Source organism: Pituophis catenifer, unplaced genomic scaffold (assembly GCF_029215685.1).
Source record: "Pituophis catenifer annectens isolate HBS135680 unplaced genomic scaffold, rPitCat1.0.hap2 SCAF_1, whole genome shotgun sequence".
NCBI lineage: Eukaryota > Metazoa > Chordata > Lepidosauria > Squamata > Colubridae > Pituophis > Pituophis catenifer.
The window spans coordinates 313664199-313952556 of record NW_027256881.1 but is presented as its reverse complement, the minus strand read 5'-3'; the positions used below and the strand labels follow the sequence as shown (position 1 = coordinate 313952556).

General features: G+C 40.3%; 1 protein-coding gene across 2 annotated transcripts; it reads right to left on the bottom strand.

Annotated features, from left to right (window-relative positions):
* Positions 1–77214: 77214 nt before the first annotated feature.
* On the bottom strand, positions 77215–251519 carry RCOR1 (REST corepressor 1). Of its 2 annotated transcripts, none has more exons than XM_070931568.1 (12): positions 251294–251519; positions 251029–251088; positions 191652–191735; positions 124818–124870; positions 120980–121141; positions 118335–118453; positions 105866–105944; positions 83118–83330; positions 81989–82066; positions 81342–81399; positions 78204–78433; positions 77215–77451 (listed from the first exon to the last, which is right to left on the bottom strand). In XM_070931568.1, exons 1-12 carry the CDS (start codon positions 251517–251519, stop codon positions 77410–77412), a joined length of 1404 nt encoding a protein of 467 aa, XP_070787669.1. In that variant the 3' UTR covers positions 77215–77409. The 2 variants fall into 2 exon arrangements, with proteins under 2 accessions (XP_070787669.1, XP_070787670.1); XM_070931569.1 differs by having other exon boundaries at positions 83118–83315.
* Between the last annotated feature and the right edge of the window lie 36839 nt (positions 251520–288358).

Here is a 288358-nt window from a genome sequence, read left to right as displayed (position 1 = left end):
AGTCCATTCCCCACTTGGAAAACATGTTTTGATATGTTTGCAGCAAAATGCCAAGACGTAAAGGAACAATTTCCCACCTCCAAAGGAAGTGGATGTAGAAAGGCAACATAGTCAAGCTTTTTAAAAGTTCACTACATCCAAGGAATCAATCCCTTCATAACATATCATTTCCTGTCCTGGAAATTCTTGACCACCTGCATGAAGGGATGAGATTGCTGCATCATTTCTTCACCCTGTAAGTCTTTGACTGCCTCCCCAAAATTAATTTAAAAGAAATTAGGAAAGGCATAAGGAGCATTGCATTTGGAATTCTAATAGTAACAGTTCTGTTCCATACATACAACCAGGAAGGAAAAGTGGGGAGACTTGGAATGAAAGACCCACAGATGAATGGAGTACTGAGCTTCTTCATGCAATTTCTTTCTAGCATTTCTTTGGATTGGAAAAATAAATAAAGAGAGCAATCATAGAGCTTGTCCATTGCATCCTGCTTTACTGCTGATAAATCCAGAAATAAACATGAGACATTCTCCACTTTCTTACTTATATCCAGTCCGGAAGATGGCATTGGCAGTCAGCCTCCTCCTTAGAGAGATTCTCTGTTTAGGAAATCAGGTAAGTCTCTCTCTTGGGCAAAACATCAGTCCCATGTTGTGGTTACCATCTTGACTTTTATTTTTTAACCATCCCCGTGGAAGTTCCTGAGATCAGGAAATCCTTCAGACCAGGATTGGCTGCAAAACTGCAAAAAAGTATAAATGGATTACCAAAATGCCCAAAGGGAGGAGAATCTAGCAGTACATTTCATGCCTTTCTGGCTGGAAATTGTTTCATCAGTTTTTTTTTTCTTTTTTTCTTTTGTAGAATTACATTTGCTTACATTCAATAACTGGACCATTAATGCAGTCCAATTTCAGTGACTTAAAAATACTGTGAAGAGGAATAATACAACTTGCAAGTCATTAGTCTACATTTGCAATGATCTGTAATGTTTTCGCTGTCCAATCGCATGCATTTTTTCTGCATGAAAATGAAATTAACACAATCATTTATAGGATGGGTTTTATTTCAAACTCAATTTCTTAAAATGTCAGCCAAGCAGCAGTTCACTGGTTTTTGCCACAAACCAAGATCTACTGTTTTTTGGGGTGGGGAGGGTCTTTTAAAGCCTGAATTGGATAGAAATGCTATTTTCTATCTTGGGGCATCTTCACTCATAACATTTTCTACTTTGTAAAACAGTCATTCTTGAAAACAGGAAGGAGGATTATGCAAAAAGATATGGATAACAAGCCATGGCAGTAGTAAGATCACTAAATCATTGTATTATCAACTCTTTCTGTAGTATTTTTAGACTGGTATCAGGTTGTGGAACTTGCAGATCTAGCAAGTCTGGACAGAATGAATGAAGATATCTCCATGAAAGTACAGCCAAAAAACTGTGGCAAAGACCAAAGGACCAGTGAGTACACTGGCTCTTCCGAACTTTTCCAGACAAGAAGAGGAGGGGAAATGGTTCATATGTGTTCTGAACAGCAGCTCCTCATGAGGAGACCAAAGCACAATGGTTTTTCTGTGGGTTTGAGTGCCAGGAGATGATGCAATCAGCCACATTGCTTGCAACCATGGCAGAGCTTTTTAAAAGACCCTAAGTCTTTCAAAGCTTCACTTTCTGATCACTTTTGGAAATTGCCTATAACCAGTGATGGGTTGCTACTGGTTCACCCCGGATCAGGCAAACTGGTAGTGGTGGTGGCGGGAGGCTCCGCCCACCCTCCTGGAAGTCTCTGTGCATGCGCAGAAGCAGTGCACACACCCACACGTCCATGACCGAACTGGTAGCGAATGAAATTGAAACCCACTACTGCCTATAACCATTTTAAAACTATTAGAGACCTTTGGAACGACAAGTTTGAAAAACCATGGGTGAGTTTAGCTTCAACTCTGAACAAAGGAAAATTAATTAATGAATTAAGTTAAACTGAAGAACTTAAAGAATTTGAAGTAAACAACAAGCTAAGATTTTGAACTAAAGAAATTGCAAATGAATTAAGGGTCCAGTTAAATTTGGAATATTGACTTTTACAATAAGATTTTGGAATTAACTATGAAAAATGAATGCTTCTTATGGTAACAAGAGTTATTTTGGCTTTCCTGGCTCATAACAATTGAATTTATTATTTTAGAAACTGGGAATACTAAAGAGAATACTAAATATTCTAAGTAGAAAGAAAAAAATACAAATCATCTTTTCATATTGGCTAAGTGAGATTTACAAAATGACTCAAGATATTACAACATTGGAAACATAAAAGAAACTAGCTTAAGTTTTAAAAATTAAAGGGGAAGTACCAATGACAAACCAAAAGAATGACCTGGAAATGGTTTCTGATTGGATCTACAAAAAAGTCTTGATGTGACAGAATGTACACCTGGAGAATCAGTGGTTAGGAGTTTTGGCAGCACAGAAGTTTCCCAGCAAAGAGGCAGTAAATCTAATCGAAAGAGGCTCAGATTAAGAGACTGCACAGTCCAAAGCTAAATGAGGGAATGAGGAAGAAGTTTAGGGAAGCCACACCCTAGAATCTCTTAGGATATAATTAGTAGATTAGAACAGGGGGTCTCCAACCCCTGGGCCAGGGACCACCACCAATCCGCAGTGTGCCAGAAACTGGGTCACACAAACAAATGAAGCCCCATCTGTACAACCCCACACTCCCTGGTCCACGGAAAAAAACTCTCTACATTGAACCAGTCCCTGGAGCCAAAAAGGTTGGGGTCTGCTGGGTTATAGCTTTAGGTTGGCAAGAATTTATCCATTAAGAGCAAGGACATAAAGGATTGAACTCAACTGGATTTCATTTTGTTGCTTTGAGCTTGGGGCTTGACACCTGCTAAATCCTTGAAAAAGTCTATGCTGTGAGATAAAGAAGAATTGTAGAGAAATCAACTTCTATGACAATATTAAATGAACTAGAATTTAAGACAGTTAAAAATGAAAGGAAAATAAAGTTGATTTCTTTGATCAAGGTTAAAATAATATATTTATTTGCAAAGTTCTGGCAGCCCTTTATGGTCTTTCTGCTGGTGCTGAGATTAAAAAAATGATGTTTTATAGTTTATATCTAAAGATTGGGATAAGGGAAGAGAGATTGTTTTATAACCTTAATAGGGAAAGAGTTACTAAATGTCTGTATACACGTAATGAAATTTGGAAGTCTTTTCTTTATATATTTCTTTTCTTTTTCTTTACCATATTCTTTTTATTGCATTTTACTATATATTTTTCTTACTATTTTTTAAAGTTTAATTTATATTCATTTTTACTATTGTAATTAAAACTATTAATTAAAAAAGTATGTATAAAGATCACAGCTCAATGATAGAGCACATACTCTGTATGTAGAAAAACCCAGATTCTAATCCTGGCACAGTGGTGGGTTTCAAAAATTTTTACTACTGGTTCTATGGGTGCGGCTTGGTAGGCATGGCATTGCTTGGTGGACGTGGTTTGGTGAGCGTGGCAGGGGAAGGATACTGCAAAATCCCCATTTCCTCCTGATCAGCTGGGACTTGGGAGGCAGAGAATAGATGGGGGCGGAGCCAGTCAGAGGTGGTTTTTACCGGTTCTCCAAACTACTCAAAATTTCTGCTACCGGTTCTCCAGAACTGGTCAGAACCTGCTGAAACCCACCTCTGTCCTGACATCTAAGAATATGAGCCAAGATAAATCAGGCCAATACTATATTGTGTGACATATAATGGCAACTTGTTACATCTAGAAGTACAACATGGAACATCCCCATGTTGAACTGAACAGTAATAGCCCTTCTCTGCGGTTTACCTGCACAAACTGAGGTATTTCAGATGATCAGCTTTTTACTCTTATGTAAACTGCATGGTGAATATAGCCATTAGTAGATCATCCTCCAACTATTTGCCTAATTCCCCTTTACCAACATATGGATTGATGACCATTCCCATAGGTAAAAATACTAAACTCTCGTAGTAGTATTGAAAAGGAATTCTATCTGTGTGACTAGGGCTTCTGCTGTCAGTTACAAAGGAAACACCTTATGCCACCAGGCTTGAAATTTTGGGCTTGGACAACTAAGGTCTGATTTAAGCTTAGTACACAAAATTATCTGCTACAATGTCCTACCTGTCAATGACTACTTCAGCTTTAACCACAATAATACACGAGCACACAATAGATACAAACTCAAGGTAAATCACTACAGACTCAATTGCAGAAAATACGACTTCAGCAACAGAGTGGTCAATGCTTAGAATGCATTACCTGACTCTTGCTGCATCCCCAAACCCCCATAACTTTAACCTTAGACTGTCTACTGTTGACCTCATCCCATTCCTAAGAGGTCTGTAAGGGGCATGCATAAGCACAACAACATGCCTACCGTCCCTGTCCTACTGTCCCCATTTATTTGTATCCAGTTCCTGTGTTTATACTTATACCTGTTATCTCATACATGTTTGACAAACTAAATAAATAAATTAAATTAATTAATTAAATGGGCAAATTATCCGATTAAGGCCTCTTCATTTATGTCTAACTGTCCAGTTCCTCTGACACAATGCACATAACTTCATTGTAATTTTGATATAGGGGAGACTCTGGTTGCTGGGCGTACCTTGGAGCCCCTTGACTTTTGCATTAAAATATAAATATGAAATGGGAAAAAAATCTGTCCTATTCCTGCTACTATGATTCCTAGGGATCAAGCATAAGATGGGAAGGATAAGTTCAGGGAATTTTGAACTGAAATGGGCAGAAGGAGTAGAAACACACTCCAGCAACCCAGAATATCAGAATACCAGAAAAAGGAAATACAAAATGTTTTAGGATATGGTTTGAGCCTAACAAGTTGTCCAGGTAATATATATGTTCTGTGACTTTAATATGAATATGTATTGTGTGACTGTAAAGTTTTACTGCTGATTCATTGTAATGCTGAGTCATGCTGTAATTAGATAATCACTGGTTGTAAACGTATTTAAGAAAGGTACTGTAACGTATTCAGTTGATGATATGCTACCATAGTGTGAGGAGTTGCTATCATTGTGCTATCATTGTTGGATGGATCTGCTACCATCGTGGTTTGTGAACCAGAGTGAGTTTGTTATTCTAACCAACTACTGTTTGTGTGGTAAGAAGATTTTTGTATCATTAGACTGATTTAACTGGCAAAGACTTGGATTGATTTAAAGACAATGAGATAGTTTTTTCACTATAAAGTAAACTTTTGATAAACCAGTTTGCACATCTCTTATTCATTGCTCTCAGCAATGTTTCTCTGTGCTCTACACTCTCTTGGTTGGTAACACAACAACAATATCCTTAACAAAATGTTCCAATGAAATGGATTTCCATGCAATGTTATCAAAAAGTGCCTGACTATTCAACCCACTAGAGCACAACCAACCCAAGCTATGAAAAGGATAAAGCATCAAAAATATCTCAGAAACAACCAACAGACCATTGCAAACACATGGCATTACTGTAGCATGCAAACCAATCAAAGCCCTCCAAAACATCTTAAGTAAATCAAAAAACCCAGAGTCCCAAGAAAAGAAAACAGAAGTTATCTACAATGTACAGTATAAGAACAAGATAGACAAGCAGACGACTAGTGGAGTGCACTCATGACCACCAACCAGCAGTCAGAAGACATGATGAAAAACTCCTCAATTTCACAACACTTGAAACTATAGTTTAGATGCCATTCAAAAGGCACAATAAAAGAGTAAGAAAGAAGCAAAAAGAAGGGGGGAAAGCACATCCAGACTTGCAAGATTCTGTTACTATAGCTTTAAATAAAAGTAGTACAGACCTACATGACATTGGATACCTAGTATGATCTACCTGAAGAGCTGCCATGAACAAAGGACATAGTCACAAATATTTGCCTTAGCACAATCTGGGATCTGCAAGCTGCTATGTTATGTTGTTCTACCCTTTTTGACTCCTTATTTGTGGCTTGATGCAAAATTTGCTTCCTTCTGGTAAGTAGGATTCCTTTGACTGAGTTTCTTTCTAGGGTCTTGGAGATGATCTAGGTGGCTCTAACCCAGGGGTAAAATCCAGCAGGTTCTGACAGGTTCTGGAGAACAGGTAGCAGAAATTTTGAGCAGTTCGGAGAACCGGTAGTGGAAATTTTGAGTAGTTTGGACAACTGGCAAATGCCACTTCTGGCTGGCCCCAGAGTGGGGTGGGAATGGGGATTTTGCAATATCCTTCCCCTGGAGTGGGGTCAGAATGGAGATTTTGCAGTAAACTTCCCCTGCCACGCCCACCAAGCCACACCATACCGATCAAGCCACGCCCACAGAACCGGTAATAAAAAAATTTGGATTTCACCACTGCTCTAACCTAGCCATGATACTTTGGTTCTACTAATATTATAGTATTATTGAGGGAGCATATCCTAGGTCAGGGTGTCCAACTCGATTTTATTGAGGGCCGCATCAGGGTTGTGTTTGACCTTGGGGGGCTGGGGTGGCCATGACCAGGGTGGGCATGGCCAAATTGACATCACTCATGTCGGGGGTGCCTGTGGTGGCCCAAGTGCTCTGCCAGTGAAAGTGGACTCCTGATCTCCATTTTTGGCTGGGATGGCCTGCAAATCTCTGCCAGCGAAAATGGAGCTTGGGCCATGCGCAGCCTTTGCGAGCTTCGTTTTTGGCTGCAACGGGCTCCTGCAATCCTCTGCCAGATAAAACAGAGCTTGGGAGGGCCTCAGTTTACGCTGGAAAAGGCACTGTGAGCCAGTCTTTCACTGTTTCCAGGGTGGCCCCATGGGCCAGATCTAAGCACCCTGCAGGTTGGATCCAGCCTGCAGGTCTTGAGTTTGACACCCTTGTCCTAGGTGATGGATCTGAAAAGAATTTTCTGCATTCTCAGAAATGTGGTTTCATTTTTATTTTAATTAATTATTGAATTTGTTTGCTGCGCATCTCACTGTAAGACAATTTTATTGTCTGCATGTTGTTTTTCAGTTACTGCCATTACTTGATGAACTGATGGACATAATTTAACCAGATTCTCTATTAGGAACTGCTTCTTTGGGTTCTTGTAAACTTATCTTTGTATCACTAAATGTCTATGGAGATTCTCAGTTATCCAGGTCATGGTTGTCCCAAAAGTGCTTTTTCAAGATGACACAGATAAACCTCCAGGAAGCCTCCAAGACTCACTAAAAGAATGCAAATGACCAGCTGTCTGCAAGGTGTATAAATCCTTCCATTCCCCACCATCCAGCAAGAGTTGAAGAAGATTTTGGATGAGAAGCGAATCGACTTCAAAGAAAAACCAGAAAGTCCAGTTGTGTCTTGAAAAAGCACCTTTGGGTCATCATTGATGATACTACGATATCTAGTAACCTTGTCTTCTGTTGGGCTCTTTTCCAAGTGGCTTTCATTTAATAAAACAGCAGGATATTCTCCTATGACTTTCAGCTTCTCAACCCTAACTCCCTCTGGAAGCTATTAAGCTGGTATTCATCATCATTTTTTGTAAAATCCATAAGCATATGATGCACTGAATACTGTAAAGAAATCCTTCATTTCCATCTCTGTTGAATCTTGTGTCAGTTGGTTTTATTGGGTGTCCAAGAAATATATGTGGAGGGAGAGTTTTCCCTCACTTTCTTCACATTTTTATCAAGCTTCTGAAATGAAACAAAGGGACTACAGCCCTTTGGAAAAAAAATCTCAGTAGATTTCAATAAAAGGGTCATTAATCTTCTTTGTTGCATTTTCCCTGTTAAATAAATAACATCCAAAACATTATTATTCATTTGTACCTTGGAAAGTTCCTTCAGTAGTTGGGCCCAGTCCATCTAAGTATAACTAATAAACCACTCTTACTTAATGCTGGCTGAAAAAATGCATAAGTATCACAAAAGTGCTGAGCTGGTATTCTCAAGGACATTGGACATAGTTCTTAAAAAAATAGCTCTATAAATAGATGGTTGCACGAATCCAACTATGTTAATTGCAGTATAAATAAGGGACAGATGAACTGTATTTACACCTGCACTTCACTTTGGATTTATTCCAGGAATTTGAAGAATTTACGGAAGAACCTATAACCTTACTGTAAGCGGGCTTCCTGTTTGTCTCATTTGAATCTTCTGTGGAATCCTCTACAGAAATATCAAAACGTATTTGCCAGGTCTAAGTGCTGTCTGCCAGGGTTGGGCAATTTTAATTTTTTCAGTTAAAGTTTAATTTTTTACTTTTCGTCCCAGCCTCTGAAGGCCACAGGAATCATAATGATAAGGTGGTTCACCGGGCATGGATGGATGGGAAAGATTCTGGAGAAGTTCTTTCAAGCTTAGCACATCTGTTTTCTGTGCGTACAACATGTGTTTGGTTTTTAAAAATGGCATCGCATTTTGTTTTAAAAAGCATTTTTAGCAGGAGCAGCAAAAGTAGAGTACAGCCCACATGAGACCTACAGGTTGTAGGTGTTTCTTTAGCTAGAAAACTTGGATTTTATGTTCTTCATGTTTCAGCAACCGATCTAATTGTTCCTGCTCCTTTTAAAAAGCACTGTAAATATATTTCTAAGCACATTTACCAGAGATTTAAGTCTAGTTGACACAGCAGAACTTATTTCTGAATAAAAATGCATGAGATCGATTATGTAGCAGTCATTCTATAGCTGTGCAAGGCATTCCTATGAGTTCTAACTGTCCCCCACTTAGAAGACAAGCCTTGAGCTAGGCCTTTGAAGGCTAATAATTTCACTAGTTGTGGTTAACGTTTGGGTGTTAGGCAGTAGTGGGTTGCAAATCCCGTTGCTACTGATTCACTCGTGGGCGCACGCACACATGCGCACACGCGATGCTTCTGTGCATACGCAAAAGCGTCCGGACGGGTGGAGCCTCCCGCCACGCCCCAATCTGGGGCGAACTGGTAGCAACCCACCACTGGTGTTAGGTTTGGATTTGGGTGCATGCATTATACTAGGTATTCTCTTGCAACTACCCATCTGAACAAATGGGTTGCCCATGCCCCAGTCAAGGGCATGTTTTAATATTCAACCTGAATTTATTAGTTTCTTGTTACTCATAATCTTCCTTGCTCCAAGCAATGCTCATTACCTAAACAGTCAAAGGACAATATTTTTTCTCTAAGATATCCTGGGATTACAACTCCCATATTTTTAGAGCCAACTCTTTCTAAGGATACCTGCAATTCCACCAGGTGGGAAAGGGTGAGTGTGCTTCAGGTAGTAGGCCTTCTCCATAGCAATAGCACTAGACTTATATACTGTATTTTCTGGCATATAAGACACACTTTTCCCCCCCTCCCCTTAAAGAGGCTGAAAATTTGGGTGCGTCTTATACTCTGAATGTAGCTTTTTCGAAGCTTTTTTTTTTCAGCCCTATCGAGGCACTAGTGAGTGAAGCAATCTTCTTCAGGCTTTGCTTGTTTCCTCCGACTCTCAGCTGTGCTTTAGCTTTTTTTCAGCCCTAACAAGGTGCTAGCGAGTGAAGCGATCTTCTGAGAGCTTTGCCTACTCCCTGTTCTGTCTCGGTCCCACACGCGCACACACCAACAGACGTTCAAGAGTTAAAGACCAAACCAGCCAGCAAAATCCTTTTCCTTATGATAAAGGAACTTGGCAACAACCTAGTGGCTGCCTGCCAAGAGTTTATTACTTACGAAGAGGAGAGATAACTTCTCCCCACTTCTGGTACATCAAAAGAAACAGCTCAATAATTACAGAGTCAATCAAGTCCAGAAATAATCCAGCAAAGTCTATAACAAAAGTCGGGCAATGCAGAATGGCATGGAAGCTTTCAGCTTTGTTCATCACAAGGTTTGACTGGCCACCACGCTCCCTTTTATACCTTGTGGGGTGTGGTCCAGTGATTCAGCCTAATCTTGGGCACGCCTTTTCTTCTGTTGCGCGCGCTTATCTCTGCGACGCTGGCGTGGATCCAGCCAAGACTCATTACCCTCATCACTGTCCATCTGTGGCTGCGTGGACGTGCTTGGCCCCGGCCCTATCTCTTGCCCTTCGGCAGACACCGAAGGCATTGCCAGAGAGGAGGGTCATGGAGAGGGAGGCCTTGCCAACTCCTCTCCTTCACTCTCGGAGTCCTCTCCTGCCGATGACACAGGCTCAGGTAACGGAGCCACAACACTCCCTCCGACTCTCAGCTGTGTTTTAGAAGCTTTTTTTCAGCCCTAACGAGGCAACTGAAGCGATTTCTGTGCTTTGCCTGCTTTTCTCATTGCTGCTCCCTCTCAGTTGTGCTTAAGAAGTTGTTTTTTATCCCCAAGTAGGGGATAAAAAGTGTGTGCGCACACTCAAAACCAGCAAACTAATGTGCTGAAGCTGACCAGACTAAGGACACTAGCCAGATGAAGACCTGAGAGGCAGATTTTTTTTTCCTATTTTCCTCCCCAAAAACTAAGCTGCGTCTTATATTCCGGTGCATCTTATACTCCGGAAAATACAGTACTTTTCCATCAGTGGCGGGATTCAGCCGGTTCTCTCCATATCGCACGAACTGGTAGCAGCGACTGTGGGATGCTCCGCCCACCCACCTGGACGTAATGCGTGACTACTGCACATACGCAGAAGGCCGTGCGCGTGCACTCACATTTGCAAACCAGTCGGGAAGGTAAGTGAATCCCACCTCTGTTTTTCATGTTGCTTTTATAGCACTCTCTGAGCAGTTTACAGAGTCAGCATATTGCCCCCAACAATCTGGGTCCTCATTTTACCAACCTTGGAAGACTGAGTCAACCTTGAGCCCATTGGGATTAAACTCCAGATTGTGGGCAAAGTTAACTGTCCTGTGGAACACTAGCCTCCCAAAATCCATCAACCCACTTCCTAGCCTTCGGGAAGGTGTTGAGAAATTGGGTCTTCCCCGGGTATTGGACTAGGGTGAGGCAGCAGCAAAGTAAAAACAGTAAGAGTATGGGGTGGGTTGTTCTGAGATTGTTAGTTGTTTTCTTATTTGCTTTTATTGTTCTGTTTCATACTTTTACTGCTGTTTTTGTGAGCCTTCCAGAGTTACAGGTAGTTCTTGACTTCTGACAAGAATTGAGCCCCAAATTTCTGTGGTTAAGCAAGATAGCTGGTAAGTGAATTTTGCCCCATTTTATTACCTTCCTTGCCACAGTTGTTAAGTGAATCATTGCAGTTGTTAAATTAGTAACGCAGTTGTTAAGCAAATCTGGCTTCCCCATTGAATCAAAATCATGTGAAGTATTAGTACTTTATAAAGCCTTAGTAAAGCCACACCTAGAATACTGCATCCAGTTTTGGTCATCACATTACAGAGAAGATGTTGAGGCTTTGGGAGGGAAAGTGCAAAAAAGAGCAACTAAAATATTAAAGGTCTGGAGACAGAAACATATGAAGAACTGTTGCAGCATTTGGGTATGGCCAGTCTAGAGAAAAGAAGGACTGGGTGTGGGGGGGGAATGACATGATAGCAGTATTCCAGTATTTGAGAGGCTGCCACAAAGAGGAGGGTGTCAATTTATTTTCCAAAGAACCCGAGGACAGGACAAGAAAAAATGGATGGAAACTAATCAAGGAAAGAAGCAACCTGGAATTAAGGAGAAACTTCCTAACAGTCAGGACAATTAACCAGTGGAACAGCCTGCCTTCAGAAGTTGTGTGTCAGACTTCGATGCTATCTCAAAATAAATGAATTTCCAAACCGCCAATCTTTAAGGAAATCTTTTCTTTAATTGAGCACAGCCACCAGATCATGACTCGATGCGGACAAGTCTGACCTTTTGCCCCCCAATCCCTCCCTTTCCGATCCCCAAATCTCTGCTTCTCATTGGCTATCTTCCAAGTCATTCTTCAGACTTCTTGTCTCGTCATTTCCCAGGAATGTCTCCCCCCTTCATTTCCACGACAACCCGACTTCAAAGGGATTTAGCAGGCAAAAGTTCAGAGCTTATCTCTCTCCTCTGCTCTCTATGCCAGCGTCGAAACGCTGACATCGTGGATGCTTCATCACTGAAGGTTTTTAAGAAGAGACTGGACAGTCACTTGCCTGAAATGGTATAGGATCTCCTACTTAAGCAGGAGGCTGGACTAGAAGACCTCCAAGGTCCCTTCCAGCTCTATTCTGATTGATTGATTAAAGTATATTTTTCATTATTAAGTGTGATTGATAGGGTTGGAATGAGGTTTCTAAAGCAAAGTCTAGATGTAATTCCACAAAGTAATATAGTATGGCATTTATGTGTGTGTGTGTGTTTCTTGGTTATTTCTTACTGACTTGCTTCTTTTCACTTTGTAATAACATTATCAGTAACATATGCAAAAGTACCTGGGCCATTCAGGGATTCCTCCCTGTTTGTATTACAACCAGCACTGATATATTTTTATAGCTGAGGACAAAAGGAGGAAAATGGCTCTTCCAGCTCTATTCTGATTGATTAATTGACTTTGCTTGTCAGAAGGTTGCAAAAGGTAATTACATGACACTTCAACCATCATAAATATGAGTCAGTTGCCAAGTGTCTGAATTTTAATCACATGACCATGTGGATGCTGCAATGGTCATAAGTGTGAAAAATGGTCATAAGTCACTTTTTTCAGTGCTGTTGTAACTTCAAAGAGTCACTAAATGAACTGTTGTTAAGTCAAGGACTCCCTGTATTGCTATAAGGTGGGCATCCATATACACCTTATAAGTAAATATTTCCCCATCAATTATTTATTCCAAATATAGAAAATTCTGGGGATTTTAGGCTCCTCAAACATCTGGAGAATTGTTCTAGAATGGGTATCAGCTACCCGCAGCTCCAGAGCCTCATGCGGCTCTTTCATCATTTTGCTGCGGCTCCCTGTTGCCCTGTCGCGGCAGAGGGATGAAAGAGCTGTGGCCCTGTCATGGTGATGGTGATGGCCGGAGCCTTAGTGTGGGGGCGAAGTGCCCCTGCACTTGCCTTTGCATGCCTTCGTTGAATACATTTGCTCTTGCTGCTTCTTGCAGCACCTTGTGCAGCATAGTGAAATTTAATGCACTTCACAATGGGGGAGGAGGAGATGGAAACATAGAGAAAGATACAGAGAGGGGGGACAGAGGGGAGAGAGACACAGACACAGAGAGACACAAAGACAGAGAGATACAGAGAGGGGGGAGAGAGGGGAAGAAAGAGAGAGAGACATAGAGAGACACACAGAGAGATACAGAGAGGGGGGAGAGAGGGGGACATAGAGAGAAAGGGAGGGAGACAGAGAGACATAGAGAGAGAGAGAGAGAGATGTCAAAGGGTTTTTGTAGTTCCCAGTGTTTTTTAACAACCGTTCTCTGCCCTAATGACCAGCTGGGTAGGCATGACTAGGGGGTCATGTGACTGGGTGGGAGTGAGTGATGTTGAGTTGGCCATGCCCACCCAAATTTTGTGGCTCCCGGTGTTTTCTTTTCTGTGGGAAATGGGTCCAAATGGGTCTTTGAGTGTTTAAGGTTGCAGACCCCTGTTCTAGAAGAACATAGTGAATTCCCAAGAAAATTAAGATAACAGTCATTTTTGGCTACTTCTGTTCTCCTTCCCTGTTAAGCAGTTCTTGTTAATTTATTTTATCAATCTATTTATTATTAAATACAACCATTCACCAAAAAATAATATATAGTGCTAGTGACCAAAGCAAACAACAGAGAAAAGACTCATCCTTTAAAATGCATCAGTAAAAGGAAAGGAAAGCCAACCACCTGATTAAAAACTCAATCAGCAATAAATTAAGACCACTTTTAAAAAAAAAAAAGCATCTGAATAAACAATCTTTACTTGTTGGCAGAGCAACATATGTGAGACACCCTTCTAGTCCCCTTTATTGGGAATCCACTTGCAGTGGTGAGCAGAGTAATTCACATGGCCATATCCTGAACTGGTTGCACTTGCAGAGAAAAATCTGCCTTAATGGGAGCCATTACTCATCAACCACATTCTTCACTGGTGCCTACTGATTGAGGTAGAGAACTGAATCCCTTTGTGTAAGAGTGAAAATAAAACTTAAAATAAATTTTAAAAGGAAAGGGACAAAGCTAAATTCAAGGAGATTAAAGACAACTTGAAGGGATCTGACGTAAAGCATTAATTGTTCACTAGCGATATATCTCCAGCTGTCCATATTGTATATGCGTGTAAGTACATAAAAGTATTGCAAAAAGAACCAAGACCAGCTAAATACAATTCTGGAAGTGCTTGCCATTTATGGAATTGATGCATATTCAACACCTTTTTTAGGGAGTGTTTCTACCATAAATGGCTGACTGGGGAATTCTCAGAATTTATTTATTTATTTATTTATTTAGTTTTCAGATTTCTATACCGCCCTTCTCCTTTCGTACACAAAAGTTAAAATAGATTTAAAATAATTAAATAAAGTTTGGCCCATAATTTAAAACATTTCAATTAAAATCAATATCAAATTTTTAAAACCAACCATAAAATCAGGACACCCCGCGAACTGAAAAAAGTAGGTTTTAAGGGCCCGATGAAAAGTCCGGAGGTCTGGGATCACTCGTATCTCTGGGGGTAGATTGTTCCAGAGGGTAGGTGCCACCACAGAGAAGGCTCTTCCCCTGGGGGTCGCCAGCCGGCATTGTCTGGCCGACGGCACCCTGAGGAGGCCCTCTCTGTGGGAGCGAACTGGCCGGTGGGAGGCAATTGGTGGCAGAAGGCGGTCCCGTAAGTACCCCGGCCCTAAGCCATGGAGTGCTTTAAAGGTGATCACCAATACCTTGAAGCACACCCGGAAGTCCACCAGAAGCCAATGCAGCTCGCGCAGGAGAGGAGTCACATGGGAGCGCCCCGTCGCTCCCATAATCCCCCGCGCAGCCGCATTCTGCACCAGTTGGAGCCTCCGGGTGCACCCCAAGGGGAGCCCCATGTAGAGAGCGTTACAATAGTCCAGACGAGAAGTGACGAGTTCTTGAGTGATCGTGCGTAGAGAGTCCCAATCCAGAAAGGGGCGCAACTGGCGTATCAGGAGGACCTGATAGAAAGCCCCCCTGGCCACGGCCATCATATGCTCCTCTAAAGACAGCCATGCGTCCAGGAGGATGCTCAAGTTGCGAGCCCCTTCCTTGGGGGCCAATGATTCGCCCCCAATAACCAGCGATGGTGCCAGCTGGCTATACCGGGACGCTGGCAGCCACAGCCACTCGGTCTTGGAAGGGTTGAGTCGAAGCCTGTTTCTTCCCATCCAGACCCGCATGGCCTCCAGGCACTGGGACATCACTTCCAAGGCATTGTTGGGATGGCCTGGGTGGAGATGTACAGCTTTGTACATCTCCACCCCAGAATTCTAGATTCTTCAATCTAGAATTGAAGTCCACACATCTTCAAATGGCCAAGGTTGAGAAACATTGCTTTAGGATAATAGGGAACAGGCTTATTCTCCTTCTAGATAACTATTATTTGTTGATTTCTGTCCCCCATTGCTCCAAGGCTCAGACTGGGTTACATAGGGATCTCCAATTTTATCCCAATATCCCTGTGAAGTACATTGGGTTAAGAAAGAGAAACTGGCTCAGTGAGTTTCCATGGCTGAGGGTGAGTTCCATCCCCAACCCAACATGATACCACAACGGCTAAATTATAGTTTACTCAGTAAAGCTTTTTTTTTTTTTTTTGGATTTGCTCAATACACTGAACTTTTAACAAGTTCAGATTAAATATCTGGAACGCAGAGTTGTTATTTGTTGGAGATTATTTTGGCTTAATTCTGAAGCTTTCTTGATGGAGCTGCATTTTCCCTGAAGGAACAAGTTTGCATTTGGAGGTGGGCAGTCCTCTAGGATTCTCAGCCAGTTGGAGCAGTGGTGGATTTCAATTTTTTTTACTACCGGTTCTGTGGGTGTGGCTTGGTGGGCATGGCAGGGGAAGGATACTGTAAAATCTCCATTCCCACCCCACTCCAGGGGAAGGTTACTGCAAAATCCCCATTTCCTCCCAATCAGCTAGGACTTGGGAGGCAGAGAATAGATGGGAGCGGGGCCTGTCAGAATTTTTACTACCGGTTCTCCAAACTACTTAAAATTTCTGCTACTGGTTCTCCAGAACTGGTCAGAACCTGCTGAAACCCACCTCTGAATTGGAGCAACAAATCAAAACCAGGGCCGGGACGGTGTTTGGCTGGTGTCCTAATTACAGCCCTTTGTAGGTCAGCAGTTGTGCCTTTATTATCTTTTGGTTAGACTTAGAAAACACACAGTAGAACAGAATAGCAGAGTTGGAAGGGGTCTTATAGGTCATCTAGTCCAACCCCCTGCTCAAGCTGGAGACCCTATACCACGGGGGTCAAACTTGGTGTGTCACGTTGCTGTCACGTGATGTTTCACGACATTTTCCCCATTTGCGGAACTGGGGTGCATGTCACCAGTTCGACACCCCTGCAGCCTATACCATGTCTGACAAGTGGCTGTCCAGTCTCTTCAGTCCCACATAGCTCGAATCAGGGGTGAAATCTACTTACCTTCCCTACCGGTTCGGAAGTGCATGCACGTGTCACATTTGATTTTGGACCCTCTGCGCATTTGCAAAGCCTTCTGCGCATGCGCAGAGGGTCAAGAACAGGAAGGTTAAAACCAGGAAGTAACGATGTCTGGGTGGTGGGCGGAGCTTCGTGCTGCCGCCGCTACCAGGTCACCCAAACCGGTGCAAACTGGTAGCATTTCACCCCGGCTCGAATCCTATGTCTCCCATCAAAGTTTTAATGTACTTTCTGCTCTGTTCTAGGATGGGGATTCTGAGAGTCCCCATCTCACATGAAATAAAGGGGTCAGAGGATCAACATCATTCTTCTGCAATTGGTCACGAACCTTGAAATGCTTTGCCTCCTGAGGCACTTTGTTTTGCAGGATGCGTGGATGCCAACTGTGACTGGGCAGCCTTAGTAATTTTTACAGTGGGGATATGTCGTGTATCCTTTAGGCTATGCTGATTTGAATTTTAAGGACATTTCATTGTATTCTTCGTGATTTATATTACCTTAAGTCATGAAAAGTATGTGGCATGTAACATTTAGCATAACCGAATAAACTAAACACACATCAACCAAATGACATTGGGGCCGATGCGTTCTGCAAACCCAGCAATATGAAGCTTTCCCCTCGGAGGGGGAGAAGTTGGGATTTAGCCTGAGTGGATGAGTGACCATTTGCCGCGATTTCTCTGCTACAGCTGCAGACAGTTTATGGTAATTTTGAAGGGTATTTATAGCTAGCTTTGATGAGTTCCCTGCAGTATTTCAAAGCACGTTGCAATCATTTGGCATCTCTAATGACTCCTCTTTTTTCTCCACTTATTCCCTTTGAAACTAACCAAGCAGGGCTTTGACAATAATATTAGCCTTTATATGAGCATAGGTGTACACGGCCATTTCTGGAGAAGCAGAACTGTTTTAAGATGTCTCACATCAACTGTACAGTCAAATTGTTGGGTTCTCTAAAACAGGGGTCTCCAACCGTGGCAACTTTAAGACTTCTGGACTTTAACTCTATAAAAAAGATGTTGAGACCCCAGAAAAAGTGCAGAGGAGAGCAACCAGGATGATTAGGGGACTGGAGACTAAAACATATGAAGAATGGTTATAGGAACTTGGCATGGCTAGTCTAGTGAAGAGAAGGACCAGGGGAGACATGATAGCCATGTTCCAATACTTGAGGGGTTACCATAGAGAGGAGGAAGGGGGTCAAGCTGTTTTCCAAAGCATCTGAAGGCCAGACAAGGAATAATGGATGGAAACTGACCAAGGAGAGATTCAACCTAGAAATGAGGAGGAACCTTCTGATAGTGAGACCAATCAGCCAATGGAACAGTTTGCCTTCGGAAGTTATGGGAGCTTTATCACTTGAGACTTTCAGGAAAAGATTGGACTGCCATTTGTCGGAAATGGTGTAGGGTCTCCTGCTTGAGGAGGGGGTTAGACTAGATGAGCTATAAGGTCCCTTCCAACTCTGTTAATCTGTTATATTTGTTAACTCCCAGAATTCCTCAGCCACCTTTGCTGAGTCTTGCTGGTTGAGGAATTCTGGGAATTAAAGTCCACAAGTCTTAAAGTTGCCAAGGTTGAAGACCCCTGCTCTAAATAACACTTCTGGGTAGAACTATCAACATCAAAGGAAATGCCTCCCAAGGAATTTACTCCTGAGTATTCAAGGAGAGAATTAAGGACAGCTGAGGAACAACAAGGTCTTGTAGCTCTCCAGATGTTGGGGCACAGTTTCCATCATCTTTCCATTAACTATGCTGGCTAAGGTTGTTGAGAATTGTAATTCAGCAACATCTGGAAGGTGAAGGTGGAATTTAGAAGAAGTTGGGGAAATGGCATCTCCTAAAATGACTTCTAATAACTAATTATCTGTACAGATGACAGAGATACATGTCACCTGTACAGATATACATGCTATATACATTAAATATAGCATTTAAGATTACATGTAAATGGGAAGGGGAAGGTACCTCAGACATATTCCTTGACAGTAAAAGTTACAACAGGGTGAGAGATTTTAACTAATCCTGCTGCATTGTCTTTCTGCTCACAATATTATTTTTTTAATGTAGGGGAAACTGAAAAAAGGGATGTTTTTCATCCCTAAACTCCGGATGCAGCTGAAAAAAAAAATGTTTCACCATGCCCACCAAGCCATACAAACTTTTTTGGCATTCTAAAACTAGTTGGCAAATACAGTTGGCTAACTCTGAAAATCCCTATTTACAATGTAGAAATAATCGCCATTCTTACTGTTTTGCTATTATTATTGCCATTATTGGGGGGGGGTTGGTACATCTTATTATTATTATATATTACTGTCTGAAACCCACCCACACCCTCACTACACACCCAGCAATGCACTCTGCCTGGTTTCGTTGGGAAAACTGAAATTTCAGCTGAAAAACTGTAAATCCAGAAAGTGAGTTTCCCAAAAAAAAAGGCCACCTTTAAATAATCACAACCATGAATTAGTAGCTTGGGCAGACTCATAATTTATGAATTACAAGCTGGTACGTGAACTGCATGATAATGGGGCCTCCTAAGCTATTAAATATTTTTTTCTGTAATTCTTCCTATGGTGTCAAGACATTAATGGTGTATTAGAGATCCCAATGCAGACAAGAAATCAGTGTCCTTGGGACTCTAATTTGAAGTCTAATTTGTAAAGCATAAAAGATCCATGGATTTATCTTAAATTAAGAAATTATTTGTTCTTCCTCCACTTTCCAGTCTCTCCCAGGCTCTGAAACAATAGGTCCATGTTCTTTCTTCCTTTCTTATATTTACATATCTCATTAATCCATAATATAGTTTATTAGGTTATAGTTTAGTGTGTTGTGAGAATCAGTCAATTACAGAAAATTCAACAAGTTGTAAACATGAAATATTTTGGCTTAGTTCAATGTATAAAATCAGTCACCAGGGTCAGAACATTATGAAATCCTTCGGGATGGATATCAGTCTTATAATACCCAAAACTGTTTGACAATCAGTTAATAAAGAATCTTCAGCATAAAATGACTGCGCTTATATAACATATTTCACTTGGATACTAAATGTATTCATTCCCTGCCTTTACATTTCATGCAAACTGACCTGATTAGGCATGCTGTGCAAACCCAGCCACAGACTGGGTTTACACATTGCACACCCAGGCCTGTGTTAAGTATAATTAGATAAATATACTCCAATCCGAGCAGGGTTGCATATTGTATCAAGTTATTGACCATGATTTGTTAACCACAGTGGCTTGTTTCATATTATATGCTAAGCCAAAACCTGTTGTGGTCCGCCAGCAGCCTGCGGAGCTGGCAGCAGAGTCTGTTACATATGTAAATGCCTAATATATTTGCCTATGTACATAATTATGGTTACCTCCCATTTTGTCTACATCACCCCCAAAACCACTCCTACTTACCTCTGACCATTCCTCCTCTGTATATATATCGAATCCTCCCTGATTCTTGGTTCTTCTTCTACATCTCCTGCAAGAGAGTAGATATGAATAAATGAAATTTATCATCACAACAGACTCTTGAGTAATTATTGGGCGAGATCCTCGAATTCTGACAGAGTCGGATAGCGATGAGGCTGAGGAAGAACATGGGCCAGTCCTGGAGGCTGGGGAAGGCCCGGATGAGGGCTTTGCATCAGAGGCAGAGATGGGTCCAGGACCATTGGGGAGTGAGGTGCAGATTCCAGAGCCTCCAGAGACTGATAGAAGTGAGGCAGAGGAACAGGAGGAGCCTGTTCCTAACACATGCATGAGAAGAGCTGCCAGAAGGCAAGAGCAGCTCAAGCAAAGAGGACAACTCGGGAGTAGGGCCAAGAGATGATTGGCCCCTCCCATAAGGCTTAAAACAGACCAGCAACAGCGTTTGGGCTTTGCCAGAAAACAACGTTGGTAGCTTCGTCTTCTTCTTCGTCTACGTCTTGTATTTATTTTTATCTGTAACTTCTGAATGTTTGCCAAGAAAGGCCTTTGGCACTTTGCCTAATTGGACCAAGGTTTGAGATAGGACTGAGGAATTTGTGTTGGGAGGAATTTGCTTTAATTTAGTTGAACGCCACTGGGAATGAAGTAATTCTCAGCTGTTCGAATAAAGTTTGTTTGTTTTTTCACGGACTGATTTTCCTACTACTTACTTGGGCCTGGGTCACAACAAAACCAAGTATAACACATCCTGGAACCACTGGATACGAGAATGGACCTCCAATGCCCTGTGAATGGAAACAAGAATCATTTGTCTGGTGATTTCCTGGTACTGTACTCTTGGCCTTCCCTGCTCTGGAACCTCACAAATGTATCCGGACTACAACTCAGGAAATTCCCAGCCAGTGTGGCATTTGGAAAGACTGATCTTTGGATATATATTGGGGTATGTTGTGTTTCATTTGAACTTCCTAGTTGTTCCTTTCATCAAGCAACCATGGTTAGCTTTCAAGTATATCAGGCTCTCCAGAATGCAAGTGGATGGCATTTTTAAAAATCCATTTTTCCTTTTGTGTACTAAAAACGAATAGAAGAATAAAAAGATAAAGTGGATTTGGATGACAGAGGAATGAGCTAAGAGGCCTGACTCCTGTAATAGACTCTAGGTTGGAGTCCAAAAGTTAGATTTTCAACAGAATAAATATTTGGCTTCATTTTTTTCCTGGGCCCTGAGTCTGCTTCTATAGACATAAATCATACTGGGAACTGTATTGCATTGCTCACCAATAGACCCTCAGATCCATTACTATGACAAGATACAGTTTTGCAATGTATGAATCACTGACCTTGTTCCAGTCTAAGGCATTCTCATCCCCTACATAATACTGGCTGCTTTGTGTGGTTCAGGATATGAACCAATTAATCATACAAGAGACCAGAGAGGACACAATCATTGCAAATAGTGTTTCCTGAGAAGGCCAGTCAAAATCTGCACCCACTGAAAACCTTTGGCTAATTATAAAAGAGTGAATCTCAAACAGCCCTGACATGAAACCATTCAAAAACAGAAAATTGCATCCTCTTCACTGTCTCTGATCTGCGGGGGAAGATACCTTTCTCTTATCTTCTCTTTTGTGTGACTGGATCTGAACTGGCATATCCACCTTAAATTCATTCCTAGGTCTTGCCTTATTTTTCAAACAAATTATCAGGCCGAATTACTTACTTTACTCAGATAATGACACCATTTCAGATTATCTAATGTACAGCTCCCAACGTGTTTGGTGTTATTTTTTTGCAAGGAAAATTTATCTGAGATCAAAATCTCATCCCCTCTCCAAGCCAGTTCCAATTCTGCTTTTTTTTTTTTTAAAGAGTCTTAAAGTACGAACAGTGCAAATAGAGCAGAAACACTCTGCCTATCCTGAGATTGACTTGCATTTTCCAATTAACACTTGGAAGTGTTGGAAGAGAGGATGCTTGGACAAGCAAGCTCTTCCCATCTACTTTACAACTTGTGCGATAACAAACTTTTTACTCTAACCCCGTGTTTCTCAACCTTAGCAACTTTGTGGACTTCGACTCCCAGAATTTCCTAGCCTTACTGGCTGGGGAATTCTGAGAACTGAAGTCCCTATATCTGAAAGTTCCTAAGGTTATGAAACTCTAGTCTAACTCCAATCAGATAATTATTTCCCTCTTTTATTATAGCAGGCACCCAATGTTGTAGCATGCACTCAGCCTGTTAGACATTTAATCCTCATTAATATAGCAATAGCAATAGCATTTGAGAGGGACACGGTGGCTTAGTGGCTAAGACGCTGAGCTTGTCAATCAAAAGGTCAGCAGTTCAGCAGTTCGAATCCTTAGTGGCATGTAACAGAGTGAATGCCTGTTACTTGTCCCAGCTTCTGCCAACCTAGCAGTTCGAAAGCACATAAAAAATGCAAGTAGAAAAATAGGGACCACCTTTGGTGGGAAGGTAACAGCGTTCTGTGCGCCGTTGGCGTTTAGTCATGCAGGCCACATGACCACGGAGAGGTCTTTGGACAGCGCTGGCTCTTTGGCTTTGAAACAGAGATGAGTCGGGAATGACTAGCACATATGTGCGAGGGGAACCTTTACCTTTACCTTAGCAATAGCATTTAGACTTATGTATAGGGTTGCCAGGTCTGCTTCCAAAAAATAGTGGACAAGCGGGGAGGGGGGGGGGGTTAAGTAGTAAAAAAAATAAAAAAAAAATTACAATTAAATTATATATTTTCTTACAAACATTTTAACACGTATTAAAATAATCACTTCAAAACTTTACTTAAAATTCAAAACATCAAATATATTATAATAATATGTAAAATATTAAATTACATTTTACTTTGCTGTCGTGTGTATTTTTTATTTGACTGCGCAGCTTTGATCAATTCTTTGTGTTTAAGGAATAATTCTTTAATTTCAGTACTACGTTGAGAAATATTAAAAAATATACAATCATAAAGCTTTTGAATAAAAAAAATGTCCACTATTTTGTGAAAAAAAATAGTGAACATAATGTGAAAAAAGCGGACTGTCCGCTCAAATAGTGGACACCTGGCAACCTTACTTATGTACTGCTCCATAGTGCTTCACAGCATTCTCTGAGTGGTTTACAGTGTCTGCATATTGCCCCCAGCAATCTGGGTCCTCATTTTACTGACCCTGGAAGAATCGAAGGCTGAGTCAAACTTGAGCCAGTCAAAATCAAACTCCTGGCTGTGAGCAGAGTTACCCTGCAATACTGCATTCTAACCACTGTGCCACCATGGCTCTTATCTAATTCTCCTGGGTGTGCAGAGGGAAAGTGCAGTTACAGGGTTTTGTCCAACAAAAGTAGCTCCTTTTTGAGTCCTATTCCAGAGACCATCCTCGCTGTTAGGGCTCACCTGGTAGATTAAGGACAGGCTCCCTGGTAATGTGAGTATATTCAGAGTCAATTTCTTAATAAACTTTCAATGTTTGTTGCAGTTTGTTGCTTTCCTGGCATCTCTACTAATGTTCTTGTACTTTGGTAATTGTATTGCAAATCCTAAATTAAGCATTCACACACAAATTAATGGCAACAATGCCTTTATCGAAGTACAATAAGTTGCAAGTTATGGGTGAAAAGAGTATAAGAAAATAATGCACGGTTCACAAAATTATATACCTGCTGTATAGACTCATAATTTTCCTTAGCTTGAGTTAAGGAAATCTTTCGGTTCTATTCTGTAAAATGGGATTAACAGTAATGTAATATAAGAAGCCACACTTTTAAGGAAAAGGGTAAATCAAATATTGAAATACAATAAATATATTCAATTTTAATTAGGCATCCAATATTTCTGTTGATTAAGGAATAAAGAAGTAGAGAGTTGGTCTCTGACAGAAAACCACTTGAAGAAACTAGAAGCATTTGAAATGTGGATTTACAGACGACTGTTACGTATAAGATGGGTTAACAAAATCACAAATGAGGAAGTGATAAGCAGCCTGGGAAAGCAAAGGGAAATAATCAAAGCCATTAAAAAGCGAAAGTTAGAATATTTTGGACATGTGATGCGACACCCAGAAAAATATGGCATCCTTCACTTAATCCTCCAGGGAAAGACTGAAGGCAAATGAGCCCAGGTAGAAGAAGAACATCATGGTTTCAAAACCTAAGGGACTGGTTTGGACAAAACTCAGCAGCACTTTTTCATACGGCTGTTGACAAAAATAGGATTGCCAACATGATCGCCAACATCTGATGACATATATGGCACAAGAAGGAGAAGAAGAAGGAATAAAGTTAAAGGATAAGGATAATTTAAGAGAAAAGGATGATTAAATGTCTAAAACCTCCCAAAACTGGTTAGTTAGAATTTTCATTTCCAAATGGCATAACAAGTCTGATAACTGGAGCATAATTCAGTGTATTGATGCTGTGATATTTAGTCTCCAGGCCATTCTCCTGGAGACCAGGGCACCTGAAGACGTGTCTCAAAAGATGCCATTCTACTTATGGGCTAGATGTCTTTGGAAATGCTCTATTCTGAGCATGTGAGTAAATGATAACTAGAGAAAGTAATCTTCTTGATTGTTATATTTCCACTGATTCCTTCCTGTGCCATTTATTTCTTCTGGCTGAGAAATATTTTTCCAACTACTGCAGCTATCTTGATATAACTATTTTTATCTGTCATTTTTTTTCTAGTTTTGTAGCAGTGTTTTGACTGTGACAAATGCAAGGTATAAATACTTAAAATAAACTGTTTTTCCTATTTTAATTTTGTGGGCTCCTTGGGTCTAAATTGCGCTAAAATATTTCAGATGATATGAAAGCATTTATATTTGTTCATAATATTTATACACCATCCAGATCAAAACTGAATCCTACTGATTTACACAAATTTGACATAGAAAAATATCAAACAAAATTTAGAAAGACTTGTCCAGAAATTAACTGGATGAACACAATCAATCAATCAATTTCTCCCATGTAAAGCTTTGCCAACTTTTCCATGTTCCCAGTCTGGGAGCATTCTTTTTTTTTTTTTATTGAAAAGTTTTATAAGAAATACAAACAATTTTCTCCCCCCCACCCTTTCCCCCTCCCCACATAATAGAAAATGTACATTTTCTTATACATAATAAATCCTACATATACATGTTTTCCTTAAAGAAAGCATTAAAATAAGGCATTTTAATTACATTCGGAATTGCTCTTCTTCTCTTTCTTCCCTCATTCCACAACAAAGCTTCTTCTTCTCCTCCTTTCTTTCCCTTCCCTCCCTCCTCTCCTCACCTACTTTCTCCTTCCTCCTCTCCTACCTCATCCTACTTCCTTTTTCTTTCCCCCACTTCTCTCTTCTTTTCCCCCTTCTCCCCTTCTCTCCTACTCCTGTCCCCTTCCCTTCCTCCTCTCCTTTCTTCCATTCCTCTCCCTCCCTCGCCTCTTCCCACCCTCTCCTCCTCTCTCCTTTCTATCTTCTTTGCTGTGGAATATTCTCCTCCTTTGATATCTGAGCAACTCCTGTATTCTAATCGTGGATACTTTCTTTCAGTTTCTTTTCAGATTTATTCTATCTATCTGCATTATCATCATAATTGTACATTTATTCTTATAATCTTCTAACTATTGGAACTTAACATTATCATTTCATTTATTATTACATTTCCCCCACATTTACTTTTCTATTAGAACATTTATCTATTCAACACTTTTATCCCAACCCAACCTTTGTCCCTCCCTCCCCACCCCCCCCAACCCCGACTTCCCAGGGCAAAAACAGGGTATTATATTTAACAAGCATAAGCTAAAATATACTAACTAACTACAAAGTTCAAAATACCCCCACGCTCTTTAACTCCTCTTTTACAAATTCATCAACCTCCCTTTTATATCTTCCTAAATATAAAGACCTTTTCTTGATGTATAATCCAATAATTTTACAATATTACCAAAATTAAAAATCATAGATAAGTTTCATTTCCCCACCCTCAAACACCATTCCTTTTCAGCATTACTCCCTAATAAAATTCTAAATTTAACATTTATCCTCTTTAATCCTTCATAAAATTGAACATTTTCAAACCTTAGACATTTTCTCTCATATACCTTTTAAGATACTATAATCTTATATTAAACATTTTAAAAATCTCTTAATACATCAATAAAACATTCTTAATTCATTTCATAATTAAATTTCAAAACCTGCAGGAAGATATCCTTCAAATTTTCAATTAACCATTTTAATACTTCCATAACTTTTAAAAAGCAATCGTTTTTATATCCAAAACTAATTATAAGAAAACACTTCCTTTATATCATTGTCTTAGAATAATTAGAATAACCTTTAAAAATACCAATTAATTAAAATTTTGAATTTATTACTAAAATCCTCCCCCCCCAAAAAATTAATCCTCTATTCTTCCCTTCTTTCTATATTTTTTCCAATCCTTCTTCAATAATTCTTTCAGCATTGCTCCTCCCCCTAATCTTCTCTTCGAAAATTTTTGAATTTTGATCTGTGGTTGATGTGTCTTGAAAGCCCGTTCTCATCTTAAAATCATTTTCTCTGGTTTAAGACCCCCATTTCGACTCTTCCTGCTTGTATAATCAATCATTTCATTCCTTTGTCTGTAAAGCCATAAAGTTTGTAAACTTGCAATAAAGAGTCTACTTGTTGCTTTTCTTTTAATTGAGTGGAAGCGTCTGTTTCAACCTCCATTTCCAGACTGACAGCATCTTTGTCCTCCGAAATCAAAATCCTCTGTTTAAATTCCTCCTGTTTCTCAGCCAGCAAATCATTACAATTCTCCAAGCTACATTTTTGAAAAGCTCTTTCAATTGTTTCCAAAAGAGCAGAATTAAAAGAGTCTAATAGTTCTTGAAAAACCTTTACGGTCACAACTTGAGAATTTGCTGATTCACCAAACAGTGACTCTCCAGCCCAGATGTCAGCCATGTTTCAGTCTTCACTTTATATTTATCCAGCTATCAGGCCGACAAATCCAACTATTTTCCACACAGTATGAAGATATAAATTAATTGAGGTCAATACCAAATTCTTTTCCATGCCGCTTCCACTTTAAATCTTTTTCTTAGGGTGTAATCCAGTAGCTGTATCAATGTTACAAGCGTTAACAAGCGTTAACAAGCACTTTCACTAATAGCTTTTACTTACGCCCTTAGGTGCTATTTTCTGCATTTTTAAATGGAGTTAAAGTGTTACTTGCATTTTTTTTCTTCTTTTTTCTCCTGATTTGCTCTGCCAGCACTCCAAGCCCAAATTTAAAATTGTGTTGCTGGAATGGTCGCGGCTTCTAGCTCTGCTTTAGCGGAGTCGTCCCAAGGTCCGGAGCAGATTGACAGGCTTCTAGGGAGCTCTCACCCTTCGTGCCCCAAGATTTCTCCTAGGGTGCTTGGGGGGCTCTACCTCCGCCTGTCTGCTCTTCTCTCTCCCCTTTGCCCGGGGAGAGGGTTTCCAAGCCCCAGACAGCTGTTTTTCGGCTGTTCTGGGGCTTTTACGGTGCCGAGGATCGGGCGCCCACAAAGGAGCGTCAGCGAAGCTCACGGAGCCAACCGGAAGTCAGTCTGGGGGCATTTTTAAGGAACATATAACCTCCTCCTCTCCCATTATATCTGTTGTGACAACATATTGTTGAAATAATTGTTACAAAATTTGCACAAACAGTACTGAAAACATGCAGAAGTAAGGACAACAGTTTGTTTTACAATCTGTGTAGAATACACAAGTGCAGAAAAGTTCTGAATGTAGCACAGTCCATTTGTAGTGGTGCAAAGAAGAAGCATCGGGAAAATGGACATCGAAGAAAACAAAAACTGGGACTGAAACAAGACTTAAGTAAGAACAACTGCAGAAAAAAGATGAGTCCTGTATGAACAAGTATAGGAAAGAAAGGTGATCTCCCAACAGAATGAATGGAAGGGGTTTGCAAGAAAAATAGTATGGAAGCAGCTTGGAATAGAGGGAAAACAATTAATGTATATTATAGGATACAACAGATGTATGTATAAACTTGGCAGGAAAAGGGAAGGGAAGGTTAGGCAAGGCAAGGCAACGGCAATGACAACATCAACATCAATATCAACATCAACAACAACAATGGCAAAGGCAAAACATTCTACTGATGAGAAGTATGAAAAAGGCTGCTTGGTAAAATGATGAAGTGGAAAAAACTGGCTGAAGGGGGGAAATGCATATGTAGAAATGACTGCTGCAGAAAAGTGACTGCTGCATTAAAAAATGTCAGAAAGATTATATAATGAGACTTGAGAGAAAAAGATAGACCCAAAGAATGTGGTCAAAGAAGGCAAGGAATGATTAAAAGAGAGAAAATGCAGTGTGGTTTGGATGAAAATGTAAAACGGCCATTTAAACAATTACTGTGGAAATAGGAAAGAGGGCTAAACAAAGAGCAAACAGCAGTGGGAGTGGAATTAAAATGGAGTTGGGCAGCCAATAAATTTAAATAAATAAATAAAAATCATGAAATGAGTTGAGATTAAAGTGACAGGAGGAAATGTGGAAGTAGTATTCTGGGAAATTCTTGGGAATAAGAGCAATATGCCAGAAGTAGAACTGACACAATGCTATACATTTTAAGTGTTCAAAAACTGATTAAGGGAAATCATAAATGTTATGAAAATGTTAAAACAATAAGGTTGCAGGTTTAGATGGAGATAAAAAGTCTGGTATGCTTAAGACCTATCTGTGTAGCTTGTTTGACACCAGTTTCTATCAACTTTGTTATATGGAAGTGAATGACCGGTATATCTGGAAAACAGCAAAGGTCAGGGCAGTTGGAATGGATGTAATTTCAAAATGTGTCTGGTAAAAGAAGAACAGATGAGATCAAGAATGAACAGATACAAAAGGAATTGAGCAGAAAAGGGAATGTCCAGTACACAAGAAGTAGATAGATGTAATTAAATCATAGAGAGATAGCTGATGAAGATTGAATGGGTTGAGAAGAAGGGCAACACTGAGAAAGATGTGGTTGAGTAGAGAGAGGTGACAGGTTTATGAAACAAATGACTGTGCATGAATTAGTGTAGGGACATGGTGCAAGCTCAGATGAATTGCAAAGAAGCAAAGGTATGGAGAAATATACTAAATTTCCTGTGACAGGCATATATTATTCATATGTGTTGTTCTGCCTTACTTACCGAAAGACTTGTATTGTAACTTCTGTCTCCAGAACTTGTGGGTGCTCCATCACTGGAGTTTTTTAAGAAGAGATTGAACAAACATTTCTTCAGAATAGTATAGGGTTTCCTGCTTAAGTGGGAGGTTGGATTAGAAGACCTCTAAGGTCCCTTCCAACTCTGTTATTCTATTATTTACAAATCTTTCACTTGCTGTTCACCTGTTTTCACCCAGATCTCCTTGACCTTGTGCTCTCAAATTTCACACAGCTAATATAACATTTTTATAATAATATAATATTTTTCTCCTTCAGAGAGGAAAGTGGGGATTATTTGTTCACAACTGCAAAGCTGATTATACTAGGTGGGAGAAAGAAAATTAGAACATGATGCTACCTATAAAAATGCACAGGGTGATAACCAGAAGTTCTGGAATTAGGTTGGAATTAAATTTTGCCCCTCTTTTGAAAGCTTAATTTATCATTCCTGGATACAGCCACAGCTTTGAATCATTATACTCCAAAATCAAACCATGAGATGAAAATAAATTCTTCTGCTTTGACACAGTATTTCATCTCAAGGGGATACATTAAGAGTCTTCCTCCCACCAAATGGGTGTGTGCCACTGTTAGAGCATCCCATTTGATCAAAAAGTTGTTTTTGGAAATCTAAAAAAAAGTTATTTTGGAAACCACTCTGATCATATTCACCTAATAGCAGGGGTGAAATGCTCCCGGTTCAGACCAGATCACCCAATCCGGTAGCAATGGCAGCGGGTGGTTCAGAGAAGCGGTAGCGAAAATCCCTGCGCTGCCCCCCTTTGCTTTCTGTTTCACTTTCCTTATTTTATTCTCTTATTATTATTCAGCCAGGACTTGCTGATGTTGTGGCCCGCCAGCAGCCTGCGTGGATTGTTGCTGATCCCAATGACGAGGAGGCTGGTGTGGTGCTGTGCCAGCAGCCTGTGCAGCCGGCGCTCGAGTCGGACAGCGAGGAGGCTGAAGAAGATGTGGTGCCAGGGGCAGGGATCCAGTCAGGGCCTTCAGAACCTCCAGAGACTCCTTTAAGTACAGAGGATGAAGAGGAGGAGTCTCTTCTCAATGCATGGGCATGCAGAGCTGCCAAAAGGCAGGAGTGGTTCCTCAGGAGGAGGTCTCCTCGGGAGTAAGGCTTGGGGCTAATTGGCCACTCCCTTAGCCTATTTAAGAAAGGACGCAGCTTGCAACAAGCTGCAGAAAACAACTTTAGTTCACTAATCATCGCGTTGGGATCTCTCTGCAACCTTGGTTTCTGGGCTTTTGGCCAACTCCAGTAAGCCTCTAACTATCTTATCTTTGGACTTCTGGCAGGCTGTTAAGAACGCTTATTAACAGCTGGCATTTGCTAAAACTATTTGAGTAAACTAAGTTCTGTTCAGAGTGTGTGTGTGCTGTGTTCCTTGGGATCCGTGGCTGGGGCAGAACAGTTGAAAAGTATATGCCTTTTTGTATAGCAGCTGGTGTTCGGTGGAGTGGTATGACATTTTGAATGTAAAGGACATTTGATCACATTACTCCTTTGACTTAAGACTCACAAGTGACTTGAGGTGTTGAATTGAAACAAATGCCACCCAGAGACTCCTATTGGTGAGAGGGGCTGAGAAGGACCTTTGGAGATTAGATGGACTGGTATTTCTTGCACAGACTCAAAATTTGGTGCACACAAAACTGGGGAAAGAGTAGTCAGTGCTTAGAAAACTACGTAGCCCAGAGGATGGTTTATTCTTTGATCTTCAGTAAAGGCTTACTTCAGAATAGATTTTGAACGATTTCATTTTTAAGTACAAGTAGGACACTTTCTGCATTGATTCAGCATAATTTAGGCTGTCTATTGGACAATCTGGTGATTGCTGCGCTGTCATTGTTAAATGCTCATCCTTACTATCTCTAGTTTCAAAAGGTGCAGAGGGACTATTTCAAAAATGTATTATGATTATGCCCTTGCCCTTAAAAGTGTCCAGCTGCAAATAGGCAATGTTAATGTCTACTACTACCGTAGAAGGTTAGGATATACTACCCCCTCTTCTCATCTAGTTCTGCCAAAATGAAGTAGCCAAAAGTGTTTTGATGCAACCTCATAATACTAAATTGAGGAATCTTTTCTTCAATTAAATTTCAAATCTGTTCAAAATAATATAGGTTATAGGTTTTTTTAAGGCTGTCCAACACAACAATGACACCAAAACCCCAAATAAATAAAGAATCAATAAATTCACAATTAGTTGGAAAATTATATTCCAAAGTGATTTAGTTCGGATTCAGTATCTGATTGTTTTTACTTTAATGGTATAGATAGGGCCTACTATAGTGAGTCAACCATAGTGGTTTTTTTTGAGGGTATGTTTTATTATTTAAGATTGTGTGTGTGTAAGTTTGTGTATAAAGGTTTGTTTTTTAACTGGATGTATGGCTGATGACTTGTTATCTCCCCAGGTGAGTGAGGCCAAATGGTTTGGACCACTTTACTGGATTGGGCAGCAAAGCAGGGGTGAAATGTTCTTGGTTCGGACCGGATCGCCCAATCCGGTAGCAATGGCAGCGGGTGGTTCGGAGAACCGGTAGCAAAAATCCCTGCGCCCCCCACCATGCCCAGCTGAGCCGCACAATCATCAGAGGCTTTTTTTTTTACTTTTAAAAGCACTTTTTCTACAACCTCTTCCGATGAAAAAATGCTTTTAAAAGTAGGGAAAAAAAGCCTCTGATGATCGCGCGGCTCAGCTGGGATTGTCAGCAGCTTTTCAAAGCATTTTTTTCTGCAACCTCTTGGCCAAAGAATTGGTAAAAAAATGCTTTGAAAAGTTTCTGACAATCCCAGTTGAGTTGTCTGATCGTCAGAGAGGCATTTTTTAAAAAGCCTCTCTGCCGATCTGGCAACTCAGCTGGGATCGTCAGAGAGGTTTTTTAAAAAAAGCCTCTCTGACGATCGCAGCTGAGTTACCTGATCGGCAGAGGCTTTTCAAAGCATTAGAAAAAATGCTTTGAAAAGTTAAAAAAAAAAAGTTGACCACGCCCACCCATTCACATTACCTCCCCAAGCCATGCCCACAGAACCAGTAGTAACAAATTTTACATTTCACCCCTGCAGCGAAGGGTGGCTTAAATAACAAAACAAGTATTTTAAACCATGCAGAGCAGAGGTGGTATTCAGCCGGTTCACACCGGTTCGTGCGAACTGTTGATGGAAATTTGGCCAAAGTCGCTGAACCGGTGGTGATGGCCAGCTGGCCACGCCCCTGAATCAGTCCCCCAGTCGCCACTCACTCGCCCCGCCTGCCATTTTCGTCACCACCATGTTATTTGTGCACCCGCATCCCATTGCCTTGCAAATGCACATGCACGAAGAACATGACGGAGATGGCAGCAGCTTTTTTCATGACCTCTGGTACTTTTCAGTGGCCTGCGCCCAGCCACCACAGTTACAAAGCAGCTGGGAGGCTTCTTTGCCAGCTGCTTTCCAGCAGCGGTGGCTGGTTGGGGGCTGCTGAAAACTCCGGTTAGCTTGCCTTTCAGACTCTGGACCAGTCTCCACGGAAGGTAAGCAGCCCAAAAAAAGAGGCAGTGGTGGGGGAGGAAACGGGGCTAGGGCCGGGGCTGCTAAAGGAGGGGAAATGGGGGCGGCTGGCGAAGGAAGGGCGGGGGTAGATAGGTGGAAATTCCAAAAAATTTCCTACCTTTTCCTGTCGGTGTGGCTAAGGGGGGGGGGTCATGTGACTGACTGGGTGTGAGTGATGTCATTGGCCATACCCACTCAGTCACATGGCCCCCACACCTGGCCACAGCCACCGAACCAGTAGCAACACTTTTTGAAACCCACCACTGATGCAGAGGCTTTCAGACTTTGGACTTAAGATCTGTTTTCCATGGCTTCAGTAACAAATTTTGCCTATTTCTGACAAGGTCATCTTCCTTCCTCTCTACATCTGCACATAAAGGCATGGGCAAAGTATGAGTACCAAGGGAGTTGCTGAACAGGCCTGTATTTCCTAAAGCAGCTGCTTCCTCTACATTTATTCTAATTATGCTACTGCTAGGACAGAAATTCTGCAGGGTAATTAAGAGGCATCTTGAACGCACACATGCCACATGCTATTGTAGAATTTTTAGCGCATCTTTATGTTGGGAACCAATTCAGTGCGTCAATTGAATGAATTGAGTGCATAGAATCTTTTTGTATCCGTTTAGAGAGGAGAACAGCTGTACAGGAACAGTCAACATTTTAATGGCTGGAACTCTCCTTTTTTCTATGTGCTGAGTGATCCAAGTTAGAATGACGTCATCAACAGTGGGCACAGCTACAATTTTTTTGAGTGCTGATGGACTTTCAGCATATTGGCTTCTGCTCATTTTTTGATATACTAAACTACGGTAAATACAAGGCTTACATACTGTATGTTGTGAGGAAAAGATCAGTAGTAAATCATGGCACTGATCAAGTTTGCCACTGATATTCAGCATGGTAATATTTGGGGCCTGCAGAGAAACAGGATGTTTATATGGTCAGAACAGTGGTGAAATCTAAAATTTGTTACTACCGGTTCTGTGGGCATGGCTTGTGGGGGGGGAGGATAATGTGGCTGGGTGGGCGTGGCCAATTTTTTTTAAACCATTTTTTCTACAACCTCTTTGGCGAGGAGGTTGGGAAAAAATGCTTTCTAAAGGCTCTGACGATCCCAGCTGAGTTGTCTGATCGGCAGAGGCTTTTTTTCTTTTAAAAGCCTCTGCCGATCAGGCAACTCAGCTTGGATCATCAGAGGCTTTTAAAAGAAAAAAAAACCTCTGCCGATCAGGCAACTCAGCTGGGATCATCAGCTGATGATCCCTTTGACGATCCCAGCTGAGCCGCACGATCATCAGAGGCTTTTTTTTTACTTTTAAAAGCATTTTTTCGGCCGAAGAGGTTGTAGAAAAAATGCTTTTAAAATTAAAAGAAAAAGCCTCTGATGATTGTGCAGCTCAGCTGGGCATGGGGGGGGCAGGGATTTTTGCTACTGGTTCTCCGAACCACCCGCCTCCATCGCTACCGGATCAGGCGATCCCGTCCGAACCGGGAGCATTTCACCCCTGGGCCAGAGATTGCTCATCTCAGTATATACTAAGCTGCATTGGTTGCCAGTTTGCTTTTGGGTCCAGTTCAATATGCTGGTTTTAACTTTTAACCCCTTTCATAGCATGGGGCCAGGTTATCTGAGGGACTGCCTCTCCTTGATTACATCAGCCAGTCCCATTAGCAGACTGACAGAGAAGGCATGTTGTGGATATCGCCTACTACAGACTTACATTTGATATACGTTATCTCTGCCATGGTGCCCACACTAAGGAACATTTCTCTCCTGCCAACCAAAGTGAGATTAGCTCCATCCCTCTTTATGTTCCATAAGTTTCCTGCTTGAGCAGGAGGTTGGAGTAGAAGACCTCCAAGGTCCCTTCCAACTCTGTTTTCTATTCTATTCTATTCTATTCTATTCTATTCTATTCTATTCTATTCTATTCTATTCTATTCTATTCTATTCTATTCCATTCCATTCCATTCCATTCTATTCTAGACCAGGTTATATCACCAGGCCTGGATGTAAAAATTAAGATGGCTCCATTATTGTGATTGACATTCACTCTCTCTCTTGTGCCTTGGGTTTTTTTATATTTTAATAGTGATTGTTTTTATATATTGATTGTTTTAACTACCAACCTGTCTTCCATTGAGGACCTGTATACTTCACAAGTCAAAAAGAGGGCTGTGGAAATATTTACAGATCCCTCACATCCTGGACGTAAAATGTTTCAACTCCTACCCTCAAAACGATGCTATAGAGCACTGCACACCAGAACAACTAGACACAAGAACAGTTTTTTCCCGAATGCCATCACTCTGCTAAACAAATAATTCCCTTAACACTGTCAAACTATTTACTAGGTCTGCACTACTATTAATCTTCTCATTGTTCCCACCACCCATCTCCTTCCACTTATGACTGTATGACTGTAATTTTGTTGCTTGTATCCTTACGATTTATATCGATATTGTTTCCTGATTGCTTAATTGTACCCTATGGCTATCATTAAGTGTTGTACCTTATGATTCTTGATGAGCATATCTTTTTTTTTATGTACACTGAGAGCATATGCACCAAGACAAATTCCTTGTGTCTCCAATCACACTTGGCCAATAAAAAAATTTATTCTATTCGGTTCTGTTCTGTTCTATTCTATTCTATTCTATTCTATTCTATTCTATTCTATTCTATTCTATTCTATTCTATTCCTTGTTGTGTGCTGCCCAGAATCACTTTTTTTGTGAGATGGGTGACTGTATATATTTGATAAATGAATATAAATAAATAAAATATAGGAATATTTTGTAGCATTGCTGGGGCATTGTCATGAGAAATATTTGCATTACACAGGGCTTGCCTGAAATAATAATGGATCTGAATTTGAGACTGGACAAAGTAATGTCAACGAGCCACAATATTTAAGAGGTCACTCAGTGACAGAAAATCATGACTTTTCTGGAATATTCTGAATGGAAGGAGAGCCATGGGGCGGGCGGGGGGGGGGGGAGATGGTATCCTCTTCTACCCCTCTTTAGACATGGGGGGGAGCCAGAAAAGTGTAAAGGAAGAAATAAATTACTTTTAAAGTACAATGAGGATCAAGTGTGAGAAGGTAGCAGAGAAAAGTGTTCTGAAAGGGATTTTTAGGGAGGAGTTAATGTAGGATAGAAATGTAGTTGTAAAGAAACTCAAATATACAGAAACAGTTTAAATTTTCAGTGATCTCATCCTCAAAAAAAATTAAATCAGGGTAAGCACCGCTGTTGAAATTTGAGAATATGGGAGGCTCGTAGACCTTATTCACAAGCTGACTTACTTTGCATTATTGCCAATTTCACAAAATGCATATTTCATAATACAATTTCAATTGGTTAGCTGTTCTGAGAGCTGCAGATCCATTATTGTACTGAATCCTTCCAATCTGAAAGGTACTACATTTGTACAGGCTATCCCCAGGTATTTTAATACAACCATTAATGTGAGATATTTTAAGAGCTCCTGCTTATCTCTAGATTCAGAAGCTTTATACATTATTTCACAGACCTCAAGACTGTTTCATCAATTCAAGTACTAATTAATCCCTTGGGAGAATAGATGATCTGAGTAATGGTCACACCAGAAGAAAAATTATCTTAAAGAAAATTCAATACAGATTTTTCAACCATTTCCAGCTCTCTGTGTGTGTGCCTTTGAGTCAGTTTTTAACTCCTGAGAAGTGCCTGGATTGGTCCTTCAGTTTTCTTGGCAAGGTTTTTCAGCAGTGAGTTGCCATTGCTTCCTTCCTAGAGTTGGGAGAGAGTGACTGGCCCAAGGTCACCCGAACGGCTTTGTGCCTAAAGCAAGACTAGAACTCCCAGTGTCCCAGTGATTAGAATTTCAGACAGTGCTTGTGTGTGTTTTATGTCCATTGGCTAAGGAATTTTACCTTTCTCATCCCTTTCCTCCTTCGGAGGACTCCTGTGTGACAATTGTACCTGGCAACTTCACAATGATCAACAAAATAGAGCTATCTGCTAAGACCGTGATGGCGAACCTATGGCATGTATGCCACAGGTGGCACACAGAGCTGTCTCTGCGGGCGCGCCAGCCGTCACCCCAGCCCAGCTCTACCATGCATGCGTACATGCCTCCCGCTGGCCAGCTGGTCTTCAGGTCTCTGTCACACATGTGTGGGGGGTGGGGCACATGCGGGGATGCACATGCGCATGCATGGAGGCGGGAGCATGTGCGGGGGTGCAGGTTGGTGCAGGAGGCTTTCCAGACCCACCCCTGTGCCCGGTTTTGGGCATACACATGGGGGGCGCTTGCATGGCATTTTGGGTGTTCGGGCATGCACGCGTGCATTCGCGTGTGTGCACACTTTGGGCACTCGGCACAAAAAGGTTAACCATCATTGTGCTAAGGCAATTTAGAAACTTCCTCATCCTAATGTAGAAAAGGAAGGAGAAGGGCTTCTTGAAAAGAAAGGAAAATAGATTGTAGCAGTAGTCCCAAAGTTGCCAATTTTTCAAGAGGCAACTGGACTTTCTGGTTTTTCTTTGAAGACATTTCCAACCTGGACTGAGGGGGTTGATTTTTTTTAATGCGTTTTAATATATGTTTTAAATGTACATTTATACATTTATGTATTTTGTATGTATCTTATATTTCATTGGGTTTGTTTTCATTGTTGTGAGCTGCCCTGAGTCTACAGAGATAGGGCGGCATACAAATCACATAAAATAAAATAAATAAAATAAATTTCGCTTCTCATGCAAGATGCAGCTTTTTGGATAAGAAGTGAAACATCTTCAAAGAAAAACCAGAAAGTCCAGTTGCCTCTTGAAAAAGCGGCACCTTTGGGATAAACCATGACCTGGATGATTGAGAATCTCCATAGACATTGTAGCAGTAGCGGAGAAGATAGCTGCTATCAGATGTTCTTTTTTAAAAAATCTGTTTTAGCTTAGTGAATCTTTCTAGATGAACCCATTTTGTTTCCTAAAGCAACGTACAATCCACAAAAAAGCCCAGTTGTAATATATATTTTAACTATTATTCTGTTCTGCATCTCAGTTCACCTTTTGCTGGCCTTAAATTCATATTTTCAGAAAAGAAGCAACCTTCATTCTTTTTTAAACATTATGTTCCCATAAGATCTCTTGCTCCCGTCTTCCTTTTTCCATTACATCTGGATTTGTTCCCTTCAGTTCATGGATGTCTGTAAAACTAGGACAGCTATGATCCAACTAGTAGGAGGATGTATAGCAGCACTCTATGTGGCTCCCCTGATATAAAATCTTTCCCCTTCTCTGAGCATGCTGAGTGGACCTGCATTGCGTTATATTGCAGGACCTTAGCCATCTCTGTGTTGCACAATATGGTTGTGCACAATAGAGGAAGGGGCGTTTGCAGAGAACTGGTGGCAGAAGCACAGCAATCCTCAAACAGTGGAGGAAAATGCAGTAAACGGACTGCAATTCTTCTGAGAGCTTTCCCAGGTTGTCTCTGCCTGGCTATCTTTGCATAGAGTCTTCGGAGAAAGGCGGCATACAAGTTGAACAAATAAATAGCATCAGGGGTGGGCTGCTGGGGGTTCACAGGGGTTCGGGAGAACCCAGGGGTGAAATGCTCCTGGTTCGGACCAGATCACCTGATTCGGTAGCGATGGAGGTGGGTGGTTTGGAAAACCGGGTAGCAAAAATTCCTCCTTCCCCCCTCCATTGCCCAGCTGAGCCGCGCAATCATCAGAGGCTTTTTTTTATATTTTTAAAAGCATTTTTTTTTACAATCTCTTCGGCCAAAAAGGTTATAGAAAAAATGTTTTAAAAGGAAAAAAAGCCTCTGCCGATCAGGCAAGTCAGCTGGGATCGGCAGAGGCTTTAAAAGCATTTTTTTACAACCTCTTCAGCCGAAGAGGTTGTAGAAAAAATGGTTTTAAAAGTTAAAAAAAAAGAAGTTGGCCATGCCCACTCAATCATATTATCCCCACCACCACCAAGCCACGCCCACAGAACTGGTAGTAACAAATTTTACATTTCACCACTGGGAGAACCTCTAGCTAAGATTCTGTGCAGTTCAGAGAATTTCCCAAATTCCACTCCTGGCTGACCCCGCCCTTCCCGCCCCTCCCAGGAATCTCCAGACGGCCCATTTTGGATGTAGGTAAGAGCAGGGCACGCGCAGAGGCTCAGGGAAGGTGAAAAATTGGCCTACCAGAAGTTTGGGAAGGCCGGAAACGGGCCTCTGGAGCCTGGGGGCCCGTTTTCGCCCTCCCTGAGGCTCGAGGAAAGCCTCCAGAGCCCGGGGAGGGCAAAAAGCCCCCCCCCACCGTGGTGCACGAGGCTGACTAGGCCATGCCCACCATGGCCTCTGCCCACCCAGCAACCGGGCAGAGAACCCCTTGCTAAAATTTTTGAAGCCTACCCTTGCATACCATCCCAGCAGAAATGTCTCTGCAAGAGGAGGCAACCTGGAAAAGACCCTGGCTGCTGTGTATCATCTTCCTATGAAGATTGTTTTGTGCCAAGGCTTGCTCACAAGACTTAGTCTGAATTCAGGTGAGATACCCCACCAGTTCTTCATTCAGTTTAGATGTGGCAACTCTTATGAAGTACGAATCCACTAAACGGTATCTTATCCTACAGATCATTTTGAAGCATAACCAGGTTTTGTGCAGCATGCAATGTACTTGTTATTTAATTCAGTTCTGGAACTTGTTGTAATATGAATGGTCAGTCCTGTGAAGCATACCATTTCGAACATACACAATGTGTCAGGTGGGGAACAAAGCTCAACAAAGCTCTTGGAGTAGTAATTGGGAACTTGCAAACAGCAATAGCGAGTATATTTAGACTTATATGCGCCCCCCCTCCCCCCAAGCGCTTGACAGCACTCTCTGGCCAGTTTATAATGTAGAAGCATTATTTCCATATTGCCCCCAACAATTTGGATCCTCATTTTACCGACCTCAGAAGAATGGAAGGCTGAGTCAGCCTTGAGCCCCATCAGGTTCAAACTCCAGGCTGTGGGCAGAGTTTGCCTGCAATACTGCACTTAACCACTGCGCTCCAATTAAATGTTAAACACAGATCTCTAAATAAAAGGGCATGAAACAGAAAAGAAAAACTAAGGAAAAAAATATTTTTTGAAAAAAAATCAGGTTTTAGTTAAATCTTGAAATGAACATTGCAAACAGAAAAATCTTCCTAGGCACTTAAAATTATCAATTTATTAGCTGCTTTCCCAGGTAGCAGAGCCTAAATGTAAGAACCAAGTACACAGTTTACATAGGATTGAAAGTAAGACATTTAGCTGATCCAAACCTCTACATTCCTTCTGAGAGAAAACGTTCCCCTTCCTACTGCTTCCTACAGATCTTTTCAATTATTTTAATTCTGTTTCATCCATTTTTTCAGGAAGCCTCATTGGGGATTTTCAGAACTGACTAAGATATTCATTCCACAGGGCCACAGATTTTCTCTTAATCTGAGACATGTTTTCTTGATTCCTTATTAATTTCTTATTCAGGAAACGATAAAATTACAATGTTACAATAGCTATTAGCCACTACAATTAAATGGAAATATTATATTCTGATTAATGTAGTGCTATCTGCGTAAGGTTTCCTCTGAAGCCTTCCAGAAAATTCCACTATTTCAAAACACCGCCACCAGAGTCTGAACTAGAGATTAGGTATAAATATAACTCTAATCATGCATCATTTTTATTGATTGCCTATTTGTTTCTTTGCAAATTAACCTTTACAATTCTTTATCAAACAGAACATGAATGCATTAAAGACAGCTTTCTTTCACATCATCTTAGACACCAGTGTGAACTGACGATTCTGGTGTTAAAATTAAAACCGATAAGAACCAAATTCAAGTCCACGCTTGACCATGGAAATAAATTGCTTTAGGCAAATCTTTGTCTTTCAAAATGTTATGTTGACAGAAGAATAGAAAGATGCAAATGAAAAAATAAGTGTTAGAAAAAAATCTGCCTTAAGCTTGTGGCTTGTGATTGTGCTGTCGCATGTGTTTATAAAAGAAGCAAATTCAAGAACTGAAGACGTTTTGGAAATGTAAAGATCTCCTTAAATTGAGCTTGACTCCTGGTCATGACATAAGCATCCATGCAGCTGCAGTGTTTGGGGCAACAGTATGGTGTCAGCATTCCAAGTAATAACCCCATTTAGAAAGCAGAACTCCAAGGCAGGCAGATTCTTATTGCAGATATCATATTGGCACAAGTGGTGAAAACTGTCTCTGAAAGTTCCCACGGTTTTCACCTAATTAAAAAGTGAAAGCTCCCCCTTTCCTCAAACAATCAGTCGCATTGTCCAATCAAGGTGCTAGCCAGTTGCCTGGTTACTTCACTCCTCCTTTCTCCAGCCATCTTTTGGAATGTCCTTGGTTCCCACAGGAAACTATTTTGTTTTGGCTACAAAACCCCCATCTAACTATGTTCTCCCCCATTCCTTCTTCGCACTGTGGCAACCCTGAAACCTCCAAAATGGCGCCAACCCTTCAGAGTTAACAAATGGACGTTGTTTGGCCATTAGCATCTTCCAAAATATTCTTCCCAATTCAACCTACAGCACTACATTCCTTGGTGGTCTGCCAGATAAAAACCAACCAGGCCTGATCCTGTTCAGTTTCTGAGCCCAGATGAAACAATCCCAGGGCTGCACATGTGTTGCTGCCTGATGAGATGATATTTTTGAAGTGCCACTTAATTTGTGAATCATCCTTTCTTGGAGTGTCAATTCAGCCATCTCTCTTGTGGGGAATTTGACTTGGCTAAAACTATTTGAGTACATTGGAGCATTTTCTTGTTACACCAATTCTTGTTTTCAATCCATCATCATGGTTTTGTACTGAAAATGGAAAGGCACAATGTTAATTTTCAAATAATTGAATGAATAACCTTTGAGTTTCCTAAGATGCTTTGGACAAGATTTTCTCCAGGCCTAAAAGAATCAGACTTCTAAAAATGAGAGCCTGCATTGTACCGCATTGTTATCTTTTGCATTCAGATCACAAACAAGTTAACTTTGGCTTTATTTTTCATTCAGGCAGCACAGTACAGTTTTTTTCCTGCCACAGAAATAGTCTTGGATGGTGACAGTCATTTTGCAATGTTTGTGGACTAATCTAAGAAAACAAAGTCAATTTACTAGCAGCAGAGCTGCTTTTCCTCCAAGGAGCAAGGCATCTGGAAAAATTACCAGATAGATAACTCTAGGTGCACAACAGGGAAGTGATTTTTTATAATGATTTTATTGCGTATTACAATTAATAAGATAAAACTAATACTTACTAGAAGAATGGAATAGAAAGGAAAGGGAAGGGAAGGGAAGGGAAGGGAAGGGAAGGGAAGGGAAGGGAAGGGAAGGAAAGGAAAGGAAAGGAAAGGAAAGGAAAGGAAAGGAAAGGAAAGGAAAGGAAAGGAAAGGAAAGGAAAGGAAAGGAAAGGAAAAGAGGAAAGGAAAGGAAAGGAAAGGAAAGGAAAGGAAAGGAAAGGAAAGGAAAGGAAAGGAAAGGAAAGGAAAGGGAAAAAAAGTAAAGAAAAGAAAAGAAAAAATAAATTCTCTCTTCATAGCAACAAGTATGAGCAAGTATAAGCAATTTTAGTAACTAATCACCTTCTCTTAAAAGGCAACAAATTGTTCTCTTTTTCCTATATCTCATGCCTTATCTGTAAACAAATCTTGAACACTTCATCATTCAGTTTGGTCCACAAAAATCCATTAAGAATCATCAGGGATAACAACATATCTATTTAAACTTTGTTCAAATAGATCAAATACAAATACCAATAGATCTTGGTATTTCTTTCTTTTACTTTTGACTTTTATGTATTCTTTCCCTTTATTTTTACTTACTCTTTTTATTAACTCTGCTTCCTTCTCAGTTGTAAATTCTCAAAAAGCATGATACAAATAAATAAATAAATAAATAAATAAATAAACAAACAAACAAACAAACAAACAAAATAAAAATAAAAATAAAAATAAAAATAAAAATAAAAATAAAAATAAAAATAAAAATAAAAATAAAAATAAAAATAAAAATAAAACAAAACAAAACAAAACAAAACATCATGTACGCAGGGTCTTGATCTCAATCTTTTCTAATCTGTTCTTCAGGGGGAACATTAAAATCACTTTTTTTTTCTTTTTGTAGTTTAAAAATGCATTGTCTATTCAACAGCTTCCGAATTCTGCCAGCTAGCTTGGCTAGTATTTGCAGACCATACATAAGGCTCCAATTAAAAACTTTTCCTAGTTACATTCATTTTTTTAGCAAGTCACAAAGTGGTTTTCACTCTAACGTTATATTTTCTGCTTCTCCAACGCCACCAATATTATAGGCAAAATTATGGAGGTCTACCCATGAGTTTTTTTCAATAAATTACCGTTGAAAGACATTGTATAAACATGCTACATATTTACAGTATGTAGAAATATTTTGTGTTTTTGCATATTTGCATACATCGTTGTGTATTATTATATGTTTGCCTGTTCTAGCAAAGTCATTTTCCTCCTTTTGTCCTTAACTATAAAAATATATCAGTGCTGGTTGTAATACAAACAAGGAGAAATCCCTGAAGTGGCCCAGGTACTTTTGCATATGTTACTGATAATGTTATTATAAAATGAAAAGAAGCAAGTCAATAAGAAATTATCAATAAGAGCCTTGATAGTACAGTGGTTTAGTGCACCCTGTTATTAACACAGCTGCCTGCAATTTCTGCTGGTTCGAATCTCTCCAAGGCTCAAGGTTGACTCAGCCTTCCATCCTTTCTAAGGTAGGTGAAATGAGGACCCAGTTTGTGGGGGCAATAAGCTGACTTTGTATAAAATATACAAAAGTATGAAGGCTATTGCTTAATGCATTGTAAGCCGCTCTGAGTCTCCGGAGAAGGGCGGCATATAAATCAAATTAAAAAAAAAAAAAATTAGCAAGAAATACACACACGCATAAATGCCATACTACATTACTTTGTGGAATTACATCTAGACTTTGCATTAGAAACCTCATTCCAACCCTATCAATCTCACTTAATAATGAAAGATATACTTTAATCAATCAATCAATCAATCAGAATAGAGCTGGAAGGGACCTTGGAGGTCTTCTAGTCCAGCTCCCTGCTCAAGCAGGAGATCTATACCATTTCAGACAAGTGACCTTCCAGTCTCTTCTTTAAAACCTCCAGTGATGAAGCACCCACAACTTCTGAAGGCAAGCTGTTCCACTGGTTAATTGTCCTGACTCTTAGGATGTTTCTCCTTAATTCCAGGTTGCTTCTCTCCTTGATTAGTTTCCATCCATTATTTGTTATCCTGCCCTCTGGTGCTTTGGAAAATAAATTGACCCTGTCCTCTTTGTGGCAGCCTCTCAAATACTGGACTACTGCTACCATGTCCCCCCTAGTCCTTCTTTTCTCTAGACTGGCCAAACCTAAATCCTGCAACCGTTGTTCGTATGTTTTTGTCTCCAGACCTTTAATCATCTTACTTGCTTTTCTTTCCACTTTTTCCAAAGTCTCCATATCTTTTTTGTAATGTGGTGACCAAAACTGTATATGGTATTCCAGGTGTGGCCTTACTAAGGCTTTATAAAGTGATACTAATACTTCACGTGATTTTGATTCTATGCCTCTGTTTATACAACCAAGGATTGTATTAGCTTTTTTGGCTGCTGCCACACACTGCTGGCTCATGTTTAAATAATCGTCCACTAGGACTCCAAGGTCTTTCTCACAGTTACTGTTTTTGAGCGAGGTTTCATCTAATCCATACTTGTACCTTTGGTTTTTCCTGCCCGGGTGTAAAACCTTACTTTTTTTCCCATATTAAATTTTATTTTGTTGGAGAGAGACTATTGTTCAAGTCTATCAAGATCTTTTTGGATCCTGAACTTGTCTTCTGGAGGTGTTGGCCATTCCTGTCAGTTTAGTATCATCTGCAAATTTGATGAGTTCCCCTTCTATTCCGTCATCTAAGTCATTTATGAAGATATTGAAGAGTAGTTGGCTTAAGATGGAACCTTGTGGTACCCCACTGCTTACTTCCCTCCATGTAGATGTAGTACCATTAAAGACTACTCATTGAGTAGAATAGAATAGAATAGAATAGAATAGAATAGAATAGAATAGAATAGAATAGAATAGAACAGAATTCTTTATTGGCCAAGTGTGATTGGACACACTAGGAATTTGTCTTTGGTGCATATGCTCTCAGTGTACATAAAAAGACAAAATACATTCGTCAAGAATCATAGGTACAACACTTAATGATAGTCATAGGGTACAAATAAGCAATCAAATCATACTAGGAAACACTCAATATCAATATAAATCGTAAAGATACAAGCAACAAAGTTACAGTCATGCAGTCATAAGTGGGAGGAGATGGGTGATAGGAACGATGAGAAGACTTAATAGTAATAGTAGTGCAGACTTAGTGAATAGTTTGACAGTGTACGGTTTGTCAGCCAGTTACAAATCCATTTTTCTAGCTTACCAAGAAGTAGATTGTGGTCAACTTTGTCAAATGCCTTGTTGAAGTCTAAATATACTATATCTACAGTATTTTGCTGGTATATTAAGTTAATCATTTTGTCAAAGGATGAAATAAGATTGGTTTGGCATCAGTGGTGGGTTTCTACCAGTTCGCCCCAGTTCAGGCAAACCAGTAGTGGTGGCGGCAGAGGCTCCGCCCACCCACCCAGATGTCATCACGGATGTGCAGAAGGTCTGCTTGCAAGTGAAGTGAGCGCACACACACGCATGCTCCCAGTTCCAAACCAGTAGCGAAGGTAAGAGGAACCCACTGCCAAATCATGTTTGGCATGATCTGTTTTTAACAAACCTGTGCTGGCTACTAGTTATAAATTCTGAGATAACATCTGCCAGCTCCTTCAGAACTATGGGATGTAATTCATCAGGTCCCAGTGTTTTATATTCATCAAGGTCAGAAAGGTACTCTCTTACCATTTTCTTGCCTTTTTTAAAAAAAATTCTAGTCTGCCTTTTACAGTTATGTTTTTGGTAGGTTGGTCTATAGTTTCTTTTTGTGTGAAGACTGATGCACACAATGAGTTAAGTAGCTTTGCTTTTTCTCTACTGCCTGTTACTTCCTTGCCGTCTTCTCTCTTTAGTGGACCAACTGTTTCCTTGACTTTTTTCTTGTTACAGTATTTACATGTTGGAAGAAACTTTTTAAAGTATCTTTTCTTGCAAGTCTTTGTTCGTTCTGAACCTTTGCTTTCCTGACTTCATCTCTGCAGATTCGGGCTATCTGCTGATATTCTGCTTTAGTTATATGTCCCCCTTTGATTTTTTGTACTTATCCTTTTTGTTTTTCAGTTTATCAGAGAGATCTTTGTGCAACCATGTTGGTTTCTTCTTGGATTTCTTGGATATTTTTTCCCAGTGGTATTGTGTTGGACCAGGCTTTTATGATAATATTTTTCAGTGTTTCCCATTCTTCTTGAGTTGTTCTCCCCTTTAGGATTTTTGTCCATGAAATTTTGCTTAGGCTACCTCTGAGTTTGTTAAAATCAGCTCTTTTAAAGTTTAAGACACTGGTTGAATTATATTCTATTGCTTGTGTTTGCATTGTATTGAATTCCAGTATGATGCGGTGTTCAGTGGCTAAGACACTGGGCTTGTTGATTGAAAGGTCAGCAGTTCAGCGGTTCGAATCCCTAGTGCCACGTAACAGGGTGAGCTCCCGTTACTTGTCTCAGCTTCTGCCATCCTAGCAGTTCGAAAGCTCATAAAAAATGCAAGTAGAAGAATAGAGACCACCTTTGGTGGGAAGATAACAGCATTCTGTGTGCCTGTGGCATTTAGGCATGCCTACCACATGACCACAGAGACATCTTCAGACAGCGCTGGCTCTTCAGCTTTGAAATGGAGATAAACACGGCCCCCTAGAGTTGGGAACGACTAGGACATATGTGCGAGGGGAACCTTTACCTTTGTCTTGTTCTCTATTAGTAAGAATTAGGTCCAGTATAGTTTTTCCTCCAGTTCCCTCCTCTACCTTTTGGATGACAAAGTTGTCAGCTAAATTGGTTAGGAATCTGTTTGATCTCCCACTGCTGCAGAGTTAGTCTCCCAGTTGATATCAGGGTAGTTAAAGTCTCCCATTACTACTGTGGTATATTTTCTACCTGCCTGTAGTATACGCCTATAGCGATGTCCTTCCTCCCACTTTATATTGACCTATATGGATTCTAGAGGTTTTCATCCTTGGTTTTGTGTATTTCTGTAGACATGTAGCGATCTTTTATATATAATACATATATTAAATATATCTTTTATATGCAATGCATATTTAAAAGTATATAGTTACAGTGTACTTTCCAGAAATATTAAATATTAAAGCACCACTCCTAAAATTCTTAAGACATGCCAAGTGGTCTAATCCAGGTACTAGATTAGGAAAGAAGACTAATAGAGTGACAGGATTGCCATGTTGGCACTCTAAATCCTTTTAAACAGTATCTAGATCACTAGCACACTGAGAAGAGTTGCTCTACTTGGAGGAAATCTATGTTTTATGTACAGTTCCCCTTTCCATCCAGTGAAAAATTCCAATTAGCAGCAATTTATTTATTTAAATAAAAGAATCTAAAATTCCCATTAAAACCCCTTCAGTCCAGGCCAGCCTGGTGAAACAACCATGTTTTAAGGTCACGACGGAAAGAGCGAAGGTCGGAGCTCCATGGGGAGCTGATTCCGGAGGGTAGGTGCGCCTACAGAGAAGGCTCGCTCTCTAGGGGCCGTAGCCAACAGTATTGAGAGTCATTTCTCATCCATCCACCCATTCATTCTATTTGTATGGCAACCCATTTGACCAACGACTCAAGATAGTGAACAGCAAACTAAAGACAACAATAAAAACATCAACAAAAACTAAGTACACACCATATTTGTAGCAGCATACATACAGTGTTGCATTAATAACCCCTAAAAATAGGCTCAACTGCTTCCTGGCCCAGTGCCTGGAGAAAAAGTCAAGAAGAAAGTATAACAATTAAAAGATATGAGGAAGTACAACCAAAAATATAACATTGCTAATATAATCAAAAAAGAATATACAATGTAGTAATTAAATGGGTAACATTTTTTTTTAAATCTGAAGATATATCCATAAAGTATTAATGTAGAACTATCTCAACCTTTAACATATTATTAAATCTAGTCAAATTGACAATCTACTGCTCCATCTTCTCAGTTTAAATACAGTATATTATTTCAGCACAATGATATTCATATAATATATGATTATATATTAGATTCTTAATATTTGGTAAGCCAAGTTTTTAACACCTGATGAAAAGCCATTGGGGTAAGGGCCATCCAAATCTCAGTGGGGGAAGGGGAAATGCTGTTCCACAAGGAAGACGCAGCAACAGAGAAGGCATAGTTTCTAGACTATATCTGATGGCACTGTTTAGTCACTTGTGTTAGTCAACTCCCTATCGGATTACTATAATGTGCTCTGCATGGGGCTGCTCTTGAAGACCATCCAGAAGCTGCAACTGGTCCAGAATGCATGCATTCTGCCCATGCACTTTGCCCATCTTATGTCTTTGCTGATCCTGTTACTTCTGGTTGCCTTTATATTCCAAAGATCAATAAGGTATCCAACAATGTTACCTTCCAGTTGGTTAGGAAACTCTCCAAGCACCAACAAGAAACCTGTTGAATCCATCAGACACCTGGGACAAACCAATGGATCCCACCTCCATGAAGAGGTTGGGGGCTCCAGTTAATTTCATTATCATGCCCTTGATAATGTACTGATGGGAAAGTTCCCAGGATCAGATCATGACACAGGTGCTCTGAATTGAACACCAGATGAATCCCATTGATGATCTGGTAGAAGCATATTATCATTGTTGCTTTCAATCCCAGAAGTAGGAAGTTGAAATTACCCAGTACCAATTATTTGGGCAAATATAGAACTTTACAATAAAACTGAATAGTTCAGCGAAGGAGATTGCTGCGCAGCTAGGAGGGCAATACTAATAGCCTCAGCTTGTCCTTTGGCCCAACAATATGAGCATGACCTCAAGTTCCTGCAACCTGCAAATAGCACTGCTTGCAACTTCTGGTGGGTCTCGTGGTACACAACTGTGACATCACCTATCCTGCAAGAAGTACAGATAGGAACTAAATTTCCTCCGGAAGGATTTGCCCCATTTCCACCTGCCTATCACTGCCATTATCCTTTCCTCCATTTTATACCCTGTATTATCTAGTCCTCCCCACCCCTCCCACCCTGCACTCTTCCACTTGTTATCTCCTGTTATCTCTTACAGAAGCCACGGAGGTCCAGCAGCAGCAGGAGGAAAAGAATATGTGGAAAGAAAGTCTTTTTCGAGCCTTGCAATGAAATCAATAGAACTAATGTCTTAAATGGGTGAAGAAAAGCTTTCCTCTGATCGTCCAGTGACTATACCTCTATTATTTCATTCTGCTATATAGTAAAAAGCTCATTGTGAAAGCATATTCTACACACACACAGACACAGACACAGACACACACACACACACACACACACACACACACACACTTGCATTTTCCCTAAGAGGAAATTCAGCACCATCATTCAAGGAAGCTTTGAACTGTTACAGTGCTACAGTACGGTTTTGATTTATCTCACAACCTGTTCAGAGGAGCTCGGAATAGAAAGCAGCATTGTTAGGAGCAAGGAAAAATAGGAAATGTAAACACTAACTCTCTTAAGCCACCATTATCATACAGAGCACAGTTATATTACACAGGAGGCTTTCTCGCGCACCATTTTCTCTGCAGAACTGCAGAGACAGTCATTGTTGCTCCCATCCAGCAATCTTGCCTCTGATGACTCAAAGGTTGTACTGGGTGCATGTGTGAAACTTCACAAAGTGCTTTCCCCTTGAGGGTCCTGCTGAGACATCCCTACCTTCTGGTCAAGTGAGCCTGGCATCTTCTTAGACCTTGGCCTTTGGAATGATTTCTAGAAAAGGTTTGCCAGTAAACCTCACAGAATTGCAATCCCTATCGATCCAATTAAAACCATCTTATTCCAAAAGATTGGAACATAGCATTAAGTTCCTTGCCATTTCTTGCCCTGTCTTGATACTAAATGGGTTTACAAGGAAACAGTTTCTCATACTAGTTGTTAGTGTTTAATATAATAAGCTGATTTGTGCATCCCTTGGATGGAAAAACAAGCAACTTCTCCGCTTCTTTTGTCTTCGCACATACGAATTTGGGGCAGGGTGATATACAAATGATAAATCCACATTGTTATAAACATAGGAACTAAATCAACTGTGTGACTAGCTTAATCCTGGAGGACAGAAATCAAAATGCCCCCCAATTCCTCGGAGGCCTTGTCAGAAGGACAAACACAAAGGATGCTAGTATCTCGATGTCATTCAAAATATGTAAAATATGTATGTACTGTACTGGAGGGAAAAAAACCTCCCTTTTTACAACCTTGTAATCCCTTCACTTGAGATAAAGGAGAAAATAAATCTAACAAATAAAATGGTAGCTGCTCCCTCCCCCTGCTCCCACTTTTTTGGAAATGGCTGGGATCAAACCCACTTCACCTCTTTTGCCTAATTCTATCAGACCCAAATTGACTCTCTTATCCCAAGACAAAGCCCCACTGAGATCTCATCTAACCTAAAGAACAGGAACCTTACCCATTCCCAGTAGGGTCCAAGGGCAGCCCTAGTAGGGGAGTTTCCTTCTCTGTGTTGTGAGTCTCTCTTTCTTGTAAAGCAAGTGCCCACAATTGTTGCCATAAAGGTAGCTTTTCTCCTCCTCCTCCTCCTCCTCCTCCTCCTCCTCCTCCTCCTCCTCCTCCTCCTCCTCCTCCTTCCTCCTCCTCCTCCTCCTTTGTGCTGTGCAGACTGAATCTACTCCACTTATTATGGCATAGGCCCGAGATACTTGCAGGAGCATCTCCTACCGGCCTCCCACCGCCCAGTACGCTCACATAGGACTGCCCTCCTCCGGGTGCTGTCTGCCAGACAATGTCGGCTGACGGTGCCCAGGATGAGGGCATTCTCTGTGGCCGCACCGACTCTCTGGAACGAGTTACCCACTGGGCTCCGGACGGCCCCTGACCTCCGTTCTTTCCGCAAAGACCTGAAGACATGGCTTTTTAAACAAATTGTCTGATCTGTTTGGGAGTTTTATTGATTGTGGGATTTTAATTGTATTTTTTAACTTTATTTATTGTTATGGTTATGGTTTTTAGTTTACTTGATGGTTGTGAGCCACCCCGAGTCCTTCAGGAGAAGGGCGGCATATAAATTTTAATAATAAATAAATATTTACTAACTTTTTCCTCCAAACATGGCAGGGTATGGACAGGAGGTTAAAAAAAAGAAAGAAATACAGCAGATCTGGGCTACTTTGCCTGTGGAACAGCAGAGACACCTTTGGAGATTAATCAGAAGGTGAAATATGATTTGAGAGAGATTATTTATGTTAGCTTTTATTTTTGATTAATGCATTAGCAGGGATTCTCTCTCTTTAGTTATTTTTCCCTGTCCGTTGCTTTTTGGCCACACTATATCACTACCCAATCTGGCTTTTCCTTCCTTTCCTTTCCTTCTCTTTTCTTACCCCAACTTCAAGTTGTTATTTTTCTTTTTGCTGTTTCTGCTAGGAGGAGGAGCTGGTAATGTTTGCAAGGGTCTTTGAGAGAGGTTGAGGGTGAGAGAGAGAACAGTTGGTATGTGCAGACAGGGATCAATTAATTTCTTAAATGGGCTACCTCATTTTACAGGCAGTTAATTTTAATCCATGCTATTAATGGATATTCTCTCTCTGTATGTGTATTTTCTCTCTCTTTTGGTGGCTTCTGGCAAGTATTTGTATGCAGAAACACATGTGAACACTCATGTACAAGTCAGACAGACATATTTTTTTGGAGTGGGTGGAATTTCTGGGAATTGGTTTCAGCTTGAGCCGACAATCCTCCATTGAACAAGGCGAGGAGCTGGTAATTGCAGAGTGTTTATTTAATTAATTTTTTGTGTCTCTTCTCTCCTTCCTTTAAGGGAATTATCTTGATTATGGGGCCATTTCCCTTTTGGATAAATACAATATTTTATTACCTGGTAAAGGTATCTTTGCATCTAAACTTATAAAGGAGATTTTATAATCTGCTTTTTTTTTAAGGAATAGAAGTGCTGCTGAATGTTTTAGTTCTGCTGCCTTTCAACTCTCATGTCATGAATTGCTTCCTTGTGTTTTAACTTCACGTTACCCATTTCAATCATTATTTTAACGAGGGTGAACTCTTTGCCTTGAGGTGCCATTTCTCATCTCAAAGAATCCTTCGGACGTTGACAAACTGTGGCCACAGATACCTCAGCAAGGGAAGGGGATAAAATTGGGGATTAGTCTAACCTGGCTGGATTGAAAGGACTATGTGTGAGTGGCAATAACACGGTGCTCTTCAAGTATCTAAAAGAAATCTCATTAAAAAGGAAGCAGAAACTGGATCTTTGTTATCCCAGAATGCAGGGAGAGGGATAATGGTCTCAAGTTACAAGATTCTGAGTGAACGTCAGGAAAAGCTCTTTAATGGTGAGAGCGGTGGAAGACCAAAGTAAGAGAGGTGATGAGCTCCCCTTTGCTGCGTGTGCTTTTAAGAGCTACATGCAAAGGACAGGGGCATTGGCTTCTGTTCCTCTTCTAACAGAAAAGCAGCCTCTAATTAAAACATGTAAAAGGTTTCTCATTGTTCTGAAAAAGCACTGGGGCTTTGATGCATATCCAGAAGTTGCAACCACCTGCTGAGAGCAATGACTGAGAAACAATTGGCTGTATTTAAACAATGGGCTTATCCATGTTTAATAACCCTATTTTGGGTTCACACACTACACATGGCTGAAAATGTGGCTTGCAGTTCAGTGTCGCAAGAACACGATCCCTTGTCATTTGGAGAGCTGTTAGATCATATTGATCTGGTGCTGGATTTGCAGAATCACCACTTTCCAGAAAGTCATTTGTAGCCTCACTCCTGCCGCCGCCCTGCTCCATCCCCCAACTCAGCTGAGAAAATGTGGATATTTATCTACAGGGAAGCATTTCTTTTACTGCTTGAAACACTGACTGGCTCAGTAACTTGCGGGTTGAGTCTCTGAAAACTGGCAGAAGCCCAAGCCAGCAGGAGCAGCCAAACACGAGCAAAGCTGAATGGCGCCTTTCCCTGTTCTCCTTTCTATTGCTCTCCAAAAATGAAGTGGATTTGGGAGAGGGTGGGGATGACATAGAAGAGCTCTTGACTGCCGGATGGAAGAAATCGGATGGTTTGGGGGAAAGTGATAGGCTGCTGGCTGTCTCATTTATCAATCCTGGACTATGCCGGAAAACATTAGTGCATCTGAGACGGCTTTGAGCATTATTGATATATAATATCAACTGATGTTGTATTTCTGAATGATGGATGCTACAGGTTTTAGAATGAATTTAAAATATTATGTGCTACTCCAGTCACTGTTAGTGTTACTGAATGGAGGTGTTTTTCCAAGTAATAGATTATGTTTTGGAATGAATTGATTCTGTTTATAGGTAGTTCTCCACTTAAAATCGCTCATTCAGCAACCATAAAGTCGCAGCTGTTGCAGTGTCCCTACAGTCACACACAATCACAATTTGTGACCTTCCCTACCAGTTCCACACGTGCAAAATCAATGGGGAAACTAGCAGGGAAGGTTGCAAGTTGCTCCTGTAATTCCTGCTGCTTTTTCTCCTGGAGTCCCACTATGGAAAATGAGATCCCAAGAATCTCATTTTCCATAACATCTTCCCTCTGCCTGTCCATGCTTCCCAGTGGCCGCTTGCATATTGTTGTTGGCCTGTCCATTCTCCCCAGCTCCCGCCTGCACCTCCCATGCTCTTTAGCGGGGAATCCTGCCTCTTCTCACTTAATGACCCATGCAGCCCTGAGGTTATGACAGCAAAAGGTATTCCCAATCCAGGGGTGGGTTCCGCTTACCTTTGCTACCAGTTCACAATGGGAGCACGTGCACGCTTGTTTCGCTCATGCGTGGCACTTCTGCACCTGCGCAGAGCATCCGTGATGACATCCGGGTGGGTGGGCAAAGCCTCTCACCGCCATTACTACTGGTTCGCAAGATCCAGACCAAACCGGTAGCAACCCACCACTGTCCCAATCCCAATTGCCAGTCGAACCCAACAACGAATTGTATGGTGGCTATGTATTGAAAGATAGTTGGGTTTTACGTTCTGAGCTTCTTAGGGAATTCCTATGTGGAAAAACTCCATGGTAATTATAGAGTTGTGAATAATGATAGCCCCTGCTTGTAAGATTTTAATAATTACTCCTCCCAAGAAGTCAAAATAGTTCCTCCTGTCCTCCTCTTTACACTTTTCCTTAAGAAGGGGCAGGGTACATGTCTACATTAATCTTCCCAGCTTGTTCTTTAGGTGTTTTGAGACTGCTGGCTGAGAATTTTTGGAGTTTCAGTCCCAACATACCTAGAGGGTATATTCTGTAGAACAAGATGGAAGTCAATATTTAATTTGTGTTAGCTACCATGAATGTTTTTAGTGAATAAAGGTGGGAGATAAATGAAAAACAGAACCATAGTTTATATGCAGGATACAGAAAAACAAACCTTGGAGGTTTTCCAGTCCAATCCCCTCCTCATGCAGGAGACCCTATATAATTCTGGACAAATGGCTGTCCAATCTCTTCTTAAAAACCTCCAGGGATGGACCACCCACAAATTCTAGAGGCAAGCTGTTCCACTGACTTGTTCTCACTGACAGGAAATTGCTCCTTAATTCTAGATTGGATCTAGAATTTGTTAAGCTTAAATTTATTTCTTGTCTTACCCTTAAGTGCCTTGGAGAATAGGTTGTCCTCCTCCTCTCTGTGAAAGCCCCTCAAAGATTGGAAGACTGCTATCCCGTCACCCCTCATCCTTCTTTTCATTAGACTAGACATTCCCAGTTCCCATAACCATTCATTGTACAGTTCAGCCTCCAAGCCTCTTGTTGCTTTCCTCTACCCTCTTTCTAGATTTTCTACATTACTAATACTACTCAACAAGTAGTGTTCAGTCTACCATTTTTCAAAGACACAACAAAGGCAGGCATAGCGTAAATTACAGAATGACATTGGAATGTTATTGATAAATCTATCAGGGTGACCTTATTAAAACCTTCCTCTTAGGTCAGATGGTAGCTATACTTTGAGATATGGCCAGTAAACATCAACCATCTAGTTTATTGGGCTAGTGGTCCTCCTCTGATTCTTCCTCCTGTTGCCACTCCAGATCAATTCATCTTGCTGTGAATGTTTTCTTACAAGGGCATTTTAAGCTCTTGAGTTCTAAGTTCTTAAGGTTACATACAGCCCAGGGGTGGGTTCTAAATTTTTTTACTATCGGTTCTGTGGGTGTGGCTTATTTTGTGGGCGTGGCTTGATGGTCATGTGACAATTCTTTAGGATTTAGCTGAGGTACTGGTCTACCAAGCTTTTAACTGCTTGCAGAGCTGTACCGGTCTACCCATTTATTTTTGCAGGAACCGGTCTACTCATTTGTTTTCTTTTAACACTGATCAGCTGTAGGGCGGCCCTTTGAAGCCCCGCGGCAAGAGTTTAAACAGTTTTTTTCCCTCTAGCCAATCAGCTGGGACTCAGGAGGCAGCAATAGATTGGAGGGGCAGGGGGGCGGGGGGCAGAACCTGTTCGGTGACATCATATCGTCACTGCTACCGGCTCAGCGGAACTGGGCAGAACTGGGAGGAACCCACCATTGATACAGCCGTGATGGCAAACCTATGGCACGTGTGCCAGAGGTGGCATACAGAGCCCTTTCTGCTGGCAAGTGCACCATTGCCCCAGGTCAGATCTCTGTGGTGTTTCTTTCATGAACTTCTGTTTCCCTGCAAACAATGAAACAGAAGCTCAAGAAAGAAAAAGATCTTACCTCTTGCCACATTACCAGAGTTGGGATGCCCTGCCTCCCACCAGCCAGCTGGCCTTTGGGTCTCTGCGTGCATGTCCATGCACACACCTTTCAGTTTGGGCATGCGTGCACACAGAGTTTGGGCACTCGGTGTCTAAAAGGTTCGCCATCACTGACATATAGGGAAGGCTTCTCATTGGTTTGTAAGGAGGGTTCACTGTGTGCATGCACAGAGGGGTGTCCTTTAATAAGATCTAAATGATTTAAAAAGGACATAAACTTGAGTATGAGTCAGCAATGGAGTATATCAGTTAAAAAGGCAAAGGCATTTCTAGGCAGCATCAACTGAAGTATAACTTCCAGTTTGTGAGGTCTAATAGGACAGGTCCACTTTGTTTCAGACATAGCTCAACTGTGTCTAATTTTGCATTTGCCAGTTTAAGAGGTGTGTCAAAATCTGAAATATATCCAGACATACAGACAAGGATGTCAGAGATGGTAAGAGGCCTCAACAGCAGCTCCTGTGAAGGAAGAGAGAAAGACCGCTGTATGTTTAGCCTGGAAATTGAGATGACATGATAGCAACTTTCAAGTATTTGAAGAGCTGTCTTGTAGTTGCTGAAACAAGTTTTTCTGTTGCCCTGGATGGGAAATACTTGAACTAATGGACTCAAATTACAAAGATGAAGGTTTTATCTACATAATATGACACAGCTCCTTTTTGGAAGGAAAATTTTGACCTTGAAGGTGCTGGTTAAATTTACAATGTCTTCAAAATTTAGGATTGTATGATTAATCGTTTTGCTATTGGTTTTTTGTTGTATGTTTATTCTTGCTGTGTTTTTATGTTGGTTTTTTTTCACATAGAGTGTTGTAAGTCACCAGGAATCTGTCATGGCAATCAATAAGTCTGCTTCCTTTAACACAGGTCTTGGGATTTTGTTGTTCAGTCGCTAAGTCATGCCCGACTCTCCACAACCCCATGGACCACAGAGGCCAGGCCTCTTGTCCTCCACTATCTCCCAGACTTTCCCCAAACCCATGCCTCAATGGGTTCGCTTCAATGATACTATCTACTCATCTTATCCTATGCCATCCCCTTCTACTTTTGCCTTCAATCTTTCCCAACATCAGGGCTTTTTTCAATAAGTCCTCTCCTCTCATCCAGTGGCCAAAGTATTTGAGCTTCAGGTCTTAGCATCGAAGGGCCATAAAGTTTCTCTACATTGAGCATGGGGCATGTGATACTTCATTGCGTACATTTAATAAACTAAATTTCTACCATCTCTTCCTCCACTTACAATGGATATAGTTTTATCAAACTATAACATCTTCTGATTTCACTTTGAGTTTCCAAATTACATTTGCAATATGAAACAGAAGATTAGAAATAATATTTTGTTCAAAACTGAAAGTCAGAAATACCTGCACATTTAGCTTCCCATAAACTTTTGAAAACTAAGTTATGAAAGAGACTGATTAACTTCATGATTTATAGTTGCATTTATGACCTTTGTAATTTTAGGTGCATTGTCTATATGTTGATTATAATGCCTTGTAATTACCGAGGTGGCGCAGTGGTTAGAATGAAGTACTGCAGCTACTTCAGCTGACTGCTAGTTCAGCAGATCAGCGGATCAAATCTCACCGGCTCAAAGTTGACTCAGCCTTCCATCCTTCCGAGGTGGGTAAAATGAAGACCCAGATTGTTGGGGGCAATATGCTATTTAGTATACTGTCTTTGGTGTAAGCCACCCAGAGTCCTCGGAGAGTGGGCGGCATAGAAATATAACTAATAAAAATAAATAAAATAAATAAATTACTGAGAGTTTTATTGATTGCCACAGATATATGATATTCTTCACAATATTTTATAGGAAAAGTAGGTGTTGGTGTATACTCGTGATGGTGAACCTATGGCACACGTGCCACAGGTGGCATGCAGCGCCCTCTCTGTGGGCACATGAGCTGTCACCCCAGTTCAGCTCCACCAGGCATGCGCGCATGCCTCCCGGCGGCCAGCTAGTCACTGCCGTGCATGTGTGGGGGCGGGGTACATGCGGGAGGACGTGCATGCATGCGCTGGGGGTGGGGTGTGTGAAGGTAGGCACACACCTAAGCGTGGGGCATGGAGCACATACACGGGAGCCATGCACACATTCCATTTTGGGGTTTAGGCGCGCACACAAGCATTTGCGTGCACACGTGCACACTTTGGGCACTTGGTTTGGAAAAGGTTAGCTATCACTGATGTATATTCTTATCTTGAAGTATCTTTGATCAAAAGGAAGATTAGTTCCGAAGAAATTATATACAGAATTGCACCAAGAATCAATGCACAGTAAGGGATATTTCTAGCTTAAATCATTTTCTTTTAAAGAACTGCATTACCTTCACATTAAGCTGATAACTATTACATTGAAAGCTTATGGACATGTTTTGTGATTTAAACATAGGTATGCAGTATATACACAAGTACTTTGCCAATTCACTTCCCTTAGACAGCAGAGAATAAAACATTATCTGGGGTAGATTTTTTTACATTCTTTCTGTCACAAGAGCAAAGTGAAATCTGACACTAATAAGATGGACTGATCTTTGCAACTCTATCTTCCATGTAGTTATTTATTATCAGTCCCAACTTAAAGTTATGACATACTATTAATGTTCAGAGTTTTTCAAATGGATCACAATCTTTATTCCAGCTTTTTAAAACACATGCTTTGTCAAGAGAAGGATGACAAGTCCAGTGGCAAATCACATCTGTTGCATTGTTACAGACTTTGGACTTCTGCTTCTTCTCTTCTTTAGAGGGAAAACTATTATTACTTTAATTTCAAAATAAGGTAAGCCATTTTATTAATGTAGAATTATTCCTCTTCATTTTCCTTCCAGGAAATTGAGTCTTCTTCACTTGTCTAGTAAAGGCCACCTACCTACCACCTTCACTTTTCACCTTTTACAACAAATTTAATGCACATTCTAGTTGTTATGTTTGTCTTCTTTATATTTAATATTAACTCAGATTTTATACTTTCCAGTCTACTTTCCTAATGAGCTTTTCTAGTCTGGGCTTTCAGCTAACAAGTGATGTTGTCCCTTTCCCTCAAAATGTTTTAGTCTTGTATTTTTAGTCCCGCAGTCATCTATTTCAATCCTGCCATTCTTATAATATATTAGCCATATAAACAGAGATGGAGATAATGTGCATTCTCATTTCATTCTCTTTCCTATGCTGAACCAGTGTAAAGGGTAGGGATGGCTAACCTTTTTCTCGTTGTGTGCCGAAAGTGCTCTTGCAATGCGCCCCCCCCGTGCATGCACGCATGACTCCCCCATGCTCCCACGACCCCCCATGCATGTGCACGTGACCCCCACACACTCACCCTGCCCCCCACGCATGCACATGCAAATCCCCCCCCCATTTTTGGCCTAGCAGGCCTCCCTGCAGCCTCCTGGGCCCAAAAATAGGCTGTGGGGGGCACGCCACAGCCCCGCGCTCTGCCACACCCATACACATGCACCCCCGCCCCAGGCATGCATGTACGACCCCCCCTGTGCATGTGCGTGCATCTCCCGCATGTGCCCTGTCCCCCACGCATCCCAAAAAATCAGCTGGCTGGTGGGAGGCATGCAACGCATGGTGGGGCTGAGCTGGGTGACGTATCCCGTGTCCTCAGAGAGGGCTATCGGTGCCAGCTGTGGCATGCGTGCCATAGGTTCGCCATCATGGGCCTAGAGAATAACTGAAGGACAGGAGGAAGAATCACTACCAAGGCACTCATCGGACAAACAGAGCTTGAGTCCTCCCCAACAAATTAGTTTGATAAAATATCTCAGATAAATCTCTCCCTAACTCACACAGTAATAAAGTGATGGAGTGAGGCAGCACAATCAGACTTTCAAGATTGTCTTACTACAGATGTTCCAATAAAAGTATTTAGACCTATGTAGCATTGGTTTCTTGGTCTGGTCTCCTTTATAGAGGTGAGAAACGCTTTGTTTCTCCCAAGGTCAATTCTTGCATTAGCTTCTCTTATATTGTAAAGACCCCTTAGGACAGGGTCTCCAACCTTGGCAACTTTAAGACTTGAGGACTTCAACTCCCAGAATTCCTCAGCCAGCAAAGCTTTGCTGGCTGAGGAATTCTGGGAGTTGAAGTCCTCAAGTCTTAAAGTTGCCAAGGTTGGAGACCCTTGCCTTAGGAGAATAATCAGGTATTCTGGCACACTCATTCACTCTTCTATTTGATATATTCTGGCATGATTTAAATAAAGGATTTGCTGTAGAGAATAAAAGAAAGGTACACCTCCTCTTATATTTTCTTGCTCCTTATATTATCCTTCTTAGCTTTTTGATCTTGTGTCTTATCTGACTTTTCGGAAGCCTGCCTGTTCATTCACCATCCTCTCCTCCATGTATGACTCTATTCCTCTTTTTAAGTGCAGTTATTCAATGGTTTGCACATTCTTTGGTATATTCCTTCTTTGGTATATGCATACCAATTTTGTTCCAATTTCTGAGTGACACAATTCTTTTTTCCTTATTTGTTGTCATACAGCTGTCATCAGTTTAATTGCTTGTAGCTTTAAATAGTTCAGCAGATATCTCAGTGTAATATGAATTAGAGAGAGAGAGAGAGAGAGAGAGAGAGATTTAACATGCTAGGAAGTATTCAGAAAGAGGGGAATGTAAAAAAAAAAGTTTAGAAGATACTATACAAAACCAACATATTTTAAAATCAGCATTAAAGCATGACTCCTGGAGTACAGGTAGTCCTTGACTTATGACTGTTTATCAATCATTCAAAGTTATGATGAGACTTATGGCCAGTCCTTGTACATTTATGACTGTTACAGCATCTCCACGGGGATGATCAAAATTTGGGTGCTTGACAACCAGCATTTATTATCAGGACCCAAGAATGACATGTGGAATTACTTAAGAATAGTTTCCTTGATCGTTCTTCATCTACACAGAATTATGCCAGTCTAAAGCAACTACTTGAATAACTACAGATATACTCAGGAATAACTAGGAAGGAGATGTTGTAACCTTCTTCTTGCCAACCAAACTTTTCAAGCTCTACTGTCTCTTTGTCACCTGGAAAGCAGCCCCTCCTTCCTGGAATCCAGACTCTATTCCATCACATGTATTTTTTGGCAGCTGTAGCAGCCCAGGATCACATGATCACCACTTGCGACCTTTCCAGGGGCTTCCAACAAGCAAAGTCAATGGGGGAAGCAGAATTTGCTTAACAACTAAATTATTCACTTAACAACTGCAGCAGAATAAATTATTGGATTAGGCGTGACTCGCTTAATAATCACATTGCCTAACAATAGAAGTTCCCGTTCCAATTGTGATAAGTCAAAGACTACCTATAGCACTGATTAATCATTCTATTGCCTCAATGAAAAATATCTGATGTTTTCTTATTTGAAGCTGGTCTATTCTCTGTTGAACCTCACTTTTTAAAGGAGTTGATTCCTAGTTTTTCTTACTCTGTCAATGTTTCCCGTTATATAATTATTCTCATAAAATGCTTATAATACTTCTTCCTTTAACCTCACATGCCTGTTTTACTTCTTTCATGATCATGGTATGAGTTCTCTTTAACAACTTAATACTAATTTTCCCTGTAATTTTTTTAAATCTTAAAAACATAATTCATTTTCTTTTACTTCTTGTTTTCCTCTGTTCCTTTACTGTGGGTCCTTTCTTGCTTGCTTAGCCTATTCAGTCATCTTATGTCCTCCTTGTTTTCCCAAGGCATCCATCCTCCTCCTTTTTCTTGCTATGTATTTTTAAGCACCTACTGCTCCAAAGCCATTTTCACAAACACTCTTGTCAAGGCAGGTCAAATAAGTCATTAATAAAAATGTGGGATTAGCATAGGGCCCAGGACTTGATCTTGTGATGCTCTTCAATATCTCACTTCAGTCTGACAAGCAACACTAATGAGATCTTAAGCCACCTATTTATCTACTTAATTGTCATGCCATCCAATCCACACATAACTAGCTTCACTATCTTTTAATATGGTTTTCTCTGATCTTTCACTCAGTGAAAGGAAAAGGATCTTGATCTACCATGTCAGGGAAGGCTGCGTATGATCCAATAACTCCTACGCTTGTACTGTTCACATCCACAGAAAGAAAAAGGTTTGGAAGAATCTACAGCTGCGGCACAGAATCTAAATTGTCCCAATTGAAAGCAAGAATAATGCAAACTGGATAAAAATGCGGGATTTAATAGTGAGATTGAAGCCATAAATTAGAATAATCAAATATAATTTACTCCCTTAGGGAGTGTTTATGCTTAGTGGGAAGAATTCCTTTTCAATATAAAGAATGCACCCTTAAGATTTTTTTAAAAAGTAAATAGTAAGATACCTTCACAGGTGGGTAAGTTGAAGGGAGGCTTCATATGCAAATTATTGTAGCGTTTAATCTTAGCATATGCACACTTTGCACAAATAATATGGAATTTTTCAGTGTTAAATTGTTAAGAATATTCTAGTGGATCTAGATCTGCCCAGACTCTAAAACTGAAAAGTCCTTGAAAATGAATCAAAGACACAGATTGTCAGGGTTCCTAAGGTCAGAGAAATCTATGAATTGTTTTTAGGCTACTGACCTCTCTACCCCATGACCAAAAAGGCTACAGAAACAGAGAAGCTGATGAATGAGGAAAGAAAACCAGAGCTTCCAGTGGAGTTCACAGCTCGTCCCTCACCCTAGGCTACCTTTTACTTGAGACTTCTTGGAAACATGCAAAACTCAAACATGTTTCTGCCCTGATCAAAATTCAGCTGAAAGCCTGAAAACTGTAAAGCAGGGATGTCAAACCTTGGTGACTTTAAGACTTGTGAACTTCAACTTCCAGAATGCTGGCTAGGGAATTCTGGGAATTGAAAGCCACAAGTCTTAAAGTTGCCAAGATTGTACACTCCTGCTGTAGAGTTTTCAACTCCTCTAAGCCAGACCATCAAAATGTAAACCTGCTTTCCTGAAAGCAACCATTTTTTCTGTAACCTGCTTATACTCTTTATTTTTGCTGCCAAATGCACCTGGAGCGAATGCATTTCCAAATCAGAGAATGGGTAGTCATCTGCCAGAGATAGATGCCAAGCCACTCATCCATCTCAACCAACCCCCAATACTTGTCTGTATTGAGACTCTGATCTCAATAGCTTCTTGGGGCTTGAAAGAAAGAAAGATCTTTCCTATCACCTTCTTCTGACTCCTTCAAAGTAGAAATATTTGAGACCTTTTACATAGCAAATATGTGCTCCACCACTGAACTTGGGCCCCACCATCTACCACTTAGTCCTCTAAACATCACAATTGACATTATTGTACAGCATTGCACTCAGCAATGAACTAAAGGGCTACCATCAGTGAGCTGTTGGACAGCATTACTTGGTCTGTTGTGTGGATGTTTGGGTGGTTTAGGGGTGGGGAATTTGTGGTAGGTGGGGGTGTGTTTGGAAATTGTTATGTGTGTTCGACCTGGTCTTCGGGTGTTGAGTGAATTTTGTTGTATGGGTATACTGTGTATACACATACAGTGACAATAAAGTTATTATTTATTATTCAAAATATAAAGCTCGTTAACTTCAATGCAAGCATTGCCAAGAGCAAACAACCTGTTGTTGCTGGGTTGTTTGCTGTCACAATGAGAAGTGGCTGGATCCATTAAGACAGCAATTCTCAGTACAAAAGGCCCCCCAGGTAATATGCTCTCTTATGCAAAAAAAGATAAATTGGCATTTTACAATGAAAAAAAGCTTTAAATTGTCAAAAGAATCATTGTATCTACAGGAAAAAAGACTTTACAAGCCACCAAGCTTTTGTTCCACTCAAATAGTGAGAAATCTACAGTGGGCTTATAACCTACTTGTTAAATGTAACACAATCAATGCAGAAAATAAATAGGTACTCCCATGGAACTTTTCTAACTGCTTCTTAATGTGCCAAATACTGGTCTCTACTCATGCAATTGTGACTTCGGTGTTTTTATTGCAAATCCTCTGGGTTTTTTCCCCAGAAAGCAGCAAAAACTTGAATGATTGTCTCAACAGCAGACTTACAATTCACATCAATGCTCAATTGCTTCCTTTTGGGTGAAGTTGGAATGCTTTGAACAAATGGATCTCTCTCAATAGTATTGAGTATTTTTATATAACTATCTTTCTTATTATCTTATACAACTTTATCTTACAAAAATAAGATCTAAAACCAAATACATCTTAGAAAGATTTTGGCACCCTCTCCTTGCAACTCTTTGCAGCCTTCCAAATCTTGGGTTTCTGGCAACTCTTTAAATACCAGTTTTTTTTCGGAGTATAAGACGCACCAGAGTATAAGACAAACCTTAGTTTTGGGGGAGGAAAATAGGAAAAAAAATCTGCCTACTAGGTATTCATCTGGCTAGCGTCCTTAGTCTGGTCAGCTTCAGCACATTAGTTCACTGGTTTTGAGCGCACGCACGCACCCGGGTTGGGAATAAAAAACAGCTTCTAAACCACAGCTGATCTTTGGAGAGAGATGCAATGAGAATTAAGCAGACAAAGCCTGGAAGTTTGCTTCACTCACTAGCACCTCGTTAGGGATGAAAAAAAGCTTCAAAAAGTTACATTCAGAGTATAAGACGGACCCAAGTTTTCAGCCTCTTTTAGAGGGGGAAAAGTGTATTTTATAATCCGAAAAATACGGTAATTAGGGGCATTGCTACCCTACTGTGGGGTTAATCATAAACAAAGGGCAAATGTCTAGCTTACTGGGACTATATTTCCTCCTCCTCAGCATCCTCTTCTAATTCTTCATTTAGGAAGGCTCCTGTTATTCTTGTAAGTCTTTTCAGAGATTTCAGACAGCTGAATGGGGCAGGTGGAATGGGATGAAAATGAATGTAATGAATTTTTCTATCATCCCAAGCAGGAGTTGCACAGCCGTGTGCCTAGGATGTTCTATCTCTGGCATAGAGCCAAAAGAGCCTTGCGTCTTGAATGTTAATATAATTTCATTGAGTTATAATATTAACTTGTGATAAAAGGTCCATTGGAGTCAGGCTATATATTTTAGAACCAATTGGTTCTGTGCCATTAAATTGATGTCAATTCTTAGTGACCACTTAGATCAGTGATGGCTAACCTTTTTGCCGTTGCGTGCCAAAAGCAGGGGGAGCGGGGGGGTGCGCGTGTGTGCCCACTCCCATAATTCAATGTGCCCCATCCCCCCATGCATGCGCGTGACACCCCCTTCCCGTGCTCCCCCCATTTTTGGCATGCAATGGCACAGTAGGCACGGTAGGCCTGTTTTTCAATCTCCCCAGGCCCCAGAGGCTTTCTTGGAGCCTGGGGAGGGCAAAAACAGCCTTCCCCACCCCCCTGAAGGCCCTCTGGAGGCCGGAAATGGGCCATTTCTCAACTTCCAGTGGGACCAGAAGGCCCATTTTTCGCTCTCACCAAGGTCCAGAGGCTTTCTAGGAGCCTGAGGAGGGTGAAAACGGCCTTCCACCTCCCCCAGAGGCCCTCCAGAGGCCGAAAACAGCCTGTTTCCCGACTTCCAGTGGGTCCGGAAGGCTCGAAAATCAGCTGGCCGGCACACGCATGCACACTGGAGCTGAGCTAGGGCAACGCTTGTGTGCCCACCAATATGGTTCCACGTGCCACCTGTGGCATGTGTGCCATAGGTTCACCATCAGAGACTTAGATCAAGATTTCCCAAAGTGATCAGTACTGACCCCAAGGATTGATGGGACTATCCAAGAGGTCAATGAATAGCGGGGGATCATTAGGGGCTCAGTAAATATCTGGAGGGTGGGGGTCAATAGGTGATCCAAAATACCATGGAAGGATGATTGGGGGCAATTAAGTTTTTGAGATCTCTACAGAGCTCCACATCATTCAGAGCCCTGGTGGCACAGTGGTTAAAATGCAGTGTTGCAGGCAAGCTCTGCCAACAGCCTGGAGTTCGATCCCAACAGGGCTCAAAGTTGACTCACCCTTCCATCCTTCTGGGGTTGATGAAATGAGCACCCAGATTGTTGGGGGCAAAATGCTGACATTGTAAACCACCCAGTGTGTACTGTAAATCGCTATGGGGCTATATATGAATCTAAATGCAAAAGCTATCATTCCCTAGTCCTGGAGGTAGCTAGTGACACAATAGCATTACTCAGAGTTGGATAATCATTGGTCAGCAAGAATGGCCTTGAGCTGTCTCTATCAGCCATGTGTTGTTACTGGTCTCGCTTACCAGCCTGTTTTGCATTATGTGTTTGTGATCCTCTATCCTGCCGCTTGTCTACCTCATTTCCCTTCACCCAGAAAGGATATACATGCATGTAGCATTCCTGTTCCTCACATACTGATCATACTCCCAAATCTCCAGATATCATTGCCCTTGTTGATACTCATCACATAGTTTTCTCACTAAAGGTATCAAGTTTCCATTAAAAAAGTTATATTAAATATAACTTAAAATTAAAGATTTAATATAACTTTTTTTAACTGAAACTGTTGTTATCATTAGTGAGAAGACTGTATGTGATGAGTGTCAACAAGGGCAATGATACCTGGAGATTTGGGAGTACAACTACGATCAGTATGTTGAGGTTTAAATTTTACCTATTTTACATATTACCTATTTTTCTGAAATCGCCTATTATCTGTTGTTATTCAAAGTACTATTAAAGTAATATTATTTTCATATAATCAGCGTTGGGGGGGATCAATGAATAATCTGAAACTTCATGAAAGGGTTGATGAATTGAAGATTTTATGGATCCCTGACAAAGATTTTCTCCATGATGATTTCCCCCCAATTTGGTCCTTCAGGTCTTCCAGCAACGCCACTCTCATCGAGTTCATCCACATACCCATTTGTGGTCCTCTTGTTCTCTTTCAACTTTAGAAATAGGGCAGCTCAATTCTAAAACATACAGCCTCGCTCCAATGCGTGGTACAGCATCTACTTAGCTTATTCTTGCGTGTGTTCTCTCTTTCATTAACTTCCTAAGCTGAAGAAAGAGGAGAGCAAATCTGTTTCTGGGTAATAGCTACAAACATGTACAGCCTCCAATATTCATGGTTCCCCTGAGAAACAGATTGTGTACTTGCTGTACTTCTGTACAAATGTATTTGAGCCAACCAACCTGAGATAGCAGTAACTCCAATGCCATTTTTATAGCCTTAAATGTTTCATTTAACAAACCCAGGGGCTGCTTCAATTTAAAAATTAGAAAAAGATGTTATACAAAAAGGCAATAATTTGATAATTGTCATATATACCTTTACTTGGTTCAGGTAGTCCTTAACTTACAACCTGTTGCTTGGCAACTATTGGTTAAGACAGACCTACCTGGGAGCTACTTACGACCCAGATTTGAAGTTCCAATATTGAGATCTCCTTGCAGTCATGTAACTGAACTTTGGGTGCTCGGCAACCAGCATTTCCTTTCTATTTTCAGCAAAACTGTGCCCATAGCAAACCATTGGTTCATTCAACAACAGCAGTGTTCATTTAATGACTGCTGTATTTACTTAATGACAAAAAGGTTGTCATGTTTTATGACTGTCACAACCAGTGGTGGGATTCAGATTTTTCCACTACTGGTTCTGTGGGCGTGACTTGGGAGGTGTGGCTTGGTGGGGCGGCACCTTGCTGTGAATGACATTGAGTTGGCCACATCCACTCAGTCACAAGACCCTCACCAAGCCACGCCCGGTAGGGAAAAAAATTGAATTTACAGCTATTGCAGCCTTTCTACCAATTTTCTGCCCAGGATCTGAGGTGGCTAAACTCAGAATCTGTCAAAGGCCTCCTCCTGCATGCTGTCTGCTCTCCCTTCATCACGCATCGCCCCATTTCCCCTCCTTCAGAGGCCCCCCGGCCCTTATTCAATCTCACCGCTTCCTCCCCCACGACCGCCTCTTTCTTCGTCCCACGACTTTACCTTCCTCCCACGGCTGGCTGCCAAGGAAGGCAAGCCTGGGCTGAGCCATCGTCGCTGGGCTCCCCGCCAGCCCGCATTTGTTCGCCCCCCCTTGTTGTGAGATGCCTGCAGCTGTTGCCTCTTTTTCTTGGTGTGAGAAGCTTCCCAGCTGCCGCTTTGCCAGCTGGGACTGAACCAGCAGCTGTGGCTGGCTGCAGGCTTCTTGCGCTGAAAACTACCGGCCTCCGCTTCTCCAACGTGCTGAAAAAGAGCTCCAGTCCTGTGACCATCGCTGCAGTCACCACCCTGTTCTTCACGCCGGCTGCACACATGCACCCCATCACCTGCTGCATCGGAGGGATGCGTGTGCACGGCCGGCACAAAGAACACGGCGGTGACGGGACAGACTAAAGCTCTTTTTTGGCGCGTTTGAAAAGCGAAGGCCGGCAGTTTTTGGCACAAGAAGCCTGCAGCCAGCTGCCATTGCCAGCTTGGTTCCGGCTGGCAAAGCAGTGGCTGGGAGGCTTCTCACACCAAAAAGAGAGGCGGCTGCAAGCATCTCATGACAAGGGGGCAAACAAATGTGGGCTGGTGGGAAGCCCAGGGGCGACGTCTCAGCCCTGGCTTGCCTTCGCTGTCAGCCAGCTGTGGGAGGAAGGTAAGGTGGTTACGGGATGAAGAGGTGGGTCGCCGGGGAGGAAGCGGAGATATTGAGTAAGGGCTGGGGCCTCTGAAGCAGAGGAAACAGGGTGATGCGTAGCAAAGGGAGAGCGGGCAGCATGCAAGAAGCCTGGGGAAGGCCGTAGCCAGGGAATGGTGCATTCCCCTACCCGAACGAGGTAGGCGATGGGCAGGCGGAGACTCCAGGGCCTCGGGGAATGGTGCATCCCTGGGCCCCGAACCCAGGCAAAGGGTGAGCGGGCAGTATGCTTACCTTTGGTGAGCTGACCAGAGCGGGCGAGACATGGAGGCAACTGGCGAGGCGATTAGCTGGGCTGCGTGATGAAGGCAACATACATAGAGCGGGGGTGGGCAGGGCGAGTGTCAAGCGGGCAGGTGGGGTGAGCGTCAAGCAGGGCCAGCCAGAGATGATAATTACCAGTTCGGCGAACCAGTTAAAATTGCTGCTACCAGTTCGCCCGAACTGGTCCGAACTGGCTGAATACCACCTCTGGTTATGACTTAGGACTTATAATAGGCAGGCTCCATTATAGTCATAAGTCAAGGACTACTTGTATGCTAAAGTTGTTTTCATGTTCTATTCAAATTTCACTATATCTATATAATTCACCTAAAATTGATTTTTTTAAAACTTTTTAATCCCTTTATTCGTGGTAGAGTGAGGGTGACTGAATGGAGCTGAGTGTTTACTGGCTGGATGCCCTTCCAAATGCCTACATGGAGTTTGCAGCAGATATTTCCTCTTTGCACCCTGGGAAACATCTGCTACTACCTAGGATTGAACTCTTATCTTTCCAAGTGGGAGGGAAGCATCTTCACCATTAGGCCACCACACGCTCATTTATGTAGTGTAAAAATACATGGTTTCTTCAAATAAGAAAATAACTATCTTACAAATAGTGATTAATGTTCATGACAGCTTCATCAAATGAGTTTTCAAGTTTCTCGGCCACATGTTAGGAAAGATCGTTGCTTCTGCTCCTCTTTGTGAACTTTAACAATTGTTTGCACCAAGAATTTATCAAATTAATTGTCAGGATGTGGATTATCACACCAGTCAAGCCTAGGACAGTTCTACAAGAGACAGACTGCTGAAACTGGGTATATTCATGATCCAAAATGCCACAATTACCAAAAAAAGCCTGAAAAACAGAGTGATAGTTAAATGTGTATTTCATTGAGTCAACATTGCAGGAAACCATGCAATACAGAGCCAGCAAGCAAAAATAATCAGGGAAACATACAATTGAAAAAGATTAGCATGAATCAATAAAGGAAATTCTTCGGCATGTTGGAAGTGCGAGGTGGCTCCGGGGAACTTCTATCATATGTGGTGGGAAGGCCCAAAGGCAAAGAAATATTGGAATCTGATAAAGAGCTGGTTGGAAGAAATTTTGTTAATAAACATAGAAGTCAAACCAGAATTTTTCTTTTTGGGAATGACAAGAGGGCAAATACAAGAAAGACATAAATTATCTACTACTGCATATACGTACAGTGGCACGGATAGCCTTTGCGCAGAAGTGGAAAGAGAAAGATACCCCAAATGAAGAGGAAATACTACTAAAAATTTTCAACTGCGCAGAAATGGATAGACTCACCTTGGAACTCAAGGATAAAAGCAAAACATTGTACTATAAAATCTGGGCAAAATTCTATGAATGGTTAGATAAAAGGAGGATAGCAGAGACAAATGTGTAGTGTTAGACTAGACTTATATACGTTATTATAGATAAATATGTATGTGAATTTATAGACAGGTATATGTAGGTATAGATATGTATAATTGTATAGGAATAAGGTATAAATTACTAATATTATATTATGTTTAAATAACGTATAAGATGTAAGGAATATATTATTATATTATCATTAGTATATTATGTATTAACTTAAAGTGTTGGAAGATGCTTGGGACTAGTGATGTCATATCTATGTCCAATGTTTTTAATTTTGAATTACTAATAAAAAACTTTTTAAATTAAAAAAATAAATAAATAAAAGTTTTCCCTTTACTTATTCCATCCAGCACAGATTGAATTCTTTCAGTCGGGAGTTCTAGAGGCAACTAGATATATGAAAATCAAGCTTGTAAACAGCACAGAGCTGTCAGGTTTCTTTAACTCAATATTGTCTCTATCAGCCTTCCTTATCCTGGTAATCCTCAGATATGTTTACATGGATTCCTAGGATTCCCAATGAGTGCTATTTTCACCTCTACTCCCTGAGAACTGTTACAATTCCAATATGGATGGGTGTCCACAATAAAGTCTGCCTCCTGATGGGCAGTTCAAAAATTATATGATAGATAGATAGATAGATAGATAGATAGATAGATAGATAGATAGATATAGACAGACATAGATGGATCTAGAAACTTCTCTTTGCAAATCATGTCTTCTCTCTGAAACATACACTGGTAAGACTTTGAACTTGTAAGAACAAGCAAACTGAGCTTTTCAGCCTTCCTCTGGGGCATAGAACAAATATCTGTTCTGACTCCAGTCCAGATCTAGCTGGGCATACATATTTTGGAATGGATAATTAAAGGCTGACCAAATTACTTAACTTGGGAAATAAGAGAACTACAGTTGGAGATCTGTCAGGATTTGGCAATGGGTCTTTGAAAGCATGCAGAGTCTACTATGGAAGTGGACTTAGATGACCAAGGGTGAAATCTTAGTTTCAAAAGATAAAATAAAAATATTTGCGAATATACAGAGATATTTGGACCAACCTTCCCAATTATGTTTTTGAAAGCTGTGGAAACACATGGCTCTTCGGAAAGGCATTTCATGATAAGTAACCCTAAGCAACCCTGAACGGTGGCACATCAAACTGATTATAATTCTGTTACACATGGATTTTATTAATTTTAATACTTAATAAATCATTCAATATGCTTGGAAAGGAAGTGGCATGTAATCTAAACTGGATAAAGAAGGAAGTAAAGACGAATGGGGATTGGAATCCCCAGGGGAAGATCTCTTAAATTCCAGAAGGTGACATAAACCAGTTATAATCCATTCATTTTAGAAGAAGGAGGCTTTTAAAGACATATAGAATTTTATCAGTGGCTTGATCTTTGTTTCATTAATATCATGTCAGCAAACATTGGAAATAATAGAAATAATAGAAATATTGAATGTAGAGAATTTCGGGGGGGGGGGGGGAGAAATCTTGAACCTGAAAACTGACAATTCATAGGAAAGAATTGCTGAATTCTTACTTTTCAGTGGATAAGTAGCTTTACAATTCTATGAACATTAATTACCACAGGTGCACTAAAGAGGAAAAAAACAAGCCAAAATGCGAAAGAGAAAATATGAAAAATATTACTTACAACAGCACTATTATAATACTTTAAAAAAAAAAAACCACCTCTCTGATGCAAAATATTTTATCAGTTCAAAGGCTATACAGAATTTTATTATATTTGCAAACGTAACATTATACATCATAAAATATTGGAGAGGGAGGGAAAAGACCCATATAAGCCGTCTATGAGAATTTAACATAAGCTGATAAAAACTATATCAATGTTTCTCAATTTGATGCCCTCCAAATGTTATGGGATTACAACTCCCAAAATATATCATCATGCTGGCTGAGAATTTTGGGAATTGAAGCTCCAACAAATCTGGAATACAGTAGGTTCTAGGAGGATGGTCTAAATAATGCAATAATATACACGCCAATATAAATTTAGATGAAAACATGAATGTAAACATTCATTAATATACAACATGCATAGACATATACTGACCTTCTGTTTCAGAACTGTAGCTTTTGCAGTAATTGTGCTTTACCATCCACAGAGGCATCAATCTAACAGGCACTATTGATGTATAGTCCCTCTCTTTTGTAAGAATACATGCAGCCAGGGAATTCCTGTACAGCTATCCCACCCATCCCCTGTAGAAATGAAGGGAAGCTATGCAGTCTCAAAGCCCAGCAAATTGTGCCTAGAACTGCATTGTTTCTAGGGAGTAGAACATCACACAAGATGCTGGGTTTCAACTAGCTACTACCCATAGTGGAGCTAATCAAATTGAAATTATGATCTTCATACATTGGTGTATGTCTTTTCTACATTTTAAAAAATATAGACTGGGGGGAGGGGGGGAGGAGCTATATCTCTCTTAAAACTTCCCCTGCACCCTTTGCTTTTTAAATTAATGTTAAATTCCAAATTTTATAAAGCCCTTTTATGCAGTGAGCTATTAACCTAACAAAACGATTGACTCGTATTTGATGTGCAAGAATACCAACATCTTATTAGAATGATGGAAAGGAGGAGAGAATTTAAATTAAAATGTTTTTGCCAAAAGTGATCTAAAATGGAGGAAATTGCCAAGATCATAATTAACACCTTTTTTAAAAAAAAGTGCAGAGAAAATCTGGGTATTGTTTTACCCCAGAGTAAAAGCCACAGAACAATCAATCTAATTCCTTGAGCTCAAGACACCTTTAGATTTCTCCCCCTACCCCAAGAAGCAGATCTCTCTTGAATTTGATCTGCTGATACTGCAATTGGGTTTTAAAAAAGAGGGAACTTTTTCTTCCTATTAGAGAATTACACATAGCTGAAGAGACTACTAATTCACTTATTTAATTTCACTTTCAGAGTGATATAAGACCAACGTCTTCTCTCTCCACAGTTACCCTCCATGCACAACACTCATTGGGTCTGATCTCTGCCTGGTTAGCAGAAGACATGAAAAGCAGAGATAAGACCAGATTCACCTACATCAAAAAATGCAGATTTCCTGAATATGTTGAAGACTTCACAGCTGTGTAGTCATAAATGGCAAGAGGTTCCTTTCACTGCTTCTGTTGAAAATGAGTAGATATGGGGTAACAGTCACACATGGACCAGGACCTCAAACCAGTGGGTGCAATATCCCACTATCACTGCAACTGTTATTATTAACAAGAAAGAATCAGTAAAAGAGGTTAACTTCACAAAACGTATTTAGAAATCCCTGAAATATGTATACAACAGCCTGTTTGCCAGGATTACCATTATAACTACTACTATGATTGTACATGTATGTTGCAAGAAGTTCTGTATTATACATGGAATCATATATATTGCTTCCCCCGTTCCCTTCATTCTAGATTACAGATGTTTAATTGCTGCATTTCAGTCTAGTTAAGATATAATATTCAAGTAATAACATATTCTAATGGAGCAGGGAGGCAGGGAAAATGAAAAATTTACTGTCATGTTACACAACTACATTTAAAAATTAAATAGAACAAATGTAAAATTCTGGTGCATATACAATACATTGGTTAAGATTTCTAAAACTAGGATTTTGCTGGTTTTTTTTTTTTAAAAAAAGAAGTATCACTTTTTGTGATACTATAATTATGCAGAATAATTTATACCTAATAAGAAATAAAATTTTCCATCTTCCACAAAATATATATAACTATAACATTCACATTGCTAGTTTAAGAAAACAAATGTGAGTTTTACATATTATGTAGCAATCTTTGTGGACTCTTCTAAATCAGTATATGTAGCCTTGATTAAATAATGCTTGAAAAACAAATCTGGTTTGTCCCATACAAAACATCAGATTTTTTTTTTAAGAAAAGCTAAAAGCTAAATAAGTTTTCCCATTTCACAATGGAACAATTACAAGCATAGTTTAGTTAACAGGGGGGAAATCTACAATATGATAGTAATGAAACAATGAGAAAATATACATAAGGTATTGTCCTCATAGAGGGATTCTGTGTCAATTTCCACAGGGGAATGAGCCAAAACTGAATCTTTTTCTAATCATATTGTTTGGTAAATTCACCGAAGAAAGCAATGCAACATATTAGTATTCAGAGCTAAGCCACATGATTATTAGATTCATCATTTAATTGTACCACTTGAGGCTGGAGCAGTGATTAAATGTTAACAATGTCATAATGAAAATATGATTTAATTCATTTATGTTCAAGGAACTAGTTACCTAATGAACTTTTGTCTTGTTCACCTTTGTTCTAGCAAAACCTGGATGGGATACAGGTTATGTTTTTGCTCATGAGAGAGATTTCTGTTCAGTTACTATGACTTCCTAAGCCCGGTTCCTCATCTCTCATTCTATTCAGGAGGTCCCTGGGACCTGTTTGGAGAAGAAGGACAAACCACTTCTATGGATTATTATTAGCACCACATTAAAAGGAACCACTGCTTTGTATTCATCTGTTTTACAGTAGGATTAAACAGCTTTAGGGTCACTAGAAGAGGTTAGTAATGTCATTTAAGAAGATGGAATGTTGTATATATGTTACTGAAATGAACAGGGATGAAAGAAGTGAACTGTAAATTTGTTTTAAGAAACCTACATATCAATGTTTTTTAAAAAGTGCAAACATTGTTATAACTTGTTTAAAAGACAGTAATTTAGAAAGACTCGGCAATTTGGGTCACTGGTTTTTGGCAAATATCAATGCAATATCTCTTTCAGATATAAAAAAATGGGGAATATATCTCATTTTGTTTTGGTTTAGCATCTTGTATGACCCATAGTTATAACCACTGTTATTTGTGAACCATGGGTTATGGCTTAGCATGATGTGCTAGTCCAACCATTATAGTTGGTTCAACCCATTCGTGACCAAGGAAATTAAGTAGAATGTGTGCATGCAACAATGTACAAAGATGTGCATAAGCTCTCCCATATTTTTGTGTATAAAAATATGGGGGAGTTTATGAACGTTTAATTTCTGCTGCAGTCTAAAATGGTACAGCCCAACATTACACACATCACATAAAGCAATTATCATACATTTTAGCTCTTAGCTAACATAGATTTCAGGCAGTCCATTCCAGCTGCTCTATCTTATTCTAATTTTTTTTTTGCTAATAGAATATAAAATATTTACATAGATATTTTTCAGATTTTATAAAATTGCACACTGCCTACCATTGTAGCTAGATTTAAAAAATCATCCACCCACCCACCCAAAAGGACTGGATGTTATACCAAGTTTGCCTTATAACATAGTTAAAATATGCCAATTATAACATAGTTAAAATATGCCAATTCTTTATCAAAACATTTGAAAGTGTTTTAACAAACACTCAGCTTCACATAAAGAGAATAAATCTGTTTCTTCAACCTGGCACCCTCCAGATGATGCCTACATTTCCAAACAGCGTAACTAAAGACTAAAATATCAACACATCCTGAAATGCCAAGTTGGAGAAGCATGAACCAGGTATTTAAAATACACAAAATATCCATTTCCCAGAGCCGATAATTTGAATCAGATTTGATAAACATAAAGCAGCATTACTGGAAGCTAATTTGGGAGGGAGGGGGGAGGCACATGGGTCTTGCCATATGCATCTTAGGGCTTTTCCACTTCTCTGTTCTATATTAGACCAGCTGTTTGTCATTCTTCATAAAGGATTTATTCTCTATTGATTCTTAAGACTTGTCTATGGCTTCTCCTCTTACAAAGAAAGATTTCCTTAATGGTTATACCCAGACCGGGCTCACCCAACTCAAACATTTCTGGTGTTTTTCTGGCACTTGCTGTGGTGTCATTGCAACATTTAATTATTAATTGGTAAATAGGTGAGTCAATCCTAGTTGACAAAGGCAAGGCCTAACATAATAAGCTGTGAGTGAAGGAAACATTTTTTGCAGCTGTTAACTGTTAGATCACTTGCTAGGGTTGTAAATTATTTCACACACTGTCTTCAGGAACTCAAAAAGTAACTGTAGTTACAAGTTCATTTTTATCTGATTTGTGCATTTGAGTTGAGAAGATACCAAATCAATGTGGGGAAAAATATTGCTGCATGCCCAATTAAAATACTAACTTAACTTTCTATTGTTAGAACTCACTGATTAAAAAAAAACCCCATATCTGTGCATCTTTCAGAAGAATGGACATCCCATGCTTTCAAAGCCAAATGCCTGGAGTCATCTGAGGAGAGCCATGGGTTGGGTGGAAATGGAATAAAATGTATGACTGGAAGATTACTTGCCAACAAACATTTTAAGTACTGATGCACTCTATTTTGGGTTTGTGATTACTGCTACTAAGCTTTCATCCAGACCAGCAATTAACCATGGGAAGCTAAGAGGTAGCTTCCACTCACCTCAATAGAATATGAGATCCCCAATGCAGTGGTCTAAAAGCACCTCAAATTAGAACAAGCTGTTGCTATGTCTTAAACCCCTGGATATCCAATCAAGTCACTTATTTTGCTACTCACCTAGAGATTATAATCAAGTCCACTGAATGGAAAGTATATGCATATATAGAATCAAAGCAAGCTTACACACTGCACATTCCCTTTTGCACTAAATAAAAAGGTTCATTATAATAATAATAATAAAAATCACAATTAATATCAGTGAGCTTTCTAAAGAGGAGTTGACTATAAGAACAGAATTAAGACACAGGAAAAATCTGTTTTCTATTCTGAAAATCACATCCCCCCCCAATTATTAATTTCAAATAAACTACTAGCCCAACTAGCACAGCTTTCTCCACAGTGTGCCTCCAAGTATTGGGGCCACTGGAGGACATAACTTTGGAAAGGATTAATCAGCATAGACACAATACTTTTCTTAACAGAAAACTCACTCATTAAAAAAATAAAATAAAAGGTTACCTTATCAGCAATGATTATATCATAAAAAATAAGTTTAAATCATACAAGGGCATATAGAAATGCATACTATTATCTTACTACAGAGTATGTTTTAGAAATGCCCCTGCTGTCAGGAGGTAACTTGTGAGCATGACAAGGAGCCAGGTTGGCTAATCAAAGTTTACAGAGAGGGATGTATATGGTTCAAGAAGTCATTGATGCTTTAAAACTTGATGGTGTTGAAAACGGAGAGCTTGTTCCAGAAGTTGCAGAAATTGAATCGTGGTTGGTTGGGAAGATTGAGGAGAAAGTTAAGGCAAATACAGAACAGGAACAGAAGTGTTTGCCCATATTTGTGATCTGTCTTCTCTCTTTCTTTTTTTCTTTTTGGTAATAGCTGCTTGTCCACAGAGTTATGATGCAGATGGCTGTCCGAAGTTTTGCTAATACCTGATATTTCAGATAACATAGTAGTCAAACATAATATTGTTCTAGGCTACCTAAGTTTTTCATGAAGTGGATGAATATCTGACATCCAAAACCGAAGTAGCCTGCAATAGAAGAAAAGGATGGTAGCAGTAAGCAACATTTTAAAATTATTTTTTTATGCAAGTGCACATACCCCTTTTATTTCATTTCATTTTTGCTTTAAGAAAGAAGAGCAGACATTGAAAGAAAGGAAAAACCACAGATAATTATGTAGAGCAATGAATTAATAAGTCTCTCTCTCCTCAGATTCTATTATTGGAATTCTCAATCAATAGTCTAAAATGAATAGAATTCTGAAATACCAAGTTCTACTGTCAGAAGCATTATTTTCAATGAAGCGAGAAAGAGGAAAAAAATGTTAGCACAAATGTCAAACTTGTCCCTTTGGCCGCAAATTTATACATTTCTGTTTCAATGCCAAAATAAATTAAAAACTACAAATAATATTAGTCTAAAGCCACACTATAATACACTTCTGAGAGACCCAAATGTGCTTTTCCAAAAGGCAACTGGACTTTGTTTTTGTTTTTCTTTGAAAACATTTCGCTTCTCATCCAAGAACTGAAGAAGCTTCTTGGATGAGAAGCAAAACGTTTTCAAAGAAAAAAACAAAAACAAGAAACTCCAGTTACCTTTTGGAAAAGCACATTTGGGACAACCATGACCTTAAGTGATGATATCCATTTCCAAAGAGCATGGTTATATAGTACCAAAAGCTAACCAAAGAGTTGATGCTACCAAAAACACTATAATCCAGTTTGGGACAATAAATACATACTGCTCTCAAGTAATTAAAAAAAAATCCTACTATTACCTCATCTTCTTCTTCAGATACTTTAATAGTATTATCTGGGGATTTGACAGGTTTCTGCGTACTGGTTCCATTTGTCTCGGCCTTCCCATGCTCAGCTTCCCACTCCTGTAGGACTTCGTCTATGTTAAAACGCCGCCGATAATTTACGAAAAAGTTTTTCACTTGCACCACAGATTTGTTTCCAATGACATCAGAGATTGCTTGAAAATCACGACCGTATTTCCTGATTGCTATAAAAGAAAACAGATCTATCAGTACCATTTCTGAAGCCCAGAGGACAATGTATATAACCTTCAAACTCATACTAAGGAATCGTGTTCAGAGTAGCATGCATTTTCCCAAGCATGCAGGGTGCTAGATTAGACTGAGTGGCCTAAAATCATCCAGTAGACATGGCTGTGAGAATTTAACTTAGATCCCCTTGTGACCTTGAATGAGATGTCAGAATAAAACTTGATGAGCGCGTATTTGCATCAACAGTACTGCAAAAAATGCATGCTGTAGAGGCTGTAGAGAATTTATTGACACAGCAAATGAACCTCCTTGAGATGGAATGGATATACTATTTATAGTTTCAAAGTCAACAACTAGATTTAAGGGATACATCAAGGGTCACACTGTTTCTAAACCAATTATAGGTTTATAGAAGAGTGGTAAATCTTGGCTTTCTTAAGATTCTGCCTCAATATGGTTATTTATTTATTATTTTATTTTATTATCAAACATGGCCACCAATCTCATGCAAGACAACTCTACAATAAACTTAACAACTTACACTTATCATAAAACCAATTAAACCAATTATGTTACTAAAACTATGTTTGAAAGCATTTTATATTTCTTATGGCCAAATATAGATTTAACTAAATTTCCTTTTAATTTTTCTTATCCCACACTTTGGGATTCTCTCCCCCCCCCCCCCCCCCCCAATAATTCTTTCTTCTTTTGTGTACTTTGCTTATCACTGCTTCTCCCAAAGTGTAAATAAAATGATAGTTATAAATTAATTTAAGGCCATTCAATTGAAAAGCCTAACTGATGAACAATGTTAAAAACAAATTAAAACCCAGCAACAATCTTTTAAAAGTGAAGCAATCCTAAAAACTTGATACACCATCAAACATCAAGAGTACTATGAAGGACTTCACCATTGGTTAGCCCAGTGAATATAATATGCTATCTAGTATGCTGTTCTCATGATGAAAAACATCATATCGAGGCAAGGTTTAGAATTAATAGAATTCCTTATTCCATCAGGTTTAAAATTTTGGGCTTGGACAATCTGAAATTGTGCCACCTGAGATCCGATTTAAGCATAGTACACAAAATTGTCAGCTACAACATCTTGCCTGTCAATGACTTCTTCAGTTTTAATAGTACACGTGTACACAATAGTACATGGGCAAACAGTCAATACAAACTCAAGATAAACTGCTTCAAACTTGATGGCAGGAAATACGATTTCAGCGACAGCATGGTCAACGCCTGGAATGGTCCACCCGACTCTGTTGTTACAGCCTCAAACTCTCACAGTTTCAACTTCAAACTTTACCATGGACCTCACTCCCTTCTTAAGAGGTCCGTAAAGGGGGCGTGCATAAGTGCACCAGCGTGCCTACCGTCCCTATCTTACTACCCCCATTTATTTGTATTTGCTTCCTTTGTTTATGTTCATATCTATACTTGTTATCTTGTACATCTTTGACAAATAAATAAATAAATAAATAAATGAGGTGAATATGGTGATTTTAATGTTAATTGTTCATTTTTTTAAAAAAAGTCAGCAAGAAAACTAAACTCTGTAATCTGTGTAATTATTTCCCCTTTTTAATCTGTTTGATACATTTTTCTATTCCATCTATGTGAGTATATTCACATTCTTGGTTTAAATATTTCAAAATCATTTTAAAATGAAACAAAATATTAACAGCACAAGCAACTATCCTATTCCTAAAATATTTAATTGATTAATACAGAGCTTCTCAAATCTGGATATGCAACAATCCCCTGAAATTAATGAATTTGTGTAAATGTCATCATTAAATAGTATGCTTATCAATTTCAAGACTTGCTGGCTGGATTTCTACAATTGTTTGTGATCGTTTAAGTGGCTAATACACCTCTTACTCCAGAGGTTTCTCCTTTCCTTTTGGCATCTTGTGAGCAAGATCCAAATGCTACCACTGCATTTCCTCAATGGCAAAATCCTATGGCCTTGATGATGCCTTCCTTTCCTAGTCTGCATTAATGCTAGCGGTATTATCGCTCAATCGAGATGTGTTGCTGTACTTGAATCTACTCAGCCACAATTCCATCTACCTGCAGATTCATTGCCAACCACTATTGCAGGAAGGGGAGCACTGTTTCAACTTATCACTGGGACATTCACATTTCTCATAGTGGATAGGAGAAACAGGGCTCTCAGAAGGGAATCATAGATAGGTATAAAAACAGCATCACTGGCTGCAGAATAGAATGTAGGTTTGAGAAGACTTGCCTCCTCTGCCTGGACAAACCACATATGACTCTTATCAAATATGCTCCGTGCCCCTGGGCATACAAATTTGATCAAGAAATAAATGCTAATGAGTAATCCCACAGGGACTCCAAGCTGTATTTCTATGTTAATAAATACGTTTCCACAACCTGACGAAAGCAGAAACAAAGACCTCTTCTTGTAAGCACACTCTTGTAAGTATTCCTGCAGTGGCTGAAATTAGGCACATTTTGTATACACACAAAAACTATTCTTATGTTTAAAATATGCACACTGAATACACACACACACACACACACACACACACACACACACACACACACAGAGTCAGAAATACAAGAATAAGACTAGCATATCCAGTCAAACTGCACCCACTTCAACCAATAATCATGACTTGGAATATGAGGAACTGGGTCAGTCATCATCTGGCATAAGGGAAACTGTCAATGCAAAAATGAATTAGTTTGACCACCCTACAGTAAATGCAGTTCAGGTCTCCAAGGTTAGCACAAACCCTAAGACATGAGTCAGAAGCAGAAATTTGGTGAATTATTTCAGTGGCCAATGAGGAAATGCTCCATCATAAATCAAGACACAGGGTCATCTTTCCTACAGACAGGAATATATTTGCAACGTCATACCTTGCACTGCAAGAAGCTGTTCATCTGTGGTCCAGCGTGCATTAAATTTCAATGTTACCTAAGCATCATGAAACATAAAGAGAATAATTTACTTAGATAACAGATGTGCTTTTAAACCTCAGCCCTCAAACTGTATACAAATGAAAAAATGAATACATTGCTTGAGCAGTCATTTGTTAAATAAAGTCTGCATTATTCTTTTCAGCATGTTTTTTAAAAAAATATCTTTTCAAGTGGAATTATAGAGGTAGTTCATTATTTAGTTAACAACATTTTAATTTATAACAGCAGAAAGGGATAAAGGAAGTGGTCAATGATTTTAGCACAAGGTTAGCTACAAGAGTCCATGCATGGGTTGGCATTGTCAACCAAGTCAAAATTGGAGGGCTTCTGGACTATGGCTTTTAGTATCTTCCTGATTGTGAACTGTGGATCTCTTCTCATCCTAACTCCAATACTGGAGCTAGAAAAGGAACTGGGGTAATTTCCCAAATTGCACTAGGCCTCAGAAGCTCCTGAAAGACCTTTGCAGCCCAATGTAATTATAGGGATAAATGGCAAATTTGATCAACTTAGTCAGGTGCCCTTCTATAAACTTCAGAAAAGAAGGGAAAAAAACATAATTTCCTATTAGAACACAAGCTTACCTCTGGTAACCTATATTGCTCTATTCCCCCTTCAAGTTTCTCTTTCAGAGAGCTGTTTGTTTGTTTGATATTTTGAATCTGAAAAGAAAGGTTCCTCTTTCAGTATGGATAACATACAAAGTTTGCATAAAATTTGATCTAATTTCAAATATTCCCTAAAACATTGGTGGGGGGAATATTATCTATTCCCCCCCACCAATAATTTAAACAAGAGCCCCCATTCCTCCAAGAACCACAGTTTCCTTCCCCAACTAAGACTGGGGTCTTGCCCTTTTTCCCTCCCACCCAAACATCCAATAACTAAGTAGTTGAGAAGCAATAATGGGGAATAGGCTCTTTCGTTCTTAGCCTCTTTGGGGACTTTCTAATGTTGATACTTGCAAAAAGAAAAAGATACTAAGTTGGATGATTCCCAACAGAACCCTTACATTGTTAAAATGATTGCGTTCCCATTGCTTGCCTATGTCTTTCTTTTGAACACCACAGCATTTAAAAAACAACAAGCCTAACTCAACCTCTGAACTGGAGCCACTCATTATTTTTATTTTGTGAAGATGCCTATGGAGGTTTTTTTCTCACCGTCTGATCATAATAAAAGCTATCTATCTACCTGCCAGTGAAACGTATAACTCTGGTGATGCTGAAGGTTGAAGTTGTGTTTTGCAATCCACAGCTTTCCATTTAAATGTCTTTTTAAATTAAAATAATCTTTTAAAATGTCAAGTAGAACAGACAATGTGGCAAATATAAAAGGAACTGATCATTGTTACATGGATGCCCATGGGACCAAACAAATGACCAGTGCAGATATAAAAGTTTTCAGAAACTAGAAAGCCCAAAGTGTGGAGAAACATGGAAACTGATTTATGGAAATCCGTAATGACGTCCTGAGTAAGATACAGGAAGTTGGCAATTCATCTTGCTGCACTGTAAATAGAAAGCCAAGTTGAAATAATTCTCCTCTAAAATGTACTGCAACTGACAGCTTGTTAATCAGGTCTCATCCTGATGCAAAACATCTCACCCAAGCTATAAATCCTCCCAGGGAGCTGTGAAGTTGAGATTGTTTAAAATATGTATCAGATGATTAAAAAGAAGCCTCGCTCTGTTGCCAGGAGAAAACACATACCTGTCGCTTGATGGAGACGAGCTCCATATCCAGTTGCCTGAGCAAAGTGGTGGCAGCGGTTGCGTTGGCAGACACGGCTTCCACGTCTTCCTGAGAGAGAAACATTCCTTTGGGAGGTTTCCTCTTGGCCCTGTTCTTAGCAGCCTGGGTACTGTGCTTTTCTTTCTTTACCTGAGGAATTGTTTCCACGGGAGGAATCTGCAAAGGAGAGATCTACCATATGTAAGCCTGATGATTCAACCACAAGCTATCCACAACTACTGCCACTTCCAAACATGCCCCAAACCTGAGGTGGACAGTCATTAAGTGTATTCTTTTTCCAAGATCCTGCATTACAAAAGCCAACTACAAAAGGGATAAACTGCCTTGCTTCATCTTTTTACTAAACCAGTGGATAGGGTCAGCATTTTCACAATTTAATGGGTGAAATGGGCATCTAATTTAAATCTTCCCAGAACACAGAATATCCCTAAATATGAGTTCTTGAATCTTTAGAGCATCCATTTTGCCCTTCAAAGTTCTTCAAAAAGGCACAGTAGGCCTGTCCAGTACAAAGGCATCATGGCATCATTCTTCTAGCTTGCCATTGGCCAAACATCTTTTAAAATCATATAAGGCTCTCTGCACATTGAGCTGTGGGACAGTTTGTTGGTGATGCCCAAGTACTTTTCTATTAAAGTAACAACAACACTGAAAGAAGAGACACAAGAGCACAAAATGCACCCATCTTGTTAAAATGAAGTAATAGCAATAGCACTTAGACTTATATTCCGCTTCACAGGCTTTACAGCCCTCTCTAAGCAGTTTACAGAGTCAGCGTATTGCCCCAACAATCTGGGTCCTCATTTTACTAACCTTGAAAGGATGAAAGGCTGAGTCAACTTTGAGCCGCTCAGAATCGAACTCCTGGAGTGAGCAGTAAATTACCCTGCAATACTGCATTCTAACCACTGTACCAACATGGCTCTAAGTAAGATGTAAGGAAGTATCTTCCTTACATTCTGTTACTGAAACAGAAGATAAATACACTAACCCTAAAACACACATAATACAATAACTCCAACATATATGAGAAATACTCTTTTACCAAAGATTACCATCCCATCTTGAGAAAAGGACTCAATACCCCCATAGAGAACTAAAGTGACAACATCCACCATACATCCAACATCCACCATACATTCCAAGCATGCCACTGAAAACCAACCAAAGCACTCTTTCCAAGCTCTGGCCATCAGCACCTCAGTTTAATAGTGTATCAGAAATAAAGGAAGATATCTCAGTTGAGCATGGGGGTGGTTGAATTAAAAAAAAAAATCTAAAAATTATGTTTGATATGCAATTTCATGTGTGTCAGCCAGAGGGGAAGAAGAAGAAACTAATTTAAGACAAAACATGAAGGGTCAGATGATTGCAGGCTAATCCTTAAAGCTCATTCCTTTTTATATGCAGCACTGCAAAACTGAGGGATAAAGATTTTTGCATTGGTATGAAATCTGCCCTAGAAAAAGGTCTTTCAGGGACAAGTATGAAACATAAAGAATGAATCTGAAGCACTGTTTTAGATTCCTGCAAAGGAACACTTAGATCTGCCTGCCACTCCACTAGCAATGTAATTTTTAAAATTTCTACTGAATCTTTTGATAACACTAAGGACATGTCTCCAGAATATTAAAAAGACCCTTAAAAAGTTCCCTGTTAAGGGAAAGCCATAATTGCTTCTGCCTTTCTTCAAATGAAAACAGCAAAGCATAGAGGCATCAAGCAACCACTACAGAGCTTTCCTACTCTGAGGAAAATAACCTCCAAGCTTAACCGGAAATTGTACAGTATACACAGAATTCCCAGAAGATTCTGCCTCTTCCAATAAGGGGGGGGGGGGGGAGGTGCATGAGCCTCACCTTAGTTTGACAAGTCCATTTTACCTGAAAAGTCATGCTGCCTGCTTCCCTCTGTCCATTTCTAACCATTTTTTATTAGAATGTGCACCTTGAAGGAATACTAGTCGATTTTAATCATCCTTTGATCTTAAGCCAGTGACTTAAACCAGCTTTCAATCTTGATGCTGGTCTTTGGTTTGAAAACAAACTTGATCTAGCATTAATTAGGATTTTGCTAGCTTGAGTAAAGTACTGAACACAGAATGCTCAGTAACGGACTGGGCATACATGAGAGAGGGATTCAGAGAAGGGCTGGCAGGAAAGAAGAAAAGAAACACTTCCCAAGACAGTTTCCCTCAACCAAAGTTAATATATATATATACCGTAATTAAGCTCCTTGTCTTCCTTAGACATGATCCTTTGCCCACACTGATTCACTGAAGCATATTCAAAGCCACATGCAGCATTCATCTAGTACTTATGTTGAAAGACTGACTTCACATATTACAGTAAGCTGTATTATATGGGTTTATCTGGTTTAAGTTTAGCATGTTAAGGTGAACTTTGCTAACTGCAGTTTATTTAAGACATTATATGTACATACTGTACATTTGTCCAGGAAGTCTCTGAGAATTGGACACAACTGAATGGAAGGAAAAAATAGTGTAGTATGCAAAACAAACAATGTATGAGGGGATAGAGATATGCCTTTATAAGGACATTTGTGTTTCCCAGCAAAAGTCTAGCCAGAAAATCTTAGCTACTGTTAGCAGAAAATAGCTTGATCTATATAGGTCAATAACATAATAGGGATTAAGGACAGTTTTATATATTACTGTGTTTTGCACTGAAAAATCAAAGCATCCACAACACCTCTCACCAGCTTACAAGTGGTAAGAGTTCATCTCTCTATAGTATTGAATAAATTAAATTCCAGTTTTATCTCTTCCATAGCTTAGGCTATGGAAGAGTCTCCTAGTTCTTAGCTGTCACATTTCAGCACAAAGATAGGCGGTCACCATTCATGTTTTCAACCTTTCTGTAAATTTGAAAACTTAGAAAAACATGGTGAGTTTTTTGATGCCACAAACAATCATTGACTAGCAGATGCAAGCCAACTTGGCAGGCATCTGGCAAATACATTTTCAACAGAAACATGCCACTAGAGATGCTTGGCGAAGATATTTCTCATTGCACACTGTAAATGGAAAATGGCAAAAACACAGCAAATCATGATCATCTGACCACAGGACTAGGCAACCACTTGTAAATAGAAACACTACTTAGACTTCCACTTCAAATAGCTTTACCGCTCTCTCTAAGCGGTTTAGAGTCAGCATATTGTTGTGACCCAGGCCCAAGTAGGTAGTAATCGACGCAAACAGTTCCAAAACAAACAGACTTTGAACAGGTGAGAATTAATTCATTCTCAGTGTAGTCCAAACTAAATTAAAACAAACTCTTCATAACACAAATTCTTCACCAACTTTGGTATAATTAGGCAAACTGCCAAAGGCTTCTCTTGGCAAAAGTTCAAAAACAGAAGACGCCAACAAGAGGTAAGTGCAGCAATACTATCAACGTAGTTTTCCGACAAAGAGCCCAAGAGCCGTTGCTGGTCTTTTAAGCCTTATGGGAGGGACCAATCATCTCTTGGCCCTACTCCCGAGTCATCCTCTTTACTTTAGCTGCTCTTGCCTTCTGGCAGCTCTTCTCATACGTGCACTAGGAACAGGCTCCTCCTGTTCCTCCGTCTCTCTATTGTCAGCCTCTGGAGGCTCCGGAGTCCGCACATCACTCCCCGATGGCGCTGGCCCCATCTCTACCTCCGACACAGAACCCTCATCCGGGCCTTTCCCAGCCTCCAGGACTGGCCCATGTTCTTCCTCAGCCTCATTGCTGTCCGACTCTGCTGCCAGCTCCGCAGGCTGCTGGCGAACCACAACACATATTGCCCCCAAATGTGAGATGGTTGACAAATGCTCAAAAAGCAATCATGAGGCCAAAATGGTGGTGGTGCTATGCAGCAATTGTAACTTCAAGGATGGGTTATAAGTAGCTTTTTAAAAAGACTGTTATAACTTCAAATGGTCATGAATCAATTCAAATCTCACTGGGTCAAGGTTGACTCAGCCTTCCACCCTGCTGAGGTCGGTAAAATGAGGACCCAGATTGTTGGGGGCAATATGCTGACTCTGTAAACCGCTTAGAGAGCGCTCCAAAGTGGTATATAAGTCTAAGTGCTATTGGTAATCAACCTTGCTAAGCAAGGATATTGCTATATTGCTCCCGAGTAACTGAACTTAAAGAACTCTACTTAGATTCACATTTCCTTATTAGGTTTATGTAGGAAAATAGTTTTACTTTTCCTCCTGTGTGCAAATATTGAAATATTATTTTTTATGTTAAGCTATAACACAAATTAAAAAATTATTAGAATGGAAGAAGAGGTCATTAATATAATTTAAGAAAACTGTGATGTGAACACTGAAACAAAATATTTTAAAATATCCCCTATTACCATAATAATGTTTAATACTGTTTAACTGAATGATAAAGCTATGAATTCTGCAGGTGAGGGGGAATATAGGCATGTTACTTCTAGAAAAATATGACAGTAAAGGAAAAATGTACATCCTCTTTCAGATTTAATGTTCTGGGATAATTTTGGATAATCAGCTATATCACCTACAAGATTACAGAGCTGTAGACCAGTTAGCTTTGTCTTAACAATTTTTTCCATGAAAGATTGCTTGTTGCTTTTAATTGTATCACTACAAAATCTGCAAAGTAAAAGTGGATGGTGGACTGGTTAATAAGACAGGGACTGAACCATGCTTAACATATTTTTAAATTTTTAATTTTTAATTGGTTTGTCATTTTAAACTGGGGCCAAATTAATATATATTCTTTTAATTGTTCTTAATGTTTGTATTGTATGTTTTTATCTGGCTGTACACCACCCTGAGTCCCTTGGGAGAAGGTGCGGTATATAAATTTGAAATAAAATAAAATAAATAAATAAAATAAAATAAAAATAAATGCCTAATTATTTCCCCCACATAAACCCACCACTTCTTGAAAGCAGGAAGTGGGAAAATAGGACATCCTTCTACTTCAAATTATGTCATCACTGGACACACAAGCAAGCATGCACACATTACTTGCATAAAAGAGATATTATAAATGTTTTCATAAGTATTTCAGATAAAAACAGGGGTGAAATCCAGCAGGTTCTGACAGGTTTTGGAGAACCAGTAGCGGAGATTTTGAGTAGTTTGGAGAACTGGTAAATACCACCTCTGGCTGCCCCCCCCCCCCCCCCGAGTGGCTTGGGAATGGAAATTTCACCTCTGGATAAAAGAGATATAGGCAAAATGACGAGATTATTTATTGGTTAATCTTTAGTGAGATTCACAGCCTTTGAGGCTGGTTAATAGCTCAGCAGCTCGAGTCCTAACCAAGGACCTAGGAACTGTTAAGGTATCGTCGGAGGATGTAAGCTGTTCCGAGTAAGGTGGTTTTTTGTAGTCAAAATGTTCAAGTCCGGCAAATTTAGAATTTCTAAATAGCGGGGTAGCCCTTTGGGTATTGCTCCGAGGGTTCCAATTACAATCGGGACAACACACGATTTCTTTTTCCACAGTCGCTCAACTTCAATTTGTAAGTCCCGGTACTTTGTGATTTTTTCTTGCTGCTTATCTTCAATTCGTGCATCACCAGGTATTGCAATGTCAATGAACCATACTTTTTTCTTTTCAACTATTGTTATGTCAGGTGTGTTGTGGACCAAGTGCCTGTCAGTCTGAATCCTAAAGTCCCACAAGATCTTGAGTTTCTCATTCTCTAAAACTTTCTCAACCTGATGTTCCCAGTGGTTTTTGCTGTACTCAAATCCAAACTTCTGGCACAATTTCCAGTGAATGATTTTAGCAACACGGTCATGGCGTTGTAGGTAGTCAGTTTGTGAAATTTTGCTGCACCCACTGATCAGGTGGTCGACTGTCTCATCTTTCTCATTGCAGAGGCGGCATTTGCTGTTGGTGGTAACATCATCATCATCATCATTATTATTATTATTATTATTATTATTATTATTATTATTATTATTATTATATTTTTTATTCATTAAACATGAAACTCAGTCAACTGAACATTTAAAAATATATCACAAATATCATTGATTGGCTCTGATAGTTGATACAGGTTGCTGCCAGCATCCTAGGTATCGACCAAGTATCTTCTTAAAATGTATGTTGTTCTGAGTAGCACAGTCTTTTGCAGTTCCACTGGTGTTATTGCAGGAAGCTGCAATTTCTTGATGTACTTTGTAAAATTCTTGGACATGGTGCCAAGTGCCCTGATGACAATGGATATCACTGTCACATGTTTCATCCATAATCACGTAGTTTCAATGGCCAGGTCGTGATATTTCATGATTTTTTTTCAGTTCTTTTTCTTTGACTCTGGCGTCTCCTGGTACAGCGATATCAATAAATTGTACATTTCGGTTTTCAACAACTGTGATATCTGCCGTGTTGTGTTCCAAATGACAATCCGTCTGTATTTGAAAGTCCCACAAGATGTTCCCCTTCTTATTTTCAACAATTTTTTCCACTTTATGTTCCCATGACTTTTCGGATACAAGTAAGTCATATTTTGTACATAATGACCAGTGGATTAATTTAGAAATTCGGTCATGTCTAGCTTTGTAATCAGTTTGTGTGATTTTGCTGCACTCACATATTAAATGTGAAAGAGTTTCAACTTTGTTGTTGCAAAGTCAGCAGTTTGGATTGTCAGTAGATTTTTGTATCTTCACTTTCATGGCATTAGTTTGCAGTGCTTGTTCTTGAGCAGCAAGTATTAAACCTTCCATTTCTTTCTTGGTGGTTCCCATTTTAAGCCATGTCCATGTCAAGTTGTTATCATGTTTTCCTTCAATGGTTTTCAAGTGCTGTCCATGCAGTGCTTTGGTTTTCCATCTATTTAATCTGTCATCTAGCTGTTTTTCCTTATATTCTGTCTTTGTTTCTGTTGTTTTAATAATGTTCTCCGTTTTCACAGCCTGCAGCAATTTTTCTGTACTTTGGTTCACACAGTCATTCAAACTCCGTTTTTCTTCTTCTACAGTTTGATGGATTTGCAACAGCCCTCTGTCCCCTATTCTTCTTGGCAGGTAAAACCTATGAATGTCACTTCGTGGGTTGTTGTTGTTATTGTTGTTATTGTTGTTATATCAAGATCCCTAATCTGGGGTTTTGAACCAAAAATCTTACATCTATAGTGAGAGTGCAGCTTATAGCAATGCTAGCTAAGGAACTATGATTATTGAAGTCAAAAGTCATTGTTCTTCTTTATTCTGCATGTGTTAGACTGTGCCTAAAATATTGCAATCAGTTCTCAATTCCACAAATTAGGATGGGGTCTGAGAAACTAGAGCCTATCCAGAAAGAAACCAAGACAAAGAAGGGGCTGGTGGCGAGGGTCTTATTAGGAATTCATGGAGGCACTGAGTATAATAGGATTTCTGAACAGGTATATTATAGAAGAGATGAAGAACTGTTCATAATTGCTGCAGAACACCAAAAGAGTTATGAGGAAGTAGATCTCAGTTGGACATCAGGAAAAAATTCCTAATAATAAACATAGACTGCTTTGGGAACAGGCAGGATCTTTTATACTGCAAGGATTTAAACAGGTTAGATAGCCATCTGTCAGTGATGCTATAACAGTGGATTCCTGCAGTGAGTGGGGAAAGAGACTAAATAATTTTCAAGGCCCCCTTTCACCTATGATTCTATGTCCCACACATTTGAAAGGTACAAGGTTAGGAAGGTTGTAAGAGTGTATAAAAAACAAAGGAGTATAAATCAACATACGTTATACTATCTGGAAAGGGGACAAACTCAAAATATGACAACCATCTCTTTCCTTTTGGAAAACACAGGAGATACAAATTAACTTTGATTTTCACTCTGCATGGCTACGTCCACTGTTCTGGACAGCATTGCAGGGAATCAATGGCAAATCAAAGCTTATGGGGATAGGCAGAACTAAAGCCTGCATTTATCTTTTTTTTATAATAATGTTATTAAAAATTATAATTAAAAGATAAAAACTACTACCAAGAAAAATAAAATTAAAGTAGAAAGTGCAGAAAATAAAAATAATAAAAAATAAGACAGAAAAAAATAAGAATATGGTAAAAGAAATGACTTCCCTTTTCATCACAAATATGAACAACTTTAGTAAGTTATCTCATCTTAAAATATAATAAATTTCTTCTTCCCATATTTTTTTTTAAATTTATATCATACCTTTATTATTTTTACACCCAACTCAAGGCAGCGAACATATCCAACACACCTTCCCCTTTCTATTTACTCTACAAGAACCCTGTAAGGTGGGTTGGACTGTGTGAGTGAGTGACTGGACCAAAATCACCAAATATGGCTTTCATATCTCATGTCTTACCTATATATACAATACATCCTTAAAGCTTTCTCATTCAGTTCTGATCAGCCAAAGTCCATTAAATATTATCAGAAATAACATGTTTGTTTTAACCGTGATCAATAAATAAATTTTATATTTCTTCCCTTTACTTTTAACAATCTTGATCTTTAATCCCTTCAAATAATGTTCTAGTTCTTGATTTCCTTTCATTTTTCCTTTGCCCTTTTCACAAAATACTTTAGTTTTAATAGGTCTCTCAATATAAGAAAGTTATCCAAGTTCTGATATGTTATTTGTTTATCTCTTTTCATTATTAAGACATCAGCCAGTTTCTTTTTGATGACAGTATCGTTTTCTATATGATTCTTGTACCCTGTCATTTTAAAATCCATGTTCAAATCGGTCTCAGTCTTTCTTTTTTTTTAAAACACACTCAAGAGGCAAACCCAAAATTAACTTCTGGGTTCGTTGTTCAAAAATATCCTTCTATATTTCCAAAGTTAAAATATTTTGCTCCATTTAAGCATTCTTCTCATTTAATTGTAATAATTAGTTCCTTCTGGTTCCCCCTAGTATCCAGCCTCCTCATCCTATCCTTTTAAAAAAAAAAGAATTCAAATGAAACTATTTTCCCATGGGAAGGATTCTTATAATTAATTTCAAAATCTTATTTCAAATCCATCTGGATCATTCTCTTTTTGTAACTTTCCAAAATCAAAACTGAAATTACCCTTTTGCTGTTGATTCCCAAAGAATAAAAAATTAAGTCCTTAAACTTGTATTCAAAACTTTTACACTAAGATTGAAAGAAACACACCCAATGATGTAATACCCATCAATCTAAAACAGTTAACAAAGCCATTTTTGAAAGTGACTAGAAAAGAAATATGCAACCCAGTTTGAAAGTACTAACAGTGGCTTGTGCAAAAAAGAGGGCTATTCCCCTCATCTCCCAGAGCTCAAATCCACTAGAGACTGCTATGTTGCAGTCTCCTTATGAGAAGCAACTGTGTGGAGAATGTGTGGATGATCTCAAGTCCTCTCTTGTACAGAGAGGAATTATAAACAGGCAGTCTACTTGCTGGCTCTTCATTTTCAGTTGCCATGTCTTCCCCGAAAGTTCCCAAAGCCTACATTTGTCAAATGTAAAGTCTATTAAAAAGATTTTTAAAATTTAGCTAATTATACACCTCTCACTGAACAGCCATCCAGCTAATATAGTTGTAACCTTGGTAGTGCCAAAAACTGATACGAAACTTTAAAGAAAAAACATTGTCATCTTTTCTTAAGAACTTGAGATATTGGCCTTGTGAAACATATCTTCTATCTTTACACTTACACCATACTTTGAATCTAGATAAAAATAACTCTGCAAAAACAAACTGATCAAATCCATCACTTAGTTTCCCACTGTGGTCAACCAGATGCCTCTGGGAAGCCCATAGGCAAAATACAATTGCAAAAACTTTCTGCAATTTATTATTCCCCAGAAACTGACATTCAAAAGCACACAACATATGGATTTCAAGAATCTGTGAAGTTTGTTCTAAATCTGTATGTAGTTAGTTTGGTCCTAGATCAGTGTACTGTGAAAACTCAGCCACTGCAATACATAAGCAATTGTTTATGAAAGAGATGGACAACTTTTGGTAGTTGTTAATAATATTAAACTTTTGAGAAAGGAAAAGTCTGAATTGTATATTTTTAGACAGCTAGTTTGTTTTGGTTTTTGGGGGGAGTCATCTTTGAGTTTTTAACATTGTTAAGCTTGTTTGGGAGAAAAAGAAATATATGGTGAAATATGGTTAAACAAACCATTGCTTATTTGGCAAAATATGGTTAAATATTTGGTTATATAAATGTATTGCAACCTGCAATCCTACCACAAGGTGCTCCTTTTATTAACAGCAGTAAGGGAATAATTTTGCTGCTGTGGGAGCCCACAGTTATAGGATGTATATGCAAGCTATAGCTTCAGAGGGATGTTCATCTGTCTAGATAGTTCCTATTTTTTTATTCCCTGGTGAAGGAGTCATCCCATCTTCTAATGGGAAAAATCAGAACCCACCCACCCCCTTTTCTACCTATTTCTGGTTTTATTAACTGAATGTACCAGTATGTACACATGGGATTGTAAAAGGGAAAAATCTTAGCAGGTGCTTTTATGCTACTGTTGTTCCTCAATAGAGGTTCTTGTTTTAGGACTAGATCCCTGTTCATCTACATCAGTTCCAAAGTAATCTCTAAGTTTGCTGATGGAGTCTTGCGCAGCTCCCTTGGGAAATACAGAGGGAGGGAGAATGGAATCTGGGATCTTCCACATCCAAAGCAGATGCTCTCTTACAGATGTACATACTTTGTCCTGCAATCAGGGAATTACTTTTCATATAGTGACCTCCTTCCTATACTCAACAAGTCAGTCTTCCAAGTTTTCACTGAAAATCCAGCTTCCCGGTTGTGTCACTAGAGCTATGGATTCTCTGGCCATCTTACTGCTTGTGTAAGCATGTGCAAAATATTTTTATTCCAATTCTTTTAGATTCAAAACACCCATTTTGAGAAAAAAAGAGCTGTTCAAGATTGTTGTGAGCTGTTCTGGAAGACTATCAAGCTAAAAAGCTCTATTTCTATTTCAAGAATGCTCAAGATGTTTTCCATAGCTGTATTGTGGTATAACCTGCTGTTCCTGCCCTTTAGTTAAAAGATCTAGATTATAAGCGCATATTTCATGAAGGAAGAAATAGCTAATGCAAAATTATATTTGTAGGCACCTGGGGGTTACAGGGTACAGGCAAGGAAATTCTCAGCATTATATAAATACAATACACACTTAAGATTTCTGGACTGAGGATTTGGCATGAAGACAATTTAACTTATTTTGAACTATATTAAATGTGTCTTTAATTACCAACCAATGACACACTAAGCCCCAAACTGGAAGCTTTTATTTAGCATTACATTATTAAGAATATCAGATAAATTCATCCACGTCACTTCAACAATAGCACTGTAAAAATTATGAGAAAAACACGATACAGGAAAAATTTCCAGAGTTCAGTATTAGAGATCTGCTTCTTTATATCCTCTTGTTCAATGCAGTAATCCTAGTTCTCAGCACTCAATGTTCATCGTTTCAACAATCCTGCCAAGTAGGTAAAGGCTGAGAGGCACTAGAAGCAATATCTACTCCAAGGTCACTCAGTGAGCTTCATGGCTGAATGGAGATTTGAACCTGGATTACATCAGCCACTTTACCACAAAATGATAAAGTTTATTTACTGCACTAATCCATGTTCTGCTGGATTATGATTTGAAGCTACAAACAAGCTACAAATGGCTGGTTCATACAACATGAATCTAAGTAAGTCACTTTATGATTATAGTGATATGTGAACTAGACAGGAAGCCTGAAATGAAACTAAACTAGATGAACTACTTCCATTTTATTATCAGGCTATACATTAACAGAATCTTGCAAATCTGAAGGTACAAATTTTCCCCCATCACTTTTACCAGCTTGATTAATTAGGGCAGGTGCTAAATTTCTTTCTTTCTTCTAAGCCACTTAATGGGGCTCCTTTTTCTCTTCTGTTTCCCAGGCAGCATCTCTTCCTCTCACTCTCCAAGGTTATCCACACATTATATTACACTCTTTACTTTGTTGACTTGAACCATGGGGTGTCATTCTACCGTAAAATAGAACTGTGTGATATAGTGAAATCAGGAGTGGCTGATTCAGAAGTAACGGCACTGAAATGTTTAAATAGTCAGCTTTTAAGATGCGTCTAGTACTGTCATAACAAATTTTGTAATCCAAGTCAAGATTGTAAAATAATTTTTATGGTTGGAACTGGTGTAATTTGTATTTTTCATATAAAGAAACAGTGAATCAATTTCCAAGTAGTGGCTATGAAAATATTAAACTTTGTTTCAAAGTCAAATGAATATACATAATTATTTCTTCCCACAGCATAACTGAAGAGTTACCCTAATTGATTCTCTGTGCCCTTATTATTGCCAAGAATTAGTTCCTAAACATTAGAAAGACAAATTTATGGCATCAATTACCCGATGGAGTGAAGAGAGGAAGTTACTTGCATCTTGTGAATGAAATGCCTATAGATGCTGATTATGCATGGACAATTACAGTGAAATATGGTTATCTGTTATTGAAATGTTTATATAAAATATAAAATATATCTTGATATGCATAAGAATCCTATTTATCTTGTCACTATTGCATTTTTTATTTTTGTTTTAATTTTTCCTCTTATTTTTTTCCCCTCTCTGTTCTGTTTTATTAAATAATCCACACACACCCGCACCATAAATTTACAGAGTTGGAAGATGCAATTTAATAGCAACAGCACTTAAGACTTATATGCTACTTCACATTGCTTTACAGCCCTCTCTAACTGGTTTACAGAGTCAGCATCTTGCCCCCAACAATCTGGGTCCTCATTTTATTGACCTCGGAAATATGAAAGGCTGAGTCAACCTTGAGCTGGTGAGGATCGAACTCCTGGCAGTTAGCAGAATTAGCTTGCAAAACTACATTCTAACCACTGCGCCACCACAGCTCTTAATTTAATTTAAGACAGAAAGAGAAACTCTCCATTTAGGACAAAAGTCCACATTCCCTAATACTTGGGTGTCCAGCCTCTGATTAAATAAACACATTGAAAGCAAGCTCTCCAGCTCCCTTAGCCAATGGTTCCAGTGTTAGACTGCTCTCACTGTAGGAAGTGCTTGGTAACATTCAATATAATCTGATTTCTTGTGAATTTAGTCCATCCTGTCCCAAAGGTGCTTTTTCAAGAGGCAATTGAACTTTCTGTTCCAGAAAGTCCAGTTGCCTCTTGAGAAAACACTTGGGACAACCATGACCTGAATAACTGAGAATCTCCATAGACATTCAGTCCATCCTATGCTCCAGGACAGATCTCTTCACTACTCTTCAGGTCCTTAGAAAATGCTATTGTATGATCCCACCCAGTTGACTTATCTCAAAGCTGAACATGCCAAGTTGTCACAATCGCTTTGTAAGACTCAGATTGTCTTTTATCATCCTTGCTTTGCCATTTTCTGCACCTGCACCTTTCTCTGACTCTTTTATAAAATATGGTGTCCAGTATTTCAGATGGGAGATGAAGAATACCGAATAAAATGGAACAATCGCTTCCTGTGATTTACAAACTAGGCTTCAATTGATGCAGCCTCAAATTGCATTTGCCCTTTCATCAACTATGTCACACTGCTGACTCATATTTAGTTTGTAATCAACTATAATTCCAAGCTCTTTTACACAAGTACTTTGATTTCTTTTTCTTACATGAAGAACTTTGCATTTGTCTCTGTTAAATTTCATTCTGGGTTTTTTTTAAACCATTTCTCTAAATTGTCAAGTTCATTTTGAATCTTATTTCTGTTTTCTTGGGCACTGGATATCCAACCCAATTTTGTATCATCTATATATCTGATATACAATCTTTATACTTCTTATCCATTGTTATCCTTACTGAGCAGCTGGTACAATCATTTACTTCTCTTCCTTTTATTTTGAATGTATCTGAAGATCTTTTTGTTGTTCTTTACATCCTTCATTAATCTAGTCTCATTCTTTCTAGACACTATCTTTCCAAGTCTTGAGAGCCCTTTGTGGGTGGCCTTGCTATTTTTTTCTGCTTCCTATGTGATTTTTTCTTTTTCTTTCATATCTTCAATAAGATGTATGATTTCATCTTTTACCTTCTTCCCCTCTCCCTTTGTTGGAAAAAATTGCAAATATGCTTTCACGACCTCCTTTTTAGAAATTCCCATGCATCTCTGGCTCCTTTTTCTACCAGTTTCTTTTTGTATGGATTTGATTTTATTACAATCTGCTTTCTTGACTCTCAAGGCATATGTCTAACTACATTCATCTTCAGTTTTAGTTCCCTTTAAGCATCCTAGTATTAAATCATTGCATTTTTTCAAAATTACCTCTATTTGCTATTGATTGGTTGGATTTGGGGACTGCCTGACTCCAAAATGTATCTGGGCAGCTCATAATATCTAGCATAATACATGCCTGTAATTTAAAACAGGTAAATGATATCCAGAAAAAAAAATTGATAGGCGTTCCATAAACTTTAAGTTTCTAAAATAAAGGAAAAACCCTACTTGCAATGTAGATAGTATGGTATAACTTTATTATTTTCCCCTTTTAAGTTGTTGGCTCTGAAACCATACACCAATAAATCATATTGGGGGGGGGGAGAAACCCTACTTCCTGCTTGGATAATAACAAATTTTTGGCAAACAATATGCCACTTATGCATATAGTAATACAATTATGTATGCCAGATTCCCCAGATACATTTTGGTATCACTTATGTATGAATGTTTGAAGTTACACTGAAATCTGAAAATCCAGTGTTCTACATCTAAATTCGAAACATTGGATTCTCAAATCAATGAATAAACTGCAAATTATGTTGGGGTCAATTCACCCATCACTTTCCAACACTATTGTGCTATTCACTGTCACATAGTCTTAATGAATTTGCCTTACTAAAACTTAATGTACCATGTCCATCAAAGGGGTAGACTTTCAAAATATATTTATTTACCAAACTAGAAGCCAAAAAAAAGATATACAAAATAAGTACTCATACACTACAATAAAATCATGTACAATGCAACAGAAATCTGGGGTTTTGCCTATCAGTATAAGAATATTTTTGCAGATGAAACTTTCTGTATTATAATGCCGTTGTATTTCAACTGATATATGATAGCCTCTTTGTCTTGCATTAACTTAATTGTGTTATATTATTTTATTTATAGTAGAAGTCTTTGGATATTTATATATTAATGAAGCTTTTATTAAAATTCGGCCATTAAAATCCAATTTGATTACTAAGTAGATGACTCAAAAGAGGTGCAAGTACAATAATCTGCAATTTTTTAGGAGAGAGGCACGCTTTTAAAAAAGTGAAAAAATGTTTAGCATCTGAAGATACCAATGGACTTCAGCTGAGTGAGGTTGGAAAATTATAGGGTCCTTTTTTTCCCCCTTTCCATTCTTGAAAAAGGAAAATGATGAATTTTAAATCTGGAATGGATGCATTTTGCTTTTTAAAAATGTATTCAAGTCCTCCCTTATTTTTAATGTATTCATGTCCTCCCTTATTCTTGCTAAAGGTGGGGAGAGGGGATTGTAACTGCTGAAATTTAGCCATTTCACTACCAAACTTCAGCAATGGAATCCAGACGTGCTGTCACGTTCCCATGGGGCTCATAGACCACCCAGCCCTTGAGTTAGAAACAAAGAAAAGGACACACAAATTTTTGATGTGTATATAAGGATTCAAATGAATGAACAGTAAGTTCATTTTAAGTTTGCGCATAAGTAGGCAACTTATTTATTTGCCAGTCACACCACCAAAAACCCATATGAGACTTGATCTAAAAAAAAATAGTAGTCTTAATACAGGTAGTCCTGGACTTATAACTACAATTGAGTCCAACATTTCTGTTGTTAAGTGAAACATTTGTTAAGTGAGTTTTGCCCCATATTATGACCTTTCCTGCCACAGTTGTTAAGTTAGTAACCTGGTTGTTAAGTGAATCTGGCTTCCCCATTGACTTTGCTTGTCAGAAGGCCGGAAAAGGGGGGAACTGCAACTGTCATAAATATGAACCAACTGCCAAGCATCTGAATTTTCATCACATGATTATGGGTATGCTGCAGAGGTTGTAACTGTGAAAAATGATCATGTCACATTTTTCAGTGCCACTGCAACTTTGAACGGTCACTAAATGAACTGTTGTAAAGTCGAGGACTACCTGTGTGTGTTTTACTTTTCTTTTCAAGACAAATTTCTGTACTAAATCCACTAAGGACATTGCCAGTTTTTTTTCAATCACAATACAAAAAAACCAATTCAAATGCAACACACCATGTGAACACAAATGTGAACACACAAATGTGAACACACCATTCATTTTTGTCTCAAGGAATCAAGTTGCCTCTCAAATTTCAGCTAGAAGTAAAATAATATTTTCTATGACAGATATTTTTACCCTTGACTCTACACAAAAATAATGCCAAGAAGTCACTAATAGTTATGACAAGCACATAAAATTTGAACACAAACTGCAAAAATGTAAAATGAAACACTATCAAAATGACACTCAAATTAAAATGCCCACATCTATTTTTCTTGTGGCAGAGGAGTTCTCCACATCTACAATTGCACATGGACATAATATGCAATTAAGCTGTAATCTTGCAGGAGTTTATTTCTATCATCTTTAGTTATGAACTGCTGTTGACAGAACCCGTCAATGTTAATCAGATGCCAAAAGCAGAAAGGACATTCTGGGAGTCTGTAAAATGCTGTCCACTGCAAGATGCAAAACTATTGCTACAATTTTTTTACCTACTCCTGCTCTAATTGAAAACAATCAGCTTCCTAGGATAGTTAAGAACAAGTTAAAAGTTTTATTGCATCCATCTATTATTGTTATAGTTATTTGCATTCTGTAATATGACTGTTGTTACTATTTAGAAAAAAGGAAATGACATAATCTTGCTTTTTTTTTAAAAAAAAATCCCCTTTCTTCAACCTGAGGAATTTCCCTATGTATGACTAATCTTTAGCCAACAATTTAAAGCATTACTTGTTTAGTGTTTTTGAAAATAAAGTTCAATTGCAGAACTGGGATGTTGTTTGGATACCAACTTCTTATCACCCAATAAAGTTTTGTTGTTTTAAGCATTGTTTATTCTACATAATATGGATTTTTTTTTATTATCCAAAAGAGACCAATAATGGTATAAATGAAGACTGGTAGAAAGTATCTAATGAAGTAGGTACAACAGACTGATCAGTGATCTAGAAATGTCTGAAATATTCTTATATATAAGCACCAAATTTCCATTGCTAAGCAAGACACCTGTTAAATGAGTTTTGCTCCATTTTATGATCTTTCTTGCCACAGTTGTTAAGTGAATGACTACAAGTTACTAAGTTAGTTATATAGTTGTTAAGTGAATCTGGCTTCCGCACTGACTTTGCTTGTCAGAAGGTCACAAAAGATGATTACATGACCCTGGGACTGTTGTAGACCGTCAACGGCCTGTGCAGCTAGTAGCTGATTCTGACAGCGAGGAGGCTGGTGTGGTGCTGCGCAAGCAGCCTGTGCAGCTGGCGCTCGAGTCAGACAATGAGGAGGCTGGAGAAGATGTGGTGCCAGAGGCAGGGATTCAGCCAGGGCCTTCAGAACCTCCAGAAGCTCCCATAAGTGAAGAGGAAGAAAAGGAGGAGCCTCTTCTCGATGCATGGGCGCGCAGAGCTGCCAAAAGGCAGGAGTGACTTCTCAGGAGGAGGTCTCTTCCAGAGTAAGGCTTGGGGCTAATTGGCCACTCCCTTAGCCTATTTAAGGAAGGACGACGACTGAGGCAATTTGCAGGGAACAACTTCGTTCACTCTCCTTCGCGTTTTGAACTTAGTTCTCTTATCAGTTTCCTGCAAATTGCTTCTGGGCTTTCTGCCAACCATAGTAAGATTACGATTATTTATTATTTGGATTCTTGTAGGCTGTTAATAAAGTTAATTAACAGCCTTTGTTTGAAAAAGACTGATTTAATTTAGTAAACTGAGGTTTGTACAGACTTTGTGTGTACTGCATTCTTTGGGGTCCGTAGCTGAGGCAGAACAGGGACACTGCAACTGTCATAGATACATGCCAATTGCCAAGCTTCTGAATTTTGATCATGTGACCATGGAAATTGTGTCATAAGTGTGAAAAACTATCGTAAGTCACTTTATTCAGTGCCACTGTAACTTCAGATGATCACTAAATAAATGGTTGTAAATCAAGGACTATCTGTAATACATAACTTTGAATATTTTTTTCTGTAAGAAAGCATAGTTAACAATATGTGTTTTCTTTTTGATTTATGAGACTAAATATGAAATTTAATAAATGGAGCTGCAAATGGAAGCAAAAGTTGTGGAGCTGACAACTGACTAGCAAACCACCGTTTTTCTTGCTAGATTTCAAGACGTAAAGTTGCAACTCACAGGAAGACCATATACATTCAAAGGGTCCTTCAATTTGTCAGTAAAAATCCTATAAGATGGGCTGAAGGCAGACATGTAATGACCCTTAACATGTATAGCAAGGATTGGGTTTCTTTTAAATGTGGAAATTTGTATCACTCTCAGAATTTATCCAATTGATAAAGAAATTGATGTACTTTCATTATCAGGTATTATGAGATAAATAGCACCTTAAGAAGTCTACTTAACATTATTCTCTATGCTGATTGTTTGATAACTTTAATGTAAGCTAATGTGCAAATCTTGATCAGTGATGTAATTATGTGTCATCAAGTTAGTGCTGTTAGTGATCAGATAGTCTCCATAATTAAATGTCCCCAACCTAATCTTTAAGCTCTTCCAACAGTGTATCCATTGCCAGCATCACTGTTCAAGAATATTCTTTCAGTCCTGCTTTTTCAATTTAAATTTTGCTTCCATAGGAAATATTGTGAAAACCACTGCCTGCATGTTTTGATCTTTGTAGGTATGGATGCATTAGGGCCTCTGAATAATAATACTTAACTACACCATGTGCTAGTCTGCATTTCTTGACTTATTATTTTACTCTTGATCATCAGTCCTAAAAAGCAGAAGCTGTCCACCACTTCATATCTTCACTGCCAATTCTAAGGCTGGATGCTTTTCCTGTAGTTATTATTTTGGTCTTCCTTATATTTAATCTCACTCCCATTTTTTTCACTTGACTTTTATTACAAGCCCTTGCAGATCATTTGCATTTTCAACTATTAGAGTAGTGTCATCAGTACAGTGCAGATTATTGATTTCTTCGATTTTAAATCATGTTCATTTTCTTCCAATCCAACACTCGGGGAAATTGGATGTGCTATTTGAAAGTGATTTCACTATATGGTTCCTGGTTTTCACCTTCTATACCTAGCTGTCACATCTTTGCTGGCCCTGAGCTATAACTACTTTGAATGCCAAGTCAACTTGTAACAAGCTTGCACTCACTCATAACCTTATCATAGATAAGGATTCCAACTTGGTATATATCACTGAGACCTGGCTGAGTTAAGAAGTGGGTATACCCAGTAATGAAATTCAAACCTTTTTACTACCAGTTCTGTGGGCGTAGCTTGGTGGGCGTGGTGCAGCTTGGTGGACATAGCAGGGGAAAGATACTGCAAAATCTCCATTCCCACCTCACTCCTGGGGGAAAGATATTGCAAAATCACCATTCCCATCCCATTCTGGGGCCAGCCAGAGGTGGTATTTGCTGGTTCTCCAAAGTACTCAAAATTTGCACTACCAGTTCTCCGAACTGCTAAAAATTTCCGCTACCAGTTCTCCAGAACCTGTCAGAACCTGCTGGATTTCACCCCTGGGTATACCCCTCTTGGAGCTGTGTTCATCTGAGTTTTAAATTCAGAATCAACTGAAATCCCAGGGAAGGTAGGATTATCATCCATGAGTCTCAGAGGATCTCAGATGCTCACTTCCACATAAAACAAGATATGTGCCAGAGGTTTAGCCCTAGATTACTGTTGCATTTGCTGCTGATGTATAGATAGTCCTCAATTTACGACCACAATTGAGCCCAAAATTTATGTTGCTAAGAGAGACATTTGTTAAGTAGGTTTTGTCCTATTTTACCACTTTTCTTGCTGCAGTGGTTAAGTGAATCACTGCAGTCGCTGAGTTAGTGACCCAGTTGTTAAGTGAATCTGGCTTCTCCATGACCCTGGGACACTGCTACCATCGTAAATATGAACCAGTTGCCATGTATCTGAATTTTGATTATATGACCATGTGGATGCTGCAACAGTTATAAGTGTGAAAAACGGTCATGCCACTTTTTTCAGTGCCGTTGTAACTTTGAACCGTCACTAAACAAACTGTTTCAAGTACTGCCCTCTTCTCCCAGCAGTATCATGGCCTGAGCTTCTGGATTTTGTTGTAGAGTTAGTCATAGAATTTTTGCTGTTAGGGCTGGGGGTTTCAACTGGCTTCTAGATGGTCAACCTACATATAGAGAATGCTGGAAGCAGCAGATTATCTAGACCTGTACCAATTAGGTTTCAGGCCAGGATTCAGAACTAAGATAGCTTTAGTCATGCATGTTTAGTGTATTAGGATGGAAATAGTGAATCTATTCTTGTTTTGGAAATAGTGCATCCTCTTTTTTTGCTTCATGGCTAGTTCCAGAACAATCCTACCAAGTCTGAGTGGTTGTGAATACTGGGGCTCCTCAAAGCTGTGGAATTTCTATCTATATTCTTGGCAGGATGGCATTTCCCATTCAAGAATGATGCATGATCCGGGGGGGGGGGGGGGGGGGGGGCTATTTAAGTTCTCTCCTGCTGAAAAGCAGGTAGAGAGTGGCAGCTGTGGCCAAGGGGGCCTTTGTACAGCTTCATCATGTATGACAGTTGGGCTCCTTCCTGGATTGGAGGCCTTTCTGACAATCATTCATGCCCTAATTATCTCACAGCTCAGCTACTGAAATATATTCTACAGGCGGCTGCGCTTGAAAATCACTCAGAAGCTTCAACTAGTCCAGAATGTAATGATGTGGAAAGTGATAGGCATGTTTTGGTATGTTCATGTGGCACCCATGCTTCACAAATTGTACTTAGTTGTCAGTATGCTACTGAGTGCAGATCAAGATCCTGGTCATTACTTATAAAGCCCTACCTGGCATAGGTCAGGTTATGTGATGGATTACCTAATCCCCATGGTTTCTGCTGACAGAGTTGGAGTACTTGGGTTTTCTTGATTAGATGCTGCATCTACTGGAAGCTAGGAAGTGTGTGTTTTCTGTCCTGGCACCTGAATAAGATCCCCTTTATTGAAATCTATCTGGCTTCCACCCTGTTGGCATTAAGTTAGGCCTTGAAGTCCTGGTTGTTGTTCTAGGCCTAGATAGATATAACCTTTCTAAGATGTCTATTCTTTTGAATAGAGCAACCAGATCCCATCTAAATTTGTTTGCATATTTTTGGTTTATTAGTTGTGACCTACCCTAAGTCAGATGGACTCTAAATTGAATTAAATAAATAAAATTAAATAGAGGCTTGCAAGAAAATGTAAGTTGAAATTGTATAATAAACAGGCAACCAAACTTACAACATTTAACCACTAAAGTGACACTAACAACATAAATCCTTTTCTAAATCAGCACTGAGTTAGGCTTTTTTTAAAAGCAATTTTTGACTGTGTGCTAAAAATTTCCAAGAACCCAGAGAGCAAGGAACTGTATAATCAGTAAGGCTTTGATTGCTGAATGAAATATCCAGACAAATTTCCATTCAGGAGGTCATTTTTAAGATATTATGATCTATGACCATTTTTGGTCTTAAAGATTAAAATATCAAATTGTGCTCAAAAGCAAAAAAGCAATCAACATAGCCAAGGCAGGCACTAGTCACAATGATGGAATATATTATTTTGCATGTAGCAAGTCCTTGCTTCATCCTTTCATTGCGAAATAAAGAGATAATGACGTGATGATACTGAGATAACTATTAATAAGAACACACAATACCAAGCTGGAAGGATAATCTATCTGATCTGCTAAAATGCAGTTTTCAGAGTTTTAATAACCCTGAAATGATTGTTCAGAATATTTCTGGTCATATGGATTCTTCCACTCGAGCTGACTGATTTATCCAAGATGAAAAGTAGTTGATAAGTAAAGAAGGCTAATGCCATTGTTATTATCTGAATATCTGGGGGCAAAATCCTGTTTAAAAAACTCACAATGGGCATCTGATTGTTAAAAGGAGCCTAAAACAAGATCAACAACCAGTCGTGAAATAGCACAGTCCTACCATTTTATCAGGATAAACATTTAACTCACTTGTTCTCTATGCATCCTTCACCATGTTATATGGTGATTTTACGCTGATTAAGTAAGCATGGGAAGAAACGACGGCACAACAAAAAGCAACCAAGAGAGTAAGTCCTCCGCATTCAGCCAAAATACCGAGAAGCAAATCAATGTATGCTCTTAAACTGAGATTGTTTTGAAGTATAAATATGTACACCAAATTAGGCTACATAAAGAATTCATGTATGGAATAAAATATGGATTGTTTTCAAATGTCTCTCAGACACACTAAAGTACTTAGAATGACATTCTTGGATCACAGAACTTGCTATTATCAAAAGCAATTTTTGATAATATAATATTTAAATAAATCATTTAGAGCAGTGTTTCTCCATCTCAACGACTAAGTTATATGGACTTCAAATCCCAGAATTCCCCAGTAAGCAAGTTGCTGAAATGGAGAAACATGGTTTAAAGAATAGGTTCACAATATTTCATGCACTAAAGCATTATCAGGGAAAATACCTCTTTTTTGCTCTCCTTGTTTTGTTCAACCTCAATGTCAATAGGGTTATTTCCATTTGCTTCTTCCATTTCATCCTCACTGAAAATAAATAAGACAATACCAAATTATTTCTCTGTCAAGATTGCCAAAAGTCTCCAGGTAGATACAACATTTTTTTTAAAAAAATCTACATTTTATTGTTTATTACATAATTTCCCTTCTTACATATTTCTACATATCAAAATTAAAAAGTGTGATCAGAATAAGTATCCAGAGAAGTTCAAACTGAGAATATGATGTTGACATATAATTTAAGGTGATGTAATAATAAAATGAGAGCAACTTTGTGTATAGTGGTTACAGCATCAGGCTAGAAACGGAAAAGCCATGAGTTCTAGTCCTGACTTGGGCACGAAGCCACCTGGGTGACCTTCAGCCAGTGACTTTTGCTCAACCCTAGGAAGGAAACAATGAAAAACCACTTCTGAAAAACTTTGCCAAGAAAACTGCAAGGGCTTGTCCAGGCAGTTTCTGAGAATTTGACACAACTGAGCATAAGAAAAACAACCTTAAAATGGAAGCACAATTGACAGGCTAAGCGACACTCTGATAATTTTACAATAAATAGCAAGATAAATAGAATTTTTTGAATGATCACCTATTCTAATATATATTGGAAAAAATATAAAAGTGCTGAAAAGCCTATTGCTCAAGTGTTGATTCAGAACAGAAGTTTTCAGCCTACAACAACTAATAGTTGCTTTTATCATCTATTAGTTTACTTTTATAAAAATGTTTCCTTGCACTACTACTTCACAAGCTTCTGAGGTTTTTTTTCCCAAAGGGATGTATCAAATAGACATAAACACCCCAATACTCTATATTTTATCTCCTTGAATAAATGGAATGCAGGAGTTCATCACAACTATTGCTATTGTAACTACTAAGTCTTTCAATTCTGGCAGTCTATAAATCTAATAAAACAAACAACAAGAAAACAAAATGAATAAATGTCTTCCTGTGGAATGGCCTATTTATTAAAATCACATATGTTCTCTTCTTCATTTTTATAAATTTCAGATTATACCTGCTAGGGAGCATATGTTCAACAATATGCCCAGTTATGCGCATGTGTTTCTTTTGGCTGAGAAGAGTATGTTTGGTTAAAAATAAGTAAGAAATAACAGTCCAGTTTCAGGAAACAGAAACAATGCTGAATCTGAGAGGACAAGTAGCCCCTGATTGGAATATTTTATTTATTTAGATTTTTAATCTTCTGTATATGGACCTACATGGAGGATTAATAACCATTTTAAAACTATCACTACCACAAAGTAAATTGCTACTTTAAACATTGCACTTGGATAATTATCATAGTAGGTCATGGTATGACCATAAATGGCTGAAAAATAGAACCTTGGCAAATAACTATTTATAACAAAATGGTTATTTATATTGTCATCGTTGACATCGTATCATCCTGCTTATCCAGCTAGTGCAAAATCCTGCCACAAGTCTACTGTGAGCATACTTTATGTAACGTCAACAATATTATATATACAGATTGCTATAACATATCTGATGAAAGAACTGCCACATGGTCAGGTTTAGAGTTCTGATATTAACCCATAATTGCTGAGCACATTGTAAGCCGCCCTGAGTCTTCGGAGAAGGGCGGCATATAAATCAAATTTAAAAAAAAAAAAAAGGTCCTACAGAACTGGGGATCAGGATGCAAGCATTTTCCTAAAATTATAATTAATTAGAATACAGTATGAATCAATCCATACCAAGGCGATACTTCTAGAACATGGGTGTCAAACTCAATCGCATCACGTGACGTATCGTGATTTTTTTTTTGCCTTTGCAGAGCCGGGATGAGTGTGACCTGCACATGACGCATCCGACCCACAGGCCATCAGTTTGACAGGCCTGTTCAAGAACTTACATTTCCTATTTTTCTATGGAAGGGATTGCTCATAATTTCCAATGAAAAATATAGATTATTGGTAGCTATTACTAAGCCATTTTGCAGTATATTTCTGCCCAATCACTGTATATATAGAGGTATTGATTTGTTATTCAGTAAAGAATTAAGCCTTTTTGTTGTGGTATCTAGTCTATTGAATACTATCACCACCCCATCCGTAGAAATAAAGCTTGAATTAACATTATTACAATTCAGTTACATACTTAAAATATTTATGTTCAATCTGACATTTAATCTCATTTGATTATACTGTTTATTACTTATTATGAACTCTTGCATTGTTTTATGGATTGTAGCTATGAATTTCTACAATGCATGTATATATTTTAATGGAGACTCATACACACACAAGTTAACTTGCTGACCAGAAACTTTTCTGTTTGTAGACTGGGTTATTCCCCTCACCCCTAAGGATGAAATCAGTAAATATTACATCATCATCTACATAAACCAGAGGTTCTCAAACTGTCAGATAACTACTTGGGATTGGGGATGTCATAAGCAAATTTGAACATTGTCCTAATTGATAGGGAGGCTTATATATGCAGAGCAGAATCATTGCTCAAATATGTTCCTGTTCTGCCTGTCACAAGCAAGTTTCAAGAAAGCTCTAGCTGTGTGTGCAAGCTTCCTTGCTTGCACTTGGAAAGCTATAGGATACAGACAGTCCTTGACTTACACCCAGTCACTTAACCCCCGTTTGAGTTTACAACAGACTTAAAAAATGCTACTTACAACCTACCCACAAAGATACAGCTGATATACCCTGGCCATATGGTTACATGATCACGTTTTGGGCAGTTGGCAATTGGCTTGCATTTATGACCGGTTGCAGCATCTGACAGTCATGTGACTACAATTTCTGACTTTAAAAAAGAATATTTGAAGCTCAGGGTTGAAATGAGGGATCCTTGGTACTCTCTGAGCTTGGTTGTTTTCTTGCAGACATTTCATTACTCAAACTAGGTAACATCATCAACACTGACAATGTTACCTAATTTGGGTAAGGAAACGTCTGTAAGAAAACAACCAAACTCAGAGAGCACTAAGGACCCCTTCAATTTGTGACTTTTTTTCCCAATTTCTGGCAAAAAAAACACCCGCTGGAAATGCTGGATTTGCTTAACCATGTGATTCACTTAACTTAACAACCACGTTAATTCACTTTATAACAATTGTAAAAATCATAGAATTGTGTCTAGTCATGTGGCGCCTTAACTTATGACTGCAATGAATTACGACCAAAATTCTAAGCTCCACTGTGGTCATAAGATAAGGACTATCTATACTCAGAACTTCCTCTTGCTCTGCGTGTACTTCTCCAGCCAGAGTGAGCAGCAATATTCACAGGTACAATTGAGTGAAGTGTTGTGATTAAAGGATGGTTTCCTACATAATGGTGACCTTTGCTGAAGCATCTACTGTTTCAGCAATTTTTAGAATTTCTGTGTAATGAAGTTCAGTATTAATAAAATTAGTAAGCTTTAACATATCAACTTTAGATTTTTCATTGTTATTTTATTTTTGTAACTGTTAAAAGTGATAAGATGGATCAGTAGTGCCAATAAAAATAAGTCTATGTCAAGAAAGTATGATGAAAGTTACATATATTTTGGTTTCAAAAGAAGTATTTTTGGAGAAAAACAACCTCAGTGTGTTATTTCTTAGAAAAATCTATTTGTTGAGATTGTGAAGCCAGATATAAATTACAGATAATTTGCTAACAAAGCTCAATTCCCCTCCACCCTCATTTTTCAGACATACTTTTGCTTGCTTTCCAAAATGGAAAAAAAAAAAAACAATCCACCAACAAAACAAACCATATGATCAAAATTTGGTCGCCACGATGTAAAAAAGATGTTGAGACTCTAGAAAGTGTGCAGAGAAGAGCAACAAAGATGATTAGGGGACTGGAGGCTAAAACATATGAAGAACGGTTGCAGGAATTGGGTATGTCTAGTTTAATGAAGAGAAGGACTAGGGGAGACATAATAGCAGTGTTCCGATATCTCAGGGGTTGCCACAAAGAAGAGGGAGTCAAGCTATCCTCCAAAGCACCTGAGGGTAGAACAAGAAGCAATGGGTGGAAACTAATCAAGGAAAGAAGCAATTTAGAACTAAGGAGATTTCCTGACAGTTAGAACAATTAATCAGTGGAACAACTTGCCTCCAGAAGCTGTGAATGCTCCAACACTGGAAGTTTTTAAGAAGATGTTGAATAACCATTTGTCTGAAGTGGTGTAGGGTTTCCTGCCTGGGCAGGGGATTGGACTAGAAGACCTCCAAGGTCCCTTCCAACTCTGTAATTCTATTCTAAATATGTATGGAACAGTTGTGTTTTTAAAGGCAAAATTAAATCTTGACACAGAGTAATATTAGCCTATCTCTCCACTATTATCAATAGCAGTAGCAATAGAATTTACAACTTATAGACCACCCCACAGTGCTTTACAGTATTCTTTGGGCATTTTACAATGTCAGCGTATTCCCCCCCCCCCAAAATCTGGGCCCTCATTTTACCAACCTAGGAAGGATGGAAGGCTGAGTCAACCCTTCAGAATCGGATTCCAGGCTGTGGACAGAGTTAGCCTGCAATACTGCAGTCTAACCACTGAGCCACCAAGTGGAACGGGACAACTTGAATGGCCAAGTCACCGCTGCCAATTTGCCATGGCCAACTCAGCACAGGACAATTCACCATGGCCAATTCGCCATAGGAAAACTTGTCGCAGGATAATTCAACAATTTTATTTAATTATTTAAAATAAAATTTAAAATTATTTTAATTTTTGGTCATTCACATTTCGTCCCTCCTTTTGCATCCTTTCTTTAATTATTCTATTTCACCATTTTTTTCTATATTATGTAATTTTTGTTCCGTGGCAAGTTGTCCTGTGGCAAATTGCCCATGGCGAATTGTCACGGGGCAAGTTGTCCTAGATCCACACCAGGGCTCCTATTGATATTAATGGAATAAAACACACATTCTGTTGACAGAGAGCCAATTCAAAAATCAAGAGAGACGGTGAATATAATTAGTTTGAGATTTAGTCCTTGGTAGCGCTGTTGTTTGATTTTAAGAGAATAATCATTAAATCAATTCCATTTTCTCATATAATTTGGCAAAAAGTTAAATCTCATTTTCCCCCAAATTGATCTAATCTTGAAGTTTTTTTTTATTGAAAGAAATAAACTGAAAACTCTAGAAGTTTAGCTGAAGTAAATAATAATCTCTTCAAAATCATTTGTTTCTTTTCAAGTTCAGAATCATCTAGTGAGTGCATTCTAGATATAATTCCTGGCATCTTGATTTAAAGCAGTGTTTCTCCACCTTGGGAACTTGAAGATGTGTGCACTTCAGTTTCCAGAAGCAAATATCTTCTGGTTCCCATGGCTGAGAAACATTAAAGGATCAAATAATCCTTGACTTTTAATTATCAGTGTCCTAGCTGAAGAATCCGAACACTGGGCTAAAAAGACCAATAATCTCATCTAATATAAAGGAGCTTTCCATGTCACCAAATTTGACCTTAAAATAAAAATAATAAGTGTTATACACAACCAAACTAGATAGTTAAACCTCTAGAATTTATCAACACTAGCAATTGTGTTTAAAATAATAAATTATTGCTTATGGATAGTCTTGCTAATCTTTGCTGATTATTACATTGAGATTAACATGACTAATTGACTATTTCAATCCACTAACAGCTTCAATTAAAGAGATGGCTATATTGTGAAGTTTTCAGAGATGGCACACTAAACATTTTCAGGGTTGCCTCAAAATCTGAGGAAGATGCAGCACTTGTCTAAGTTAATTTAATCTTTATCCTGAACTGTATTAAAATTATATATATTCTATCCGTGAGACAGCACTTCTATCCTAGATATACTGTTGAAGGGAGCATTCATAAGCATAAGAAATATAACAACTCTATTTGTAATATATGTGAAAGGTTCAGATTCAATGAACAGGCATACCTTTCCAACAACCCATGAAATTAAAAAGATTTTGCAGAAGCCTATAAGATATAAACATTTATCAGCAATTAATCTCTTTTATAATTGCTTCCACAACCTACAATATTTGTATTTTTTTACTGTTGCTCTTTTAAAGCTCTTATTTAGGTTTTCAGTCCAATATGAAAACAGGTAATGACTCATACAGCAGTGGTTAAGAAGGAAATAGTTAAAGGTTAAGTTTAACTAATATTAGTCTTCATAAATGAACAATTTAGCACCACTTTTCCCTTTCTTACTTCATCACTGTACTAACTTAACAATTCATTTTTAATTTTTTTTAAAAATGGGCCTAACCTTTAATTGCAAAATACATGGGAAGAGAAAGGATAGACAGGCAGAAAATACTAGATTGTTTCTTAGTCAGTAGAAGAGATGAAGAAAATCTGAAATTCCAAAGAAGGCATACACAATTTCAGTTTTGGAAGTGATCTTTAACACTAATTTTACTTAGATTGAGTATCTGGGGCAAAATTAATACTTTAAAAACAAATGATACTGATATTTATTTGTGACAACGCCCTTGTATTTTTCAAACAAGAAATTCCCATTATCAAAGAATTTAATATTTAAATTTATATAGTACATTATATTTTCTTTCTCAGCTTAATAAAATAGCATGTTTTGACTTTTGGGCCATTCTGGAATCTATATTGTGCACTTTGATGAGAAAAAGAATGTTCATCATAAAACTAGCTAAGTGCTCAAGACTTGAACTCATTGTCTCCTGGTTCTAGCCTGATGTCTTAACTAGTATACCAAACTGGCTCCGATATAAAATAATCAGCTTATAAAGGAGGCACGGAGTAACAAATTATCATTTCCAGCCCATGAACATAATGAAAGATCATTTTATATACCATATTTCTAATTAAACAAAATGTATTACTTTGCTTCTACTGCATATTTGTGTCTTTTTAGAAAGTAGTCAGCTCATTCTTAAAGATATGATACTCAAGACAGAAGAGTGGTTCATGTAATGTGGCTGGTACCCTTTCACATCCTGATTCTACTTTGCAAGTATTCAGATTTTGTTGTTTCTTATGTTCTTTTGAATTATATACTAGCAGTTTGGAATCAAATACGGGGACAATGGAAATCCATATTACAGATTCTATTATCACTGAATAATTCATATTGATGTATCACTTATGCAATTTATTTATTAAATTTATTTGCTGCCCATCTCACCATGGGGCTACTCTTGGCGGTGTACAACAATAAAATGGGGGGGGGATGATAAAAAAATGTAAAAATAACAATAGAAATGAAATGAAACAATAAAAATAAATGGTGAAAGTACAATAATATACTGGACCCCCAGGCCAACCGGCAGACCCTGGTCTTCAGGCCAGAGGGGCAGGATGTTCCAGACGGAACATAATGTTATATATAATATTCTGAAGAACTCAGAAAATTTAAACAACCATTTTCTGCCCAGGATTTCTGCTTGTAAGACTATTTTCAAATTTATTAGAGTTTGTGTGTAAGTTTGTGTGTGTTAATATATTAATTCTATATATTAGTTAATGAGAGACAATGTAGTATTGTGAATAAAGTGCTAGATTGAGACTGGGGAAAACATATTCTAGTCCACCCTTGGCACTGGGTGATTTTGGGCCACTCATTTACAAGCAGCCATAGACTGTGAAATTTAATAACATCTATGAACTGCACTGGACCAGCATGGTCCATCACAATCTATGAAGAGGCCGTCATCTTGGTGATAATTTACATGTTTAGTTTCCTTTTTCCAATTTTTCAGTAAACATTTAGATAAATTAATTGCATAACGTTATGTAAAACTGTAAAGCTAAACTTCATTTAGTACATCAAGATATACTTTATGGGCTTCTCTCTCTTCCTTTGAATAAAATAAATAAATTAAAAAGGGTAACATTTTAAAAGGAAAGGCTCATGTATTTCCGCTTGGAAACTGATTGTTAAGAACTGTGTAATCATTATGATTGCCACCACAATGAAGAAGGTGAAATGAACTAATACATATGCAGGATTATATTCTATCTGAGTGGAGAATCAATGTCCCTATTCCACTACTGGTATTATTCACATTGTAATTACAGAGCTATGCCTTCAAACTGCAAATCTCATCAATTGCTATTATTGCAAGGGTAATGGGCAGTATAGAAATTTGATAAATAAATAGCCCTTTTTTTCCCGGACCAAGTTGCCTCCTCAAGAGCAATTTGAAAAACCTGAAGAGTGACTGGCTATAAAGTAAAAATCAGAATTGCACATTCCTTTTTAGACAAACAAGAGTTTTTGTTTGTACAGTCTGGATTAATTTAGACTACTTGTATATTTAACCATGCATTTGAAGAATTGGTTACAGATTATGTTTAGAGACCATAGCTGTAACTAAAATAATTCTGCAATTTAATCTGGGCAAATTCTTTTTAGTCTTGTCCTACTGGACTCATATGGGCAGTAATGACTAAACTTTGCCTGTTGATCTATGAAAGCACAGAATACTGTTTAAGACTGCCATGTTCCCCTGCGATAACCAATAACTATGAGCTTATAAGTAGGAATGTGGTAGTGGGGGAATTGGTATTTTTGAACCATGGTTCTAAATTTACAAGAAGTTGAATATAATAGAATGCAACATGTAACTATCCAGGTGTCTCATTTCTCAGGATAATTGTTTGGTGAGAAATACAAGGCAGATGTATATTAATTTATAAGTCAAACTCTCAATGGTATGAACAGCTGTATAATAGATCTAATTACTGAGGGAGACAGTGCTGGAAGCCATATAATAGAGAATTTAACTAGGATCCCTGCACTGAGCAGTGGATTCAACAGACTTTCAGCTCCACGAGTCACTGGATTCATCTGTTACACCTTCAACTCCCAAGAATTCTCATGGAGAGGCAATTCAAATAACCTTAACAAAGAAATATAATAAATAAACACAAAACATATTACTGGAAATAGGAATATCAATTCTGTTCCAAAAGTCTAAAGAAATTACAAAAAGAGGTAATTGTTCAGAATTTGAAAAATAGTTTAATGTGGTGCTTAACTATCAATCCATATTTTAGCAAATGTTCAAAGCATTTTAGTCTATTAAAATTTAAATCCCCAAATGGCTTACTTTTCCACTTCTACTTTGTGTTCTAATTCTTATATTAGTAATCTGAGAAAATACGTGTCCTGACCTGCCTAATGGGAATCTTATTTTGTAATATTTTTAGGTATTCTTGCTGATGAAAGGAAGTGTCAATTCAATGATCTAGGAAGGTGTATTTATTAGTATTAAAAGAAACAGTATAATTATAAATTCTACACAGATTTTTCCTTCAGTGATTGGCAACCATACATGACAGGTTACAATCTTAGGGACAACAGTGCCAATTTCAGTATTTGTTTTCAGATAAACTAGCTTGTTCGATGAATTTCAGCTATAGAAAAATTAAATCAGAAACAGCTTATTTAATGTTTAAAATATTTGTACCTTGCTGTTCCTCATGTGTTAAATGTGGCTTTCAATTACCAAACCAAGGACATATTAAGCCTGCAGTTTATGTAGTTTATGAATGCAAGCATACATGTGCCAGGTTGGCCCCTTTCCCAAAACTGTACAAATGGAATCACCATCTCCATAGCAACAAGCTCTCAGAGTATTTTGAATCAATATTCCTGTACTGAGAGAACACAGTATTAATATAAAGTCCAGGTTCTGGCAGATCTTCATGGATTCTTTAAGACCAAACCTATATCAAATTGCTTGTAAATCAAATTAAATTTATGAGACTAATTTAATTCTACACAATGAGCAGAATACATGGAAAAAAAGCCCACAGGAGACAGTCAAGTTTTATTAAGTTGATTCCCATTCAAAATTTTGGTTATATGATGCAAGCCTTCAATTGCCATGAAAAAGGCATTGATATAATTATTATTCAGAATTAAAAATACAAATGACTAAGTCTTTTGCCTTTGATAAATTTTAAGATTTATTTAAAAAAGGTTATGACTGTTCTTGATCATGACTAATATTTAATCCTCCAAATAAAGTTCCCCTTCCCTCTCTTCATGGTATACATAATAAAGATAAGATGAAATACAGAAGTCAAATTAAACATAATTTCCCATGCGGCTACCAACTCCCACAACATTCTAGGTCCTTAAACCAACATTTAATACACTTTTTAATATCCTGGTTTCTTCCAAAGCTGATTATCATAGTTTAGATGAACAATAATTTGTTTATTGGAGATACAAGTTGACTGATGCATTAATACAAAGGAAAAAAAGGAACACTGCATAGCAAGGAGTTTGTTCATATCTTAAGTTATTAAGACTAATCAAAGATTCTTAAATATACTCTATAAAGGTGTTTGAGCAACAATTCACAGAGCTCTTTTCATAGAGCATTTTTGGCCCAGGAATAGAACACATGACTGGAAAAATAATATGGGGAAAAATCATAACAAAGCCTAGAACAAGGATTCCATCCACCAGAAAATCCATAAATTGGTTGAGTTAAACCTGCTGACAATCCACATGGGCAATTCAATACCAATTGTGATCCTGAATCAAGGTTCTGGATAATACATAATACATTTGTTTGTATTATTGAAAGCAATTCTACACAAGACTTTAGGGAATATATTTTGTTGCATTTTGTTTGGGAGAAATGGAGCAACAAGTAATCCTTCCTGCACCATACTCAAGCACATAGTCTCTGCAATTAACATGAATATGAACATCAAATACGTGATGTCCTTCCATGAATTAGGATACAAATAAAACCACTCAGCTAGTGCTGTGTTCAACCAGGAAAACTACCAATATATCAGCATTACACTGCTTACCACAATAAGCCTAAGCACAAGTGTGAATTATAAAAGACTATCTTTCTAACATCTATAAACATGATCATAAAAACCAATACATATTCCCAAATTTCTAAGAAGTTTTAAAGTCAACATGGTAATTATGTTTATTTCAGGAAATGATAGCACAGGTACAATTACAGGAACCTTAAGACACACATTCTTATACAGTAATTATATCTATTCTTATTTACCACTAGAATGGAATAAGCTACAAAATAAAGCTCGGAATTTTTTAAAAAATATCTGATGGAGACAAACAAAATAGCATTTGTACCCAAAATGTCAGCAGTTTACAAGCTCTTTTTTCTTTTGCCTGCCCTGAAAAGCGAGATAGTCTGCTGCGTGTTAATTTTCAAAGAGATAACTTTGAACAAAAAGAAAAAGAAGCACAACAAAATTATTGTAGCATAATCCAGATTCCCCCAACCTACTATCCTCATATGACCTAAAGCAGTGATGGTTAACCTTTTTGCCATTGCGTGCCAGGAGCGGAGGGTGGAACGTGGGGGGGGTCGCATGCGCGTGTGCCCACACCCATAATTCTATGCACCCCACCCCCACGCACGCAACCCCCTGCTCCTGGCACATGATGGCCCAGTGGGCCCGTTTTTCTCTCTCCCCGGGCTCCAGAGCCTTTCTAGGAGTCTGGGAAGGGCGAAAACAGCCTTCCCCACCCCCCACCCCGAGGCCGGAAACTACCCGTTTGCCAACATCCGGTGGGATGGAAGGCTCGTTTTTTGCTCTCCCCAGGCTCCAGAGTCTTTCTAGGAGTCTGGGGAGGGTGAAAACAGCCTTCCCCATCACTCCTGGAGGTCCTCCAGAGGCCAGAAACGCCCCCTTTGCTAAGTTCCGGTGGGGACCGAAAGGCCTGTTTTTTGCTCTCCCCAAGCTCCAGAGCCTTTCTAGGAGGGCCTCCGGGTGGGGTGGGGAAGGCTGTTTTCGCCCTCCCCAGGTTCCTAGAAAGGCTCTGGAGCCTGGGGAGAGAGAAAAATGGGCCTTCCCCACCACCCCCCAAGACCCTCTGGAGGCAGGAAACAGCCTGTTTCCCTACTTCTGGTAGGCCTGGAAGGCCCGAAAATCAGCTGGCCGTCATGCGCATGCGCGCTGGAGCTGTGCTTGCATGCCCACCGACATGGCTATGTGTGCCACCTGTGGCACGTGTGCCATAGGTTCACCATCACAGACCTAGAGGGCACCAGTTTGGTATAGGTTTTGGTAGACTTAGCTACTACATCAAATGTCTCTCCAGCAAGTTTAACCATATTTAAGTCATTGGTCTTGAAGATGCACTGGGTAAGGATGGTATGTGATCTCTTTTTAATATATAAGATGTGAGTTTCTGCCATCATGATTTGTTTTACAGATTTTTGTTATATTTTATTATAGTTCCATCACTTCAAACGGGTCCTAAAAGCCTTGCCTGCAGCCCTCAGAGATTCTTCAAAAGTTGCTGCCATATTTTAATTCTTCATGCAAAAAAAAGTGAACATTATTAAACTCATGGGAAATAACCATTAGAATTATGTGGATCTTTAAAAACAACAAGCATAAAAGTCTTCAATATTTCATCAAAAGTTAAGTGTGAAGTGCATATTCACAATTGCCTCTGCTTACCTTTCTTCCCTTTCTCTTTTTTGCTTTCGTGCATGACGATCCATGACACTTGTTTTGGTTCTTGTCTTTTTCCAGGAATAGTAAAACTTTACCAAGCTTGCTATTGATTTGTCAGGAAGCTGGGGAACACAAAATAACTGTTGACAAAAGCACTCATAACGATAATGTGTCCAATAGCGATGCTTCTGAACTATGATCCAATATGAGCAGAAGCTGGCAATTAGTATCTTGGATTTCAAACAGAGCATCCTATTCCTTTCAGGGAATTCATCTGTAACACTGCGTATTTTTTTATTCTAGACCATTTTGTGTGTGAATTCTATAACAAAATAAAATATATGGTACAGATAATCCTCGACTTACAACAGTTCATTTAGTGACCATTCAGAATTATAATTGCACTGAAAAAAGTGACTATTACCGTTTTTCACACTTATGACTGTTCTGGCATCCCCATGATCACATATTCAAAATTCAGATGCTTGGCAATTGTCTCATATTTATGACAGAGGCACTGTCCCAGGATCATGTGATCCCCTTTCATGACCTTCTGACAAGCAAAGCCAGATTCACTTAACAATCATGTTACTAACCACAGCAGTAATTCACTTAACAACTGTGGCAAGAAAGGTTGTAAAATGGATCTCAAATATATAACAAATATCTCACTTAGCAACAGAAATCTGGGGCTCAATTGAGGTCATAAGTCGAGGACTACCTGTAGTAGATGCTGAACAAGAAGCACACGTACATAAATGCATACTCTCTGATTCCCATAGGATATAAGAACTAGGATGAAGCTTCTGAAGACATGTTTCATATGAAACTCTGCTATAACAGTTGATCGGTAAGGCTGCTGTCTCATCTTATGCATCCTTAATTTTGGTCCCTCTTTCTTTCATGTTTCATCTTTGCTTTACACTTGAGAGATGTGAGAGGTGGCAGTTGCCTATTTGACATTCTGCACATTCCAATTATAGAAATTCTAGCTCCTAAGTCATTTCCAATACATACAGTTCTAAATATAGATGGCAAATGTAGGTTTAAAAAAATGATAAAGGAGTCCCTGCGGATCGTACTCTGATAATCAATGCTGACTATAGGGAGTGGTGCTCATCTCCATTTCAAGGCCATTGTTCTAGCACCAACCAAAGATATTTCTGCGGTGATGTGGCCATCATGACGTCACAGAGCACTTTCAGCCAACAAGCCCAGCATCTTAACCGTTGAGCCGACGTGCTGCCCCAGGCAAATGTAGACATTATGACAAACAAAAGTAACTCTTAAACAGTAAAAAACAAGTAAAGGAATGTCTCAGAGAAGTGGAAGTGCTGCTTCCACTTCATTTATCTTCCAGACCATGATTTGGAGAACTGCCTGAATTCAATTACTACTTGCTTGTCCAAAAAGTTGTACTGGGAAAAAAAAATACTAGAAGAGTAATCCAGTATGGAATAGTTTTCTTTCTAGTGACCAAGAAATCATTTTTTTATTTGGAATGTGTTAAGTGGAGTGTCATAAGACATTCCTTTTCTTCCAATAACATCATTTTTTTCCATAAAAAGTCTACATAGCCCTAACTCTTATAACAAAAGTATTTTATGCCATAAGGTTATTTCCTGCCTGTTAAAGGACTAGTTGTATGCTATCAGAAGGCAAATCAGCAGGAGAATCATAGGTCACGTCAGAGAATCACAGGGATGGAAAGGGTAATTTAGACCATGGAATCCAACCATGCACAGATATTCAAATCAAATTATCCTCAAAAGAGGGACAGCTTAGTCTTGAATGAGACTGTTTTATGGATATCAGAAGCACATTTTTTTAACTCTTTAAAACATTCAATAATCCAGAACAAACCAATTTGCTGATTTAAAGAACTGGAAAAAGTCCTTAAAGGCAGAGTACTAAATGGGACATCTTGGCCACAAAAAGAAGAAACATGGTTATTTCATCCAATTAACAGCAGTTACAAGTGTGCCCCTTAAACTCCAGTGATTATCAATATAAAACATTTTATTCTTTAAAATATCTTCATACAAAAACAGATCTGGAGGAAAGAGAATGTTTTCAGTGCTTCTGTCACTCAGATGATAAAGATAGGATTAAATGCAAGTAAAACTGATATTTAAACATCTCAAACTTCTATCACTTGCTCTTTATCTCAGAAAATTGCTTAATCCGGCCTGCTGCTAAGGCTTTCAGATATACAAACATGTATGGCGATATATTCTGAAAGTATGGAATCTTTTGACAGACCATTACTGCAAAACACTCCATGTACTGTTGATTTTACAACAATGGATAAATAATTTGACATTATTTTCCTTTTATTAAAGACCTACAAAAAATTGATAATGAAATGATCCTTTATATTGCTAATATGCAGACACTATTTATTGTATACAGTGATAAGTTTCTAATATACCACATTATCATCTCCCAAATTCACTCAGTCCATACTTTTTCCTGGCTATCAATATTCGGTGCTTGCATGCTGAATTTTATAAATAATAAACAAGGATAAAATGGAGATACATGTATTTGGATAATAAAAGCTAATCATTGAAATACATTTTAACTCCCTCATTTGTTTTAAGTCAAGACCTTTGCACTTGCAGTCTCTTGCACTTGATGATCCTTACCATTTGCTGAATTCGATGAAAAGTTTTCCCATGGAAACTGAAAGCTTGTTCAAACAATACTTTGTCTTCAACTGTCCATTCATCTGGGAAGGGGGTGAAGTTGGGTAAATCTGCCAGGGATTTCTCGATGTTATGTTTGTGCCAAAACAGCATCCCAAGGGCCTGCAATTGGGGAAGATGGAGCAGAAAGAAAAGCCCATAATTAAAGGAAAACAGTAATAACTCTGGCATGTTTACATTCAAAATAGCCAATCACAGCACAGGTTTTAGTGGTCTGGTCTGTTTTAGATACTTCCCAATTGACCTCTGCGACAGTTGCCACACACCATATTCTTACTACACAGAAAACTAGTGAAAGAAGGAAGCAACACAGAGATTCTCTCTTAATATCACTATAATATGAACTTGTAGACGTAGGACTCTTTATAAATACTGTTATATTACAATGCTTTCTTTTGAAGTGATGAATAATACAGAACATTTCAATCTAGAAATGCTGCAAAAAACATAAAAGGGTCTGAATGCTGTGAAGAATGCTTTCTTCTCCACCAATGCATTATTGTATGGTGAGTATCCATGGACTTCCAGGGTGTGTGTGTGTGTGTGTGTGTGTGTGTGTGTGTGTGTCTGTGTCTGTGTGTGTGTGTGTGTGTGTGTGTGTGTGTGTGTGTGTGTGATGTCTTGAGGCCACTGGTGCAAATTACTGCATCATTTTGACATCATTGTGACTTGGAACATTAAGTCTACAGCGGATATAGAAGTAGACATCACCACTGAGTTGTTAATCTGCAACTTAATAGTATAATGTAGTCTATGAAATAGCCCCCTACAATTTGAATTTAAGAAAACTGGACATTCTGTGAGAATGAATGACCACTTTTGCAAAAAAGCAATGAATTGTCAAAAATGCTCACAACTTTTAATTGTGAGTATAAACTAATGAACAAATTCTTTTGTTCTATATCATGGAGGCATTTTATCTAATTAATTAAGTGAAATACTATTCTGTTTCATCGGGCAATTTTTGAGAAGTATGAATAAAGGATATCTGGAAACCCCACCCCATTCTAAATTTTAACCTAATTTCCAAAGTCTGTTAGTTCCTGTACAAAGAAGCACAAAAATATAGCTCTATTCTAGAACACAATACAGTTTCTGCAAATCTATTTAATTCTGCAAATCAATGAGTCTATATGAAAAGGGGCTACTTATTTAAATAAAATTAAGCAGACATTCAGGCTTACTCAAGTAAAATTTTCTGCTTCAATCGATAGCTAAAGTATTTAATTGAACAATTCTTACTTTCTGCAGTCATATAGAGAATCCAGATACCCTGGACTAAAACTTTGACTCAGATAATTCAAAGTGAAATGATAACTCTGCCATTGGAGTTTCCCAGTCCTCCAAACCAATTTCGTTATGAAGAAAGGAAAGGAAAGGAAAGGAAAGGAAAGGAAAGGAAAGGAAAGGAAAGGAAAGGAAAGGAAAGGAAAGGAAAGGAAAGGAAAAGAAAAGAAAAGAAAAGAAAAGAAAAGAAAAGAAAAGAAAAGAAAAGAAAAGAGAAAAGAAAAGAAAAGAAAAGAAAAGAAAAGAAAAAAGAAAAGAAAAGAAATGGAAAGAAAAGAAATGGAAAGGAAAGGAAAGGAAAGGAAAGGAAAGGAAAGGAAAGGAAAGGAAAGGAAAGGAAAGGAAAGGAAAGGAAAGGAAAGGAAAGGAAAGAGTACTGCTTTAAAAAATCTGTGGTCCTATCCACGTCATTATGTTGTCATTGTTAAACATCTAGGGAGTTTCCATCTTGGCATTTTCTTAGCATGATTTATTGCAAGTATTCTACATATAATAAGTAGTCACAGGAAGAGATCCTACCCTTTTCATATATCCAGTAAGGCATGCCTCATAGAACATGGAATTACAGGTCCTTTACTTGGTCACTTTCCACTGTTTCAAATAGGATGGGGTTCTCAATAATCTTTTCTTTAGACAGATTTAAAAGTTGAGAAATAAAATAATTCAGATTCATCTAAGGCTTATTTCTTTTAACTGTATTATCTGAATTATAATACGTTATTATATCAGAATGAGAAAACATACTACAGTGGACCAGCTTTTGTTCAACTATAGCTTCCAATATCCCTTATCACTGACCATAACTGATTAAAGTTGTTGTTTTTATGTCTGGAGGGACACAGAGGCAAGCAAACATTTTGAAACCAAGAGCTGTGTTGTTTTAGTGGAAAATATTTGGGAACCACATTATTGATAGACGGTAAGGTCAATATGTGAGAAAATGCTCTTCAGTTCTGTTCCCCCAGTCAGTCCACAAATAAACACTAACATGTATCACATTTGTCCATCTATTGACCTGTTGATCCTTCCATTATCTTTCATCCTCCCTTACCATCTATTCTGTTATTCTACTCTTCCACACACACCCCAGTACTTTCCTGACCCCACATTAGAACTCCTACATGAGAAATAAGCTCTGACTCAGAGTGAGGAAAACAGAACAGCGGGCGAGAAAAACAAAAAGGCTAAAAAGAAGCACCTCCAAGTGTATTAGTGCATTGCCTAAAAATTTCCAACCTTTATGCGTTAGAGGTTCATTTGGACCGTTGAGAACACATGGTGGGTACTCTCACAAGGTCATGGATATGGTGAGTTGAGCCAATCTTAGAACATCCATACAGAAGGCAAACCAAACAATGCAAATCCAGTGGGGTCTTTACAATCTCTGAAGATTGCAATGAAATTCTTCTGAGCTCTAAGTGGATGCATTACTGCAAATATAACTTGAGACTAGCAGTTTGCTGAAATGCAATTCATTTTTTTTAATTAAAAGAAAATTAGAGAGGGGACAGGAGCTTGATAATAGCTGTACATCACTTTAGGTAAGGTCATGGGTGAGTTGGACTATCTATAACTTAAAGTGTGTGGCATTAGAGCAACACAAAATTGATGGTCTGTAATTGGGCACACTTGAGCCTGGCTGCCAGCTTGCTCTTCCTTCACCTTTCAACACCACAATGTTCTTAGGGCAGAGAAGCATGCAATAAGTTTTCCTTCCATCTGAAACCCACTTGGTTTTAAAATATATGAAGACTGTTCTTAAAACCTAGGGCATGATCTGCTTAAGAAAGAGAAAATTGTTCATTCTCCCTCACAACATACCTTAAATAGGTCTAGGTTTGTTTAGGAAATCTTCTCTGGAAATTTTCTATAAAAAGTATTCTCAAACCTCAGAAGTGACTCTAGCCCTTGCTTTGTTTATAAATCAGGAGGTCTATTTCTTGCTACATCTGACCAGGCAGCCATTAAAAATTGACATTTTTAAGAAACTTAAAATGAACATTCTATTTGGAATAATTCTCTGCATTTATCTGGGTAGTGCATATTCTTTTTTATTATCCAGAAATAAATATAAGGAGTCTGTGTTTAGACATAAAATAATCATTTGGCTTCCGCTGCACAACTGGCCCTGCCATTGGCTGTCTCTTTTATTGAGCTTCCCGGAAGAGCTCATTTAGTTGCTGCATACATGTTTTAATCAAGATTTCTGTGTAAGAGTCCAGCTTGACATTTTGAATAGGCAGAATTAAAATGACTGCATAAGGTTCTATATATGCAAATATCATACACATTAAAAATACAGTAACATGGTTAATAAAAATCACCTAAAGCCAAAATCAACATATTGAAAGTCGCTATAGTTATTTCTGCTTCTCTTTTACATCATATTTTGTATTTACCGAAAATAATAAACCAAGTTTTCAAAAACCCACCTCTGCCCCAGATGGAGAAGGAAGAGAACACATTTAAACATTTTCCAACTGTTTATTACCTGTTCCATGTTGTACCCATGTTTTTCTTTTGCAATAGCAATGTATTCATCCACTGAGAATAGAAAATAAAAATAAAAATTAGAAAAACAAATCTATAAAGAAAAAAAATTGTTTATCATGTAGTAAAGGTAATAAAAACATTTAGATAATAAAATCTTTGGGAAGCTTAAAAACTATGGCTATAGCTCCAAAACCAAATACTTGAAGCCAACTTATAACTTGTCTTATTCAGAATTTGTTAATCAAAGGTTTCCAATTTGAAGATACTATAAAGATAAGCACACCCATGTTGTAATTCTATTCCCCCATACCAGGGGTGAAATGCTCCCGGTTTGGACCGGATCACCCAATCCGGTAGCGATGGAGGCGGGTGGTTTGGAGAACTGGTAGCAAAAATCCCTGTCCACCCCCCCCCCCCCCAATGCCCAGCTGAGCTGCACAATCATCAGAGGCTTTTTCTTTAGTTTTTAAAAGCATTTTTTCTACAACCTCTTCAGCTGAAAAAATGCTTTTGAAAGTAAAAAAAAAAAGCCTCTGATGATCGCGCGATCATCTGAAGAGGTTGTAGAAAAAAATGCTTTTAAAAGCCTCTGACGATCCCAGCTGAGTTGCCTGATCGGCAGAAGGTTTTTTTCTTTTAAAAGCCTCTGACGATCCAAGCTGAGTTGCCTGATCAGCAGAGGCTTTTTTTCTTTTAAATGCCTCTGACGATCCCAGCTGAGTTGCCTGATCGGCAGAGGCTTTTAAAAGAAAAAAAGCCTCTGCCGATCAGGCAACTCAGCTGGGATCGTCAGAGCCTTTTGAAAGCATTTTTTTACAACCTCTTTGCCAAAGAGGTTGTAGAAAAAATGTTTTTAAAAGTAAAAAAAAATGGCCACGCCCACCCAGTCACATTACCCCCCCACCAAGCCACGCCACAGAACCAGTAGTAACAAATTTTAGATTTCACCACTGCCCCATGCATATACCAGAATGAGATAACTGTTAACATTAATATGTTGTCTAAGAATTACTAACCACTCTACAAATTATGATAATGGTTTCAACAGTCAAATTTCCAGTTTAAAAAAAACACAACATGCAAAATAGGGGAAAAGAAGAGGGAGGAAAACAAATACAGGTACTCGTGCTAGACATTTCATAATCTTGCTACTTTATCTGATTGGATCAACCTAACTCTATCCTTCAGTACAACTTCATTCACAACTCTTAACTTCCTAGTAGATGGATAGAGCCATGGCATATTTTCCTTGTGCCAGAGCAACTGGCAGCTGGTTTTGTGTGTTCTTCCAAAATGCAAAAAAAGAACAGAGCTTCCTGCTGCTACTTGTTCATAGATGGAGCCAAGCTGGACTTCCTACATCATAATGTTTTTCAGGAGCAACAGGGGCTAGACATTTCCAGTGATCTATTGGTAAGGAATAGTCAACTCGTCTGGGACATGTTTAAATCTGCAGATGAAAGAATGTCCTTAGGAAATATAAGAATTGCCATCCTAAGATTGATCAACAAATTTAGCTGAACGAGATGTCTGTTTAACAGGTTGGGGGGGAATAAGTATTTTGCTCTAGACCAGGGGTGTCAAACTTGATTTCATTGAGGGCCACACCAGCATTGTGTTTGACCTCGGGGACCCAGGGTGAGTGTGGCCAACTCGACATCACTCATGTCAGGGGCATCTGTGGCAGCCCGAGAGCTCTGCCAGCAAAAATGACCTCCTGAGCTCGGAGCTGCGATGGCCTCCTTTAACTCTCTGCCAGCGAAAACAGAGCTCAGAAGGGCCACATGTGGTCCTCCCAAGTTCCGTTTTCACTGGCAGAGGGACTGCAAGCTGGTCCTTTGCTGTTTTCAGGACAGCCCTGTGGACCAGATCTAAGCACCCCATGGGCTGATTCTGGCACCCGGGCCTTGAGTTTGACACCCCTGCTCTAGACTGTAGTACATCCAACTGTAGTAATGCAGAATAAACCATTCATACATTACAAAAACAACGTGAGATTTTTGAAAATTCAAAAAGGCTCAATAGTTTGAGGCTATGGCCAACTACATATTGTTGTAGTCATGGTACAGCATTTCTTTGTCATTATTGTAACTAATACAAGTTACCAAATACAAGGAAGAAAATCCCCTTATGTCTGCCATGTAGTTGAAAAAGGGAAAGGAAGAACAACTAGTAGAAAGAAGTATCAACAGGACTGGCACAGTGATAAGATGATCCTCAGGGGAAAAAAAAATCTCTCCTTCAATCCTACTCTAACTATGTATGTATAAAATCTTATACATACACAATCTGCCACTCATCAAATCAAAATTACAAGTTTGCATTTAAGAAAAGTATTTTAACCATCACAAGCTCACAGAAACAAATCCAAAAGAGTCAGTTGAGTGAACAGGTTTTTACTGGGGTGATATCAAAGAAGCAGGCTTTGTTTCCTTCCTCTAATATCATCTAATTAATTCCACACTGCAGTGCACACGGCCCAACATTTCGGCTTATGGTTTCTCCTCAAGATTTGAAGCAGCAGTAAGGATTAAACAAAAAGAAAAGACTTGAGTATGTCCAAAGAACTAAAATTGGCACGATACAGATCTGCCCAAGTACTTAGGTTCACATTTTTTAAAGTGCCCACATTCTACCATTTCATCAAAAAATTTAAAAATGCATATAAAAATTTGTGACAGATAACAAAATATAATAGCAGCTTTCGATGGACTAACTTTGCATTAAAATGCCTTCATACCTCAAAACCCCAAGTTTACTTCACAAGGTAAGCAGGAACAGAATTAACAACTGATTCCATCAAAGCTTTTTTTTTTTTTTTTAAATAATCTTAAACTTATCACAAAAAAGTGGCTTTCTCAGGGAAGGAGCTTTAAAGGCAATCTAAGACTGCATAGTTCTATGTATGCTGTCTCTTACTCACAGCACATCATACATCTATAAACTTCATCCTCCAGATGTATTGAAACTACTGTATAGATAGTCCTCGATTTATGACAGTTGAACCAAAAAATTGTGTTGCTAAGTGAGACAGTTGTTAAGTGAATTTTGCCCCATTTTACAACCTCTCTTGCCATAGTTGTTAAGTGAATCACTTCAGTTGTTAAGTTAGTAACACGGTTGTTAACTGAATCTGGATTCCACACTGACTTTGCTTGTGAGCAGGTAGCAAAAGGGGTCCGCATGACCCTGTACACTGCAACCATTATAAATATGAGTCAACTGCCAGTTGTCTGGATTTTGATCACATGACCATGGGGATGCTGCAATGATTGTGTGAAAAACGATCATAAGTCACTTTTTTCAGTGCCGTTGTAACTTTGAATAGTTACTAAATAAACTGTTGTAAGTCGAGGACTACCTGTACAATTCTTAAACTTAGCAAGGAACATGCTAAGAACTGTAGTTCTAGGAGGTCACTGAATTAGGAAAGGTTGCTGTACAGCAAGCTTCCATCTAAAGGTATCTTTGACTAAATTTCAGGCCCGGGTACAGCACGGAAACGGCATTGGTCGCGTTGGTTGATGATCTCTGGAGGGCTCGGGACAGAGGTTGCTCCTCTGTTCTGGTCCTATTAGACCTCTCAGCGGCTTTTGATACCATCGACCATGGTATCATGCTGCGCCAGTTGGAGGGGTTGGGAGTGGGAGGCACTGTCTTACGGTGGTTCTCCTCCTATCTCTCCGACCGGTCGCAGTCTGTGTTGGCTGGAGGGCAGAGGTCAACCTCAAGGCACTTGGTTTGTGGGGTGCCACAAGGGTCGGTCCTCTCGCCTCTCCTGTTCACCATTTATGTGAAGCCGCTGGGCGAGATCATCCGTGGTTTTGGGGTGCAGTGCCATTTGTATGCTGATGACACCCAGCTGTACATCTCCACCCCAGACCACCCCAACGATGCCCTTGAAGTGATGTCCCGGTGCCTGGAGGCCGCGCAGGTCTGGATGGGGAGGAACAGGCTCTGACTCAACCCCTCCAAGACTGAGTGGCTGTGGCTGCCGGCATCCCGATATAGTCAGCTGGTGCCATCGCTGACTATTGGGGGCGAGACATTGGCCCCCACGGAGAGGGCGCGTAACTTAGGTGTCCTCCTGGACGCACGGCTGTCTTTAGAAGAGCATATGACGGCCGTGGCCAAGGGGGCTTTCTATCAGGTTCGCCTGATACGCCAGTTGCGCCCCTTTCTGGATCGGGACTCCTTATGCACGGTCACTCATGCCCTCGTCACTTCCCGCCTCAACTACTGCAATGCTCTTTACATGGGGCTCCCTTTGAGGAGCACTCGGAGGCTCCAACTGGTGCAGAATGCGGCCGCGCGGGTACTTATGGGGGCGACATGGCACTCCCACGTGACACCTCTCCTGCGCGAGCTGCATTGGCTTCCAGTGGTCTTCCGAGTGCGCTTCAAGGTGTTGGTTCTCATCTTCAAAGCGCTCCATGGCTTAGGACCCGGTTACTTACGAGACCACCTCTGCCTCCGATAACCTCCCACCGGCCAACACGCTCCCACAGAGAGGGCCTCCTCAGGGTGCCGTCTGTCAGGCAATGTCGGCTGGCGACCCCCCCCCCCCGGGGAAGAGCCTTCTCTGTGGGGGCACCCGCCCTCTGGAATGAGCTACCCCCAGGGATACGACTAATCCCGGACCTCCGGACCTTCCGCCGGGCCCTGAAGACTTTTTTATTTCAGCAAGCCGGGCTGGGTTAAAAATCTTTTAATTGGGGAATTTTATGGGCAAGGGGTCTTAAATTGGAGAAGCCAAAGATAATTTAATTTCGTTTTAATGTATTTTAATATTTGTATTGTGTGTTTTTAATTTTGGCTGTTCACCACCCTGAGTCCTTCGGGAGAGGGGGCGGTATAAAAATTTAATAAATAAATAAATAAATAAATAAATAAATAAATAAATAAATAAATGCTTCACTATCAGGTACATATCTTCAAAAAGGCCACAGAGACATGAAAGGAATGTCACTCAACCATAACATACTGAAGGATCTTACATTCACAGGAACAGGAGCAAATCAAAGAGATGCACTAACTCTGACAATCATGACCTTGTATCGGGATGGGTAAACACAGACTCAGACCCAACCCAAACAAGAGGGTGTGATTCAAAGGCTGATTGATTCCAAGACTGTACCATCTTTGGTTTTTGACAGAGTTGTGCTCTCCCAGATGACACAGGAGTTCACAATACATGAGTCTCCCTTATCTCCAACTCCAAGAGCAGGTGGAGAACAGAATTAGGGAGGCTTTTGCATAGCTTTGGCTGATGCACCAGTGGTGACCTTATCTGGAGACATTCATTCACACGCTTTTCATCTCTAGATTAGATTACTGTAACTCACTTTACATAGGGCTGCTTTGAAGACTACCTGGAAATTTCAACTGGTCCAGAATTCAGCAGCATGCACTATGCATGGTCACAATACTGCCCCTTAGACCTCTGATGGCGTTTCATTGGTTACTAGTGTTGCCGTTTTTGGGGACGTTGGAAGGGTGCCTTCTCTGTCATAGCTCTCACCCTGATCTGTCCCCGTCCCCACACACACACACACAGCCAGTCGAGGGTTAAGGAAACACTTTGGAACGCACCCAGTTCTTATCTCCGACTTGGCAGCGATAGACACACCGTCTGCCAAGTTACTTTATTTTCACAAACAGACAGATAAGATACGAACGTTCAAGAAAGTCCAAACAGAAATAATATTCCTCCCAGCAGTTCCGGACGAGGCTTTAGTGACTCCAAGGTTTTGCTTTGTTCGTCACAAAAGATCCTTGACCACCACTCTCTATTATATAGTCTCTGGGGTGTGGTCTCTGGGGTGTGGTCCAGTGACTCAGTTCTAATCCCTAGCACGCCTCCCAAGCTGCTGCAAACGTTTATCACGCCTTCGGAGGCGTGCGTCCAGGAATGATGTGTCATTATCACTTTGACTCGAATCAGCTGTCTCCTCTCCCTCGGCCGGCACTTGAGACAATGCCAGAGGGGAGGGGCCTGGAGAGGGAGGCCTGGCTGACTCCTCTTCCTCATGCTCGGAGCTTTCTTCCTCCGATGGGACAGGCTCAGAGGGCGGGGCCACAACACTATCCCCCACCGCAGGGCCCTTCCCCCGGGTCTGACGGTCGGGATGGGGTCGGGACGGGAACTGTTCGTGGAAAGCCCGCACCAGGTCAGGGGCCTGAACGGCAGACGCGTCCACCCAGGTGAAATCCTCGGGCCCGTACCCCTTCCAGGCGATGAGGTATTGGAAGCGCCCCTTCAGCCAACGGGAGTCCCGGATACTGTCCACCTCGTACGTCGAGGCGTCGTCCTCGTCGGCTGCGGCTGGGGGGGCAGGCGTCGGCGGGCGGCAGAGATGGCTCGCGGGGGCCTCAGGGACCAGGAGGGACCGATGAAAAACAGGGTGGAGCCGCATGGAGCGGGGTAGAGTCAACCGGTAGGCCACCGGATTGATGACCGCCTCGATAGGGAAGGGACCGATAAAGCGTTGGGCCAGTTTCCGTACCGGCCGGTCCGTGGGGAGGTGTTTCGTGGACAACCACACCCGATCTCCTACTTCCAGCGGTGGCGTCGCCCGGCGGGCGCGATCGGCGAACCGTTTATAATCCTCTTTCGCCCGGATCAGCTGCCGCCGCACCAGTTGCTGCACCGCCTGCAGCTCTGAGAGGAAGTCCCGGGTCTCGGGAACAGGGGAGTCCATGATGGTCAACGGGAAAAGCCGTGGATGGTATCCGACGTTGGCATGGAACGGGGTCATCTGGGTGGAGGTGTGTTGGGAGTTATTAAAGGCGAACTCCGCCAGGGGAAGGTACTCGGCCCAGTTGTCCTGCTGCTGGTTGACAAAACAGCGGAGGTACTGCTCCAGTATGCCGATGACCTTCTCCGTGCCCCCGTCAGTCTCCGGATGGTGCGACGACGACAGGCACACCTGCACCTCCAGCGCGGCCATCAGGCTTTTCCAGAAGCGGGCCGTGAACTGGGCCCCGCGGTCCGAAACCACCCGGTCCGGCAGGCCGTGGAGGCGGAAGATATGTTGCAGGAACAGGCGAGCCGTGGTGCGGGCCGAGGGCAGGCCGCGGCACGGGATGAAATGTGCCATCTTCGTGAGCGCATCCACCACCACGAGGACGGTCGTGTACGTAGCGGACAGGGGCAGGTCTGTCAGGAAGTCCATGGAGATGGCTCCCCACGGTCTCTCCGGTGTCGGCAGTGGCTGGAGGAGTCCAGGAGGGGGGCCGGACGCGGCTTTGGCCTGTCGGCACGTCACACAGGACGTCACGTAGGCGTGCACGTCGTGCCGTACCCGAGGCCACCAAAAAGTCCGTGTCACCAGGTTCAAAGTCTTAAAGAAGCCGAAGTGCCCCGCCGCGGGGTTGTCATGACACTGGTTCATGACGAGGGCTCGGAGCGGACCCCGATGTCTGAGCAAGCCCTCCTCCACAGTCCATGGGGACGCGGGGCCGACGTCCGCTCTCCGCTGCTGCGACCAGTCGTCCCGTCGCTGCGCTTCCAGTACCTGAGCCCGCAGGTCCACCGGTTCCTGGACCGCGGCCAAGGAGTCCGCTGGCAGCACCGTCCGGGGGGGAAGGGAGTCCTTGGGGCAAAAGTATTCCGGCTTACGGGATAGCGCGTCCGCCCTCTGGTTGAGGTTGCTCGGAATGTAGGTGACGTGGAAGTTGAACCGGGCAAAAAACAACGACCACCGGATCTGCCGCTGGTTCAACTTCCGTGCCGTGGTGAGGTGCTCCAGGTTCCGATGGTCCGTCCGCACCTCCACCTGGTGTCGGGCCCCCTCGAGGTGATGTCGCCAAGCCTCGAACGCGGCCTTGATGGCCAGCAACTCCTTTTCCCAGATGGTGTAGTTGCGCTCGGAAGGGTTGAGTTTCCGGGAGTAGTATGCGCAGGGAAAAAGAGTGCCGCCATCCACCGGAGCCTGTAGCAGCACCGCCCCAATCGCCACGTTGGACGCGTCTGTCTCCACCACGAACGGACGGTGTGGATTGGGGTGCCTCAGGACTGGCTCCGTGAGGAAGGCCTGCTTGAGGACCTCGAAGGCCTGCTGCTGCGGGGGCCCCCACTGGAACGGGACCTTCTTCCGAAGGAGCTGGGTCAACGGCAAGGTCAGGGTGGCGAAGCCCGGGATGAAGGTCCGATAGTAGTTGGCGAATCCCAACAGACGCTGGACATCCTTCACCCGACGCGGGGGTTCCCAACTGCGCAAGGCCTCCACCTTGTGCGGGTCCATCGCGATGCCCTCGGGGGTGATGATGTGCCCAAGGAACTCTATGGAAGTCTGGAAGAAGTAGCATTTCTCCAACTTCGCATAGAGCTGGTGCTCCCGCAGGCGCTGCAGGACCTGGCGGACATGCTGGAGGTGACTTTCCGGGGTCCGGGAATAGATCAAAATGTCATCCAAGTAGATCACCACGAACCGATCCAGCATGTCCCGGAACACATCGTTCATCAAGTGCTGGAAGACCGCGGGGGCGTTGGTCAACCCGAACGGCATGACGGTATACTTGAAGTGTCCGTACCGCGTGCCGAACGCCGTCTTCCACTCGTCCCCCTCTCTCACGCGCACCAGGTTGTAAGCCCCTCGGAGATCGAGCTTAGTGAAGATCGAGGCCTCCCGCAACCTCTCCATCAGCTCCGGGATCAGCGGCAGGGGGTAGCGATTTCGCACTGTGATGGCATTCAAGCGCCGGTAGTCGCAACACAGGCGCAAGTCCCCCGTCTTCTTTTTAACGAAGAGGACCGGGGCCGAGAGCGGGGAGGTCGAAGGCCGGATGAACCCACGGTCCAGGTTCTTTTCCAGGAAGTCCCGCAAGGCGGCCAGCTCGGGCTCCGACATGGAGTACAGGCGTCCCGAAGGCAGGGGCGCGTTGGGCATTAGGTCCACCGCACAGTCGTAGGGTCGGTGCGGGGGCAAGCGGTCCGCCTCCTTCTCGCTGAACACGTCGGCGAAGGGCGTCAGCTCCGGAGGCAAGGAGACGTTTGGGGCAGAGACGTCCTGGCCGGCGCAGGTGTGGCGAAGGTGGTCGACACACTGCAGGCTCGGGAACGAGATGGCGTTTCTCGACCACGCCACCTGAGGGTCGTGCGCCCGAAGCCAGGCCATCCCCAGGACCAAGGGAAAGTGCAGATCCGCCGTTATGTAAAACTGGATCGCCTCCTCGTGGTTTCCAATGGCGAGGCGCAAGGGCTGGGTAGCGGTTTTGATGGGCCCCGCCACGAGTTCCCGCCCATCTATAGTTTCAACCCTCAACGGAGGGTCCACTGGAACCAAGGGGACTTTGTAATGGGCCACAAAGGCCTGGTCCATAAAGTTCGTGGTGGCCCCCGAGTCCACCAGCGCGTGCGCTTGGAGCCCCTCCGACCGGTTAGCCAACAACACCCGGGTGTTCAAAATCAGGTGCCGAGGGGGCTCACAGTCCACAGCCGCCGACTCCGGCGGGGCATGGTCACGTGCCTGACCCAGAGTTTCCCCTAGGCCAGGCCTGGCCCGTTTCCCGGCAGGTCACGCCGAGACTCCGGAACAGGCCTGAGCGGTCCACTCCGCTTCCGGGGACACGAGGCGGCAAAATGTCCCGCCTCGCCGCAATAGAGGCACAACCCCCCTTGACGTCTCCGCATCCGCTCCTGGGCCGTCAGTTGAGGTCTGGCTGCTCCGAGCTCCATAGGCTCCTCAGCCGTCGCCACAAAACGCTGTGCGGTCCGGAGCGCTGTCGGTGCGAAACGCGGGGGTGCCGACGCTGTCAATGGTTCCGGAAGAGCCCGACGGGGCCGTCGCCGTTGCAAGCGGGCGTCGATACGCAGGCATTGGGTCACCAGCGCGTCGAGGGTCGGTGGCGCCTCCACACGAACCAGCTCGTCCTGCATCTCGTCGGAAAGGCCGTCCTGGAAGGCGTCCATCAGCGCCACCTCATTCCAAGCCGAATCCTGGCCTAGCAGTCGGAACTCTGCAATATAGTCCTGCAGGGGGCGCTTGCCTTGGCGGAGGTCCTTGATGCGCCTCGCTGCCGTCTGCACCCGGAGGGGGTCCTCAAACATGGTGCGCAGGTGTTGTAAAAAGCCCTGAAAGTCCAGGAGCAAGGGGCTATCTTGCAACAACAGGGGCGTGGCCCATCGGGCGGCAGTGCCCGAGAGGGAGCTGATAACAAATGCCACCCGAGCCCGGTCATCCGGAAAATCCTCCGGCCTCATTGCCATAAACAGTTGGCATTGTCCCAAGAAGGCCGGAAACATCTCCTGCTGCCCAGAAAACCTATCTGGCACGTTCACTGGGCATCTCAGGCGGGGAGGGGGAGGAGGTGGAGCTGCAGGAGCATTTCCCAAAGCAAGTTGGGCAGTTAGCTGTGCTACTTGCTGTTGCAGAAGCTGATTGGCCTGCAGTATCTGCTGTAACTGCTGCTGCAGCTGTTGGTCCATCGTGGGTTAACGATGGAGTATGGGGTGACGAACAAGATGATCTGTCCCCGTCCCCACACACACACACACAGCCAGTCGAGGGTTAAGGAAACACTTTGGAACGCACCCAGTTCTTATCTCCGACTTGGCAGCGATAGACACACCGTCTGCCAAGTTACTTTATTTTCACAAACAGACAGATAAGATACGAACGTTCAAGAAAGTCCAAACAGAAATAATATTCCTCCCAGCAGTTCCGGATGAGGCTTTAGTGACTCCAAGGTTTTGCTTTGTTCGTCACAAAAGATCCTTGACCACCACTCTCTATTATATAGTCTCTGGGGTGTGGTCTCTGGGGTGTGGTCCAGTGACTCAGTTCTAATCCCTAGCACGCCTCCCAAGCTGCTGCAAACGTTTATCACGCCTTCGGAGGCGTGCGTCCAGGAATGATGTGTCATTATCACTTTGACTCGAATCAGCTGTCTCCTCTCCCTCGGCCGGCACTTGAGACAATGCCAGAGGGGAGGGGCCTGGAGAGGGAGGCCTGGCTGACTCCTCTTCCTCATGCTCGGAGCTTTCTTCCTCCGATGGGACAGGCTCAGAGGGCGGGGCCACAACACACCCTCTAGAACAGCATCTGCCCAGAAATCACTCTCCTGGGGTTTCAAAAAATCCTTCAGACTTAATGTTGGGTGTTACACTTGGATTTATGTTTGTTTTTTGGGGGGGGGGGGGTTGCATTGTGTTTTAATGGCTGTTTTTAGTCCAGACTGCTTTGTTTTATGTTTCATTGTTTTATCTTCTATTAGATTTTGGATTTTGTAAGCTGCTCAGAGTTTGCTGAAATGGGCAGCTATAATAAAATTAAATAAGTAAGTACCTATAGAGCAGGGGTGTCAAACTCGATTTCATTGAGGGCTGCATCAGGGTTGTGCTTGACCTCTGAGGGCCAGAGTAGGTATGGCCAGGGTGGGCGTGGCCAGGTCGACATCACTTGTATTGGGGGCGCCTGTGGTGTCCCGAGCATTCTGCCAGAGAAAACTGGCTCCCAAGCTCATTTTCAGCTGCGACAGCCTCCTGCAACCCTCTGCCAGTGGCCCTTCCGAGCTCCGTTTTCGCTGGCAGAGACATTACAGGCCAGTCCTTTGCTGTTTCCAGGGCGGCCCTACAGGCCAGATCTAAGCACCCAACCCCTGGGGCTTCAGTTTGACACCCCTGCTATAGAGGCCTGATTGGTAGCTATAGAGGCCTGATTGGTAGCTATAGAAGCCTAGATGCTAAATGTCTTAGGGTCTATCTTTCCACAATAATTTCTGCCTGTACCACCAAAATAACCAGGGAGCACCACTAAGAATCCCCACCTAGCTGGAAGTATTGCAAGATGGGGGGAGACTGCAGGCATTCTTTACAGTAGCTTCCCACCTTTGGAGCAGTTAGCTCCTAAAAGCAAGGATGATCCCCATCCTTATAACCTTTCAGAAGCAAGTGAAACATCTGTCTCTTCTGGAAAATCTTCTAGAATAGGGGTCCCCAACGCCCAGGCTGCGGCCCACTACCAGGCCTTGAGCCCTTTAGAACCAGGCTACAGAAATGGCAGGTGAACATGCGCGCATTACCACTTGTGGAAGCTCACCCAAATGGAGCTACGAGCATGGATGCACTACCCACTGGAAAGGTTGTGGAAATCTGTTCTTGAAGATCTCTGGGGAGCCATTATAACCAACAGCACCATATTAAACAAAGATAGCTTATTAATTTTAGCATTTATATGGAAAATTAGGCTTGGGGTTTTATTATTTTAAGAAATTATAATGCTGGTTTTTATGTTATATTTTTACATTGTAAGTTGTGCAAGCCCCTTAGTTTCAAGTCATAAAATAATTACATGAATAAATAAAGATTCTCCAGTTATTTCTCTTGGTTTCAATACAAAAAGTGAAGTTAGTACCGTAAAGAAGTTGAAACAACAGTCAGAGGGGAGAGATGAATGAAAATGAAAAACTGGTTTTCATGATTTCATTCCACGAATATAATAAAAGTGTCACCACTGGTTTTTAACATTGAAGCTAAGCCACGTGTTATGGATTTTGTTTGCTCTGCGGATTATTTTCAAAGTTGAGATTAAAGATTTGCTTTTCTAAATTAAACTCTTAATATTCTAATTTCACTAGCAACTAATCAGAAAGTTTATTGTCCATTAAAGCTATTCTCACTGCCAATGTAACTCAAGTATTAAAGAGGGGAAATAGGAAAAAGCCTTTTATGTCAATAACAACCTTAAGGCAAATTTCAGGGATCCCACTGCAAAATACTTTTGATCTGCATAAAATATTACTGGCTATAGTGAGTAGCATACATAGTTGAAGCTGAATATGTGAATAAGCAATGAAACGAGAAACAGCTCTTGGAAGGAAAAAAAAGGGTTGTCATTTATTTTTTCATGACCTGGAGATTACTGATAATGTATTAGACCACTTTGTTCAGCTTTTTGTAGAATTCCACAGGCAAATTTTTGCAAGCAACTGCTCGCTCCGTTACTTGCTGCTGTTAGGTTATATGGATGAAATTAAAATTTGGAACTGTATAACTTCTCTTTGAAATAGAAAGGGAAGCAATATTAAAAAGAACATGCACTGCACATAGAGAGTTCAAAAAATTAAAGCTTTTTCTACTCTATGTCGAAGATTCTAGTTGTCATCCAATTGTTTAGAGTTGACATCAGCATATCAAAATAGTCCACGAAGCACCCTGTAATGGAATGTGTGGATGACCTTGAAGGATGAGGGGAAGAGATGGTACCTAGGAAACAACCAGACAAGAGAGGCAGGAGCCCCCAGTGGCTCAGAGTCAAAGAAAGAAACTCAGGAAGGAGCCATCCTAATTGGTTGGATGGTTAAAAGTAAAGGTGGGAGGTTTGTACATTCAGACTTTTATGATTATGTTACCTTACAATGTAGCCTTACAATAAAGTGGTCTAGTTTACCTGGGAGTCCTTGCTGGACTGCATGAGACAACATATGCACATATGACCATGAAAACCTCTTCAAATAAAATGCCAGCAAGTCATGATAAAGGCTAAGCTAAATTATTCCTCCAATGGTTGCTTTCAACAGAGGGTCTTCTTTTAAAATATGACAGGGTCATGTTTTCTCTGAATTTGAAGTCTGCAGCATGGACTTTAAATATATTGTTTCTACACAATTAGAACAGTACTTGATTCCTAGGATTTAAAGCAAGAGATGGTACCTAACTTGAACTCAGCCCTACAAATAAATAACACTAAAAATAATCTATGTAAATCATGATTATCATCTGTATGATGGCTTTCGATTAGATGTTTAAAAATGTTTACTTATCTATGGTATAGTACAGGTAGACCTCGATTTACGACCACAATTGAGTCCAAAATTTCTGTTAAGTGAGACATTTGTTAAGTGAATTTTGCCCCATTTTATGACCTTTTTTGCCTCAGTTGTTAAGTAAATCACTGCCGTTAAGTTAGCAACCCAGTTGTTAAGTGAATCTGGCTTCCCCATTGACTTTGTTTGTCAGAAGGTTGCAAAAGGTGATCACATGATCATGGGACACAGCAATGGTCATAAATATGGACCAGTGCAAAGTACCTGAATTTTGATCACATGATCATGGGGATGTTACAAAGATTGTAACTGTGAAAAATGGTCATCAGTCACGTTTTTCAGTGCCGTTGTAACTTTGAATGGTCACTAAATGAACTGTTGTAAGTTGAGGACTACCTGTAAAGGCACTTAGTAGCTATCCTAAGAGACAAAAAAAATCAAGAGCTTTTAATATAAACTTTTAATATGACCCAGCCAATTCTCATTTCCTCCTCGTTATCACAGTGTTAAAAGCAGCATTGGAATAAGACTTTGAACATTACATATTTTAATCATTTGCAACATTTATCCAGCATTTCCTTTCTGTTTTATCTGAACACAAGTGCTTTTCTCTATTATTTATTCTGCAACTAGTAGAGTTGCCAGTTACAATACTTAAAAGATAGACAACAGGAAGCTTTTTTAATACTATTAACATCTGATCTCTCCAAAGCTATAGGCAAACTAAAAACCAATGTCATGTACCAACATACAAAAGAAATCCAGAATATTATATAACAGCAAAGTCTTACTTCTCAAAAATGCAGTCTAAAATAATGAAAACTGGCTTTAAAAACCAGTCTATAAGGATCACTGCTGTCTGAGGAAAAAACAGCGTTCTTCCAGCTTTGCTGCCTGAGAACCTTTTAAATGGAAATAGAAAGGTTTGAATTTGAAATCTTTTGCCTACAAATAATGTACTTTAATACAGAACAATAGCTCACATTCTCTCTAAAAATGGTGAGAAACTCTTAGTGTCAACCCTGAAGCTGACCTGACCGAAGCCATCTTGGAGATTCAGTGTTGCCACATTGGAGCTGGGGGAATTGGGAGGAGGGAACAGAGATAGCTGAGGATTTGTAGCCAAAACAAAATACTTTCTCTTGGGAACCAAGAACATTCTCACACCTGGTCAGAGGAAGGAGGAGTGATGTTACCAGGCAACTAGACGGCACCTTGATTGGACTATGTGAGTAATTGTTTGGGGAAGGGGAAAAACTTTTACTTTTAATTAGGTGAAAACCATGGGGACCTTTAGAGTCGGTTTTCACCAGAACTGTGACAATATGATATATCCAAATAAAACTATTCTTTGAGGAATCCACTTGCCTTGGAGTTTTGTTTGCTATGCGTGTATTACCTGGAACCCCTTAGTGCTAAAGTTACCAAACAAGTAATCTTGCTCTTCCTTGAAACGGTTTCAGAAGCAATCCAATCCAATGCCTTAAGAATCATCTCTCCCATTTCTCCCATGCCAGTTATCATTTCCATAAGAATGGGAAACCTATAGTCCGACAAAGGTTGTTGGATTTCAATATCTCTCCCATCACCTCTGACATCTCATGATAGTTGACCATGCTGCATGATGAGTAAACAGCAACTTAAAGGCTGCCGAGTGTCCAACTCTTTTCCACATGGCTGTGCTGCAATGGACTGTACACCCATCAACACAATAAGCTTCAATTATTATTTTTATTTATATTGACCTGATGATGCCCTGAATTTATGATTCAAATTTAAATTGTACTGACATCCAGGGAGCATTCCATAATTATTGGATTAGTTACACTCAGAAATATTTTGCTATGCTTAAAATGTACTTTTTCAAAGCAATGCCACTTGACCAGAGAACCATGGTGATACAAGCAGACACATTCATCAGAAAGCCACATCATATCAACTTAAAATCTCTGATTTCTAGACCTAATCTGTGTTCCAAGTAACTGTAACAATTGGAATGCGTTAATTGTCCCAAAGGTGTTTTTTCAAGAGGCAACTGGACTTTCTGTGAGAAATCTGAGAGAGCTTACCCAAATAGAATATAATGTTTTGGCCAAAGGACTGAACCTAGAAAGTCCAGTTGCCTCTTGAAAAAGCACCTTTCGGACAACCCTGACCTGGATGACTGAGAATCTCCATAGACCGAATGTTCACAATTCAGCAGAGTTTCTCTCTTTAAGACTATAAAGTTTTCATCAATACCAGCTGCTACGTTAAGATTTTTTAAATCAGGATTTTCTCTGGATGAAATAAGTCACTCTACCCTGCTATTTGTAGCCTTTTAAACTTTCTATTTGCAACAAATGTCTCCTTGGAACTAAAAAATGGGCAGCAGTTGCTTTTTATCTGTTTTGCTTGTATCAAGTTTTTTATTTAAATGTTGCACAAAAATTTTAATGTACTTTAGCACAATACACATTTTTTTCTGCACTTTCCATCCATGCATGTTTCGATATGTACCTTTTGAGCAAATAACAATACTGCAAAATTCAGAAAAGTATCAAAATGAGAGTAAACTCTGGTGTACTTTACTACCCAAGGAATCTGGGCCAACACTCCTAAACATCTTTAAACACATATGAAGGATGAAGTACTGTGTAAACAATTACTCTCTAGGTAGAAGTTGAAGCTAATTGGCAGGTACAGATATTTTCTTTCTTACAAGCAGCGGAGAGCACAGTATGGGAAGTTTAAAAGGGCTGCAAGTATACATGCACAGATATGCACTGAATTCATTATTCAAAATGCCAGGCATGCATGCCACATAATAAAAGTTTGTCACATTTACAAACATTCGAATTCATTTTCAGTGATTGTCTAAGCTCATTTGTTAGCATTATACCATCTTTTTTCACTCTAATCTTTTTAGCTCATTATGTTAATTATGAAAAATTGAAAGCATAAGTAACCATCAGCAATTGAGATTAATTAAGGAATAATCAGTAATTTTTCATAAACACAAGTCCCCACTAATTTAAAAAACTACTGCATTCTAGCAAAGAGCTGGCTGCCTAAGGACAAATTTCAGAAAGGGACAATAAATGCTCTCTGCTTTGCCTTGGGAATTGGAATGTTGAAGGAGTTGCTGTGTGTTCTAGACTGTGACTCTATGATATTTTTCAGTATAAACATAGCTTTTACAGGTAGTCCTTGACTTACAATAGACTGTTTTTCAGTCATCAAAAATTGCTGTTTTTCACAGTTATGACCTTTGCAACATCCCCTTAATCCAGGTGATCAAAATTCAGATGGTTGGCAACTGGTTCATACTTATGACCATTGCTGGGTCCCAAGATCACCTTTTATGATCTTCTGACAAGCAAAGTCAATAGGCAAATGTAATTAAATGCTTTACAGAGGTTAAACAATGTAGCAAAAAAAGAAAAAAGAAAAAGAGGAAAGAGTTATACAAATTAAGTGAACAAGGAATACAAAATTTTCTAGAAAGTTATAAATTTTCGGTATATAATTGATTAATTATGAACCATTGAGTATATCACTTTAGGAAACAAAAACAAAATCTCTAGGCAAGGATGGATGTCAAGAACTATAGCCAACACAGTATGAATCACCAAATAAAACCATACAGTAGATTGAATGAAAGCTGAAAAATTGTTCTTGTTTAAATATTCCATGAAATTAACACGTAGATCCACGTATTAAATTGTAGTCTACAAATGGTTTCTAGTTTAAATTAAATTCTATGTCACATTTGCTTTCATGGTGTAAAGTTATATTGGACATAAAAGCATACTCCCATAACTTGATTAACTGTCATTCCCAAGAGAGGAATTTATTTTTCCAATAAGAAGCATATAATATCCTGGTAGTGTTTAGCATGTACAAAGTTAATTGAATACACTTAGAAGAAATATATGGGTTAATAAAATGTTATAAGAATAATATAGGTTGAAATGAAAATTCAACTTTTAAAATTTGTTTCAAATTGTTCAGCTTTATAGCAATGCCACCAAATATGGGTAAAAAAAATCTGCCCTGTTCATTACTTTTCCAATAATTTTTCATAAATGAATTATCCCTTTTAGCAATTAAAACTGGGGTGATATACCATCATAAAACACCTTATATCAATAACTTTGTCAGGTGCAAAAGATCAGGTCCACACATGAAAGTCCAATTAAACTGATTTATTGCTACTCATGCCTGTGCACAAGAATATTCTCAACTAATAGCTGGTATCTACTTGAAGTTAGATATCGGTCAACAGAATTCAAGGGAGGTTGGGTTTAGCTCACTTATGGCTACATAGGAATTTTAGGCTAATCCTTCTTTTAACTCCATCTCCAGGCTCTGTCAGTCTTTCTCTTACAGTTTTCTAAATACAGTATTTGGGATAAATTTAATACTCTGCTTCCATTGAAATATCCAATTGCTGCATCTGTATTACTGCATACTAATTCTGCATCCACTTAATCATGGAATATTTAAATTATTTAGATATTGAATTATTCTGCACCAATAATTTATAAATCAAATGTAACAAATATTTCAAACTACATATTATAAGGTTTTTGAATTCAGTCACATCTTCAATATTCCCCCTTATTTCTACCATTCTTTTAGTACTATGCTATTTATTTGGAGATTTGCAATCAGTCAGTTAAACTACACCATCATAAAATAAAATCTTGCCAATAAATTATGTTTCCAGTTTTCTTAGCATTATCCTCCTCATAAAAATAGGCATTTAATAGCAAAGCAAGATGAGAAAAATTTGGACCTAACTGCCTTTATTTGTTCCAGATTATTTATTATTATTCAGTATGATACATTGTAATGAGAAATAATTATTTACTATTAATATTGGCTTCTGTTCTTTAAAAATATTGATTGTTTGTTCAATCGATTGATTGATTGATAGGCGATTCTAAGTTGCTTACAACATTAAAAGCAATAAAACCATGAAACATAGATTTTCCTAACAATAAAAATACAAATTATAATTAAAGATGGGGAGGGAAGGGACAGGATGTTCAGGAAGGTGGAATCTTCTATTGGTTCATCAACTGCTCCAGCATGATGCTTCCCTGTTGGGCCTTTCAGCAATCACCTTGGGTTTCAAGATACTATAGAAAGGCAAACTGGATCATGGTTGTACCTTCATGCTAAAATTTTAGGACATCCATTTTAACTTGAAAAGGCCTGGAAAAGATCCCATGGACAAAAGTTCTCAAGTCAAAGAGAGCATAGGAACATTTCCAACACTTTCTGACAACTTCCCACAAGTCACTGGGGAAGTCAGCAGGAAGTGTAAACTCAATCATGATTGCCTACGCTCCCTGCTAATTTCCCACAAGCAAAGTCTTTGGGAGCACCAATAATGGAGAAGCCACGAGGCAAGGTTGGAAGTTGCTTGGGTAACTCACTCCCATCTGTGCAACCTCCCCAGTCTCTCTGTGCTCATGCCATGCCAACCACTCATGCACCCCTGTGCACCTTTCCAGACTCATGCCATGTTCTCTCAACCTACACAGTGTCTCCTGCACACATTTGTGCACCCTTCCCAACCCACATGGCATCCCCGCAAGCCTTCCCTGACTTGTGGCACTTGTTATTTTTTATTAAGTCAATGGAGAAACTGACAGAAACTCTAGACACAATGTGGCAGTGAAGGAAGGAGAGGGATTTCCAATTCTCACTGCAGCTTCCCATCAATAAACACAATGGGGAAGCCAACAGGAAGTCAGAAGTCACTCCTCCTCCCAATTAATTTTTTCCTGCCCATGATCATTTTGTTTCCCTGTTTAGGTAAGGAAATATCTCTAAAATGAAGACCCAACAAGTCACAGGTTGTCTAATATTATTTTATTATTTCAACAGTTCTAATATATATAGTGGCTAAACAGCATATGTAATTAAAGCACCACCTTTGATGTGGAAGAACAGGGTTCAAATTCCACTTAGAACTTAGGCATCCTTGGCAAAAATACAAACTAGGAGAATCAAACTGGGTCGGATATTGCCCAGATTAATAAAGTCTGTGTCAGATGTTGGGGAACCCAGACGATCTGATGACAAATGGACTACAAGGATAAACTATACAGGTAGTCCTTGGCTTATGGCCACAATTAAGCCCAAAACGAACGTTACTTACCTGAACGTTCCTTCTCGGTGCGCTGATGGAGAATCCAAAGCGTGGGTAATGTTCACGTTGAGCTTGTCAGAGACTGAGTGTATCACTTTAAATTTTCTGCCTCAGTTCCGCCCCTTCTGCTCGACTGATGTCAGTTTAGTTCACGAAGAACAGGTAAGGAGACGACGGTAGTCCACTATCAAAGCGCCGGATCTGAAGCCTTAAGGTAGGGAGGGTTGGATTCTCCATCAGCACGCAGAGAAGGAACGTTCAGGTAAGCAACGTTCGTTCTCCAGCGCGCTGCTTGGAGAATCCAAAGCGTGGGATGCACCCAAGCAAGTTAATTAGGGGGGGTTATCAGACAGGTCCGGGGCACACACTGGAGCAGTTACCGATTGGAGAACTCGGCGTCCAAAGATAGCGTCAGCAGCCGCAAAAGAATCAATTTTATAATGTCTGATGAACGGGTTCAAGGTGGTCCAGGTGGTCGCTCTGCAAATTTCCAAAACCGAGGCTTGAGTTGCCCACGTAGCTGATGTGGAGGCACTCCTGGTGGAATGAGGAAGGACTTTGGCCGGAGGAGGCTTGCCTGATGCGGAGTAAGCTTTGCAGATACATGCTCTTAGCCATCGTCCAATCGTGGTAGACGAAACCTTTTGGCCCAGAGAAGCCGGAAGAAAAGAAACAAAGAGAGCTTCAGAACGACGGAATGCCAAGGTCCTCTTGATGTACTGACATAGAGCCCTCCGAACGTCAAAGGTGTGCCACTGGTCCTCTAACGGGTGTCTGGGATCCGGGCAAAAATCGGAAAGGATCAGCTCCTGAGTGCGGTGGAAAATCGAGTTGACTTTCGGGATAAAGGAGGGGTCCAATCTGAGGACAACTCAATTAGAATGGAAAATACACAAATCCTTTCGAACTGACAGGGCGGCCAACTCAGATATCCGTCGGGCCGATGTCACCGCAATCAGGAACATGACTTTGAGTGTTAGAAAACGCAGACCAATAGATCCCAAGGGCTCGAAAGGAGGGGCCATGAGGGCCCGGAGGATCAGTGGGAGATCCCAGGATGGATATCGATGGACACAAGGAGGGCGGAGATTAGAGGCGCCCCTCAGAAAGGATCTAATTCGTCAATTGTGAGACAGAGGAACATCCGAATCGGTGGAAAGAATGGTGTTCAGGGCAGCCACATGCCTGCGGAGCGTGTTTGCCGCGAGGCCCTTGTCGAAACCGACATGCAGGAACTCCAACACGTCGGAGACCGAAGCAGAAGTGAGATCAGAATGTCTGGTGGCGCACCAGGACGCGAAGGAGCGCCAAGTGGCATTGTAAATTTTGGTGGTGGAAGGTCTCCTGGATGCCTGGATAATGGAGACAACATCCCTGGACAAGTTGTCTTTGGTCAGGAGGATCCTCTCAAGTGCCAGATGGTCAACTGCAACCATTGAGGCTCTGGATACAGTATGACCCCCTGACTGAGAGAGATCCTGTGGTCCGTGATTCGCCACGGAGGAGCCACCGATAGGTCCATCAGGTTGGCGAACCAGGACCTGCGTGGCCAATGGGGAGCGACAAGTAGGATGTCCGCTCGTTCCAGAAGGATCTTCCGGATCACCCTCAGCAGGAGCAGGAGGGGGGGGAAGGCATATAGAAGGCCCCATGGCCAGGGGCAGAGAAGGGCGTCGGTGCCGTCTGCTGTGGGGCAGTGGAACCGGGAGAAAAATCTCGGAAGTTGTGCATTGGTCGGGTGGGCAAACAGGTCGATTATGGGCCGGCCGAACCTGGCGGACAGCTCTTGAAAGAGGGACGGGTGGAGTCGCCACTCTGCCTGATCGATCTGCTGACGGCTGAGCCAATCCGCTTGGCGGTTGTCGGTTCCGGCTATGTGGTCGGCCGTCAACGACCGAGTGTGTAGTTCCGCCCAAGTCAGGAGCATCATCGCTTCCGCCATCAGGGGAGCCGAGCATGTTCCTCCCTCGCGATTTACGGGCGCTTTTGCCGTCACGTTGTCCGTGAGGATGCGGACGTGTTGGTCTTCCAAGAGAGGCTGGAAATGAGACAGCGCGAGTCTGATCGCACGAAGCTCTAGCCAGTTGATGTCGTTGGCTGCTTCTGACAGGTCAGAACTCAGCAACCCTGAGTGACCTGGTTTTGAAAGTGGGCACCCCAGCCGAGCAGGCTCGCGTCTGTGGTCACTGTCACTTGCAAAGGGTTTTGGAACAAACACCAGGAGAGCACGGATGGCGAGATCCACTAACGTAGGGAATCGCGAACTGCCCGAGGTAGCCGGACTCGGGATTTGGAGTTGCTTCGGTGTGTCTTCTGAAATGGTAGCAGGTACCATTGCAGAGGCCTGGAGTGGAATCTGGCCCAAGGTACAATGAAGAGGCAGGATGTCATTTTGCCTAGAAGAGTCAAAAGAAGCAGCAACGGCACCCGGGGAAGTGACAAAATCTGGAGAACCAAGGAACGAATGCTGAGGCGACGATCCTCCGACAGGAAAACCATGCCCAGTTGAGAGTCCATGATCGCCCCCAGGTGGAGAATCCGGGTGGTGGGATGGAGATGTCTTTTTTTGATGTTCAGGGTGAAGCCGTGTGAGCAAAGGGAAGATGTCACCAACTCGAGATCCCTTATGGCAAGATCGGGCGACGACGAGAGGATAAGAATGTCGTCGAGGTAACAATAAAGCCGAATGGGGATCAGACGGAGAGAGGCGGCTACCGCTGCCAACACCTTCATAAAGACCCGCGGGGCCGACGACAGACCAAATGGCATTGCCCGGTATTGGTAATGCAGACCGTTGTAGGTAAACCTGAGGAACCAACGATGTGCTGCACGAATGGGAATATGCAGGTAGGCCTCTTTCAGGTCGATGGAAGTCATCAGGTCTCCCGTACGAATACAGTCCATTATTGACCATATCGTCTGCATTTTGAATTGATGGTACTTTATGAATTTGTTGAGCGCCTTTAAATCCAGAATTCCCCTCCATCCTCCGGAATTTTTGGCCACCAGGAAAAAGACGGAGTAGAAACCGGTCCCTTGATGACTCGGGGGAACCGCCTCTATAGCCCGAATGTCGAGGAGATGTTGGATCTCCGTCTCCATCAAGTCCCGTTTTATTGGATTCGCTGGGACAGGGGAGGTGATGAATCTGGGAGGAGGGAGGGAACTGAATTCTAAGGTGAGGCCGAGACGGATAGTTTGGAGGACCCAAGCATCTGTCGTGGTCTGCTCCCATTGGGACCGGAAAAGATGGAGACGACCGCCAATGGGAGCCAAAGAGAGGGAGTCATTTCCCCCTCCTGTAGGGGCGGGAGTTGGAGCCCCTGTAAGTCCTCTTGAAGGAAGACTGGCGACGGTCCCTGTCACGAAAGTTGGCACGGTCGGGGGGGTCTGTAGAGGCCCTGGGAAGGCGGGCGGTATTGGTAGGACCCGCTGGGTCCGGAATCTGGCCGAAAGGGCGGCCGTTGAGAGTATGAAGAATAACGGCGATCCCCGCGTCTGAAGGATGTCGGCATCACTTTCCGCTTGTCCTTATCCTCAACGAGTATGGGATCAAGCGCCTCACCAAAAACTCGCCCCTTTGAATGGGACGGAAGCCAGCTGCCATTTTGACTTATTGTCCGCTCTCCATTGCCAAAGCCACAGGAGGCGGCGGGAAGCGACGGTGGCTGCGAGGGATCACGAGGCGAACTTGGCAGAGTCCAGGGATGCGTCCGCCGAATATTCTGCTGCCGCAACCAGTTTATTAATATCCTGGTGTAAGCGCTTGTCGTCCTGGGGTAGGCGATCCTGCAACTGGCGGAGCCAGATGAGGGAAGCGCGATTGAAAAAGGACGAGGATGTAGCAGCCCTGATAGCCCAGGCGGCCGCCTGATGATTCTTGCGGAGAAGAGCTTCCGCCCGCTTGTCCTCAGTATGTAAACCGTCCGCTGCGTTGCTGGTCAGAACTGACGACGCCATAAATTGAGCCACGGGCACATCCACGGAAGGCAGTTGTAGCATCTCCAGCAGATTAGGCGCCGAGCAGTATAACTTCTTGTCCAGGCCATTCGGAGCTGGCGAAGAGGCCGGTAGGCCCCATGGGCGCTGGATGACCTCCGTAAACATCTGAGGACAAGGAATAGTATCCTGAGCCGCAGTCTGCAGATTAAAGAGCCCAATCGGGGGGGGGGGCAGATGAGGACGCGGATGGTTGGTCGGAGGAATCCGCCAAATTAGTAGAGACCTTGGCCTTGTGAAGGAGAGACTTAAACAAGGCTGGGCGGAAGAGTCTGGTCAGTGGGGGCCTATCTGGCGGGAGGCCCTCATCTTCCGAAAATTCAGAGTCAATATGGTCCTCGTCCTCCCAGTTGGAGTCCTCACTGTGGAATGAGTCCTGGTAGCATTCATAGTCATAGTAACATCTAGAAGACGTAATATTCAAAGGCTGGGGCTGATTCTGAGATGTCTGAGAGGCCTGGGGAACAGCGGGAGTCCAGGCGCCCGAGGCCATCAGATTAGATATAGTGGCCACCACGATGGACTGGACATCCAAAGGTGGGTCAGGCTGAGAAACATTCGCTTGTCGTAAACCAGCTGCAGTAGGTGTAAATGTAGCCGATGGAGCGGGCCGGCTAGCCAATCGACACGAGCTGGAGGCTCAAGGTGAGAATGTGTGGAAACACTCCCGGGCGGGGCGGGAGGCGGAAGATTCGCCGTTGAGACGGGAGAAGGATCCGATCCTGTCAAAGGCGGAGCAGCAGAGGCTAATGCTTTTTGTTGGGCGACACGAAATTGTCGCTCGAGAGCACGATGCCGGCGTTGTTCATCTTTAGATGAATGGGAACCCCCAGAAACGGGTTGCATCGAGGAGGGCGGGGGTGCGGAAGCCGCCCGTGCAGATCGTGACCGTGATTTGGTTTTCTTTTTTGCAGGGTGGGAAATCCACGACTGATTGATCACCGGAGAGGTCAGGATCAGAAGAAAGTTCCAGGGTCGCCATTGAAGGAGACAGGAAGTCAGGTGAGTTTTTTTTTTTTTGTCACTAAACGAAATGGAAATCAGAAAGGAGAACAACAGGAAGTAAGTATGTAAGTATAGATTCTATGTCTTCTTTCTTTCTTTCTTTTCTTTTTTTTGTGCCACTAAACGAAACGGAGGTCACAAGTAAAAACAACAGGCAGCAAGGCAAGATCCAGAAGACGTAGGCAGGTGAAGGTTAAAGCACAACGACACAGCACTGACTGGATGGCAAAAAAAAGGCACTCCTGGAGTAAGCAGGTGTTAGCAAGGCCTTGTGCGCATGCGTCGAAAGCTTGAATGAGCAGGCAGAGCGAATGGTAGAAAAAAAGGGCGCCAGGCAGGCCAAGAGCAGCTCTGGAAAATAAGGCCGAGAATCTCGCCGGTATGATAGGGATCTGCGCATGCGCTAAACGCCGAGGTCAGAAGTGGCGAGGCTGGCAAACGACGAAGTAAATTAGCGCTTCAAACAAGCCCAAGGGAGCAGTAACGGCAGTCAATGCAGACAGAAAGGTGAAAACGGTGTTGTGGCCCCGCCCTCTGAGCCTGTCCCATCGGAGGAAGAAAGCTCCGAGCATGAGGAAGAGGAGTCAGCCAGGCCTCCCTCTCCAGGCCCCTCCCCTCTGGCATTGTCTCAAGTGCCGGCCGAGGGAGAGGAGACAGCTGGTTCGGATCAGAGTGATGAAGAAACATCATTCCTGGACACACGCCTCCGAAGGCGTGATAAACGTTTGCAGCAGCTTAGGAGGCGTGCTAAGGATTAGAACTGAGTCACTGGACCACACCCCAGAGACTATATAATAGAGGGTGGTGGTCAAGGATCCTTGTGACGAACAAAGCAAACCTTGGATAGTCACTAAAGCCTCGTCCGGAACTGCTGAGAGAAAGATTTAAAGTGTCGGACATAGATAGACGGTGTGTCTATCGCTGCCAAGTGGGAGATAAGACCTGGGTGTGTTCCAAAGTGTTTCCTTAACCCTCGACTGGCTGTGTTTGTGTGTGTGTGGGTACGGGGACAGATCAAACGGCTCAGTGAAATTCTATCCGAACTGAGGAGGCATCTGTAACAGCCGGCGGGAGGTTTGGAAGGCAAAATGGCGGCGGGTGGGAAATTATCGTCCTCAGCGCGTTGGTGCGAAAGGCAGGGCGAGCGGCAAGTGGATTGATCGGGGCAATGCCTCAGCGGGTCGATCGGCCCTGAGATATGACAAGGCACAATCCGGGGGTCGCTCAGGCGATTTCCCCACGGAAGCCCAGAATACAATAATAAATGGCCGCCGCAAGACACGTTAGCCAGGCACTAGGCTTCAGGCTAAACGGTCTCCAATTACGTTTTAAAATGTGCTCCAGGCATAGCAGAGTTTAAAGCCAGTCAAATTATCCGCGGATGAGAAGGGAGATGTCAAATGGAGTTATATTCCTAAGCAATAGTGACAGAGAAACTGTCCCAGTCCAGGCAGAAGCCTGAGGGAGAACTCACTCCCTCTTGCGAATTTAGAAGTCCGAAATCAAGTCACTAAGGACAGTCCATAGATGAAGAAAAAAATGATAAGTAGAAAAAAATAGAAGTTGGATCACAAAGCGTGGGTAGAGGAAAAAGGAACGATGAGGATTGTCAGAGCAAGCCAAAGTTCAGTCTCTTCCACTCGACTGAGTGAACTAAACTGACATCAGTCGAGCAGAAGGGGCGGAACCGAGGCAGAAAATTTAAAGTGATACACTCAGTCTCTGACAAGCTCAACGTGAACATTACCCACGCTTTGGATTCTCCAAGCAGCGCGCTGGAGAATTTCTATTGCTAAGTGAGACATTTGTTAAGTGAATTTTGTGTCATTTTATGACTTGCCCCAGTTGTTAGGTGAATCACAGCAGGTATTAAATTAGTAACAGGGTTGTTAAGTGAATCTAGCTTCCCCATTAACTTTGTTTATCAGAAAGTTGCAAAAGGAGATTACATGACCCCAGGACAATGTAATCATCATAAATATGAGTCAAGTGCCTGAGTTTTGATCATAGGACCATGGGGATGCTGAAATGGTCATAAGTGTGAAAAAATGGTCATAAGTCACTTTTTTCAGTGCTGTTGAATTATCACTAAATGAACTGTTGTAAGTCAAGAACTACTTGTACATGGATGAGAAAAGGGAACCTGGAATTGGTGGAATGCTACTACAACAGCAGACCGAATGAAAGGGGATGAATGAAATATATGAAGGAACTATGGATGGACAGAAAACCTGCATTTACACTAACTGAGAAATAGCTAGTTACCCAATGCTTCAACATAGTGAAGAAGAAGCTGCTCTTGCAACTTGAGATACACCAACTACACATTACAGCCCACACTCAAGAAGACCCGGAAGAACAACTGGATGTGCAGCCAACACCTAAAGCTGGAATGCCACTACCACCTTCTCCATTACAGAGCACACCTCTGATATGAGACATAGGATCATGGATAAACTGATACAGCCAAACTTTGAGACCAGTAACAAGGCTCAGTGAAGATGCCAATAGAGGCCTCACTACAACCCCTACTACCAATACTCAAATCAAGGAACTGATATGTGCTGCTGTAATCTTGGAGGTAATCTTGGCTACACAATGAAGAACAGCAGAAACAGAATAGTACTGAAAGAACATATTGGAGAAAGAGAAGACACATAATGCAAAGTGGCTACAGGACCTGAAAACAGATCACAGCAAACTCCCAAAACAGGAACCATTCACAATCACTGTACAAATATCCAATAGCGAGTCAAGAACATAAAGAGCTGGATAGTATCAGGCCCACCTTTTGACTAAAGAAACTAAGAGCTAACAGCAAGCTCCACCCAACTTGGCTAAAATAAGGAAGAAAGTACTCATCATGAAGTCTACTCACAAGGAACAGCATTATCCCACTACGATAATAGCCTTCCTCCCTACAACATGGAAAGTCCTACCAAGCATCACAGCCATTGGACCATATGTGCCAGTACATCAGCACAGCTCAAAATAGCATTAGGAACAAAACCATAGGTTCAAAACACCAGTTGCTCATGGACAGAGCATTCATCCAAGAAACAAGTCCTAGACAGACCAATCTGAGCACAGCCTCGATTGACTGCAAGAAAACCTATGATTCAATGACACACACATAGATCCATGAATGCCTGGCACTACACAAAGTCAACAGGACACTAAGGGCTTCCTCAAGAACTCAACGAGACTGTGGAAGACCACATTGAAAATCAATTCAAGACAGCTAATACAAGTGCTCATCAAATGCAGCATACATCAAGGTGATGCACTGTCCCCGCTGCTGTTCTGCATGGGCTTGGGCCAATTAGCCAGATAATCACAAGAACTGCATACAGATATTAGTTCAGGAGTGAAATTACCAACAGCCACCTCTTCTACATGGATGATATCAAGCTACATGCTAATAGTAAATGAGACACCAATTTGCTGATCCACCTGACATGGATCTACAGTGAGGACATAGGGATGTTATTTGGGCTGGAGAAGAATGGCTGGATGGTAGTCAAGAGAGAGAAAGTAGTTAAGAATGATGAAGTTGAGCTACCAGCAGGTCACCTAGCAGACATGTAGACAACTACCGTGGTATTCTACAATCATATGAGAACCACAATGTGAGGAGGCAAAGACGACAGCAACATTGAAGTACCACCAAAGAATAAGACAGATACTGAAGAGCCAGCTGAATGGGAAGAACAAAACCCATGCCATCAACACATATACCCTGTCAGTCATCAGATATCCTGCTGGTATAGTGAGCTGGCCATAGGAGAACATAGAAGTCATCAAAGTGAAGACCAAGAAGTTACTCAAAATGTATAGAGGTTTCTACCCCAGGTTCAACATTTATAGCTGTGATGGCAAACCTATGGCACGCGTGCCATAGGTGGCACAAGGAGCCATATCAGTGGGCACGCGAGCTCAGCTCCGGTGGGACCGGAAGTCGGCAAACAGGCCATTTCTGGCCTTCAGAGAGCCTCCGGGGGGCTGCGGAAGGCCTTTTTCACCCTCCCCAGGCTCCTAGAGAGGCTCTGGAGCCTGGGGAGAGCAAAAAACAGGCCTACCAGGCCCACCGTGCCATCATGTGCCAAAAGTGGGGGGAGCATGCGCGGGGGGCATAGAATTATGAGTGTGGGCACGCGTGTAACCACCCCGAACTCCCCCCGCTTTTGGCACGCAATGGCAAAAAGGTTAGCCATCACTGACCTATAGGCTGTATACCAGCCAGAAAGAGGGCAGGGAGGGTAAAAGACACTGTCCTGCATGAAACCCAAAGCTTCCAAGAGTACCTCAATAACATGGCACTGAATTGCTGTGAGAATGCCTGAGGCAGCAGCAGACATGGGAGAAAGATCAAGCAGAGGAAGTGCCATGGCAAGTCAAGACCCTGCATTGAATATAACATCAGTAGCTGAAGTGACAGACATTGGTACTCTTTCTTACCAATGGCTGGAAAGAGTTGGACTTAAAGATATAACTGAGGTACTGGTCATAGCAGCACAAGAACAGCCACTAAGCGCCCAATCCATAGAAGCAGAGATCTACCACACTAGACAGGACCCAAGGTACAGACTAGAGGCCTTAGAGATAGTCCAACACATAGTGGCAGGGTGTAAGATGCAGGCAGAAACAGCATACACTGAATGGCACAACTAAGTAGCTGGCATTGTATACAAGAATATCTGCACAGTGTGTGAGCTAGAACTTCCCAAGTCCAGATGGAGATACCACAAAAGGTCGTGGAGAACAAAAGGGCTAAGATCCTGTGGGATTTCCAGATCCAGACAGATGAGCAAGTACTAGCCAATCAACCAGATATCATGGTTTTGGTGGCAATTTCTGGAGTAGAATGGTTTGTTCCAGATAAGAAACAGAACATTTTTCTGTTTTGTACATATCCCAACTATACATGACTACCAAATATCTCATCAAGTATCTATAATTTAGAAAGATGGGGCAGGAGGGAAGCTGTTAGTTTAAGACCCAAGGCAGGCTATCAAAATAATTTTCATCTCCTCAAGTGTTGTATACGGACTCTGTAGCTGAGCTATGTCTGAGTTGTTTACCAAACTTAAGGAGTCATAAAGTCAAGCTACTTGACAGTAGATCTATGATTCACTGCTGAGTCCTAGTCAGAAGATCCTGATAGCAATGATGCACTCTCTTCAAAGAAAACAATTTCCTTTTTCTTGTTGTAAGGTGAATATAGTATGGGAGCTCAATCTCTCTCACATGCTAAAGTTGGGAGAACATCAGATACTGGCATCTTCATTGCAGTAACTACTAAGCAGTTTACACTAAGATGGGAAGGCAAGACAAGGGCTCATGGAAAGCTCTGATACCTGTTTCACTCTACAACAGGGATGTCAAACTTGCCGCCTGCAGGACAGATGAGTCATGCGCTGACCATGTCCACGCCCAGTTTAGCAAAGGGGGGAAAAGTCACGATATGTCACGTGACAACTCGAGTTTGACACCCCTGCTCTACAGGCTCAGTGTCCTTCTAGACTTCCTTAAACATTTGGTACCATTTACTCAATGACTCATGCCCTGGTCACCTCTAGAATGGATTACTGTAATATGCTCTATATGGGGTTGCCCTTGAAGACGATCTGGGTGCCATTCAAGGTTCTGTTTTTGATCTTTAAAACTCTATATGACTTGGAATCAGATTATTTGAGGGACCACCTCTTCTCTATTACATCTACTGCCACATCAGGTCCAGCAGAGTTCCATCTACTGAAGAGTTCCATCTATCAGGATCCCGAAGTCATGGCTTTTCGGCTGTGGCTTCCACCTCTGAAAGTTCATTTCCCTCAAGGTGGGTTAGCCACATCCATGGTAGTTTTCCAGAATACACTTAATTTCTTCCAACAAACCTAGTGATCCCATGAGGAGCCTGTGAGAAGATTGGATTTTATCTAGATGGTTATTATTCTCCCACAATCTTAATTTTCATATTTAATTGTTTTATCTGTTCCAATGATTGTACCCTGCCCAGAATCATGTTAGGTGAGATAGGCAGCTATATAAACCTGCTAAATAATAGATAAATAAATTTTAGATACCAAGCTAATTCTTACTATCCAATTTTAGAAAATTCAATATTTTAATCCCGATAGCTAGATTTTAGCTCATGCATCCATTGTACATTTTTACAGCACAGCGTCATTATTTGAGTTTTTCTGCTGTTCCAGATTTGAATAAGAATAGTTAATAATATTAAATAATAACCACCATTATGCTTTTAGATGACTGCACAACACTTGCAGGGAACTATAAACAAATGTATAGTCCAACATAGTGATTAAAAAGTTAAGCCTGTGCAAAGTGTCTTCTCATTTCCTCCCACCCCTACCCCCATCCAGTCACCAAATCCTCCTCCTCACCCTGCCGAAGACCTAGAGATTACTCCCCACAGTGTGCTGTTAAGATCTGAGTGTCCATAAACATCCAAATGCAAAGGGAGAGCAAGTAATCCTGAAGTTAAGCTACCATGGCACCATTATTTGATGAGGTACTGCAAGGAAGCACCAAGCACCTTGTCTGTTACGTGCCAAAATGCACTGAGAGAACAGGGTGACTTCAGGACACAGCAGCAGTTTCCACAGCCTCCCTGCATTTAGTATGCCTGATGCGGGTTCTAGCACTGATGGAACAATGAGAGGCTAAAACAGAAGGAAGTAGGATTTCTCGTTCCTCCTTTCCTCCCCCTTACAAAATCCATTATCATGCAGGAGACCCAATGTAGATGGCTTGCATACAAATCTGAAATATCCTCAAGCTCCAGAAGACGGTGACAGCCTAAAACAAATATCAGGAGAAGCTTTAACCTTTGCTGTGGGAAAAAAACAGAGTAGTGCTATTGCTTTGCAACAGGAGGGAGGAGGAGGAGAAGGAGGCTCGATTCAGAACTGTTTCAGTAGAGCAAGGCTGCCATCTCATGGCTAGCATGCAGACTCTTGATTTAAAAAGCCACAGTAAGGATTGAGGCCAAAACCGAGACAGTCAAAAGGGTAATCCGGCCACGCAACTTGCAAGTTGTCATGATGGACAGGATCGTTAGTGCTATAGTGGAACCTGTCAATTGCCAAGCACAACTACCCCATTTTTGAAACCCTGGGTAAGCAGTTTCTGATACAATGAGATGTAGATTAAATGGCTGACCAGAAAAAGTGCAAGTTGCTTGGGACTATGTAATGTGATGTTTTAATTTTCAAGCCAGTTTATTTCAGTTAATGCGTGCCACATTTCATAGTTTTATCGCTGACTACCAGGCTGGGCGCCAGATTGGGAAGCACACTACAGGTAGTCCTCGATTTACGACCCTAATTTCTGTTGCTACGTGAGACATTTGTTCAGTGAATTTTGCCCCATTTTATGACCTGTCTTGCCTCAGTTGTTAAGTAAATCACTGCAGTTGTTAAGTTAGTCATCTGGCAGTAAATGAATCAGGCTTCCCCACTGACTTTGCATGTCAGAAGCTTACAAAAGAGTATCACATGACCTCGGGACACTGCAACCGTCATAAATTTGAGTCAATTGCCAAGTGTCTGAATTTCAATCATGTGAGTATGGGGGTGCTACAATGGTTGTAAGTGTGAAAACGGTCATAAGTCACTTTTTTTCGGTGGTGCTGCAACTTTGAATGGTCACTAAATGAACTGTTGCAAGTCGAGGGCTACCTGTATTGCATTTAGGTACTGCAGTGAAATATAGACTATGAAGGATTTAAATTATACTTGAAGACTACTTTTCTCTGGCATTTTATGAAACTGTCAGGCCAAGCTACCATTACAATTGTTAAAACAAACATCAAAAAAATGTTTATCACAAAACTCATTATTTACCCAAATGGAAAGTAAAACAGGATAGGGCACCATACATTTTGCCAAGAACAAATTAAATTATCCCTATTAGGGTGCTATCATTTGAACATTGAAAGGAGATTCTGAGGTGACAAAGAACTAACAAAGTCAGCAACTTATTTTGCTTTCCTAAAAATGATCTCTTTCTAAACAAGTTAAAGGAGCATTACTTCAAATTATTTTACTGATGGACTCATACTTTAAAGATCCCTTTATGCCAGGAGTGTCAAACTCAAGGCCCACGGGCCAGATCCGGCCCACGGGGTGCTTAGATCTGGCCCACAGGGCCATCCTGGAAACAGTGAGGGACCAGCCCGTGGTGCCTCTGGTAGCGAAAACAGGCTCCCGAGCTCAGTTTCCAGCTGCAACAGATTCTTGCAGCCTTCTGCCAGTGAAAACAGAGCTTGGGAGCTTGTTTTCACTGGCAGACCACTCAGGCTGCCATAGGCACCCCCAACGTGAGTAACATCAGGCAGGCCATGCCCACTCTGGACACACACACACACACACACACACACACACACACACACACACAAGGTCAAACACAATCCTGATGTGGCCCGCAATGAAATAGAGTTTGAACAGAGGGTGAAATGCTCTGAGGTCTGCTACCAGTTCACTTTGCTACTGGTTCACTGCACGTGCGGGTACCAAACACGCACAGGCACACGCACAGGATTTCCTGCTTTCTAGCGAATATAAATTGTGCGGCACAGCTGATCGTCAGAAATACCGGTTTGTCCCAACCGGTAGCATTATTTTTACTACCAATTCACTCGAATCGGTAGCTTTTATTACTACCGGTTCAGGCGAACCAGTCCGAACCGGTAGCATATCACCCCTAAGTTTGACACTCCTGCTTTATGCAGTAAATAAAAAATGGGTGTAACTTAAGCTACTTAAACATACTATCATGTTTCCCCGAAAATAAGACCCTGTCTTATATTTTTTTGAACCCCAAAATAAGCGCTTGGCCTTATTTTCAAGGAGGTCTTATTATTTTGGGGTGCGTAGAGAAGACGGGGCTTCTCTTGCCATCTTACCTGATTTCCAGCTCTGTCTCCATAACCCTAACCAGAGGAAATGGTGGGGACCAGCTGCACATGTGTTTAAATATTTATTTCCCGGGAGGGCTTATTTGGGGGGGGAGGCTTATTTTAGCGCATGTGCTCAAAAGTTTATTATCAGGGGATTCTTATTTTCAGGGAAACAGAGTATACCGGAGAGTGGTATCCAGAGTATACCGGAGAGTGGTATCCATAGCATTTGACCATAACTTCTGGATGACAAAAATAGTACCATGAAGATTTAACTAAGATTGAAATTAGTCTATCCATACCCAGTTCTTAGCATAACATTCTTGACATGAAAAGGCTGACATGCTTTACAGACATTTATCTAGTTTTTAAAAGCTGAACGTATTTCTGATCAGTTTCAATTACCTTTTTGTTCAATATACATTGTTTGAAATTTTGGATTAAGTAAGAACATTTATTTATTCTTATTTTATGAGGGTGGTTTTAAATATACTGTATGTTTACCAAGACAAATATAGTGTTTTGGAAGAAAAACGTAAGAATTGCTTGAAGAAATAGCCCATGACCTGCAAATGACGTGTTTCATGGCTTAGTATGAAAGCATATAAAGCTAAAAAGACCTCAGAGTAACTAGTGAATAGACAGTAAGCAATTTGGGAGCCCAGCATAAATATAGCTCTTTATCATGTGCTCAAGAAAAATGCCAGTTTGCATTTATTGATGTTTAGGCAACTATATGCATAAATGTTATGCTCCCTAGAGCCAAAATAGATGCAATGGATCAAACCTGGAAAGAAATATTTAGCCAAACATTTTGACTAAAGATCACTAGAAAAATAACAATTGCAATTCTCATGTAGCAACCACAATTGAGGCCAACAACTTTATCATTAAGCAAAGTGGCTGCTAAAAGAAACCACAACTGTGCTTAGGATCTTACTTCAGCTTTCCTTTGCTTTACAGCTCTGTAAAGGTCATAAATGGGAGGATTCATCATAAAGGTACTTTTTCATCACTATCATAACTGTATATGGGCACTATCTGAGGCATTCATTAACAAGGACTACCTACCTGTATTTCCCCGAAAATAGGGTTGGCCCACTTCTTCTGCTTGCTTGCAGCTGCAATGGAGCAGGCAAGTCGAGAGATAGTGGGATGGAGTGGTCAGGCGGCCACAGGAGGCTTGTCTTCATGTCTCTTGGCTTTCCCACAGCGCATCAGGATCACCTGCCTTCCCCCCATGCCTCTGCCTCTGTCTGCTGCTGGTGCCACCACGGGAAGACAGCCGTCCAGCCCACTGAATGTGGAATTCAAATTTTTTTTACCACCGGTTCTGTGGGCGTAGCTTGTGGCCGTGGCTTGGTGGGCGTGGCAGGGGAAGGATATTGCAAAATCCTCATTCCCACCCCACTCCAGGGGAAGGATACTGCAAAATCTCCATTCCCACCCCACTCTGGGGCCAGCCAGAGGTGGTATTTGCCGGTTCTCTGAACTACTCAAAATTTCCACTATCAGTTCTCCGAACTGCTAAAAATTTCCACTATCGGTTCTCCAGAACCTATCAGAACCTGCTGAATTTCACCCCTGGTCCAGCCGCCCTGCCCACCAACTTTCGGCTCTCTTGCACCCCTTGCAGCGTATCAAGTTTGCATGCCTCCCCCCCGCCTCAATTCTTCTGTGCTCCACAGGGTGCGGCTGCTGCCGGACACCATTAACCCCATGCCCTCACTGCCTCCGGTGCTGACCATGCCCCCCGCTGATGATGGTCTTAACTAGGGCTTATTTTTGGGTAGGGCTTATTAGGAGCACGCTAAAAAAATCAAGCTCAGGCTTATATTTGGGCCAGGCCTTATTTTTCAGGATTGACTAGCATGTTAATAACTGTGCCTGGCTGTCCTATTCACAGTTTGTTACCACTGCTAGGACTTGCAGAAACTGGTCTTTACTATGGAATGAGGAAGCCAACTCCTATAGCTCCCTTCACTGGGAGTGACTAATTATTTGCCATTGGTCATTTTTTCGAGTCCAAGCAACCATGTGGATTTTCTCCATGATCATTGGGGGTGAGATGATAGAATGCCAGAAAGAAAATACATCAGAACAAGGGTAGTGCAGAGATCAACATATGCCTTTAGAAGCAGGCAGAGCTACAAAAATCAGGAAGTGAGTGAGCCAATGGGGTCAGCAAAAGAAGTTAATGCAAAGCACTTATACTCTGCAACACCAAATGCTAAACACAATTTCTTAATGAAAAAAATCTTGTGCAAGAGCTTGCAGGCAGTCCTTGACTTAAAACCATTCGTTTAGTGACCATTCAAAGTTACAATGGCAATGAAAAAAGTAGCCTATGATCATTTTCACTGCTGCACCATCTCCATGGTCATGTGATCAAAATTCGGGCGCTTGGCAACTGGCATGTATTTATGTCCACTTCCCTATTCCAGTGTCATTTGTAACCTTCCCAGCTGACTTCTGACAAGTAAAGTCAATGGGGAAAGCCAGATTCACTATACGGCTGTACGATTTCCTTAACAACTGAAGTGACAGTGATTCGCTTAACAACTGTGGCAAAAAAAGGTTGTAAAATCAGGTAAAACTGACTTAACAATTGTCTTGCTTATAATGGAAATGTTGGGCTCAATTGTGGTCATAAGTCGTGCACATCAATTCTACTGCCCCAAGTGTCCCAATCACCCATTTGTTCTCTTCTACCACAAAGCATTCAACAAGATCATAAACAGACATAAACTGTATCCATCAATCCATCCACCCCCCCCCCCACTTATCTGTACTCTTTCTTTGAGTTGTTTGCTATTGATAAGTATCATCCTTATTTGTTTCTGAATTATATAAATGTTTTAAATATCATAACTGCAAGTAACATTTGCTTTTAAAAATATGAAATAGTAATAAGCAAAACATAAACTAGAAAAGGCATTAATTTTAAATGCCACATATTATATAGATGCAATTCCATGTTTGGGAATCCTCTCATATGATCACTTTACAACAAGCACTGGGTCCCACAGATCTGCAATTAAATTAAAGCCTACTTTTAATGTCTAAGATGCATCCCACACACATACTCTAATTTTCTCAAGCTCCTTTTTCGATAACCAAATACAAATCATTTAATTCCATTTTCATTTCTAGCCAAACTAAATTGTTCTTCTTTTCTCAAATTGAGATTGAAAACTGAGTTTAAACATGCTTGGGATAAACACATGTCCATCATCTCACAAAAATTAAAATTAAAAATAAAATATAAAAATAATTTTAAAAATAATAAGTAAACAAAAAACAAACTCAAAGAGCAGACTTAATGAACCACTATGTCTTTTTCTGCTGTCAGTTTTCTATGTTTCTAAATGAAAATTCAACATTGGAGTCTAGGTTCATAAATAGTTGATAGAGCAAATCCATTATTCCAAAACGTAGTATGTTATATTGTGCAAGGGCACATAATATTCAGAAAGGAAGAAGTGGGAGAACAAGATGTGGGTGCGGCAGCCTAGCACTCAGATTAAATTGCACCAAGAAGGTTGAGCACAATTAAGCCTTTTGCAAGAGAGTGAATTTCACATAGATCTAACTGCTGAAGATGCACAAGTAGCGGACAATTTGTCTTCCTCCTGGCATGTAGAAGAACAAAAAGGAGAAAAGAGATGAACTGTTTTATAATGAACTGGGAGGGGAAACTGACAAGACAAATGTAATGGGCTATAATATGGTGTAAGTGACTAAGCTTTCAGCAAGAAGTAGACTCCTTCCCAAACTTTAAAATTGCTGGACATTCTTAGCAAGCTACTTTTTCACTCACCTACTTCATCTACAATGTAGAGGTCATATGCTGACCCTCCTCTACAGAACTATATAAAGACTACTATAAAAACATAGTAATCTGGTTTTGCATTTACAGGAAATGAAAAAAGATTCCAGAGACACAAGAAGCCCAATATAAAACTAAATATATTTAAAAGACACGAAGTACAAAATTGGCAAATTAATTTTTTATCAACAATTAATATTGAACTCTGATATCAAGGTTTTTAGTCAGAAGGAGGGAAATTATCAGGCCACATCCTCTCTATGTATTTAAGAGCACAAAGATAAATTCAGGCATAAGATGTGGTCTGTTTTCAATCCAGGGGTGGGTAACTCAGCCTTAGAGATGCACCTGGTCCACAATCCTCTTTCTATGGCTTCACCAGGGGTGAAAATTACTTACCTTCCCTACCGGTTTGCCAATGGGTGCGATCTGTCATCTGTGCACGCGCAGAGGCTTAAAATGTCGCAAAAAAGCGACATCATGACGTCCGCACAGGTGGGCGGAGCTTCCCGCAGCAGCTGTTACCGGTTCGCCCAAGCCGGATAGAACCGGCTGGATTTCACCCCTGCTTCAAACCTCTAGTCATCAGTATAAAAGCTGGCAGTATGTGTTTGTTGTCTTAAGCGAGGGAAACAAATAAAAACTGTCATATACCGCTTTAAAAGATTTAACATGTTAGTTTAAACTAGCACCAACAAACCCACACAAGAGAGAAAAGCAGAAAACCTTTGCCACTTCTAAAGGCAGAGTCTCCACTTTTGCATCATCATCATCTCACACACTGGGACCTTTTAAGAATTCCTGGCCATCAAAAGGTTGTCTGCTAATGTTGTAATACTTGCAAAATAACATTTCCCTGTGGACCCAAACTTGTTGCATGTGGAAATGGGGTGTATTCCAGTACTTAAGCAAACCATGACAGAACAAGATCCCCAAAGAGACAGGGTCCCCTGTTTGCTGTATGACTTGTTTGCTAATTCTCTCCATTCCTGTGCTGTATGTGTGTGTGTGTGTGTGTGTGTGTGTGTGTGTGTGTGTGTGTATGTATGTATGTATGTATTTTATTATACTTATATGCCACCCTTCTCCCGAGGGACTCGAGGCGGCTTACAGAAATTAAGACAATAAAAACGGTAAAACAGTAAAACTAACTACACAGACAATCAATTTAAAATCCATCCAATTAAAACCACCCATCAGATCAGCAAATTTGCTGGAAAAGCCATGTCTTCAGCTCTCGGTGGAAAGAGAGGAGGTCGGGGGCCGTCTGGAGCCCTGTGGGTAACCCATTTCAGAGGGTCGGTGCGGCCACAGAGAACGCCCTCATCCTCGGTGCCGCCAGCTGACATTGTCTGGTCGATGGCACCCGGAGGAGGGCAATCCTATTTGAGCGCACAGGGCGGTGGGAGGCAAGCAGAAGGTGGTCCTGTAAATACCCCGGGCCCATGCCATGTAGGGCTTTATAAGTAAGTACCAGCACTTGAAGCGAATCCGAAGGACCACCGGTAACCAGTGCAGCTCACGCAGGAGAGGGGTTGCACGGGAGTAACAGGAAGCTCCCATAACAACCCGCACGGCTGCATTCTCGACCAGCTGGAGCCTCCGGGTACACCCCAAGGGCAGCCCCATGTAGAGGGCATTACAGTAGTCTAAACGAGAGATGACGAGAGCTTGGGTGACTGTGCGGAGGGCATCCCTGTCTAGGAAAGATGTAACTGGCGCACCAGGCGAACCTATGCAAAAGCCCCCCTGGTCACGGCCGTCAGATGGTCCACTAAGGACAGCCGCAAATCCAGGAGGACGCCTAAGTTACGCGCCCTTTCAGAAGGAGTAAGCGACTCCCCTCCCATCAAAAGAGCCCTGGTAGCGCAGCAGACTAAAGCACTGTTATTAACATCAGCTGCCTGCAATTACTGCAAGTTCAATTCTCACCAGGCTCAAGGTTGACTCAGCCTTCCATCCTTTCTAAGGTAGATAAAATGAGGACCCGGTTTGTGGGGGCAATAAGCTGACTTTGTATAAAATATACAAAAGTATGAAGGCTATTGCTTAATGCATTGTAAGCCACCCTGAGTCTTCAGAGAAGGGCGGCATATAAATCAATTTTTAAAAAAAAGAGGTGGGGCCTCTGTAGGCTTTAAAATGTGCTTTCACCAGAAAGATTGTCCATTCCAGTTATATTCCACTTTCTCCAATGGAATGCTCTCTACATACGATAGGACTAAGTTACAGAATTATAGCACTGATACGTTTGGAGGGTATCAAGTTGAAGGAGGCTGTTATATCCAAAGGTGCTTTTTCAAGCGGCAACTGGACTTTCTGGTTTTTCTTCAAATATATCTCGAAATAATCAATTATTCAAGAAATTCATATGTGACTCTTTAAAACATTTTCTTGTGACATGCCTATTTTGCTAGCATTTTTTAAAAAATATTATTATTAAAAGTATTATCAGAAGTTCCAAGTGGAAAAAGGTTCCAGAGAAGTTTGAGATCTAAAGGATCTAACACAAGAGGTTTGGGAGTGAAGGAGGATCTATGATCCTCAAGAGTATATGCAATAATGCATGTTTCAAATATTAAGATGTCACAGGAGGCTTTGCTACTTGAAACATATACCAGATTTGGAGGAAAGTAGTCTTTCACGGCAAAAATATATTAAGAATATTGTGGAAATTAATTAATACATGTTATTAGAATGGAACAAAACAAACTTCCTACATAGTCTGCTTCTTTGATCAACGTTCATACAGTATTACTTTTTATTGTGTTCTTTTCTAAGAAGACAAGAGAAGGTTTCTTCACCTTGTGCCTTAGACTCACAGAATAAAAAAAAAGTTGTGAGATGAAGTTTATCTGTCTCTTGCCCCATATGTTTCCTGGGATGTCAGATGCTCTTTCTTGACCAAAATCTAGAGACCTCTATATCAACCCACATTCTTACTGGCATTTGATAACAAATATATGGTGCTATGTTTATGGCAGCCTATTCTACAATGAATCAACATAACGTAGAGATCCTAAATTGTTGTATTCCTCATGTTGGATCAAATGAACCTCAGCTATACCTCTTACAACTTCTTCACAAGGTTATAGTCTGAAGAACAAATGTATTGGAGAAATTGTAGCATCAGCACACTAATAGAAGGTTTTGAAAAAAAGTAAAGATACCTGTGTTTCCCAGAAAATAAAACTGGGTCTTATTTTCTTTTGACCCCCGAAAAAACAGCTAGGGCTTTTCTTTTCAGGGAGGTCTAATTATTGACTCACCTCGAGGCAGGGGCACTGACAGCCCCACCCAACAGGAGCCCACTGCTGGCCCACTTCTTCTCCGGCCACTTGCCGCCCCTCGCATGCGTCGTCCCCGGCCTCCGTTTCGCCATCAGAGCCTTACGGAAAGCCCTCTGCAGCTGAGAAACAAGCTCTGGATTGATTCAGAGATCTGTTATCAGCTGCAGAGGGCTTTCCGGAAGGCCTCTGAAGGCAAAATGGAAGCCAGGGGGTGCCATGTGCGTCAATCCGGAGCCTGTTTCTCAACTGCAAAGAGCTTTCTAGAAGGACTCCCAAGGCGAAACGGAGGCCAGAGGGTGATGCGTGCAAGAGGCCGAAGAATTGGGCTGCAGAAGAAGGCAAGGCAGGTGTCAGGGTGTGTGAGGCCTGGTAAGTAGGGCAGCTCCACGCCCACATCCCCACCCTAGCTTAATTTTTACCTCACCCCACCCCCTGCACTCTGGGGTGCGTGGGGTCTTAATTAGAGCTAATTTTGGGGTTAGGGCTTAATTTGACCGCATGAGTTCAAAAACATGATAGTTTCTTTTCGAGGTGGGTCTTATTTTAGGGGAAACAGGAAATCTTCAAGTCAAGCTTGACTCCTGGTGACTTCATGGATACCTCATGAAGTTTTCCTGGCAACAGAATGGAAATGGTTTGCCTCTGCCTCCTTCTGGAGTACTTTTCAACTTCAGTCCTGGATAGCCCTGGTGTCATCTACCCAACCAGTAAACCAAATCTTATCATGCTTAGGTTCTGAGCGCAGACAAAGTCAGCCAAGTTCTACCACCTGCTGGAACTTATCAGAAGGGTGGAGGAATTATATGGAGCAAACAGCAATAGCACTTAAGATTTATATACCACTCCACAATGCTTTACAGCCCTCTCTAAGCTGTTGAGAGTGTCAGCATATTACCCCCAACAATCTGGGTCCTCATTTTACCAACCTCAGAAGGATGGAAGGACAAATCAACCTTGAGCCAGTGAGATTCGAACTGCCAAACAGCCACCCGTCAGCAGAGGTAGCCTGCAGTATTGCATTCTAATCACTGCACCACCAAGGCAAAGAAAATATCAACAATATACTGAAATTGCCAGAACACATGGATTGCTACAAAGTTCTTCAGAAGTAGATAATTAAGAATGGAACTACTGTACTCTGTTCCATTTCAGTGCAGAAGAACTTTGGCTAGGAATAACTACTTTTAAAAGTGTGTGCTGGAGGAAGGAATTATGAAATGGGAACAAGGTCTTACATACCGTTTTAACACATTCCATAGAGGTGGCCTCATGTGCTTCTAGCACATGAAACAACATGACTACCCCCATTACAACTCCAAATGCTACTTAATACTATATCTTGTGAAACAGAAATACAGATTTGGAAATGGAAATTACATTTTTTTAAAAAATTGTTCAAAAACTGTTGTTAACTGCAATAGTGGGGGGTTAGGCTTTAAATTTATATTCAACCTTAATGAAGACATTTAAAAACAATCCAGCCAATTCTGCAACATTCCAATTCTCACCCAGCAATAGCTTAAAAGTAGGAAACAACAGGCAAAAAAGCACATTCTGCTAAGTGCTCAAATTGCTCAAGCTTTTGCTGGGGTCACAACGGACTTGAGCTGGTCACAATCATTATTGGGTCTGTGCTGTTAGCAGCGTCTCACCAAACCAGTATTACAGCTTTCACTATCAGCAAAAAACCTGCCAAAATGTAGTTCAGCACTGTAACTAAAAATTATTTCCTAACCAAAATCTTGGATGCCCTAGTCATCTTCCTTCTGGCAGTCACTCTTAAATTGGTGTCTCAAATTATGTCTGGCACCTTCAATGTTACTTGTACTTTTAATATTTTTAAATTGTTTGTTGATAAATTTTATCATTTAATAACTATATTGTCTCTGATTTTTTGTGCAGTGCTTCTAGCAAACAGGCACATACAAACAGTAATTATTCAACTGTAAATAATGAGACAATTATTTAATAGGCTAGAAGTTTAAAAAACTATTATTGGACATGCTTTAGGTTTAAATTCTAGCTTTCCATACTTTAAATCAGTGGTCACAAACTGGTGGTCCGTGGACCACTGGTGGTCTACGAGAAAATTTTGGTGGTCCGCAGAAAAATTATTTGCATTTTTTTATATTGCACTAAATTCTCAAACTATGGACCCTGGGCCAGATAAGTGTAATGAACATTTGTGTTGCTGCAGAGAGTCTCCCCCTTCGGGGTCTTTTTGTGTGGGTGCGAGGGGGGCAGAAATTCCGACTTGGGGTCTGCTTCAGCCTCCTGGTGTGGGGCTTTGGGCGAAGGCTGAAGAAAAGTGCTGGTAGTGGCAAAGAGCCGGAGGGCCTTGTTCCAGTGGGACTGCATCATGGCCTGGAACTGGCTGACCATCTCAGCTCGCTGAGCCTCCAGGTGCCAGTACCTGGCCTTGCACTCCCGCAGGTCTTCCCTCTGCTTGGAAAGCCTATGCTCATAGTCCTCAGTGAGGTGTTTCTGCTGAGCCTCCTTCTCGGTCAGATCCAATTTGAACTGAGCTGTTTTGCCAACTCTTTCTCATGGTGGCTGCTTAGTTCCAACAACTGCTTCCTGTTGGGGCCCTAAGGAGCCCAGGCAGGGAGGCAAGGAGTGGCTGGCAGTGGTGGGGCGAGTTGAGGCCGGCAAGGCACCCCTCAATGTGAGTGACATTGAGTTGGCCACACACCCCAGTCACATGACCACCCAGCCACACCCACCCAGCAGGTCATTAGACAGATCATATTAGTGGTCCACAGGATTTAAAATTATTTAGTGGTCCCTGAGGTCCGAAAGGTTGGGGACCTCTGCTTTAAATATATGGCAAACATACATATACAAATGTCTCTTACTTAGGGGAGTCAATTGCAGCAACTAAACAAAATTGAACAAATCAATAAAAATATTTCTGCTTTCTTTTGAAGAAGTGTTTGTAAAGCTTAAAGACATACAAGTAACAGTCTCTTTTTCATTTTCCATGCATAAATGCTGCTTTAATATCAGAGCACAGACTGTTTATTTAAATTATACCCCAACTTTCTACTTAAAAGAATGCTCAGGGCAAGAAACCAATAAAGATAAAAAAGAAAGTATAATTAAAGTAGTTAATCCAAATAAAAATGTACCAATAATACCATCCGTCATAAAATAAATTTCATTTATAAAAGTATGCACTATAACATGTGTAACAATAAAGACTGCTTGCAAAATTTTGAACTAAACTAAGCAAGAACCAGCAATGGCTTGAAAAGCCTCCAACAAGCCCTTTCTCTCACAGTCTAGCCCAATGTCCTTGAGCATACACGAGAAAAAGAGACATGTTTCTCAAGAATCAGATCTGAGATTCATCTGCTTTCATAGAGAAGCAGATCTCCTGGGTGTAGATTATAGAAAGCTCTTTGAATTATGCTTATAGGTAGTCTGATAGTTGACCCAACCAATCTTTTCTGCACCCCTTTTTCTAAGTACGGCCAACAACTGAAATGCCATGAAAACAGGTTTTTCTTCAAAGCATCTCAACTGTGAAATCTTTCTAGAAAGATCCGCATGGAGTGTCTATCTTAAATGTCAATGTTATTTTCTCGAGCTTTTAAATTTTATACTATACTGTAGTTTTAGTGCCATCATTTCATTTTATGAAGATTGTTTTTTAACATATCTATATATGATCATTGCTGCAGTATTTGCAATTTGTTCTGATTTTACATTTTCTGTCTGTTGCATCTTAATCAATCATATTATTTTGCTCGTTTTGCACATCATCCAGAAAAATCACCCTATTTGATGGTAAGCTGAATGAACTGAGAAATTAAATATAAAAGAAAATTTGTGAGGTCTTCACAATTCTGATATAAGACATTCAGGATAGATTTGACTGAAAACAAAACTTCTGAGAGGAATAAAATGCATGAAGATGACAACCAGCCGAATCACAGCAGGTTTTCAATACATAGGGCTTGTTCCCCTCACTTTCATAACCCCTCAAGCAACATGCATATCCTCAGAATTTAGTTTTCCATTTCAAAAACTTGCAGCTAACTAATTTTACAAGGGCATGCCCATACGCATAAAGTGTTACAACATGATTTATTATTCCTATTCCCAAGCATAACTTTTAAAACAAAGCACTGATTTAACAGCATAAAAAGGAGTTGTGGGAACACTAGGCCAACTACAGATGACTTAAGTCTTGTTGTGTTTGTTCCAATAGTTGCAGTAATTTCCACATTGTTTGGAGTTGAGATAATTAGATCACTTGGGGCAAATATTTTCTCCAGACAATCAGATAGGAAAACTTTCCAGAGATTGGAAGAAAGCCAGATTTCTTTCCTATCAGAAATGTGATATGTTGGGAAGCTGGATATTTATGCATGATATACACACAAGGGTTTTCCACAGTGTTACAGCACAAAAGATCATAGTTACTATATCTTTCCCACAATGTTTTGCATCATTTACTTCTATTCTTGGGTACATTATTTCTTCTTTGAGTTATTATGTGGATTAGGTGCTTTTTCCACTTAAAAGAACAGGATTTCTTTTATTTCTGAATTTTATTTCAAATTCTCCTCTAATTATCAAGTTTACCACACACACCATTTTTACTAGTCCTTTTTTCCATTGCTTAAAGAACTGTAAAACTGCATTTTTTATTAAAAAAAAAAATAACAGGAAAGGAGACAAGAGATCTGCGCTCATTTATTGATGCCATGAATGTTTTAAAGTCCAAAAGTGCTTTAAGTTCACCATATTTTGTCATCTACTTATCCAGTTGTCTGCCCTGTAAATCGGTTGAACACTACACTAGCAAAATAGTACCCCCGATACTCACCTCCTTTGGATAAACATTTCCATGTACATTTGGCACATTGCATAGAAATTAGGAAAGATATGATACCGTATTTCCCCAAAAATAAGACCTTGTCTTATATTTTTTTGAACCCTGAAATAAGCGCTTGGCCTTATTGCCATGCGCTCAAAAACCCAATTGGGCTTATTATCAGACAATGTCTGATAATAAGGGAAAAAGGATAGCATTCTCAACTATCTGAAACTATCTACCATACAGAACACATTCATGACCTTTCCTCTCCCTCCCCCTCCCCCACCAGACTGCAGTGCCTAAAATAATGGATTTAAATTAGCCTAATCTTGATTGAATTCTAGAAAAGAATAATGGAACAAATTACTCAAATGATGTGTTCCCTTTCATTGGATGTGTTTAACCAGAACAGCCATCTCTAGGACTGTTTCAATTTGCATTCCTGCACTCACTAGGGAATTGGACTCAATGATCTACATGTTCCAAGTCCATGAAACTATGGTGCTAAAAATAAAGGGCTGGGAGATTAAGAGGGGAAGCAATAAGAATGCACATTTGTGCCTAATATTTATATTTACTGCTCTTCTCTGCCCTCTTTGGTCATTATGTATATTGTACCACAATAGCAACAAAGTTTCCTTGCTCAATATTTGCTGAACTTGTAGAAATTTATTATTTTCCCTTGCAGTAATTTACCAGACAATGTAAAAAGTGACAAGTTTAATGAACGACAAGACTGTCATTGTCATCTGGCAAAAAGGAACTGATCAACAATAAGGAGAAAAAGACAAAAAAAACCCTAAAATCACTCCAATGCTCTCAGTGGGTAGATTTATATACACTTTCATCTGAGAAGCATCATCAAATTCTGCAAACAATTATCTTTTCCAGGTCAGCAACACTTCTAGAAAGTAAAAACAGTCCATTCTTAAACATCACATTTTACAGCTCAAATTTGCTCACATATGAGTACAATAAGGATCAAAGTCTGTACAGCAGGAAACATGTTTACTCAATTTTCCAAGTTTCAATTTTGTACTAATAATAGTACAAAACCTATAACTAATAAGAAATGGCAGTAAACATGACAAACATCACCCAATTGAATGCACCTGGTGGCTGCTTTGTTTGCTGCCCACTTAAGTCATTTGCCACAAGTTGGTTATTTCATGGTGTCTACTGAATATCCCTCCTATCTTGATATTATTACTGCTTACATATGCTTCCTTTAAAAATCAGCTGGTAACTTCAACTGGTACAAAATGCTCACGGGGCAGTCTGCTGCTGTTGGAGCTGTAATGACTTTCAGTATGTTTCCAAAGGCAATTCAAGGTGCTGGGTGTTACCTATAAAGTCCTAAGTGGTTCAGAGCCTGCATCGGTGTGTTATTGTGCTCATGAAACGGAACTCTTAACTCTCTTTTCCGTGCACAACCTACCACAGTATTGGTTGCTAGGATGAGTGCTATGGTGAGAGACTCATGGTCCTGATTTGCTTCTTTCATTTTCTTAAAAGACGTTTATCATAAATCTGTCTGTAACAACAGCAGTTGGATGTAGAAGATGGGAAATCTGAAAAACCTTGTAGAAAAATGAACTTATCCCACCCACCCCATCTCTTTTGTGAACCATGCTATAAGGAAAGGAGGCAAATCAGTAAAAGAGAGGTCAGCCAAATTCCAAAAATATGTAATTAAATTCAAAGTTTAGTGCAATCTTACTCTCAGAAAACATGTTGCGCAATGAATGCAAACAGCTCGTTTTGTTTACACCTCTTCAGAGTAAGATAAGTGTGGTAATTCAAGAGCTACGCTGGCAGTTAAACATTTTTGCTGGGTGAAAGGGCAAATTCTAAGATGATGTTCTCTAAAACAAAACAAAAGATGATCATTGGAGGACTTTATTCTTCCTACTCATAAAATGTGACTGTGATTGTGTGCAGTCACAAAATAGTGTTGACGTTGCTCCGTATCACTTATTTCTAATGCTCCAGATGCTTTTTTCCATTCCTCCACTTTTTTTAAATGTTTGACAGCTGCACGTACTTACAAAAAATCAATTGAAAAGAAACCATCCAGTATTTTCAATTGCTAAAATGGCTTATAGAGATTGTGTGAGGTTTAAAGGTATTTTTATAAATAAAACATATAATGGAAGCTAGTATTCTGCTTTTTGAAATGCTAGCTTCTATCTAATTTTTTTCATTGGAAAAAGTGCAGAAAATTAAGATCAGGTAGAGTAGAAGGATTTACAGCTGCTAAGAGAAGTCCTCCAAATTTCACACTGACTATTAATTGTTTGTTTGTTTGTTTGTTTGTTTGTTTGTTTGTTTGTTTATTAGTCATATTTCTATGCCGCCCACTCTCCAAGGACTCTGGGCAGTTTACACCAAAGACAGTATACTAAATAGCATATTGCCCCCAACAATCTGGGTCCTCATTTTACCCACCTCGGAAGGATGGAAGGCTGAGTCAACCTTGAGCTGGTGAGATTTGATCCGCTGATCTGCTGAACTAGCAGTCAGCTGAAGTAGCTGCAGTACTGCACTCTAACCACTGTGCCACCTCGGCTAAGAAAATTAAAACCAATTAAATGAATGGTAAATAATTTGTCAACACAATCTTGCAACACAGACTTTAATGGTAAATGACTTCTTAGAAGCACTTCAGATGAAACTTTTCTCATTGGGGAAAAGAATTCCTTTTTGGGAGAATACATATAGTCTTCAACTTACCAACACAATTAGGACCTGAACTTCAAGGAGCCTGAGTGGCGCAGCAGACTAATGCTACTGTTAAAGGTAGTATTTAGTTTCCAGCTGCCTGCAATTACTGCAAGTTCAATTCTCACCAGGCTCAAGGTTGACTCAGCCTTCCATCCTTTCTAAGGTAGGTAAAATGAGGACCCGGTTTGTGGGGGCAATAAGCTGACTTTGTATAAAATATACAAAAGTATGAAGGCTATTGCTTAATGCCTTGTAAGCCGCCCTGAGTCTCCAGAGAAGGGCGGCATATAAATCAATTTTTTTTAAAAAAAAAAATTGCTAAGTGATGTGGTCATTAAGTGAGTCACACTTAATTTTACAACTATTTTTTGCCAGAGTTGTTAAGCAAATCCAGTTTTCCCCACTACCTTTATTTGCTGATAGCCCCTTGGAAAGGTTGCAAATGGCAATGAGTGACCCTGAGATGCTGTAACCCGTGTTAATAAATGCCAGATGTCAATCACCCAAATTCTGATTACATGACTGCAGGGATACTGCAGACGTAAGAGCAAGGATTGGTCATAAATCACTTTTTCAGCATCGTGCGTTTATAAAAGAAATGTAAAATATTTTTAAGGAAATACTAGGATAAGATGATTAAATTACAGAAGCATTCAAAAAATGTTATAACAGACTTATAAATTTAGGACTTCTAGCCAGTGCCATTTCAAAAGTTACCGTATTTTCCGGCGTATAAGACGACTTTTTAACACATGAAAATCTTCTCAAAAGTCGGAGGTTGTCTTATACGCCGGGTGTCGTTCTCCTGTAACCAGGCAGACCAGCCCGAAAGGCTCTGACGAGCCTTAAATGGCTCTGGCAATCCAAGCTCTAACGATCTGCTAATCAGGCAACTCAGCTGGGATCGCCAGAGCCATGGAGAAGGAAAAAACTTTTCTCCTTTCACATGGCTCTGGCGATCCAAGCTCTGACGATCTGCTAATCAGGCAACTCAGCTGGGATCGCCAGAGCCATGGAGAAGGAAAAAACTTTTCTCCTTTCACATGGCTCTGGCGATCCAAGCTCTGACGATCTGCTAATCAGGCAACTCAGCTGGGATCGCCAGAGCCATGGAGAAGGAAAAAACTTTTCTCCTTTCACATGGCTCTGGCGATCCAAGCTCTGATGATCTGCTAATCAGGCAACTCAGCTGGGATCGCCAGAGCCATGGAGAAGGAAAAAACTTTTCTCCTTTCACATGGCTCTGGCGAACCAAGCTCTGATGATCTGCTAATCAGGCAACTCAGCTGGGATCGCCAGAGCCATGGAGAAGGAAAAAAGTTTTCCCCCTCCAGCTTGCTTACCTTAGCTGCTAGTCGCAACGCTTGCCTTGCTTCACTTGCCTGAATCCATTCCATCAGCAAGCAACTCCCTGCCTGCAATCAAGCAGGCAGGGAGTTGTGGACTTCAACTCCCAGAATTCCTCAGCCAGCAAAACAAAGCTGGCTGAGGAATTCTGGGAATTGAAGTCTACAAGTCTTAAAATTGCCAAGGTTAGAGACCCCTGTTCTATTGGGTAAGTTTTTCCCCCCTTTGGGATTTTTTAAAAAAATAGTTAATTGGTTTTTTTTTTAGTTGTTCTTTTTTAGACCTAGCCATTTAAAGTTTAGGAAGTTTTAAATTTAGCTTTCATATAAAAATAAAAATAAAATAAAATAAAATAAAATAATATTTGTGCATCTTTCTGAGATTTAGTGTGTTTTTGTAGTGTTTCACTCTAACTACATAAACACACAAAATCTCACAAAGCTGTATGTGGAATTTTGTGTGTGTAAAGTGTGAAAGTTGTTTTTTTGGGCTTTTTGTGACTGTGTGAGGTTCCTGCTTGTTTCAGGGGCCATTTTGGGTCTAGCACAGCTGCTTTTACATTGTGGGTGAGCCAGTTGATGTTTTTTAATTTTTATTTGGTGTGTGTTGGAAGAGGGGTAGTCTTATATGGCGAGTATAGCCCAAACCCTATATTTTAACAGGAAAAGTCGGGGGTCGTCTTATACGCCCAGTCGTCTTATACGCCGGAAAATACGGTAAGCACCATTGTCAGAGCCTCAAATGAAAAGTACAAAACATAAAAAAAAAAGTTGACAAATGATAGACAAAATTTGTACCTAAAATGATGTGGAAAACAATTTTTAACATTTTATGATCACTGCTTCAATATTGGGTAAGCTTCCAGCATAGATACTAGCAGCACAGAACATTAGCACTCTGAAACAATAAACTACACTTTCTTCTAGCAACAACTTCTGGTCTTCTCAATAATGGACTTCTACAGTCAAACTGCGAAGGATTGTCTCCTTTTTCTAAGGAGCATAACACACTGAAAGATGTCTTAGAGAGCAAATGCAGTACTTCATAAAAACTATAGTTATTCTGCATTTAACAGAACCATTAGTACAGGTGGCCCTCTATTTAAAACAGTTCATTTAGTGACCATTCAAAGTTACAATGGCACTAAAAAAAGTGTCTTATGATCATTTTTCACTCTTACATTGTAGCATCTCCATGGTGATGTGATCAAAATGGGCATTGGTCCTACCTGAATGCCCTTTCTCTGCATTGTGGGACTGGCAACCAGGCATGGGTTAACTCCGTCTGATATCCAATAGGACCGAGTCTGCAAGATGTTAAACACCTCCTCTTCCTCTTGCTTCCCAGCTTTTCTACGAGGATGATGCTGCAGACCGACGTGCTGAGCTGCAAAGACAAGGTTAAGCACCCACCACAGGAAGGGGAACGCCACCTCCACTAAACCACCCACACCGGACCTGGGAGGCCAAGGGTGGGGCTGGTTGCCGGTCTCACAATGCAGAGAAAAGGCATTCACGTAGGACCAATTCCCATTCTCCAGAAAAGTGGGACCGGCAGCCAGGCATGGGACATACCAAAGCCGATGTCCTACTGGGAGGTAGCTGACCGGCCCGGTGTCCCCTGGTCAATGTGAACCTGTTGGAACACCCTTCCTCCCAAAGGCTGCGTCCGCCGATACATACACATCCAATTTATAATGGCGGAAAAACGGGGAAGGGGACGTCCAGGTGGCAACCCTACATATCTCCCCCAAGGAGGCCTGGGTAGCCCAAGCCGCCAAGGTGGCCGCATTCCTGGTGGAGTGGGTAGTGATACGCCTCGGGGCAGGCAATGCCTGGGCCTCGTAGGCTTTAGCAATACAAGCTAAATATCCTATTGGATATCAGACGGAGTTAACCCTATGCCTGGTTGCCGGTCCCACTTTTCTGGAGAATTCAGATGCTTGGCAACTAACTCATACTTATGACGGTTGCAGTTTCCTGGGATTATGTGATCACCTTTTCTAAACTTTTGACAGGCAAAGTCAATGGAGAAGCCAGATTCACTTAAAAACTGTGTTACTAACTTAACATGTGCAGTGATTCACTTATCAACTGTGGGAAGAAAGGTCGTAAAATGGGGCAAAATTCATTTAGCAAATGTCTCAACAGAAATTTTGGGCTCAATTGTGGTTGTTAAGTCAAGAACTATCTGTACTTGTTGCTCTGACCAGGTACACACTGGAGAAAGTATTAACAGATTTTAAGATAAGAATCCAGAATAACTGGAATATGAACTTATTCTCATTTCCCCCAAAATACAAAAAGTATTAATAGCAGTTGTTATTGTTTTAAAAATGATACACTTCAATATTTATCCTATAAAAAGTCACATGATATTTAAATATTATTTAAATAAGCATCAGAATTTTAATAATTTCATATACTATTAATATCATCATTGGCTCAAAATATGAATCCTCATGTAAAACAAAGGCCAGAGAAAAGGAAAACCAATACTCCATTATAATAGGAAAGAGGAGGTGTTTAGGCTGGTCCAATGTTACACTATTTAAGTTCTCTTTTGCATTTATTTCAATTTTACATACAGAAAGAGAGAGAGAGATAATTTGCTCTTCTTAAAACACTTTCATTAAATTTCATGGGATATTGTCTAAAATATTCCTAGGAAAGAAACCATATCCAGCAACCAAGTATAAAAGCTCTTCCTGTTTATGTGTCAGAAGGTTACACAAAACAGTACGCTCCAGATGTAAAGTTTTAAAAATTTGGTCACTGTAACCTAGACACCCAGAATTTGTTGAACCCACAAACACATCCCTTGATGCCGTGAGGCTTCCGTGATATTTTAGATTTTCAAAAATTATTTAATCTGAACACAGACGCTTGCATGCTCCACAGTAAAGCGCCAATCTCTTGTATCATCTTTATTTCTAAGAATGCCTTTGGGTCCCAGATGGATCCAACGTTTTCTTAGGAAATAAAACAGACACCATGACTTTGTCTGAAAAAGCACTAGTTCAAAAAACCAAAAGGAAGCAGAGATAATAGCATCCTCTAGGAAAGGGAGTTAGTGTGTGTGACAAGCAACATTATGGTAAATGGCACTTTGAAACTGTTACATCCCCCCACCTTTTTGAAAAAAGGAAAAAGTATCTCCAGAAGCTTTTTTCCAATCCACAAGGTAAAAGTTTGCAAGGTAGGAGTTCTGGATTTGCAATGCCAGTGCATTTGCAGGACACTAATTTGCAAGAAGCTATCCCAGATCAAGCTCTGATAATTTAAACAGCAGGCAATCCCCAAAATTAAGATTGCTACAAGAACTTCCTTACTGAAACAGATATTATTTTTAAAGCCTTCATTTCAGCTAACTGCTAGATGCAGCTATGAAGGATACAAGCAAGGCATTATTGGCTTACTAACCTTGTTTCTCACCATAATGTGGTAAATCTGAGATCTACGTTTATACATTACTAAACCTCTTGTTGTCACTACTATTAATTGAGCAAAATGGGACATCACAAGGCAACAATTTTTGAACCAGTCTACCTCAAATGGACTAATATACAGAATGTGTCCACTAGGACAGAATGGAATTTGAGAAAGAGTGAGACAAAATGAATGTCTTACATGACATAATATCTCTGTTGATGTTGGTGACATGGCCAAAGCCTATCCTCACTGTCAAGCACTCCTCTTCCCTGAAGAAACTGCAAATTTCTGCTTTATGAAGGGAAAGGTCAGGATGGGCAGTTTGCTATCTTTGCCTAATAAACTCTTTAATTTATATAGCAACAATGAACCTACTGCAAACGAGTTCAGGAAGAACATCACACAACACAACTGCCTCTTCCAAATAATATTTGGTGCCAAATAAGTCCTTCTGTGTTTATTTTGAAGGCAAATCCAACATTACATCAGAAATTTAATACCAGATCCCAACCAGCAAGCCAATTTATTCAAATTTATTCATGGATTGGGATGGAGGGAGAGATTTCTGACAGTCTCTGCCAGATTCTCACAAGGAAATTCAAAGGAAAGCTGGCAGGAAGTTGGAAGTCACTCCCTCTCCCACTGCTTTTTTGCCCACCCATGGTCATTCTGTTTCTCTGTTTAGATAAGGAAACATCTCTGAAACAATGACAGAACAGGACACGAGTTATCTAATAGAGCTTTATTGTCATTGTAGCCAGCACTTACTGGTATAAAACTATCTGCTATCATCTTCAATTATAAAACAAATTGCCATTAAATTATCTGAACTGGCAGCATATCCCAAGACAATTTCTTCTATATAAAGTCAGTGATCCCTTCACATACATAGATGAATAAGATCAGATTGATTGATATTGATTGATAAGTGTTTATAAACCAGTAATGTATATGTTTTTCAGACTAAGGGCAACTTTTGGCCTTTGATTATAACCCAGATCAGGGAGTGTAGGCAGGATGAATGTAATATGACATAATTTAAAATTAACTAAAATTTTAAGAATTAAGGGTAATTAATATAATCATATGCTTTATTTTCCATTCCATTAAACTAAAGATCATAATATTTGGAGGGCCAACCCATAGAATTGGGAGAGGTACTGACTGTATGCATTTACAAATATTCCCCTTAGAGCAGGCTTTGTACACTAAAAAAATATAATCTAGTTTTATTATTTATGATCTGTCTAAATTTATGCCATGTTAGAGAGGTTTTGCTTCTGAGAAATATTATAGGAACGTACCATACATTTTTGGCTCAAGATTAGCTTCAGGCTGTGGGTATATTTGCACTCATGTTTAAACTTCCACTTTTCTCCCTCACTTCCTCCAAGTCCACTCTTTACACATAGTCCTCTACCTACAACTACAAAAGTTTGAGCCCAAACTTTTTGTTGCAAAATAAGTCAGTTAAGTGAATTTTGCCCCATTTTATGATCTTGCTTGTCACTTTTGTTAATCTGCAGTTGCACTGTTGAATCACTGCAGTTGTTAAGTTAGTTGTTAAGTGAATCTGGCTTGACCACTGACTTTGCTTGTCAGAAGATTGTAAAAAGGTGATCACCTGAACCCAGGACATTGCAACCGTCGTAAGTATGAGTCAGGTGCCAAGTGTCTGAATTTTGATCTTGTGGCCATGGGGATGCTGCAATGGTCATAAGCGTAAAAAAATGATTATAAGTCACTTTTTTCAATGCTATTGTAACTTTGAATGGTCCTAAATGAACTGTTGCACATTAAGGACTACCTGTATGTGGCTTATTACACTGGCTATTTAATCAAATAATGTAAGCATATAAATAAATGACTAGAGTGGAATAGGCTTTCATCTGGGGAGTCATCAAAAGTCAAGATTATCTGTTTACACCCTACAAAAATTTTATAAAAATTGTGGCAATTCAAATAAAATAACAATTCAAAGAATCTCTTACTAAGGTTATTGTTTCAGTCAGGGTGGATTTGATTTAAATCAAGTTGATTTAAATCATAATTTTTAAAGAGCAACTGTCATCTCTGTCCCGCAGCGGCTCCTCCTCTGACCCACTGTTGACTCACCAACAGTCCCATTCATTTTAATGGGTCGGCTGGTGATGTGGCAGTGACACAACAAGGTGAGGGACATGGCGGGCAGCAGATGTTAACAGATGCTGCCATGATGGATCTGAAATGACAGATACTCTTTAAATGTGAGGACTGATTCTTGCTGGCAGTTAGAATCTTTAATATTATTTGTAAAAAAAATGAAGGTTTCCTATTTAGCTTGCAGAGATTGGATTCATTGAATGAGTTTACCAAGAATGTAAATATTGCAGAATATACAGCCTCATGTTACATAACTAAGCTCTATTTCATGCTGAATAAACTAAATTATTAATGTATCTTAAATAGAAAACTATCTTTAGATAGATTTTTACTCCAAAAGCATTTTATTAAAATAAATTTAATAAAAATAAAAATCTGGTTTAAATAAAAAAAATCTGATTTAAATTAAAAAATCCAGTATTTTTTATTTTTTTTTTAATTGATTTTTTTTTTTAAAAAATCTATTTTTATCCACCCTGGTTTCAGTTAATCACATACTTCATATCTCTTTAAAGTACTCATATGTTCCACTTCCATATTAGACTAAAAATAATCAAGTTGTTCATCCACACATTGCAGAACTGCGAATTATTGCAAAATATTATTAAATTAAAATAAAACAAGAATTTCTTCACTACTTATACCTATCCTTAATAATACTTTCTCTCCAATATGATACTTCGTTTAGATCAATATACCAGTATATTGCAGAATGAAAAAAAAAATTCACTGAAGTATGGATCACATCTTTTTTAAAATTGTTCCCAAAAGTCAATAAAAATGAATTTTTCACTGATTTTAAATAGCATATAAGGTACCATGATAAATGAACAAGGTTACCAGGGTAGATGAGTATATTCAGACCTTTCACTGATGGGTAGTTTTTCCATTGAAAGCATTTTATAACTATTTATACTTGCTGGAATTGGGTTTGGTTCAGGGGTGAAATGCTACTGGTTCGGACCAGTTTGGCTGAACCGGTAGCGATGGTGGCGAGTGGTTTGGAGAACCGGTAGCGACGGCAGCACAAGGCTCTGCACACCCGCCCTGTCATCGTTACTGCCTGGTTTTAACCAGGAAGTAACCTGTTTTTTACCCTCTGTGCATGCCCAGAAGGGTTTGCGCATGCGCAGAGGGTCCACGCATGCACTTCCAAACCGGTAGGGAAGGTAAGTAGATTTCACCTCTGGTTTGGTTGCTGGAATTGGGTTGCTGGAATTGGGTATGTCTAGCTTGATGAAAAGAAGGACCAGGGGTGACATGATAGCAGTGTTCTGATATCTCAAGGGCTACCACAAAGAAGAGGGAGTCAAACTATTCTTCAAAGCACCTAAGGGCAGGACAAGAAGCAACAGGTGGAAATTAATCAAGGAGAGAAGCAACCTAGAACTAAGGAGAAATTTCCTGACAGTTAAAACAATTAATCAGTGGAACAACTTACCTCCAGAAGTTGTAAAGTTGTAAATATTTGCCCCCTCCAAAAAAAGGTTTTGAATTTTAACCTATCGCCAAAACCAAAATTGGCTTGGCTCTGATTGTTACTGGATGAAAGGCAATTTTAAAAAAAAATCAGGACCATAAACTGGATTGGGAAGGTGGGGAAAAAATCCCATAAAGCTATTGCAAATCATTTCAGTAAGTCATGGAAGTTGAGCTAGACTCAAAAGAGAAGATACCAAGAGGTATCTTTGCTTGTCCCACTAACTGACCTGGAGTTTAAAGAGGCATCTTTAAGCAAAAACATTTTTTCTTTACCAAGGACTTACCTACAGTATATCATTCTAAAAAATGTTGCACGTTTTGTCTTAAAGCAATAATATTTTAATCCATATTTTATACCTATATTATTTTTACAAGCATTTTCATGCACTTGTAATTTTTACAGTGATGTCACATTTTACTATATGATACAATGTAGATTTTGTTGATTAAATTGCTCTCTGTCATAGCAATTTGGCTTAAGAAAATAAAAACTAATGGCTCCAATTAACATGTTAACACACACGTTTGACACTTCACAACAGGCCTTATCTTAAAATGTTTTATATAGAAGTCTTTATATTACTGTTTTTGCAAATCAAGTGCACTTATTAAAATCTATTGCAGAATTGATCCAGACGCACTTCTAGTTGATCTTTTATTAGATTTACATCCTGTCTTCTGCACAGAAACTCAAGGCAGTGTACGTAGTGTTGCATCCTTTTATTTTCCCTCACAACAATGATCCTGCAAAGTAGTTTCATTTGAGTCATTCAATGTGTTTCCATGACTGAGGAGGACTACAACCTGGGTCTTGCTGCTCCTAGCTTTCACTTAAACTTTGCAGGCCTGCAAAACACAACCTATTAGACCAATGGCAAGTTTCCCATCACTTTTAATGGTGGCAACTACTCCTAAACATAAAATACTATAGGTTGACATTTTTCTGACTAATATGGGCTTACAGACATCTTCAAAGCTTCCTGCAAGAGTAGAAAATGAATAACTGGAAATAAGGTAACACAAAAACAGCGAAATACTGTTTACATGAAAACTATTTATAAAGTTAGCCCATCCTTTGACCTTGGAGCTGTTTCTAAGAGATTTGTTAGGAAATAAGGAGAGCTTTGAATATACTACTTCAAAAAGCAAACAGGGATATCTATCATTTCCTCAAAACAATGGGAATTGAACTATGAGAGCCTTAGGGCCTCAGCACTTCTTTCTGACAATTTATATACCAGTGACTTCAATCAGCTTTCTATTCCAACAATACGAAAAAGGCTAAATTCAAGTTGAAATTCTCAACTTCAAGCATTTATTTAGCCAAACAACAGAAGCCTTCTTAATATGGCTTTGGGGTTAAAACAAAATAAGCAATGGTTTTCTGCTGCATAAATTTCCAGGCGGCTTTAGCTATGTTAAAACAACAAAGCAAAAACAACAGAGTTTTGTGACATCTTATACCCATGGAACTCTGCCGTGAGAGAGAAGTATTATTACACACATCCCTGTCAGTGGGGAGGGGAAAAAGGATAAAAAAAAAAACTTCAAAGGGAAATGAAATTTATGAAGCGGACAGTGAATCATATCCTACAGATCTCAATGCAGTGGACTTTGGATATAAAAGACAGAATCAGAATTTCAGACAATATAATAGACTTTCTCCCAGAAATGATCTAAGACTGTTGTGGTACTAATTAGTCTAAACAATTTTATACATCTTAACATAATTTTTATATTGTTATGCACATTTTATCTAGATTTTACACACTATGTACATTTAATCCATTGCTCAACATCCCATCCATCATTTATTCACTCACCTCTAGCAGACACTCCTTCCTCCTGGCTAAAGTCAAGAATTTACTGTATTAGCAAAACAACTGCTGGATTGTGAGATACTCATTATTTTGATTGATATGCTGTCTAATGCATATAGCATGATAAAAAAAAATGGTCCTTTTTTGACATGGCTTAAAGCTGGCTTATAACCATACCTGTTTGAAGGCTATTAACCACTGTTCCCTGTTCAGACATAATGAAAAGCTATGTTCAAGGACGACTTGTCAATTTGTTTTTACGAAAAGAAAGAGGCACAGATGGCACAAAGGTGCCTATTATTTGTACATATTCTGGTACAATAATTTGGAATGTGGTTTTTCAAATACCTCAGGATATGATAAAACCCCTGGTTCTTGAATTAGAGAAGACAAGAATTCTAATGGAATACCCCTATATTAATAAAACGTTCCTCTATTATGTAAATTATTTCCAATCTATTCATATTCCAGTCTGTTGTGGTGGTGGTTAGAGCTCTGATCAGAGAAACACTCCCCTGCACTTCGTAACAAAGTACCACTTCAAATGACCTCAACAAGGATTTTAAAGACAATTGCTAGACAACCTTAGTATTCTAACATATACTAAACATTCATCAAGCTATTTCCTTTCAAAGCACCGATATCCTTCACTCTACCTCTGCATACTTGTTTCTCCTTGCAATCCATCCCTGCCTTTATCATGTTCATATTCCACTTCATATACCCTGTTTTTCCGAAAATAAGACATCCCCTGATAATAAGCCTAATCAGGCTTTTGAGTGCTTGTGCTAAAATAAGCCTCCCCTCAAAAATAAGCCCTCCCCGAAAATATTTAAACGCAGAGCTAGAAATCAGGTAAGATGGCAAGAGGAGCCCCATCTTGCTCCATGTGCCCCAAAATAATAAGACCTCCCCAAAAATAAGGCCAAGCGCTTATTTCGGGGTTCAAAAAAATATAAGACAGGGTCTTATTTTTGGGAAAACACGGTATTGCTTTTTGTCCTTTAAATCTTATCCTTCTTTTTTCTGGGATTTCGTCAGCTGCACACAATCATAATGTACTTGGTCTCTGTCTTCTTCTTAATAGAGTCACCTATTTAATATATTTGATTTGTGATTTGATTCTCATTCACTCTCTCTGTATGACCAAATCTCCACTTATCTCTTTTGTACTAATAATTCACTTTTGCATTTAATCCACATTCATTCATTCAGCATTTAAAATCATTCTTGACCTGACCTGTTTTTGCCTTACCACAAATTTAAGCACTCTATTCCTATTGCATTCAATTTATTTTTATATTTGCCCTGCCATAGCCAATGCTCGCCTCTATATAACAAAGTGAAGAGAAACACACTTTTATACACATTTTTGCTTCTCTTGTCAAACACTGAGACTTCACAAGATGGCTGCTGACTCTTTCATGTGTACCAATGTATACCCCATTTATCCATTTCTTTTCTATCATGGTAGGTGACAAATTCAAGTAATAAACACAAGCATTCCTTGTGCAAAAGGGATGTATCTGTCAGACAGCTTCAAGATGCATTCATTTATTGTTTGTTTGTTACATATCAACTTCCTAATACAATCATCCAAAAATTCCTCAGGTGATTTTTTTTTAAATCAATAAATAAGCCCTTCTAAAAGACAAGTAAAAGACAAAGTAGGAGATATAAATGTCGATTCATCCAAATTACAGCAACCTACACCTCAAAGTGCCTGGCAAAATAAAATGCCATTTAAAGAACTACCAATTCTCCTTTGGCAGCCATAACAGAAAAGGGTCAAATTTTATACCATTTCACAGCTCCTTCTTCACAGTTCCTGAAGAAAATCCTATCCTTTTCTCATAGCGCTTTAATCTTGCAAGTCAATTAGGATAGGGGTCCCCAACCCCCAGGCCCATTGGGAACTGGGCCACATAAGTGAGCAAAGCTTTATCTGCACATGCATGGGATTTAAATAGTACATGAAACCACATAATCCCAGGTTTGTGGAAAACAATTTTCCTGTGGAACCAGTCCCCAGTGCCCAAAAGGTTGGGGGCTGCTGAATTAGGATATAGCAATAGCAGTAGCACTTAGACTTATATATCACTTCACAGTGCTTTACAGCCCTCTCTAAGCAATTTACAGAGTCAACATATTGCCCCCAACAATTTGGATCCTCATTTTACCAACCTCGGAAGGATTGGTCAACCCTGAGTCTGGTGAGATTCGATCTGTCAAACTGCAGGCAGCCGGCAGGCAGCAGAAGTAGCTGCAGTACTGCATTCTAACCACTGAACCACCATGGCTCATATCAAAGTAATTGAAATATGTGAGTAAGGATTAATATTATTTCAAACAAAGAGATAAAGAACCCCTTCCCAAATTAATTTCCAAAATGGCAGCTATCTTAGTTATTTGCAATGAAGAAATAAAATTTCAGCATCTCAAAAATTAAAATTATGATATGATACTTGACAATCTCAGTAACAAGCTCTTGATCCCACTTGATGAATGCCAAGAAACCAGTTTTTTATATAAAGGATTTCTGGCCATATTTCAGTTCCATTATAGCCATAATACAATTTGCCCATCAAAATTTCTAAGAGGTTCACACAGCTGCAATAGAAAATGAACAAAAAAACCCAACAAAGATTAATACACACACACACCCCAAACCTAAAATTGACTAGACTTGCTCAGGTGCAAGACTACTTTCTGGCTTGCTGAAAGGCCAAGATTATTAAACTAAGATATGTCTTAACGTGATAGATGAATACAATCTTTTCACTTCCCTACTGCTGCACAATGGAGCAGTAACGTTCTTATGATGGCCCTTCATCTGTATGGCCCCAATTCTGCTTCTATTCACTGAACTGTTTTTTTTTTTAAACTTTGGCTTCGTTACATTTAAGGCAGCATAAACAAGTTTGTTCTTGACTTAGCAAAGCTCACTATAACAAAATGTTTTTGAGAACATCAGCTGTACACTATTTTTGTGCTATCCTAATTAGCACATATACTAATTTACAGATGCAAATTTCACATGACCTCAAAAGACTCCTACAGTAGTATAAAAGGGAACAATTTTGAAGAACAGAAGTTCAGTCCTTCAACTGTTCACATTTTTGACAGAGCTGGGAGCCATGCCTAAAGTCCTCTGCAGAGCTGGCGTTTTATTGAATTTAGAGAGTCCAGTGAGCGTTATGCTTTATTGATTTATATCCCATCTTTCATACAGAAGTACAAAGTGAAATGCACAGTATTCTATTTTTCCCCATAACAACCACCCTATAAGGTGGGTTGGGCTGAGAAAGGATGTGCAACTGACCCAAAGTCATCCAGGGAGATTCTATGGCTGGCAGTTATAAGAGTTGGGCCTCCCTGAAGCTAGTCCATACTTTAACTGCTGTGTCACAATACTGTCATACAGGTAGTCCTCCAGTGTCCAATGACACTGAAAAAAGTGACATGACCATGTTTCAACTTTAAAACCTTTGTAGCATCCACATGATCATGTGATCAAAATTCAGATGCTTGGCAACATGTTCATACTTATGACTGTTACTCTGTCCCCAAGGTTATGTGATCACCTTTTGCAACCTTTTGACAAGCAAAATCAATGGTGAAGACAGATTCGCTTAAAAACTATGTTACTAGATTGTTGGGGGCAATAGGCTGACTCTATAAACCACTTAGAGAGGGCTGTAAAGCACTGTATAAAGTCTAAGTGCTATTGCTACTAACTTATCAAGTGCAATGATTCATTTAACAACTGTGGCAAGAAAGATCATAAAATGGGGCAAAATTCACTTAAGAGAAATTTTGGCCTCAATTGTGGTAGTAAGTCGAGCACTACTTGTACTGTGTCAGGAACCTTTTGATAGTTGAAGGGTGCAGTTAATGGGGCAATAAGACCAGATGCCACGCATGGGAGGATCAAGATTTTCTGAATGGATCTTCCTTGGGGTGGGAGAAGTGTTTTCTTTTTCTTCCTTCCCCCCCCCCTTTTTTTTTTTAAATGATCATAAAGTAATTACAGGAGCTGTACTTCAGTTTTTGTGTTGAGCGTTCTCCACTTTACAGTAGCAGGAAGTTATAATTCTGATTTTCGGTGAGACAGTAACTCAGAAAATAAAAAAGGAGATTCAGGAACCACATGCACCCCTGAAGTTATAAGCTGCCTGCCCTGATGTACAGGGCAGCTAATTTTCCTATGGTTGCATAGTAGTCAATAAATAAATAAATGATGAAGCATTCAGGAAGCATCAAAAATACCATAAATTGCTTTGCCAAAATATATACATAAGTAATATACAGCCATCATTTACCACCTTATCCTCTACGATGCTGTTCCTTGCTGTTTATCTCTGGTCAGTGGTTGAATGGCTTAGATACAGGGGATATAGTCATTGAACCCTTGTCATGGTCAGACCATTCTCTCCTCAGACTTGACTTCCTGACCGCTACGCCCCACCGCAGGGAGGCGGAACCGATTAGGTGGTTCCGCCCCAGGCGCCTGATGGATCCTGATAGGTTCCAAATGGAGCTTGGGCCATTTCCTGAGACTCTGGCTCGCGACTCGACGGAAGACCTGGTGGCCGCCTGGGATAGCTGCTGGTGCTTTAGATCGGGTCGTGCCTTTGCGGCCTCTGACCCGGCGCCGAATCTGCCCAGCTCCTTGGTTCTCCGAGGAGCTGAGGGGGATGAAGCGCCGGAAAAGACGCCTAGAGAGCAGTTGGAGGGCTAATCGTTCCGAATCTGACCATACACTAGTGAGGTCTTATATCAAGACCTACTTAGTGGCGATAAAAGCGGCGAAGTGTAACTACTTTACTGCTCTTATCGCGTCGGCAGATAATCGCCCAGCTGCCTTGTTTAGGGTGACCTGCTCCCTTCTCCATCTGGAAGCGCGGGAAGACCCCTTGCAAGGACGTGCTGAGGATTTTGCGCATTATCTGCACGATAAAGTCACTCAAATTCGGGAAGGTCTGGACTCTGACTGGGTGGATTCAGGTGGGTTGTCCGAGGTGTGTCTTGAGAATGTTATCTGGGATGAGTTCGACCCTGTGACCCCCGAGGACGTGGATAGGATGCTGGGGAGGCTGAACGCAACCACATGTTTATTGGACCCGTGTCCCTCCTGGTTGGTGCTGGCTACCCGGGAGGTTACACGAGGCTGGCTCCAGAGGATTATAAACGCTTCCTTGAGTGAGGGTTTCTTGCCTCCTGCCTTGAAAGAGGCGGTATGAGGCCCCTCCTCAAGAAGCCCTCTCTGGACCCAGCTGTTTCAGCAAACTATCATCCAGTTTGCTTTCTGGCAAAGGTTGTTGAGAGTGTGGTGGCGCAACAGCTCCCGCAGTACCTGGATGAAACCGTCTATCTACATCCGTTCCAGTCCAGCTTCAGGCCTGGGTACAGCACGGAAACGGCATTGGTCGGGTTGGTTAATGATCTCTGGAGGGCTTGGGACAGGGGTTGCTCCTCTGTTCTGGTCCTATTAGATCTCTCAGCGGCTTTTGATACCATTGACCATGGTATCATGCTGCGCCGGTTGGAGGGGTTGGGAGTGGGAGGCACCGTTTTACAGTGGTTCTCCTCCTATCTCTCCGACCGGTCGCAGTCTGTGTTGGCTGGGGGGCAGAGGTCGACCTCAAGGCACCTGGTTTGTGGGGTGCCGCAAGGGTCGGTCCTCTCGCCTCTCTTGTTCAACATTTATATGAAGCCGCTGGGTGAGATCATCCATGGTTTCGGGGTGCAGTGCCATCTGTACGCTGATGACACTCAGCTGTACATCTCCACCCCAGACCACCCCAATGATGCCCTTGAAGTGATGTCCCGGTGCCTGGAGGCCATGCGGGTCTGGATGGGGAGGAACAGGCTCTGACTCAACCCCTCCAAGACTGAGTGGCTGTGGTTGCCGGCGTCCCGATGTAGCCAGCTGGTGCCATCGCTGGCTATTGGGGGCGAGACATTGGCCCCCACGGAGAGGGCGCGTAACTTGGGTGTCCTCCTGGACGCACAATTGTCTTTAGAAGAGCATATGACGGCCGTGGCCAGGGGGGCTTTCTATCAGGTTCGCCTGATACACCAGTTGCGTCCCTTTCTGGATCGGGACTCCTTATGCACGGTCACTCATGCCCTCGTCACTTCCCGCCTGGACTACTGCAATGCTCTCTACATGGAGCTCCCCTTGAGGAGCACCCGGAGGCTCCAACTGGTGCAGAATGCAGCCGCGCGGGTACTTATGGGGGCGACATGGCGCTCCCATGTAACACCTCTCCTGCGTGAGCTGCATTGGCTTCCGGTGGTCTTCCGGGTACGCTTCAAGGTATTGGTTCTCATCTTCAAAGCGCTCCATGACTTAGGGCCCGGTTATTTATGAGACCACCTTCTGCCACCGATAACCTCCCACTGGCCAATACGCTCCCACAGAGAGGGTCTCCTCAGGGTGCCGTCGGTCAGGCAATGTCGACTGGCGACCCCCTGGGGAAGAGCCTTCTCTGTGGGGGCACCCGCCCTCTGGAATGAGCTACCCCCAGGGATACAACTGATCGCAGACCTCCGAACCTTTCGCTGGGCTCTGAAAACGTTTTTATTTCGGCAAGCCGGACTGGCTTAGAATTTTTATTGGTGAATTTTATGGGTAAGGGGTTTTAAATTGGGGAAAGCCATTGGATTTAATTTTGTTTTAAATGCATTTTAATGCTTGTATTTGATGTTTCTTAATCTTGGCTGTTCACCGCCCCGAGTCCTTCGGGAGAGGGGGCGGTATCAAAATTTAAAAAATAAATAAATAAATAAATAAAATAAAAAACTAGGTATATATAGTCCTTGACTTACAATCATAACAGATTCCATTACAGTCATACCTCGAGGACTACAGTATCTTTATGTGGAAAGCAAAAGTACTTTACTTTCAGGTGTTTTGCAGCTCACTTCCATCTAGCTGAGATATTTCAGGTGCTTTCCTATAGTATATCTAGTTGCCAGAACAAATTTCTATGAATGTGCCTTATCTACTAATGCAACTGAATCTGCAGAATCTTATTCTGGCTACTGGAAATGCTGTGAGAGAATTCTGAAGCAATAGAAAGTGAAACAATGCAGATGGAAGAGTGCAACTGCTCTGAAATGGTCCTTTGCTCAAAGCTCTGAAGCCAAATCCCTCTAAACCTATAAACAGCTCTAGAAAATTTCCCTTTCCTGTGCTGAGAAAGAAGGCTTAAAACCAGCAGAAGGTATTGCCATTAATTTCCAATTCTGCAGCCTGGGAAACCTGTAGTTTATTTCCATCCAGCTTCAATGATTTTAAAAGACTGCCCATAATTTTGGGCAATTTTGGTACTAAAGTGTTACTTAAAGTTAGCTTATGAAGACAAACATTTTTACACACAAACTTGGTTTTCTTTGAGGTAAAATTAATTATGCCTTATTTTTCCCAAACAAAAAAGCAGAATTAATCAATTTTAGAAAAGAATATTAAGTAGTCTTCCAGTCATACTGTAGTTTGACATTCAGGCATTTTTGCAACGGTTAACCATAGCTTTCAAGTACATACAAAACACAGGGATTATAGTTAAATCCTTCATGATTGCCTTTTTTCCCTCATACAGGAGCTGCACCAGTAGCACAATTTATTACGCAGAGATACGATTCCTAAACCAGATCAGGAATTGCAATACTAATTTCTACATTCTGGATTGCTTTTGTGGTCCTTCCCATCACTTCATTTATGCCAGGCAATTCTTGTTTCAAAATTCTAGTGTGCAATGATAAAGATAAAAGGTCAATATTAAATGAAGACACAAGTAGCAAATAACCTATTTTTAACATATATAAAATGTCTATGGTATATCCTTGTTTCTTCTACAGTTAATTCAGATTTGGATTGTGACAAGTAATCCTCTTTCCAATCATTTTTATGACATATGTGATGAATAAAAAAAAGTTAAGAGAGAAATCCTATTTAGAAATAAACATCACTGTGTCACAGGGTACATATGAACACTCAAATACATTTGGAGGCATTTAGTTCTACTCTTTAACCATTTATATAATAAAGAGCACTGTGGAAAAAAAAGTAAGTAAAACAGAAACAAAGCAGTAACTTACATTTTGCTTCTGAAATATTCTGATTGGGTGACCAAACCAGCATACCGAGATTCTCTCTCTCCTGAGATCGCTTGGTAAGTTTAGCTGACAAGAAAATAGATATAAAATGTGTTAAAAGAAAACCTCCCCATGTTAATGCTCATCCCTTCAAAACACATAACAAAAGAAACAGGAATATTCCTGTAGAAAAGAAGAAATAGGATTTCTATTTTGGGAATAGCGTTTTGCAAAAATGTACCATCTTTGCAAGATTTTAGACCAATCTTTCCATTCACACAAATAACCAAAATGTGTCCTGGAGGAACAACTGAAGATGATAAAACGGGGAAATGTTTTGTTTTGTTTTTAAGTTTGTGCATTTTTCTTTTCTGCATTGTATGGGGATATCCATGTTAAATTGCAGGTATGCAGCAAAGGCTGCTATTTTATTCGTCCTGCACTGCTGGCCAAGGGGAAAACAGAAAGCCAGCAAAGACAATGCTGCCTGCATTGTGTCAGCACAAACAGCCGGGTCAGTTATTAATACTGGCGGCGCCAGCCATTACAAATATATAGATATTCAGGAAATTGCCTTATACTAAGTCAATCTCCTGGTCTACCTAACAGAATATTTTGAACTACATTTTTGTTAAATGCTTCCTTTTTTAAGCGCCTATAACTCTTCTCCTTGTTGTTTGGGGGCAGAATATGATGAAATGTACAGATACTGTGCAAATATCTATACGAAGGGAACAGATAGTTCTGCCCCTTCCTGAATGTGGAGGAACAAACAGTGGAGAACATAAGCATACCATATTCACTAACTGATCTGTTTGGTTAAATAAATAAATAGTTAACTGAATCATATCATAGGGAGCACAGCTATTACACTGTATTACCATGGAGCTGCTTGAGTTGTAACCGAAGGGCTGGGCAGTGCTTCGGATTCAATCCCCAAAAAGTGCTTTGGAGCACATGAGAGTACAAATTAGGCCCTCTCCCAGCACCTTAAAGCAGTTTCATTTTTTCCCTAAGACCGCAAGAAGCCCTATACAACCCCAAGTGGGAGGGGCTGCTTTAAAGTATTGCAAACTAGAACTGTGTTCATCCTCCTGTAAGTTTTGAAACATCAACAAGTAATCCTCAATTTACAATAGAAATTCGGACCAGAATTTCCATTACTAAGCAATTGGTGGTAAAGCATGAATCACTTTACTTAGCAAAGGCAATCCCTGCAGTCCCAATGACCATCATTAATTGAATCGGATAGCTGTTAGGCAACACAATTTCATTCTGACTTCCCACAACTGAAGTTAGCAGGAAAGCCAGCAGAAACTTGCAAATCCCAGGCCCACAGATACTACCAGGTGTGGGGTTGCTACCAGGTGTGGGGAGTGAGTAATAGGTTGGGTGGAGGTGAAGGAAGGATCAAAAAAAGTAAGCAAGAAGAGGCAAGGCACAATATGAGTCCAGTTTTTTGCTAAATTCAGTGCAAACCTTTTGAAGAAATGCATATTCTGAGGTCTGGACCCTAATTTATTACAGTGTTTCCCCAAAAATAAGACATGTCCGGATAATAAACCCAATCAGGCTTTTCAGCACATGCAATAATATAAGCCACTCCTGCAAAATAAGCCCCCCCACCAACTACTTACATGCATGCACAGCCGGTCCCGCCATTTCCTCTGGTTCCTTGCCGCGCAATCAAAATGAGTTGAGGCAGCGAGGCCGGAGGGGAGGAAAGGGGAGATATGCCCTCCCTTCCCTGCTCTTCACACCAGCCGAACGGCCCAAAATGTCCCACCCCACCCCAATGGCAACAGCAGCATGGCTGCTTCCCTTCCCCGCTGTCTCTTTATCAAGAGAGGTGGCAGGTGGGGCAGGGGAGAAGCAAGACGCGTTTCAAGCTTCATCGTTTTCCTCACCGTTGTGTCCAGGGAAACACGCTGTAAAAGAAAACGGGCATTAGACTTACCTTGAACGCCTGTTTTCATTGAAAGGATGTGGCATCGTCCAGACATGGGTTGCTTCAGTCAGATCTGCTGTTGGCTGAGTCATATTTTTTGACCACGCCCTTTGCTCCTCCCTTTCAGGCTCAGTTTCGGCAAATAAAGGCCACAAGAAAAATCTCCAACAGAAACCAACACCGTTAGAGATAGGGGCTGGTCTAATACGGCAACTGGAAAACAAACTCCTTGAACATTAGAAAAAAGGACCGGGTACAGGCCCTGAGACAGAGGGAGGGGCTGGACGATGCCACATCCTTTCAATGAAAACAGGCATTCAAGGTAAGTCTAATGCCCATTTTCCATTGATGGTTGTGGCATCGACCAGACATGGGACATACCAAAGTTTTGGCAGTCCTAAGGGCGGGATGCCGAAGGGCCTGGAGAAGCCCCGGTCTGATGCACCTGTTGCAATACCCTCATGCCAAATGATGCTTCAGCTGAAGTGAAAACATCTAAATTATAATGGTGAATAAATGGTGAGGGAGTAGACCAGGTGGCCGCCCTGCAGACCTCCTCAAGGGAGGCCTGAGTTGCCCAGGCCGCTGAGGTAGCAGCACTCAGCGTGGAGTGAGCAGTAATGCGCCTGGGAACAGGAATCGCCTGGGCTTGATATGCCAAGAAGATGCAAGCTCTGATCCAGCGACCAATTGTCACGGAGGAGACCTTATACCCTAAAGAATTTGGTAAAAATGAAACAAATAAGGCCTCAGATTTTCTGAAAGGGGAAGTTCTCTTAATGTAAATTTTGAGAGTCCTCCACACATCTAAGGTGTGCCACCTCCGCTCCAAGTCATGAGAAGGCCTTGGACAAAAATTAGGGAGAACAACCTCCTGAGTCCTGTGAAAGAGGGAATTTACTTCAGGGATAAAGGAGGGATCCAGACGCAAGACAACAGTGACAGGTCTGAAAACACAGAGATCTTCTCTAATAGAAAGGGCTGCCAGCTCAGATATGCGGTGAGCTGACGTTATGGCCACTAGGAAGGCTACTTTAAGAGCGAGGAAATGAAGGTGGACAGTACGGAGAGGCTCAAAGGAAAACCAGTTAATGCCTTAAGCACTTTGGACAAATCCCAAGTGGGGTATCTATGAATTGAAGAGGACCGTAAAAGACTGACTCCTCTTAGAAATTTTTTGATAACTGGGTGATGAGTAAGTGGCTCCCCGGTGGCACCGGACAAGGGCGTAGATATGGTCGCCATGTGCCTCCGAAGGGTGCTATGGGCCAGACCACAGTCCAAGCCATCCTGCAGGAATTCAAGTATCTGAGGAGCGGAGGCTGAAAGTGGGTTGATCTGGCGGGACTTATACTACCTATAAAAAAACTAGCCAGGTGGCATTGTAAAGCCTAACTGTGTATCTGCGTCTGCAGGCTTGCACGGTGTGGATAACCCTATCAAAATACTTGTCCCGTTTTAGGAGGACCCTTTCAAGTGCCAGGCAGTCAGTTGGAGCCACTGAGGTTCCGGATGAATCAGGGCCCCCTGGCACAGAATGACCTGATCTGATGGAATCTCCCAAGGTTGTGATATGGAGAGACTGACCAGGTCCGCAAACCATGGGCAACGTGGCCAGTGTGGAGCCACGAGGATAATTTCCACCCTGTTGGTGATGACCTTCCGAAGCAGAGCCTGGATTAGGGGTAATGGAGGAAAGGCATAGTGAAGTCTGGGTGGCCATTTGAGTCGGAGAGCATTGACCCCTTCCGCCCCCAGTGTCAGGAACCTTGAGAAGAATCGAGGAAGCTGAGTGTTCAGGTTCGTTGCAAAGCGGTCTATGGTCAGAATCCCAAACCTGTTGCATATCTTTTGGAATATGTCTGGATGGATCTGCCACTCGGCGTTGTCCACCTGGATCCTGCTGAGGAAATCCACCTGGGTGTTCTCCGTCCCCACTATGTGGTCCACTCGAATGGAGAGGAGATATTGCTTGGCCCACTTGCCAAGTCGAAAGGATTCCTCCATGAGTCGCCTTGAACGAATTCCCCCTTGACGATTGACATGTGCTTTTGCAGCAATGTTGTCTGTCAATATCAGGACATGGCGGTTTTGTACAGTCTGTTGAAAATGTCTGAGGGCTAGGCGAATGGCCTTCAACTCTAGCCAATTGATAGGGTTGGTTAGAACTGTTGCAGACCAACATCCTTGCACTACCTGCGAATCGAGATGGGTTCCCCAGCCGGACAGGCTGGCGTCTGTAGTAAGGACAAGTCTGTCTTGATCCGTGAAGAGACATCCCTTGTCTAGAGAAGGCGATGTCCACCAATGTAGCGATCACCTGACTTAGAGGGGAACCCTGACTGTGGTCATGGTGTGAGCCTGATGCTTTCGCTGGAAGGGAAGCAGGAACCACTGTATGTGTTGAGTGTGAAGGTGTGCCCAGGGAATGATCTGAACACAGGAGACCATCTTGCCTAGGAGTTTGGACAAGGTGGCCAAGGGAACTGACGGGTTTCTGTGAATTTGTGTCACCAGGTCCCATATGTCAGACCGCCGTTCCAAAGATAGACAGACTGCTCCCTTACTCTCATCAATGATGGCGCCAAGATGGACAATTCTGTTGACCAGAACTAACTGGCTTTTCTTGTAGTTGACCAGGAACCCGTGGTCGTTCAAGGTTCGAATTGTGAGGTCCAGATTGTGTAAGGCTTGGTCGTAAGAATGAGCCTGAATTAGAATGTTGTCCAGATAAGCCTGGAGTCTGACCAGTTTCAGCCTTAGGTGGACTCTACGACCGCCAGGGCCTTTGTGAAGACCTTTGGGGCCGAGGCCAGCCCGAAGGGAAGAGCTCTGTACTGCAGATGTTTTCCTGTGTAGCTGAAACACAGATATTTCCGATGCTTTGCCAGAATGGGAATGTGAAGGTAAGCCTCCATGAGATCTATAGAAACTAGAAAATCATTGGGACGAATCTCCTGAAGAATAGAGGTTAATGAACACATTTTGAATCTGCGGTAAACTATGTATGAATTGAGGGATTTTAAATCTAGAATCGCTCTCCACCCCTCCGAACGCTTCGGAACCACGAAAAGGATGGAGTAATAGCCCTGTTTCCACTGACTGTGGGGAACCTCCTCTATGGCGTGAATTTGCAGGTGGTGTTGAACAGCTTGGTCCATCAGTTATCGTTTGGCCTTGCTGTTTGAAGGTGGGCATTGGATGAAGCAGTTCGGAGGTATGGAGAGGAATTCTAGGGGAAGACTGAATTTTACTATCGAGAGGACCCAGAGATCTGGGGTTGAGCTTTCCCACCTGTCTGCGAAGAAGACCAAGCGTCCTCCAATGGGAGGATTGGGCGGTAAGTCATTTATGATCGCGGGATTGGCAGTAGCCATAGCCGCGAAAGAACCGCTTAGACTGCGGGAATTGCTTGTTCCTGTCTTGAAAGGATTGACGGTCCGAAGACCGGTTTGGTCCCTGAAGATAAACCTGATGGGAGGGGCTTTCCTGGGAATAGGTGCGAAAGGACGCCCTCCTGTAATAGGGAGAGGACCTTCTGTCAGAACATTTAGATGTTGAAGGTAGAACTTTTCGCTTGTCACGTATCTCAATAAGAAGAGGATCAAGTGACTCACCAAACAATTTCTCTGCTGAATATGGAGCTGCAGCCAAACACCATTTAACCTTAAGATCTGCTGGCCACTGGCAAAGCCAGAGCAGCCTGCGAGCTGACACTGTAGAGGCTAGCGCCCTAGACGCATATTTGGCCAAATTTAGAGTAGCATCAGCTGAAAATTGAGTGGCAGCTATGATTTTATTAATATCCTGATGGAGGCGAATCTCACTAGAAGGTACTCTGGCCTGTAATTGTTGGAGCCAGAGAATGATGGTTCAATTAAAAAATGAGGCCGAGGAAGCCGTCTGAATTGCCCATGCTGCAGCCTGATGGTTCTTTTTAAAAAGAAATTTCAATTTTTTTATCCTCCGGTCAGAGACCTTCAGATGTATCCCCTGCCACATAGGAAGAGGAGGAAGAAGAGCGAGCTGCTACAGGACTGTCCACTGGGGGAACCTGTAATAATTGGGCAAACTTGGATGCTACAGCATAATATTTTCTATCTGAACCATGTGCGGAAGACAGGGCTGCAGGACTAGACCATTGCTTTTTAACCACGTCTATGAACAATTGTGGGGTTGGAATAAAACACTGTTCAGGAGGAGGCTCAGAAAAAAGGCCCTGTGTTTGACTCTGTTGAGCTTCCTGCGCTTCCTTGAGGTAATCATCATCTTTTAATGCAGCAGTAATTCGTGCCTTATGCAATAAGGACTTGAATCTATTTGGGGGAAATAAACCTGTAAAAGCAGGTGTCTCTTGAATCACCCCCCATCATCTGATAAGTCAGAGTGGCGTTCTTCTTCAAAGGCAAATGCTTCACTTACCCTGGAAGCTGCAGGAGAATGAGATCCAGTAAGGCTAACTGAAGGAGAGCCTCTGATTTGGGTGGAACGTTCTGAAATTATTGAGCTAGAGTGATGACCCTGAAAGGCAGCTGCCATGCAAGAGGCAATGGCTGATCAATTAAGATTTTTAATCCTTCTGGCAGATTTTTAAAAGGGTTCTCTGGAGTTTTTTCTGGTAAGGTGAATTCCCCTGCAGAAGCTCTCCTGCCACATTTCTGCCAGATTCAGGGGTTGCAGGAGTAATCAATTGGCATGCAAAGAGATTTTGAATTGTGCCTTGTTCTTCTTGAAGAAGAACCCCTCCCTCCCCTTCCAATGACCAGGCCTGGTTAACTGCAGGAACAGGGAGGGAGGGAGTAGGGGGAAGAGGAAAAACCTCTTTTTCAGGCACATTTGCAGCAGCCTTAGTAATCTGCTTCTCTAAGGTTTTATGCTTCCTTTCCAGATCCTTCTCCTCCGCTTTAGAAAGGTGCTTGCAAGTGTCTCTCTTTCCAGAAAGCTCCCTCCTCTTGAGACATGGTAGCTCCCTCCTCTTGAGAAGAGCAATCCGCCATCTTGTTTTATACTTACTGCAACCAAGATGTTGACCGGAGAAGAATTAGTTTCACTTTCGCCACGTGGAGGAAGAAAAAATGGCGGCAGCTATGTCGGAGCAGGCCAATGGCTGCCAGCACACACGTGAGCAGGATAAACTCTGCTTCAGAGGTGACTGTCCAGGTAGCACCTAGAAACAGTCCCTATCCAGCGCCCCCAAAGCCATGATTCGAGGAACCGATGGCTGGAATATGCCACAGGGAGAGAGCAAGGAATAACCTTGCTACTCTCCAATAGAAAAAAACTTCGTTGGTAGTATAAGGAATAGAGGTAATTGCATCCAAACCTCTCTCCCAGGCTCCTTGGTGCCAAAGCGGCAAAAAAGGTGCTTTTAAATTGCCACGGCGCTTCAAAGGGCTGCCCTACAGCTGATCGTCAGTGTTCTGAGGTTGCTGAGGGCGGCGGCGGCGGCCGAAATAAGCAATCCTGGAGCTGCTGCCAGGAATCGCTATTTAAGTTGGTGGTATAGTGTTCCAAGCCCTGTGTGCTGCTTCGTTGGTGATATAGGACTCCAATCCCACCAAAAACACAAAAATGGCAGATCGAAGGGAACCACCCAAAATGGCGGCTGCCAGGAGCGAAGAAGAAACCTGGTAGACCAGGACGCTCCAAAAAAGAGCTGGGTAGACTCTACTGGTCTACCCAGGCTGACCGAGTCGAAACTGAGCCTGAAAGGGAGGAGCAAGGGGCGTGGTCAAAAAACTATGACTCAGCCAACAGCAGATCCGACTGAAGCAACCCATGTCTGGATGATACCACAGCCATCAATGGAAAACCTTGCGAGTTCAAGAAGTTTGATTAAACTCGCGAGAAGATTTTCTTTTACAGTGTGTTTCCCTGGGCACAACAGAGAGGAAAGCGACGGAGCTTGAAAGGTAAGACCTGTGTCCCGCTTCTCGCACGCCCCAACTGCCATCCCCAAATTGCATCCATAAAGGGGGCCGGTGGCTAAGCAAGGGGCAGGAGCCCTGCCATGCCCGGTGAGGGGGGCAAAAGAGACGGCAAGGGGAGCCACCTCTCACTCCACATGTCTTGCTTCTCCCCCGCCCCACCTGCCACCCCTCTTGATAAAGAGATAGCAGGGAAGGGAAGCAGCCAGGCTGTTGTTGCCATTGGGATGGGATGGGATGTGTTGAGCAGCAAGACGTGTGTCTTACCTTTCAAGCTCCGTCACTTTCCTCGCCATTGTGTCCAGGGAAACATGCTGTAAAAGAAAACCTCGCGAGTTCAAGAAGTTTGATTGAAGTCGTGAGAAGGTTTTCTTTTATAGAGTGTTTCCCTGGACACAACGGCGAGGAACGTGACAGAACTGGAAAGGTAAGACGCCCGTCCTGCTTCTCACCCATCCTACCTGCCACCCCCAAATTGCATCCCTAAAGGAGGCAGGTGGCTAAGCGAGGGGCAGGAGCCCTGTCATGCCCAGCGAGGGAGAAGAGACGGCAAGGGGAAGGGAAGTAGTTGTTGCCATTGGGGTGGGGTGGGACATTTTGGGCCGCTCATCCAGCCTGAAGAACAGGAAGGGGAGGCGACAGCAGCGACGGGACATCCAGTCCCATGCTCCCCACCTCCTGCACTCCCAAAGTAAGACCCCACGATAATAAGGCCAAGCCCTTATTTGGGGGGGGGGGGGTTGTCAAATGAAAATAAGACCGTCTTATTTTTATTTATTTATTTATTTATTATTTATTTATTTAAATTTCTATACCGCCCTTCTCCTTTTGGACTCAGGGCGGTGAACAGCCAAAAATAAAACATTTGTACACAAAAGTTAAAATAGTTTTAAAATAATTAAAGTTTGGCCCATAATTTAAAACATTCCAATTAAAATCAGTATCAATTTTAAAAACCAATATAAAATCAGGCCAGCCCAGATAACTGAAAGAAATAGGTTTTAAGGTCCCGATGAAAAGTCTGGAGGTCTGGGATCACTCGTATCTCTGGGGGTAGATTGTTCCAGAGGGTAGGCGCCATCACAGAGAAGACTCTCCCCCTGGGGGTCATCTGCCAACATTCATTTTGGGGAAACACGGTTGCAATAGTTAAAGGAAAGCATTAACAAAAGGGAACAAAACCCTGAAGCAATAGAAAACATACTTCTTCCTCCTGTGGCTCACATTTTTCCCCATACACACACAAAGAATTGCTAGATGAGTCTCATTTGAAATAATATCACTATAGGACTGGTAGCAATTTCTCTGCTTATTTTTATCTTTGCATGTACAAGTAGTCCGTGACTTACAACAGTTCATTTAGTGACCATTTAAACCTGCAACGGCAGTGAAAAAAGTGACTTATGACCGTTTTTATAGGACCATCGCAGCATCCCCATGGTCACATGATCAAAATTCATGCACAACTGACTCATATTTATGATGGTTGCAGTGTCCTATGGTCATGTGATCCTCTTTTGCAGTTTTCGGACAAAGAAAGTAAATGAGGAAATCAGATTCACTTAACAACAGGGTTATTACCTTGATAGATGCAGGGATTCACTGAACAGTGGCAAGAAAGTTCATAAAATAGAGCAAAATTCACTAAACAAATTTGTCACTTAGCAACATAAATTTTGAGCTCAATTATGGTCGTAAGTTGAGGACAACCTGTATTGGCTGTCTATTTGATGTAGTATATTTCTTTTCTGAAAAAAAACTATTTCAGTGCTGGGTTGTTGTTGTTTTTATTGAGAAAAGAACAAGAAAAAGTTTATGGAGGAATTCTCAAATTCTGAAATATTATAAATCTTTGAAATGATAAACGAAATAGGGTGATCCCATTCCAAGCATAAACTAGTAATTTCACTGGGGTAACAATTGGACAAGAAATACACCTCTCGGCCCCACTAGGCTGCCAGTGCAGGGGTCCGGGAAAACAAGACGCCATCTTTCATTGGGAAACCCGGTTTATTCTCCTGCTATAAGATAGCTTCCAGTTGGTGTCGGATCGATTACACTAATGAAGTCGGAACTGAAGGCATCCACCCTTTAGCATCCTTTATAGGTCCGCCCCGTGCTGATTGCCGGCATGATCATAGCCACGATCGGTCAGCTGGAATGCGGCTGTTTCGAATCTGCTGCCGGTCCGATCAGCGTGGCCACAGGCTTATGATGTCATCTAGGCTCCGGCACTCTCGGCTGGCTGCTGGCTGCTACCCGACATCAGCTATTCCCGGTCTCAATCCAAACCCTATATCCCACCACCAGTGCGTATGATACCTAACCGCATTCCCATCACCATCACCCGTGCCTATGGGCCCCCTCCTGCATTGCCAAGACATCAGGGTGTCGAGTGTTGCTTGACACTCGACAGGCAGCTCCCCCTACCAGGCTTCTGTCTGAAATGAGAAAAGGAGATATTAGTGTTAATCCTTTGCGCTGCCTGGTTTTTTGGGGTATGCCCTGTGGAATCACCGTAATAGGCTCGGAGCATTGATGTCCCATTTCCGTACCTATGAGGTGTATCTGGATATCCTTTCCACTTAGTTAGATATTTAAGGGTCCCCTTATGGTATTTAGAATCAACAATCTTTTTGACCTTGTAATGGGTCCCCGATACAGGGCCGGGTATGTATTGGGATCACGGGGGTTTGTCACTGGTTTTAGTAAGCTACTATGAAACACTGGGTGTAATACCCAACAAGGGGGGTAGCTTTAATTCCACAGTTACTGGGTTTATCACTCTAATTATGGTGAATGGCCCTAGTTTCTTACTGGGTATTCGTAACCGTAAGTATTTAGTAGACAGATATACCTGCTCCCCTACCCTGAACGGCGGGCAATCATCCCTCTTTTTATTGGCTTGTTTGTATTGTTTAGATGCTTTTTCCAGGGCTTCTTTCACGTGGGGCCATACTCTTTGTATGTTTTCTGTCCATTCTGCTATTGACTTAGGTTCGAGGGCTTGTATATCCAGGTCTGGAATGGCAGGAAACTCTTTCCGTGTTACTATTCTGAAGGGTGTGTAACCGTGCTACGGTGAATCGAATTGTTATAAGCTGCCTCCGCAAACGGTAATAGCTCATACCAGTCGTTCTGTTGATATGATACATAGGACCATAGGTACCGTTCCACCATAGCGTTGGCACGTTCAACGGCTCCGTTGGTGCTAGGATGGAATGCGGAGCTAAATCCCTGTTCTGACCCGATGTAGCGTAGAAATGCCCTCCAGAATATAGCGGTGAACTGTACCCCTGTATCAATATGACTCGTTTCGGTACTCCATGTAGGCGATATATGTACTGAATAAAGAGTTTAGCTAACTTTTGTGCTGATGGTAACCCTTTACATGGGATGAAATGAGCCTGTTTGGAAACCAATCGAGCACAGTCCATATTACAGTATGCCCTTTACTGCATGGTAGTTCTACTATGAAATCCATGGCGATTTCATCCCATGGTCTACTGGGTTCAGCAATCGTTTGTAAGAGACCGAGTGGTTTCCCTGGTCATGGTTTGGAGGTGGCACAGACCGGAAATCCTCTGACATATTCCTCAATGTCCATGTGCATTCTAGGCCATCAGAATTGCCTCCTGATTAGATGTAAGGTTTTTAGAAACCCAAAATGCTCTGCTGTTTTGACGTCATGGCATTGCCCCATCACCTTGAGTCTCAACAACGTCGGGATATAGAATTTGTCCCCCCTCCATGCTAAGCCTTCTTGGTGGGTAACCGACTTTGTGTTAGCCAGTAACCACGGGTCAGACTCTGATTCCTTTTTCAGGACATTTACCTAGTCACTTTTCAATCGTGTTTTGTCCATCACACATGTTCCAGTCTGTGTAGGGAGTACTAGGGCCTGCATTATTCCGTCCCTCTTGCTATTGTATTGGGGCATGCGTGATAACACATCCACTAAGAAATTCTTTCCTACCAGTACATATTTGAGAACTAACTTAAAATGTTGGAAATACTGCGCCCATCTAACCTGTTTGGGAGACAGTTTATGGGGCATTTGGAGTGCTTCCAGGTTCTTATGATCTGTCCAAACCTCAAAAGCTTTGTTTGAACCCTCTAATAAATGTCTCCATGTCTGTAAAGCCCATTTCACAGCAAACGCCTCCTTTTCCCATACAGCCCAGTTTCTTTCTGCTGGTGTTAGTTTATGCGATGTATATGCACAAGGTTGGAACTCGTTTTGTGTATTCCTTTGCAAGAGTATGGCCCATATAGCAACATCGCTCGCATCAGCCTGTATAACGAAAGGTTTTGACATATCCGGGTGCTTGAGAATAGGTTCTCTGGCAAACAACGCTTTTAAATGTTCAAACACTTTTTGGCACTCAGGAGACCAGTTCAATATTTGTCCTGGTTTGGGTTTAACAGTTGATGTTGTTTTTGTGCATAATAGGTCCATTAAAGGCAAAGCAACCTGAGCAAACTACGGGATAAATTGCCTATAAAAATTGGCAAACCCAAGGAAGCTCTACAGTTGTTTTCTAGTCTGTGGTGCTTGCCATTCCAACACTGTCTCCACCTTTTTTGGGTCCATTTCAATCCCCTCTCCAGGATTCCTAGACCCCAAATAGTCTACCTCCGTACGGTGAAATTCGCACTTGGAGAGTTCCACAAACAGTCAGGCCTCTAACAATCTTGTCAATACTTGTTTTTCTAACCTAATGTGCTCCTCCATGGTATTTGTGTAAATCAGAATGTCGTCGAGGTATACCAGGACCCCCGGTACAAAAAATCATGGAGCACCTTATTGATTAGTTGCATAAACACGGCCGGAGCACCCTGTAGTCTGAATGACATCACCTGGAATTCCCCAGGGGACAGTTGAAGGTGCTTTTCCATTCATCCCCTGGTCAGATACGCACCCAGTAATATGCTTCACGAAGATCAAGCTTTGTGAAGATTTTACCAGTCGCTAACATCACCCACAAATCCATCATAAGCGGAAGAGGGTATAACGATTCTAGGCACACAGCATTGAGACTGCTATAGTCAACACAGAGACGTAAGCTGCCGTCCTTTTCCCTAAAGAGCACTGGACCACCATATGTGCTCTGCTAGGCCGAATGAAGCCTCTGGCCAGATTTTTATCAATATACTTCCTTAACTCCGTCAGTTCTCTTGGAGTCATCGAGTACATATGAGGTTTTGGTAACTTGGCTCCAGGGATCAGTTCTATGGCACAATCAGTATCCCGGTGGGGAGGTAATGATTCGCATTCATCCTCGCGGAATACTCGTGCTAAATTCTCGTAAATACTCGGGAATCCCCTCTGGCAAGGGCAGTGAAACTTCTTTTTCAGTTTTGCTAACTTGGGCTTTTATGTGGGGGCTCTGGTCCCTTTGCTAATCTCAATTTACGGAAACCATCCTCCCACCAGATAATCCGTTCCCACTTGTCTAACCAGGCAAGTCCCAGGATAACCGGTTAGATCATTCTGTCTATTACTACGAACCGGATATGTTCCCAATGTTCTCTGACTGCCAGATATACAGGTTCGGTCACATGGGTGGCGGGATGGCCCCCAATGTTGACCCATCCATTTGTTCAAAGGTAATAGGCTTCCGTAATTTCACTACACGAATACCCAAGGCCTCCACTATTGACCGCCGCATAAGACACCGGGTACATCCGGAATCCACGAGTGCCCCTTGCTCGCTCTCTTTCCCTGTTCCTAGGTGTCTAATGGTTACAGGAATTATGAGCGGGTCTATTGGCTCGCTTACTATTGGATCCTGTACATCCTTGATGTTCCGGGAGCTCATGGTATGAAAGGTTTTACCTGATCTCAGTCCATTACTTGTCATACCCACCCCCCTTGCCTACCCTAAATCAGCCCAAACGTCCCCATTCGGGGTCTGAATTCCTGCAATCCAACGTCCAGTTCCACTGCTGCCTTGTACCAGTCAACTAAATGAGGGGTGAGGCCTCTGTAAACACAAGCCTGTCTGAGCTTCCTATCCAAACCTATGAGGAATTGATGTATCAGAAGCCTTTCAGGCCAAGTCCTCAGCCTCCTGGCTAATAAGCCGCCCTGAGTCTCCGAAGAAAGGCAGCATATAAATTGAACTAATAAATAAATAAATAAATTTCCTAAACTCCTTTTCATACTCCTTAGGTGGTCTTCCCCGTTGTTTCAGAGTGACTAACTCTCCCTCGGCCACCTAGGTACGGGCTTCATCTTCAAAACGGCTACGTAAAGCCTCTAGGAATAAGCCCAGGTTGGTTAACTCACAAGCATGGTCACTGTGGAGGTCAGCTACCCAATCAGCTGCCTCCCCAGTGAGTACCGCGGTGACCACCAAAACCATCGCCCATTGAGACTGATAAAAGCTACCATAAAAGTCCATATATCTGATTACTTGGCTCAGGAACAATGCCACCATTCCGGAGCCCCATCGAGTGTGGCTTGCACAGGAGGGGGCCCCCATGGCGCTTGCGGGTTCCACATTCCTGGAGCCCAAATGGGTAGGGGGTCCATAGTGCGACCCATAGCCATGCCATCAAGGTCCCCCGTTCTGCCCCATCTGCTGTCTGGTCACATGACCTTCATCCCTCCTCAATGGCCTTGGTTGTGAATGCTCTGAACCCCACATCGCCTCCCCCAGGGATGAAGCGGAAGCCTCCTGGACATGATATTCTTCGTCCATCCGGGGTTGCCCTTGCCTGTTCTGGCCTGAACTTGGGACTAGCCAGACGGAGTCTACTTTCAGACCCTTTCCCTGCTTCAGCCCCACCTTGCCATGTGGCTGAAGGGTCCAGTCCTGGCGCCCATGGCTGCCATGAGGGTTGCTTCCCCAAACTGCTCCCTCAAGACGTCCATAGTGGTCGCTCCAGACCTAGTGGAGTAGTTCCACTCCCACTCCTCATCTTCAGCCCATTGCCGTTCCCTCCAGCCTTGGAACTGAGCCCCTAAGGGCGGGGGGCTGCTCTGAACCCGGTTTTCCCCATCAGGACAGAGCTGTGCAACCAATGTCCGGATGTGGATTGCGTAACACCTGCCCCATGCGCTTCCTGATCCTCCAGCTCCATCTCCATACACTTCTCTCATTGTTTTGGCCGCACCACGGTTTGTCCGATGTCAGACGGTGTCTCTGCTATCTTCTCTTCTTCTTCTGCTACAGTCGGCTCTGTAACTGGGGCCCCATCCGATGTGCCCTCCGCCATAGTCCGCCAAGTACGATAAACCACGATAGAAAGGAAGGGGAGTTGAGTTCCGACTTTCTCTCGGCCCCGCTAGGCTGCCAGTGCAGGGGTCCAGGAAAACATGATGCCACCGTTTCGATTGGGAAACCCGATTTATTCTCCTGCTACAAGACAGCTTCCAGTCGGCGCCGGATTGATTACACGAACAAAGTCGGAACTGAAGGCGTTCGCCCTTCAGCATCCTTTATAGGTCCGCCCCGTGCTGATTGCCAGCGTGATCGTAGTCGCGATCGGTGTCAGCTGGAATGCGGCTGTTTCGAATCTGCCGCCGGTCCGATCAGTGTGGCCGCAGGCTTATGACATCATCTAGGCTCCGGCGCTCTCGGCTGGCTGCCAGCTGCTACCTGACATCAGCTATTCCCGGTCCCGATCCAAACCCTTCTATATCCCACCACCAGTGCACATGATACCTAGCCACATTCCCATCACCATCACCCGTGCCTATGGACTCCTTCCCGCATTGCCAAGATATCAGGGTGTCGAGTATTGCTTGACGCTCGACAATACCAAGCGCTCCATGGCTTAGGGCCGGGGTATTTACGAGACCACCTTCTGCCACCAATAGCCTCCCACCGGCCAGTACGCTCGCACAGAGTGGGCCTCCTCAGGGTGCCGTCCGCCAGAAAATGTCGGCTGGCGACCCCCAGGGGGAGAGCCTTCTCTGTGACGGCGCCCACCCTCTGGAACAACCTTCCCCCAGAGTTACGTATAATAACAGACCTCCTGATTTTTCGTCGGGCCCTGAAAACCTATTTATTTCAACAAGCTGGGCTGGCCTGAGTTAAATTTTAAATTGATTTTAAATTGGGTTATCTTAATTTCGGCCAAAATATTTAATTATTTTAATACTGTTCTTAAATTTTGTATGCTTTGTTTTTATCTTGGCTGTGCACCGCCCTGAGTCCTATTTGGAGAAGGGCGGTATAGAAATTTAATTAATAAATAATAAATAAATAAATAAATATTAATTGTTCTATCTGATTTAATTATTTTGGCTTTATTATTTGCTTTATTGTTTATTTATTATTATTTGGATTAATTATTAAATCAAATAGTGAAAACAATCAAATCAAATAAGACAATGATAAAATTCCATAACTCTATACAGCAAAACTGTTGGAAAAAACAAAACCAATTTAAAACCATTTTTAACCATTTTAAATTGTAAGGATGAGTGCACTTACTTTTTCCTAACTCCTAAAAGTTAGATTTTATGTTCCAAACAATAACTCGTTCACTAAGAAAGTCAGGAAAAAAAGAAGGGACATTCGTTTTATATAGGTTGTTTGGGTACTGGATGAAATAGTGAGTGTTCCTTGCCTTAAATCAGCTTCTCCTAAACAATTCTTAAAATGCTTAAACAGCTTGCAAAATACTGGCAGTTTCTTAGACATCTTTCCCAAAAGTGCAATAATATCATAGCACCATCATCTCATGTTCTTGACATATGTTTGTTGCTTATTAATCCCTTACTCCAATCTTAACAAATTTCTTCTTGTTGAAGCCTCACAAACCCTCCTCACAAGCCCTTTTTTTAAAAAAAATCAAAAAAATCAGATTTTTTTAATTTAAATCGGATTTTTTTTATTTTTATCGAATTTATTATAATAAAAAACTTTTGGGGTAAAAATCTATCGTAAGATAGTTTTCTATTTAAGATACATAAATAATTTAGTTTATTCAGCATGAAATGGAGCTTAGTTATGTAGCATGTGGCTGTATATTCTGCAACACTGGGACTATCAGTGAGTCAACAGTAGGTCAAAGGAGTAGCAGAGATGACAGTTGCTCTTTAAAAATTATGATTTAAATCGAGTTGATTTAAATCAGGCCTTTTTACTAGTGATTTAAATCATGATTTAAATTGTGATTTAAATCAACTCGATTTAAATCAAATCCACCCTGATTTTTAGATAAGGATCAAGAACATAGAACAATTGATTGGGAAAGATGTCTTGTAATATACCGATCTGGCATCCATCAGATAGGTTGAATTAAACTCCTATTCAGTACAATGAACAAAACTGGCATAAAACAAGCAGAAATTGAAAAGGAAAAGATGGTACAGAGACAATCCAGTGGCAGCTGAAGAGCAGAGAGAGGTAAAACAGTTTGAATTCAAGACGTGGTCTCAGAAGGATTTTAAAGAAAACGCCTTGACTTGGCTGTAAGAAAAGGGAGACTGTTCCATATAGGAAACTGTCAGGCCGAACAAACTAAGCAGCATAAAACTTCAGTAATAGAGACCTGCACCAGAGACGTTTATATAGAAAGTGAGAAATAAAAAATTGTTCAAGGAAATCAATCAAGAGAAGAAAGTGCAACTTTTAAATAAGGAAAATAGTATAGTATTGCATATTTCCAAGAACTAAAAGACAGCAGGTTTATTATACATAATCATTATGAAATCAGATTTACAGAATTCATCAACAAGTAGTTGGTTGAGCAGTCTCTTGCATAAATAAATTCTAATCAATATACAACTAAATATTAATATTCTAAAAAAATAATATAAGGAGGAGAAGGAAGAAATATATTTAATGTATTAAAGCCAGGGACCAAATAAACAGGAAGTCAATTTTTTTGCCTACAGACCTTTCAAGAAAATGCTTACCAGTTTTCAGAAGATTTTAAAGATCATATTAGAAAAAAATTAAATATCTCCTTTAATTGAAAAAGTAGCACAAAGGAAAACAATGTTTAACAGCAGTTCACAAAAAAAAATCAAGATAGCAATTAAATGCAGTTTTTAAAAATTGAATGTAAGGAAAATAACATTAGTATTAAAAAGAAAAAAAATAGAGACAGCCAATTTGATGTAGTGTTTAAGATGCTAGCCTAGAAACAGGAGACTATGAATGCTACGCCTCACTTAGGTGTGAAACCTGGCTGGATGATTTTGGGCCAATCTCTCTCAGCCCAACCTACCTCACAGGGTTGTGGGAAAAATGGGAAGCAGAGGATGAGGTATGTGACAATATGAGATGGGGTGGCTGCACAAATATAACAAATAAATTTGCCCCATGTGTATAATAAAAGTCTAAAATATTATCCACAAAATCAAAAACCTTGACACAAGGTTTTCTGCAATAAAAAAGTTTTTGGAACTTATTTGAAAGTGGAAAAGGAAGTGACTTTTAAGCCACTTCTAAAAGGTTTTATTATGGTACTGCCATTGAAAAGATCACAGATCTTTTGCCCTCAATTCAAGTTCAGTACAACAAATGCATGGACACAATCATGAAGGTTTTGTAGCAACCGTATTTTGAACTCCTAAGTATGAAACAAGTATGATCCCAGAGCCCAGCCCAGCCAAGATAAGTCAGCACCACTTTGAGCTCTTCAGAATGAATGCAAAATAAAATTGTAATAAATATATCTATCAATACACTGTTTAGCTGAATCATCTGAATTTTAGTATCAGGATAAATCAATATCACAATAGAAACCAAAACATGGGTCACCAGTAATGTTCAGTTAGAGCAAACACTATTTAAAACAGATACAGGAAAAATAATTCTCAATAACACAAGATTCATCAAAGGGATTTGGCACACACTATTATTAAAAATTAAGAAGGTGTTTTGCATTTCAATCAGGCTCCAAAGTATCTGTAATTATGATTAAAGTGCTGTGACAGCCCACTACGAAAAGAAAAATTAGAAGAAAAAAATCATCTAAATATCTGAAGTAAGATCAACTAAAAAAGCCAAAAGTGTATGTTTGCATTGAAAATAGTTAGATCTTCTTGCTTTCCAAAGGATTTCAGAACCAATAAATATTTATGCAGACAACTTTTTGTTTTTGTCCATTCAGATCAAAGGAGGAATACTACAGAGCCATCTATCCAAAATTGAAATGATAAAATGCTTTGAAATGTCATCTGGACTGGAACTTTTTTACAATTAATTCTACTCACATACTAGACTAGCAAGTGTTAAAAGATAATTTTTCATTTTACTACTGCTAAGGTACAATTATAATTCACTTCCAATCAGTCCACTGTGAATAAGAATTTTGACCTGCAGACCAGGCTCCATTGTAAAGATAAGAAAAGAAGATATTACTGAAAATGGTATCAGAATATTTTTCTTGTTCAATTTATATTTCACCTTTTCTTTATGAACTGAGAACCGCTTCTTCCCCCACCCACAAAACTCCAATGAGTTAGATCAGACTGAAAGAAAGCCACTGGGACAAAGTTCACTCCCTACGTGTTTTATGATGTAGTACAGATTTCTACATTCATTGTTAAAAACAAATTTACAGCAGGGAACATTCAAAATACAGTTTATGGCACTTTTAGAAACTGAGAAAGCCTAGTAAAAGCAGCAAGAGTGATAGTAACATTTAAAACCAGTGTTTCTCATAGTTGGCTTTTTTTAAACCAATAACCCTGCAGCATCAAAGCTAACGCAGAATATAGTACATGTATGAGTAAAAATCAGGAAATCAGCCTATGGTTGGTAAAGTGGGCAGATCACAAGCCAGAGATCTCATCTCAGTCTCTTTGCAATCTCCCTCCTGCAAGCAAACAGCCACGCTGGATCTTTCACAGCTTGCCTTCAGTTGAGGGTTTTCAAATTGAGATATTGGGCCACAAATCTGGGCAAAGGAAAAGAGAGGGAAGCACTAACTAGAGGATTGCTATATATACCACTCAGGGTCTTGCTCTGTCTGTTTGTTGCCTCAAGCAGAGAGGAGGTAATATAGGCCAGTTTAAAAAAGAGCTGAACAAATCTGTGCCACCTTCTGCTACCTACTGAACTCTTTTCACCCAAATCTTGGAATAGAAAACAAAACTTTTTTCTCAAAGATCGTATTTATGGCAGTCAATCCCCTCTTCCCCCACCCCCACCCCAAAGGCTAGCTTTAAGCTTTTAAAAACCCTGTTTTATTTATTCTTGTATGTTATTATTTAAATATATTTTATATTCCCTAGAATTATAATGGGGTAGTTTAAAATACACACTGCATTTTTTAAAAAATTACAGGGTACACTCATCATTTTCCTTTTTAAACTTATTTCTACTTTTTAGTGTAATTCCCCATATTAAACCACAATCAAATATTTAATTTGGTTCCTACTTATTTTCCCCATTTCATATAAACCAAAAAAAACAACAACATGATGCTACTTTTCATGCTTGTAACAAAAGCAGAAAAGGAAACAGAAGGCAGGTAGTCAAGAATTAGAGAAAATCAACAACTATGAAAGTACAAGACTACAAAGTCATCTTCGGGCTAAGAACATCCTTCATCATAGTCTTTTAAACAAAAAAGAAATACTCATACACCCTCATTAAAATTAAATGGGAATGTAAAGCCAGACAGAATCTAAAGAAGTACCTGGGTAGGCACTGAAGCCAAGCAAAAGCCAGTTATTTCTAAGACAGGTGCATTTTGCAGAACTGTGAACATGCATAAATATTCAAGAAATAAGCTCTCTTCTGAAAACCATTTTTGAACCATTTACATCGCTTTCCAGATAAAGAGATTAATAATACTCCTGGGAAACAAACTATGGTGTATTATTAGGGAAGCGCCTTATATGGTATTAAATCGCAGACTAGTAACTAATACCCCAGTAGTGGGTTCCACTTACCTTCGCTACCGGTTCGGAACTGTGAGCTCATGTGCGGCGCTTCTGCACATGCGCAGAACCTTCTCCGCATGCGCAAATCGTCAGTGATGATATCCGGGTGGGTGGGTGGAGCCTCCCGCCGCCACCACTACCGGTTCGCCCGAACCGGGGCAAACCGGTAGAAACCCATCACTGTTATACCCTTCAAATTCTTTATTCCCACCTCCAAAGAACTTTCTCAAACCGAATTTCAGCATATGCAAATTCTTGCCATTTATAGGTGGGGGGAAAATAGAGTAAGTTTTAAAATAGGTGTATCACTGGTGGAAAAAAAAAGTCTCTCCCTCTCTTTCTCTCTAGAAGTTTTTTTAAAAGGTCTTTCCATTCAAATCATGCCCTATAACCTATACTGAGCACAGACACCAGTTCATCCAGGTATCAGACAAGAGTATGCTTCCAAAAACTATTCAGCCAGCACACAAATCATTTCAGCTTCCATTTGTTCTGAAGACTACAAAAGCCAACTTGAACATACAGGACATGGGATAGCCTAGCAGTAGATTAGAAACCAGGAAATTAAGGAAATGGAGCTGCATTTACATGAAGACAGAGTAGAAATTCCATTTCATTCCCCTGAAAACCTATCAATAGAAACTTATAATATAAAATATTATAAAAAACATAAAATGCTATTTTGGATTTCATGTCTTTGACCTTCCCTTTTACAAGGTAAGGTAGGAGACAAAAGTTATTTTAACTGCACCTGTTCAAAATTGGTTTTGTGTTCCATGAAAAATTATAATATTTCTATTACAGAAAAAAAGCCATGCTTTAAAAAATAAACCACAAATTCAGCGTTATATGCAGAGATATTTGCATAGTATGTTAGATCCCAATTGCAAGAATATAAGCAGAATTCACCAAAAAGAATCCACAAACTGAAAGGCATAACTAGCACTATTATTACCGTATTTCCCCCACAATTAAAACCTCTCCGGATAATAAACCCAATCGGACTTTTCAGTGCATGCGTTAAAATAAGCCCCCCCCCACCAAATAAGCCCCCACCAACTACTTACACGCATGCACAGCCGGTCCTGCCATTTCCTCTGGTTGCTTGCTGCGCAACCAAGACAAGTTGAGGAGGTGAAGCCGGAGGGGGAGGAGCGGGGGGGAACATGCCTTCCACTCCCTGTTCTTCACGCCGCCAAGCGGCTGGCTGTCGCTGCCCTGATATGTCCCACCACCACCGCTGCCTTGTGGAGTAGGACTCTGCAAGGCTTGTTGTGCCGTTGCATGCACAAACTGCAGCACCGCCATGAGCTACATCATACCGGCACAGCTGACATCCTGCTGCTCGCGGCTGTGCCAGTATGTCAAATCTCGCGGCAGTGCTGCCGTTCATGTGTGCAAGGGCACAAACCTTGCAGAGTCCTGTTCCACGAGGCGGCGGCAGCGCGATGAGTCTCACGAAGAGTTTGAGAAGTTTGATTGAACTCATGAGGGTTTTTTTTTTACAACGTGTTTCCCTGGACACAACGGCGAGGAACGCGACAGAGCTGGAAAGGTAAGACGCACATCCCACTTCTCGCCCACCCCACTTGCCATCCCCAAATTGCATCCCTAAAGGGGGCAGGTGGCTAAGCAAGGGGCAGGAGCCCTGCCATGCCCGGCAAGGGGTGGGGGGAGAAGAGATGGCAAGGGGAGCCACGTCTCACTCCACGCGTCTCGCTTCTCCCCCTCTCCACCTGTCAGAAATGAGTCTTTGTGAGACTCATCACGCCGCTGCCGCCACTTCGTAGAGCAGGACTCTGCAAGGCTTGTGCCCTTATATGCACGAACAGCAGCACTGCCGCAAAGTTTGACGTACCAGCGCAGCCATGAGCAGCAGGACATCAGTTGGGCCGGTATGATGAAGCTCATGGTGGTGCTGCAGTTCACGCGTGCAATGGCACAACAAGCCTTGTAGAGTCCTCCTCCGTGAGGTAGCGGCAGTGGCAGTGTGACATGTCACGGCAGCAGCCGCCAGCCACTCGGCCGGTGCGAAGAACAGGGAGGGGAGGCGGCAGTGAAGACAGATCATCCAGTCCCACATTCGCCGCTGCCTCCCCCCCCCAAAATAATAAGATAGACACACACACACGATAATAAGGCCAAGCCCTTCTTTTGGGGTTCAAAAGAAAATAAGACCCTGTCTTATTTTCAGGGAAACACGGTAGATAGGAGAATGGTTATGCCAAAGATTGGAAATTCTGACTAAGGGGTAAAATGTTTTATCCGGTCACATTCAGCTTTATTTGACTTTGTGGATGATATTATTTTATGAGATAATGGAAGGACTTTACAGACTGCTCTGAATTGTTTGTGGGAAATATTGAACAGAATTTAACAAAAACCATTTAACCATGTTTAGTAATCTAGGCTTTAAACCACAGTAATCAGACTGACTAGATTCACACATTACACAATTTATGGCTGAACCAAGCCATTGTATAATATGGATTTAGGAAGGGGATTTTCTCTTGCATTCTGCTCACCAGTGAAAATTCATTTGTACTACAGAGAAAATATACATGTCTTTGCACATTCCCAATATGTTCTACCCTCTGTTCTCAGGCACATGCAATGCTCCCAAATCAGGTATAAGCCCTCCTTGCCTCTCCACCAGTAGGAGGTCAATCACTAGTTTGTATCTTTTATATCATTATTTTCTTTAAATAAATTCAATCACTAATCATACAGCTACCTATAAAATTAGATAGTGGGCCAAATAAATCATGCTTCTTTTAGAGATTTCTTCCATAAGGACATATGCTCTCCTGTTTCCTATTCCTAACATTGTGACAATTGTGCATACAGTCCAGTCACAAGTTCCAACCAAAGCATGGGTTAAAATGTAATATCCCCTTCTTTGTCCTTTACATGTACATACTTCCTCGCGATAAAAAGGGAGATTTTTGGTTTTGTGCTTCAGGATTAATCTCTTGCCAGCTTCTCCTAATGATATTGGAGGGGCGGGGGGAGAGAACCATAAGGGTCAAAAAAAATTTCAATACTTGTATCCATTGCTAAACCAGAAGAGCTGCAATCCTTTTCAAGGATATGCTCTCAGTAACAACCTTTTCTTTCTACATTTATTAATACGAAAGAAACAAAAAAGAGATCTTTTCATAACTTCTTCTTCCCCACCCACTCACTAGCATTCACTGAAAGAACAGAGGGAGAGGAGACAATTTATCTCTCACTCATTTTTAACTTCCCAGGCTATGTAGACAAAAGTAATATAAAAACACACAAAAGTTTCATTAATAAGCATTAAACCTTGAGGATGTAGATTCAATCACAAGAGAAAGCAAATTATGTACCTACCAGCCACACTAAGGAAATTATTTTGCTAATTTTTCATACAAGTCTTGCTTCCGTTTACCATATTCTCCACCCTAAATTTATTGTTCCAGCTAATTAGGATTACAGGGGTTGTAATCCATCAGAATTGGAATACGCTATGGAAGGCTATTTCAGATAACGTCTGCTGCTCCATTTTCTGAGAAAACTTTATGAGAAAACTGGTCAAACATCATATTGAGTAAGGAAGACCTGTAAGCCAAGACCTGTAAGCCAAGGACAGAATCTTCTATCGGTATTATCAACCCTCAATGTGCCACAAATGCATTATCAAAGAAATATTTCCGTGGGTATATGTAAATCTAGACGAAAGAAGCTATATTCTATAGATGCAGCTGTAAAAGGAGTGTTTGTGCTTTTTGCTTCTAGACCTTTCATCCATATCTCAGCAATTCAGTCAGCATAAGAATGCCCAACCCATCCAGTTCTAATCTAATCAAACTATCACTGAACACCTATTCAATTGGTGTTGAAAGCCTCAAGGGGAAAGGCATCCTAACACAAAAGCGCACCCTCCATAAAAAGCTGAGGAAAAGATTTCCTTTGCAAGAGTCCTCCATTAATGTAGGAGTCCCAAACATTTGACACCCTCCAAAAGTGCTAGATCACAGCTCACATAATTCTCTGCCATGTTTGGAATTATAAAATGTATAATCCTATTTTTCTTTTGCCAACTATCTCTTCACTTTTCACCTAATTATAGGCAGTTCAGTATGTTTTAAGAAAGATACTTTATAATAACTTACACATTTGAGTAGTCTATAAAATACATCTTTTTGAGAAAGGGTGCACTAGTATTGTTCATGATTAACTGGCGTGTGTGTGTAATGATATTTTTGCAAAAGTTACAGAAATATTTTTATTTTTATTCAATTTTTCATCTGAAAATCGCAGATAATATCTGGAGACCCTCATAATAGAGCCATGAAGTAAGAAAAGGAGAGGAGGGGAATAGTGACTTAAACCACCAAGAAACTTAAAATGTAGATAAAACCTAGCCTTCTTACCAGTATTCCAAAGAAATCTCTGCTATCATCTCTATAATGACCTCTATATATTTTAAAACACAATGTAAAAGCGTCCAAGATGAAAAACATTAATCCCCACGGTGATTACTTTCCAAAATGAATATTCTTCTCTCTATATACTTTTTTGTTCTAGTTTTGCTTTTGCCAGATTCTCTTATACATGCAAACATGATCTGTAAAAATGATGCAGGAGTGAGAGGACCTCAAGAATAAAATCATAAATGGTGAGAGGGAAGGAAGATTCCCAAACTATCCAAGGTGTATAGTGTATTTTAATATGATCGTTGCAGTCACTTCTTTGCATTTCTTTAAAGGCAGACTAGGCAAATTCAGGTAGTAGAATCCTGTTTATATTACTACCCATGATGGCAATATTCTGCTTCCAGGATCAAGGGCAGCAAGCCACCTAATATCAGTCAATGGGGAACAATAGCAAGAAATGATTGATTTCCTTTATATCTGAATAGGTTCTGCAGGCTGGGGGGGGGGGTGAAACCCTCTCTGCAAGTGAATAAGGGGGGAAATGGCTTAGTCCCTTGAGGGTGAGAGTGGGGCTGCTGTTTTGTTTTGTCCTTGGTCCTTTGCAGAGATCTTTTGCAGTTTTCCATAGCAGCCTGAGGCAAAATAAACAAATAAAAACTATTCTCTGTGCAAGGGACTGAGGGGGAAATTCTTAGTCCTCTCAAAGAATGTTTTTTTTCTTAGTCTTTATCATACAGTTTAAGTGATGGGATTTACCATGGAACATTCAGAAACCCCACCGCTCTTCACATTTTTTTTAAATAGGCAACTTCTGTGGCCACAAAGTATTTAAAACGTCCTTGTTTTAAGATATGTCAAATACAAATATAAATCCAACAAGTTACAGCAACATTTTAGTACAGTACAAGACAATATGGAAGGAAGCATAGCTTGGTAGTCCAGCACAAAGCATATATAGTTAGTCCTTAACTTACAACAGTTCATTTAGTGACCAGTTGAAGTTACAATGGCACTGAAAAAAGTGACATGATCATTTTTCACACTTACAACAACTGTAGCATCTCCATTATCCCATGATCAAAATTCAGATGCTTGGCAATTGAGTCATATTTATGATGATTGCAGTGTCTCAGATCACCTTTTGTGGCCTTCTAATAAGCCAAGTCAACGGGAAAGCCAGAGTCACTTAGCAACCATGTTTCTAATTTAACAACTGCAGGGATTCACTTAACAAGTGTGGCAACAAAGGTCATAAAATGGGGCAAAATTCACATAGCCACTGTCTTACTTAGCAACAAAAATGTAGGGCTCAATTATGGTCGTAAATTGAGGATTACCTACATTGGAAAGGCCTTCTCTTGCCCAAAGTACTAGAACTGTACCTTCAAAGCAGACAAGAGAGATTTAGCCCTTGTGAACAGAATCCACTCCATCTGCCAGTGTAAAATACAAAATAAAGTAATCAGGCAAACGACTCTAGAGGAAGAATAATTTTTTTTATTTGTCAAGCATATATAAGATTACAGATATAAGTATAAACATGATTATGAATACATGAAATGGATCCGAATAAATGGGGACATTAGGACAGGGATGGTAGGCACGTTGGTGCTCTTATGCACGCCCCTTACAGACCTCTTAGGAATGGGGTGAGGTCAACAGTAGACAGTCTAAGGTTAAAGTTGTGGGGGTTTGGGGAAGAAACCAGTCAAGTAGTGCATTCCAGGCATTGACCACTCTGTTGCTGAAGTCATATTTTCTGCAATCAAGTTTGGAGTGGTTTACCTTGAGTTGTATCTATTGTTTGCTCATGTATTGTTGTGGTTGAAGCTGAAGTAGTCACTGACACGTAGGACATTGTAGCAGATAATTTTATGTACTACGCTTAGGTCAGACATGTTCGCCACCTTGGGTTATATATATATAAAAAGGCAGGATAAAAATCTAAAAAAAAACCAAACTAAAAAACAAACTACATGAATCAGTGAGGATGAAAGAGAGAATGGAGAATCCATCTACACACTATAATCAAGGATGTGCAAGAAATTGGATGCACTATGTTTAATTCCAAGTGCAAATGTCACCTTATTGAAGACATGATCACAAAATAGAGGAAGCTGGCACATCAAGAAGGCAATCGTAATTCTTAGTTTCCACATGCATTAATATATAGGCAGGGAGATTTCTTTTAAAAAAAACAAACCCAAAGGCTCTTATTTTCTTTCACTTCATTACGTTCCCCAATCACACAAGAATGTTCCAAACATCCCACTGCAAAACTGAATTCTATCCATATGCAACAGTTTCCATCAAAAGCAAACATTCTGTTTCTGATTGCCTATAGGCAGCAGATGTTGATCTGCCAGGGACAGTTTCATTTCCTTTATATCTGAAAAAAGATTTCTCTTTAAGAGGCACTAGTGCTGCTGGTCTTTTCTCATATATCATCTTGAAAGAAGCAAGGAATAAACCCCATTTAAATGTGCCTACTTTTAAGAAGTCCATAGATTTGAGATGGGTGGTATGGTGTATGTTTTCTTCCCCATGAATCTTTCACATTTCTTGCTCAGTTACAATTTGTATTCTTCACCTTGATATAGGCTGCAGGACACATGTAGTAGATAACATAATTTTATTTTAGCTTGGGGATTTTAAAATACAATTTTAGAATATTATATCTAAAAAGCCTTCCAGCTCTTCTGTCTGCAGCAGAAACATGTTGTATAAATGCATACTGTAAATTAGTCTTCCCCAATCTGGTGTTTTCCACATGTGTTATACAAGCACGCCATTCATTCTCATCTTATAACTGGAATTAAATCCATCATATCTGGAAGCCTTGATATTGTATCTAGAGATATATCTGTAGATTAACAAGAGACACTACAATTACTTAGCTTTATTTTAACTGTATGCCCCTCACCAATCTTATGAATCAGTTTACACAAGTCAGACTACGTTAAACATGGTGAGTAATTTGTTGTTTAAAAATTATAAGTAGCCATTAACATAGCAAGCCATGATGCTTGTAGCTACAATATAGTGGTTTGAGTATCACCTGTTATGTGAGTACAGTAGTTTTGTTTTCCACCCAATCTTAGTGTGCACAGGCTCTCACAAGATCAGTATTCCAACCTTGGCAACTTTAATATGTGTGAAGTTCAACTTCCAGAATTCTCTAGCCAGCATGCTAACTCAACTGTCCACTGTGAGATTTGAGGTCCATATATAGTATCTTAAAGTTGCCAAAGTTGGGAAACATTGCACTAGATTAATAAACTTCACAGGAGCATCCAATGCTTTAATCCGATGCTTTAATCCAGAGGTAATGTGAATTACAGTAACAAATTTAGAAAATTAAGACTGGGGAAAACTGTTTCAGTTAGTACAATATCACACGAAGAGGGGGCAAAATATTGGAGTACTTTCTGATACAGTATTTCCTGATTTTGGCTTAATTCTGTATAGTTTCTAATTCAGGCTGCAGAAGATCAAACTAGAAGTCTCTATTACAGCTTCAATTCTGAAGTGTTTCATACCCTTATTCACTTTCCAGTTTCTCAGCATCTTTACTTCAAATCAAACATGTCAATAACAGCATATAGACTATATGACATCAAGATACCTCTAGCAAGCATTGCTTTGTTGCGTTTTTTAATTAACCAGAATCCATGTAGGTCAACTCAACTTATTCTTTCCTCAAAGTTTGTAATGAAAATCAAGTTTGCCTATTACAACCCTGAAACCTTCTTTCACTGTTTTCTTTTTTTTTACACTGGGGTATGAAGAAACAAATTTGATCTTTCTCATTTTGATGGATTCTTATCTTCAATATTAATTAAGTACATAAAAAGAGGGAAATAATTTTGCATTGACAAAATTAATTATTTCACCATAAATAGTGAATAAGTTAAGCTAAGTGAAGGGATAATTAACTTGGCTCTGTACTAATGGATTTAAATCAAATTCCCAATTCATGTATTCTCTAAATAAGCTTAAATATTAATTGGTTGGAATTACAATTAAAATACATAAAATTTATTTTTATATTAAGAGTTTGTACAAAATGTTTGTTGTTAATTCAATACCTCTATTATGCCAGAGAGTTTATAGCGAGTTTTATACGTGTGTGTGTGTGTGTGTGTGTGTGTGTGTGTGTGTTTCTGTCTGTCTGTGTGTGTGCATGGAACACTAAACAAAGTTCCAAAGATTCCTGGCTAGCTGTTTCCAAAACATATTATCATGCAGAGTTAGCTCTGTTTCAACTCAGTTGTAAATTAAATTGTTAATTAATCAGGAAACAGTTAAATTAATACAAAATCCAACTTTTGGTGAATTGCCACATTGGAATTATTAGCTTAATATTTATTAAAAAATCAGTATTCCTAAACCATGATCCAAATCTGTTTTACAGTAACAGACTTGTTTGGAAGTAACAAGTGAGAAGTATGCTTAATAACATAGTAAATGTTCAAAGTCAAATTCATTTACCTTTTCTGATTGATAAAGGTATCCCGGCTGGACCACTTACATTTTTTAAAAACTAAAGCTTATGGGCCTTGAAACAGTTTGAAAATAAAGAAAGTGCTTTCCTAGCTTCCCTTAAAAAAAAAAAAAAAACAGAAAGATTTTTGGAAAGATGTATAAAAAGTCAGGAAGATCAGGGAGATCATCTAGTCCTTAGTTTTATTATTTAAAAAACTTAGAATATATCCAGATTGTATATTTTCAGGCTGTGCAGCTCTAATACTTGAAGGAAATTTGTATGTATAAAATATCTATTTGATTGTGTTGGCATTTTCATATTTAAGTAAACTAAATGCATTCGTTTAGTAGGACAAACAACCACAGACAATAATCAGTTTGGCAGTTATAGTCAAAAATATCTAGCAATGGATAGTTTGCCTACCCTTCATTAAAGCATCAGCCATAGATTAAGTAGTTCAAAACATTCGTCTTCTGCACAACAAACCACCTGAGAACACATAATACTTTCCAAAAAGATGCTTGTATATGTATGTAAAATCAGTCTGTAGGCAAATCTTGCATTCTGGATTAAGAAATTACTCTCATTAGATAGAAAGGCCAATAATAAATGAGCAAAGACTCACCCCTGTAGCCATAATATAGATTTGCAACGTAACTGTTCTTATGCTGTAAATTTAGCAAGCAAGAAGGGCTACAGCATTAAATAAACACTGGTGATAACATTAGCACAAAATTAAAAGCAGGGGTGGTATTCACTTACCTTCCTACTGGTTCGCAAATGTGAGTGTGTGCACCTCCTCCACGCATACAGAGCCTTCTGCACAAGCACAGAGAGTCAAAAATGGGACATGACGTGCGGACAGGTGGGTGGAGCCTCCCGCCGCCACCACTGGATCGCGCAATCTGGATAGAGCCAGCTGAATTTCACCACTGGTTAAAAGGGCTAAAATTATAGCATCTGTTTAGCAGAGGAAACATACATCAAATCCAGTTTTTTTCCAGTTTTCAAATATTAAGGGATCAACTTTTATCCTTCAATTTTTGGTCAGGAATGTGGCAGATCTCAACGCACCATTTGTATAGAATGGGTGTTGGTCCTACCGTGATACGCCCTTTCTCTGCGTCATCCCAGGAGTGGCCAAGAATGGGATGAATCGTTTGTTTCCTGTTGAGACCGAGCTGTCTGTTTCTTTTAGCCACGCCTCCTTCCTCCACCTTCCTGCCCCAGTTTCAGCAAGGACGTAGCTGTAAAGACAACTCAAATCATGCAAGCATTAGTTCCCGGACCACAGGCCAAGAGCCCATAGTACAGTGGACTAAAGCACTGTTATTAACATCTGCTGCTTGCAATTACTGCAAGTTCAAATCTCACCAGGCTCAAGGTTGACAGCCTTCCATCCTTTCAAAGGTAGGTAAAATGAGGACCCAGATTGTGGGGGGCAATAAGATGACTTTGTATAAATATACAAAAGTATGAAGGCTATTGCTTAACGCATTGTAAGCCGCCCTGAGTCTCCGGAGAAGGGCGGCATATAAATTAAAGCCAAAAAAAAAAAAAAGCATAAAAGCAGGGTGGGGCTTGGCCACTCCTGGGGCGATACAGAGAAAGGGCGTATCATGGTAGGACCAACGCCCATTCTCCTGCAAGCTCCCAGGAGTGGCCAAGAATGGGACTTGCCAAAGCCTCCCCCAATCATGGGTGGGAAGCCGCTTGGCCAGAACCTGTAGCCTCCCCATGTACACGTTGTAACAACCTTCGCCCAAATGATGCCTCAGCCGAAGCATAGACGTCAACCTTGTAGTGATGGATAAAGGGTGAGGGGGAAGCCCAGACGGTGGCTCTGCAGATGTCCTTAATAGAGGCTTGCATTGCCCATGCTGCAGAGGAGGCAGCACTGCGAGTGGAATGGGCCGTTACCCCGCTAGGGGTTGGTAAGGCCTGGACATGATAGGCCATTGCAATGCAAGTCCGCAGCCAACAGCCTATGGAAGATCGGGTCACCTTGGCACACGTAGAAGAGGGATGGAAAGACACAAAGAGTGCTTCTGTCCAACGAGAGTTGGATGTCCTCTTGATATGAATCTTGAGAGCCCTCCTAACAGCCAAAGTGTGCCATCTGCGCTCCAGGGCATGGGAAGGTCCTGAGCAGAAATCAGGCAAGATAACCTCCTGGGCCCTATGGAACCTGGAGATTACTTTAGGGATGAAGGAGAGATCCATCCAGAGGACTACCCTATTAGGATGAAAAATGCACAAATCCTGTTGGACTGAAAGAGCTGCCAGTTCGGAAATGCATCTGGCGGAGGTGACAGCCACCAAAAAAGCAACCTTGAATGTTAAGAACCACAAACTCACTGTCCATAAGTGTTCAAAAGGTGCTGATGTCAGGGCCTGGAGTACTTTAGATAAATCTCATGTGGGGTATCTATGGACAACCGGTGGTCTGAAGTTAACCACTCCCTTGATAAACCGCCGGAGAACTGGTTCATGAGCCAATGATAATCTCTTCCCACACCACAAGACCGTGGACAGTGCTGCAACCTGTCAATGAAGGGTGTTGTGGGATAGACCTTTGTCCAGCCCATCCTGCAAAAAATCTAGAACATGTGGTACTACAGTTGAGGTGGGGTCAAGGTTCCGAACCCCACACCATTTGGTAAATGCTGACCATGTCGAATCGTAAATATGATTTGTAGATTATCTGCGGGAAGCCTGGATGGTCCTAATGACCCTGGAGGAAAACTCACATTTCCTCAGGAGTCTCACTTCAAGTGCCAGATGGTCAAGTTGAGCCACTTAGGCTCCGGATGTTGTAAGACCCCCTGGCTGAGGGAGTTCCTCTCCTGAGGAATACTCCAGAGCCGAGACACTAAGAGGCCCACTAGGTCTGCAAACCATGGGCATCTGGGCCAGTGGGGAGCAACTAAAAGAACCTCTGCCCACTCCTGTATTACCTTCTGTATGACTCCTTGAATGAGTGGAAGAGGTTGAAAGGCATAAAGTAGGCCTTAGGGCCAAGGGCTGCGTAAGGCATTGGTCCCCTCTGCCCCTTGTGATGGAAACCTGGTGAAATATCGAGGAAACTGAGCATTTTGCTGTGAGGCAAACAGGTCCACTACTGGCTGACCAAATCTGATTGTCAGCTCCTGAAAGAGATTGAGATGTAACCTCCATTCTGCATTGTCTACTGTGGACCAGCTGAGGCAGTACGCCTGTGTGTTCGCCATCCCCACAATATGCTCCGCTTTGAGAGAAAGCAAATGCTTCTCCGCCCACTTTCTCAAGAACTCTGCCTCTGCCATGAGGCTCCTGGAGTGAGTGCCTCCTTGACGATTTGTGTGTGCTTTGGCTGTTATGTTGTCCATGAGTATGAGAACGTGTTGATGTTGGTGTTGTACTATGCTCTTGAAGGGCAAGGTGTGCAGCCAATTGATGTTGAGGGTGCCTGCCTTATAAGGGACCAAGGCCAGCCGCCATTTGGATTTGGCATCTGCTTGCCAATTGCGGAGCCAAAGCATCCTCCTTGATGTTACGGAAGAGGCCAGGGCTCTAGAAGCATACTTAGCTGCGGATAAGATTGTATCCGCAGAAAATTGTGTGGTGACAATCAGTTTATTTAGGTCCTGGTGGAGCCTGGTTTCATGGGTGGAACCCTCTGTTGCATCTGTTCCAACCACAGTAACGAAGTGTGATTAAAAAATGAGGCTGCAGATGCAGCCTTAATTGCCCAGCTTCAGTCCCTCTGCTATATCGCCTGATACTAATGAGGAAAACACAAGTCATGCCACTGGCAAATCAACCTCGGGCAATTGTAGATGATCCTCCAATGATGGAGCTAGATGGTAAAAACGGCGGTCGAGGCCGCTTGGAGTATAGAAGGACCCTGGCTGCGCCCATTGTTGTTACACCACATCAATGGACAATTGTGGAGCTGGAACATCCTCCTATAAAGTGGCCGGTTTAGAGAAAAGTTGGTCACTGGGGCTTGTAGGTCCTGGTGAGCTGAGTGAGGGGTCTAACCCCATCCTTGCAGTCACCTTTGCCTTGTGTAGAATCTGTTAAGGATATTGTTGTGTTACCAACCAGCAGAGTAAGTGTACAGAGAAACAGTACTGAGAGCAATGAATACAATACATACAAACTGGTTTAACAAAGCTTTTACTTTGTAGTGAAAAAACAATTGCATGGTCTTTTAGTCAATCCAAGTCTTTAGCCATTCAAATCAGTCCGAAGTTACAGATATCTTCTTACCATACAAACAGCAGTAGGTAATAAACAGCAATTCATGCTGGTAACAAATCACGATGGTAGCATATCCATCTACGTCTTCACACACAACAGTAACAGTTCCAACCAACAAGTCAAGCAATGATGAGAGCAGGTCCAACAATGACTATTCAGCTTCCTTCTTATATACAGTTTACACTAGTAATTATCCACTTAAGATAAGTGAAGTCAGCAGTGCAATGACTCAACAGTACAATTAGGATAATTGGGAGTCAGCAGTCAGTCAGCAGTCATTAGTCATTACAATGACTCAGCAGTACAATTACTCAGCATTACATCTTAAAGTTACAGAATACATTTAAAGTGATAGAACACATATATTGCCTGGACAACTTGTTAGACTTATACCATATCCTAACAGAATCAATTTAAATATGGCAAGAGGAAAAAGGCCAGAAAAGGCCAGCTCATCGGGTGTTAATCCTTCATCCTCTGAAAAATCTACTTCTCCTTGACTCCTCTCTTGAATTAATGAATCCTCTCCGTCAGAAGATTCATCCTGTGATTGGGACTCCTGCCAGTAGGACTGGTCCCTCGTTAAATACCCTCCCTGAGGGAGACTACTGGAAGCCTCCACTGGAGGGGCTGCAGGCCTAGGGATACTGTGCAATTTATCGTCAATTGCTTGAGAGACTGTTTACCCAATGAGCAATTTAAAATCAGCAGGTAAATCAGAAACACAGTCCTCACCTTGCCTCAAGCCAGCTGTCGTCGGTGTAAATGTTGCTGAAATCTCTTTTCCAGAGGTGGAGGGGTGTGATGCAGGAGCAGGAGCTGCTGGGCAGAAAACAGAATCTCGTACGAAGGCGATATCAGTATTAGGAGACAAGTTAAAGGAATGCTCACTTGCCCCCTCTGGTGACAAATGTTGGGCAATTACAGGCTGATGAGTCAGCAACCTCTCAGCAGAACCAGAGCTGGAATTTCCCCTTTCAGCCCCGTTAGGGGCTTGCTGGGACTGACCTTTTTCTGCTCTGTGAATCTGTTTTTCTAGAGCTTTCTGTCTCCTGCTGGCATCTTTTTCAGAATCTTTAGAATGATTCTGCTTCCCTTGGGCCCCAGATTGGGGAGTGGCCTCCTGAAGGGTTGCAACATTTGTATCCAGAGCTGAATTGCTGGAGTGTTGCTTCTTGGATCTATGCCCAGCACTCTTCCCGCCATTTTTCCAGTTTAAAAAATGCAACTGTTACAGAAACTCCTGCAGCCCAAAGGCCTCCTGCAACCAGTATGCCTAGCCGAGACTAGGCAGGGACTCCAATGGCCTCTACTGAGGCTGTGGCTCCTGGGTATGCTCAGCAGCCGCTGGGCAGGGACTCCACACCTCTCCTGAGGTCTCAGCCACTGAGTATGCCTAGCCGAAACTAAGCAGGGACTCCTTCTCACTCCAGCAAGGAAATTAGGCCCACAACGACTCACACGGCTCCTCTGTTCAATCTGTGGGCCCGGGCAAGCAATCCCCTCAAATTCGGGCACCTGGGGCCTTCAGTACAAGTGTGCCTAGCCGAAGCTAGGCAGGGACTCTTATCGCGCTGCTGCGATTAATTTTGGGGCCTCCAATGGCTTGCACGGCCCAGCTGATTAACAAAGGGAGCCAACGTCCCTCTAGCTCCCTGGCCTCTCGCAGTGCTGCTTCAACCCAGGCCGCTAACGGCCTAAAAGGAGGAAATCCGACAATTCCGCCTGTTTCCTGCTGAAAGCAATCGGCCGCTGGCAACTGCAAGCCTGCAGTTGCTCAGCCCTTGGTTTAAAAGGCTGATCGCGAAACACGCAGTGTCAAGCCGCTGCTATAAAAGGCAACCGTCACCTTCAAAGGCAAAACATCTAAGAATAATAAGGAAATAGAATTCTCACGATCCTGCAGTTCAGAAGTGGCCAGGAATGCTTTGAAACGTCTTATTCAGGTTAAGACCGAGCCAAAACTGGGGCAGGAAGGTGGAGGAAGGAGGCGTGGCTAAAAGAAACAGACAGCTCGGTCTCAACATGAAACAGACGATTTCACCCATTGTTGGCCACCCCTGGAAGCTTGCAGGAGAATTATCATTGACATAATTTATTCAAAGAATGTTGGTTACTTGTAGTCAACTTATGGTCAAAAAGAGTTATGGTTGCTTTTTTATTCTTACTCCGGGATTTTCCATTTTCCTTTGCAACATAGATAACTGATATGAAGCTTGACTGCAAAAAAGTCAAGGATTAAAGCTACAAATTCTTCGTACTATCAAGACCTCCTTAGACAAAGAATTATTTCTCTTTATAGGTAGTACTTGACTCATAACAGTTTATTTAGTGACCTTTCAAAGTTGCAATGGCACTGAAAAAAAGTGACTTATGACCATTTTTCACACTTATGACCATTGCAGAATCCCCAAGGTCATTGACAAACAAAGTCAATGGGGAAGCCACATTCACTTAAGAACCGTGTTACTAACTTAACACTTGTAATGATTCACCTAACAACTGTGGTAAGCAAGGTTGTAAACTTGGGCAAAACTCACTTAACAAATGTCTCACTTAGCAGCAGAAATTCCAGGCTCAATTATGGTCGCAAGTCAAGGACTACCTGTAGTTTATCATATGCTTTCCATACAAAGCCACACCTGCCTCAGGTGAAAAGACCAAGAGAAAGATGACATCAAGACCTTGGAGAGTTACTTGCAGCCATATAAATAATACTTGGCTAGATAGACAAGGAATCTGAATCTAACTACTTTAAAAGAAAGTATTTTACATCCCCACTCTTGCTAATGTGAACCCTGAGACAGATTACCCTTGCAATCATTTTCAAAGAGGTTTTTATTTATTTACTGCATTTTTATGCCACTAACTCCACAACAACTCCTTATGGCTCACAGAGCTGATATAAAACAAATTCAAAACAATATAAATATCCAAATATTCTTAGTGTCTGTACAATGCAACCAGGCCCAATCCCATTAAAAAGGTAATATTAGTTAAAGTACTAGTTTTCTCTGTAGAAAAACTTGGTTTTAATATTGCCTTTCTGAATATCATTAGAGAAAACACGGTTTGGACTATCAAGGGCAGCCTATTCCTTCAGGCCAAAACGTAAAATAGAAAACATTAAGCTCTCACCACCCTAATTTCATTTATGTGGGCTTCTTAACATCTCAGCTCACAGTATATATCGTACCTTGTCCTACTTGAAGAAGCTAATCCCACAAGCATCCAGACACCAAGCCTTAAAGTGCTCTAAAGATTAAACCCAATACTTTTAATTCTATTTGGAAGCCTACCAGACGACAATAGAGAGACCACAGAATCAATGTCATGTGACATAGATTACCTCATCAGCTTCCTCTAAATTAACAAGCCACAATGAATCTTGGGTAACATTGGAAGTTGCTTCTTCATTCACCTACTCTGAGCTTCCTTAATTTGGGCAATTTTGTCCATAGAGGCATGATCCAACAATGGCACCAAATTCTTACAATTTCAGGCCACATATCAGTTGCTCAGAAATAACATATGCCCACCTGTATAATCTGGCCCCAAAATTACCTGCAACAAGCCCAGAGATGAATTAATTAACTCAATTTCTATAGCCACCCAATTCAGCCAAGTGACTCTATAACTTCTGTACTTTCCCTCCTGACCCAATGCATCGAGGCCCTCAATCCTAAAAGCCAGTGAAATTCTGCTAGATGAGGCCCAGGAGCACAGGAAGGAATTCCTAATTGAATCCCCTTCACTTCCAGAGCAGGGAGGAGTGAAAATGCATACACATAAAACACATGTTTCTGCTCTCTTTGTGATATGGGAATGTCCTCTTGCTCCAGCCAAATAGTAAAGTTGTTGTATTCTTGTCTTCACAGGAAGCCTGTGATATGGGCAGTAAGATGAAAGACCATTAGCCTTCCTCAAAATGGACCCATCCAGAAATGTTGGGATTGAAACTCCAGTATTTGTATAAAGTTAGGAATTGGATTGGTGTTGCAGTTTCTACTCATCTGAAATATTCTTGGTTAGGGAATGCTATATTAGAAACTTTTATATTAAAAAATGAAGAGGAGAAACAGATCTGATTAACTGTGTGAACCAGTAAAGACTTGCTTTATTTAGCTGACCAGAATTCCAGAATTTCAGGCAGAAATTTTAGTATTGTCTGTTCCTTTCTAGTGTGTGTATGAGGTCCTTTGGATTTAAAGCTGAAGTATGGTTCAGTCTTCAATTGCCCTAGGCACATCATGACTCCGTATGGTGTTCTAAAAGCATAAAGATGATTAAAGAAATAATAATGTTCTGTACTATACAGTGCTAGGTCCTGGATGTTCCAGTTCATGGCAGTCTTTTCCTGATTGATCTTATAGTAGGAACCTTCTGGCAGTCCAGATGTTCATGAAGCACACCTGCCAAGTAGTTCCAGCCAGGTGAAGTCAAAGTGAAGGAGTTTGAAACTATAATTCAGCAATCTCTTGAGGACCACAGATTCTGTATACTTGTGCTGCCTTTTTCTTTCAGACAAATTATTTAAGGTGGTTTAGTTAAGGGGTAGAAAAATATATTGTTTATATCAATCAAAACAATATATAATATAAACAATATATTGTTTATATCAATTTTTATTTCTTGTAGAGGGCATTGCTATCATATGCTTTAACACAGGGTGAGCAACATGAAATTCCAGAAAATCAGTACCTCTTCCTGACCCAAACAGCCACAATTGACAATGTTTGCATCATCTTGAAGTGTAAAAACTGGAAGTTTAGTGTGTCTGGCAATATAAAAACAAAATGCAAATCAGAAAGCTGGAATAGCTTTGCCCATTCGTGTGAGCGAACTCTACTTATTATTCCTCATGACCCCTCCCATTTTTATATGCCCTCACTAGACTCCAAAATATTTCCCATTTGTCATACAAACGATTAGTTACTCTATAATCATTTAGAGACCTTGTTTTATCCTAGTTATTAATAATTCTCACCAGAAATTCTATCCTCATTTTCGGGAGCTAGATTGATTTTTTTTATGAATAATTATTTTTCATCCCTCTGTTTCCAGCTTATTAATTTTATATGCTTTTGTTGAATTTTACATTAGATTAATAGTTTATCCGGGGGGGGTTTACAACATTTGTTCTTACAAGCTGTTTAGGATTCTAGTGGTACAACATATACACTGCTTTTTCAAATGTGAAAAGTATGCAGTAGAAAAGAAAAGATGTTTAAGCAGATCACAACTTGTTTATGAAAGACATTTGTACGCTTCTCAATAAGTCAGTAGGGGATTGGATGCCATGTATTTATTTGTAAAGCTAAAAGGAGGATCATGATTAATAGAGACCTGGACTCATATATTTTCTTGGCCATGAAATTTGTTGAATAACTTTAAGCAAGCTGTTATAGTTAGTCACCCTTGGAAACTACTTCCTAACATTAAATGTTCTACATTTGTGCTGAGACCAAAGTGCTATGTGGTCAACAGCTGCCCAAGGTATGATAATTTCTCTTCAGATAACAGTTGATGCTGACTTTCCATTATTGCCTATTGGCAGATACTTATAGGATATACCTATAGTAGTTTGAATTAAAATACTCTTGACTACTCTATGAGTTCCAAAATGTCAGTAAATGTAGATTAGTCCCTGTAGTTAATAATGATCATCACATTTGTGTGCTTGGTTGTATATTTTTTTATAAATTATAGATTATCATTTAGAATGACTGGTCCAAGGTCACCCTTTATGCCTAAAATGACACTAGAACTCACGGTCTCCCAGTTTCTAGCTCTAGCCTGAAGCTTTAACATTATATACCAAACTGGCTCTCTTTGTTATAATAAATAAAAAGCTATTGACTGAATGTAACATAGGGACTCTCATTTATTTATGCTTCCTTAATTCATTTACACATTCCTACGTTCCTCCATAGAAAAGCGTTCAGGGCCTTTTGGTAGTAGGAATGAATTCATCTAAGCAAAAATTTAATTTTGTATTATTCTGCGTTAGTGCTTTGTGTAAGGCTATCCATTGCCATTTCTAAATCACTGTTTGTTGCTAGGCATATTGTGTGAAACCAGACAATTGTGGTATATTTAATACAGTACATATAAACAAAACAGGGCTCAGTGTAATGCATAAATCTAGCATAATTTTACCCATGAAATTCCCTGTTAAATTAGCTCAGCTCAGTTTGTTCAGAAAATGTGCAGTGCTTATTACTAATGAGGTCAACTGGGACAAGAATGGGCTGTGTTAGTGCTGGGGTAATAGTTAAAGATTATAAGGATTCTTTTTAAATATTATTTGGAATTAGTTTTTAATTGTATGTTTTTATTTTATTAAAGAACATAGCAAGACAAAAAAAAACCTTTAAAAATTACATAATTTAAAAGAAATAAGCCTTCCCTTCCTGCCAACCCAGACGTTTGAAGGCATTCAAATGTGAGTAGGTACCGTGATATCATACGGACCACATGACTGCAGAAATGTCTTTGGACAGAACTGGCTCAATAGCCCTTGAAACTGAGATGATAACCACCCCCTAGAGTTAACAACCAGCAGAGTAAAATTAGCAGGGACTACCTTATCTTTTTAGACGTAGTAGACATGACTTTGATATGTATTACTGTACATTGCTGAAGTGTATGTATATGTGATGTTAACTTTTGGGTGGTTGTGCAGCACCAGGCAATGCAGAGTACATATTCTGAGCAAAACTAAAATAGAGCTATATTCCACATCTGATGCTGTCCATATAAATTGGGATTACAACTCATCTGAATTTCTATCTATTGTCCTGGGAAATCTGGGAATTATAGTTTCAGCATTTCTAGGAGAATCCAGGTTAAAGGAGGATATTGTGAGTGATGGATTGCTTTCCTTTCTTGCTAGCTAGAAATAATTAGTCACGATAAACTCTACTATAGTGCACATAAACCATAATTTTACAGACTATAGATCATTTTATCTCAGTGGTAATGCCAAAAAACAATTTTAAGATGGCATTTCTGATTTGGATCAATACTGATCCCCATTTTTAACAGTAACATCCAGGTTGCAAGATGCTGGGTTATAAATTCTATCTGATCAGGTTGTTGTTTTTTTTTAAAAAAAATCTTCCAGTTCTCTCTGCTTTATTCTTTAATGTGAAATGAGAAATTGAGCTATTTTTACAAAGCTGTATTTGAAATATACAGGGAAGCTATAGTATGGAACTTAAAGTGTCTTAGTAATATGATGCATTGCTTTACAACTAAGTGTGTATGATGAATATAAAGATAGGTTCTCTTTTAAAAATCTCTCTGAACCAGACTGATAGTAGTAATGTAGACACAGAAATTAAAGCTGTACCTGCAAAAAATGAAAAAGAGAGAACTTCCCATAGGAAAACAAATTGGATAAGCTGTTTGGAGATGCTGTGGAATTTTGGCACCTTTAATGAGCTATTCTGATTGCGCTAAATTATTTATATAGTATAGCCTTTATTGTCATTGTACATCATGTATATAACAAAATTGGTTGTATATTATGTCAGCTTTTCCCAATTTATTTATTTATTTATTTATTTTATTTTATTTTATTAGTATCCCGCCCTTCTCCTAGTGGACTCAGGGTGGTGCACAGCCAGAACTAAAACACATACCAATACAAAATTTAAAATTTTTAAAAGAATTATATGACTTTGGCCCAAAATTTAAAACATTCAAACAAAAACCCATTGACAATTTAAAATTTGATGCCTTCCTCAGATGTCAGAGACTAATCTTCATAAAAACTAACCCCCTGAAAGAAAACTTGATCTTTCAGACTTCAGGAGTCCTCACTTCTAGGTAGACGATTAAGTGGTTAGAACTACATCTTTATCCATCGGAAAAATGAATTTTGTAATGTTTTATAATCCTTTCTAAACCTAAATCATTTAACTAGATGTCTCAGGAAGGTTTCTATTCAGCCCTGGGACCCAACGTCAATATGTTTAAAAGTGAGTCTTTATATTGCTAATTTTGTTATTCTGCAGCTCAGTTTAACAGATTCCAAGGCTAAGCACATGGTAATAAATGCCTTGTTAATCCCTAGGAATATGCTGATTGCTCTTTTTCCTTACCAGGTTATTAGCATCTGCCCATACATATCTATGGTAAGAGAAAGAATCCTGAACGAGTGTGTGCAAACTTGTGAAAGCTCTTGTATCCCATGTATGCTTTCATTTTTATATTCAATCTTAGACCCTATTCAGTAACTCTTTAAAAAATACTGAGGAGTATGGTAATTTGTTAGCTGGAAAAGGTACTATCAGACTTCTGATTTTTGGCTCCTGTACACATTTTCACTGATTTTGGCACCTTCTATAGTATCTACACAGTAAAAAATACTTTGTACTTCATCTTTATGTAATTTCAGATTGATAACACTGCAGTGCTCATGGCAGATGACCTCTATGTGAAGGCAAATAGTATAGTGATGGAGTTCATGATTTGAATACAAAATTCCCAGCTTCAGTGCTTGGGACCTTCGTATAAGACTAAGAAAACTACTCTCTGAAGAGCTATTGGCAATTCAAATAAGCCTAGGATCCCCAGGTTTTTGGCTCCGTGCAATAATTCATAACATTGAGAAAGTATTGAAGAGCTGCCAGGAAGCAGCACAAATTAGAGAGACTAAAAAGGTATCATTTTGCACAAGAGCATTACTTTGCCTGAATTCTAAACCTAATATTGTTATTTTGAAACCATGATTTTCTGCCCCAATAGAGTACAGGTAGTTTGACTTATGATCGTAACTGAGTCTACAATTTTGGTCAAAAGTAGCAATGGATGTAAAGTGGGTTACCACATGACCAAACCAGTGATGAAATCTAAAAAATTTTCCTACCAGTTCTGTGGGTGTGGCTTGGTGGGGTCATGTGACTGGGTAGGCGTGGCTATGTAGTCATGTGAGGGGGGGGGCAAAAGACAGAAACTCACTTTAACAATGTTCTGCTGGAGCAGGGGGTTGGACTAGATGATCTCCAGGTTCCTTCCAGCCCTGGATTGATTGCTATGCTCTTTCAAGGTATCCTCTGAAGCTGCATCTAGTGCCAGGTTTGTGGTCCTTCCTTCCTCGCCTTTTTCCCTCCCTCCCTCCCTCCCTTTTTTTTTCTTTCTTTCTTTCGTTCTCTTTCTTTCTTCCCTCCCTCTTTCTTTCGCAGCACCCCCCACCCCCCGTTCTTGGCCTAGCAGGCCTCAGGGAAGCCTCCTGGGAGCAAAAGCAGACTCCCCTCGCCCCCCGTTCTTGGCCTAGCAGACCTCAGGGAAGCCTCCTGGGAGCAAAAATGGGGGGCCCACCTGTTTTTGGTCTAGCAGGCCTTAACTTCTCCCAATAGGTAGTAAAAAGTGCTTTAGAAAGTTTTTTAAAAGTTCCAAGTATCACACGGCACAGCTTATTGTCACAGCCGATTGTCGGAACCTTTTCTTTACTTTTTTAAAGCATTTTTTTTACTACCTATTGCCCGAATGTGTAGTAAAAAGCTGCTTTAAAAAAGTAAAAAAAAAAAAAAGTTCCGACGATCAGCAGTGCCGCACCATCATCGGAACTTTTTTTTTTACTATTTAAAGCATTTTTACTACCAGTTCAGCGAACCAGTCACATTTGTTACTACTGGTTCGCGCAAACCAGCCCAAACTGGTAGCATTTCACCCCTGGACCAAACCCAATTTTATGATCTTTTTGCAATGATGATTAAGCAAATGCTGCGATTATTAAGTGTATGCTTTGGTTGTTAAGCAAATGCTGTGATCATTAAATGAACCCATTGTTTGCTATGGGGCAGTTTTTGCTGGGAAGCGGAAATAAACATTGGTTTCCAGCAAAAATGTCGTAAATCGCAACCACATGATTGTGGGGCGCAACAAATAGCCGTAACTGCATGCCAGTTGCCAAGCGCACAAAATACAGTCACATCACCACAGGAGGGCCCTGACATCTGAACTTTGAATTTCAGTCCTATGTAGCTTTTTCAGGGTCCACCATAGCTTTGAACATTTGTTAAGCGACCTGTTATATGTTGAGGACTACCTGTATTTGTTTTATACAGTACAAAAACATTTAACTATGATCTGTGGCTCTAATAAAAGATTGAATGAAAACACCCATTTAGCAGAAGAAAAGCTTTTTTTTCTGTGTACTAGCTAAATCCTTTTATCAGCCTTTCACCCTTTATTAATTCATTCCAAGACTTGCCTGAAATCATGATTCTTATTCTCTTAGTTGATGTAATCCATTTTCCACCACCATTTTCTTTTCCTCTTTGATTTTTGGACGTAGCATGACTGTTCCCTTTCGTTCCCTTCCAACCAGTCCAAAAACTACTGCCTACTTTTAAAATCAAAATAAACCTTGTGTGAAAGAGTGAGGATAACCTGGCAGATGTATTTCTGTGTTGTAGAATCCATAGGTATCCCACTGAGCATCCCAAAAGTAGAAAAGATTTTAAGGAAAGGATGGACAATGTGTGTCCTTCCAGATATTGCTGAACGACAGGGATGTTGGGAGTTGTGGTCTGTCGACATCTGAAGACTCATACCAAGATTTTCATGTGTTTAACACAGCAATTTTTTAGGACTGAAATGGCTTCCCTCCTCATTCCTCTTTCCTTCTTAAAATGATTTTTAAATCTTGGAAGATGCAACATTGTTAAATCTTAGCTGATTATGCTTACAATCCTCTGTATACAGTATGGGAAGCTGATTTTGAGCTTTTTCTCTGTACTTATGAAAGATGGGTGCACACCTGCTAGTTACTCATGCTACTACTGGTATTTTCTTTATCCTCCATTAAATGTGCCCCCCCCACCCCTCCGGGACCCTGCAGCTGATTGTGCTTGGCTGCTAACTTCACTGTTGGTGACAGTAGCCATGGGAACGCAAGAAGGAAGATACGAGTTAGTAACTCCCAACTTGTTGCTAGGCAGGTCTAACTTGGTATAGATATCAAGCAGTCTTGATGATAAAAACACTTTGTCTTTTTTCCTATTCTCTGTGATCACAAAGTCCTGAGACGGAGGACTTTTTAAAAAGAGAAAAGACTTGGAAGCAGACACTTGAAGAACTAAACAGTTTTATTTGAACATCTAGCAGCTGAACAGTAGGAACAGGGTGTTTGAAGAAAGTGGATGAGTGAGCCACATTAAAGCAGAGAACTTGTTTGTGCATTTCTCACACTCTTAAGAGCCAGTGTAGTTTTGTAATTAAAATGTTAAATGAAGACCAGGAAAACTCAGGTTCAGATCCCCAATTAGTTGTGAATTGGTTCACTATTTATCCTAATTTACCCTGCAGAGCAGTGAGGATCAAGTGATTTTCGGAAGAAAAACTAGGAAGCTTGCCTTGAGTTCCTTGAAGGAAAGATCTCATGAGATTTGTATTCAGAGCTACCATTAATTACACTTATAACAGATATTTGGTCTCTCTTGTTCAAATTCTTCTCTTGACTGATGATACTTCATATTTATCATATCCTCATATTAGTTCACAGGAAAGTATTTTCTCCAGAAAAACATATCTATACTTTCAAAAGAAAATTCAAAAGACTTTTGTAATAATAGAAGGTTAGTGGCAAAATGATTAATAATTCATTTGACAATTAAAAAACCATGGTGATATTTTGGGAGATACGGCAGAGGGTTGGACTAGAAGATCTTTCAATTCCCTTCCAGTCATGTAATCCTGGAATTCTAGGCTTGCCCACTGGAAAGATTTGCCCTATAGAATAAAGAGAATGATGAGTAGAACTGGTTGCTGTGATAGTTACTGTGCCCCACCTGATGCTGGCAAGAAGATGATGTCTTTTGGAGTGATGTCAATATTAAACTTCTCTAAGAAGAGTATACAATTTCTTTATGTATAGCATACATATTGCTTCATACATACCCATATTGTTCACATTGTTTTTCAAGGTAAACAATATTATGCACATTGCAGAAATAATAAGTGAAAGATATTCACGTATACAGTAAAGAAAGAAAAAGCTAAATATAGTTTACATTGAGAAAAATCATTATCATGCCTTTTTTCCTTGCTTCCAACACATCCACATCTTACTTCCACATTGCCTTTTGTTCTTCACAGCTCTTATTTCTCTCTTTTTCAGTTTTTAGTTCCATTCAATTCTGACTTCCTTGTTCTTGTTCTTCTTCAACTTACTTTTTCCATATCGTTTTGGGATTAGATTCTCATTCTCTCTATATGACCACACCATTTCAATTTACTTGTTGTGCAGTGATTGGTCACTTTTGTTTTCAATCCTGATTCATTCAGTACCCTTTCTTTCGTGCCTTATTTTGCTACCTACAGGCTTTGAGTATCACATTTCTACTGCATCCAATTCATTCCATGTTTCTCTTGACATACAGCTCTTCAGCTCTCATTTTCATCATGGTTCAGTATCAGGTAGTCCTCACTTATCAACCGCCTTGCCTAACGACCAATCAAATTTACAACAGTATAAACAAAAAAAAGTAGTTCTGCAGCCAGTCCTCACATTTACAACTGTCATAGCATCCCATAGTCACATGATTGCCATTTCACTATTTGGCAAGCAGCTTCTGACAAATCTGACAAAGTAAAATCGCACATCACAATTACGTGATACCTTGCTAAATGACTGCATTTCGCTTAATGATCAAATGGGGAGTGATTTGCAAGCCCAATACAGTCACATAATTTTCCATTAAGTGATAGCGGTGCTTAGCAATGGCGTTGCCATTTCCAAATGTGGTTGTTAAGCAAGACTACCTGTAACAGCAATAGACTCAAGTATGAAATTGGGCAGGGACCCACTAAGACAGCCAGTATGATCTAGTGGTTAAGGTGTTAGGACTGGAGAGACTAAGGCTTAAGTGTCCTCTCAGCCATGAAAATTCCCTGGATGACTTTGGGCCAGTCAAATCTTTTCTCCCTGCCTCATCTAACTACAGTTCTATTTTTGTGGGGCAAAACTGAAAGGAGGTCCCTGGTTTAAGCTCCTTTAAGCTTAAGAAGGAAACACAAGCCATAAAACAAACCATATTTTTTAGAGTATCTTGATCAGAAACGAAGTTTCTGGGTCGATAATAAGGGCTTAAAATCATAGAATTTGAAAACTTATTTCCAGAAGTCATACAACTGTTAGAAGGAAAAGAAAAATAAACTTTTAACAGATATGCCAACCATTTTGTAAACTCACAGGATTCTTTTTTTTCATGATACACAAACACACACACACACACAAACTAGACTGTGATGTTTCTCTGTATCATATATGTGGGTATATGCATAAAGGTTATCTTTTGAGAGCTGAATGCAATGAAATTTCATTTTAATGTATGCTGATTAATGTACATTTAAAGCGATAAAGTTTTTATTCTATTCTATTCTATATCCAGTTTTCTTATGAAACATAAATGTTAAACATTAACAGTTGGAATGAAAATTCTAGCCTTCATGACCAATTCCTGAAGTACTTAAAATCTGCAGGGATTTGCAATAGCCATAAAATGTTATTTGCTTACAGTACAAAATGCCTTGATTAGTTTGTATTTCTAAGTGTCCATTTATTATGGAAATCTACATACAGATGTAAATTAGGAATAAAGCAGCAACTCTACTTTGTGTCACTGGAGATAATTCAATAGTTGACCTTTGGTTTGTTTGTTTTTTAATTTTCTGCATGCAATGTTTCTCTCATTGAAGCTACACAAATCTGGAGGATACCAACTTGGAGAAGTTTATAAAAATAATCATATAATAAACTGGGACCGGTGGTGAAATACTGTGTTTACAGAGGATTTTTTTTACACCCTTGAACTATTATCCTATTTTCATTTTCTCCTCAAAAAAAGATTAGATAACTTCACAGAAGTTAAACAAAGAGACAAGTGAATAGTGTGGTCTAATAGTGAGCTTGCTTCATTTCAAATCTACTTATATAAAAATAATCAGACATTGGAGAATAACTAGATGTTTCATTTTATGTGTACCTTCACTTCATATGTTTGTACAACGCAACAAAAATGAAGCAATTTAACCATCTCTTAAAGATGGAGGTAAACTCTTTATCTTCTATTCACTAGTTGCTCCCCAATTTATCCAGCAATTTAATATACTTAGACAGAAAACAAATGTTTCCTAACTACTTGTTGCAATGGTCTTTAAAATGGTTTTGTAAATTCCTTCCCACTTGAAAAAAATTGCAAGTTCAGATGAGAAATCATTTTAATTTTGCCAGGCTTGTTTGTTCTAAACATGCTGTCTACTACACATACTTTAAAAGCAACAGAGGAAAATTTCAATCTTGCAAGATACACATTGTTGTTGCTTGCTGGAATCTTAAACTCTACCAGCTGATTACAGTATTTCTACATAAAAATCAACATTTCAGTTTTCTTCACTTCAGAGCCATATAATTTAGAGAGAGGGAAATGTATTATTGATTAAAAATACCTGCAAGGCAGAATTCTTTGCTGATTTGCTACAAATTACCAAAACTTCTATTATTATGGCTAGATCTATATTCTGTTCACATCTGTTTTAAAATGGCAGAAGAATGACACAATTTTTAATTGTGCAATACTTCCTCATTTTCAGGGTAATTATTAATTAACTTATCCTTAAGTAGTCTTCTCTATCTTGGTCTTCTCTAGCTATGTTAGGTCTACAAATTCCAGTTATGTTTGCTCGAAGTTTTGAAAAAGCTATAATCCTATCAAACGTCTGGAAGAGTCAAACTGCATCTGCCATTAATTTTGATATTTTTAAGCGGAAAAAATCCTGGATTGTTGTTTTTTTTCCAGCACAGAAGCATATTACCAGCGGAAATACACACAAAAGGATAAACTGTGTTCTACAATGGTAAGATGGCCCATGCAAGCCTTAGATTTGTTCATCAGATTAAAGCATCTCCCCAGCACAAGAACCTTCGTATATTTATTATATGTATATACCGTTTATATGTATGTATGTATGTATGTATTTCTCTCTAGGTTCCACCTACGTAAACCAAAATATTATGCAGTCCTAGTTCAGTGAAATCACAATTCACTAGTTTCTGGGCTTTTTTTTTCTTTTCTTTCTGGCAGCCAGCAGACCCTTTGCTGCCCATTGGGAGACTAAGATAGATCTATTTGGGCCTTATAAGGCCTCATCAGTTAGCCACACCCTCATCTCATGTATCCTCCCTGTAAAAGTACAATATTTGTTTTTCTTTCTTTTTCATAGGTTTTTTTTTCTTTTTTTTAAATTTCTATACCGCCCTTCTCCTTTCGGACTCAGGGCGGTGAACAGCCAAAAATAAAACATTTGTACACAAAAGTTAAAATAGTTTTAAAATAATTAAATAAAGTTTGGCCCATAATTTAAAACATTTCAATTAAAATCAATATCAATTTTAAAAACCAATATAAATATAAAACCAATATAGGTTTTACGTGTATTTCTCTCTCTCTTCACTGAACTAGGGCTGCATAATATCTTGGTTTACGTAGGTGGAACCTGGCTAGAGAGAAATACACATAAAACCTATGAAAAAGAGAAAAACATATATATATATATGTCTTAAGTATATATATATATATATATATATATATATATATATATATATATATATATAAATGTTTATATATTTTTATATTATATATATATAAGTTTATATTATATATATATATGTTTATATATATATTATATATATGTTATATATATATATATATAAATTTTATATGTTTATAATTTTTATATTATATGTTTAAATTATATGTTTGTTAAGGGACGCGGTGGCTCAGTGGCTAAGATGCTGAATTTGTCAATCGAAAGGTCGGCAGTTCAGCGGTTCAAATCCCTAATGCCGTGTAACGGGATGAGCTCCCGTTACTTGTCCCAGCTTCTGCCAACCTAGCAATTCGAAAGCAAGTAAAAAAGGCAAGTAGAAAAATAGGGACCACCTTTGGTGGGAAGGTAACAGCATTCCGTGCGTCTTTGGCATTTAGTCATGCCAGTCACATGACCACCGATACGTCTTCGAACAGTGCTGGTTCTTTGGCTTTGAAACAGAGATGAGCACCGCCCCCTGGAGTCGGGAACGACTAGCACATATGTGCGAGGGGAACCTTTACCTTTACCTTATACCCTGTTTCATCTCCAAAGTGCTTAGAGAAACGTGTTTTGTCTCCTAATTTTATCTTTATACTATTAAACTGGGCTGAAGGCACTGAAACTAGCTACACAGTCAGCCAACATGGTTCAAAACCAGATAAGGGTTTGAACTCTGACTTCTCCAGTTGCCATTCTTTTCTATAAATATTCAACTTGCTAAATTCCTTTACTGTCTTAGAATATATTATTTGTTGGCTGTTTATGCCATAGCCATAATACTATACATTGTGGATAAACTGCAGCTGGAAAAAAATGATAAAACTAGTTTTATCCAACTTGGATATCCCCTAAAATTTATTGGACAATTCAGCCCCTGTAATTTCCAGCCAGCATGACTGCTTAATTCAGAAGGTCATTATGACTTCTGGTATAGCCAAATATTTAGTCATAATACAGTGCAATTCAGGATGTTCAGGCATTTCAACATAAAATCCTAAAACCAAACAAATATGAATAGTGAAATATTGTAAAAATTGTATATTGCACAAACATGAGTTGGGAGATGTTTTTAGATGAATTTTAAATTACTGACCCAGCCAATTACAAGCCCCTGAACTTTGGGGCTTTGGGTTCTACTCTTTTCCAAAATTGGATAGCAAACTGTCAGCAATTGCCTGCTGCACACAGACAAGACGTTGAAAGGGTTGGTATAATGACAATCAGATGCTCTTTTACTTCAATTGTAATCCTGCTCCTTCCTAAAACAGAATCGGGATTCAAATGTTGGTTGCATTCTACAGAAATAGGTTTCCTTGCACTGCAAATTCCTCCCTAGGTATAGAATAGTTAGTTAGTACTTGAGAAACTGGAAGTATGATTGTAGTTTTTTTCTTCTGCCACTCCCTTTCTTTCTATACTTTCACTTCCTGCAAATGCTTACTGTCTTTAAAATGATACTTCATGTCAAAAGACAATTCTCAGAAATGTTCTTAGAATATCCATAATACATATTACCTTTTTGTTGCTACTGTTCTCCCATATTTCTGATGTATTACTAGCTCACTAAGCCTAAATCCTTGACATGTAAAATGCTGGTCAGCATTAACTTTATTTCTGCATGTCAAAGGATCCGTTTATCCCCAAGTCTGTGTCATTTTATTTACCGGTATGTTCAGTTATACATGTATAGAAATTTTAAATCCCAAATATTTCTGCACACATTTTGCTGTAAAAACGAGTCTATCTCAGCATTATTCTGTCAAAAAAATGTGCATTTTTGCACATATTCTTTAGTTGAGAACTACACTTCAAATCCCAAAATTGAACACAATAAATAACCTTGCTATACTTACTTTCTGAGTACTAATCAAAGAAATGTGAATTAAATCAGTTCACTTTAAAACACTAATAATATTCATAAGTATTTCTCTCTTTAGCAGATATTAAGATTAAAACAGTAAATGTTTTCAAAGAAGAAAATGAACAAGCAAACTTTCAAAAGAGCTCTTTTCAAACAATGTTGGTTGTTCTGTTAGGAAGAGGAAGTTGGAAAAGATTTTATTATTGCTATTGTCATCATTTGTAATCTTCCTCTAAAGAATCCAAGATCTCATGCATTTTTTCCCACATAGCTAGGCCAGAAGAGGTACCGGTAGTTTACTGGGTGAATTAAATTAAATTTGACTAGAGATTTGAACCCAGTTCTCAGTCAACTGTTGTCATTGCCTTTTTTTCAGTTTAGTTTTTTTTTTTTAAATAAACTACAGGTTTCCTCCACTTAAAACTATTTATTTAGCAACTGTTTGAAGTTACAATGGGATTGAAAAAGGTGACTTATAACCAAGCCTTGCATTCACAATAACTGCAGCATTCTCACAGTCACACAATCAAAATTTGGGCACTAGGAAATCAACAAGCACTTATGACACTTACAGTGTCCTGGATCATGTGATCACCATTTGATCCCAGCTGGCTTCCAACAAGCAAACTCAATAGGGGAAGCTGAATTTTCTTAATGACACTGTGATTCACTTAAAAACTGTGCAAAAAAGTGGAGCCCCACCCTCCATGGCAACCTATGACTGCTCCTTACCTATGACTGCTTAATAACTTGCAAGATTGCTTTACAACTGCAACTCGAGAGTACCAAGATTCATTCAAGTCATTAAATGAAGTATTCACATTGATATCTCATTTAATGACAAGATCACTCAACAACCAAGATTCCAATCCCAATTGTGGTCGTACGTCTATTCACCCTTTCCCCATATGCTTATGGTGTCACAACATGCTTTCTAGAGCAGCAAAGCTTGCATTACAACACTGGTTCCATCATTTGCCCCATTAACCAATTCCTCTCTCACGCCATGCCTCTAACCTTGAACTTTCTAACCAGACAACACAAACACAGTTGGAAGCAAGCAGTATACCATAAGGAACTATAATGAAAACCTTGGCAAATAAATTTCAGGTGTTTGCTAAATATCTAGGATATATGGCAGGATCTCTAGACCAGGGGTGTCAAACGTGCGGCATCACATGACGTATCAGGACTTTTTTCCCCTTCGCTAAACCAAGCGGGGGCAGGGCCAGTACATGATACATCCAGTCCGCGGGCTTGACACCCCTGCTCTAGACTATATCTTGAACATCTTAGAAAAGCAGGAAAGGAAACTCAAAAAACAGTGAAGGATCATCAGAAGACCACTGAGAAGTTCACTCCCAATACTAAAGTAATTTAACATTATGCAGCCTCAACTGTGCATGACATGCCTATAAATGATGGGATTCAAATATCATGTTTAACCACTGCTTACTGAATACGCTTTGGTAAGTTTATAAAACATAAGTAGCCCAAAACAAATAAACAACATTGTGTCTTGAAATCTTATAAAATACATTTACCGGTACTTATTTACTGAGATTTATATATACAGTTCCAATTGCAAGAGACATTGAATACCTGACTCTCCAAAATAAGTAACCCATTAAAATAGAACAGCATCAAGAAACAACAGTCATTGATGCTGATTTTCCTTAAGAAACCATCCCACAAATATCCTCAAGAAAAGCCAGACCTTCATGGCCTGAAATACTAGCAGGGTCAGTGCTGCCCTCATTACCAGTGGTGCGCTCTTCCACAGAAGAGGAGCAACAGCAGAGGTATGCTCTTATGGTCCCTGGTGGTGACATTCCCTAGAAGTCAACATCACTTATTCTTTTTTTACCAACTGTTGATGAACCCAAGACAATATGGCAATGCACCTGATTCAACAGCATGAAATATAGATTTTCCCAAAGACTGCTGATCAAAGTCATTTATCAAAGTCTCTCATTTATAGCAAACCTATTCATTCTTTAGGCAAGTGTCATCATCCTATTGCTTTTATTACATTTCTATACTTATGGACCCCTTCATGGATTATTGCCTTATCATAGCGAAGGGGCTTGCATAGCTCAATGAAGCTATGAGCTATGCCATGCAGGGATACCCAAGACGGACAGGTCATAGCAGAGAGTTCTGACAAAACGTGATCCACTGGAGAAGGAAATGGCAACCGACTCCAGTATCTTTGCATGAAAGCCCCATGGACGTCGGAAGATGAGCCCCTCAGGTCAGAAGATGTTCAATATGCTACTGGGGAAGAGCAGAGGGCTAGTACTAGTAGCGCCAGAAAGAGTGAAGCGACTGGGCCAACAACCTTAGATTTGCAGATGATACCACTCTAATGGCAGAAAGTGAAGAGGAACTAAAGAGCCTCTCAATGCGGGTGAAGAAGGAGAGTGAAAAAGTTTGCTTGAAACTCAATATTAAGAAAACTAAGATCATGATATCTGGCCCTCTCAATTCCTGGCAAATAGATGGGGAAGAAATGGAGGTAGTGACAGATTTTATTTTCCTGGGCTCCAAGATCACCGCAGATGGGGACTGCAGCCAAGAAATTAAAGAATTGAGGCCTTTGAACTATGGTGCTGGAAAAGACTCCTGTGATCCCCTTGGACTGCAAGGCAATCAAACCGGTCAGTCCTAGAGGAAATCAACCCTGACTGCTCTTTAGAAGGCCAGATCCTGAAGATGAAACTCAAATACTTTGGCCACCTAATGAGAAGGAAGGACTCACTGGAGAAGAGCCTAATGCTAGGAAAGATTGAGGGCAAAAGAAGAACGGGACGGCAGAGAATGAGGTGGCTGGATGGAGTCACTGAAGCAGTAGGCTTGAGCTTAAATGGACTCCAGAGGATGGTAAAGAATAGGAAGGCCTGGAGGAACATTGTCCATGGGGTCGCAATGGGTCAGACATGACTTCGCAACTAACAACAACAACAACAACAACAACAACAACAACAACAACAAAATGTATGGCTATTCACCATTCTCTGGACTATTAAAACAGTAAAAGCAGTAATATGCACTGATACGTAACAGAAAACAGGTCAATAAAAATATTTAGAAGCCAAAGTAGTCCTGTTTTTCTGCTTGGACATTTAAGACATTTAATTTAAAAAACATATGTCATGAAGATTAAACTACAGGACTAGAAAAGCATTTTCAAATAGGCACAGAAAATCAGGGAAAAGGTAGGGGGAAAAAACTACCTGGGATATTTTCCAGCACAATTTACTTACTGATTCAGGAAGAAAGAAACTTTGTTCATTTAAAAGAAAAGGAGCTACTGACACTAAGGGCCTACTTAACACAATTACTTCTAGCAAAGGTTCACTTGACATTGCTGACTTTTCTGTGAGTTAAAGCAGTATCCATTGTGAAGTTCTAAGTAATTTGACAATGTATACCTTTAATTACTACAGAACATTACTAATAAGGGGTTTTAATGAAAAGATTGGTTTCTTTAAATTACAGAGCTCTGCAAATTCCTTAACATTGGATACAAACTACTTTTTAAAAAAGAGTAGATTACTTAAGAGTAATTTACTGTTCTTGGAATAAAACCTCAGTTCATCATGTATATACAGTATATATTTCCTAGTACATGTGTACAATAACTCACTGAGCACAATCCATTTCCTTCAAAATCATTAGGATTCTCCTACTCTTAACTTCAGCCTACCATCTAGAATTCAAATTAAACTGTATTACAAACCGAACTTTGATTTAAAAGAACAGGAAATTTTTAAAATGAACATGGTGAGTTGGGATTTGTTTTTACACATACATTGATATTTTTCAAGAAAATTCTATAAAAAACAATGCTGCTTTCAACAAATTAGAATAGAATAGAGCAGAGCAGAGCAGAGCAGAATTCTTTATTGGCCAAGTGTGATTGGACACACAAGGAATTTATCTTGGTGCATATGCTTTCAGTGTACATAAAAGAATAGATACGTTCATCAAGAATCATAAGGTACAACACTTAATGATAGTCATAGGGAACAAATAACCAATCAAATCATATTAGGAAACAGTCAATATAAATCGTAAAGATACCAGCAACAAGGTTACAGTCATACAGTCATAAGTGGTTAGGCGTAACTGCCTGGGCTCATTCAAACCTTATTCAAAACTATGGTTTACTGTATAAATCATAATAGTGGATACATTCACATGACACACACAACTGACACCAACTAATTGTAGTGCGACACAGGATAGAAACAAAATACTGAAAACTGGGAAGCATCACATAGATGCAAATTTAGAAAGATTCTTCGCAATACACTTTTTCCATACAAAACCTTAAGACAGTAGTCAACTGATTCTCCCCTAAGCAGCAACAAAATGATTACACCTGTGTTATAACAATCCTCATCATTACTGCTGTTATGTGAACTCCTATTTTAGGTTAAAAAGAAAGATCAGAGAATCTGATAACAGATCAGCCCATGCATTTTATTCTTAAAACCTCAGGACCATTTCATCCAAGAAGTCTCTTCTACTTGCAAGCGAATGGCATAATACACTAGGATGCTGTTTATGAATGATACAACATGTGTCTATCTTGTTGCATACATTTAACACTTTCACAAGCTCTCTTTGATCATTTGGTTTCCAAAGCATGGGAAAGAGAGAGACCTCATTTTACACTCTCAGCCACTCATTCATACCAGTCTAAAATAAAAGGTCACCAAAAGCTGGTTCCTGCCCTCCACATACTCAGAAATGTGGTCACACATATTAGTTAACTTCATATACAAACATGGCTATGGATTAACTTCCTTACCAACAATTGGCAGGGCTAGTATCAAAGAATGCCTTCCCATTCTTCTCCATACTTTTGGATTCAAACACCTGAAAGCAGCTATACACAAATTTAAAAATAGCAACTCTGAAGTTAGGCATTTGTCACATGACTAAGTTGTATGTGGAATTCATGTACTGCAGTTTCCTGAATAGATATGTTTTGGGTGTAAAAAGGGAGCTAACATTAGCCTGAGCCAAGCATATATATCGTTGCATCCTGCTAGACATAGGAAAACATAGATTCTAATCAATACTATGAAATTTACTGTAATTACTCTCAGACTAACCATCCAATAAAGTAAACATGAGAACAGAACAGGTAAAGAAAAAACTGCATATACAATCTTCGCTTTTTAAAAGAAAGAAAAAGAAGGGATGTAATAATTAGATCAACAGCAGTCTGGAATGGAAAACGAATCCAGAGAGAAAATGTACATATTCTGCTATAATAAAATACCACCTTTAATTTTCCTAAGGAAGTCAATGTATATTTTTGTTCTAAGCTTCACAATTAAATTTTATATAGCATAAAGTGCTAACACATGCAGACATATTCTCATATTTTAAGAATCACTTAGAATAAAGCAACGCCGTAGCTAGGAAGATCAAAATTATTTACTCTCTATGTTGCAGGTTAGAAACCAAGTGGAAAGAATCAAAAATTGTTATTCAGTCTCATTCAGTCTAAAGATGCACAGATATGTTATAGTTCCATACACACATATTAGAAAGTAAATAGTCTCAGATGATAAGAAAGAAATTCAAAATAATATTTCTAAAGTGAGAAACTGTTTTATTAGTTCAACTCAGACACTTATAAAAAGTTTAATACGGGAAGAGGGAGAAAATCAAATACATAAATCTAAACAATTGAGCTTCAACTGATCACAAGCTTAATGGAGATCCACAAAAAAAAAAAGCTGTCAAAATAAATATATAAGTGCAATTTTCAGCATGGTTCCCAAATTATGAGAAACAATTTGACTTTACTTTGCAGCCTGGCCTCATGGTGAAATATTGTGTCCAGTTCTTTGCATTTTACCTTACCGAGGATGTGTAGAAATGAAAGAAGTTCAAGAGATGGAAACTCTTGATGGAAATGTCCATCACAAGATAATAGAAATAGGACTATTTAGAAAAAACAGAAGGCTAATGACAGACAAGGATAGTACCCGTGAAATATCTGTCACATATGAGAGGAAAAGGCTTGTTTTCCACTTCCGAAAAACAAGGCAAGATCTAATGGGCTATTTAAGGGGAGATTTTGGTTGACTGTTAGAAGTAACTTTTTAAAGTAACAGCAATTAACAGTTCAATATTTTCAACTAATGAGAGGGATTTCATTTGTCAGTTTTCCAACAAAAACTGAACAGCCATTTGCTGAGGATGCTCCAGTTGTGTAGTTCCTGCTGCCAACAGGGAACTGGATGGATTGCAAGGCCCTTGCCTAATTCTGTGGCAGAAAACCAGGGATGTCCTGATTCATAGGTTTGGCAGCTTCATATACCTACAAGTACATTCACTTATTATGCCAATCAGCTAACTGGATGAATCTTATTAAGAATTCCTCAGGACCAAGAGAAATGGCACATTTTTTAAATCAAACAGGAATTTTTTTGTTTTTGTTTTTTTAAAAAACTTTAAAACCAGCATTTAAAAACTATGGAAATGAACCTTTCCCCCTTTAAACAAATTGCAGGTATGGTTTCCAATACACTCAAGTTTTTAAAAATTGTTTTACACGAACATTTGAATCCCTTTGTTTATTCAGTGTCTCCTTAACATTTTAAATTGGAAAGAAAATATAACCAAGTAGAACATTACAGAGTAGCATCTCCAAGAATGAAATTGCAAATCCTAAAAAAACAAACAAACAAAAGGGAAGCTTTTTGCCCCATTCCTGACAATAGTACCATATCTACAAACACAGGAAGAGAATCAGGAATGCTTCTTTCTCAATGGACAAATTCGTTTTCCTGTTTGTCACCAGGTCTACCAAGCGCCCCCTAGAAAGTGCTCTGCTGCTTTTCATTAACTGCTCTCCTCTTCTCTTTCTTTGCCCTTTACTTGCCCTAAATTTCATCATTAAGAAAGCAAGAAGTGAAAGAGCTTTATTCTCCCCACTACCTCAAAAAACCTAATCGGATAAAACCACTCATTAAAAAAAAAGTAATTGGATTTAGGTCAATTGCATCTAAAATAATTATGTGCAAGGGGGAAGGGGAGGAGTCTCAGGAGTAGACTGGCACCGATTTTCATAAAGGGCCAGCTCTTTCTAACTCTGTGAATATGGAAATAGTAGCCACACCTGAAAACCAGCAAAAAATGAAGGTGGGGGACGATTTAAGATTAAAGCTTCTTTTTCCTTGCTATGTTAACCAGTTATCTTCCACACCACCAAAAGGAAGGACAAAAAGAGAAACATTTATTTCTAAAATAGATTTCATTTAAGGAAGTAAAACCCCAGAATAACTCCACTGTCCTCCTCTCCCCCTCTCCCCCTCCCTCCCTCAGCCATTCCCAAGTGTGCTGCTGCCACCTTTCCTGAACTCATTTCAATCTATCCATCATCAAATTCTGTTCTTCTCCTCCTCCCACCCACCCCCAACACACACACACACACACACCTTCCCATTTTCTTTCTTTCTTTCTTTCTTTCTTTGAACTGCTGGCCAGACATGCAATCTGGGCAGGGAGGGGAAATTTTTTACCTTCTCCCCTCTTCAATTGAAAACTCACTTTAAAAAAAAAACAAACAACAACCAACTAAAACAACAGGAAGGAAGTGTCCTCTAATCTCACTTTTAATATTTTCGGGGGGGGGGGGGAGAGAGACACGAGTTAATTACACAAGCCTTGTAGCGATCCAGACAAGGCTTCCCGGGGGGGGGGGTATTAAGATCCATTAAAACTCCACGCAGATAACCCCCCCCCCAATAAAGTCCACATTATTAGAAGCTGCCCACAGTTTGCCACCTTGGTTGCAACCCTTAGAGAAGAGGCGAGCCTATTTATACGGCACTCGTGAGCTTTTTACCCGCGAGGAAGACCGCCATCAGGTGTGGGGGGGGGGGATGGCAGGAGGAGTGGGAAGGTGTAAAGAGAGAACCACCTCTTTTCAAAAATTTCGATGGAGAAGTCGTGAAAGAAGGAAGAGATTTTTGCTTTATTGGGGGGGGGAGAGAAGAAGGGGTGAAAAAATGACTCACCAGGATCAAAGTCAGGAACAACCGCTTGATACTGGGGTCCCACTCTCATTCCTCCTCCTCCTGACACGGTTAAAAAATAAAAAAAAAAAACCAAAAAAGAATTGTTATTTCCCAATTCTAGCTTTCCCTCCCCCCCTCCCTCGCGCGGGTTGTAGCTGTGATAAAAAAAAGAGTTGTGGGGTTTTTGAAGGCTTTGAGAAAGCGGGCCAATCTTCTCGGTCGTCTTCTCCTTCCCACCCACCCAAAAAAAAAAAGAGAGACTCACCGTGCTCCTCATCGCTGGAAGAGCCGGAGCTGCCTTCTTCCCAGTTGTTGCTGCTGCTATTCCCATTGGGCGCTGCTGCCGTTGCCAAACTTTTATTATTCCCATTGTTAGCGTTGTTGGCGCTGGCGGAGGCGCTGTTGGAAGCGTTGGCCGCGCCGCTGGCATTATTGTTCCTGCCCCTTCTTTTCCCCGAGACCTCTGGGCCCTTTTCTATCATGGTTGGCATCGGGGGGGGGGGTGACCGGGGGGGGGGTGGGAGGGAGGGAGGGAGGGAGGGGGAGAGGCAGCTAAGGAAAAAAAAAAAAGCGCGGACTCGGAATTGTGTGAGAAAAGCGGAAAGAAAGAACAGCAGGACTCCTCTTCTCTTTCTGCAAAAAAAAAAAAAAAAAGGGCAGGGGAGGGAAAAAGAAGAAGGGAAAATAAAAAAATAAAAAATAAAAAAACAGCTCCGGGGAAGTTGGCCGCAACTGAAGGCTTCGCGCTATCCCTGCGCTATTTGCAAGTTTTTAGATTGCGGGACTTTTCCTTCCTCGCTCCTTTTTTTTTTTTTTCTCTCTCTCTCTCTCCTTCTTCTTCTTCTTTTCAAATTCCCTGCAATGAGATGAAGCCCCGAACTTTAAAGGCTCATCCCTTTCCTTGCACTTCCCTTGCACTGGGACTAGTCACTGTCAACCTGAGCTGCTAGGCTCCCCGCGAGCCTGCCCCCCCGCTCCACCCATTGGCCGCCCGCACATTTTGGGAAGCTTTCCCCACTCCCCATTGGCCCGTCCTCCCCGTCCATCAAACCGGCCCGATGCTTCCGTTTGTTAAGTTAGGTGGAGAGGCGTATCGCCCGCTCTACGTGGTGAGGGCTTTGCGATCTCTACGCCCAATGATACAGCTTGTTCCAAGGCTACATTGTATCGTTATATAGAGGGGGGGGAAAGAGGGGGGAGTTGGGCAGCTGCCCTATAGCTCCGCTCTACGGCCCCGCTTGGGAAGGGGGCGCGGGTGCAAAGGCACCGCCTCGGGGGACGGGAGGAGGGTCGCGGCGGGGCGAGCTGCAATCCAGGGGTCTCCTCTCGCGCTCTTCCTCTCGCTTTCTCCCCTCAGAAAGAGGGGTAAAAGAGTAGCTTGGGACTATTTTCTTCCTCCACCACCCCTCCTCCTTGGCGGAAGGCTACTGGCGACACGCTGAACAGTTTGAATGGAATCTCCATACAAAGAAACTAAAAGAACGCCGCGAAGTGTCTCCGCGTCCCCGCCGTACAGTTTCGACGCGTGTTTCCACGCGTGTTCGTGGAAAACGGGTTTCTTCTCTCACTTCCTCTTCCTCTGCCCCCCCCACCTTTCCGAGTGGCCAAACCTCCCTCCGTAACTGAAGCCATGTGTGTCCTTTTCGGGGAAGGAAAAACAAAACAAAAAAAAAGAGGTCGCCAGAGAAGGCGAGTTAGGGCTTCGGAGAGGCTTGCGGGTGGGGGGGGGGGACACTTTGAATTGCTGGAGTTTTTAAGCAAACCGGGTTTAGTCTCGTGGCGCCCAGTTGAGAGAGAGAAAGAAATGGAGCTTTTTGAAGGGATAAAAGGAAGGCAACTTTCCATGCTGATTTTCCCAGGCGGGGGAGGGAAAAGGGAAGAGATGACAATATCAAGGGAAGGAAAACCTTGAATTTTTGGATTTGAAATGTGTATCCACCGACAGGCAATGCTGCTGGTTGGAATCGGCCGCTAGGGCCGGAGAGACACAGACGGGGACTAATGACACAAACGGGTTAATACGAATCCCAAACCGGAGTGGGGGGGGGGAGGGAAACAGCCCTTTCTCAGCTTCTTCCACCCCCCCTCCTCGCCCATGAGGAGGAAGTGTGCTGAATCTCAGAGAACGAACTTGCCAACATCTAACCATTTTTTCTACGTAAAGAAAGGCGGGGGGGGAAGGGCAGCATTGAGGATTTATATTGGAATGAAGTTATAGCCGGCCAATGCCTCATCTTTTCCTTGCAAAGGCTTATATATATATATGCATACAAAGGAGCCAGCTAAATGTATTGAAGACCGGCTTAGCTGCGAAGCAGAGAGTGAAACTTAAAAGAGAAAAATTGGAAATACCAAAACAAAGATGGTGGTTATTTTTCAAGATGCCTCTAGATTCCAGTCCTCCTCTCAGGAGCCTCCTAGCCATTAGCTGTCTCCAAAACTAATTACTTTCTTGGTGCTTCCATCTTCAAAGTGGAGTTAACGAAGTTAGCAAGGCATGGAGTGGTGCAAAGATGGGGACTCTGCCTCTCTATGGCTGTACCGTTTAGGCAGAGAAGTTTCTGCTCTGTTCTTTTGTAAACGAGTAATGTGTAAAGATTTCTTAGGGCCTTCCCAGGGTTGAGATAAAAGCATTCTCCACTCAATCTTAAGAGTTACTACAACTATCCCAACAAGTAATTTACTTTTCCCATTGCTGATCTCTACCCTACCTCTGTTTCAAGTCACTGCAGTCACCTGACTTCCCTCCAAGGTAATGGATGACAAATGACTTTTCCTCCCAGCTCGGTTAAAGTGCTATTGCCTGTCCTTGAGCCATCAAAAAACTTATCAGCACAAAATCTGCTATCCCCATTCCAGATCCCTATCCTGTCGCTTTAGTCTGTGTCCTGGCTTGTTGCCAGAGAGTGTTGTCCAAGTGTGCACAGCATATTAAGTAAACCTACTAGTTAACCTTCTGGCTTTCCTGCTTTTTCTAAGTACGACCAGCTGAAGAGAAACTCTCCACCAATCATAGCACTGATGGGTTTAGCCATCCATCAAAACGATCAACTTCAATTGATCCAATCTGTTTCTGGAGCCCTAGTAGACAACCGCTTAAATATGAACCAGCAGTGTACTGCAGCTGCCAAAAAAGCCAGTGTAATCTTACGCTGCATTAACAGAGGGATAGAATCAAGATCACGTGAAGTGTTAATACCACTTTATAATGCTTTGGTAAGGCCACTCTTGGAATACTGCATCCAGTTTTGGTCGTCATGATGTAAAAAAAAGTTGTTGAGACTCTGGAAAGAGCACAAAAGAGCAACAAAGATGATTGGAGGTTCAAAAAATAGTTGCAGGAATTGTTTATGTCTAGTGAAAAGAAGAACTAGAAATGAAGTGATAATAGTGTTCCAATAGGTTCACGAAATGACCAGATGATTTGGTTAACACCTGCAGCAAAAAGCGTTGTAAAATCGAGTGCAATTCACTTAATGACTTCATTGCTTACCAATAGAAATTTCGGCCCCAGTTTTAGTTGTAAGCCAAGGACTTAGAGCCCAGAATTATAGTCGTTAGGTCATGGCAGTCATTAACCACGTCGCCATGCCTGATCTTATAACCTTTTTTGCAGTGGGTGTTAAGTGACCGCTGTGGTCATCAACAAAATGCCATCGTCGTTAGGAAACCCATTTTCCCCAATGGGCTTTTTTTTTTTTTTGCTAAAAACCTGAAGTATAATACCAGAAACTAGCAAAAAAATGCCAAAATTGTAGTTAGAAGTCTGTGGAATGCTGCAAACAGACATAAATCTTAGGCTTGCGCAAGTTTGCTGCCATGGTTTAATTCCAGAACACAGAATTCCTTTGGCATTGCTGTGATGGGACTTGAGTAGGTACACCATATGTCAGGAGTTCCCTCTCAGTCCGCGATGCACCAGTGCCAAGTAACCTTGAAGCTGTGTTTAAGTGAGGCGGAGAGTTTGTGCCTTCTTCTTGGATAGTCATTTAAGTGAATGACTTGCACTGACAGTCAACCTTCTCCAGACCCAAAACTTCCGGCATACAAAGCAGCGCCTCTCTCCAAAACAGATTGAATTCGCTTCTTTCCTCCCTCCAAAGTAGGTTTAAACAATATCAGTTGAGTTTCAGGCTGCACAAAGTCTATGAACATTGTTAACTCTATAAAGTTTCCATGTTTAAATTAATAATAATTAAAAGTTATAAGTTCACAATATATCCGGAGAAGAAGAATATGGAAATGAAAGAAAGGGAGCATTCAAAGTGCTTTTTGAATAATGCTTTTCTTTTCTCATTTCTTTCTTTCATTATACTATCAGGGAGGGAGGGAGAGAGAATGAGAATAATGTTAATGCTTATAAAATATTTATTACAGTTATTAGTGACCGGTGAGTTTATATTATAATCTGTCAGCCTGTTTGGTGTAGTGGTTAAAGTGTCAGACTAGAAATCAGGAGACCATAATTTCTAGTCTTGCCTTAGTTACAAATCCATCTGGGTGACTTGGGGCCTGTCACTTCTGTCACCCCTACCAAGAAAGAACTGCCAAGCCACTTCTGAAGAAAGCTGCCAAGGAAAGTGCAGGGGGCAATTGCCAGGAGCCCAAAATGACATGAACTTCCAAGAGTGTATCTGACTGACATAATATTATATATGTTATAGTATATACTGTAGTTTAAGAAAGAAATACATAAATAACATGTGTCTATTGTATGTATTTTTAATTTACTCATATTCTTGTGACACACAATTTTATGTTTGGTCTGGGAAAAGCTGCACAAAACAATTTTTTCCCACACAAGGCACGTCAGAAATTAGAGGGAACATTGCAGGGAGGTGATCAGTGGGAATCGGAGGTGAAGAGGTGGTTTGTGCAAAAATTTGGCAGTAGACCAGGAGTAAGTTCAGAGTGGGGCAGTTGCGGGGGAGGGGGAAGGGGTGTACACACACACAGAGAAATATACACAAAGATAAATATTGAAAAGAGTCAAATTTATAGTAATATATTTTTTATGTAATTAGTCATATTTACTGTGGATCCTATCTGATTTTAATGGGTTTTTTGTATACATTTTTTATTTTTAATACAATACACACATCATTTGTGGACAGTGTATTGACTGGGTGAAATCTTTTTAAAATAAGGCTAACTGTAGTAATACAAATAAGTATACCTAACCTAATCCTGATCTTCCAACTTCAACAGTACCATTCTCTCTTTATAATTCTTTATCATTTTTTCCATTAATTCATTTAAACATAAATAACACTTCTTTGTGCCATGTATTTGTTATCCCCTACTAAATTACTAATATTTAATATTTTTAAAATTACTCATTATTCCACCATAATTTCAATATCCCAAATGTCTAGGACTACTAATAAAGCTAAATATTAACAAAATTTAATCAATCCTGGGAATATATCTCAAAATCCCCACAATTTCTAATTCTTAAAAGTTTAAGTTCATAATATACTTTTAACACTATTAATATTAATAATACAATTAGATTACCTAATCCTAAACTTCCACCTACTAAGTTTAGCTTATTTTTAATTGTATTAGATTCTATTATCTGTTAATATATATGCTACTGTTTTCCCTATTTGTATTTTCTATTTTTCTTTTTATTAATATATTTTATCATTATCCATCATCTCTTAACCTTTTTGGAGTTCCATCATTTATTGTCTTTTTAATCACCCTTTTATTTCTCTCTCTCTTGGAGTCTTATAACTCTTTTTGATATTTTTATACCTACTGAGCATTCCCTTTGGGTTGCCCTTTGTCTCTTTCTGCTGTATTATTTGAACACCCATCAATGAAATTTTCTTCTTTTTAAAGAGATTTTTCTCTTTTTTTTCTTTAAACCTTTCTTTTTTTGAAGAGTTTTTTTTCCTGTGCTATTGTAAGTTTTTAAGGAATTATCTGATTGATTCCTACTTATTAATCCTTTCTCTTCATTATCTTTATCTTCTTGCATCTCATTTTGTTTTTTTCCTTCCACTTCTTCTAATTTCTCATCTATTTCCTAAATATCATGTTCGTCTTCCCCCCACATTGTTGAGTAGCTTCTACACTCATTTCTTTATCTTTAAACAATCCCCTTGTCTCCTTATTGTTCTTTAAAGTTTCATGCATGTTTTTGAGCATTAAAATTATTTCATTTGCCTCTATTATCCCTGTAGATCCATTTTGTAACAATTTAATAAAAATTACTCAGTATACCTCTAGTTCCAACGTCTCAATATTTAAAAACTCAATATAATTCAATCAATCCCACAGTTATGTCTCCAAATCCCATAAATTTATAATCTTTAAAAAAAATAGTAATTTACAGCCTTGTGATTTTCCAATTACATATCTTCCCAATTGTCCAAATTTTAAAGTCTTATTTAACTTTTCTTCTTTTCTCTTTTCTTCTATCGCCTTTCTTCTTTTGCCTTGTAGAATGCTCTGTCAAACAGTCTTAATAATCCAAATCCACTAGGTTCCTCCAATCTTTAAAATCCATAATCCAATAGCCAGTTTCAGTAAAGTTTAGTTATTTGCAATTTAGTTCATCTTAGAAATCTTCAAGAGGAAAAAGAAACTCATTAGGTGCTCCGTCCATGGATCGCTCCAGCACAAAACCTGTGGTCCTGGTTGTCCGAGCTTGTGACTGCCAAAAATGGCCATTGTCCTTGCTGCCGTTCAGGAGAGGACCTAACGAGGAAATTGCAAATTCCTTGTGGTCCACGAAGCACTTCTCCTTTCTTTGCCACCCCTACAAGGTAGCTTTGACCCTGTAGGGCCTCCCAACAGTGGTTACTGGCTGTATTGTGCAAGGCTTGGCAGAGCCTGCTAATTTCCATGTCATTCTCACTGCAACGTCAACCAGAAGTCCCAATGTTCAGTAGGTGTGAGCTAATTCTGCCTGGGCCATTGACTGGGAAGTATGTCTAGTTTTATGCACATTGAAATATATGTCAATATTATGGGATGCAGCAGAAAAAAGATGCTGCTAACATATATTTAGAGCTGAGGTGGCGCAGTGGTTAGAGTGTAGTACTGCAGTTACTTCAGCTGACTGTTAGTTCAGCAGATCAGCGGATCAAATCTCACCGGCTCAAAGTTGACTCAGCCTTCCATCCTTCTGAGGTGGGTAAAATGAGGACCCAGATTGTTGGGGGCAATATGCTATTTAGTATACTGTCTGGTGTAAGCCACCCAGAGTCCTCGGAGAGTGGGCGGCATAGAAATATGAATAATAAATAAAATAATAAATATTTGTGCTGTGATTAGGTCCAAGTGCGGAAAGTCCATAGTCATATATGTCAGCATAAACTGTAATAGCAATAAGCATTTAGAGTTATATACCACTTCCCAGGGCTTTACAGCCCTCTCTAAGCAGAGTAGTGTATTGCCCCCAACAATCTGGGTCCTCATTTTACCAACCTCAGAAGAATGGAAGGCTGAGTCAACCATGAGCCCGTGAGAATCGAACTGCTGGCAATCAGTAGAATTAGCCTGCTATACTGCTTTCAAACCACTGTTCCACCATGGCTCTATGTTCCTGAGCTCTTTGGCAAAAAGGCAACAATAGATTTAACTGTTATATTCATTAATTTATTTAATTATTTTAAATTTTACATTGTTGTTTTGTCTGTGTTTTTAAATAGGCTGTACACCGCCCTGAGTCCTTCGGGAGAAGGGCGGTATAGAAATAAAATTATTATTATTATTTATTATTATTAATAGCAAACTCTCATGAGTTGGTTTTGCTCATATTGCCAAAATGACACCATTCAAACATATGAAGGAGGTACCAGTTGACTAAGGGGAAACTTTAAGGTGGAAAGCTTCTAAGGCCAGGGGGAATCAAACACTAGATGCAGGATTTTTACTACAACCTTTATAATATTTTTCTTACTTGTATTTAAGCGCAGCACAAACATGTCTGGAAACATTATTTTTCTTCAGTATGTCCATTACATTGCCTCCATCTCTTCCACAACTGATGAATGAGACAGCTCCATCGTTAGCTGTACCAGTATTAAAGTAGTATATTTCCACTTATTCCAACGTTGTCCAAGGACAGCTTCAAGGTGTGCTATTAGACCTTGGCATCCATTACCTTAGAAGAAAATAGGTAACTGCAATGACTTTAAAGAGAGACAGGGTAAGAACTGGCAATAGGGACAGTACATTTGCCACTGGTGCAGTTTTCTGCCAACTCAAGAATGGAGAATTATTTAAGCTCAGTAATGGGGAAATGTGCATAGTTATTCTGACTGAGCTGTAAAATCTTTCATTATACCTGATTGACTTTAGCTGAGAATGTTGTGCGAATCCAGCAGTTCTGATTTATTCATAAACTAGGATTAGTTTCCTCATATTTTAGAAATGGGGCGGGATTGTTCCCATTTATACCTGGAAATGTTAGGAATTGAATTTAGGAACTTTTTGTATGCAATACAATTTCTCTTACTCATTGAACTATAGGTAGTTCTCACTTAACAACTGTTCAGACTTTGTGATAGTGTTGAACAAGAAGGCTTACTCCTGCTCCTCATACTTGCGGCTATTGCAACATCCACATGGTCATATGATCACAATTTGTATACTCGGCAACTAGTTCACAGTGTAGTCATTTGTGACTTTTGCTGCTGGCTTCCAACAAGCAAAGACAATAGGAAAAGCAGCAGGAGTTTGAAAAAGGTGATCACATTTATTTTATTTATTGATTTGATTTGATTTGATTTGTATACCGCCCTACTCCTGAAGGACTCAGGGCGGTGAACAGCCATAGAATAAAACATATAAATACAAAATTTAAAATAGAGTAAAACGAATTAAATAATTTGGCTGAAAATTTAAAACCCCAGTAATTTAAAACCAAATTTAAAATTTCCATTTAAAAAGGGGAAAAACTTAGGTCAGGCCAGCTTGATGAAATAAGAACGTCTTGAGCGCGCGACGGAAGGTACGCAGTTCCGGAATCCTCCGTATCTCCGGGGGGAACTTGTTCCAGATAGTAGGTGCCCCCACAGAGAAGGCTCTCCCCCTGGGGGCCGCCAGTCGACATTGGCCAACAGCACCCGGAGGAGCCCCTCTCTATGGGAGCGTACTGGTCGGTGGGAGGCTATTGGTGGTAGCAGGCAGTCCCGTAAGTAACGTGAGTGCAGGATGCTGCAGCCATGCAGTATTTGCCTAGTAACAGCAACTGAGACTGCTATCATAAGTTGGTGTGATCTTGTGACATCACACCTTATGACCACATCGCTTAGCAATGGAGTTCTCAGTTCCAATTACTGTTTGTAAGAGAGGACTACCTGTATAGCTCTTAGAACTAAAAATACTGAAGATTGACTGTCCTGCATGTATACGCATCTTGATTTTCCTGAAAGAAATGTCTTTCTGGGCCTTGCTACTGAGTTAAAGTGCTATCTAATCAGCCTTGAGTAGGCAAAAACACTTTTTAAAAAATAGATCAATAATAAACATTATAAAGTATAGCAATTTTTCTGCATCTATTTCTTGCTTAATTGTGATGGAATTTTTAAAACCTGCTGACCGGCAGATTATTTATAAGGCTTTCATAAAGCTGCTCCAGCTGCTTTGAATTTTCTCCTTCAAGTCTAATTAGGTGGGATACTAAAGATTTTTAAAAAGTTCACTAGTTATTATGCAGTATTATATATCATTAATATTATGCTTAAACTGAGTTGACATATCATATTATCAGTATATCATTCATTATGATACTAGGGAAGTATGACCAGGAATACACAACACGATTACACAAACAACTGAGAGGACCATGAGGATCACAATCAAGACAGCCGCCTAGTTTTAAATGTGGTGCAGAGGTTACCTCACCTATCCCTTCTGTCCATAAAATCTAGCCATCTCTACAAAAAACTCAGCTTAGTCCAAAACAGTGACCCAAGCCGTTACATTTTCATTTATATGTAAGGAATCATTCAAGCTGGGCTTCAGTTACCACTAAGACTGATTGGTGTAACGTAATTGGAGTATAGGTTGTCCTTGATCACCATTGAGCCCAACAGTTCCATTGCTAAGCAAAACAGTTATGTTAGTTTTGCCCCATTATACAATCTTGCTTGCCACCATTGTTAAGTGAATCACTGGTTTTAAGTTAGTAACATGGTTAAGTGAATCTTCTGCTTGTCAGAAGGTCACAAAAGTTGATCACCATGACCCTGGGACACTGCAATCATCGTAAATATGAACCAGTTGCATCTGAATTTTGATCACATGACTATGGGGAATGCTGCAACAGTTGTAAGTGTGAAAAATGGTCATAAATCACATTTTCAGTGCTGTGGTAGCTTTGAAAGGTCATTAAACAAATAGTTGTAAGTTGAGGACTACCTGTACTCAAACTTGCCAATCAGGACAGAATTAATAGGGGCAGAATCTAAACTCATATACCTTTATGGGTAAAATATTTCCCAGGATAGACATCCAAAGTTCTTCTCTAATTTAGGCTTTGGAGAATTGGCTTGCTAGAATGCCAGTTATATATAATATGGATTAATTAATTCTCAATAGGTTTCAACTTTGTTGTACACTTTAGTCCTTTAAGAACATCTATATGAAAATGTGAAGTTCAGTAGGATTAACCTTGTTTTATTGTAATGAGATGAGATTTCAAGGTATCTGAGGAATGTCTGTCATGCAGATATTTTTTTAAAGGGTTTGTTTTAAAATGTTAAGTTTATTTTGTGGCGGGAGGGCGGGGGGTGTTGGCAAGTTAGTATGTTTTTAAATAGAATGCTAAATGTACCTCAGCTAAATTAAAGCAAAGCTTTACATATAACTACACATCTGTAGTTATAATGGATTCTATTTGTAAACCATTTAAATTTAAATTTCTAAGTTAAGCACAGTCTTTTTCCCTCTATAGATAAATATTTTTTTTACATTCTTAACTAGTTTCTAAAAATCAAAGCAGCTGTAATTTAGAATTGCCATTTCAAGCTACACTGGCCTCACAATCCCCTAGTGATATTGTCAACACATTCTGAAAGGCCTTCTGATCTTTGCAAACCAATGTTAGAATTTCTGATTACCAGCTTCATCCTCACCCCCAACCCTCCCAAGCTACAGAAGCAAAGATAACCATGTTGATCACAAAGGGAAAAAATCCAAAATCCTTACTAGGAAAATAAGTTTATGAATACTCTCTTGTATAATCTGAACTTTAGTCTCTGAAATCCACACATTCCTTCTGGTATTAGATTCCTTTTCACTGTTATTATCTTTTATTTAAGCTAGCACACTATCTAAACTTACTTTCGATTGTGTTTACAGATTTTTCTTTCTGTTTTCCAGCTATGAAAATAAAAATTCAAAGTTAGAATCAGAGTTTTTATTTTCAAACTGTTAATATATGTATATTTAAAATATCTATTGTTTACATGGCACTTAAATTCTATAAACACTGGCATGTTATCAATAATATTTTATACAAATTTCTATGTTGCAAAACTCTGTTGCAAAGCAATAAAGTCGGGTTTGACTTTAGTCAGAGTTTTTAGGATTCCTGTTGATGTTATCTGACTGAAGAAGAGAATATACCATACTATTCGGTTGGTTGGTTTCCCATCTTTGTTCTTTTTATAATTAACTCAAGGCAGAGAATATACATAATACTCCTTCTTCCTCCTATTTTTCACATAACAACCCTATGAGGTGGATTCGGCTGAGAGAGTGACTGGCCCAGTTGTGTTTATACTGTTAACTCAACTTGCCATGATCCATACTTTATAACAAAGTTAAAATATTCTAGCATGTAAAGAGTGAATTGTGATGAAATATTCTAAACTTGTATACTAAATCTGTTCACAATTATTAATTCTTCAAGATAAAACATACCAGTCCTTTATAAGACCAGAGGTGCTTTAAGCGTGAATTATGACAGGTTAAAGATAATCCTGGTTTCCAACCTATAATAACAACTGCTTAGATCTCTTGTTTATCTTTTGAGCATTAATGTAAAATGTTGCCTTTAGCATTAGGTTTAAGAATGAATGCAAACGCAAATCTAATTTTGATCTCAGGTGAAGGAAGGAAAGAAGGCAGGGGTAAAATCTTCATGATAAAAGATACAGCAAAGAGACTCCTTCAGTTTCCATCTTTCGAATTTCAAAAGGGACCACAAATGCACCACAAGGGGAGCCAGAAAAGTCTGACATTTCACTCAGAGCAAAACTCCTTCCGGCATATTCACAGCAGAGGGATTCAGCGTTCCAATCTTTTTCAGTCTGGGAACTGGCGCCTCTCAAAGAGAGGAGGAGGCTTCTGGCATTTCCCTTCTCCCTCAAGTTTTTCCACAGAAGGTGGCAATCTGTCTCTTTCATTTGAAATTGCTCGTAACCAACAGAAATGTAAAAGCACAAGGATGATTTGAGAATACACGTAGAATCTGATTCAAAAATAGTCCTCTAAAAAAAGGCCTGTTGTACAGGATTTACCCACATTTTTCACTATCTCTTGCACTATTCCTAAGCTGTTTGACAGCCACTTAACAAATGCAGAGATATTTAGAAATATGAACTGTTTGCATGGCATTTAAGTCCAAGTCAGAAAGGCTTCACCTATGAAGTTTTTTCTTCCATGAATAGTAATTGTGATGATCCATCAGGAAAAATAAAATAAAATCAATCCGAAAGTCATCATGCAGTAATATTTTTATTAGGATCAATCAAATGACAAAGAAAAAATACTGGAATTCCTAAGAAGCCTTCATCAGACAAGGTGCTACACAAAATGGTGAATCAGGAAGAAGTTCTCCAAATTGTTTTCTAATTATGGAATGTTTTTAGTATTGTTTATTTTAGGGTTTGTTTTTTATTGCATGCTGCTGAGAGTCACCTTTTGTGATATGTGGGGCTATATGAATATGATCACATTTAAAAAATAATAATACATTAAGCAAAAATGTGCCTAATGAAATTCACGAACTCGGTTTCTGCATATTAAGTCCAATTATTTGTAGTAACTCCAACACCCCATTCCTCATCCTTGCCTACCCGTGTTGGTTTGGGCATTAAGACAAACAGTGAAAAATGAAGTTGTTGCCTGTCTTAATCCAGATATAAGGATACCAGGGGCACTTTGAGGCAATTTGAGGCAATTCTGATTATCAGAGTTATCAGCTGCAGGGAGTGGAGAAATGCCAAGGATCTGAAAGAGAGGGAGAGTTCCTACCAAAGGGAAACAGAATTGCCTCAAAGTTCAAGAATCTGCAGTGACTCAAATCATACTACATATGTTTATGTAGAGTAAAACTGCCTTTTTCCTCATTTCCAAACCTCTGTATTCAAAAACAGAAACAGGACATGAGGCTTAGCACAAAGGCCCAACTGCCTTTTTTTTTTTTTTTTTTTTGCAGCTCTTGGAATCTTCTCCCTTTATGATTGCTGAAGACTTTTACTCCTAGTTATAATCTAAAAAAAACTAGTACAAATGTTTCACAGATGGTATATAGCTCTATCAATGATTTTCAAGATAGACAAATGTTACAGTAACAAACATTGGTAATGAAACAGAAGGAACGTTTTATACAGTGGTAGACATGTAAAAAAAAAAACCGCAAAAGGATTGGAAAGATGTACATAGCACTATCCAGGTAATTTTGAAATCCCATCTTTAGTAAGTACAATCCCAGAATTAGCAAGTAATTCATAATTTACTGAGGTATTTGCTCATAGCAGTGAGGATAAATTTTCCCCAACATTAGAAGAAAAATACAGTACCAATGATATTGGATTGGGAACTCAGATACCCAGAATAGCTTTGGAAATTGAGGGGGGGCATATAAATTTAATAAATAAAATAAACGGGGAGAATATGTAACAATGGCAAAACTAACAACGTATGTCCACAACAGAAGTTTAACTAAATTCAAATAAGAATGGTTGAATGCATACTACGTCATGGAGAAGGAAAATACCTAGGCTTGTTTTTAAGAGGGTCTATATATATATTTATAAACACTGAAAAACAGTCAGAACATAAAGAAGAAGATAATTAGAAATTTACTACTACCTGTGTCTGTTTTTTCCAAGCAACTCTGTTTTCCCTCTCTTTTATCATTTATGAATAATAAATATTATAGTCTATACTTCAGTATTGAGCTTCAAGATCAAAACCTTTATACTATAAAATAATCCATTTTGCAACTGTTTATCAATACCATACTCGGCATTAATTGTACAATTTAAGCAACCTTGTGTTCATGACATTTTAGAAATCATATCATTTTTCCTTATCTTGAAAGGTTTAGTTAATCTAAATTATCACAGTGTTAACAATTACTAGTCTCTATTCTACAAATACCACTGTACTTAGTGATGACTCTGAATTCTATAATATATTATTCACATTTTGTAATTCCATAAAACTATTAGCTTGGGGGGGAGGGAAGTGGGGAAACTTAAACGACCTAGTTCTTCCCTTGTTCATTTGATTTAGGTCCATTCCTCCTAACCTTACGCTGAAGGATGATCAACCAAAGCTTGAGCCATCAGAAAATTATACTTGCATGACATTTGCCGTCCTCTCTGCCAATCCTTACTGCATGCTGCCTCTTTTGTCTTTATTCAGTCATTGCAGTCAGCTGATTTCCCTTCAAAGTAAATGAGTGGAAAGTGTAATAGATTTTAGGACATCTTCATGTTGCCCTTGGATGGTGTCTGAATTAGGGGACTAACTCAATCCTTTCTCACTCATGGCAATATTAGAGAAGTGGTAGGAAAAAAGATGTTGCCAGGCCATGCTTGCACTATGGTTAGTCGGAAGTATGAAAAGAGCATAAAATAGTTGGGTGACGTACAAATATATGTATAATGTTCTCAGTTCCATTTGTGACTTACAGTACAGCAGATAAAGCAAGCAATAAATAAAGAACCCAAAATAAAAAAGGACAAAACTGATTATACAAATGTCAAACCAGACTTCACAGTTTCGTTAGTTCTATCATGTTGAACTGAAATCAGCAAAAATCTTGAATTTTATAAAATGTGATGAAATATATATTTAAACTGAAGACTCAGAAATGTGCTTCCTTTTCATATCACCAGATGTAGTTGAGAATCTGCCTGCAAGAAAAGAAAACAGTGGGTATGTTTTTCCTCCAGAAATCTCAAAACAAAAACCTGAAAGAAAAAGGTGTATCCAACAGCATAGCATTAGTATCCCTCTTGTGTATCTTGGCCCAAATACTTATAACAAAACCCTAATATTAATGTTATCCTGTAAAACACCCTAAGCAATGCTGGAGCAATATAATTATTTATTTATGTATAAGGATTCTTAATTGCTTTAAATTATTGGAGGTTGTCTGTATAAAAGACTGAAGATTTATAAAATGTATAGAGAAACTGGGTGGAAATATTAGCTACGCCAAACCAAGGATGATGATGATGCATATAAACAAAACAACCAAATTAAAAGACTACAACTCTTGTTAGCAACTTGTTTTTCTTAACCAAAGATAGAAGTTGCTCAATATAGCTCCCAAGCACCACAACACTCAGAATGCAAGACTTAAAGCTTGTTTTTCACATTTTCAAACAGCTTTTTCTGAAATATAAAATTTTTGAAATAACAAAAACCTCACTATACAAGATTCTGCTCCACATTGTTTATAACTTACCAAGAATCCTAGGCAGTAGGATATTGTGGAGTAATTCAGCTCAGGTTCCCAGTCAGATCATTGTAAGAGAAATATCTTAATAGAGATAGCCTTTCACTGAAGCACATATTGTTTATTACAGTACCAAAGGCAGCAGAGGCTAACCTAAAGAGGGGTGGAGCTGAACCTTATTATGTAGACATATCCTAATTACGGTATACATACAATCAGTACGGTAGATTAATTTACTGGATATAGCAACACAGTTTGATTTGATATGCACATTGATGAGGTAAAGATAGTGAGGTAATGAAGATGACACACAGACAATAGCTCATTGAGTTAGACAAAGACTATGTTCTCTGAATAAAGTCACGACTGATGTGTTGCACTTTCTTCTAGGTATTATTTCCCAATGACCTTTTTTCCCAGTGTTGTTCTATCTCTTAGTGGCCTAATCACATTCTTTGAGTCTAAATGCTCTATAGCTGAGCTGGCAGTTTATTTTTCCCATGGTATATACATTTGGGGAGGGGATACTTTACTTGCCTTAACTAGCACTATTTCTTTCTATAGTCCTCAACTTGTGACACGATTGAGCCCAAAATGTCTTTTGCTAAACAAGATAGTTGTTTAACTGAATTTTGCCCCATTTTACAACCTTACTTGTCACAGTTGTTAAGTGAATAACTGAAGTTGCTAATTTAGTAACATGGATGTTAAGTGAATCTGGCTTTCCCATTGACTTTACTTGTCAGAAACTTGTCAGATTACAAAAGGTAATCACATGACTCCAGTTTCCTCTCCTTTGACTATTGCTCATTGAAGACTGGAACACATCTTACTATTAGGAGGAAGAACGACCATAAGCTAATAGAATGGTCATAAAATCCCATTAAGGAATATTGAGATAAAACAGTGTCCAGAGAACAGGTTGAATAAGGTGTTGAGTATCTTTAAGTGAGCCAGATGTCACAATGATGGAATAAATATATATTGACCCAGTGTTCTTTTAACTCAAAGTGTCAAGGATTTTGTCTGGGATTATCTTGATACAGATCTACACTCCTTCATTAAGCTACAATTGTCAGCTTTATATTTTTCCTTGGTAGCCTGACAAATCTTTCTCCCTTTTTTCTGTCTACAGTTCATAAATTTTAAAACATAATCCTGCACACAGGAACTTTGTCTGTTTTTATATCTGTACAATTCCTCGTGGATGTGTTCTGCTTTATTTTAGTATGTATTACTTGTATAAGAAGTTAGACAAAATCATCCGGATAGAATTGTAACTACAAATCATATGAGTGAAATTGTATTTTTTAATGCCATTTAAATGTCATAGTATATGAAAATCCAGCGTGAGACTTTATGTTTACAAAACTCAGTTTTGTAATGCATAATTATATAGTAGCCATTGTCTACTATATTTATCTCAAACAAAAAGAGGCAAAATCTGATGCAGCTATGTCAGATTTGTACAAAACAAATCATAGGAGCATCTGTGGATAAAATAATTTAGGAACAAAATAGTAGTACATTTCTTAGTAGATTGAAATGGTATCTATGGTGACCACACAGATAAAGAAGAAACCATTTTGGCTGAATTAAGCTGATTCAGGGTTCACAAACTCTTAACAAAATAGCTTAGTTTAAAAAAACTGGAAGAGAGCTAAAACAATTAAATCTCAGTTCTCTTAATTTTGAAAATGAAAATAGTGTAGTCTCACCTATAAACAAATCCTCTTAATACTCCTTTTTGGACTTCACTGGTATCTTTTTGGATAAACAAAGAAAAAAATGATTATCTGTTGGTATTTTCTGAAACTGACAGGAAAATTAACAACTGATAACACAAAAAATTCATTCATTCTTTATTATTATTCTCCCTTGATAAATATTACAATATCTTAGCAGCTAGAAAATTACAGTTCTTTTTCAAACCTCCTAGTATACTTAAATACATATTTTATTCACACGTTAAGTTTTATATTTGTTGCAAAATGTATGATTTGCATAAATTCTCTAAACAAGGACATGTAATTTCAGAAATTTGAGGTTGCACGTATTGCCCAAACATCCTTAGATCCTTAGGAGCTAATAGGCAAAATTATATATACTATAATTATTGAACAACTGCTGTACTAAAGAAGTCTTTATACGACAGATCCTTTTCATCCCCTCATTAGCATTGCAAGACTCCTTCCATGTACCCAAAACCTGTTCTATGGGGCAGGACCTCCTAGTGCAGATTTAGTGAGATGAGGAACAGGCATTGCTGGCTGATGATGACATTATTCTGGTTAAGCATGCTTAGGATGGACCTCATTCTCTCAGTTTCCCCTTATAATTCCCTGGTAAATGAAAAGAGAGCAAGTTGGTAGGGCTGGGATTCTTCATCTTGGTGGGTTCAGAGGCAAATGTAGATTAGGCATTTGAGTTGATTAGATGTGTTAGTCATTATGAATTAATAGCAACAGCACTTAGATTTATATACTGCTTCATAGTCCTTTACAGCCCTCTCTAAGCGGTTTTACAGAGTCAGCATATTGCCCACAACAATCTGGGTCCTCATTTTACCAACTTGGAAGGATGGAAGGCTAATTCAACCTTGAGCCAGCCAGAATTGAACTCCTGGCAGTGGAATCCAGAGTTAGCCTGCAAGACTGTATTCTAATCACTCATGACCCACTTCCTGCAGTGGGTCCTGCAGTCACAAGCAAGATTTTAACCCAAGCATGACCATTTTTTCCTGCTCCTCTTTTTTCTTATTTTCCCCAAAGTTTCCCATTTTCTGAAAATTTTCCTCCCTTCTTCCATTTTCTTTCCCCCCACCCCCAACTCCTCTTCAGGGTAGGCCTATTAAGCTTCGCAGGGCCTCTCTTTCCTTAAATCATATGCTGTTTAATTTCTACAACAATAATAGTTTGTAACTGTCTGGTATTATAACCAACGTGGGAGTAATGACTTGATATGTGCTATCTTTGGCATATTGACATTCTTAGTTATAAATATAATGCTGTGAGTTTGTTCCCTTAATGCAACATTTCTTTTCAAAATAAAAATAACTTCTAAATAAAGAGTTGATGTCCCCAAAGCAGCTGGTGTTGTTTACACCGGATCTAGAATCATTATTACTGCCCACTTTCCCTTTAGATATGGGAAATTATTCTAACTCATCAGGATAATTTGCATACTTCTAGAGCAGGGGTGGGCAAATGTGGCCCTTTTACAACCTGTGGACTTCAACTCCCAGAATTCCTTAAACAGCTTGGCCACAGGTTATAAAAAGGGCCACATTTATCCACCCCTGTTCTAGAGTATTCTGGGAATACTCTAGCAGAAGGTCACCATGAGCAGCAGAAATATTTATTTCATTATCTTTAAATATATTTATTAAATTTATTTGCTGCCCAATTCACCGCAACACTGGACAGCTTATTAGAGTTTGTCTTATCAGCTCATGCTTTTCAATTTTTTTTTTTTTTGCAGGAGAATCTAGACAAGAAAGTGGTTAAAAGAAGAAGCTGTTTGAAGCTGCACAATCTTCAGGGAAACATAGACATAGACAAGGATGACCCTCAAGATAATATGCCATGTTTTTGTTCCTGCCAGAAGAAGATCCCAGCTATTTTTATACTAAGTCCAAGTTCATTATATTGCTGGGGGAGAAAGCGGAAGGGTCTGGAGGTATGTCGAGTGACACTGACACTCTTCTGGACAAGGCAGGAAGATGTCTGCAAAATGAGCACAGGAAGAAAGAGACAACTACAAAGAAAACTTGAACTTAGAGGAGGAGGGTTGTCTGCATGTAACTCAGAGGATCAAGAGACTATGCTGAATCTACACAATCAATTTCAGGTCTTCTCCCAGGAGGTGGCTCACCACGGGCCTGGTGGCACAGCAGACTGATAGCATTGTGATTAACACCAGCTGTCTGCAATTACTGTAAGTTCAAATCTCACCAGGCTCAAGGTTGACTCAGCCTTCCATCCTTTCTAAGGTAGGTAAATTGAGGACCCAGTTTGTGGGGGCAATAAGCTGACTTTGTATAAATATACAAAAGTATGAAGGCTATTGCTTAACGCAGTGTAAGCCGCCCTGAGTCTCCGGAGAAGGGCGGCATATAAATCAAATTTAAAAAAAAAAAATTAGCAAGGGGTTCTCTGCCCAGTTGCTGGGTGGGCGTGGGCGTGGCCATGGTGGGTGTGGCCTAGTCAGCCTCCTGCACCACCGCAAGCGGCGGCTTTTTGCCTTCCCTGGGCTCCAGAGGTTTTCCTCTGGGAGGGCGAAAACAGCCTACCCAGGCTCCGGAGGCCCTCTGGAGGCCAGAAACAGGCCCGTTTCAGGCCTTCCCAAACTTCCAGTAGGCCCGTTTTTCACCCTCCCCGAGCCTCCATGCGCGCCCTGCACTTACCTGCATCCAAAACGGGCCGCATGGGGACTCCTGGGAGGGGTGGGCGGGGCCAGCCAGGAGTGCGATTTGGAGGTTCTCCGAACTGCACAGAATCTTAGCTAGAGGTTTTCCCGAACCCCTGCGAACCCCCAGCAGCCCACCCCTGTGGCTCACAGATGTGTAGGGAAAGATTATTTCTCAGCATTCCTGAGATGGGAAGAAGGTAGGAATCCAAAAATTGACCCAACGAGGAAAAAGCATGGGGAGGAAATGGGCAACTTGGTGCTGAGCGGAACAGCCGTCTTCAGATCAGACATAATTTCAAGGGAAGGGCATTATCTGTCAAAGGGCAAAGGTGCAGAATATGATGAAGAGGCTGACCTGATGAATTAAACTTATTGACCATTATCCCTTTTTAGTTTCATGTTGGAATAAATGACACTGCCAAAAAAGAAATTGAAGAACAGCAAAAGCTAGGCAGGAATGAAAAAGAATTTGCAGCACAGGTGACACCTTTGTCCATAATTCCATCTAAAGATCATGATCCGAAGGAAGAATAGAGGATTCTGAAAGAGCACTACAACTTAAAGGGAAAATATTATTGAAAAACTTTGGATTCTTGGAACATGCTCTATACAGGTAGTCCTCAACCTATGACCACAGCTGAGCCCAACATTTCTGTTGCTAAGTGAAATATTTGTTAAGTTTGTTTTGCCCCATTTTACAAATTTTCTTGGCACAGTTGTTAAGTGAATCATTGATGTTGTTAAGTTAGTAACATGGTTGTTAAGTGAATCTGGCTTCCCCATTGACTTTGCTTATCAGAAGGTCATAGAAGGTGATAATCTGACCCCAGGACACTGAAACCGTCATAAATATGAGTCACTTCCCAAGCATCTGGATTTTGATCACAAGACCATGGGGATGCTACAATGGTCATAAGAGTGAAAAATGGTCATAAATCACTTTTTTCAATCCCGTTGTAACTTTGAACTGTCACTAAATGAACTGTAGTAAGTTGAGGACTACTTGTATTATAGGAAGGGCTTTTGGTGAGAGACAAATCTCACCAAAGTATGGGAAGAATGTTTGGAAGACACCTTGCTCAAGTTTTCTGGTGGGTTTTAGGCAAAATCTGAAGAGGTGCGAGGCCAATACCGAGAAACACACTCACAGTATAATCTCAATAAGGAAGGAAGTGCTAAGAAGGAATCGCCAGAAGATGCCAAGGGCATTCTTGAGAAAAGCAGTGCTAAAGAGCTTTAGCAGTGCTAAAGAGCACTGGGCACCAGTGCTCAGAGTATAGGGTACAAATAGGCAGAACCTGAAAAAAAACAGACCCAACAAAATGAAGTATGCTATAAGGTGGGTACTGGCATATCCAAAAGCACTCTTCCTTATGTAAAAAGCATTATTTCATATTACGGCTTTCCACACTAAAAAATTAATAACTAAAGATAGTGGAAACCTAGAGCAAAACTTTGAGCAGAACAGCAGGTTCCTCTATAAGTAGTTTGTCTTTCCTTTCTTTGTGGATCTCTGGAGCCAATGCATGCAATCAGAGCAAAGGCCACCTGTGGGATGGATGCCAAAAGAGGTGTAAGGAGTGGAAATTTCTGTTTCTTTTTTCTAGATACAGCCTAATACACCCAAGTTTCTGCTCCCTGGCTCAAAATACTAATTATGAAACTGCACAAAGGTTTTGCAAATGTTTGTATACTGTACCACAAAATAAGAGTGTCCTCCCGGCCAAAAAGATAGCTGTTAATGGACAGAGTGAAAGGTGCAGTTCAGGATGATTGAAAGCCAATTGGAATAGTTCTAACTTCCCAGCAGGAGATAAAATTAGTGATTAGCAATAACAAAATATGTGTCTATTACATGTTTATCCTGCCATAATTACATAAAACTCCTAGGTATTTACAGTATTAACATAAAAAGGTAGAAAGCAAGATAGAAATGACATCAGTTACAATAGAAGAGCTGGTCTTGTTGGATTTGTGTTGATCACTTGCCTTTCTGTCCGTGTAAATTCTGAGTACAGTTTTTATTGCCTTCCAGTAAGGCTTTATGCAGTTCCACTATCTTGGTACAGGATTATGTTATAGCATCTTGTCTGTAATAAAACAAATGCACTGTTGACAGGCTCAGTGTGCAGCAAGAGGGAGTAGTAGGTAAGAGCTCTGCTTTCTGAGCCTCCATCCTGCTTATGTCTCTGTCCTTCCCCCTCCCACCAAATTTGCAACTGATCTTACTTTGCAAAAAGCTAAGCTGCTCTGTCCACAATACAGGGCACTCTTTTTGCTGCAGTTATTTCAATCTGACTCAGCAATTCCACGTGCTCACAAATGGACCATGAGAAGATCTGTGCTGTGTGGAGCGTTTGAGAGTTCCAATTTGTCAAAAAGTCTCTGTGGTTCTAGGGAAGTCCAGTGAGATGGTTCCATTTTAGTTGCTCTGCTCTACTCTGTCAGCTGTTAATAAGGCACATGTTTTGTGCATATAAAGTGCCAGATTCATTTTCAGTTCACAGGAGTAAGGAGTAGGTGATGTCCATTGTCCCTGCCTGAATACAGACCATCGCTATATCACAGATCTGCTATAAATAGCAATAGCAATGGAACTTAGACTCATATACCGCTTTACAGTGCTTTACAGCTCTCTCTACAGAGTCACCATATTTCCCCCAACAATCTGGGTCCTCATTTTACCTACCTCAGAAGGCTGGAAGGCTGCGTCAACCTTGAGCCTGGTGAGATTTGAACTGCCAAATTGCAGTCAGTCAGCTGCACGTTAACCACTGCACCACGTTAACCACTACACCAAGATCAGCTAATAGATCTTAGTTGCAGTGATCCAGATGACAACAAAAGGCCAGTGCTTTTTCTATTTCTTTTACACCAAGATCAGCTAATAGATCTTAGTTGCAGTGATCCAGATGACAACAAAAGGCCAGTGCTTTTTCTATTTCTTTTACACCAAGATCAGCTAATAGATCTTAGTTGCAGTGATCCAGATGACAACAAAAGGCCAGTGCTTTTTCTATTTCTTTTACAGCACAGATTGGGTCACCTTAATGAGGGGAGGAAGCCAGATTCACTTAACGACCATATTACTCACTTAACAACTGCAGTTGATTCCCTTAACAGCTGTGGCAAGCAACATCATGAAATGGGGAAAACTCACTTAACGCCTGATGTGCTTAGCAATGGAACTGTGATAAGTCAAGGACTACTGATATGATCAGTGGCTTAAAGAGACTGCTTACCCTTTGCCTTAGCACTAACAATAAAGACATTGTGCAATTTCTATCTTATTTAAGAACACTTCAAACCTATCAGCATGCAGAAATCTTTTGTTTTACCTGGGTATTCTTCGAAGGCAGTGGATTATGGTGTTTAAAGATATTTCTGTATCTGCTAATTTTTGTTAGGCCTGCCATTATCTGGCCCATAAAAGCATCTGCTCCCATCTCATGGTAGTCTGAATTTTTTAAGCCAAGATATGGTATACTAAAATCTTGTCCTTATTTGTAGAAAATACATTCATCAGCTCTATGTGCCTAGAAATTAATGGATTTCTTCACAATTCCTCAAAATTCCATGTTTGAATTGGCCATCACACAGTGACCTTCTCTGTCACTGTCATCACATTCTGGAATGTTTGTATGGATATGATATAAATTGATACATTTGGGTGACTAACATTCTAAAAATACTTTTCTGCACCATTTCTCAAGATCAATCCATGTGTTATACAGGATCTGTCTTAGCTGTGAGGTACAAATTTCTCAGGGGGTTGCATGGTTCTTCCTAAAAAGTATACATTTTGAAAAGTTGCTTTAAATAATATATTATGAAAGCTTTTTAAAAAAACTTATAAGGAAAAATCTTTAACTACATTAAGTTCTTACCCAGAAGAAAAGCAATATACAATAATTATAACATATCATTACACAGATAACATCAAATATATATATGTGGGAATCCTACAAAGATATTGCATATTGTATAAATCCATATTGTAATATTTAAATGTTACACTCATTTGCACATGTTTTATGATATTATGGACACATGTTAAAATGTAAGATAAAGGATTATGTTTCTTATTTCTCAGGCTCATACTTTCCAATATGAAAGGCAGATAGGTAGGTATTTTAGGCAGATAGGTTTATATGATAGGTAGGTAACTAGGTGGATTTTTATTTTATTATGGGCAGTTATTATAAAAATAATTTAGATTAGTATTGTTAGATCAGTACTTTAGCCAATATCTTGATTATATTCCATTTCCATTATACTTATTGGACTTAAATAGATAAAAGTTCCTGTGCTTCATTCCAGCAGCTCATTAGCACATATTTACATGTTCTCTTTCTGTTGCAACAGTGGTTCAACTCTGCTCTTGTTAATTAGCAACAATAATGTGTGCTTATCCTTGTGTGAGATAAGCAAGCTGCGTATTACATAGGTAAAAGTGATATGTGATAGCAATGTAGCCGTGAAAAAAACTGAAAGAATTATACTGTGGAAATACAGATGTTATTTAACTACACAGCAGCCATTGCTGTTGTGCTAGTTTGAGGGGGTTATATTTCTTATTTTTGGCATGCATATGTTTTCGTGTGTGTGTGTGTGTGTGTGTGTGTGTGTGTGCAGAAAACAAAAACAAACTGGTACAGACTAAGGGGAGAGAGAGAGAGAGATGCAGAAAAGTTAAAAAGAAACAGGAAGAAGCAGCTTCCAATTCCATCTGCAGCAAATTCAGTATGATTACAAAGTTCTCTATAATTACAAAAACTCATTTTTTCTTATTATCCAGTCTTTTTCTAATCATTGAAGCAACAAACCAAAAGTGCATTTTTTCTGTTTTATGCAAAAATTATATAAAGGATCTGTACTCAACATAAATGTAGATACTAGCTTTTCTCTCATCAAAGAAGTTTAGTTATCTCTGCAAATTCCATCTTCTTCACCAATTGCTCCATTGTGGGTAGTGTCAAACTTTCCCAATAATATAAAAACAAAGGTCCATGTCTTTTTCTAGTTGCTGTTCACCAGTCCAAAAAGAAAACTCTCTGGTTTCAATTGTACTTCAGACTTTAAAATTTTCTGAATCAATGTATGTGCAGTACTCGTATTCAAAATTGTTAAACTTCTTTACACATTCACTAAACATGATAGGATGTCCCTTCATATTGTTCACATTTTTAGCAAAAAATTGAAGTTTTATACATTCTAGACAATTTATCTGGTGACAAAGTTCAATGATACATCATTCTATAAAAATTCTCTTTAAAATTAGAACATAATGTAAATTTCAATCCTTCCATCCACATTCCCATTGATCCATTAGTATATTATAAGACACAGACTTCAACGGATAATTAGAACTGCAGAAAAAAACAATTGCTACCAACCTGCCTTCCATTGAGGATCCTTATACTGCACGAGTCAAAAAGAGGGCTGAGAAAATATCTACAGATCCCTCACATCCTGGACATAAATTGTTTCAACTTCTACCCTGCATACTGCACACCAGAACAACTAGACACAAGGACAGTTATTTCCTGAATGCCATTAATCTGCTAAACAACTAATTCCCACAACACCGTCTAACTATTTACTAAGTCTGTATTACTATTATTCTTCTCTTCCTTCCTATTTTTACGATTTATTTTGTTCTTTTGTTTCCTAGTACAATTTGATTGCTTATTAGTAACCTATGAATATCACGAAGTGTTGTATCTTATGATTCTTGATGAATGTATTTTTTTCCTTTTATGTACACTGAGAACATATGCACCAAAGACAAATTCCTCGTATGTCCAATCACATGTAGCCAATAAAGAATTCTATTCTATTGTAAAAACTGATATTTTTAGTCAATTTAATTATGCATTCTTTCACTTGTCCTTCTATCTCATATTTCAACAAAAGTGTATACATTTTAGCAATAACTTTAATAAAGAGTTCTGCTTCAAACTCAGTTTTACCTTGTTCAATACCATAAAATCTTTGATCCAGTTTAAATATTTCAGATAATTGTACATTAGAAAACCATTGGCAGATATATCTTTCTATTATCGAATCTTCTCTTGATTTTATTTTACAGTCTCTGTGAGAAAATTCTAGTACATCACGATAAGTTAACCATTCATGTCAGGGGTGAAATCTAAAAAATTTTGCTACTGGTTCTGTGGGCGTGGCTTAATTAGTGGGCAGGGCTTGGTGGTAAGGTGACTTGGTGGGCGTGGCCAAGTCAATGTCACTTCTTTGCCCTTTTTTAACCTACAAAACACAACACAACACAACTGGCTCACCCACAATATAAAAGCAGCTGTGCTAGACCCAAAAAGGCCCCGCAACAAGCAGGAACCTCACACAGCCACAAAAAGCCCAAAAAAACAACTTTCACACTTTACACACACACAACACAACACAACACAACTGGCTCACCCACAATGTAAAAGCAGCTGTGCTAGACCCAAAATGGCCCCTGCAACAAGCAGGAACCTCACACAGCCACAAAAAGCCCCCAAAAAACAACTTTCACACTTTACACACACAAAATTCCACATACAGCTTTATGAGATTTTGTGTGTTTGTGTAGTTAGAGTGAAACACTACAGAAACACATTAAATCTCAGAAAGCTGCACAAGTATTATTTTAATTTATTTTTATTTTTATATAAAAACAGCTAAATTTAAAACTTCCTAAACTTTAAATGGCTAGGTCTAAAAAAAGAACTAAAAAAACCCCAATTAACTATTTTTTTTAAAGCTCCCAAAGGAGAAAAAAACTTACCCAATAGAACAGGGGTCTCCAACCTTGGCAACTTTAAGACTTGTGGACTTCAACTCCCAGAATTCCTCAGTCAGCTTTGCTGGGAGTTGAAGTTCACAAGTGCAGATAGAGCTGCTCACTGATGAGCTTGATTTCAGGCAGGGAGATTCAGTTGCTTGCTGATGCAATGGATTTCAGGTATTACAGCAAGCGCAGCAGCTAAGGTAAGGAGGCTGGAGGCTGGGGGGGAGAGAAAAAAAGAAACTTTTTTTCTTTTACATGGCTCTGGCGATCCAAGCTGAGTTGCCTGATTAGCAGGCAACTCAGCTGGGATCGTTAGAGCTTGGCTCGTCAGAGCCATTTAAAAGAAAAAAATAGGCTCTGATGATCACGCGGCTCAGCTGGGCATGGGGGGGCGGGGTCAGGGATTTTTGCTACCAGTTCTCCGAACTGCCCGCCACCATCGCTACCTACTCGCCCAAGCCGGTCCAAACTGGGAGCATTTCACCCCTGATTCATGTTTAACTTATCATTTCTTGTCTATAGAATGCTTCTTGTGCTGATAGCCATAATGGTGCTTTCAAACACAACCTATATTTATATTTATTTCATACTCACATGTTTTCTTATCACATAGTTCTCTGCATGGCTTCTAATAAATAAGCAGAAGTGCAATTTAAGCATGAAGCAGGATACAGAATCATACAGCAGGGATTGTTGGATGTTGTCCAACAAGCCTTGGACAACATAGCATAATTGAGGTTCCACTTGTGAAAAAGCCTTCTCCAAGGTAGTTGCCTGCTTCAGTGTTGTCTGAAAGGTCATTCACTCTGTTCTCATGCTTACAGGTAAAAGTAAAGGTTCCCCTCGCACATATGTGCTAGTCGTTCCCGACTCTAGGGGACGGTGTTCATCTCCGTTTCAAAGACGAAGAGCCAGCGCTGTCCGAAGACGTGTCCATGGTCATGTGGTCAGCATGACTAAATGCCAAAGGCGCATGGAACACTATTACCTTCCCACCCTATCTGGTCCCTATCTTTTCTACTTGCATTTTTTTTTTTTTATGTTCTTTCGAACTGCTAGGTTGGCAGAAGCTGGGACAAGTAACGGGAGCTTAGCCCTGCTTAATTTACTCATTTCAGGCAAGCAATTGCCTAGGTTCAGATGACCAATAGATCTAAAATTCTTTGAGCATCTGAGGAACGTGTTCTGGATGCTCTTGCAAATGGTTTTGGGCACGGGTGAAATCTACTTACCTTCCCTACCAGTTTGGAAGTGCACAAGCTGTGCATGTCACATGCGCACGTGGACCCTCTGTGCATGCGCAGAGGGGTAAAAAACAGGTTACTTCCTGGTTAAAATCAGGAAGTAATGACGACCGGCCAGGTGGGCGGAGCCTCGCACTGCCATTGCTACCAGTTCTCCAAACCACCCACTGCCATTGCTACCAGTTCAGCTGAACCAATAGCATTTCACCCCTGGTTTTGGGAAGTTAGAGGGATGACCCATTCAGAAATGCTATACAGAAATGCAGCCTATTACAAAGCCCCAATTGACTGAAATGCCATTGATGACTTTCTCCCTTCTGCTTCTACTTTCCTTTGCCTTTTTTTCTGGGTAGATGGATGCATTTACAACAAAATATTGGGCTGCACTTACACATCAAATATTGAGGTCTAAAAAGGGCCCGGAAGGAATTTGGGCATTTTAATTTTATTGGGTGCCAGTTTCCTAATACATTAATCCCTTTTGGAAGAAACAGTTCTGTAAATTTCAGAAAAAATAGTGAAGAAACAGTGGGAAAAGATAGCATCTTTCTGCTGCTATTATATGCATATGTGGCTGACCAAATTGCAAATCAGTGCACCATGGGAACGTAGCCACTGTAAGGTCTCAAGAAGTTTTTGGGGTTTATATAAGAGAAAATGCTCTTTCAGATAACCAGTTTCAAAGTTATGGAGCTGTTCTTGTGCCTGGCTGGGGTAAATGTGTTGAAGATGCCTTTTGAAAACTGCTGCATCAGGAGATTTGTACTAGAAAATTAAAATTGCAACTTCTAGGATAAGCCACAGAGAGCAAGCATCTTTGGCAAGTTCCTGGCAGCTGCCCTAGGAAGTTGCATTCTGCTGCAGGATCAGTCATAGCTATTTATTGCTCCTATCCCCTCCTGCTTGTTATTTCTCTTGATACTCCCAGTTAAGACATCCTTCAATAGTTGTCATTCACTATGGGCAGCCTGCCATATGGAAGTTTCACAAGTGATAAGACCTCCAGCTGAGGTGGAAGCAACTGAGAAGAATGTGGAGGAGCACTTGCCAAGACTCCGAGCATCTTTGTATTGTAGGGACTTGCAGAGCAATTTCTGTGTCAAATAAAATTAAACTTCAGTGGACAAATGTATTCTGGGCACTCTATTCACAGTTCTGCCTCCTAAACAGTGTTAATCTTAAATCTTCCTTGGGCTATAGGAGTTGTAATGGTTTCTGGCCAGAGGTCTGAGATTCACCCCCTGGACTGGCAAAAAGCTGCAGAAGGCCTTCTAATAACATGGACATTCTGATTTAAATTTTCACGATTTGAAAATTTCAGTGGGATTAAAGAGTAGCAATAACTGTATTTTGCCTCACCCAAACTTAGTTAAACCTATTTCCAGGCTTATTCTGGCATTTTTAAAGTTCTTATTTTGATAACATCACTGATAATGTTATGTTTATCTTCCTATTTATCTTGTCTGTTTTTAACTCAAATTATGGATTTGGGGGATCAGATGCCACTCAGAGTCCTTTTGATTAGAACAGTTTATATACTAAGTAAGTGAAAGGAAGGAAAGGGAGGGAGGGAGGGAGGGAGAAAGAGTGAAAGAAAGAAGGAAAGAAGGAAGGAAGGAAGGAAGGAAGGAAGGAAGGAAGGAAAGAAAGAAAGAAAGAAAGAAAGAAAGAAAGAAAGAAAGAAAGAAAGAAAGAAAGAAAGAATTTTGATATAATATTCCAAGGTACTTTGAGTATCTAAACGAGGTTCTATAATATGCAATCTATGGGCCACAAGTTGGCTAACCTTGTCAAAATCCCAGTAAATTTAGCAATTCATAAGAATTATTAGTTTCCTTGCCGTACATATCTTTAGCTAGAGTTAATTGTTATACAGCTTCCACAATCTGTTACGATCTAGGTATGTTTGTCCAGCTCCTTAAGTTCCCAGCCAATTTGGTCAAAGGCTATTGTTGAGAATGGCAAGATTTTTTTTTTAATTGGGTCAATTTCCTTTTAAAGAAGGAAATACTGGTGGTTATACATTCTGTTCTAGCACAAGCAATCTGGATGTCTAGTAGTTCAGACCGTTTCTTTTTCTGTCTGTTTTGGCAAACAGACCTCTCTCATTCAGCTAGTCAGACCAGTTTTACTGTGCTTTTTCCACTTCATAAAGAATGATGGCCTATGAAATCCCTTAATCTAACTGCCCATTAATTAGCATGACTTGTTAATGCCAAAGGGAAATTTTGAACTGGATTGCCAAATAAAGTTTGTTGTAGTGGTAAAGGTATCAAGTTATAAACCTGGAGACTGTGAGTTCTAGTCCTGTCTTAGGCACAAAGCCAGCTAGGTGATTTTGGGGCAATCACTTTTTTTTTCAGCTCTAGGAAGAAAAAGGCAATGATAAACTAGTTCCGAAAATTTATGTTAGTTTGTATTTTAAAGTTTGACTCTGAAATATAATAAAGTTATTTTTTAAAAAGAGAGAGAGACAGAGAGATAAAGAAAGTTGCAGGGACTAATCCAGGCAGTCACCACAAGTTAAAACTGACTCTCTAAGGCACCCAAAAAAAACACATTCTCTCATTTCTTCATGGTAATTTTTATCGTCCAATGCTACAAAACCTTTTGAGGCACAGGAGCCGTTTACTCCCTTTGAAGTTGGCTTTAAATAATACCATGCCAGGGCCCATCTAAATAAACCTTGTAAGGTTATATCCGTTCTTGCTCACAGTAATGCAGCTGAGAATCTTTAGGCTAAGTCAACCTTGAGCCTGGTGAGATTTGAACTGCCAAATTGCAGGCAGCTAGCAGGCAACAGAAGTAGCCTGCAGTACTGCATTCTAAACACTGCACCACCGAGGTTCAATGGTGATGATAGTTTTGTCAAAGAAAGTTCCACTGGGAAAAAAGAAGAAGCAGATAAACTAGAGTATACCAATATTTTTACTGCAGAAAATGTATTAGTTTTTCTAGTCCCTATCTGCAGGAAATGGATGCAAGAAATAATTGAAGATGGCCTAGGACAGTGATGGCTAACCTTTTTGCCGTCGCGTGCCAAAAGCGGGGGAGCGTGGAGGGGGCGCACGTGCGCATGCCCACACCCACACCCATAATTCAATGCCCACTGGCCCCCCACGTATGCATGCGTGACATTCTCCCTGCTTTTGGCACGTGATGGCCCGGTGGGCCTGGTAGGCCCATTTTTTGCCCTCCCCAGGTGCCAGAGGCTTTCTAGGAGCCTGGGGAGGGCAAGAACGGCCTTCCTCACCCCCCCAGAGGCCCTACGGAGGCCTGAAACGGCCCATTTCCTGACTTCCAGTGGGCCCAAAAGGCCCGAAAATCAGCTGACTGGCACGCACATGTGCGCTGGAGCTGAGCTAGGGCAACACTCACGTGCTCACAGATATGACTCTGCGTGCCACCTGTGGAACGCGTGCCATAGGTTCGCCATCACGGGCCTAGGTTTTGCTCCATGTATAGACTGAAGGAAATCTGGAAAAAAAATGCAAGTTTATAACAAAAAGAACTTGGCAATGGAAAGAAGAGGGAATATTTGTCTCACAGAGATGATCTGTTTTGCTGAATTGTAGAATTTTAATTGTAAATTCAACATTCCAAAAGATGTGAGTGGGGAGAACATAAATGCTTTAATATTCACAATATAAAAAGTATTTACTGTAAAACAGTTCCAGGTTTTTAACATGATATTAACATCATTTTATGATGATATCTCTCATCCTTCACCTCTAGCCAAAACTGCCCGTCAGAATATCTGATCTGGAGTGAAAGTGACATTTTCCCCCTTCTGCCAACAAAATCCTAGCTATACCTATGACAAGGTGTTCCAATCTTTGCAACTTTAAGATGCGTGGGACTTCAGCTCCCAGAATTCCCCAGCCAACCATGGTGGCTGGGAAATTCTGGGAATTGAAGCCCACACATCTTAAAGTTGCAAAGGTTGGAAAACCAAGATATATGTTTTGAGGTGATTTGGCACCCATTGAGATCATTTGGAAGGGGCACATGACAGGGCAGTATAATCCTACAACTTTTGCAATATCATTGTTCCTGCCACTCCTTAGCTTTCTGCTGATTCTTTGAACACAAAACCTTCCTGTAATATTGGCTGATTTGCATAACTAACTTGCCCCACTACACGTACGGGTCTATGACAACTGGCCGTGGGCAACTCACCACAGCCCATTTGCCATGGGACAACTTGCTGTGGGACAAGAGTAACACTAATATAGAAGAAATAGTGGAATAGAATAATTAAAGAAAGAAATCCAAAGGAGGGACAAAATAAAATGTAAATGAAATTTTTTTTAAAATAATTAAATTGAATTGTTGAGTTATCCCTCAACCCGTTGTCCCATGATGAGTTGTCCTTTGGCTATGACAAATTGGCCATGGCGAATTAGCTAGGGCAAGTTGACTGTGCGGGTTTGCCATGATGAATTGGCTGCGGCGAGTTGTTCCATTCTGGGCAGGAATACCCCTTCTTCTCTAATAACTGGTTGCTGTCCACCATGGGAGCAATGAACACTGGCCTTCTTTTTTTTTTTTTTTTAAGACCAAGTAAAACTGGCAAGCATTCTACCAGTGTCTCCCTGCCTGACTGCACTAGATGGGAAGGTGTTGAGCAGGTAGTGAAGTCAGTAGATGAGGTATAAAAGGCATAGTTTGGTGTAATAGTTAAGGTGCTGGCCTAGAAATCAGGAGACTGTGAATTCTAGTCCCACGTTAGTCATAGAAAGCCTGCTGAGTGACTTTGGGCCAGTCACTCAGCCCAACCTGCCTTACACAGTTATTGTTATGAGGAAAATAAGAGGAGGAAGGTGCATTATGTATGTTTGCCACCTTGAGTTATTTATAAAGATAATAAAGGCCAGATAAAAATCTAATAAATGAATATCAGTGAAAAGCACCCACAAAAAAGAAAGAATACTGCTTTGGTTCCTGGCATGGGTGAGAGGAGAACCAACCAATTGGTAACAACTATTCAGACAAAAATTCCGGCCAGCAATGAAGAACAGCTTGAAATACAGACAGTAATATCTAAAGCTTCATCTCCTACTGGTTTCAGCATAGGAGACAAGCAGATGGCAGCCCTTTATCATCCATTACTTTAGAAGGAAATCAAGTGACGGATGTGACTTGAAACCGGCAGGATGAGGGTCAGCGACAGGGTGACAAATTTTATGCTAGGGGATTTTTCAGCTACTTTAAGGGCGGGTTGATGACACTTCAGCTCAGCGGTGAGGAAAGGCCTGAATGAAAGACCACCAGCTAAAAGATTCCTGTCCCTCAGACAGAGGAAAATATTCCCATGCTTGTTACACATCATAAAAATACCTACAACAAATGCTTTTAAATGCCTTTAAAATACACTGTGACTGTTGAAGTTTGCAAATAAACCATCTCCAATAGGAACAATCAGATGCATGAAAAAAAAGGGTGGAAAACCTGTGACCTGGTTCCTAGTTTGATCTTCTGTGACCCTTTTAATCATGACTGCTGAAAACTGAAAGCATAATTTCCCACCATTTTGAAGTGGGAAACTTCTGAAAAGTATTTTGCTATAATAAAAGATGAAAGAGAAAAGTAAGCTCAGACTTCTCCTCTAACACTGCCTAAATTTTACAATGTTGCAAACTTCAGCACCTTCAGTGACTGTGAAGTGCAGCTCTTGGTCTTCAAAATGTTCTTAATCCCAAGGATTTTTAGGGGCCTCAACCCCACAGTTAACATAATTAACAATCAAGAGCAGAGCTACAAACTGGAATAGAAAAAGAAAGAAAGAAAGAAAATCACTGGTGAAATGTTTCTAATCTTTATCGCATTCTGGAAGCAGCAAACAATTGCAAAGTTATTATCTCTACTGTGCAGAGGCCTGGAAAATGCATCGGTTCCTGCAGAATCAAACGACCTGAAACTGACCCGAGTTGATGAGGAAGGAGACAAGGGTGAAATATCCTGGCATTCCTTTTCCACAGACTGTCAGGGCTGATTCACGATCAACACCCTGAGTCAGCATCCTCTGAAATAATCTCAAGGTAGACGGAAACAGGCCTCAGCTAACTAAATGGAAGTTCCTTAATACCCTGTTTCCCTGAAAATAAGAGATCCCCTGATAATAAGCCCAATCGGGCTTTTGAGCGCATGCGCTAAAATAAGCCTCCCCCCGAAAATAAGCCCTCCCCGAAAATATTTAAACGCAGACCTGGAAATCAAGTAAGACGGCAAGAGGAGCCCCATCTTGCTCCACCCGCCCCAAAATAATAAGACCCCCCTGAAAATAAGGCCAAGCGCTTATTTTGGGGTTCAAAAAAATATAAGACAGGGTCTTATTTTTGGGGAAACACAGTACAACAATTCTGACTGGGGAGAAATGCCCTTTTTTCAAATGCCTGTTATAACTTGTCCAATTCTGGAATAACTGGATTCATAGGAATACTGCATTCAACTTTCTTCCAACCAGAGGCTTATCACCCAGCTTTCAAAGTAAAAGACCAAAGCTTCCTCTGACTTTATATAGATCAAGATAACCTTTGTCATTTTTTACTGTGATCACACTGGCACACATTAAAAATGAAATTCTGTTGCCTTTCAAAAGAAAGAATATATCTACTCATACAATACATAACACACATATACACGCTATATAAATATGTATACACATATATATACTTACACCCATACATATATACATGTAGATACATGTCTATATACTCAGAGAGCTTTGGCTGATGCAGTTCTGTTTGGCTCTTATACTGCCAGGAGCAGATTGCAGTTATGTCCCATATTAATAAACCAAGTTGCACACACCCCTCCTTGTCAGTCTTCCAAACATAACAAGACGGCCTCTAGATTAGCCACAATAATGCACCTCTAGCTTTTATCCACTACTGTACATGTGAAATTAAAAATTTTGGGCCCAAAATATATCAGAGTCCCACTACATCTGGGTTGTCCTTGCTTCTCATCTAGATCACCTTTTCTCAATCAGGTTTTCTTCTAAATCCCCAAAATTTCTGGAAGTGCCCAATTGGGAAAGATTAGTCTTTCTCATTCCAGCCTCAGTTGGGATTGCATCACAAAAAATATTTCAGATGCTGGCTAGAATATATCCATACATTTTTGTTTTTTAGGATTAATAGTTAATATTGGTTAAAGTGGTCTTTTTAAAATCCTTCCATCCCCCCCACCATCATAACTGGTGAAGCTTCTTGGATGAGAAGCAAATTTTCCTTCTTCTTCCTCAGAGGAAAAAAAAACATAGTTCAGTTGCCTTTTGAAGAAAAAAGCACCTTTGAGACAGCTATGACCTGGATGACTAAGAATCTCCACAGACATTTGGTCTTTTGGTTGTTTTGCTTTTGCTGCTATTTGGAATATGTTTTTGTCTCATTATTATGCCAATTATTGATCTTTCAATAATTGTGTCTATTAATATTACTATGTATTATATAAAGAAGTACTGTTATTATTATTATTAAATTTGTTTGCCGTCCGTCTCACTGTAAGGTGATTCTAGGCAGCTTACAACATTAGATGTTGATAAGTAATATTTAACTATTAAGTTGTGAGATTTATTTATTGATTTTTGATGCCACCCCTCTCTCCTATAAGGTGACTCTGAGCTCTTTTGATGTTATGAACCACTTTTCAGGATGAAGAAGTATACAAATGGATACGATTGCGTTTCATTTTTATTTTATTTTCTGTTCATTCAAGTTGCACAAAGGCCTTTCTACTTCAAAGTTTTTGCCTTCCTGAAAATATGGTGTCCTTTGACAGCTATGCTCTGTGCTTCCAACATCATCTATGAATATATTGAACCCTAGTAGTCCCAAAGGAATGTTGGAAGACTGGAGGATAGTTTAGGGCAGAGGTCTTCAGACTCGGCAGTTTTAAGACTTGTGGACTTCAACTTGCAGAATTCTCCAGCCAGCTGGCTGGAGAATTCTGGGAGTTGAAGTCCACAAGTCTTAAAGCTGCCAAGTTTGAAGACATCTGGTTTAGGGATTACATTTGTGCTACTGTGAAATTGAGCCTCGTATTTGATGAAAAATGTGGACACAGGAAAGTGAGAAATGAAAGTCGTGGTCACTTTGTTTGGCTTTGGGTGGAAGGAACCTACTCTGAAGGTATAAATCCTTTGGTTCTTTAGAGCAATAATTAATGGAACAGAATGCCCTTTTCAGAGCCAGCATTCTTCTTAGTCCATTACTTAATATAGAGAAATGAAGGACGATGTTGTTCTTTTTTTTTTTTTTTTAACTCAGCCTTGGGCAGAACCAGAAAGGAATAGCAATTGCTCGGTTCTCCTGACCTGAAATGACTTTGTGGAATACGGGTGAAGTGTTTAATTACAGTGGCTAATGTGGGAGTAAACAACAGCTGTGTGAAAAAGGAGGTGTATTTATCAATAATTCCAATCTCTGATAAACTAGCACAACTGGCCATGATCTTTATTATGAATTAGCATGAATTGTCTTTTATAGATTTAGGTTTACTGAAATTGTATCTTGCTTTTCCACTAATGAATGGCATTTAAAGTAGTAAGCAATTTTATCCAGAGGCCTGTCAATAAAGCTACTCTGGTTGCATCAATCGGTTATGCTCTGATCTTCTGTAATAACCTTCTCTATATTGCTCTCTGCTTTTGCTCTTTATTTCAACGGTGCTGGCTATTGCATAAAACTAGAGATATTTCTGGGGAAATCAAGATGGCAGCAATAGCATTCTGTTTGTAAGGTCAGGCTGAAGACCATCCTTCTCCTCCTAGAAAGATATTGTAAAATAAAATTAAAGTCTTTCTTTGTTTGTTTGATTGATTGATTGATTTCATTTTTAGCCTGCCTTTATTACTTTATAAGTAATTCAAGGTAAAGATATCTAATTCACCTGCCTCCTATTTTCTTCACAACAACCATCTTGGGAGTTGTTGAGTTGGGCTGAGTGATTGGTCCAAAGTCACTCAGCTGGTTTTCAAGCCTAAGGCAGGACTAGAACTCACAGTCTCCTGGTTTATAAACCAGCACCTTAACCACTCCTGCTACTGCTGACTGATTAGCATAAACTCTAGTCCTACTTGGGAGGAGGGGAGGTTGAAAGAGACCAATGCAGGATATGCCACACAAGGCTCTTTCAAAAGTGGTGCTACCCCGGAGGAATATTTAATTTGATCCACATTTTAAGGAGCCAACTTAATTCACACTTTTAACCTAGATGAATCCA

Bases quoted from the DNA above. Each gene is read 5' to 3' on its own strand.
- RCOR1 (XM_070931568.1), bottom strand. From the start codon at position 251,519: ATGCCAACCATGATAGAAAAGGGCCCAGAGGTCTCGGGGAAAAGAAGG. The intron at 118,454-120,979 runs GTAAGGATCATC...TGTGTTCCCCAG, and splicing joins TTCATCGAATTCAGCAAATG to CTTCCTGACAAATCAATAGC. The intron at 81,400-81,988 runs GTAAGCTTGTGT...CATGATGCTTAG, and splicing joins AGCAATATAGGTTACCAGAG to GTAACATTGAAATTTAATGC.